General features: G+C 35.6%; 2 protein-coding genes and 1 non-coding gene across 8 annotated transcripts; 2 read left to right on the forward strand and 1 right to left on the reverse strand.

Annotated features, from left to right (window-relative positions):
- Window positions 1-63,579: 63,579 nt before the first annotated feature.
- Window positions 63,580-63,651, forward strand: Trnad-guc. The gene has a single exon. It is a non-coding gene; the product is annotated as a tRNA-Asp (tRNA).
- Window positions 63,652-67,913: 4,262 nt separating this feature from the next.
- LOC123677350 (protein tramtrack, alpha isoform-like) lies at window positions 67,914-83,308 on the forward strand. 6 transcript variants are annotated; one of them, XM_045613806.1, is made up of 3 exons: window positions 67,914-68,189; window positions 71,632-72,505; window positions 80,514-83,308. In XM_045613806.1, the coding sequence occupies exons 2-3, from the start codon at window positions 71,665-71,667 to the stop codon at window positions 81,254-81,256; spliced, it is 1,584 nt and encodes a 527-aa protein (XP_045469762.1). In that variant the 5' UTR covers window positions 67,914-68,189; window positions 71,632-71,664; the 3' UTR covers window positions 81,257-83,308. The 6 variants fall into 6 exon arrangements, with proteins under 6 accessions (XP_045469762.1, XP_045469768.1, XP_045469764.1 ...); XM_045613812.1 differs by lacking the exon at window positions 80,514-83,308 and adding an exon at window positions 74,716-77,234 and having other exon boundaries at window positions 67,928-68,189; XM_045613808.1 differs by lacking the exon at window positions 80,514-83,308 and adding an exon at window positions 77,205-80,248 and having other exon boundaries at window positions 67,957-68,189.
- A 1,359-nt stretch (window positions 83,309-84,667) lies between these two features.
- Window positions 84,668-230,024, reverse strand: LOC123678731 (neuroligin-4, X-linked). Its single transcript, XM_045615888.1, has 11 exons — window positions 229,961-230,024; window positions 229,237-229,398; window positions 182,975-183,172; window positions 157,888-158,148; window positions 146,958-147,078; window positions 146,520-146,871; window positions 123,284-123,435; window positions 109,959-110,071; window positions 95,501-95,772; window positions 94,876-95,125; window positions 84,668-86,663 (listed from the first exon to the last, which is right to left on the reverse strand). Exons 1-11 carry the CDS (start codon window positions 230,022-230,024, stop codon window positions 86,371-86,373), a joined length of 2,238 nt encoding a protein of 745 aa, XP_045471844.1. The 3' UTR covers window positions 84,668-86,370.
- Between the last annotated feature and the right edge of the window lie 6,635 nt (window positions 230,025-236,659).

The following is a 236,659-nucleotide window of genomic DNA, read 5'->3' on the forward strand; positions in this document are numbered from 1 at the left end:
AAAGGAAAGCAGGTGAGAGCTCCGTTCAATACAGAAAGAACAAGAGCTGGGAGACCCTTGGAAATAATTCACTCAGATCTATGTGGACCAATAGACCCTCCAACATGGGATAATAAGAAATATATCTTAACTTTAATGGATGATTATACACACTATGTAGTTATATATCTTCTTGAATACAAGAGTGAGACAGTTGATTTTATAAAAGAATATGTTGAAGAAGTAGAAAGAGATAAAACTATGAAAATAAAAAAGATAAGGAGTGACAATGGTGGAGAATATAGAAATAATAAATTAGAAAATTACTGCAAAGAGAAAGGCATAATTATGGATCCCATAATACCTTATTCACCACAATTGAATGGGAAAGCTGAACGTCTCAACAGAACTCTAATAGAAAAAGTAAGAACCCTATTATTTGACATGAACGTAAATAAAAAGTTTTTGGGGTGAAGCAGCTAGAGTTGCAGCTTTTATCCTAAATAGAAGTCCAACAGAGTCATTATCCCTTGATTTGACACCAATAGAGATGTGGACAGGTAATAAACCAGATTTAAAGAGACTACAAATTTTTGGATCTGAGGTGTATGCTAAAACCTTGGGATATCTGAACAAATTAGATAGCAGAAGTGAAAAATTTTTGTTCATGGGATATGCACCAACGGGATACCGTCTATGGGATGAGAGAAAGCAAAGAATAATGATAAGAAGAGATGTGGTATTTAAGAAGAAGGGAGACAATATGAAGAAAAACATGGTAAGAAAGTTTAATGAACATGAATTGACCGAAAACGAAGAGTGTGACTGGAGTATTCAACACAACAATGAACAAGAATCTGATATGGAAATACAACAAGACATCGAATCAGAATGTATTCAACAACAAGACAATTGTAAGGAACAACAAAATGAAACATCAATACATGAAAATGAAATAGAATACATCTATGAAGAAGTCTCTGACAACGGTGATGAAGAAGATTTGAACTCGGGACAAGGAAATTCAACCGAAAGGCAAGATACTAGAACCAGATCAGGAAGAAGAATTAATAAACCTAAGCACTATGACGATTTTGCTTTGCTAACATACAATGAGGCAATGCAAAGTGAAGAAAGAGACAGATGGAAGAAGGCGATAGAAGATGAGAAAGGATCATTGGAGAAAAATCAGACATGGGAATATATAGACAAAAAGGAAGCTAACGGCACAAAAGTACTTACCAATAAATGGGTATTTAAAATTAAAGACGATGGCACCTATAAAGCAAGACTTGTAATAAGAGGATGTCAACAACAAAAAGGTATTGATTACACAGAGGTGTTTAGTCCTGTAGTTAATATCAGCTCGCTACGAATGCTATTAGCCATATCAGTAAAAAGGAACTTCATACTCAAAAAGTTTGATATAAAGACTGCATTTCTTTATGGAAAAATCACTGAAGATATCTTCATGAATGTACCAGAGGGATATGAGGAACAAGAAGGAAAAATCTGCAAACTTAAGAAGTCGCTTTATGGCCTGAAGCAAGCGCCAATGAAATGGAATGAATGTTTCACAAAATGTCTAAAAGAATATGACATGAAACCTTTGAGTATTGATCAGTGTATATTTACAAACCAAATTGGAACTTTAATGTTAGCTATTTATGTGGATGATGGATTAGTAGCAGGAGAAAGAAATGAAGATATAGACAGTTTATTAAGAAAACTGGAAGAGAATTTTGAGATCAAGAAGTTTGAGGAAGTCGATATGTTTTTGGGAATTAGATTGACGAAAGGTGATAACTGGATGAAATTGGACCAGAAGAAATATACAGAAAGCATTTTGGAGAAATTTCATATGGAAAATGCTAAGTCAGCAGCTACTCCGATAACCGATAATAATGATAATTGTCAGATAGAACTCAAACCAGAAAAATTCCTCTATCGTGAAGCAGTTGGGAGCTTATTATACCTATCTAATAAGACGAGACCAGATATAGCATATGCAGTTGGGTTTTGCAGCCGAAATCTAGAGAATCCAACAAGAGCAGATATAAATAATGTTAAGAGAATTTTTAGATACCTAGCGGGTACAAGAGATGATGGAATCATATACAAGAAAGATGAAAAAGATGAAATGTTGAAGGCATACAGCGATAGTGATTTCGCAGGAGACAAGATGACCAGAAAGAGCACTACAGGATATGTTGTGTTCTATTGTAATGGACCAATAAGCTGGAGTTCGAGAAAGCAACCAGTAGTAGCGTTAAGCAGCACCGAGGCAGAATTTATTGCGGCAGCTGAAAGTGTCAAGGAGGTACTATATGTGAAAACTTTATTTGAATCTATAATTTTGAGAAATATTAGTGCAACTTTGAACATTGATAATCAGAGTGCCATAAGCATCATTAAAAACGCTCAGTTTAATAGACGATCTAAACATATATCGGGTGTCCCAAGGTGAGTGGCCTATTAGATTATTATGGAAACTATTGATGGTAAAGATTTCAAATTTTGTGGATAGATATTCGGCCATGTAAGGTACATTTTTAAAATAATTTCACATTTCCAGTGTTGCCGGATGTACGACAATTTGGCAACAACTTTGTTGTTTTAAATGGGACACCGGTATTTCTATTTTTTTATGATACTCCATAAAATATTAAATCTATTTACTCTTACTTTTCCATTCCTATCTTTAACGGTTTTTGAGTTATTAATTATTTTTACAAATTTTAGATCAAATTAGCGTATTACGAAAATGACTCTAGTTCGCTCAATATTTGAGATTTAAGTCAGAAATTTTGCAAGTCGTTAGATATTGATCTGATGTATGTCACTGCTTTTGAATTATGGTTGTCAATAATACAGGATGGACCAAAAAAAATCATCATTTGCCAAGTTACAAAATTGTAAAAAAGTCTATTTTTTCAAATTAGACACCTAGTATATTTTTCAATTTTTGGAATCAGTAGAACACACTCTACAATTTTTCTATTCACGTCCCTATACCTATCTCAACTGGATTCCGAGTTATATGCGTTATATGTGTATATCTTTCTTGAGCCATTATCTATAGAAAAACCTCGGAACAAAACACCTGTTAGGCAATAATTGTTTATTTTGACATTTATGGATTGAACTGATTCATTGATATATCGATCTATGAACGACAAGAGAAAATAACAATGCAAAAGAAATTAACGCTTATTGAATCAATGTGAAATCTAATAAACGCATATAACTCGGAATCCAGTTGAGATAGGTATAGGGACGTGAATAGAAAAATTGTAGAGTGTGTTGTACTGATTCCAAAAATTCAAAAATATACTAGGTGTCTAATTTGAAAAAATAGACTTTTTTAAAATTTTGTAACTTGGCAAATTATGATTTTTTTTGGTCCGTCCTGTATTATTGACAACCATTATTCAAAAGCAGTGACACAGATCAGATCAATATCTAACGACTTGCAAAATTTTTGACTTAAATCTCAAATATTGAGCGAACTAGAGTCATTTTCGTAATACGCCAATTTGATTTAAAATTTCGAAAAATAATTAATAACTCAAAAACCGTTTAAGATAGGTATGGAAAAGTAAGAGTGAATAGATTTAATATTTTATGGAGTATCATAAAAAAAATAGAAATACCGGATGTCCCGTTTAAAATAACAAAGTTGTTGCCAAATTGTCGTACATCCGGCAACACTGGAAATGTGAAATTATTTTAAAAATGTACCTTACATGGCCAAATATCTATCCACAAAATTTTAAATCTTTACCATCAATAGTTTCCATAATAATCTAATAGGCCACTTACCTTGGGACACCCGATAGATGTGAGATTTCACTTTATACATGAAAAAGTTAATGAAGGTCTAATCAATGTTAAATATTTGTGTACAGAGGAGAATATAGCAGATATATTTACTAAAGCTTTGAATAGTGTAAAGTTTATAAAGCATAAAAATGAATTAGTTATATGAAGTTAATGTTTTTTTTTGAAATTTTGTGATCATTAGGACAAGGTGTTGAAATGTTAGATTTAGAAAGTAATGATCATAAAATAAGTAGTTCAAAGAAAAGATATTTTGTTCTATGAATAAAATGTCAAATATATTTTTCTATGTATGTAAAAGTAAGTCATATGTATAAAAAATTACTATTGAGAAATAATAAAGTTTAAGTTAATCGTTTGATGAAGTTGGAGGATTTATTGACCAAAAAAACCCACTTAATATAAAATAAAACCCTTAATATTTCATCATCAAGAACAATAAGAATATTGCTGCTGTAGCCCGTAGAGTAGACCAAAATCCGTGTTTGTCGATCTTGGGAATGAGGTACCTATTCCCCAAACGATATTACACCGTATTTTGTATAAAGACAGTCTCGTTTTCCGTGAGAAGTCTACTTTACAAATGAAACATTGTTCATAAACCAATTGTGAGGTAAGAAAAAGGTTTGAACTGTCTTTCCCCATAAAGGCCAGTTTCATAAAGGAAAGTAAAGTCTCGTTTTCCGTGAGAAGTCTAGGCACTGTCCTTCCTCATAAAGTATCAATATTGGCCTTTATGACAAGAAAGGAATCCATTTCTTTAAGCATGTTCTATGACTACAAAACATTACCTCATTGAATGAAGCTCATTCTGTTGTGTCATTTCCATCACACGTTTTTCTCTTCCACACCAACGTTCTTGTTGAAATTATCATATATTATTTGAAATTAAGGACCATCATTTACTTTTTATTTAGACACAAAATTTCAATTTCTATGAAATATTACCAAATGCATACAATAAATCACTAGTTCTCAGAGTAGTCAACCCTAGAACATTCAACACGTAAGAATAAAAGGAAGCTTTCTCTAAAAGATCTAAAAGATGTTCATGAAACCGAAGCCTTTTTTAAGCTCCATATGAAGGCGACTTTCTTATGAAACGCCCTTTAACAAAAGAAGCCTTTTCGCATGGATTATGAAACTGGCTCTTAGGTCTTAGGGCTGTTAATGTTAAGTTAACACAAGAACTCAATCCTATTTATCACCAGCAACGTTGTATCTGATTGGGTACATGAATTGGATTTGCATCGAAAAATCTTCTTGAGTGATAAAACCCATTTTCACCTCAGAGGCTGCGTTAATAAGCAGAATTGTCGCATTTGAGGTTCGGAAAATCCAAGAATGATTGTCGAAAAGGTCACAATCCTCAACCTGTAACTGTTTGATGCATTTTTTGGGCTTGTGTTGTGATTCGAATGGATTGCGTTAACGAAATTTGTTTCATTATTTTTCATGGCCGCAATTGGAAGATATTGATGTAGACGAAGTTTATTTTCAACAAGACGACACTACGAGCTACATAAACAACTGAACAATTACAATTTTGCAAGAAAATTTCCTGGCCAATTTATTTTTCGATGAGTTGAACACAAATGGCCATCGAAATCTAGTGATTTAACATCTTTAGATTTTTTCTTTGGGGTTCACGTGAAAGATAAGATCTAAGCCAATATTCCACAATCGATTGAAGACCTTAAAGATTAAATTCCTGAAGTTATCGAGGACATACAGCCTCAAGCCATATGAAATTTCATGAAAAGGATATGGTGCTGCAACCGTAGTCGTGACGGCCATTTGGCTAATATCGTATTCCATCTTTAATGGCAATACCTGCCTCTTTACAATGAAATAAACATTCATTGATTTCTCCTGAAATATATTCTTTTTTTAATATCAAAGTGATACCTCTCATTGGAAAATCCTTAACCAGTCCAAATTATAAGATTTTTGATGGGTTATTTATTTCAAATTCTTGAAGATTTCTCCAGTTCCTGTTTATGCTCAGATTTCAGAGATATGTTGATTAGGTACTTTGCTGGATTAGAATGCTTCAGCGTTTTGGGTTTGGAGATATCTATAGTGGGATGTTCTCAAATTATTTTCCGTTTTCTAATAAAATATTTCTTCCATATTATTGAATGAATAATGATATAGAAAACATGTTATTCTGAATTTGCCTTTCTTCAATTCACTTGTAAAAGATTTTTTTCATGAAAAGAGTTGGGATGATTAGTTTCGAATTAGTCTTTCCCAAGATATTTCATAAAAAAAAAATTCATTATCTCTCGAATAGTAATTCACTTCTATCAGATTTTTCCCGGTAACCAACCATCACCGTCAACACCAAATAGACGCCCAGAAAAAGTGCCCCATTGAGAAACAACTCAATAACAAAAGAGGCAGCAAAAACGCATTATCAGGCCAGACGTAACAGAAGTTCAATGATCTGAAAAATAGACCGAGCAATCTTTCTTCGATTCAATTGTGAACAAAACGCCACATTCTCAAAACCACCGACCACACTGTATAGCGTTAGATGGATACGGCTCCATCGAAATCTACCGGAAATGATTACAGTTCATTTTATGCATGGTTGATGGGGAAATGAATTAGAAGGGGACTCCCCTTCAGGGTGTTTACTCACGGGGGGCTTCAATGTTGCTCAATCTGCGTAACAGGTTGTTGTCCTCGTTTAGGAGGGATCCTGGCACGATTTCGTAGATGTAATGGTTTTCGAGCGTAAATTTATTCAACCCTTCTAGGGTTTCGTGAATGGAATAACAACAGGTTAATGAAGAATTCAAAGTACCTGTTGTAGACATGGCAGGTAGCGTTCGTATAATTTTATGATTCATGTAGACGAATCTGAATGTAGGTACCTAGAATGTACTCTGTTGATTTTCGTTTATAAAGGGTGTTTTTTTTAGAGCTATAGAACTTTGAATTGCAATAAAACAACGATGGATTATTCGATTGACATGAATTTTATTTATCCGCAAGATAATCTTGTGGCATTACATTTTAAATAGCATTTCTGGCATATGACCGCCACGGCTGGCTCGGATGTAGTCCAATCTGGACGTCCAATTTTCGATGACTTTTTTCAACATTTGTGGCCGTATATCGGCAATAACACGGCGAATGTTGTCTTCCAAATGGTCAAGGGTTTGTGGCTTATCCGCATGGCTCAATGACTTTACATAGCCCCACAGAAAGTAGTCTAGCGGTGTTAAATCACAAGATCTTGGAGGCCAATTCACAGGTCCAAAACGTGAAATTGGGAGGTCACCAAACGTGTCTTTCAATAAATCGATTTTGGCACGAGCTGTGTGACATGTTGCACCGTCTTGTTGGAACCACAGCTCCTGGACATCATGATCAATTCAGGAATGAAAAAGTTAGTAATCATGGCTCTATACCGATCACCATTGACTGTAACGTTCTGGTCATCATCATTTTTGAAGAAGTACGGACCAATGATTCCACCAGCCCATAAAGCGCACCAAAAAGTCAGTTTTTCTGGATGTAACGGTGTTTCGACATACACTTGAGGATTAGCTTCACTCCAAATGCGGCAGTTTTGTTTGTTAACGTAGCCATTCAACCAGAAGTGCGCTTCATCGTTAAACAAAATTCGTTTAAGAAAATCGGGAACAACGGCAATCTCATTTTGGGCACTATTTGCAAGCGTTGTTCAGGCGTGAGTCTATTCATGATGAATTGCCAAACCAAACTGAGAATAAATCACTTGACAGCTGTTAAATCGGTCGCTATCTTGGACAGTAATGCCAACTGAAAGTTATATACCTCGAAAAAAACACCCGTTATTATTTTCAATGATGATCTCAGAATACTTGTACTTTTTTTTTGACATAAAGCACAATAATACTCAATTGATATTTTTTTCTTCAGGGTTTGGGTGGAAGAACTGAGGGTTTACCCCCACCTGAACTCCGCCCTGTGATTGACATAAAATATATTTTGTTTCAATAATATGTGAATCAAATTCTGCAAGACCGCATATTTGCAGCTGTATATACTCGATAACTACATAAAATTCATCTTTATGGTCTTGAATCGATTGGGAAATCGGCATAGATCCTATCCTTCACGTGACACCAAAGAAAAAATCTAAATGTATTAAATCTCAAGATCTCGATGGCCAATTGTGATCACCTTTTCGAGAAATAACAAGGCCAGGAAACTTTTCTTGCAAAATTGTGATTGTTTCGTTGTCTTGTTGAAAATAACCGCCGTCCACATCAATATCCTGCAATTTTGGCCATAAAATATCAATAATTATAGCTCGCAAGCCGAATGCACCACCCTCGTTTTTGAATGATCATCACTAATAATACCACCAGCCCAAAATCGACACCAAAAAGTGACATGTTGAGAATGGAGTAGCTGCTCAACAATGAATCTTGAATTGTCTGAGACCCAAATTTCACAATTTTGATTATGAACGTAGCTTTCGAGGTGAAAATGGGCCCCATCCATGATTTTACGATAAAAATCCACCTCAATTAGGTTGCATTTCAATCAGAGAAGATACGACATTGTTGGCGATCGATCACCTGGAGTTCTCGTAATAACTAAACTTTCAAAGAAGTAATTAATTATTAATTCCAAATCCAAGATCGTCGAGGAATCAAGAAATCTGGTTTTTCGTCACCATTACGGATTACAGTAGCAACGTTATGAGTTGTTTTTGAGCGACGCATATGGTTTCGATTCTTCACATCACTAACTTGTCCCAACAGCTCAAATTTTCAGTTTCACTATTGCCGACCGAGAAGATGGTTCCCGACGGCCCAAAAGTGCTTTAGTTTTTCGAACTGTGACTGCCAAATTTTCATCATTTTTGTAATTTTAATAATTTCATTGTCTTTTGGAAGCGTGTTTCTATTTTTAGTAATGGTGACTTCTTCAAAAGTGACTGCTGCCAAAAAAGGGGGCCATTCAAAATGAAATCTCTTAGTGAGTTGTTTGAGTCCTGCTCAAAATTTGAAAAAATCAGAAATGATGGAGTGAACTGTTTTGGGAAAGACCGTTCTAAAATTTATTTGCCGTTCAGAAATTTTTTCCCAAAATGTAAGAGCTGTTCGAGTTGAATTTTAAAATCCTAGAATCGAAAAATTTGATGATATGATGATAAATACAATAGTCTTCAACGAAGTTTCTGAAAATAATCTTAGATCTTAGATCGAATAACAATGAATTGAGGTATTCTACGATATAAGAAGAAAAATGTAAAATTGTAAAGAAAATACAAAAAGAAAGAAAAAGAAGTACGATTACGATTACGAGTGTGTAATATCATACGATTTTAATTATCTATCTGGTTAATGTATCAACAAAAATGCCATCAATATAACCATTGTCAAACAGAAGATTTCCACGCTATTTCATAGGAATCATAATCGAAAGTAAACCAAGGAGAATGCATGTCATCAAGGGAGAGTAGCGATATACCGGTTTCACCCTTATTAGGGATCATCAGTACCGGATAACTCAACCCAAGATGATGAACAAACGAAATAGCAGCCACCTTATTGAACGCTGGCAGACGCAAATCATTATGATTACTGCGTACTTCTTTTTCTTTCTTTTTGTATTTTCTTCATTCATTACCAAGTGCAGGTGTGAGCCAATTTTATATTATTTATTGAAATTGTAAAGTTTTGATATTTACTTATTGATTGCCTCTTATTGATGTATTTATTGTATTCAACGCGTGTTGAAGGAATAAGCTTATTGAATACTCCAAATAAAAAATAATCAAACTGCAAAAATGCCTTAACAGCGCCTAGGTGATTAAAAATCACTAATAATAGTAATAATAACGCTGAAAGAGATCCTAGAAACTCCTCTAAAACTCTAATGACCCTACTTGAAACCATTTCCCTCATTGTTGCTTCGTAGAACTGACCGCAGAGTCCATTTGGTAGGCGTCAATGAACTTCAAAAGTGAAATCCGACTCTGACATCTACCAGTATAACTAACAAATTTCCATACACACCCCACATGCATTACAAACGTGACCCACAAGCTAATACCAACAAGAGTGGGTGCATCCATCTAAGGAAAAATACATTCCTGGCCCAGCAGTCAAAACAGAAACAAATACCAATAATTAGAAACCCGATATTGACCGAAATAAATTCGGCACAACTTGTTCTCTGGTCCGTCCCCAGCCGCCTCTATCTAATGGGAATTTAGTGGATTTTTTCACGGGTCTCAACCATCAAGGAAGTCGCTGGCACTGGCTTGGAACCCGTATTTCGTAATATGTGGTTGTTCTATTACCTTTATCTGTGTAGATTGTATCTGTGTGGTATACCTAGTGCACAGTGACATCATATTGGTCATCGGACTGGGTTGCCACATTTCCTACGGGGTGTTTGGACGATAGCCTGCTCCTTAATTGGCCTAGGAAATGATGTGATTTACATTTCGAATTAATGAAAATGCTCGGGATGCAGTTTGTTCGAATTTGAATATTCAGTGTGGCCGATAACGTTTCGACGGGTTTTGTAACTTTGGTATCTCTGGCGAGAAGGAAGGGAATTTGGTTTCGGTTTATTAACTTCGTTTTTGAAGGAATTATATTAATTTTCTCATGCGTTTAAAATGCGATATAACTCGTAAGAGAAATTTATCTAAAAACAGTAAACTTCTGTTTGGAAAAATTTGATTGATTATTATAGGTACAGGATGATTCAAAATTCAGTATGAAGAGTTCAGGGGCGTATATTCATGTCAAAGTAAGATTTTTTTTCGTGAACATGTGCCCTCAAACGCTTCGTTATCGAACTACAGAGCGTTGAAATTCTAGATTTTTTAGTTTTTACTTCATAGCTTTCCGAGTTTCTGAAATACATATTAAGATCAAATATTGAAATATAGCTTCGTTAAGTTTCTTATTTTTAGTCAATGTCTAAAGAAACTTGTAATTTAGACCACAAACCAAGTAGTTAAAAATTTCAATGAAATGTAGTAAATCATAAAGAAAAATTTCACTTTTTTATCGATAACGATCGCAGATATGTAAAATTACAAGAGACGAAAAAATTTATGAACAAAATATAAAATTAATTTTATAGGTTAGGATCCACAAGCGGCGCACTACATAAAAGGTTATTATAGGTGAAAGATGGCTTGACCCCTGAAAAACTATATATCTCTGTAGCTTATTACAATCACTCACATAGCGAATGATTTAAACCCTAAAATGTAAGCTATGTTTAGAATCTGATCTTAATATCTCAAAACTGAAAGTGCTATTGAGAAAGAACTGAAAAAATTTCGATACTTTAACGCTGAAATCTTGATACTAAATCACCTTGTATGTTGACACCAAAACCGACTAAAAATATTTCACAGCAATTTAAATATTCTCCATTTAAACGAAATTGCTTTTTAGTTTTACCTATTCAAGAAAGTATTATAGATACCTAGATATATTTTGAGTTTTTTCAATATAATGAACAAACAATTTCGGAATCTCTTGAATTGCAGCAAGAACAAATTTTTTAGACTCTAAACGCAAAATCATCTTAATAATAATGAATTTATTTCTAAAGTTGAAATGATACAAATCATTAACATAGAAAAAGTCAAATAAATACAGGAGAAACAAAAAAAATGTGATTCAAGTGAAAAATTCATCAACAGAATAAAACAAAACAATGAACAATCGATGAAGTATACGAATTATTAGAATCTAGCTCTGTTAAATTTTCAAAAAAGCATCCACCTACCGTTCAAAGGTTCATAAACAAAATCATTAAGAATAGAAAGCAGTCGTATTTTGAAGAATTCAACTAAGGGTTCTAGAATTACCATGACGTATAACATTTGCTTAGTAATTGCTAATCATTATTTTGGAATAATAATTTACCTTTATATCATAATCACCTAATTCCTGAACTTTCCAGAAGATAGCAATCCTGAATTCTTCGCCCTTCATTAACCTTCTATTATTCTTCAAGATTTTCAGACTGAATAAAAATTGTTGAAAGATATTGTCAAGACTAAGTTTCAAACTTACTCATGTCATGTGTCAGGTGTGTGAAAACTTTTTCAAGTCGTGAAATCGCTTTTTCTTAACAAGCACTTTTCCATCTGTTTGAAATTATTTTGAAACTTGTATCGATTCGAATCTTATGAAATCTGAAACTCAGAATGGGTGAACCAAAAAGTTGAATGCAAGATTTTTTGAAACAATTTTATTTTGTGTGTATTATAAGAGCCAATATAAAAGCTCTGTCAGTATTTGATTCAGCTAATCTCAATCCCAAATCTGTATACAAGAACTCCTCACTAAGATGTCATAAAAAACTAGAGAAATCGATTTGAGAGAATTGACAAGAACTTTTCAAACATAAGGTAGAAAATCAAAATCAAAGAAGCTAAACCAAAAACAACAAAGTGGGTATTATTCTAATCTTCATACTACTGTCAGTACTGAAGTAAGTGAAAGTTTTTTGATCCATTTCAGCTTGAAAACAAAATCCACCAAGTGAAGACCAAGTCAATCAAATTCTGTCGGATGTTCCAAAAACTTCTGGGCAGTTGTCACTATCATTTCACATTTTACAAGTAAAAACGTCATTGCTAAAAATGGAATGATACACGCTTCAACAACGAAAAATATTCTCTACAAAAATTGTAAAAATTTTGCAGTCACAGGGAGCAAAGCTGTGTGTCGTTATCAACCATCATCTCGACCGGAAATGAAACTGATGGAAAAATTTGAGCTGTTGGAACAAGTTACACCGTATTCTGCATAAATGAAGGGTGTTTTTTTTAGAGCTATAGAACTTTAAATTGCAATAAAACAACGATGGATTATTCGATTGACATGAATTTCATTTATCCGCAAGATAATCTTGTGGCATTACATTTTAAATTTGATTTCTGGCATATGAACGCCACGGCTGACTCCGATGTAGGCCAATCTGGATGTCCAATTTTCGATGACTCTTTCCAACATTTGTGGCCGTATATCGGCAATGTTGTCTTCCAAATGGTCAAGGGTTTGTGGCTTATCCACATAGACCAATGACTTTACATAGCTCCACAGAAAGTAGTCTAGCGGTGTTAAATCACAAGATCTTGAAGGCCAATTCACAGGTCCAAAACGTGAAATTAGACGGTCACCAAACAATAAATCGATTGTGGCACGAGCTGTGTGACATGTTGCGCCGTCTTGTTGGAACCACAGCTCCTGGACATCATGGTTGTTCAATTCAGGAATTAAAGAGTTAGTAATCATGGCTCTATACCGATCACCATTGACTTTAACGTTCTGGCCATCATCGTTTTTGAAGAAGTACGGACCAATGATTCCACCAGCCCATAAAGCGCACCAAACAGTCAGTTTTTCTGGATGTACCGGTGTTTCGACATACACTTGAGGATAAGCTTCACTCCAAATGCGGCAGTTTTGTTTGTTGACGTAGCCATTCAACCAGAAGAGCACTTCATCGCTAAACAAAATAAAATGGACGTAGTGCGCGATACGTATTTCGAAAAGAACCATTATTTTAGAAATGAAATTGCACTATTTGCGAGCGTTGTTCAGGCGTGAGTCTATACATGATGAATTGCCAAACCAAACTGAGAATAAATCACTTAACAGCTGTTAAATTGGTCGCCATCTTGAACAGTAATGCCAACTTAAAGTTAAATACCTCGAAAAAAAATACCCGATACTTAGATCTAAGGGCTTCTAAATTTCAGTTAACATAAGAACTCAAGTCTAGTATCAACAGCAACGCCGTATCTTCGCCAATTGGGTCCTCATAATGCATGAAAATGATCCGGATTTTCACCGAAAAATCATCTTCAGGGATGAGTCCGTTTTCACCTAGGGGACTTTGTTAAAAAGCAGAATTGTCACATTTGGGTTTTGTAAAATCCCAGAATAAAAAGCCCCCCTCATCCTCAACGTGTCACGTGCAAGAAAAGTTTGGGAAATGGCTGACCCAGTTGGAATCTCAAGTATCCACTTGAACTTTTGATTACACGGTTTCTGTTGCTAAGGCCAAAAATCATATATTGGTGTTGCAAGACGGAAAAATAGCTTACTTAGAAGGGGCTAATTTTTATAAGTGAAGGATGAGGAAGCACAATCCCACAGCTATGGACAAAGTGATTCTTCTTAATTACCAAATATTGAATTTGAGTGGGTTTTAGATGCTCTGAGTTTATTTTTGTAGAAACGAAAAAAATCCATATCTACTTCATTTAGTGTGAAGAGTCGTGTTTGCTCAGTTTGGAACGTTTGACTGACACCAAACACAGTTACGTGCATCTAGCCGTCCGTCTGCCCCCCAGGTGATGCCTAGCCTAGGAAAATCTCCACGTTAATCATATCTGACAACGTCGCTGTCGTCAAACATAGAGGTCCGATCTTCTTTTTCCCTAGCCGTGGCGAGAGCCACGCATCGCTGGTCTCGAAAGTGCGGTCCAGGGGTCGACAACCGGCCAACCCCGTGTGTCTAGAAGGAGGCGGCAGCGTTCCTGCGATGCTGCTTTGTTCTCAAGGCACGTAAGTGTTACCACCGCGCGCACATCCCCTAAGACACAGGGGGGAGATAAGTCAACGGCCGCGGCCATGATTGTGGCTTAAGTTTACAGGGCCGGCTGGCGGGGTGAATAGGTTCTATTATCGTCTAGCTACTCTTATTCTAATTATTTGTCCAATTTTCTACATATAGGAAAATATTGGAAACTGCTGGACCCAGCAGACGTCCAGCTGGAAGTTATCGGCTTTTGTTTCAGCTGATTTCGAAAATATGTAAAGAAAAGGAGATGTAATAATCACGAATCTAATTAATATGGACTCCCATAAGTACAGGGTGTTTCACGTAAGCGGGTCACTGTATTTTGTGGCTTATTCTATTGAAAAGTGATCCATCACAATGATAATATTTTTCAGGAGCTATTTAAATATGTTATAGAAAAACTATCGATCCAAGGCATGGAAAGTTACTGAGGAAGTTCTCAATGAGTTTAGTTAAGGAAAATATTATGAAGTATATTCTGCAAGGAAAAATTTTCTGTTTTCTAGAAAACCAGAAGTTAAAATGAAGAAACAATTGGTGACAAATTGTCCCTAGATCTTCTTATTTTGAAAACCAGCCAAATTTGCAAAAAAAAAATTTTTGGAAAAATGGCTTTTCCTCAGTAACTTTCCATACATATTTGGACGACCCGTGAAAAATACTATCATAGTGAAAGGTAACTTTTCAATATCACTCAAAAGAAAAGCCACAAAATCAAGTGACCCGCTTACGTGAAACACCCTGTACATTTGAGTTTTTGAACAAAGAACCAGGCACCTGAATGTATGAAAAATGGTTACGGGTTAATTTCAAATGTGAGTATTGTTTCTTTTAGTTTTTTATGTCCTTAAGAAGCAAAACTGATCAGAAGACTCTGGTCAACACTGATTCCCAAGTTAAAATGTGTTCAAGGTAGACATAATGATAAAAACTACAAATGTAATATTATCATAACTTTTGAACCAGGCAACATATTTGAATAGTCTTTCACTATATTTCCATCTTTAAATGTTAATCTCCATTAATCGCTAAGGTCTTTTAAAATTTCAGGGATATTTATAGTATTTACTTATGAGTATGCTGACTAGGCTGAAAACGTATCTTCTTAACTGTTTGGCTCATACAATGTGTTACATATTTCGAACAATTTCAATTTTTTGTAGATTCTTCTGAGTCATCATTTTTATAAAACTGTCATTGGATAAATGCAAACATCCTGCTTTTGCTCTTTAGCAAACACTAACTTTTGGAATGCTGTTGGACTAAGTGTTCAGAAAAACACAATATTTAGAACATTTCGAACATTTTTTCTATTTTTTGTAGATTCTTCCGAATCATCATTTTTATAAAACGGTCATTGGATAAATGCAAACACCCTGCTTTTGATTGATTACTATGAAAAGTGTAGGGCAAAGGTTGGCGTTTAAAAATAAAAAAGCCTTAAACAGATGTGGGGTGCTATACCGCAAGAAATATGCAACTCTACCAAAAAATAAATGTTTCATCTTCTCTTTCAGCCAACACAAAATGTGTTATAAACATGAAATACACAAAATGTACTTGTAGTGGACTATGAGTCTTGATTTGATATCATGATTATAATTTTCCCTTTTTTACAAAGCAAAACAATCCTTGATAATGGGCAGTCAACATTCAATCTGTCAACCTTTATTCTGATGCAACTTCAACAAGTAAATTATACGTATAGCCAACCCGCTCTCTCGATTTGGAGTCTTGCGATTATTATTTCAAATCTTGGGTTACTGTCAACTTTTCAAGATTAGGAACCCATTCTGTGCAAAAAGAGGAACTTGCCTAGTGAGATCGACCAATGCCAATTTTTTCCTCAATCTCAAACAATGATAGTTCTCAAGAAATGCAATGTAAGGAAAAATGGAAGACTAATTGCTTTTTTATGAAGAAGTATTTAAAAATGGAGGCCGGAAAGCAGAAAACGAGCAACAATCAAGATTTTCAGTGAACTTTGGGAGGTAAATGTTCGAACTGTTCGAAACTTTTGAGACATACGTTATTTTGAGGTTTATTACATGATTTGTTAGCAATATACAAAGTAAGTATGTACTTTCTTTCAATTTCAACTCTCAGCCCTTGATATTCATGGACTGTATCTCGAGTTCTGCTTTTAATACTTGAATGGATTCGATGTCTCCTGACACGCATATAGATCTTCAAATTTCCTCCTTCATATCTTGTGTTTCTATTACCTTTTCCGATGAAAGTCAAACACTACCATGTTTGAATTCATAAGCTCATCGTATAGTAGGTACTTGAAAGTTCATAGAACCTTCTAGGCATCTTTTTCGAGAGTACTCACTTGCTGCTCATCAATTTGATGTCTCTTTGATACTTAGAACATAGAGCATTGCTTTGTATAATATTTCTATTCGGAAATTGAAGCTTAATTAATTTATATTCGAGTAGATCTTAATAATATCATGAATAATACTTCAATAATTCAATTTGCAGATAGGGGGTACTTGAAAACGTGGAATAATTTCCTATTGAGCGACAATTTTTTTCAGGACACAAGTATAAAGATACTCTAATTAAGAAAGATAAGGTATTATCATCACTATGATTTCAAATAGGGTTTGCTGTTGTTTCCATCAGAACGATATGACGTTTAGTGTGAAGATTTCCAGTATTTTTATAAGTCATCATAAAGCGTTTTTCAAGAGAAAGAAGCATAGCCAGCTAGGTGATAGCTGTCATCTTTTAACATATGACATGTGAAAACATTTCCATTACTGAAATGGAAGGATACACGCTTCAACAGCGCATTGAAAAGGTTAAAATTTACTGGAAAAATAGTGAAAATTTTGCAGTCCTATTAAAAACAAAACTAAAGCCCTTTTGGGTGGTCGTGAAGTCGGCAATAGAGAAACTGGTGAAAAAATTTGAGCTGTTGAGCATGTCTTGAGACAAGTTAGTGATGTGAAGATTCAAAACCGTGTGCGTCGATCAAGAACAACTGAGAATATTGCTGACGTAGCCTGAAAGCTGTAGCTTATTCGAAAATAAGGCTGGTGAAAATATTATCGTGAATGGATTGCGTTATCGAGCATTCATTGATGATTTTTCATGGCCGGAATTAGAAGATATTGATGAAGCTAACGGTTATTTTCAACAAGACTGCGCTACGTGTCACCCAAGCAACGAAACAATCGCCGAGATTATCACAATTGGCCACAGAGATCTTATGATTTAACACCAATGTATCGAATTGGTCATAAAATTTCATGGAAAGGATATGCTGCTGCAACCATAGCAGCGGTGGCCATTTGACTGGTATCGTTTTCCATCATCAATGATATACCTTCTCCTTTACAATCAAATAAACATTCATTGATTCATCTTGAAACATACTCGGTTTTTTTTAATATCAAAATGAAACTTTCTATTGGGAAACCCTTTACTTATAATGAAATTGTTCAATGAGACTACTTTTTCTTTATTAAATTATAACAGAGTGATCTTTCTTGTTTGATTATTCATCTTTAGAAAAATTTTCTTGTTATAGAATAATAGTAAAAATATAATCCTACGAAAGTCATCTGCTAGTTGATCATCAGTTATTAAAATTGAGAATTAAATAATCTAACACAGAAATATGGCACGAAAGAACTTTAGTTTTTTCTTTACATAATGCAAAAGTAAATTCTTCCGGGTTTTCATTTAATAGTGCAATATAGTTTTGGTATAGAGATGATCTTTAATCTAGCAATTACAAAGGAGGCTGTTTGAGAAATTCTTCCAATTATATTGAAGGATAATAATCGTTCATCATCCTACAATTACTTAATGAACTAAAGAACTTGAAGGCCAAAAAATTGAGAGTGTCATGTTATTCAATATTTCCATGGCCTGCAACCAATCAGGAAATTTCATCTTTAGAAAATTGCATCAAGCAAATATCTACTACCAAACTTTCGTGAAAAATTACTAGCAAAAGCTACAGCACTTTTCTTATTTTTCCATATAAAATTTCACTAAAATCTAGTTTTCAAATCAACATAATGAGAACCAACTATAGATAAAATATAACATTGATTCTTATCACTATATTTCTCAAACCTTCTGCTCATTCCTTTACCTTTTGTTTGAAATGAGCCCATCCAGGGAAAATCCCAAATAAACCCATATTTCAAATCAATCCATAAAATAATCCTTTAACGACATGTAAAACCACCATTAGCCGGTCCTGCATACTCTCGGTATGTTCGGTGTTTAGTTCCCCCATAGGGTTCACTCAGCAAGAAAGATAATTTTATTTTATGATGGGGTTAAACCGTCAAGATGTTGATAATAAATACGTGAACTCTTCTCTTGCACGCCCAACTTGAATTATGACAACTATTTTCCCTGGCAATGAAGTCTGAATAAGAGTACTTATTTCAGGGCTTTCAGATGGGTGGCTTTGGAAAAATGAACGTTGTTGCTGTTAATAGGGGAGAGGAGTTACAGCGCTTGTTCTTGGTTTACTCCTTGCATGTGGTACAATGACGGTAAATAAAAAAGTGACGGTTTCTTTTTATATCGTAGGAAAACAAGCATAGAACCCCACAATGCCGAATCTAACCCTTTTTTATAACAATTCATTTATGGGAATGGAATATAATGTTTCATTTTTATATTCTTTAATTGGCTGATAATTGACATGACTTCAGTAGTTTTGACATTAGTATTCTGAAAATTTCAAGTTATACAGTAATTGCACGCTTGTGCAGGTTCATATGCATTGAAATTCTCACGTCATTTCAAATTTTACAAGCAATTAGTAAGTTAGTATAATTTTGGAGATATCAGACGAATCAAATTTTTTATGATATTAGAAGCATTCTAAGATTTTCCAATATCACATTTGAACCAAAAAATTTAGAAAACCTACTTCCACTGACTTATGCATTCCTCTAATCCTCTAGATTCAAACCACCCAAATTCTTACAAAATTTCATAATTTCGACCAATACCTAATTCAAGTAGCTTTCATTATCCTAAGTAACACACGAAACTGAAATAGAAACTATGAAAACAATAACTGCAAACAACGGTTTCAAACAAAAAATTATTAGTTTAGTGAATTATAAAATATCACAAATAGCCTTAAATCGACCAAAGAAACCAAAAAATGTATATACCTCCCGTACTTCGATAATGTAAGTGGAAAAAAACCTAATTGTTTTTTTTTCAATTGAACCAGAATATTGTTTTCAAACCAATAAATGAAATATTGTAATTATTCAATTCAAAAGATTCAACCCCAAACACAAGTAGATTAGGAGTTTATGAGTTAACATGTTTAACTTGCAATATGAAATACATAGAAGAGAAAAGACGTTTTTTCAAAACTAGATTTAACGAAAATAGAATGGATTGCACATATTACATAGATAATGATCACCCTTTCACCACATTTGACAATATGGAAATTATACATGTAGAATCAAAAGGCAGAATACTTTATTATTTAGAATCCATTGAAATGTATAAACTAGTAAATAGAAATAGTATTGAAAAAACATAACTGTGTTAATTCAGAGCTTTGAAAGGTGTTCAAATATGTAATACCTGAAATCTTACACATATTGTGTAACTGACAAAAAAGTAAGTTCTCCACTTCACCATATTGATAGCTTTTTTAGTTATCTTATTTTAAATTCTTGTAAATACTCTGTACTCTTTGTAGAATATTTAGTGTCTGATGAGGAACTTGAAATAAGGTAGAAACTGCGCGGCTACACAATATAATCCCCAAATTATTGTTAACACCATATTTTTTGTCGTAAAAACATAAAGTTGGAAGTCAGACCAAATGGTAAAACAATTGTTGTAAATTTCGAAATTTTGTGGAAATTGATTTCGCTTTGATTGAAATTGATTTTGGATTCCAGAAGAGAAAGCTGATGATACCTCCAAATTTATTTCTCCCAATATATGAGAAACCTACTTCACCTATACGCTTCAGGTCTAAATGAAGACCCTCTTAATTGTGAAATATCTTGTGGCTCAAAATAAAACTTTCTATCTCCCAATAAAATCCTTCTTATACGTTTGGATCCACAAAAGAATAGTACACCACACCTGAATGATGTAATAGCATACATGCATGGAGGGAACTCAATGTAGTTACTAGTTATTGTACGTATTCTCATTGTATAACCATCGTATTTTTCGTCACCTCAACCCTCTATTTCTCATTGTTACAATCCAATTTGACATTGAATAATTACATCAACATACTATTTAACTTTATATACAGGTGGAGCATTGAAAAGTTGAATATATTCGTCAAATATTCATTTGAGATCATAGAGTAATAAACATAGATAGATAGATAGCAATTTTTACATATACCCAACATGGTTATGAATGAATATTATATTGAATGAAATATATTTATTTGAATGATTCCCGATTAAATATGCAAATTTGAATATTTGGAATCCGATATTTTTCCTAATTGTCGAATTTATAATAAGCAAAATATTTATTATTTTCTGTATCTACCTGCTGAAATCCAAGGTTTGGCAACTTTTGCTCTCCTAGTGTCATCGGTTATTTCACGTCGTTTGGGACACTTGACTTTGTTTTCTGAATTTCTAATATATTTAGGTATTTATTTCAATATATTTTGAGTTAATATGAAACATTGATCCCCTATGGGACATAATAAGTGCGTTCTTTGTGGAGAAACTTGCGAACTGAGTGAAATATCGTATCACTGATATGTTTTCATTTCCGCGCGCTTCATGTCAAATTTGATAGTTCATGTTGGGGACAAAATTTGCTTGCAGAAAATTATATTTGCTCCTTCTTTCTATTTTTATTACTCTGAGTTTGAGATCAAAATATTTGCAAATGGTTTTGAAAAAAAATGGTAAGCACAGGATATTATTATTACTATATTTTCCTCATGGAAAACACCAAGAAAAGTTTTCTTAGTCAAACAACGTTAGATTGGACAAGTTTCTGAATGGGTTACCGTTTTGTTATATCAATGTAAGGTTATCAATAAATAATAAACCTTTAATTGAAACTTTAGATACTTTTCTCCAATTTTTTGGCCTATTTTCAAAGAAAACTGTATAACTGAGTTCATATAGAGTTAATATGAGCGTTGGAAAATGCTCCTATTTCAAATTCTCATTGAGGAGATCAGTATGTCGTCTACGATCAAAAGCTCAGACAATTCTGTATTAAATACAATCCTTGTTCCTTGTTGAAATGGTTGGAGGAAGTTGAACTTAACGAGTACACAACTATAAACCGTTTTATAGTCTAACCTACTTTCTAAATATACACTAAAGCAATGGCCAAACAACTACCCTTCGTTCATTCTACGGCACTGTACTTGTAATGATTTCAAATCAGGTTTTGATACAAGGAATGAAGATGGAGATTAGGGTTTTCGTCTATTATGACTTTATGACTAGAAAAGGAAACGATGCAAATCAAGGAAATATCAGGAGTTTCAAATATTTTCAAATTATATCCGAATATTCGTGATCTTTAGTTACGCAATATACGAAACAGTAATTATTCATTATTCGTTTTCTAATACATATAATTAATAATGCAATAAATATTTGGAATATCAGGCTCATTGGTTTGTTTCTTGTTGTAATTTGTAAATAGCAATGTGAGAACCTTTTATTTACTTCGTTCATTGATGAAACTGAATCAAAACTATGATATTAAATGATCACAACATTATTTTTTTCAATGGCTACGAAGAATCTAAAAACGAGTGAAAATCCTGCAAATTTTACATTCTCATTAATATCTCCTATTTCACAGTAATACCTGAATGAAGCAAAAATTTTACTGTGATCAAAACTGAATATATTAATTCCGAAATCAGAAGAAAATTCTTGAAAATTCATAACTTTGGAGCTATTGGAACTAGATCTGAGGTGAAAAATGTTTCATTCAGTAACTATAATTGTACAGATACAGGATGAGTCAATATCAGTCGATTAGTCGATAACGGTAAATTTTGGGCTAGGAGAATGATTCAAATTTTGACAGAATCTGCAGTACTCAAGACATAAATTATTTTTGACTCTACAAGATGGTCCGAAAGTGGTGAAACACGATACCACCTTGCTTTTTTAAATAGGAATGCCCATTTTTTCTATAATACTCATAATCTCCATGAAATTCTGATTTGAAAATACATACTTGATATCATATATCTGTGGTTCTTTTTGACGTAGGCTACTTTTTTCGAAAAATTTCCTGTTTTTAATGGTTTAAACTGAAGATCATACTTTGAAAACCGTATGAGAAAATTTTACGATTTTTTTGTTGAATTCCCGAAATGTTTTCAAGACTTCTGCGAATTTACGGATCACTCTAAAGGCGGTCCGAAAGACACAGCAATTTTTTGAAAATGACTGTTAAAAAATGTCCATCAGTCCATTCTTTCAAATGGCATGACCTGAATTTCTCTTGCCTATCGTATAGCCTAGTGAGTAGTCTTCATGTTTTTTTCTAGACAATTTGTGGCTAAAATGAATAATTTTCAAAATGCTTCGCATTTCATGTTTTCTACTGGTGCTGACAGTATACTTACCACGCTTACAATTTAAAAGGTATAAGATTACTCATCTCTACTCAATACCTACTAATAATATTAATTGAAAATAAACCAAATCAAAGAAAACATCGAAATATTGCGAAATATTCATTTGAACAAAATGAACAAACAGAAACACAGTCAGAATACTCTTAGATGTAGTTTAAATGACTTTCAGCTGAGTTTTCAGCTGAAAAATTCATAGAGAGATTGTTTTCTTGAGCAATAAGGATAAATAGGTTAATATAGCTCATTTTTATATCGAATTCAGTGCAAATTTTTCGATTTTGAAAACTGTGAAAATTTCTTACGATGTTACAAATTTTATCCACGACCAATTTTAATCCTTTGAAATATTCCGCGATAAAATAATTAACCAATGTACAATTGTTTTTTCTGTGCTTTAAGGTTTATACTCACTTCATCACCCAATGCGAGTATTCATGCAATATTTTCAACAACGTCAAATTCAACGAATTCTCTCCCTAGGCCAAAAATAAATTCGCAAAACTCCTTTCGTCCCCTCAAATCTTGAATCAGCGGAAAAAACCAACACAACGATATCTCTGTTGCAATTACCTCGAAAATATCCGAAGCACACAAATATTTGAGGTGCTCCAAAAAGGATATCCTATCCACAAATAGATTGACTATTTTAGAATAGGAAAAGAGACGCTCTCTCAGTTCCATGGTGTTTGATCAAAGTCTGCATTTTCCTCATTATCTTGAGCAAACAGGAACAAGAAGAATTTCTCGATAAGGGTGACGCTATCTCAGATATCCTTGAATACTGAGTATAATATGGGTTATCGTTTACTCGGAGTTTATTCAATTGAATTCGATATCGTTGGATTTATCTTCACTGGGGGAGATTCTTTAACAAGGGGGTGTATTTTGTAGCGTGACTCAAAAAGAATGAAACGTATTTTACACAAGATAACAATGTCTGGCTGGGGAAGATACTAGATTTATACCATTTGGATGCCAAGTGGATTTGTAACGTTTAAGACGATCTTATTGATTCATTTTCAATTCATGTAACCCTCCGGCAATGTTAGGGAAGAAAAAATGAAACCCTAAAATTATCATTAGGTGTTTGAATATGTAGAACATGGGAGTCTAATTGAAAATTAAAAAAGGATTGTCGTGAATTCAGGAGTTTTGAGTGCTTATTCATCCATGTGCAATTGTGCTCTTCAAGACCATATAATTGTATGTAAAGGGTGTTTTTTTTAGAGCTATAGAACTTTAAATTGCAATCAAACAACGATGGATTATTCGATTGACATGAATTTTATTCATCTGCAGGATAATCTTGTGGCATTACAATTTAAATATGATTTTTGGCATATGACCGCCACGGCTGGCTCGGATGTAGTCCAATCTGGACGTCCAATTTTCGATGACTTTTTCCAACATTTGTGGCCGTATATCGGCAATAACACGGCGAATGTTGTCTTCCAAATGGTCAAGGGTTTGTGGCTTATCCGCATAGACCAATGACTTTACATAGCCCCACAGAAAGGAGTCTAGCGGTGTTAAATCACAAGATCTTGGAGGCCAATCCAAAGGTCCAAAACGTGAAACTAGGCGGTCACCAAACGTGTCTTTCAATAAATCGATTGTAGCACGAGCTGTGTGACATGTTGCGCCGTCTTGTTGGAACCACAGCTCCTGGACATCATGGTTGTTCAATTCAGGAATGAAAAAGTTAATAATCATGGCTCTATACCGATCGCCATTGACTGTAACCTTCTGGCCATCATCGTTTTTGAAGAAGTACGGACCAATGATTCCACCAGCCCATAAAGCGCACCAAACAGTCAGTTTTTCTGGATGTAACGGTGTTTCGACATACAGTTGAGGATAAACTTCACTCCAAATGCGTTTTAGTTTTGTTTGTTGACGTAGCCATTCAACCAGAAGTGCGCTTCATCGCTAAACAAAATTTGCATGTTGAGGTTTGAGACAATGATTTTTCTCCCTAAAATATATTCAGATCTCTACAATTATAACAGAAACAGACTACTACTTTCTTATTTCAAATGGCGCACCCAGTATATTATTGCATCATTAGATAGCTTTTTTGAAGACAATTTCGGAAATATGCCATTCCTTGGGTAAGAAACTAATGGTTCATGAGTCGATGGGATTCTTTTAAAAAAATGGTGGCGATGAGGACTCTCATTTTTATGAATATTTCGGCAGAAAAAGCTCTTTTAGAAAATTTTTTTTCTTTTTCAATTCTGCAAATACGTAGTATTATAAGAATGTTTGCGGTTTGGACTAAAAATGTACAGGGTGTTCATAAGGACAATTCAAATTAATCAAAATTCAAGATTTTCGAATCAGAACATATATTTTTCATTATTTCATTCGATTCTACGTACGAAAATAGTGGGGGTTACTTAATAAAACGTTATACCTGAAATGAATAATTTAAGAGTTATCGAGGAACAACCTTAAATGAGGAAAAACCACAACTTCTAACTGTGTGGAGTAGTCTGTGACTTCCGGAAAACACAGAAACTAAAATTCAATGTTTTTCACCTGCGTCGGTGTTGTGGTTAACGAAAAGATTAGATAATTTTTTTCGATCTTCTTGAATTTTCTCTGCTTCTGTTGACCCGATTTCATTCTCATCGAATCGGTTATTTTGGTTTTATCAGGAAGAAAGAATTCGAAAAACCATGTTTGCCGGTATACTCCATAGTAGGATTTTAGATCTGCTTGAATTTTCGATGGTACTGGTAGTTCAAGATGAAATCATGTGTGGAATTGACATTGTTATTCGACTTTTGTATTCTACAATCCCTAAACGTAATCTGAGCAACATTTCTAGGAAAAATTTAAAAATATACAATATAAATTCAATGTGTTTTAATATTCTCATCACAATCAACAACGATTGAATATTACCCAACCAAAGATGAAGTATAATACTACAATAAATGTCTCTGAAAATACCTTCTTTTCTAGAAATGAAAAATACCTGAAATCTCACGAATTGTCCCATAATTGAGTAAGATTCACCAGCAATGAAATAACTCTCCCAGTGGCATTGAAGCAAAGTCGAAATGATTTTGTTTTTATGTCTATGTAGAGGGATACATGGCAGTCCACGATTGGGGTCACATAGCTCTGACCTTGCAGCTTATTCAAACAAACAATGATACTGAATTCTGATGACGATAGCAATTAGGTAACTTAGAATTGAACTGCTGTGTGGATGCAGCTTAGACTGATGGCAATTTTCAGCATCTCATTTAGAAAACTCTAGTTCTATTGAAGAAGGCGTTTTTTGGATTCATCGAAATGTTTTTAACTAGTGAATTTCGAGTAGAATACAATTAGGATGGACTTCCGTCAGGCCTACTATAAATTCCATAACTTTGAAGTGGAATGAAGTACGTATACTTAAAATTTTCCTAACTGCGCCTGTGCAGTTACCTAAAGAAATTAGACAAATGGAAGAAAAGAAGAAGAAAGAATATTCATTTAATTTTCCTCAAATATCAATATTCATCGAGAATTTTTTTAATATGGTTTATTCTTCCCTCTTATCTCATAAAATATCTAGAAAAAAGAGACCCGCATAGAATATTAGGGATTTGACACCGGGATTTATAGAATAAAAAGGTGTTTTTGTTAGAGCAATAAAACTTTAAATTGTAATAAAACAACGATGGATTATTCGATTGACATGAATTTTATTTATCCGCAAGATAATCTTGTGGCATTCTAAATATGATTTCTGTCATATGACCGCCACGGCTGGCTCGGATGTAGTCCAATCTGGACGTCCAATTTTCGATGACTTTCCAACATTTGTGGCCGTATATCGGCATTAACACGGCGAATGTTGTCTTCCAAATGGTCAAGGGTTTGTGGCTTATCCGCATAGACCAATGACTTTACATAGCCCCACAGAAAGTAGTCTAGCGGTGTTAAATCACAAAATCTTGGAGGCCAATTCACAGGTCCAAAACGTGAAATTAGGCGGTCACCAAACGTGTCTTTCAATAAATCGATTGTGGCACGAGCTGTGTGACGCCGTCTTGTTGGAAACACAGCTCCTGGACATCATGGTTGTTCAATTCAGGAATGAAAAAGTTGGTAATCATGGCTCTATACCGATCACCATTGGCTGTAACGTTCTGGCCATCGCCGTTTTTGAAGAAGTACGGACCAATGATTCCACCAGCCCATAAAGCGCGCCAAACAGGCAGTTTTTCTGGATGTAACGGTGTTTCGACATACACTTGAGGATTAGCTTCACTCAAAATAAGGCAGTTTTGTTTGTTGACGTAGCCATTCAACCAGAATTGCGCTTCATCGCTAAACAAAATAAAATGGACGTAGTGCGCGATACGTATTCCGCACAGAACCATTATTTTCGAAATGAAATTGCACTATTTGCAAGCGTTGTTCAGGCGTGAGTCTAATCGTGATAAATTGCCAAACCACACTGAGAATAAATCACTTGACAGCTCTTGAATCGGTGACCATCCTGAACAGTAATGCCAATTTAAAGTTATATACCTCAAAAAAAAACACCCGTCATAAGGGTATGCCAGTGCTTCACAATTGATTCAAAATCTTGAAGATGGAATTCTCGAATTTTTCGAAGATAATACTGAATAAAATACAGGGTGTGCCATTCGAAATAACCCCGATATTGAAGTTTTAATAAGTCATCAATGAATTGCCTCATTCAGAATTCTCAATAATTATCAAGAAGTTAGTACCAAATTCTTCTAGTATTTACTTCCAAAATCTCATTCAAATAAATTCATCATTTCGGTGTCATTAGGTTCTTTCTCCAGTTTATGAAAAATTGAAATATTTCGAAAACGTAAAGATTTAAATTCATCATATATGAAACTTCGAACAAACTTGGGGTCATTTATTTCATGCAATCTGAAAATTCAATAAAAAAATATGTTATGTGTTCTATAAGAAAAAACATATTTGGTCATTTACATTTTTTTGGTAGACCCTATGTATTTCCAAACAATTTTTGAATGTAGCTCTAATAGAGGCAATGGAGCCTTATAATACTCTGCAGAAAATTTCAATGCTTGACAGAACGTCGCGTCAATGGTGAAACATCCTGTACACACGCAAAATTTAAACTCGTTGGGATCTGAAAAATTAGGTTTTTGTTTTTCGATATTCTGCTGGAATTTCCTATCGTTTTAGAGTTTTTCTAATGCGTTGGGATACTATTTTAGGATATAATCAACAATAATCTATCAAAATGGATTTTTAAACTCATAACGATTACGTTTAAAAAAATTTTTTTCATTTGAATACGTTTGATTTCATTATAGATTTAAATTTGCTGTGTTTTCTAACGAGCAGTCAGTCTAAAACAGCAACTGCCGCGATATCACGTTAGAATGTGCACAAACTGCACATATTGTAAGTCCCATATCAGCCCTATTTCGGTACTTGTTCCGAAGTTGTTAAGGTCAACCGAGTCTTCTGTGTTAATTATTGCATTTGACCTTCTCGCTTAGATAATATTACTCCGCTAGTTTAGAATAGGACGTGTGTCGTTGTGGAGACGAGGGGAATGTGAAAACTTGTTTGGTTTTCGTTTGGCGACTTGTCTCCGAACAGTTTGTTTCGAATTAACGAAATAGGACATGCGGGGTCGGAAAATTAATTTAATTTTATACGGGGGATACTCCGAAAAATAGAAAACATCAAATGAATTTTTTCATGTACGTGGATATGGAAACTTTCGAATTTGTAAACAAAAACGTCAATTCTAGCCGTATTCCGCTTAAAAACTCATTCAGAATAAAAACGAATCCTGAAGATTTTTGGCTTTGACTTGGATCCTGCTTCTCTGTGAGTTTTCAAAAAAAAAAAAAATACTGTTCCATTCAAATAAAGTAAATACCAAATACCTGGTTCAATAATTGGTACTTTTATTTAGTGATCATAACAGAAGTCTTCAAAATATAGGTAAACCAAGATAAAATTATTACTTTTGAGCACTCGTTCCATCACCAGCCAGTCGTTAACACGGTAAACGAAAAAACCAATAAAATTTTGAAAAATAAGAAGGAAGATAGGGTATTAGGTAGAAATTTTTGTGGAAAGTTCTCGAATGCCGCAGATTCGATCGAAATGTAAGTTTACATTTCTATATGAAATAATTTCAAACTTCATATAACGGGTGTTTTTTTTCGAGGTATATAACTTTAAGTTGGCATTACTGTTCAAGATGACGACCGATTTAACAGCTGGCAAGTGATTTATTCTCAGTTTGGTTTGGCTATTCATCATGAATAGACTCACGCCTGAACAACGCTTGCAAATAGTGCAATTTTATTTCGAAAATAATGGTTCAGTGCGGAATACGTATCGCACACTACGTCCATTTTATTTTGTTTAGCGATGAAGCGCACTTCTGGTTGAATGGCTACGTCAACAAACAAAACTGCCGCATTTGGAGTGAAGCTAATCCTCAAGTGTATGTCGAAAAACTGACTGTTTGGTGCGCTTTATGGGCTGGTGGAATCATTGGTCCGTACTTCTTCAAAAACGATGATAGCCAGAACGTTACAGTCAATGGTGATCGGTATAGAGCCATGATTACTAACTTTTTCATTCCTGAATTGAACAACCATGATGTCCAGGAACTGTGGTTCCAACAAGACGGCGCAACGTGTCACATAGCTCGTGCCACACTCAATTTATTGAAAGACACGTTTGGTGACCGCCTAATTTCACGTTTTGGACCTGTGAATTGGCCTCCTAGATATTGTGATTTAACACCGCTAGACTACTTTCTGTGGGAGTATGTTAAGTCATTGGTCTATGCGGATAAGCCACAAACCCTTGACCATTTGGAAGACGGCCACAAATGTTGGAAAAAGTCATAGAAAATTGGACGTCCAGATTGGACTACATCCGGGCCAGCCGTGACGGTCATATGCCAGAAATCATATTTAAAATGTAATGCCACAAGATTATCCTGCGGATAAATAAAATTCATGTCAATCGAATAATCCATCGTTGTTTTATTACAATTTTAGCTCTAAAAAAAACACCCTTTACAAGGTGTATCAAAAGAGAGTATGTAAACAGAATGTTTCCTAATTGTATGGGGCAGAATTTTCCATAAACATGTGTAATGTGTACCAAAATGCTTTCTCTTCGAATTACAGCCATCTGAAGTCTTCATTTTAATCATACATTTTCTGCAATGTGTTTCACCTGGAAATTTTTTTAGGAACTAGTAGTAGAAACGTATATTAAGTTGCTTCATCCTGCTGGAACCATATTGGAATCCCGCGTTGAAGCGATTCACGAATCGATACAATTTTTTACTTCTTCATAAAACCGAAATTGCTGGTCGGCCAGGTCGTGTGTCATTGATCGAAACAAAAGATAGTCCGAGAGAGCAACGTCTGGAAAATACGGCGGTAGGGTAGGACTTCCCATTTCAACGTTTCCAAGTATGTGTTGACCGCACTTTCGCAACATGGGGTCGAGCAATGTCATGCTGTAAAATTACTTTATCATGTCTCTCGTTGTCTTTCATTGCTTGGCTTGAACGCATTATTTGCGTTCGATAATAATAACCTGTGATTGTTTCAGTCGGTTTCAAGAACTCATAATACACTACGCCGAGCTGGTCCCACCAAATACGGCGCATGACCTTGGAAACGTGAATATTCGGTTTGGCCGTCAATGTGGAAGCATGACTGGGATATCCTCATGATTTTCTGCGCTTGCGATTATCATAATGAACCCGTTTTTCGTCTCCAGTTATAATTCGATGCAGAAATCCCTTCCGTCTTTGCCTTGCAAGCAAATAAACGCCGTTCAACATCTCTCGGCTTCAACTTGTACGGTACCCGATTTCCTTGTTTCTGAATCATTTTTTTGACTTTCAGTCACTCCTAATAATCCCGACAATTCTTGTTGCGTTTGACACGAGTCTTGATCAAGTAATTCCTTCAATTCTGCATCTTCGAAAACTCTCCCACCGTTCCTCAATCATTGAAACCACTCTCGGCATGTTCTTTCACTAATAACAGCCTCTTCATAGGTATTTGAGAGCAATCGATGAGGCTCAGCCGCAGATTTCATCATATCAAATCAGAAACTTAAAACCTCTCGCAAATGACGAGAATTTGGCTCGTAAGCTCACGTGTTCAATCAAGAATAACTTTATGATGCAGACACAAATCGACTAATATTCACAACTATCTAAGCTAATTGTATGACAATAATGGCTCCAGCCATCTATTGCTAAACGGCGGAAGCAAAGTTGTACACCAATAGTATTGAACTGGTCTGCTCAAACTTTTGTACACATTTTCGAATGACAAAAATGCTTGGCACATCTTTTATAAGTGACGAAACCTCGAATATTGGAGAAATTTCTTTGCGTTATAGTCACAGAATTGATTTTTTTTTCAAATTGTGTACGCACAACGCGTGATTCGCTCCCGAGAAACATTCCCAAGAGCCAGGCTACCGATTGACATATCCCCCTACGAATCGTCTAGTTCACGCAGTTACCTAAACAAACCCCTAAATCAGGGTTTGAACTCTCTACCCTCGATTTAGGAGAACATAAGTTCATGTTTATAACTACTTATATTAGGCAATTTTTCCTTTTACCAATTTTCTTTATCTCGACTCTGATAGAGAATCTATCATTGACATTTCTCAGAAGCTCAAAGTTAGTATTCGACAACTTAAATTCATTATTGTTCGGTAAGGTATGGAGTTCAATCTGACTAAAATTTCATAGCTTTCAGTAAAACATCCTATATAGAAAATTTTCAACTTCTTCGAAATGAATAGATCTCAGAACATCTCAATTTAACAATGTATGAAGTTGAAACGGAGACTTGACTGACTAAATATTGATGCTTCAAAACTATTTCATATATGGAAAAGAAGTATAAAACCAATGAAAATCAGAACAACCTTATCAAAGGATAACTACATCGCAATATAAATTATTTATGGAATATGAAATATCGAGTCCAAACACCCAAATCCAATTTTATGGGTTGTAAATGCAAATCTGATGATAAATCTTCACCATAAAATCGTGATGAGCAATGAATTCAAATTTGATCATAAACTGAGGTTGAGCCTATGATCGTGGAAAACATATTATTAGGTGGTAGGTCTTCAGTAATTTTTATATGACGTATAAAATGGAGAAACTTAGAAATACATTCTTCTGAAAGTCATTTTATAATGCAGAAGGATATCTCGATCAGATAGTTCAATAGGCTTAATTCGTTCAAATTAGGTACCTTTTCTTTTTAATTTTTCACGAAAATAATCCATTTCTTGTTTTTGCATTTTCCTTCTGAACATAGGAAATAGATTGCTATCAGAATATCAGTTGGTCGTTATGGTATCATTCTGTTGCTAAGTGATTTGTATCATAAGCGTTAATATGATTGGTTGAAATTTGTTGAGGGGAATAGTAAAAAATTTTGGTTTGTTCCTCAGTGATTTGTATGATATGCGTTGATATGATTGGTTGAAATTTTCTGAGGGGAATAGTAGATATACTCATTTTGTATCTAAGTTCAGATACTGAAAGCAGAAAACCCTTGTGATCACTTTTGAAATGAAAAAACTTTTCCGATTTCGATATTCACTTTAAAATTATTCTGAACTTGTAACATCCTTAATTTCTACAATTTTCATCAGATTTTTAAGAGATTGGAAAGAGTGTTAAGTCATAAGTGGTCACGTAATAATTTGAACTTTTTCGTTTGCATTATTCTTGTGATTGCGAAAGCTAAACTAGAAGTGAGGATAAACTTTGATTTGACCAAGATCTATTTCATATTTTCAATTGCAGTAGGTATATATATAGATGCCTACTATTACATTTTTTTAAATAACAATTGAATTGGTTTCTTTCAATTTGTGGAAGAATATAGCTTTAGATAAATCATCAAAAATCTTGATACTCCTTAGACAACAAATCAAACACTCCTGTTAATCGACAATTACGTTCCTATAATGATTGATCATTTGCATTTTCAATGGAAGGATATTCGAATACCTGATGGACTAGGGATCTCTTTGAAAAACGAAGAGTTTGTTATTCATTATTTCTAGAATTAAAAAAGTCATTCAAATTCAGAATTCATTCTGTCATTTTCAAAAAACCATAAATTCCAGTGGCGGGGGTAACTATTTGTCATAATCCTCATGATACAACATACATTGTCATTCCATACATGGAGACATATCAAATTCTGTAGGATTGATGTGAATAAATTTGATGAGTAGGATGAATTTGTGTCTCTCGTTGCCATTCCAGAAATAGATAATACGCTTTAATAAAAGCCAAAAAGTCGTTTATATTTTACTGGAAAAACAACCAGGTCGGTGCAAAAATTTTTATTCTGAAATTTAATGGTATACAACTTTGGGTGTTCTATTAAATTTTCAAGAAATTTCAAATCAATGCTTTGCAAATTTTGAATTAATTGAAAAATGATTTGACATTTTATCAATGATATCGATTGAAGACTTCAATTTTTCCTTGCACATGAGAATTTTAAATCAAACATCAAGTCAATGTTTAATGATCGATAATTAAACACATAAAAATGATGATCAATGCAGGTGTTACAAAATGTTCAGTTAGGTACCTATATTTCAATGAAAATTTTCGTATTATTTCAGCTATCACATATCAAATGTTTTTTTTTTAAATAATGAAATGGTGAAAATAATAATAAAGGATTTTCCAATAAGAGGTTTTATTTTGAATAGCCCGCCAAAAGGGCATCTGCCACTTTTGAATCTGTGATCTTTTGACATTTGGTAAGTAAAAACTATGTCATTACGGAAAATGGAACCATACACTCTTCAACAACGCATTGAATTATTTAAAATTCACTACAAAATGGTGAAAATTTTACAGTCACAGTTTTCAAAACTAAAGCACTTGGTAAAAAAATTCGAGCTGTTGGGACAAGTTAGTGATGTGGAGTATCGAAGTCGTGTACGCGGATTAAGCACAACCTAGAATATTGCTGATGTAGCCCGTAGAGTTGGAGAAAACCCAGGTTTGTCGATTCCTCGTCGATCTTGGGAATTAGGCATTCCACAAACGTATTTTGCATGAAGACTTAGATCTTAAGACTTTTAAATTTCAGTTTACATAAGAACTCAGCTTTGGGTCCTTGAAATGCATCAAAATGATTCGGAAAAATCAAAAGACGCATATTTTCACCTCGAAGGCTATATTAATGCAGAATTGACGCATTTTGGGCTCAGAAAATCTAAGAATGATAGTTGAAAAGCCTCTCCATCCTCAACGTGTAACACGCTCTATTAGTGATGACGTCACACACCGCCATTTTTGGTTCTCCTGTCAGTGTTCGGAATCCAAACAAACAAATTGTCATTTAAATTAGTACGGTGTCGTTGAAGGAATTGGCTTATTTTGATAAATAAGATTATTTAAGGAACGATTTTACTATTAATTGATAGATAAAAGGAACGAGATTAATGCTAGTAAGTACGAACTTGAAGTTCAACTAATAAACACGGCTTTTTACAAAATCTGGGGAATGATACAGGATTCAAACTTACTGGTATTAACCTTGTTCCTTCTGTCTATCAATTAATTCTGAAATCGTTCCTTAAATACTCTTGTTCATGAAAATAAGCCAATTCCTTCATCGACACCGTACTAATTTGAAAGAAAATTTATTTGTTTGGATTCCGAACACTGACAGGAGAACTAAAAATGGCGGTGTGTGACGTCATACTAATAGAGCGTACTGTTTGGTACGATTTTGGACTCGTATTGTGATTAGATCTTACTTTTTCGAAAATTAAGCCGGTGCCACTGTTACGAATGGATTGCGTTACCAAGCTATGATTATTTATGGCCGGAATAGGAAAATAATGATGTGGACGACTTTTAATTTCAACAAGATGACACTAGTGCCACACAAGCAACGAGACAATCGCAATTTTGCAAGAAAAGTTTTGCTAGCCATTTTAATTCTCGAAGAGGTGATCACAATCATTGGCCACCGAAATCTTGTGATTTAACACCTTTAGCCTTTTTTTAGAGTCACGCGAAGATAAAGACGATAAAGTCTTTACCAATGCTTCACAATCGATTCAAGACTAAAGATAAGGAATAGACATCCATTAATTTCTCTTTAAATATACCTACTCGTTTTTATAATATCAAAATGAAACATTTTAGGTAAAAACCTTTATATCCAATTCAGGAAAACCCTGTTTAGTATTTATGTATTTTAGGTATGATCTGGTCATACACTTTTATCAAGACTCAGAAAAATAATTATAATCCACATACAGATTTTCCGATTCTACACGTGGAATAAAATTCGTGAAAATTCCAGTGGCGTAGTCAGAATTTTTTTCCGGTCTCCTTTACCAATAATAATGAACCAATACCGTATCGACCGCGGTGAAATCGACGCCTCAGCATTGTCCACCTACCGAAACCGTGGAAAAAGAACAGGGCAGCTCTGTGGCCGAAACTCATCGGCCACAATGAGCACGGCCGAGTTGAAATGTTGAATCGTCTTGTGTGTGTTGGAGTTACGCAAGATCTTAAATTCCATAAAGAGGGTCGGCCGGAGGCGTAGCACCACTGGGAGGTTGTTGAACCTGCGGAGGATAAGTTAAAAGTTAAAAGTGGACGGACTTGCCCGTTCAACTCTTCCTGTCGCAGATAAAAATACTGAATAACGTAAAAATAGAGCTCGCGGCAGCCGCGCAACCCTTTGGGGGTCACATAACCGTACTTTGTCGCCTTTGGGAGAGAGATCGGCGTTCGAATTGTTAATTATTTCGTACTTTGGGTCTTCGTTGGTTCTGCGGGTTGAAGACGTAGATTTAAAAAAAAAATCCATATTATTCACATAATTGCTAGATATTTAAGATGAATCAAATATACAATATTTCATTAAAATCAGATAATTATTTAGGAAAATTGATTGAAAGTAATAAAGATAAAACATCTTACAACAACAAATCAGGAGTATATAAATTAACCAATGGTACTTGCACTTGCCTATATGCATATATTGTCCAAATTTGAGGATAATTCCAAACAAAAATTGAGAAACAAGAATAATGCTACATTAATACTTTTAAATGCTCTACATTTATTAGATACAGATCATAATTTTGATCCTAATTTGGAAATTTTACACATTAAGAATAAAAACTTATTATAAACTTTGAAAATTTAAAGGTATCATGTAAAATAAATTTTGGTAAATGAAGAAATAAACTTGAACCGATTCCGTTCACTAAACATTTTTTGAGGATCACAAAAATTGTCAACTCCGTCAGTCTCCTCCATTACAATTTTGTACACATTTTTAGTATTTATAGATATATCTAAAAATTTGTGAAATTGGTATACAGTAATACTCGCCTAAAGAACTTAATTAACTATTATACTAACTATATTACTAACTATTGTTAATTGTGTAAAATATTGGTTTTATTCGTAATTTCAAAATTAACTTCTGTCAAGTAGAGACCGGAACCATCAAATATAATCACAGACGAAAACTTATATTACTCCATTAATCAGTGACATACGTTATATGGAAACTCAAAAATAACCTTAATTTTCGATCCGAAAAACAGAAAGTTAGATCTTTTCCCTTTTGATTAATGGATTTTTCAAATATTATCTACAAATAGTGGAATAAACTTATTCAACAATGATGCTTTCCGTCGAAATTGAGTGATAAGTGAATTATATATTTTTTTGTAGTTGAACTGCTTCTTTTTATATAGGTAGCTGATTTTATAGTATTCATTTATGTCCACAAAAATATCAAATTATAGCAATTTGTTTCTGTGATTGAAACTCCTCAAAAACGAAAGGTTTTCAATACTACGATCCCAATGAATATTTGAGGGAATCTTCGAATATTTCTTATTCAGTAAACGTGTCAAGCTTGCTATTTTTCAAACTAAATAAAAATTATAGGTGATTTCATATTGTAATATTTCCAATGTTATTGTTTGGATTATACCCATTTAGAACTGTATCGGCTAAATAACAAATAAAATTTAATTTAGTTAACTATTCTCTTCAAAAAATTTGGTATGTGACGAACAGACAGAAATTTATTAGACCATTTTGATTTATTATTCCGAATAAATGAATCTCAGAAACCGTTCTCTAAAAACAAATTTGACTAATTCTCCTTGAAATTTTCATTGTTTAGTGTAGAATAAGAAAATCGAACAAAAACAATCCGTCCATCTACCTTCCAGAGTTTTTCCCGGAAACTGAAAAAACTATTTGCATGAAATTTGATTGAAAATATATTCCTAGGCCATATAGATCCTCTAAGCTCAATAACAAGATCTACGTGTTTTTAAGGCAAAAATCAAGGAAAAAAACAATTTCTCGGAATTTTCACAACCCTGATATTCATAAAATATTTTCAAATAGAAATCTTTGTGTATTTTATTTCAAGTCTAGAAATATTTCTCGTTCAAGGAGGAAATAATAAACCTTAGAGTTAAATTTGGCAAGATTTCAGTTCAGATTCTGTGCGAAGATTACGGGTATTAGATAAAAGATAAGATAAGCGATGTTCCCTAGAACAAGCGCATAAAAACACTGTACAGGTTTCCATTTCTCGAGTCATATAAAAAATCTGATAATTTTATACCGAATATATTTATTCAGTCGTTCAGAATATTGCGATTATAGGAGGTATTTCATATAGTTCCGTATTAACAATAGATATTTCCAATTTTATTAATTTATTCATATTTAATTTCATAATTTATACCATGTTTTATCCTTTGTTGTTAAGCATTTAAAAAACTGCTTGGAAGAATATTTCATTATAACTTTTGTACCAAATATAAGATAGGGATGGAAGAAATCAATCCCTCTTGAAAATTCTTGCTCAAACGTTAAAAATATGTTCAAATGCAAAATTAGGAGAATCAAACATAAAAAGAATATTGTTCGAAAACTGTAATTAGTATCCTACTCAAAATCATGAGAATAAAAATATATAATAGTACGATGATGATATCAATAAAATTTTTATTACCAAGATTCTATTTCTTTTCGGAAGTTTTAATTTTCAATAAAATACTCATAAAATTGAAATGAATTAGTAGTTCGGAGTAGGGTTAATTCAAAACTCACCAGAACTAAGGAGTGATGCTTTGAAATATGGGAAGGAAATAAAATCTCAAAGATATATATTCAGCAGCTTCTCTTTGTTTTCACTTTTGATATCACGATATTTAAACTTCGATATTAATCAATCCTATGATAACAATTAGCAATAGCAACTTTGGCGTCACAAGCTTTCAAGAAAAGTGAGGGCCAGGATTTCTTGAGGGGGCCAAGATTCCCAGGTCTCTCTAGTTTACGTTAAAGTTTTGTATTTTTTTGGTTATTGGATATTTCAGGGGGAGCAGCAAAAATTTCGCCCCTAGCACCGCCACTCAATAGCATGTATCTAATTTCGAAAAGAATTGCATTTAATTATCATAAATTAATCAAGAAAAAAGCTCTGGGTTCTCTATTCTATCGAAAAAACTTGAAGACAAAAAACTGTTATTCTTCAGCCAAAGGAGTTGTAGGAAAATCAAATAAATTGAATTTAGTTCATTTCATTATTTCGATTATAAATCTAATAAAATCGAAAAAAAACATCCAAGTTATAAATGGAATATCTATGATAGACGACAGGATATTCGAATATCGCCTTTATCCTTTGGGGTCTTTCTTCGAGTTGTTATGGTTGTAAGAACGAAATATCTGTCTGGAACTGATATCACGAAAAACTGGTGTGGTTGCTGCCTTATCAAGAGGGATGTGTTTCGGTATTTGGGAGTCATAATATTTATTCACAGGAGCTTTATACTACCCATCTTATCTGTATTTATCACATATTTATGAACCCGTTCAAATATAGTACATTCGTATCATCATTGTTCGTTATCTCTGTCTGTGATTAATTTGATTTGGATAGTTGAACGATTGATGAAAAATTCTATTGGGGTTGATAAATGAAGAATTGAAATACTGAGCGATGATGATATTTCTTTGTGATGACTTATGACCGGAGGGCCTATTTTTGAAGGGTCCCAATGAGAAATCTTATGAAATTCGATTTTCATTTGACATTGAATGAATCATTCAATAACTTGTAACATTTATTGAAAAATTATAAGAATTATATGGAAATTGAAACTTCTGTTTATCGACTCTAATCTATAAATTGTTTTACGCTACGAAAAAGTGAAAAACTAAGTATATAAAAGAATAATGATGAACTGTACAATTTCATATCATTAGCACTAGTTGATCTCGAATGTTCATACCGAATTTCAGTTGAATTATTTCATCAGAACTCCTCATCTAGACTGAATAACCGACAACAATGACATCATAATAAATCACATCTCATATATACCTTTTATGAAGTTCTGTGGCCTCTAATGATGCATGAATGTACGATTGCTAAAAATCCAAGTTGGTGCTTTTCTTGAATTTTTCAATCAATCGAATATGCATTTCGTTTCGACTTTTTTTAGCTGCCATCTTTTATATCTTCCTACTGTTCAAATATAACAGTATTCACCTTTTATGACTTAAACCCATTGTTCATGAAACCAAATTTCCATTGTCCTGACATATCTTGATGGAAAAAGGGAATGGAGAAAGTCGATGGCATTCGATAATCAAGCAATTTGTGGTCTAAATTTCATTTACTTTGTATTGATAGCAAAATTCCACATTGTTGGGTGTGAATCTCTTCACTTACTTTACAACTTCTGGGAACTTGACACATTAAAAATTAGAAAAACGTATTTATTTGAAGTCTGAACAGCTTGCTTATCTCTTCATACATTGTGAAAACATATCCTAAAAATTTTGTTCCTGAATTATTTATGAGTTATCCACCAAAAAAGACTGCCGTCCAGATATTGACCCTGCCAAAAGTATTAAATAAGAAAAATTCAATTGTGATTAGTATATGATTACTCATTGAACTAGTGCCTTATAGATAATAATAAAGTTCAGAAAAATCATCTAGAAATTTCGCATGAATCTTTATTTCACTAGTTTGTCATCAACTACAGAATTCAAATTTGATTAGAAGGTATTTTCACAAGTAGTATTGGGAGATCAATATAAAGGGTTTTCCAACAAGAGTTTTCATTTGAATTAGCCCCCTTTCTTGGCGGGTATAACATTTGAAGCTGTAATCTTTGGACATTTGACAATTAAAAACCACGCCTTCACTAAAAATGGAAGATACACGCTTCAATAATTGTTAATATTCACTACAAACTTGGACCTTTATATTATTCATTATGATGTTTCTGTTTATTTATTATAATATATTCATTCATTATATTTGGTACATTGATAGGTATCTAAACCACTTGCGCTTGGATGCCTGGCCTACTTTTCTATTATGGTATTGTAATAAGTTACTTATTGGTGGTAATTGTGAGTGCATGATGAGTCAATGAACTGTAAATCTATTATTGTAATAAGGGTTTTTTATATGAGTCAAAATATTCTGGGAGATAAATCGTTCTGAAGTATGATACTTTAAACATATTTAGTTATTTCACTGATTGTATAGGGTGTTTTTTTTCGAGGTATATAACTTTAAGTTGGCATTACTGTTCAAGATGGAGACCGATTTAACAGCTGTCGAGTGATTTATTCTCAGTTTGGTTTGACAATTCATCATGAATAGACTCACGCCTGAAAAACGCTTGCAAATAGTGCAATTTTATTTCGAAAATAATGGTTCTGTGCGGAATACGTATCGCGAACTACGTCCATTTTATTTTGTTTAGCGATGAAGCGCACTTCTGGTTGAATGGCTACGTCATCAAACAAAACTACCGCATTTGGAGTGAAGCTAATCCTCAAGTGTATGTTGAAACACCGTTACATCCAGAAAAACTGACTGTTTGGTGCGCTTTATGAAATCATTGGTCCGTACTTCTTAAAAACGATGATGGTCAGAACGTTACAGTCAATGGTGATCGGTATAGAGCCATGATCACTAACTTTTCATTCCTGAATTGAACAACCATGATGTCCAGGAGCTGTGGTTCCAACAAGACGGCGCAACATGTCACACAGCTCGTGCCACAATCGATTTATTGAAAGACACGTTTGGTGACCGCCTAATTTCACGTTTTGGACCTGTGAATTGGCCCCCAAGATCTTGTGATTTAACACCGCTAGACTTCTTTCTGTGGGGCTATGTAAAGTCATTGATCTATGCGGATAAGCCACAAACCCTTGACCATTTGGAAGACAACATTCGTCGTGTTATTGCCGATATACGGCCACAAATGTTGGAAGAAGTCATCGAAAATTGGACGTCCAGATTGGACTACATCCGAGCCAGCCGTGGCGGTCATATGCCAGAAATCATATTTAAAATGTAATGCCACAAGATTATCTTGCGGATAAATAAAATTCATGTCAATCGAATAATCCATCGTTGTTTTATTGCAATTTAAAGTTCTATAGCTCTAAAAAAAACAGCGTTCATATGGAGAGAATGAATGAAATTCCTGTCACTGAATGAAAATAATTCCTTGACAAATTCAATATCGAGATCTAATAATGTGTTCCATCTAGGCTATCATCCGAAGGTCATCTGAAGGTCGTGACGAGTGCACTTGGCACAGTCCTATTAAAAAGATTATATCCTTCTATCCCCATCGCGAACGTTTCGAATTATCTTCAGGTATGTTAGCAGATCGTCTATCAGATCGACTACCCTTGAAGTTCCAAGAGAGCTGCCTCCTCGACCATCGCGTCCGCAAGGCGGGTGGGTCCGGTGGAAAGTCCTTGAAGTCGGCGACTTGAAAGGGACCGGGTAGGTCTGCCCCTTGCATCGGCCGACAAAAACCCGTTTGCCTGGAATTCTGCAAATTTCCTGATTGTCCGTTGGCGGTTGCTGTTTCTAAAATTAAATCGTGATTAATCCACTCTCACCCCCGGTGCAGGACGTCTAGACTGGACCCGTAGACGTGCCATTGTTTTTTGGGACGGATTCTTTACGTTTCGCTCTAGACGGGGACCGTCTGTGATCTCAGTCTCACACGTGCGTTCAGGGGTTATGTTGATAGAAGCGCCTTGCAGGTTTTTTAACGAGATAAAAATTTCGTGACGGAAAAGTCTGTCTCCATATGATAATGACATATTTTTTAATGCAAGTTTTATCGATTCAAATTTTTTCCTGATTTTAATTTAAAGTTTGGAATACCTGGTGGTATTCTGTAGGGAAATTACAGGAAATATAACATTTGAAAAAAACCGTTCGAAATTATATTTTCCTGCGTTTTTATTGACTTTCCCGCACATAATAAAATTTATTACCTGCAGTTAATGGTGTTATGACACATACAGGTTTCAATATTGGATCCAATCTGGTAATTTTGATTTAATTTTGTGAAACAAAAATTCTGATACTTTTATTTTTATGCATTTTGTTAGAAATTAATTGATATTAGGTATAATGGGTTTTCCATTTCATTTGGATCTTAAAAAACAAGTATTTATATTTTAAGACAAATCAATGAATGTTTATGAAGGGTGTTTTTTTTAGAGCTACAGAACTTTAAATTGCAATAAAACAACGATGGATTATTCGATTGACATAAATTTTATTTATCCGCAAGATAATCTTGTGGCATTACATTTTAAATATGATTTCTGGCATATGATGGCTGGCTCGGATGTAGTCCAATCTGGACGTCCAATTTTCGATGACTTTTTCCAACATTTGTGACCGTATATCGGCAATAACACGGCGAATGTTGTCTTCCAAATGGTCAAGGGTTTGTGGCTTATCCGCATAGACCAATGACTTTACATAGCCCCACAGAAAGTAGTCTAACGGTGTTAAATCACAAAGTCTTGGAGGCCAATTCACAGGTCCAAAACGTGAAATTAGGCGGTCACCAAACGTGTCTTTCAATAAATCGATTGTGGCACGAGCTGTGTGACATGTTGCGCCGTCTTGTTGGAACCACAGCTCCTGGACATCATGGTTGTTCAATTCAGGAATGAAAAAGTTAGTAATCATGGCTCTATACCGATTATCATTGACTGTAACGTTCTGGCCATCATCGTTTTTGAAGAAGTACGGACCAATGATTCCACCAGCCCATAAAGCGCACCAAACAGTCAGTTTTTCTGGATGTAACGGTGTTTCGACATACACTTGAGGATTAGCTTCACTCCAAACGCGGCAGTTTTGTTTGTTGACGTAGCCATTCAACCAGAAGTGCGCTTCGTCGCTAAACAAAATTCGCTTATGAAAATCGGGAAGAACGGCAATCTCATTTTGGGCCCATTCGACAAATCTACGCCTTACTATTCTATTCATGATGAATTGCCAAACCAAACTGAGAATAAATCACTTGACGGCTGTTAAATCGCTCACCATCTTAAACAGTAATGCCAACTTGAAGTTATATACCTCGAAAAAAACACCCTTTAGTAGAGGCGAAGTTTTTACTTGTCAAATGATGGCAATTTCAAATGTGACAGCTTCCTAGATATTAGGAAATTCAGAATGAAACTTCTTATTAGAAAGCCCTTTATAAAGCACTGTATTTTATCCAGACATAGCTAAAAATGAGAAACTTAAACAGTGTTAGTAGTTTTAATTGTGAACATTTGCTGAGGTTTTCTTTTCCGGTCAGAATATTCAATGAAAAATCCATAGGCGGGTATGAAAATTTTTCTTCGAACATCTTAACAAGTCAATCAACTAAAATGAGCCAAAACAGCAGTAAATTAGCAGGTACATCCCATCCTGTGCGTCCTTCTTCCTTCGGTCGATAATTGGCCATACGAGGAAATCCGGTCAGGTCCATTTGTCAGGCGATGCGATCAATCTAGCTCCAATCGATATGAACTCGTTCTGCCGGCCTGGCGATCTCCGTTTCTGTGCTGGGAGAGGAGATAGCGGAAAACGGAATTACGGAAACCAACAGAGAGGCCGAAGATGAGGAGTGTCGTTGTCGGGAATAAATAGAAGATTGTGGGCAGGTCGTTAAAGAGTCGGCAAAACAAACATTCCAAGTGTGAACTCTTTATTCGTGTCCCTGCTCGAAGACATCCGGATGAAGAGGATTTGGTGGTTTCATCGACACACGCACTGTGAATATAAGCCGTACAATTCGAAAGTAAAGGGTTTTTCGATAAGAGGTTTCATTTTGATATATGATAGGCTTCGGCCTCTCTCCTTCTGTATTGTAATAATAGTAATAATAATTTTCATGGAATTTTCCAATTCGCACATTTGAGGCTTCACTTCAACTTTACGAATTCCATCTTTAAGGTCTTGAATCGACTGTGGAGCATAAACCTTATCTTTCACGTGGTCACAAAGAAAAAAGTTTAAAGGTGTTAAATCACAAGATATCAGTGGCCATTTTTGAGCAGCTCAACGAGAAATAAAACGGCCGGGGAAACTTTTCTTGAAAAATTACGATTATTTAATTGCTTGTGTGGCATGTAGCGCCATCTTCTTAAAAATGCACTTCGTTCACATCAATTTTTCAACTGAAAAATAAAAATTCAAAAAAAAAGGCATTAGTAATCCCACTTCCTAAGAAGCCCCATCCATCTTCCCTTGATGACATTCGTCCTATCAGTGTGCTTCCAACGTTATCCAAGATACTTGAGAAGGTGATGCAGACACAAATTCGGGATCATTTAGATTCTTTCAATATAATTCCGTGTGAACAATCTGGTTTCAGACCTGGACATAGTTGCTGCACTGCATTACTCAACATCACAGATGAAATCATTGAGTCTTCTGATCGGGGTAATCTAACAATCATGACCTTGCTTGATTTTACCAAAGCGTTTGACTCAATAAATCACGAAGTCTTGTTGGCCATACTTCATTATATTGGTTTTTCTCGGGAGGTCATAAGGCTGGTTGAGAGTTATATCGGATCTCGATCCCAAGCAGTACTTATTGATGGTGTGTTGTCTTCTTTTGTCAGCCTGACTTCTGGGGTCCCGCAGGGTTCCATTCTTGGACCTCTGCTTTTCATTATTATATTTGTTGTTTTGCTTTTATTTCCCTTTCAGCAAGGTTGTATTTTTATGCAGATGACAGCCAGCTGAAATTTTCTTTCAAACCCGATGAGGCTGAGCAAGCTATAAGTGCTCTGAACTTCGACTGGTGTAGAATACATGAAATTTCTCAAAAACATTGTTTGAAGTTGAACATCAGTAAGTCAACATGTCTTCTTTTCGGTGGTAAAAATGATAGAAGAGCGTTTTTGCGGGATTTCGGCGGTACCATAGTGTTGGGGGGAGAGACGGTTGACTTTCAGGAAAATATCAGAAACCTAGGCTTAACTATGGACACGGATTTAAGATTTTCTAAGCACATCTCGATGTGCTTGAGTAAAGCCTATTTGAGTTTGAGACTTCTGTATCAATGTCGGAAATACTTGAACAATAATAATAAGAAAATTCTCTGTGACTCGCTGGTTCTTTCTCATCTAAACTTTTGTGATGTAGTTTATGGTCCCTGCTTGACTGTTGTGGATGAGAAGCGAATCCAGGGTTTACAGAATTCATGTTTGAGGTTCATTCATGGGATCAGAAGGTATGAACCGGTAACTTACAGTCTCAGATGTACTGATTGGCTGAATATGAAACATAGAAGGCAGTTACACTCTCTCACGTTATTTTTCAATATAATCAGACGTAATTCACCTTTGTTGCTTGCTAATAAAATCATGTTTCGTTCTGAAATGCACCATGTTAATATTCGTTCAAAGGACACGATTTCTATTCCCAAACACTTCACCGCGCTATTTACTAGATCGTTTTCCTATCAAGTTCCGTATCTTATGAATGGGTTGGGATTTGTATACAAGGGCTTAACTTTAGATAAATTCAAACTACACATATTAAACAACTTTCGTAATGACCCATTGTATTTATAGTAAATCAATTTAATTAATTCAACTAACTTATATATTGTGTTCCTTTGAACTCAACATCTTGAAAAGTTATTAATTTTTGTTTTTTTTTTGTTGTGCTATGGCTGTATCTAGTGAATATTCTACAAAGATTTGCTTGTTTTGCTGCATTGGTGAGCTCATTCGATTTAAGTTAGTGGATTATGTTCGAACATATTTTTCTTTCTTTTTATATCTTGTTTCTAGTTACAGAGGGTTAGGTGGAAGAATAGACGTGAGGTCTCGGGACTTTTAGTAGGTTTTATTTTCAAGTTATAATACCTGAGACAGCGCGAACTAAATCTCGCCCTCAATTCTGTTGCATTTTTTGTATCCTAATTTCTATAAATAAAGGCCTTTATTATTATTATTATTATTATTTATCATAGCCTACGACGAGGAATCGACAAACTTGTATTTTCGACAACACTATGTGCTACAACAGCAGTTATATTTGAGTGACGTACACGGTTTTGATTCCTAACATCACTAACTTGTCCTAACAGTTCAAATTTGTTCATCTATTGCCGGCCAAGAAAGTTCTTACCGACGACCCAAGAGTGTTAGTAATGTCGTGTTTTCTCTTATCAAATGACAGCTTCAAAAGCGACAGATGCTAAACAGGGGACTATTCAAAATGAAATTTCTTATTAGAAAACCCTTCACTATTCAGGAAAGATTTTTAAGCGCCCGTATTACTTATGTTTGTATTACTGTATTTTATAATTTTGAAATGGAAATGTGAACATAATTCAAACCTTCTGCCCAGCCGTAAACACGATAACTCTCGAACGGAACCTATTGATTTGAAAGTTTTGGGGTAAACTCGATTATCCAAATTAAAACATAGGTATTTGGGCATTGCACTTTTGGTCAATGGTGGAACAATCTTATAACTGCACCTATAAACAACACTTTGCCTGCTTATCCAAGAAAAAATGGGCTTCAGGTTTCTTTCAATGATTTGCTACCAATATATAACCGTAAATAATTTAAGGAAAAAGTTCAAATCTTCTGCAGGTTTTTCTATTTATGTAGTTTTTCATTTTTCAGGTAGAATGTTCGGAAATTGTGAGAAATGACATGCTGGTCAATTTTAAATTAATTGTAAATTGTTTACAAAACTTGGTCAATCCCTCAATTCATCCATTATAGATTGCAGTCTATAAAGGATCCAAAAATGAACTGAAATTGACATCAACTTAAATGATCTGACCTTCAAAAAGATTAATGAAATATTTCTTTAGGTCAAGTTTCTATGAATCTAATCATAGTGACCTATCCAGATATAAGGCTTGAGGGAATGAAGAATTATAAACAAAAAGAGAAATTGATTATTCGTTTCCCATTCTCTTCGAATTTACAGACATTTCTTGAGATCTATTTTTACCTGTCGAAGTGGGAGCTGTAGAATTCAAACACGTAAAACTCAAAGATTCATTCGCCCGCATAAATTTTCCTTCTTTTGATGAAGTTTTCCAAAGAAGTTTACTTTCTCATAATAAGATTTTGATTGGTTTTGAGATCATGCAACAGCAACATATATTAAGAGTAAAACACGGGGTATAATAGAAAAATTTCTCATCATCCAACTGAAACTAATCAACAGAACAGAATACTAAATCTACTGACCTATCATTTTGAGTAAAAATATGTTAACGCAGTAATGAAAGTGCCGACAAAGAGATTATTTGCGACAAAGGGATAATTAGCTGTAATATGATATTATTTATTTACTTTAGGATCCTAAAATATTGAAGAAATTGCTATCGAAGGTGCTGCCGATTCAATTCGAGTGGTTGGGACTGTTCTGAGCTTTTACTTCAAGATCTCAATAATTTTTACGCGATTGTTTATCATCAAGTAAGTAAGTTTCTTTTAAATAATGATCAGTGCTAACTTTATCAATTTGGTATTTATAGCTCATATATAAATAATGGTTGTGCCGACGATAGTGGGATCAGATCCAAGCCCTTTGATGTAACCGCTGGTTGATGAATTCGTTCATTCAAGATTCAATTTTTGCAGGATTAAATTATTGAGCATTGTGACTTATGGATATGCCTCCTAGGGGGGGGGGGGGAGGTGGGAATATCTCCCCCTTGGGTATATCACTGAACATAATAATACAAAGTTCTATGTTCACTAAGAGTATGGCCAAATTATCAAGTTACAGAAAAGTAGGAAATTTAACGGCACTGCAAGGCCGTAGTTAGAAAAAAATTTCGGGAGGGATGCCCATTGATCTCTAGAAAAATACTGCAGAGTTAGTGGCCAATTTGATAATTTTAAGAACAAAGTCCTCTAATGTTTTGAGGGGAAAGTCCACTCATGCCAGATCCTCTTCTATTTGATTCTCTCTTGTGAGGGGTAGAGGGTAAGCTTTGGAATTTCAAACGGGAACACCTGTATTTTATTGCAGATTCGTATTCTACAAAAAATACAATAGTTCTGTTCGAAAATTTGAATTTTCCATCTGAACGACCGTTCCATTCATTATTCAAATGAAATTCGGACGTTTCTTGCTAAACTGTTTGTTTTCAGTACATGGACTGTCATTAATCATGTAAATGGAGAAATTATTTGGTGTTGTTGCTTTTGGTCCAAAATTTTTTTTGTATTTTTTGCGGTAGAATACGAATTTGCAGCAGTTCCTATTTGAAATGGCAAAGACGACCGCCTTGCCCCCATAAGGGGGAATCGAATGAAAGAGGTTTTGGCATAAGTAGACTAAGGCATCATGACCATTAACCCATTATTCGAAATATTTTTCTGTAAGATGTTTCAATTAAAAAAAACTTCTGGTATACATTCCATAAAACACATTTGATTTCATATATTGCGCTCTAGAAATACCGATTTCTTATAGACCTTCTTCATTAATTTTTACGAGAAAAGGCAAATAACTCAAGATAGTTTAGGAAATGTACACCAAATGATCTTTTGAATTAATAAATACCTTCGAATATAGATATAATGAAATAAAAGATTCAATTTGATTCGAATATTTTTGGTGAAATTAGAATCCTGTATTTCTGGAAAAAATAGCTCTGGCTAGGGCCTTACAGCACTGGAAAGCTCCAGGGTCAGTGCATCATTGAATTTTCAATCCTAAAACAAATAAAGCGCCTTGCCGCTTTCCATCCGCCACTCCCCGCTTGCAATTAAGCACGATTATTAAGTATGTCATCACGACTGGAATTGAACGGCTCTATCCAGATACCTCAGCATTTCCCTTTCCTCAACGCACTCTTATATCTGGCGTCACCACTCGATAAATCAAATTGTGGAGTGGCACAAAGGAGCAACAAAGATGAATTACCGACAAAAACGGAACGGAAAAAAAATCCTAGAATATTCCCATGGAAAACATCCCGTTGTCATGGACCGCCAACCGGCGTAGGATCCGAGTGTGCGCTCGTGTATGGTCATACGGTTGTCTCGCTTCCTCTTGGAGCGATAGGGTTGGAGAGATAAGGAGGGGAGGTTTGGTAACGTTATGTAAGTCTAGCGAGCTTTGTGTAAGTACCCCCAGAAGTAATCACGGCCAACGACCCTGCTAGGTCTATTGCATAGTTGAAACAGTCTGTGTTCATAGAGAATGCTGGGAGTGTACCAGGGACGTTTGAAAATTATCTTGTTGATATGCTATCGATCGAAAGACAGCATGATTTAAGTGAAAAGTATCAATGATGAGGTGAATTATGGGTCTTCTGTCTCTAGTTAGTAATTGGTTAAGAAGAAATCAAATCCTATACAAATTATAGTTACATTTTACGAATGATCTTCGATGTAAAATGAAAATTTTTCGCTCACCAAATTATTCATTGGTACGTTTTGTCTCAAATCTTCTCATTTGAAACATCATCAAATGGAAGATTCATTTGTGTTTTGATCAAAAATGTTAGAACCATTGAAGATGATACCTTGTTAATCTGTCCTAGTGATCTTTGGCTGAAGCCGCACTGAGAGAAGTGTTCATTTGATATAATCGAAAATGCATTATAGTTAATAAATAATTTATTGGATATATGGACAAACATATATTAGTTTCATAGAAATAAATAATTTATTTGAAATCCCACCAATAATCATCATTTATTATTACACTTCATTTATTTACGCATAACTCATATTAATAATGCTGAAGAAATATCCATTTGAAGGAAATAAATATAGTTGAGGTTAATATATCATTGAGTAATAGTTACTAAACCTTATTTATATGTGATATGTATCCCTGCTGAATAAAAAAATATTTCAATTCAGTAATGGTAAACGTATTTCTCTAATTCTGTGGTTACTCCGTTCATTCATCCACATCTTGAAGAACAAAATCGTGCGAGAATATATCAGAAACGCACAGTTTTCATGGTTATATTTTATTATTATATGTCGGTACTCCGAACTTTCCGCCACGGCTTTATCTGTCAATTCATCAATTTGCCTTAAAGAAATCATTTCTGCCAACCAACATTTTTCAATGCAAAAATCACTAAATGATATTTATGGAAATATTTCATTAATTTCAATAAGAATGCAATGAATTAGAGAAAATAATGTATAATACTCGTACAGAAGGCTCATTCTACCACTCGTTCATTCAAAAACTCGCCACTTCGTGGCTCGTTTTTAAATTTTGAACTCGTGGAAGAATATCAATGCTTTCTGCACTTGTATTATAAATAACTATTTTCTTAGATAATTATTTTGGTTGTTTCTTTTATCCGATTGTTAGCGTCTAAGAAGAACCGTTTGCCAAACTAGGTAATTCTTTAGAGTTCATATTGAAGGAATCCGGGTTTGAACCCTAGTCATCATGATTGCATCTGTTTCCTCTAACCACTGTTCTGCCAACATATCTAATAACTAAGCAGGTACAAACGATCTAAACCCAAAATTCAGTACAGATGTGCTAAGCGACGTTCAATAAGCCCATATTACACAGATTTTATGTTTAAAAAGGAAATTCAAATCAAACAGATCTTTCAAGGAGATGCGCTTCTCTTTGGGGGATGTGTGAATCCGTGTGAATTTTGTTACAGACCCACAACGAATAGTATCCAAACTCCTTTTGAACAGTTAATTCCATAACAATATAATTATTGTACCCAAATCAAACAAGCATGATGATCAATCAATTAAAGGATAAAAAATATAAGGATAATTCTAGGTCTTCAAAGGTTTATAGTCTAATTCCCTCATTAGCGAAGATATGCCTTGAACCGACCCTGTACAAAACAACATTTACTAGTAGTGATAGATAATATACTTATAGTGGTAAGTTAGATTTATATCGATATCTACCATATTTGACAAAAGCTTGTTCAGCGGAAATCAAGCTTGTACCTACGAATAGATTTGTAATAAATATGTATATTAGATTGAAAACTTGTAGAGTGCTTCAAGTGTTTTGCAATTACATTTTTGCAAAGTTTTTTTGCAGGTTGTTAAAAGTCACTATACAAGTTCATTAGAAATTAATTGCAAATTAAACATCTGCAATTTAATCACTCCGACACTATTGTGAGTGAAAAAAAATAAGCATTTGTTTTTTAATGTTTTATTTTTTTATATATCTCGAGCTTCGGAAGACATTGTGAGACTTCTCAGAAGCTCAGAGACCGTGAAAGTTTGAAGAACTAGTTGTTTTGCGCCCCATTGCCTGATTCAGAGAATGGTTAGACGATTTCAGAAACCAGAAACCACCAGAATGGTGGCATATTATCCTTAAACCTAACACTATTTCGTAAAATCGTATAGCTAAAAGTACAAACAAAATTTCCTTTAAAATTTCGATATCTCAGATTAATTCATTTTGAATATGACTTTATTCATATGAATTTAACGAATTTTGTATAAAGTCTAAAATAACAGGTCAGAATGTAGAATATGCAGCCATAGTAAGCTTGTATGCTATATGTATAGTGTATCTTCAAATTTAAGAATAAGTACAGAATTTCGATAAAATGTGTAATTCCAAAATTATACTATATTATATGCATTTTTCAGCATATTTCTCATTACAGTAGTGTAATTCTGATGAACAATACAGGATGATTCACCGTGGAGGCCTATTAGAAAAATAATCATAATTTTGTGCTGATAATTTGCATATTGGGGTTTGAGACAATGATCTTCTCCCCTTAAATATTTCCAGACATCTACAACTTCCCGTTATACCGGAAACAGACTACTACTATGTCATTTCAAATGGCACACCGAGTATATTATTGCATCATTAGATAGTTTATTTGATAACAATTTCAGTAATATGCCATAACTTGTATATGAACTCAATGGTTCATGAGTTAATGAGATTCATATGAAGAAAATGGTTGCTACGAGGACTCACATTTTTTTTAATATTCCTGCAGAAAAAGTTTTTCTTTGAAAAAACAAAAAACCTTTTAATTTTCGATTCTACCAATATGTAGTATTATAAGGTATTGTGGTTTGGACCAAAAATGTACAGGATCTTTATGGAAAGATGCACTCGGACAACTCAAATTCATCAAAACTCAAAATTTTTAAATTGCAACCTATATTTTTAACTTACTATTTCAGTCAATTCTACGTGTGAAAAGAGAAGGGTTACTTAATAAACAAACCCTATACCTAAAATCAAAACTTCAAGAGTTGTAGAGGACAAACCTGAACTAAGAAAAAATCGCAATTCAGAGCGGTTTGTGACCGAAAAACATAGAAAGAAATTAAAAGTCGATGTTTCGATAACTCAATTTGAAATTTCATGAATTGTAAATTCTGTTCTGTTAGGAATTGTAAATAAATTTTGTTGGGATTATCGAGAATCCCCAAACCAATAAAATTTTCATTTACGAATAATTAATTACTTTTCATGAAATTTCAAATGTAGTTATCGACTTTCAGTTTTTTCTTATGTTTTCCGAAAGTCACAGACTACTGCAAAAAGTTAGAAATGGCAGTTTTTCCTGAGTTCAGGTTTTTTCTCCATAACTCTTGAAATTTTTATTTTGGGTATAGAGTTTGCTTAGGCAACCCTTCTTCTTTTCATCACCCTGCATAAAAGTAAGAAAATTACAAAATATAGTTAATTCAGATAAGGCGTAAATGGGGAATGCTCTCAACAGGAACTATACCAATTATATACTCAAATATCAGAATGATTGAAATTTCAACATCAAATATTTAAAGAAATGGAATCAAATTTCTATTTCCAGTAATTTCCAGTTTTCTCAACTTTCATCGCCCACTTTGAACTATTTCGCCGCCCCCCGTAGCAGGAACGCTATAACGCCTCTCCTCCCAAAGATGCCGAGACTATTGATAGCTGAAATCGGCCGGGCCAAGCTCTCGATGAATTGGGTTCCATGTTTTTTTTACCGGGGAACGAATCACGGAATCGTTGACAATTTTTACACCGTTAGAAAGTGGATGAACAATTGCTCGACGGTACGAGACCAATTAAATGGAGAAATTGCTGGGTAGGCTGGTATTTGGGTCTTCATTACGGAGTATAAGACGATGTGGCATCCTTTATTTCTACGTGAAGTAGTGGTCAATTCCAGGTTGTGAGAAACAACTGTATTAAAGATCTGTACCTAACTCTTCTGGTATGCGAGTGGCGAGTGCTTTGGTGAACACCAATATTGAAAACTCAAATATTGAATGGGAATAACGGGATCTTGAAATCATTGAATTAATTATACTGATGAATAAATAATTCAATTTGAAAAATGACAAAAATTTGATAAAAGATAATGATAAGTTGGTGTTCCCCAAGGTCCTATATTAGTCCCGATAAAATTCAATATTTTCATATCAGATCAAGCTTGAAAACGATGCTTTCATGGTTTTTGTAGAGTTGAACAGAATAGGCAAAGAATATATAAGTAAAATCCCGGTTGCAAAGGCATATTCCTGAAAAATTTAGTTGCGAGAGATATCAACGGGTGTTTTTTTCGAGGTATACAACTTTAAGTTGGCATTACTGTTCAAGATGGCGACCGATTTAACAGTTGTCAAGTGATTTATTCTCAGTTTGGTTTGGCAATTCATAATGAATAGACTCACGCCTGAACAACGCTTGCAAATAGTGCAATTTTATTTCGAAAATAATGGTTCTGTGCGGAATACGTATCGCGCACTACGTTCATTTTATTTTGTTTGGCGATGAAGCGCACTTCTGGTTGAATGGCTACGTCAACAAACAAAACTGCCGCATTTGGAGTGAAGCTAATCCTCAAGTGTATGTCGAAACACCGTTACATCCAGAAAAACTGACTTGGTGCGCTTTATGGGCTGGTGGAATCATTGGTCCGTACTTCTTCAAAAACGATGATGGCCAGAACGTTACACTCAATGGTGATTGGTATAGAACCATGATTACTAACTTTTTCATTCCTGAATTGAACAACCATGATGTCCAGGCGCCAACAAGACGGCGCAACATGTCACACAGCTCGTGCCACAATCGATTTTTGAAAGACACGTTTGGTGACCGCCTAATTTCACGTTTTGGACCTGTGAATTAGCCTCGAAGATCTTGTGAATTAACACCGCTAAACTACTCTCTGTGGGGCTTTGTAAAGTCATTGGTCTATGCGGACAAACCACAAACCCTTGAACATTTGGAAGACAACATTCGCCGTATTATTGCTGATATACGGCCACAAATGTTGGAAAAAGTCATCGAAAATTGGACGTCCAGATTGGACTACATCCGAGCCAGCCGTGGCGGTCATATGCCAGAAATCATATTTAAAATGTAATGCCACAAGATTATCTTGCGGATAAATAAAATTCATGTCAATCGAATAATCCATCGTTGTTTTATTGCAATTTAAAGTTCTATAGCTCTAAAAAACACCCTTTATAATTGCGAAGCTATATATATTTTAATATATTTTCAATAATTTGGAAAGATCTAATGAAGAAGTTTGCAAGGATCATACATTCACCTCTATGTGATTCGTTACTTTTGTGACTGTAATGTTCTCATTTAATTTAGTTAGATTCACTGATGACATTCATTTTATTTCTTCAGCTATTTCATATCATGCGAAAAATCAACTGAAAAATTTTACACGGGGTCAGTAGAGAAGAGGTAACCGGTCTTTCCAACTCATACAGCTTTTGCATCGATTGTGAGTGGTATTGTAGATATTAATAATAAATGATTTCATATGAAGAAGTTTTTTCTTAAAATGGGCCCAAAAATCATCCCCATAAAAATTGACATTCGATTAGGAAACGCCCTGTATGTTATCGAAATATTTGCGTAAATATTCAATCCATAACAAGCTGAAATTCTTACGAAACTAGGTGTTGTAGAATAATTATTGCATATCAATTGATGGAATACTAACATTTGCTTATCAAATTCGAAATAAGAAGAGCTCTATTTTATAGCAGTCGTGGAGGAAATAATTATATGCAGTGTTTTATTTGATTTTTAGATTCAACATAGTTCAAAATATGTGCTTCAGAATAATCAGGGGCGCTTTATCGAAAATAATAAATCAAAGTGGGTAATTTCCGCTCGATTCAAAGATTGAATGGAAACCGAATCTCGTTAAACGTCAATGTTATCACTCGGAGCGACCAGAAATCCAATAAAAGCGCGATTTTTCCTGCACAAAATCTCCTTACCGCGTAACAACACCTGAAAACAATGATCGTTATCGAAATCGCGCTTTTGCATACGGTACATTCAATTTATTACCATGAATGGACTATTGACTCATTCAAAACCTGTTCCCCTTTTCCTCTAACCCGCTTCTTCTTGCCTTTACACGAATTTCTAGACAACGTGCATCTTTACTAGGAATCTCGACAGAGAGATTTTCTCCGAGATTCGACCGTTTCCGAATTTCGAGTATTTCATCGGGGATTCTCCCCAGTTGCGTCAACTCGGCGGAAAACTGAAGGACAAGACCTTTTTAATCATACAGGAAAAGTCGATCGAAAATACCAGCGGTATCCGGGAAGATGAAGATGTATAGATGAAATTATTACGTGCTTTGACTAATACCAGTAATACCTCGTATTTCTTCTGTAATTATTATCGGAAATGAACATCTATTTAAATCGTGTAATATACGCTGTATCATTTAAGTAGGCAGTTCGTTCATCTTCGACACGATGATGCGAGTGCGAAATTTATTTTGCAATCAGTCTTTTCATCGGATACTTGAAGGAGCGGAATGTCATTTTAACTAGGCCTTTTAGTTTATTGTACACAATAATTGTTTGACGGATAGATAAACTCTTTTTCCTACAACTACTATGGAAAGTAGCGAATTCTTCACAGCTTACTCAATTTCAATACTATGTATTGCTCATACTGTGGGAAATATTATTTCTCACGGCACTTTGCCCACACCTCGCTTGGTAGACCAATGAAATTGGGCTTTTTAGTCGTTTCTATGGAAACGCAATAAATTAGCACATACTGCCAACGAAGGCCATTTTGATTTGAATCAAGTCCAGTACTTGAATTATTGAAATTTTTGCAGTTGTAGGAAAAGTATAGTGTGCAACATGTGGAGAAAGTCCTTTTCTCGCTCGTGTGTTTGCGGCACTCGCCTTTCAGGCTCGTGCCACAAACTTCCACACTCACAAGAAAAGTTGGACTTTCCCCACTTGTTGCACAATATACTATTCTCTATTTCAGTATCGTAATGAGTTCATTACAGTTCTAAAAACAGTGATGTGAAGAACTCATTACAGCATCGTTTTCAGTTATATTTTTCGTTTTGTGGTTGTTTCTACTGACTTCCTTCCAATCCCATCAAATTTCAACAAACGTCAATAATTGTAAATGTAATATAATTTGGACAAAGTGAAACGATTTGCTACATTATTCACAATTTCTCTTAATTCTGGTGGTGTTAAATCGATTCCGTCATACATAATTCACGAATTTAATACGTAATTGTAAATTATTTCAAAATTCGAAACGTACGATTCATATCCAAATTCCGCAATCTGTCAATTTTCGTAGCAGTCACACAAACTGCTAAGATACAATACAAAAGTCACTAGGATATATAATCTGAATTTTTCATTGAATTTCGACAATATTTCAAAAAACTTGACTGAAATAGAGAAAATATCGTCTAATAATCGTTGCAGAAGGCAATTCCAACACTCTTGCGTTCGAAAACTGGCTCCTTCGTCGCTTGTTTTCGAATTTCGCATTCGTGTTGGAATTGGATCCCATTCTGCAACTTGTTTTAGAATATACTATTACTGTTCTCCACTAGTTTATTATTATCATTTCATTAAGGTATTACGTGAAATATAAAATAATTTTATTATAAAAAACTCTTAGAAAAGCAATGATCTCTGGTTAGGAGCTTTTGAGCGTTCCTCATTCATGCGCCAATATAGAGAACTGTCAGCTGACGACAGTGCAGCTGCCGGGGAGGGGGGTCTGTGTTATCCGATGCTTCACATGATTGGTCACGACTAGTTCAAATTGGTGTAACCTGACCAATGAAATATGCACGCACTTTATTTGTTCCCCCATATAGTGCTAATCCTAATATATTGCGGAATTGTTTACCACAGAAGTATATATGGGTATACAGGGTGTCCCACCAATCACCATTGACGCGTATCTATCACGGTCAAACGCTGATTTTTTTTTTTTTTGAAATAATATCATTAATCTCTATTAGATCTACATTCTCGGAAGGTACACGGGGTGTACAAAAAAGTGTAAATGACATTTGTTTTCCTTATGGAACATCCTGTTTTTCAAAGAATTTTCTGATTACTTGGAATGAACGAATCCCAGTTTGTTCGAAGTTTCATATGCTCAAACCATAAGGTTTATGAGATATTTCGATTTCTCATAAATTCAATGGTCTTTAAAAAAACCTAATAACTTCGAAATGAATTAATTTATTTGAATGAGATATTGGACTAACTAAAAGAACGAAGCTGATTACTAACTTTTTGATTATCATTGAGAACTCTAATCGGTGTTGAAAATGAGACTATTCAATGATGATTTATTCAAACATTATTATCAGGTTTATCCAAATGGCACACCCCATATTTTATTTTGTATTAGGTAGCAAATTTTATTTTAAATTTATTTTCCACTTGGAATAAGCCTGATATTAACGTTTTAATAAATCATCAATGAACCATCCCATTTTGAACACCAAGTAGAGTCCTCAAAGATTATCGAAAAATTGGTACCTGCGTTCTTATAGTAGGTACTAACTTTCAAAATCTCATTTAAATAAATTCATTCATTTCTTCCATTTATAAAAAATCGAAATATTTTTAAAAAATGGTATGCTTTAAGCAAATGAAACTTGCATTAAACTTGGGTTCATTTATTCCATGGAATTAGAAAATACAATGAAAAATATGGAGTTCTATAAGGAAAAAAGATGTTTGTATGGAACTTTTTAAGTATGCACCCAAAATTTGAACGAATAGTATCAAAAATTTAATAAAAACCTGAAAAAACTTAAAAATATAACACAACTCAATATTCTGTTCATTATACTTATTCTCAATATCCTTAAACAGCAATATTCCAATTTATAAAAAGAATTATGGAAGCCTTCGAAGATTGTGAACTGGCACTAGGAATATTTCTGGACCTGTCCAAAGCATATGATTGTCTTGACCCAGAAATCCTCTACCAAAAACTTGAACACTATGGAATACAGGGAAACGCATTAAGATGGATTAAATCCTATTTCTATGGACGTACGCAGCAGGTTAAAATTCGGATAAATGGATCAGACATAAAATCAGAAGAACGGCAAATCAAGATGGGGATACCACAAGGCAGCGTAGCAGGGACAGTAATGTTTCTCATTTATATTAACGACTTTGGTCATATTTCTCTGATCGAGGACCGAACAGAAATAACAAATGTTCACTATGTAGATGATACAAACCTTCTAACAGTACAACCATTATGGCCTGATCTCAGGAGTATAACTGAAAAAATAATGCACTACACTGAAGAATGGTTAGAGAATAACAACTTAATACTCAACAAAACGAAAACCAAGATGATATTATTCCATCCAATACACTCTAATATAGAAAATCCTAGAAAAATCAACATAAACAAACAAGAATTCAAGATATCAGAACACACAAAATTTCTTGGTATATACATTGATGGTGATATGAAATGGAAAACACATATAGCAAACTTAGAAGACAAAATTGCATCATCATTGTATGCTTTCAGAGTAACAGCTAAATATCTAAATCCTGAAGTAACGAAAACTGTATACTATGCAATGATAGAATCAAAATTGAGATATGGACTGATATTTTACGGATCTGGAAACATACAATCCCTTTTCAGACTCCAAAAAAAAGCTGTGAGGTTAATATGCAGCTTGAATTACAACCAATCATGCAGAGGATTTTTCCGGCAGAAAAGGATATTGACATTATATGGCTTATACATACAAGAATGCATTCTGTTTATACATAAGAATAATGAATTATTTGAACAATACAAGAATCTGAAGGAAAGATATGAAACTAGAACACAGAATTATAACTATCCCAAATATAGACTAACAACAACCCAACAACAAGCAGAATACAGATGTCTACTATTATACAATCATCTACCAAATGAAACAAAGAACATCACAAACTACAAAATATTTAAGAAGAAAATATTCTCGATGTTGATGGATATGGAACCCTATTGCCTACAAGATTATTTAGGAAATAACTAGAAAATATACTACTTTTTTGACAATATTTCATTTCATTTCATGTTGTGAACTTGAGACGATTCTGAAATAAAGAGTATTTATTATTATTATTATTATTATTAACGTCAACCGTAGAAGAATTAAGAACTGTCTTACAATTTTTAAATTCAAGAAATTCCATCACAAGGTGTTACAAATATTGTGTTGGTAATTGTGAAAGAAATTCCACATTTCACATTACCTACTTCGAACATTTGAAGATAGTTCCAGTTTAGGATATTAACAACAACTCTAATGAACAAAATACTGACTACACATATTTCCATTTCACAAATTTTATTCATTGATATTTTGAAAACTATTCGGAAACATAAAGCCCTTCAAAATTGAATACTCGTTTCAGAGGAGAAAAATAAAAAAAAAGTATTTCCTTTTCAACCGGAATTAATTAATATTAATGAAAGAAAAGAAATAAGACACTTACTTACTAATTATAATTTGGAACGAGATTTTTCTATCAATACTAGACTATACGTTTCACATTTTCTCAAAAAAAAAATTGTGAAACGTCTAGTCAAGTGTCTCGAGACACTTGAAAGAAATGATCATTTCTTTTCTTTTATTAATATTGACATTATGTTTCACCAATTGATAAGCGAGGTTTCAATTTCGGAAAAACTTAGATCCCAAAAATATTTGAATTCCCAAAAATATTTAGGCTCAATAGTGAATATCAAATAACATCATAATTTGAATTTTCAGATTTCAAATAGGCCAAGTTCTCCATAAACGTGTAATAGGTACTAGAACTTGGGACATCCCGTATATATTTCAGTACGTCTCTGTATTTCTCACCTACATACTCCACAAAGAAAAGAGCCGAATCAAACTGATAGCAAAGTGGCCTACCTGTTGCTCATGGGTATGAATTACGCTGAACAAATGAATATCACTTGTTTTTTCTCTGGGGCACCTTCTGACAAAAGAAAGCCGATAGGCTCTAGACCTCGGCACATGTTACCTCATCCCAGTCAACAACAAAAGGGCGTTTCTTTACACAAAGGGTAAGTTACTGAAGTAACGAGTATAGCTATTTCTCCAAGGCTTCTTTCTTTGATTAGTCTCGAATTACTGATGGGTGGTAGATGAGATGGATGCAGTTTCTGTTATGTCATTCTGAATACAAAATTAAGTAATTTTTGTATTTTTAATGAAGGGATATTCCAATAAGAGTTAAATTTTGATATTAAAAAAAAAACATATAGTTCAAGAGAAATCAATAGATGTTTATTTCATTTCAAATAAGAAAATATGCCATTAACGATGAAAAACATATCAGTGAAATGGCCACAACGGCTACGGTTGCAGCACCATATCCTTTTCATGAAATTTTTCATGACCAATTCGGCTGTATTTTTTTGATAACTTCATGAATTCAATCTTCAAGGTCCCGAATCGCTTATGGAGCATTGGAATCGACTTTATCTTTCAATTGTGATCGCCTCTTCGAGAAATAATTTTACCAGGAAACTTTTCTTACAACATTGCGATTGTTTCGTTGCATGTATGATATGTGTGCAATCTTATTGAGAATAAACGTCGTCCAAATCAATATCTACCAATTCCCAAAATCAACGAGGAATCGTCAACACTTAACACTACAGCAGCAATATTCTCTATTGTTCATGTGCAACGCACAGGGTTTCAATTCTTCACATCACTTACTTGTCCCAACATCTCAAATTTGTCCTACAGTTACTCTATTGTCAGCCAAGAAGGTGCTTCACGACGACAAAAGTACTTTAGTTTCGCGAACTGTGACTACATACTTTTCATTCTTTTTGCAGTGAATTTTAACAATTTCAATGCGTTGTTGAAACGTGTATTGTTCCAGATTTAGTAATGGCGTAGTTTATACTTGTCAATTGTCAAAAGTTGACAGTTTCAAAAGTGACCACTGTCCAGAACGGGCTATTCAAAATGAAATTTCTTATTGGAAAACCCTGTGATACAAAATATTGCTTCTTCTTCACTGAATCTACTGGAAGATTTGTATTTGTAAAAATAATCGCAAAGTTTCGGGAGCTGACTTGAAAAGCCTCCTTAGGACCTAGAGTGATTATAATTTTTTTGTTAACACAACTGTTTTCTTTACTCAAGCGGAGTTTGATTTCAGTACTTTTTGTCTATGTTAAAAGCATACCCACAACAAAAATGAATCAATTTCATCAATTCGTCTTCGAGATATTATTTCGAAAACGGTTCGATAGAATTAATCTACTTTTGGTATTTGAAAAAAAAAATACCTTTAAAATGAGGTATCACTTGCCATAAGTTGCGATTCAAAAAATTTTGGGGGGCGATCACAGCTATTTCGGTTATTAGATTTAATATTTCGGCACCATCATGTTAGCCAACATCCAAAGTGGATAGGTATACCTACCATTGGCACCAAGAGTAGAAGATTTAATATATGTCAACTAATTTCGATTTGAGATAAGACTAGAGTAGATAACTGAAAAAAGGTGCCATTATATAATTACAGATATTAGCAAAAGGGAAGCTCTTCAAAAATTCATTATCAAGGCATAAATTAGGTAAACAACAAATGATGGAATACAAAAAAAAAATTGTAAATATTATGGGTAAAACTATTATTTAGTTTAGTCTTCTTATTTATATCCCAAATGTGTATTTGAATTGACAGATCATTTTACTATGGAACCCATTAAGCTTCATGAGAAAGGAGAATATTGATCCCTCAAAGGGGCGTTATCCCTTGGGAGATAAATAATATTTTCAATTGAATAGGATACCTCCCTTATGATGTCCATGTAATGTTTTAGTTAAATGCTCTTGTTCTTGTATACAGGATGTTCAAGAGTAGATCCTTATGAGGGTGTGGATTCTCAGATGAACAACTTAATTTTTTCGGTACAGAGTGTTTCAAGAAAAAAATGTTTTTATCATAACTTTAACAAATTCATAGATATTTGTGCAGGTCACTTTCCCTTTTTTTTCAAGTTATCCATTGTAATTGAATTTGAATTTTGAAATGTAAATAAGTTATTGTATTTTTCTATATCGTCGAAGAAATATTGAGATTTTTCGTGAAATATCTACCCGTTGGAGATTTGCTTCATATAATTATTTAGAAAGTTTTCATTAACTACAAAGATTCGGAAAAAGCAATGACTTGGTCAACACCAATTCAGAGTTTTTCTGGAATCTAAATCTCAAAAGCTTCCAACGAAGCTTTTTAGAATTGTACCTACTTATATACCTATGTAGGTAAGTATGAGATGTGATTTAGGTATTATTACCTATATCGTTGATGTCGGTTAATAAATCTTGATCGAGGTTTTAATACTATGATCCTCTTGAAGCTTGACTTGAATATATGATTGATAATTTTACATTTTTACTAAATTTCAACCTTGTTTTACTTAGGTATCTGTTGTCTTATTTTCGAAATTCTGCTTGAATTTTCTATGGTTCTCTTCACGTGATCAACATGAATTGTGATTGCGTAAGTTTTGGAGATGTTATTACATACTTACACATAAAAGTCATAAAATCTCGTTTGGATCAAAATTCGGAAAATACAGACATTGTGACGCGATGATATAACAAGAATACATGATGACTCATTTAACAGTGTCCTGGAGATTATAAGAAAATGACCAAACAGTTGAATATTCCTAACATAGTCATAAATTGGATGTCAATAAGTTTGTAGACAATGTATAGATTGGGAATTTGATTTCTGAAGCGTAGAAATTTTGAAATTCATTTGGTACTATCAATATGTATGAGCTATATTAAGTTTCTTCACTCTAAGATACAACGTCCTCGGTAGTATAGTGGTCAGTATCCCCGCCTGTCACGCGGGAGACCGGGGTTCGATTCCCCGCCGGGGAGGACATTTTTTTTATGAAAAATCGAAATATTCGACATATTTTCTCTAAATCTAAACAGACTCACTCAAAATTTATTCAAAAGTAGGTTTCGAGAAAAAAATTGATATTAATTTTTTAAATTTATATTGAAATGTTTTCCTGTTTCATTATAAAATCGAGATTTATTATTAAAACTTAAAGAAAGATCAGATAATTACATATACATAATTACCAGACAAATAAACAATTACCATCTAGATAATATAAGAACAAATAGAGCCAAAAATTCACTGATATATCAGGCTGCAATGGAATACAGCAACTTACCAGAAAAAGGACAGAAGAAAAAATATTTAAAATTATCAATAGATCACTTGAAAAATTATGAAATGACATATCATAGGTGTTTTTTTCTTTATACAAATTTTTGCGAAACATATTCATCAATGTATTGATGATTTGTAGTTTTGTAGAATTATGTATTAAATAAATGAATAAAATAATCAGAAATGGATCCTTCTTTGAGAATTGTGTTATACCGTATCAATCCACCCAACCTTAAAATCAGATCATTGAAATTTAAAGGGCAGAAACGAAAAATGGATGATGATGGTATGACGCTTTCCAATAACATGAAGAGAAGAGACCCCAATTGTTCAAAGCACAAAACACTGATTATCAATATCATGTAATCGACTTCATCCGAAAACAGACTGCCACCATCAGCTTGGAAAAATACAGTGTAGAGGTATAATTTACTACTTATAAATCACTGAAGATGCCAACCGATGTGTAAGCGAAACGCCAAATGAATAACTAGAAAGCCGTTGAGAAATCAAGAAATCAAATTCCAAAAATTAAATTAAAAAAAATTATGGAAAAAGAATAATATAGATATGATAATAACAAATGAGATGCTCTTGGTAGCGAAATACTGCTCTTATAACTTTTAAAGCTATAAATTTATCTATTGCGAAATTCAAAGTAGCTCCCCGCTAATCCGGGGAGTTGAAAAATTGAAATTAAATCAAATTTATTTCACAAATAGTTAAAAAGCCAAAGGTGACAATTAATAATCAAACAAATTATATACCATAAACATTTGAAACAGAAAACAGTATAAAAAATGAACATATGTTTTATTATATTCATTCAGAGTATTGAGTATTGTACATTGGACAGAAACTCCTCACTGGAATAATAGGCCTTCGAAATCAACAAATTTCGGAGAAATGAAACCATTATAACCAACTTTATTCTTATCTAGTTTGAAAAATACCAAGTCTATGGAATTGAAACACAGTAGTTAGTACAAAATGTTTTGAGGATTATGTAACTTGAAGCATAAAGATTTTTTTGAATTACCAATAAACTAAATTTCAAGATTTTGTGTTGTCATATACAACACAAAGATAAAATGAATCATCGTAAAGTTATAAAGTTATTTTTCGCGAAATTCAAGTAGGTTTCTTGACAAATAAATCGGGGATTTGAAAGAATCGGGACAACCATCGAATGACAAACCCTAAAAATTCCTACCAGCGTCACCTTGAAGGATTCATAGCAACTGCCAGAAATGAATATAAACTATAGGTTCTTATGGCGCTATGAAATTTGAAAGTTAATGGGGTCATTATATGTTATAATGGAACTTAAGTGGATCGTTCCCCGTCAGATTCGAATTTGTTTTCGTTTCAGCCGGTAATTACTTTCGAAAATATTTATTTAGAAATGATGAATTCAGATTCTTGAAAGACCTTATTAACGAATGAAAATCACTTCCTTATATCCTTGAAATGAACTTATACAATATCAATGGGGAAACGTTCAGATTATGGCTACCATAAAATGGGAGACTGATAAGAGTGTACTGAACGGTGGATAGTCTGATAAGGTGGGATATACAGGGTGAATCAGCCAATTGTCTGGTTGAGTACACTGAAATTTATCTGCTTTTCATCAGGGGTTCAATAGTTTCAGTTCTTGGATAGTTTTTGAAGGATTCATATCTTTATTTCAGTTCTTCTTTATTATATCAAAATATTTTCCATGACAATCAGAAACTTTAGGTTTTTAGTTCCAAATAAAAAATCACATTGAGATAGTAGATCGAATCTAATGTGGATATTATGAGATATTATACATATACATTATTCCTTATCCCATAACTTGGTTGGTATCTTCATCATGATCATTTTATCGACATTGACTTCATAAACATCAAATTGGAAATCTATCTGATGGAAAATATAAGGCCCCAATTATACCACAAGTTAAGATTAAAGAACATAAATAAGATAAAGAAAAACTGATTTGATGCAAATTTTCATTTTCACATGAACGGAACTAAAAATCAAATTATTATTAGTAGGAAACGACAGTGGTTAATATTCCAATCATGCATGTCATCACATGGTGACTGTTTGTGTTTTTTAATACATGGATGTTGTATTATCATGGAGTTTATTTTTTGAATAGGTACAAAATCTTGATTTTCAAATATTCGTTTTCTCGTTCTTGGCCTACCAAAAAACTAGTTCACAGTTCACCAAAATATCCTTTCCGAGCTTAAAGCAAAGACATACTTTTTTCAACTACATACCCTCAAGTGATAAATATGAACATATTGACTCCTATCTTGTCGGAAATCAATCGAAAAAAATGTAAAATCAAAATTTATTAGTGTTTCAGTACCTAAGTTTTTGATACTCATTACATTGCTGAAGTTTCTTCAACAGGGTGTTTCTTCTTATACAGGTTGTTTCATTATTGACACGACGCCTTATTACGATTTAGTGCTGAAACTTGAAACGAATTTTTTTCGATTTAGTATCCTCAGGCTCCATTAAAGCTACATTCTCAAATTTTTTGGAAATACACAGGTGTACCAAAAAAGTGTTAATGGCCAAACAATTTTTTTTTATGGAACACCCTATTCCTTATTGCATTTTCAAACTGCAGGGAATAAATGGAAATTACTATTAAAAAACGAACCCAAGTTTGTTCCAAGTTTTCTACGCATGAAATTTACCGTTTTTGAGATATTTCGACTCTTCATAAATCGATAAATTGAAAAAACCTAAAAACTCCGAAATGAATGAATTCCTTTGAAAGAAATTTTGAAAGCGAATCTTAAAACAATAAAGGCAAGTAGATAGTAGACTTTCAAAGCTACTAAAATTTGGTACCTGATAAGAAAATAGAATACATGTGCCATTTGAAATGAGCCCGATAATGGAAGACAAGTACCAACTGAATTAATTTTAGTCATAAAGAGTGTTCAAAATGAGGTGATTAATTGATGACTCATGTAAACGATAATATTGTAAACAATTTGATAATGTAGCTTATTATACTGTATCGAAAAAAAAAATCGAAAATTTCAGCGCTTAATCGTAATAGAGCGCCCCTTCAATGGTGGAACACCCTGTATATCATCGGCTTTGAGGTCCGAATTGCAAAAAATAAGGAAGTATATTTTCTAGATAAAAACTGAGAAGAAAAATCGGAGCTATTTTGTTATGAACTTTTTATGGAAAAATTCGTAGGAGGTAACTAATGCAATCGAATGATAGTAGTTATCAAAAAAAAATTCAGAAAACTTGAAAAACTTATTTCAATGAATCATGCATTTTAAATTTCACATTTTTTTTCCGAGTTCCCACCCCGTTTTGAAATAAATCATTGTGGAGACACTGTAATTCGAGGATGTTGATGACTCTAGTGGGTTATCAGGCTTAGAGATAACCGCTGAGATTGGGTTTTGTAGTGATTCACAAACAAGGCACGAGAAAGCGCTCGAAAGGAAAACCCGAAAGACGATGGTGTGAAATCTCAGGCTACCAACAATCAATTAGGCAACTTTACATTGAATGCACACGTCCACCTGTTGGATTTTGACCGTACCGTCAAACCTGTAGGTCGATACCGATTACAAATTATTGTGTCCACCCCTATCATCCCAAACAGTCGAGATGCACATACGGGCGACAACGCTCTCTCGATAATTCGAAAAAAGTGTTACACAGTCTAAAAGTCGTCCTCATTTTGAGGGGGGTCACCAACCCTGTACACGTGTATCCCCGTTTCCAAGCGCTAGCAGCGCTAGCTCTGCTGCGCTTTTGCTTTGACGTTCCACCTCACGCCCTGCACCACTAAGCTGGCCGACTGGTCGAGCCCTCGATGTAAGAGCTCGAATCCAGTCGGCCAGCTCGTTAGAGAACAAAACCCGCTAGGCTCATCGCCAATAAACGGCCGAACGTCTGGGCCTCCACGATTCCCAAGGTCAGCGCAGTTGCGTGGTGGTGGTATTCTCAGCCACAACTGCGCGGGGCTAGCTTACTTCGAATTTAGTTTGTCAGAGGGTGCGCACCACTCTGCACGCCAGTCACCCGTCATCCACTATTTAACTAGTTTGAATATTACGAACCCCTCAGAACAGTGGAAGTCTTTAGGGCGATTTTTGCACTCGAACCGACTACGAAGTGGTATTTAGTGTCAAGCGGTAAACAAATGTGAGACCGAAGTTACTTGCTAGAGATTACAAGGACAATCTATTGCGTAAGTGTTTTAATATTATTCGCGATTTGCGCACACCCTTCTCAGCAGCGCATGACATCTTTCGACCGGCTGAGATTACTTTTTGCTTTGCATTTTTCGCACAACTCGTATACCATCAACGATTTATTTATAAATTCCCCCACATCAAAACTGCATCTTGCACACTTCCGACACTTAACCTATTTATCATTTCCTGGCCTCTCTCATCCATCTATACTTATCTACGTCAAATCTCGATTTTTAACATTTGAATTCAACCTCATATCAATTCCTCTTCACCAATCATCTCCAAAAAAAAACAGCAATACCATAACAATCATTGAACACAATTTGACAACATTTTTTCGATTTATATAAAATTAATTTCACACTTCTTTCGGAAAAACTAAAAAATTAAACAAATCGCATTCAAATTCTGAAAACAATTCTCGATCATCCCTATTTCTGTGGCCCGAACATCATCAATGTGCAAATCGGACCGCGACATAAGGCGTTCAAGTTAATTTCATCCGTATCATCTCTTAAAATAGAACAGAGGGAAATTTTCGTCGCGCTTCGAAACTATACATATTCAACTTTTCAACCACTGAATCGCTGTTGGAGATAATATTATTTCCTAGTAGTGAAACGATGGGATTTAAACCTGTACACAGTGCATCAATTAGTACAGGAAGGCACCATAACGGTTTCTTTATTGCATCGGGCACCCAAAGGGGGAAAAAGTAGCGAATTGTTGCGCTAAATCTCCGCTAAACATTCAAAGTCTTCGCGGTTCTCTGTACCCCGAGCAACCCCGATTCTATCCGATCGTCACGCGAGCGCCCAGTGCTGACATGGCGTCTTGAGGTTGTGTTGTGTATTTTTCTTTGGTCGAGATTCAACCCTTTTATTCGATGTGATTCTTTCAAAAGGTATGCTACTTTATTTACCAATAACAGCCTAAGGTTCTTACGGAACGTTACGTCGTAAGTACAGTGAGTTCTCAATGAAAAGAAAGATATTAGTGTTAGTGAACAGGGTCGTCGACTTGATTTACCCTGCCTATAAAATCAATATAATTCTATAAATCAATATTTGAACCCCTATAGTGCCACCCGCAGTTTTTTACAACCACCCACATGGTTCCGGCCGGGTTGACATCGTCAATTTCAATTTTATTGGGTGAATTAATTAAACGTGATAATTAAAAGGGTTGACAAACTTGTAGAGCTTACGTCAAGTGGGGTGTTCAATGTGTGTACGTCACTTAAGGAAATCGGTGTTGAATTGCTTCTTTACTATAAAATTCTCGGCGTTATTAGGGATTTTCAATGCCCAGTTCAATGTTTATGCACTATCAGATCGTGTTGAGGAATCGGGAGATCACTCTTGTGATGTAATAATATGAGAGTTCAAGAACAGTGTCAGGTTTTGGGACAGGTGTGGACTCAGTGACACGATTGGGGACAATTTTCCATCATGCCTTCATCGTATTTGTTTTATTTTACATGGATATATTAGTTGAATATAGTTTCTAAGTATTATCACTTTACAATGATAGATAGGCATTATATTGTTTGACAGTTTGACCTTTTAAGTCTTTTGAATCGATGCGAATTATTTTAAGCGATTTTATTATCAGCTGTGTTATGTAAAAGAATTGCTGACTGGATTCACTTGAACAATATCACGAAAAATATTTCCTTGAGAACGTCGAATAGGTATATGTTTTTAGTTAGTTGAATATTGTTTTGCATTTCTTGGAATTTCCCCCTATTGATTTACATTAATTGTTTATTCATTCATGGAAGTTTCAAGATTTTCTAGATAATTTCAAAGATAGTGGTACTATAGAATGCCCATCAATCACTACAGGGTTCATAAAATATTTCAATGGGAATAATGAGCAAATTAGGCTATAATAAACTAATGGATATTTTACTGATGTGACTTTCCTTAAATATTCCTTATCACCTTGGTCATTTGTAAAAATCTAAGTGGTGACCTAATTGCTCATTACGTCCCTGAGCATCCCGCGCTTAACTGGACACCTGTGTGAATCACGTCAAAATCAAGCAGGCTTCGTGACTAAAGCGACTTGACTCGAAGATTATGGCGCCCTGTTCAAATTGTTGATTTTTCTACGTAGGGGTTTGGCCTTGTATTTAAATTACACGATTGTTTGAATATGTGCTGTGCATTCTTCTACACCATGGCTGCGAGGCATAACTCCCGTAATGATAAACTAATGACATCCTTCAAATTTTACGTTTCTTGCTAGTGCACACGAACATTAATGAAATAAATGTCAATGTCCACTCAAGTTGATCGCCAGAAGCGGCCGAATGGCTTAAACAGTGGTAATAAGATATTCAATTTACCCTATGGAGTCGCAATTCCATTCACTGTTAATTACCAGAAGTTGAGAACAGTTACAAAATGTGCAGTTGTCGTCTGACGATGCCATTTTATCGATTCTTATAATCGAAATAGTTATTTATAATACAAGTGCAGAAGGCATTGATATTCTTCCACGAGTTCAAAATTCAAAAACGAGCCACGAAGTGGCGAGTTTTGAAATGAACGAGTGGTAGAATGAGCCTTCTGTACGAGTATTATACATTATTTTCTCTAATTCATTGCATTTTCATTGAAATTAATGAAACATTTCCATAAATATAATTTAGTGATTTTTGCATTGAAAAATGTTGGTTGGCAGAACTGATTTCTTTAAGGCAATTTGATGAATTGACAGATAAAGCCGTGGCGGAAAGTCCGGAGTACCAACATATAATAATAAAATATAACCATGAAAACTGTGCGTTTCTGATATATTCTCGCACGATTTTGTTCTACAAGATGTGGAAGAATGAACGGAATAACAACAGAATTAGAGAAATATATGGAGAAAATTAAGCATAATGAATATCTGCTTTATTCAAGTAATTTAGAATTTTTTATCCAAAATGTGTGAAGAAAATCGAGCATAATGAAAATATCCGCTTTAATTCAAAATTTAGAAATATGAGAATTTCCTCTTCAGTATTCAGCATTGTGAAGTTCTAGACGAGTTTAACCTGTAATTTCTTTGGTTGCAGAATAAAATTCAATCAACCAGTGAATGACTACACATTAGTAATGAGAAACAATCAATTTTACCCTATGAAGTCATAATTCCAAACAACTGCTAATTAACTAGGCGAAAACAGTTACAAAATGACCAATTGTTGAGTGAACTCACCTTTTTTCTCTCTTATCATCAACAATGGGTAAAATTGCCATAACAATAATTACGGAGAAAAACGGGAATTTTATCTAGACGCTGTTTTGATTTGATGCATTTCCTACTGAATATTTTATTGGGAATGATTTAGAAATCAGTAATGTTTTTCTCATTTTCTCTTCAATATTACATACCTTAGTTCGAATTGAACCTCTAAAAGTCTCTTTCCTTTGGTTTCAGAGTGGACAAAATCAATTAAGGGTGAATAAATCAATGAACAGATCAAATAACCGGTACTACCAGCAGAATCAACCAAATTTACCAGATACAGGATCACAATCTTCCACAATGTCTTCCCAAAGGTTCTGCCTAAGATGGAACAATCATCAATCCAATCTCCTATCAGTATTCGATCAGCTTTTACAAGATGAGAGTTTTGTTGATGTTACACTGGCGGTGGACGGTCAGTTTATTAGAGCACACAAGATAGTACTGTCGGCATGTAGCCCATACTTTCAATCTTTATTCATAAACCATCAGGAGAAACACCCCATAGTCATTCTGAAAGATGTCCCATTATCCGATATGAAATCGTTACTCGATTTCATGTACAAAGGAGAAGTCAGTGTCGATCAAGACCGTTTGACGGCTTTTTTGAGAGTCGCAGAAAATTTGAGGATAAAAGGTTTGACGGAAGTAAATGAAGAAAAATGTGATAATATAGCTTCATCCTTGACACAAAATAATTACTATGTACCGAACTTGAATAGGCTGCCTCATGTTAAAAGAATGGGAAGTAATCTTAATATGTTGGGAAACGCTTTGTTACAACCGAAAAGGAAAAGAGGGAGACCTAGAAAATTGTCTGGCAGTTCTAACCCCGGCGACGAATATAACGATAGTTTAGTACAAGGCAGCCCCGAACACTTGGAAGTCAAAATGGGTATGGACGGATTTGCGGAAAACAACTCAGATTCAAGCAGTGGCAAAGTGGAGAAGGATAACGACTATGAGGACTCAAAGATCAAATCTGAACAAGAACCTGTTGCTGGAACATCCAAAGATGAGAGTAGAGATGCTTCGAAAAGTCCAGAAAATGATTACCAGTCCTATGGTGAGTACCGCAGTCTTTTCATATTTGAAATTGCATTTTGGACGATAAGATTAATAATTTATCTTTATTTTTCAAAGAAAAAATATGAATATATACAATCAATTCCATAAAAGGTGGTGTAGGTTTGAGGTTATGATAATCTTGACAAAAAATTCTCAGATGGATTGATTCTCGGGTGAAATCAACCTTTGCAATTTTGAAAGGGTATGGAGTTGTTGTTGAATCTTTTCAAATTAATTTTTTTTTGTTGATTTTATGCTTTTTCTAAAATTAATATTTCCAAGAATTTAAGTATAATTGTTTTGTTTGGTTTATATTTATTCCAGAAAAAAACTTGTTCAAAAAATGTACCTGATTCAACCTATTTTGTTTAGAAAATTTGTGGGATTTACTAATTCAAAACTGTTCAAACAATTCTTGCATTATTTATTAGTGTTCAGAAAATTTTGCGTTCTTAATTATATTGTTTCCTCCATCCCTTACCAAATTACACAGATTATTCACCTCCAGTTGTGATGAGGCAGTTAAAAAAAAGCCTACATATCATGTTTGGTTTGTCTGGGTATTCAGTTTTATTATTTGCGTAATATTAAGCTCTCATTTCGTTGTGGAATATGAGATTGTTGAATATGAGTTTATTATTGATATTTAACAATTCATCTGCGACTTTCTTTGAAAATTATGGAACATTTAAACACATGCAGAAATTTTTGTTTGATAGACAAAGCCCTGAAACTAAAGATTCGACAAATAAATGTTTGTCATTGAAATTTTGAAATCCTTTACCACTTCCTAACCAAATATGACTGATAAAGTGATAAACATGGGTAATGACAAAATCCACAGACCAAACTCATGGTATCTTGGATGCTGATAAGAAAGATGAAATTCGGCTGATAAAATTCTGATTAGAATTCTAGAAATTCCACATCCCTTTTACTTGATATCTCAAAAAAAATTTATTAAAAAAAATAATTCTCATCTTATTTTTAAATTGATGCCCTTTCTTTATCATTCTATTTGTTTTTTGAGTGAAGGGAAAAGCTATAGTGCTATGATACAGTGATAGTGTTTGAATATACCCGCAACACTTATTTGAGGTGAGTTCAATGATTTTTTAAAAAAGGGAAGAGTTTAAGGAATGAGCCATTGTGAACATTCAAAAATAATAATTTTTTTCTTGAAGCATGTGATTTTCTTTCGAATTGGGCGGCTTATTCCCTATAGCTTTTCCCTTTTATGACTAATGTTCTTCTCATGAAATTTTTAACTACATTTTCCATTTCTTTGCACTACCTTTCTTCCCTGCTTTTCAATTTTTGGTTTTTTATAATGGCGAGTAAAGTGTAGATTCTGATAGTTTTTTTTGATGGATCCAAATAATAATCAAATATTTTTTATGAACAAAAAATTATTTTATAAATTATAAAATAAATAAAAATAAATACCCCTGTAATTTTTTTTGATGTTTATAGTGAATAAACATTATATTATTATTATTAAAAAGCTAATTGAGCCTACTTGATGAAGGCAATTTAATATAAATATCAATATTATGACATTATTTTGCCAAAACCTTCACTATTTTATAAAAACTTTTTATCTAGAAATACAATTTCAAATTGACGAAATATCAAAACCAATTTAATCATCAAAAACTGTACAAATTGAGAAATAGGTCAAATAAGTTGAACAACTGAATTAAACATAAGGACATTACGGAATTTTTGTAGTTTTTTGTCAATTTGGATTTGTATTTTTGAACAGAAAAGTATATATGAAAATAATGAAGATAATGACACAATAATATCATAATTTTGATATTTATAAAGAATAACATGTTCGAATAAATCCATAAAAATAATAATTGAAACAAAAAGTTTCAAGCATTCGAAATTTTGTATATATTTATACATCATTTAAAATATATTTGTGATTCTTGAATAGCTTTTCCTTTTATGGAATTAAATCTTTCAAATATTCCCCTTTCTGAATTAAGGACTGTTAATTTTATTAATTGTGCATTTCAACACACAATCAATTTATGATTGTTGAAGAGTTATAAGTCTATTCCAATCATCTAAATACTGATTTACTTGTTAAATGAAGAAAATGTTCATTCATAGAAAACCTTGGCATGACTCTTTCATCACTTTTTCAATTTTTGTTGGAAGTATATTTAATTTTACGAAATGAATTTTTTTTTTTAGATGATGTAAACAGTCCACCCGAAAAGAAGAAACGAATGAACCATTCACTGAACAATAATACAGCTCCTTCCGAAGAAATTCCAATACCATGTCAGGAATTTTCTAGTACCTCCGACATTGATGCTGAAGATAACGATAAAGATATTCAATACGACTGTATTGAATCATCTCTTACGTTTAACTCAGAAAAAGAGGAAAGAAAGAAGACCGAAAACCTCAAAAAGAAAATTATGGATTATGAGTTCACTAATTTCGATATTATAGTAGATGATCCTTCCTTTAAAGATTTCAATAATGGCCCAAGGAGAATTTCTGACAGCGAAAAATCTGCTCGTGATTTTTGCGTGAGGGAAAAAGATAATTTATTTCGGTGCACAGTTTGTGATAGAGTGTATACTCACATAAGTAATTTTTGCAGACACTATATGACTTCCCATAGGGTAGATGTGAAATTGTTTTCTTGTCCTGTGTGCTTTAAAGAATTTACAAGAAAGGATAACATGCTTGCCCACCTGAAAATTATTCATAAACAAATTACCTCGTAGCGCTTGCCAAGTGCCTTAAAATTAGAGATATATTATAAAACTGAAGTATTTTGATATTTTTATTACGATCTAGAGAATCCAAATATTTTTATAAGACTTGTTACTGCTTTAAATTGGTTTCTATATTAATTGGTTGAAGTTTTCTTCAGCAAAAAAGGGAAATGATTCTCTTTGTCAGTATTTGATAGTACAAGACATTTTTTCAAAGGATTGCTACCATGTTCTATCCGGTATTTATGATCTTACAGTTTATGTTTTGAATAGTAGTGTTATTCCTTCTTTTGTTTTTTCTTAAGTTCGAATATTTCAATGACTATCATCTCATTCAATTTTCAATTTGTATTGAAAATCATATTTATGATTCTTCAATTCAAATTTTTATGTGGCTCTGAAAAATGTTTTTGTTTTCTATGTCTCAATTATGCTTTATTTTTTCCTCAAACTTTTTTATTTGGTCAAGTTAATATTTGTCGTTATGATAATGTTTCAATCATTGAAATATTTAGTTCTTCAAAAAAAAAAAATTTGAATCATCTTAATAGAAGATAATTTAATTCTTATGAAACAACTGGATCTGAATTTAACATATCAACTTGATATAGAAGTTTTAGCTGATTATTTTGAAGTATTTTTCTGGTCTTTGAAAACTAATTTCTGTATGTCAAGTTTTTATAGTGCCTTTATACAGGGTATCTCAGAATTAGTGGTCAATTATTTCACCACCTTATTCTCCGATCAAAAATATGGGGGTAAGCATGCCTATTAAGATCGATACTTTCGTTTTTTTTTTCTTCGGGAATAACATTGCAAATATCATGAATTTTGGTTATGTCCCTTGTTAAGTAACAAGGTATGTTGAAAATATACTATGAAATTTTCAATCGGTTGCGTCTCAAACTGGAGGCTTCAAGGGTAAATTTGACAACTTTTTGATAACTAAATATTTTTCAATTTTTTGATCCGTTTTTTTAATCTGATCGAAAAAGAAGTACAAAACATTTTGGGCTTTCCAAATATTGTTGTGAAATTTACCTATGAAGCCCCTAATTTTATACTTGGTTAATAGTTCAAATTTCATGACTTTTCGCTGCATTATTCCTAGAGAAAATAAATTTATTTCGTTTTACGCGTGGTATCTTTGAGGGACTCTTCTAGAATATAGTGGTAATTCATTGACTACAAAGTCTGGGACATATTTTCCAAAGTTCAACAACAACCAGGTTGTTGTTGAACGTTGAAGAATATTTTTGGTTTGACCATTTATCAGGATCACTGTTATTGATCCTGCAAATATTTGACAATATTTTTGTAATGACCTTAAAAGTTAACATCAGTATTCCTCTTTTAAAAATTCCACATGACAATATGTAATTTTTTACATAAAATCATTCCCGTTTTCGTTGAATGGAATATTTCATATCCACATTGAGTTGTTTATTGTGCTAATATTCATACACCAAAGACTTTACTTACTAAATCTGTCCTTAAACAACTTTTATATAAGTTATGAATATTTTATTCTTTATGTATTATATCAATGTTATATTTGATTTGTGAATATATTCCTATGTACTGAAATGTTGGCAATAATAATAATATATGTTTCTCTTGCCTTGATTAATAATGAATTTCGTTTTTTTCTCATTGCAAACTGAGGAAGTTGAATGCGAAAGGTAAAAAACTTGCAATATTTGTATTTTTTTCTTTAATTTTTATTACAATATACTTAATTTAGTTAGTAGATGTTTATTTATTTTTGATTATTTTATTTTATAAGTTACCTATCTCAAATCTCTTGGTGAAATGATGTACATCATTAAATTAATAAATATTTCTATATTGATTTCAGTTGTATTTTATTTTTTTTTTTGAGCATGCTTACTTTTTTTTATGAACGTTGAAATTTTGTGTAAGTTCTATTTTGATTTGTTGATATTCTTTCAGATTCCCCTATTACGCAAAGTTTACTGACTCCAAAAATAGAAGTTTCCGAGACAATATTACAGGATCCCGATGTGAATCGCAACAGTGCAACGGAAAATCTCAATAATACAAGTGCCAATACGAGTCCTTCGACTAGCGGAAGAGCGACATTGCTGAACGCGATGAGCGCCCCAACTTCAAAACAACCTGTCAAAAGAAGGGTGAGGAGAAGGGCCAACTCGCAGAGTCAAGATCCAGCTGAACAGTTAACAGAGATGTCGGTTAGGGGTTTAAACTTGTTTCGGTATGCCTCGATAAACGAAGGAATCTACCACTGTACAGAATGCGCGAAAGTTGACATTCAAAAAACATTCAAAAACAAGTATAGTTTCCAGAGGCATGCTTTCTTATATCACGAAGGTCATCAAAGGAAAGTGTTCCCATGTCCCGTGTGCCAGAAGGAATTCTCCAGGCCCGATAAAATGAAGAACCACATGAAAACGGTCCACGATTGCTTCATGCCGAAAGAAGTGGTGTTCCCTCCCATGGGCTACTTCCCCATACCGTGAACACTGATCCTTTGTGGTGATAATTGTAAATAAGCGACACAAACAGGGCTGAATATGGTGCCAGATGAATCGAGAGATTCATTTACCCTTTCTGGTTGGAGTGAATTTGTTTTGAAAGCAATATTTTTTTTGTGTTACAAATTAACAGTTTAGGTATAAGTCGGATCGGAATTGAAAACATGTCTCTATTTTCGGGATTGATTTCATACTTGGTGCTAACTTTTTGTTATCGATTGAACTAAGTTTAACCTATTGCAACAGATGCCAGATTGCTATCGTTTTTTGATCATACAAGTAAGTAGATTTGAATTTTTCAATTCAATATTTGAAAACGAACATTCTGCGTATGATGTAATATTCACTAAAGTACAACATGAAGCTAGAACTAGGTAAATATGAAAATGTGATTGACCTCAAAAATAGGCTCTTGAAAGGTTATTTGTTAAAATAACCGAACAAACCTTTCGACTGCTCTGCAGTAAGATCCCATTTAATGGGTTTATATATACATATATATATATATTTATGAATATTTTAATATTAACGTACTAGTTTTTGTTTGTTATATAAATTTTATTTTAGTTTTCTGGTTTGGATAGAGGTAGGGGTACTGCAAATATTTTTAGTTTTAATTATATTACACCCATTGTTCATAACAAACTATTAATAAGTATATTTAGAGAAATCATACATATTTAAAAGTTGACTGCACCAGAAATAGACAATAACTATGAATATAAATATTTATATTACATAAACAATTTATATAAGCCGTTTGAGCACAATTTAATATTAGTTGAAAATAATGAGTATAGGTGTCGGGACCGAAAAACAATATTTACAACTTTATCGGGAGTTTATATGTACATTTTTTTGCTCCCATCTTAAAATTTATATTTACATTCTTTGATTCACGTACTAATATTGCTTGTTATAATTTAAATTTATCTCTACTGTATTCTTATGCATATAAAATTTTATTTTCAATGAAATATATTACTTCATTACTTCAAATTTTCTCAGAAATTTGCAATATTGAGCTTTAAATACATAGTTTTTAATATTTTTTGAAATTGATATTTATTTCAAATTTATATTCAGAGTGCGTTTTCTCCTTTGTTTGAAAATATTTTCAGTTCATTGTTGATTATTTCATTTCGATTATTGTTATGACTTTTCACTTTGCTTAATTTTTTTTGGTTTGATGTTGGTTACATGAAACCAAAAAAATTAAGGTGGAAGAAATAAATTTTTGGTGTTGTGTTCTCACTATCTGTAAAACAATCGATTTCTATTTTCAATATGAAAATTGTGAAAAGTAACAGCATAATATTTTTTTGAGATAAATTTGTTATATTTTGAATTATTCTATTTATGTTGGAAAATTCATCATTTTTGAATTGTTTCTTTTCTATCTAAAATTCTGAAAAATTAAGAATATTATTCTATTTCTCCCATGAGAAATAAAGATAGAAAGGTATCTTTTAATTATATATTATTTAAGGGCTAGATTATTAAAATTGTTTCTGAAATATAAAAATTTTCTTGAAATTCATGCTGTTACTATTTGTAACTTCATACTTCGTAACTACAAGAACTTACTTTGCAATAGATTAAACAACAGTGTGATAGTTTTATTTTTTTTTTTTTTAGTTTTTCGTTTGTTAGGCCAAGGCCAGTTATCAAAGTTCTTCCTTGTAAGATTGTTTAAGTAGCAAATGTTGGTTACAAACAATCTTCTATATAAATTATTTAAGTGCAATTAATATAGATTTTTATATTATATACTAACATGTTAATGTATACATATAATTCAGAATATATCTCGCAAATTTGGAAATTTGCACGTTGTTATTAGGTTCAGATGAGGTGTTTTTCGACTGATCATATTGCACAAAAACATATCCAAAGACTAAACGCAACAATACATAAGTTGTATTTTAATTCAATTTGTAAAAACATTTAAATACAGAATTGGGATTTATTTTTAGCATGAAATTTTCGGAATTATTTGTCTGATAGAATTTCTTTTGTCAAATCGAATAAATTTTTTAATTATTTAATTTTCAAAATGTATATTTTATCTGTAACTACTATGATCAGTCTTCAGCTTTGGATATGCCAGTATCACTTTCCCAATTAATTGTTTTCATTATTGTCTTTTCTTTGTTACATAAAATAATGAATCGTCTGTAGATTTATTTAATTTTATATGGTAACTGAGGTGTTTGGCGACAATGAATCATTGAAAAAACATGGATAGCCCTAATTTGTAATTAATGAAATGCTTTAATTTTCTTGCATATGTTAAACCATTATTTTGAATATATTTCATTTTGTTGATAGTTTTTATTTTAATTTAATGTTACAAGCGCATAAGTGCCTAATGTATTATAGTTTAACTGTAAATTTTCTATAATTTCAGAATTCTTATATAGAAACAATTATTTGTTTTAATGTAATTTTCTTTATTAATAAATCTACCTCTGAATTTAATTTTTTGATTTTTTTATTGAGCAAAGTGTTGAATAGGGGGGCAAGGAGAGGCCAGGATTTTTTTAGGGAGGCCAAGATTTCCTGATTCATCTTGTTGACGTTGAATTAATGTATTTTTCTGCTCATGCAATATTTCAAGGGGGAAGGCCCCCCTCTAATGTCGCCACTGAGCTTTTTATATAATCCCATGAATTATTAGTAATATTGAAAAAAATATCGATTTCATTGAATTGGTGAATTTATTCATTACCATTCTTTTTTGCAGAAGAATATGATTACCAAGAAAACAACCAAAATCATTCTAACCTACCTTCAGAACTAACTGTTGAGGAGGTTCCAGTTGTTAAACAAGAAACTGTTATTATATCTACAGAAGCGGCTAGAAATATGTTGCAGAATACTATGGAAATTACAATCGAAGAAAGCTTTGATAAAGAAATGGAACCTCAAACAGGCATTCATTTTTTGACAGACGAAGAGAATGGTGTTGTAGTGAAGGCTGAATATGAGGAAAACTACGAAAAGAAAAAATGTGAACTTTTGGAATACTTGATCCAATCGAATGGTAGTGTTGTTTGTAAATTGTGTGGAGAAGTTTTAGCCTCTCGAACTCACTGGTATAGACATAAGTACAAGGTACATGTCAACAGTTTGATACATCCAGCACCCCTTTTCAAATGCAGCCACTGCAACGCTTTTTTCAAAAGTCGAAAAGGATACATGGGTCATTACGCAGCCAGACACTCAGATCCAAATGAACCTACTATTGGAGAAGAGATAGATAGCAATAACATTAAAGAAGATGTAGTAGTGGAGTCTACTGAAATAAAAACGAATATTGGTAAAAAAAAAGATAAATCTACTGATTATGTGGAGAAAAGAGAGAAAGAAGAAAAGTTAGTTGCTGATATCATTGATAGGGTAAGAAGGGAATGTGAAGCTCAAGGCGCTCTCCTCAATCGGAGGGGCTATAGCAGGAGATCCACAGTTATGAATACATGTCGCTAAAATTTTATGTAAAGAAGTGCCAAAGTTGATTTATTCGAAACGTTCCAATATTTGCTCATTAAAATCAGTTGTTTTTATCTTGTTTGAAAAATTTGCCAAAGTTGAATAATGCTCAGAAAGAAATGTGCCAATATTTGAAATATTGATACAGTAAAATTGTTTGTACTATTATTGTTTTTTGTAAATATTTATCTTATCAAAAATTGTGATTATTTTATCATTTGAAGTCTTAACAATTTCATTATATTCCAATAAGTTTGGAATTTGCACATTTTCTCCATTAATATTCCATCAGTTTGTCAAGAAAAAAATCCAGTGATTCATTGTGCTCAATTGAATATCATATATCGTAAAGAATTTTCTTATACATTCAGTATTAATAATTTTGTTATTGAATTATGTATTGAAGCAGTATACCTACTATTTAAAAGATAGAATGGATAAAAATCAGTATAAAATATAAGAGATTCCAAATGAAATTCTATGAATAAAAAAGTGGAAATGTATGTCTTCCCACTTATTGATGAATTATAGTTAATACAAAATTATTGAGATTATGAAAGAAATATATTACGAAATAAATTGAATAGACAGATAATCTTGTCGCTATACATCGCTTATTTTATGTTATAATACTGTCTCGAAATCTAAGATATCACGATGTTCCTGTGGATTTATAATCAAGAAATGTTAAAAAAACTATAAAAGCCAGTAGTAAGAAAACCTTGTTTCAGATATTTCAGGACTTTTGATATGGCCGATCCTTGCATACAAAAATCTACAAAAACCATGCGATCCGTTTCTAAAATAATTGAGGCATTTCAGTCCATACATCAAATTCGCTCTTTACCTATAAATATGAATGGTGAAAAATTGAATTGCTTTAGTACTTCACTGCTATTACCTATCATTGAACATGTTATTTTCCATGTGTGAAATATAGGTAGATGTCCTTTGTAGATTTCTAATTAATTAATAGTTTAGAAAAAAAATTTGCTCAAAATTTATCAGTAAATTATCTTACAGGTGAGAAAGTATGTGAAATATAGTCATTACTTGGCTACTGGCTTTAAACATCTCTTCACAACTGATCAATTTTAATTAACTGGAAGTTGAATTTTTAGAAATTTAGAGTAGCCTCGAAATGTATAGAGTTTAGGTGTGATATATAATTCAAAACGCAATATTTTCTTATGAAGTTGTATTCATGTACCTAAGTATAAAATTATTGCAGAACAGGTGAGATTCAGGACTAATGATGTACCTACTTATCCAAAGTGAAGTTTTAATAATATTCTCATTGAAGTGAATAGAAATGTAGAGTTGTAGCAAAATATCTATTCCATTGGAATCGACTATAAATTATCGAAAAATTGTGTTGAAATCAAACTAGGTTTCATCTACATGAGAGCTCAACGTTCTAAGTTGCTTAGATTTTTCCATAATTTCATGGACATACCTTCTGATGCTCTGCTATTAACATTTGGATTGATTCGTTTCTTTTTATTTGTAGTAATTTCAGAGTTCTACCTTTTGCGGACAGCTATTTGAAAAAATATCAGTTACCAACGAAAATTAAAAATTTTATAAAAATGTATATTAACGAACAAGTCTGTATATGATGTAAATATGTGGAAAGAAACCTGGTTTTCGTCAATATTAGCTTTTCAACTTTTATCTTGAACAATAAGTAGGTTATTTAACGCATCATTTACATAGCATGGGAGTGTTCTGCATAGTACCTATTACTCGAACGTGGTTCAACCTTTCTGCATACAATATATATTGAATATATTCAGTATTCAAACATTTCTAATGTACAAATTGAATAGTATATATTTGAAATTGTAATATATGTGCCAAAGAATCATTACTCTATTCGAATAATAAGCGAATAATATTTTTAATAATATGTGTGACCTCTCCTCACGAGCATGCATTAAGTATTGTTGTGAATATCAACATATTTTCTTGTAAGTCTGAATCAAAGTGATTATGAGAATAACTGGTTTCGAGAATAACCTTTATGAATATAATATTAACTTTCAGATATACGTTGTTTCATTTCATGGGTATATTGTCTCTTGATGTTTCTTATGAATGAAGATACAGGGTGATTCACCGGAATGGCCTATTAGACGTTTATGGAAATTAATCATAATTTTGAGCTGAAAATGTGCCTTCTTTGGGGTTTGAGACAATGATCTTTCTCCCTAAAATATTTTCAGATCTCTACAACTTCCGGTTATAAAGGGTGTTATTTTAGAGCCATACAATCAGAACTTTAAATTGCAATAAAACAACGATGGATTATTCGATTGACATGAATTTTATTTATCCGCAAGATAATCTTGTGCCATTACATTTTGAATATGATTTCTGGCATATGACCGGCTGGCTCGGATGTAGTCCAATCTGGACGTCCAATTTTCGATGACTTTTTTCAATATTTGTGGCCGTATATCGGCAATAACACGGCGAATGTTGTCTTCCAAATGGTCAAGGGTTTGTGGCTTATCTGTATAGACCGATGACTTTACACAGCCTCACAGAAAGTAGTCTAGCGGTGTTAAATCACAAGATCTTGGAGGCCAATTCACAGGTCCAAAACGTGAAATTAGGCGGTCACCAAACGTGTCTTTCAATAAATCGATTGTGGCACGAGCTGTGCGACATGTTGCGCCGTTTTATTGTTGGAACCACAACACCTGGACATCATGGTTGTTCAATTCAGAAATGAAAAAGTTAGTAATCATGGCTCTACAGCGATCACCATTGACTGTAACGTTCTGGCCATCATTGTTTTTGAAGAAGTACGGACCAATGATTCCACTAACCCATAAAGCGCATCAAACAGTCAGTTTTTCTGGATGTAACGGTGTTTCGACATACACTTGAGGATTAGCTTCACTCCAAATGCGGCAGTTTTGTTTGTTGACGTAGTCATTCAACCAAAGTGCGCTTCATCGCCTAACAAAATAAAATGGACCTAGTGCGCGATACGCATTCCGCACAGAACCATTATTTTGGAAATAAAATTGCACCATCTGCAAGCGTTGTTCAGGCGTGAGTCTATTCATTATGAATTTCTAAACCAAACTGAGAATAAATCACTTGACAGCTGTTAAATCGGTGGCCATCTTGAACAGTAATGCCAACTTAAAGTTATATACCTCGAAAAAAAACACTCTTTACAGGAAACAGACTACTACTTCCTTATTTCAAATGGCACATTAGATAGCTTTTTTTACGACAATTTCGGCAATATGCCATACCTCTTAGGTAAAAACTCGAAGATTCATGAGTAAATGGAATTCTTATGAAAAAAATGGTGGCGGTAAAGGACTCACATTTTTTGAATTATTCTACAGAAATAACATTCGTTATAATGACATAAAGAAATAACTCTGATCAGTTTTTGGAATTATTTATTTAACATTCTTTAGTCTAATTAATTATTTTATGTACACAACATTCATTCTTCTTTGATATTCATATAAAACATATTAATAGATGAACTAATTTTTTACAATGAAAAAACAATGCTGTACAATTTCCCATCACCTTTCAGAATTGAAACAATACATCAATTTTGGGTAGATGAGTACATTATTGCAAATGTATTAGTTTCCGTAGATAGATCTAAAACATTTTAATTGTGATAAATTCCACATATACTCCTCATTCATTAGTATTATTGAAAATATTTTTCTGGTTTCTATGAGGTTGGTTAATTCGAATTCTTTGCAAATTTCTAATATTTATTTGAAAAAAAACTTATCGAAGAAATGGAAAGTATTTGAACGTTTCTGGAAGAACAAAAACAAGAGGAATAATTTTAGATTTGCAAAATATTTTCGGATCAATTTATGAACATTAGATTTTTGATAAATTTTGCCCGTATCTGAATCCATTTTCCTTTTAATAATAATTAGCTATTTCCATATTCTAGTATCACCTTTAATTGATAATGAATCGAAAGACAAAACAGACAAAACTTCTGTGCAATTGAAACAAACAGGCGAACAATAATTGATGTTTCTTCAAGTTATCGAAAATAATATAATTTAAATACTTAATTAATTGATTCAGGAAGTATTAATATTCAAAAGAATAATTCAGTATGATTTGGTCATAAATGGACAGTGTTTTTAATCACAACGCATTAAAAATTTTAATATTTTCTAGATGAGTCTCGTTAAATTTGAAAGTTAATATTTTTTACAATTCCGTTGTTACAAATCAGATATTAGGAATTTTTGAAAATGAATTGGAAGATCTATATTTGGTAAATGTTTTGGACAAATTTTGTTTTCAAGGTTCATTGTCTGCTCTTGAAGAGGATTATTTCAGATCTGAAGATTGAAATTAGGACACCAAAAATGAAATTTGGTATTTTTTTCGTTTTTCGCGAAAAAATTGATGATATGGTATCCCTTATACATTAAAGCACTGATGTATTTTAAGAATATTCGTAGAAAAAATCCTCCAAAAAATCAATACAAAAGAGGCAGAAGTCCAATTTTATGAAAATTTTCAAAGATTCGTAATATAGGTACAACCTTCCGACGAAAGTTGGAACTATTGTAATATGCCTAGCTTCTATCGATTATTCAGTCATTCTGGTAGAACCGCATATTGTTTTTGTTTCTCTTCTGGACAAATATTGACATATCACGTGGAGGTGTTCCCTCTTAATAGTACCTACTATTGAATAGAAAGGACCATTGTATCTTAATACAATGGTAACTTCATTTCAACCTGCAGATATATACGATAATTTGATTGAATTTTGAAGTCCATTGTGAAAATTGGATGAGTAATAGGTAGGTCAGGTCAGGTTAGGTTAGGTTAGCTTAGGTTAGGTTAGGTAAGGTTAGGTTCTGTATAGATCTTCCAATTCGTAAGGTAGAAAAATTCAACATATAATTTCCTAACACATCCCAATGTACATAACATGTTTGTAGAAGGTTCTGATGATCTAGGTAGTTATACGTCGATCGTTTGTTTAGTCCTTGAGTCGTCCCCCAGGCTAACGGTTGAAGTAAAAAATAGAAAAATTGTTTGAGCAACAGTCAAAGGTATTGCGATCACATATTTTGCACAATTTAACGTCACACCCTCAACTCCTCCATTCTCGTGTCCGTCTTTGAGTTCAACTGAGTGTTCTTTTTCGTGAGGGTGCCAGTGTTTATCAACTGGATGGTGTGGGTGGAGAGGAGCGGCTGGTTCTCAGCCATCTGGTTCGAACACAGGGTGTTCACGTTGGCCTTGGAGACCTTCGGGGGCGGCGGCGGCCTTGGCAGAGTTGCGTTGTTGTGCGGGAGGTCTGCAAACTCCGGAGGCGGGAGTTGATGGTGGTGGGAATGATGATGGGCCAGTATTGAGGCAGGGTCCGCTTTCACTCCTGGAAAATGAAAAATTATAAATAATTTCCAAGTTAGATTTCTGATTTTGTTTTATTAGTTTCAAAAATAAACTGGGAGGTGTTTTTATGCAATTGGTGATTTTCGTTGTTTCATCCTGGTATGACATAATTCGTATGGAAACACAGTGGCCCCTGCCATATACACCTTCCTCCTCCAGGGTGGGGCGTAGTTATTTTGGCGTAGAACAATTGGGTTCATCTCTCAAGCGGTGTCGTCCTGTCAAAAATTGCGCAGCGTGCAGCTCCAACTTGAGCTTACAAAGAGTCACGTCAAAACCTTTGAAATATTTTAAGGAAATAGAATACTGTGCAACAAGTAGGGAATGTTCAATTTTTCTCACGAGTGTGGAACACACGAGTGAGGAAAAGGACTTTCTCCCCATTTGCGCACTATACTTTTCCTACAACTGCAGAAATTTAAATAATAAATAAGTAATAATAAATAAGAAATGTATCTGATTTGATTCAAATTAGCCTTCGTTGACAGTAGATATCTATGCTTTTTTTGCGTTTCTATAGAAACGACTTTTCAAAAGCCCAATTTCATTTGTCCATCAATCGAGGGTTGGGCAAAGTATCGTGAGTAATAATATTTCTCACAGTATGAGCAATACATATTTTTGAAATTCAGTAGGCTATGAAGAATACGCTACTTTTCATAGCAGTTGTAGAAAATAACATTTTTCTACAAGCGTGCGCTGTCAACTCTTTTCCCACACGCATTTTAAGTAAGAAAGAGTCACTTTTCCACACAGTACGGGAAAAACCAACGCTATTTCTTTTCCGCACGGATATGCGTGCGGGAAAGAAATTTCTTTTCCGCACGGATATGCGTGCGGGAAAGAAATAGCAGGGTATTTTTTCGCACGTGAGTACTAAAGAATAAATTAAATTCTGTCATGCCTTTATGCACTGAACGCCCAATTAACGTTAAGGATGACATTAATTTATTTCAAGCGCCTGTAGAAAATATATTCTGCCTAACTCCTGCTGAAAATCTGTTTTCCTACAAGAGCTATGGAAAGTAGCGTAAACCTATTCTTCATAGCTTACTCAATTTCAAATCTATGTATTGCTTATACTGTGAGAGATATTATTCCCATCGGCACTTTGCCCACACCTTGCTTGATAGACCAATGAAATTGGGCTTTTGAGAAGTCGTTTCTATGGAAACGAAGAAATGAACAGATACTGTAGGTAAAAGAAGGCCATTTTGAAATGAATTAGGTACATTACTTGAATTATTTAAATTTGTGCTGTTTTAAGAGAAATATAGTTTGCAACATGTGAAGAAAGTCCTTTTCTCACTCGTGTGTTCCATATTCGTGAGAAAAGTTGGACTTTTCTCACTTGTTGCACAATATACTATTGTCGTGCGGAAAATTAACACTTTCCGCACCTGTTAGGGAAATAGTTATCTTCCTAACAAGTGTGGAAAGTGAAACAGCTTCGCGTCGTTCGGTCAAGCAGTCGAGTGCGGAAAAAGCATTTTCCACATGAGTCTTGATACCGACTGACGTTTTAAGAAATTATATTTTTGTGCGCTCACCCGCATAGAGAAACATTTGAATTTTATGATTGGCACATAGAGACATGCCAAAAATTTATGATTGATGCGACTCTTTAATATTTGCGTGCGGAAAAAGCCCTTGCTATTCACTTTCCGCACGCATATGCGTGCGGAAAGTGCAGGGCTTTTTTCCGCACGAATTTGGAAAATTACTACTTTCCAAACGTCAATGCGTGTGGAAAGTAATACTTTCGAAACGCTAGTAGGAAATAACTATTTTCACAGTATGACCAATACATATAGTTTTAAAATTCAGTAAGCTATGAAATATAGACTACTTTTCATAGCAGTTGTACGAAAACGTATGTTTGGTTATTTCCATTTTTTTGGTGCTCTTCGTGTACCTACTTCCAGACAATTTGAGAATGTTGCTCTACCGTATGGTGGAACACCCTGTGAATTTTGTCTTATCCAAGCTCGAAAAGAACCGAACAAAAATCCATTCTTCAGCAGCACCAAACTGCCATTCCCATTCCCGGCCATTTTGCTAGGCAAACCTCCGCCGAATTATTCATGGATTTTTTCCACCACATATGTCTTTTTAGCGGGCGATACAGCATCGCGGTAGACATTGTTGGTTTTATCCCAACATTTTCCTCCTCTCGTTGCACACAGTGGCCGTAAAACTCGCAACTCACGCTTGGGGAAATCATGGGGGAAATTACGTCTCCTGGCGTTCCAGGAGACGATGTAATGGTGTAAACAACCGCTTGTTTTTACGGCCGGAACGCAGACGCGACAGCTATAATTATAAATGGGAAATTTTCCCGTTTTGCGGTTCATTATTGTATCATGAATATTCATTTGCATAAGCGATATGAGTCGTTCCTGAGGCCGAGGCGACGTTTTGAAAGATTTTCCGCCTTGTTCGGGGGGTGGGGTTTTTCCAAGATATCTCGTGGGAAAATCTCTACGTGTTATTCTCGTCTTGGCATGTTTGTTACTGGGATGACTCTTGAATTTTCCCTAACGTTGTCGCAGAGCTATTTGGTGTCATTATGCAAATTAGTAATTTATGTCATTTATGCAGTTTAGTTAATTATAGTTTAGATTTGAATCTTCGACAGATTTTGATTACTTTTTTAATGAATGCAGTTCTTACTTGATGGAAATTCATATTTATTCGATGAAAATAAATATAACATTTTTTTAATTTCCATAGATTGTCAATTTATTCAACAACTGTTTGGCCTAAGCGGCTTTATCAGTGTGACCTTTGTCACTATGTGACGATTGTAAAGAGATAGGTATGCCATTAATGATGGAAAACCATATCAGCCAAATGGCCACCACTGCTACGGTTGCAACACTATATACTTTTCATGAAATCAATTCGCACATTTGAGGCTCTATGTCCTCGATAACCTTACAAATTCTATATTTGACGTCTTGAATCGATTGTGGAGTATTGAAATAGACCTCTCCTTTCAAGTTTAAAGGTGTAAAATCACAAGATCTTGATGGTCAATTGTGATCATTTCTTCGAAAAATAACACAGCCAGGAAACTTTTTTGTAATTGTTTAGTTGTTGTGTGGCACGTAGCACCGTTTCGTTGAAAATACACTTCGTCTACATCAATATCTTCCAATTTTGGCCATAAAACATTATTAATCATAGCTCCTCGGTAGCGCAATCCATCCACCGCCACCGTAACAGTTGCACCAGACTCATTTTCGACTACAAGTGAGATCTATCACACTACCATCCAAAATCCACACCAAACAGTGACACGTTGAGGATGGAGAGGCTTTTCAACAATCATTATTGGATTTTCCACGCCCCTAATGCGACAATTCAGCTTATTAACGAAGCCTCAGAGTTGAAAATGGGCCTCATCACTGAAGATGATTTTGATCCATTTCAAGGACTCGATTAGCGAGATACAACGTTGCTGGTCATCGACCGATTTGAGTTCTTGTGTTAACTGAACTTCAAAAGCCTTAAGTCCTAAGCCTTCAGGCAAAATATGACGTAATGTCGTTTGCGGTATGTCTAATTTCTAAGATAAACGAGCAATCGACTACCTGACTTTTCGTCAACAAAACGGCCACAACAGCAATATTATCAGTTGTTCTTGAGCGAAGCAAACGGTCTCGATTCTTCACAACACTAATTTGTCCCGACTGCTTAAATATTTCCCCCAGTTTCATTATTGCCAAGAAAATGCTTCAAGATGACCCAAAAGTGCTTCAGTTTTGCGAACTGTGACTGCACAGTTTTCAAGATTTTTGTAGTGAATTCAAACAATTTAAATGCGTTGTTGAAGCTAGTATCGCTCCATTTTTAGTAATGACGTAGTTTTTACTTGTCAAATTTGAAAAAATGATAGCTTCAGAAGAGACAGTTGGCCTGGTTTTGGGCTATATGAAATAAAACTTCTAATGGAAAACCCTTTATTGAATGGTTCAGCTCGTGATTTGCGAAATATCATACAACTATGCTCTGGCGTTAATTGGTGTGACTATTATTTATTTTGTTTGTTTATTGTCACTTGGGTGTGATGAAAACAACCAGTTCATCACCCGGCTGAACTGAATGTCGCCTAGAGAACATTTCTACATTAAATTGATGTAACAATAAATAAATATGGAATAAATGTGAATAAAAGATATTTGAACTAAATTTAAAAAGGCATTTGACTTGCCCAAAAGTTAAACCACATGTCAAAAATTCGAAATGTACAATTCCATAGATGAAAATTTAGTTGGGAGTGGGAGAGGGTTATACTTTAGACCTACCACTCACCATGTTCCCGCTTTCGGACATTCGGAGTATCTCCCAGTCTATTTACAGTCGGCAGCTCCGGACTAGGCCGCCTGGGACCGTATTCTCGACAAGTGATCTTTTAAAACGTATACGCACATTCAATGTTCACAGCACAGAAAGAACGTATACGTTTTGAAAGATCACTTGTCGAGAATACGGTCTCTGATCGTAAATGAAAGACTGAAATTGACTGCTCTATTGGAAGATGCTCCGAATGCTCGAAAACATGAACCCGGTGACAGGCGGGTTTTATGTAAGTACGGTTTAAAGCGGTCTAATTAATATGAATCAACCCTTAATGAAAATTGTAGAATTGTAAATTGCTTTCAATCGATCGAAAATTCACCTAATTGCAATGCTCGACTCCCGAAATTTCATCTGATGCATCTAATTCAATGCGGGAAAGACCTCAACGAATCAACGAAAATTTGGATCTTCCAGATCAATACCAGATGGACACCGTCAACCAGTGTCAAGTATGTTCGCTTATAGGAAAATCAGTGCTCTAGATTTTCATGCGTAACTTCGGTCTGCTCAGCATCGACTGAGTATGCTTCTGCCTTGAAAGTTGAGTAACTGAAATGAAAATCAACCCGAACCACTCAATGAATGTTGTAGACCTGTAAACTGCCTTCGATCGCTCAAAAACTCACCTAATTGCAACTCTCAAAATTTCCCCGAGGTTACCAAACGTACATCTGGCCGACGCAACCGACCGAGCTAATATCTTCTTGCGCCACGTCGACGTCAACCCTTTCATCCGTCTCGTGTCATCCTAATGAGTCGCCCCCTCCCGTCTTAACGTGTCATTTTGCCCGGCACCAGCCCGGCCGTTTGTTAGACGGATAATGGCGGCCTAGGCCCGAAAGGCTCGCACAGCACAGGAGAAGAAGGAACAACGCCCGGCCGTTTCATCATCTCGCTGGATTGCGCGCTTCACACACCGCCCATTCATTCCCGCGCGCCCGGGGAATGAGCAAACACTCGTTCTGTGTCTCCAGTTACGAATCAACGTTGTTAAAACGTGGCTAATGAGTCAACTACAGAGGAAGAAACAGAGAGGCAGAAATTATAAATGTGGCCCGCCGCCGCTGGCTCTCGCTTCTAATAAGCCCTGTCATCCGGTGTTGTGTACGCTTCTCTTTGGTCGAAACGACGATGGCTTCTCGCGTGGTGGTTTCCCCAACGTATTATTGCGACGTTTATAAGGGTGGGTTGCGTATTTTGGCGTTCCGTACAGATCTTACGTGGTTCTGCACCACAGATTACCAACAGATGTTTCACTCTCCGTATTTATATAACGGAGAAGTTTGGATGGTTGTTGTTTATGGTTGACAGATGGGAATGAGGTGTCTAATTATCTTCTTCATACTCTGAATTAGGTATTTGCTTATTGCTTGTATCACTCCATCGCTTCCTCAATCGTCCAAAACTTCTGCGACCCAAAGGTGATTTGTCGCGAGCAATTTTAACAATTCGTGTGTCGTCCATTCGGTTAATATGCTGGTTCCGTTCGATATTCCTATCCAGTATCCAGCTGTTATATCTTTTATATTGCATGTTTCTCTGATAGTTTCGCTTTGTTCTCTATCCAACAATATTTTTCCAGCAATTCTCTTGAGTACCCTCATCTCTGCCGTTTCCAGTATACGTCTAGTCTTTGATGTGCCTGGCCGAGTTTCAGCGGTGTAAGTCATTATCAGTCTTATTATTGCCTTATATAATCTGAATTTCAGTTAAAATGTGTTTATTTCATACTGATACATTACAAAGGAATAAATGCTTAGTTACCGTAACTATAAACATTGTCATAACTCCCTTGGGAGTTAAACAGGGCAGTTATAGATCTTTAACTCCCTCTAAAGTGTTCACAAAAACAAACCGACAGTTGTCGAATTTACCACTAAAGTTGTTACCCGAATTGCAAGGATTTTCTATTAAACGGTTGTCACTGTTAATGACTGTATTCAAACATGAAGTTGTTTCCCTTCTTTCATCTGACATGCCAGCTAACATTCTTGCAGTTTTGTTTTTCAATTCCATGCTGTCGGCCAAATACCCTTCTGTCACCGTTGAACTTCGCCATCCACCATGTCTCTTCAATGTTGTCATATTTGCTCCTGCATTGACCAAGGCAGTCGCAGAAGTCCTTCGCAGACAATGTCCTGTGAATGTTTCTGGATTCGGCAATTCCAAAAAACTAGCAATTTTGCTTGGAATTTTCCCGAATGTATTTTTTCCAACCGGTTGAACTGAGCAACATTACAGTTTCACTCGTGTTTTTACTATCCATATGGTTAACTTCCATCCACTGCAGAAATTTTTCATATTCCTTTTTGTACTTAAGTTCCGACTTTATCGGTAGTAGTACGGAACGAGCTTTTTCAGCCTTTTCCAACAAATCTCTTGAAATCTCAATTCTCTCTGAGTTTGCATTCATTTTCACAAATTTGAATATGATGAGAAACACGATATGACAAATATCTACAATGTTGTCAGTGACATTTCCATGGCAACCATGCCTACTTAATTCTTAATAAAGATAATTCGTTTTGTTCTGAAAACCAAAACAATTTGGTTTTTATATTTCATGCAGTATGAAATAAAATTAATTATCTATCTTGTGAGTTATTGGATTTTAACCACCTCGGGCAACGCAACAATCCCTCGGGACTTACGTCCCTCGGGATTGAAATCTGTTGCCCTCTGTGGTTAAAACCCTCATAACTCCCTTGATACATAAATAACTATTATTCCGCCAAATTGAGTTATTGAGGCAAGCTGTTATTCTAGTGGCTTTGTTGGTTTGATGTCGAAATATTCATTTTTTTTTGTACTGTCAAAAGTAGTTTATTGTTGATTTAACCTCAAAACGACATAGACAGAAAGATGACGTGAGCGCTGCCATACGAGAAGACGCGGTAATCTAGTGAAAAGGGACCAATACCATTAAAATCCAAGAAGGCTGGTGCCTTCAAAAGTCGCCACTTTAATATTAAGGTTTTTCAAGAGGAGCCTCGGCTATTACTTCGTGAGTATCCAGAACTGACTTTTCCATGTGAGTGGTTCTAAGGCCTGTCAGCCCCTGACATTGGCACACTACGTGTTCGGCTACTTCCTTTTTACAGAGCCTGCAGAGCTCAGACTTACCCATGCGGCACAAAGAGTATTTGCCCCGACAGTGTCCTGTCAGCAGTCCCACCATTACCTGGAGCTCAGTTCGTGGTAGCTTCAAAAGCTTTCTGGTATATGTCGGTGAAAGCACCACAAATTTTTCTGCCTGAGCAAGACCCGGAGTATTTTTCCAGAAGGTTTTTCTATTGTCCCACTCCCATTATTGGTCTTTTCCAAGCCCACAGAAGAGGCCTTAGGACCAACAGATGTTAACCTTGATTCTCTTTTTGCAAGTTCATCGTTTCCTTCTATATCACAATGCCCTGGTAGAGTTACTTTATTCCCTCTGACCAGTTACTTTATGGTATAATGATTACCCATGCCAGTAGAGACCCCTGGCTATAAGATTCCAGTGATCTCAGTGTGGCTTGGCTGTCCGTAGCGATATAAATACGCGCCCTTTGAGGCTTCTTTTAGGACACTCTTGGGCGCAAATATAGACAGCTAGAGGGTCCACTTACAGTTTAGGTCTTCCACTTATCGTTAGATTGATGCATGCTCAGCTTTCCTCACCTTCTGCTATTGCAAGATATATTTTGAGTATCAAAAAGTAGAACTAGTATTTGAGATTTAGGTGTCTCCTCGAATAAAATATAAACAAAAAGAAAGCCGATTCAGCATTTTGAATTTTTTCATACAGTTGAAATTTGTACCAAAACCACCGTTTCTACATTACTTACCAATGATGCTGGACTCTAAATCCCCACAAATATTATTGGGCATCTGGCCATTTTCATTCCTCTTTTTCGGCTGACCCATCATGTGATCTCTTGCTTTGTCTCTCTGATAGTAGACTCCAGCAAATATCAAGATGTTGAGTAGCAGAAGACTACAACCCACTGCTATCGTAACACTTAATGCGGTAGAATAGGCTGCAAAGCCATCTTCTATAGGATGTTGCGTGGTACTCATGCCACCTAGTTCCTCCACCTACAGAAAAAATGTCAGAATGTTAAAAAGGCGTCCAATAATGAGAAACATTTCGATACAATGTGATATTCACACTATTTTTATAGATAAAGATAAATAGAACAGAGTAATTTTCACTAATCTATAGAGACTCGGCTCCAGGGCATGCCGATTATCTACAATTAAAAATTTATACAGATGCCCCGAAATGAGTCGAAGATTCTTACTTGATTAATTTTTTATGCCTTGTTCGCTATGGTAATAAAAAAGTTGTCTGGGTTTTTTATTTAATTCATACTAATAATCAGGCATAGGATTTTTGAAAACATATTTTCCTATACTCATTGTGTGGAATGAGTGAGGCAATTCACGTATTCGTCAAGATCAAACACTTACCCTTTCAACAGAATCTGTTGTGGCAGTGATGTGTACTACGGTATTGTTAGAGCCAGCTGGTGGAGTGGTCCTTCCATCTAGAGGATTCAAGGTGGTGGGTAGCTTCCTTGGATTCAAGTTTGGTAGCCTAGGCAGCGGAGGATCGTTGTCCAGGAGCTGGTGGTGAGACATGGGGACATCATCTCCCCCTGGTTTGTGCAGGTCTGGTACTAGATTCAGCCAAAACGATAGGCGATGTGCACGGTAGTGGTTCTTGAGTTTAGGTTTAGTATCTGTGCAGTGAAAGATGATGTGGTCAATTATTTCATTGTCATTTGATTTGTGAAAGCATTTCATCGATGATGAAATTTGAATTTTGCTTATTAGTATACCGAAGGTATACTAATTATTTTTTTTGAAACTCAAAACTTAGGCATATTGGGCATTGTTCAGATTGGTCAATTTTTTTAAGTGACTTTTTTTACTGACTTGCTGACATAAACAATACAGGTTATTCCAAAAATAAAGGATCAGATTTCTAACAAAAGTTGTTAATATTGTGGCTTATAGAATACTCTTTCATTTCAAGTTACAGCTATTCAAGGTTAAGGACAAAAAAAAAGAGAAATAACTTAATAACTTTTCACTGAAAGTATCACGTAATTTCATGTTCTTATGGCATTTCACAGACCAAGAATACTTGATCTCATATTGAGTATTTTATGTTCAGAAAACCGAATTACATTTATTGACGATTAGAGGTACTTGATATGTTCCTATGAGCATATTGAGGTGCCCCAGGGATCGATTCTAAGCCTCCCAATATAAAGATGATATACCAATAAAGACTAGTTAATTGAATGAGAAATGAAAATGAATAGGAGAGCATTCAAGCTATCTACCTGACAGGAAAAAAAAAACCGAAAATTAACACGAATCCATAGAAACACTTTGAAAAGAGTAGGCGAATATTCCAGCCAGGAAAATTGAATATAACGGCCTGGATAGAAAGCTTCACTTAGAGATGTAGAGGGACGACGGTTATCACACCTGATCAGCTTAACCCTGTCAGGAATACACCCTCTTACTCGACTGCGTGAGTAGTTTATATTCCGCCGTTAACGAGAACTCTGGTTCTGGTGAAGAACACTTCCCCGCATATAAATACGTTGGATTTCATACACACACACACAAAGTGGCGGAAAGTTATGAGAGCTTTCGAATTTTCAACGATTACCCCCTCTCCGGTTCACGGGCGTGATTCACGATGAGTATTCATCAGGAACTATCCTGTATAATCCTTCGGGAACAGCACTCGAAAGTTCGGGAGAGGCCCCAGCATCCGCGAAATTTCCAGGGTCAGACGGCGCGATGCAGCACACTCGAAATTTTCGACATTGTTCGCCCAGAAAGGAGGCTTGAGGGGGGGGTTTGAAACTTTGCTCAAGGAGCCGGAAAATCGAAATATCGGCACCGGGGCCGTTTACGTGAGCGCCATCCTCAAAGGGAGCCGCCAATATCCATGCGGGAATTCCACATGCTTCTTCATACTCGGCGGCCCCGAGGCTAAGACTTTTCTTTGTGTCCGGAGAAACTAGGAGATTAGTTATTCGGTTGCTTGTCTGTGTGTGTGTTCAGGTTAGAGGTTGCCGAGTGGAAGGGAGGTTTATGAGAGGGAAAAGACGAGGAGCATAAGAATTAATACTGAGAAAATATTCTAGATATTATGTTTCAACTCTCCGTCGAAGCGTACTAACGGGTGTTTTTTTTTCGAGGTATATAACTTTGAGTTGGCATTACTGTTCAAGATGGCGACCGATTTAACAGCTGTCAAGTGATTTATTAAACTTGGCAATTCATGATGAATAACGCTTGCAAATAGTGCATTTTTATTTCGAAACTAATGTGCCGTTGTTCCCGATTTTCATGAGCGATTTTGTTTAGCGATGAAGCGCACTTCTGGTTGAATGGCTACGTCAACAAACAAAACTGCCGCATTTGGAGTGAAGCTAATCCTCAAGCATATGTCGAAACACCGTTACATCTAGAAAAACTGACTCTTTGGTGCGCTTTAAGGGCTGGTGGAATCATTGGTCCGTACTTCTTCAAAAACGATGATGGCCAGAACGTTACAGTCAATGGTGATCGGTATAGAACCATGGTTAATAACTTTTTCATTCCTGAATTGAAGAACCATGATGTCCAGGAGCTGTGGTCCCGACAAGACAGCGCAACATGTCACACAGCTCGTGCCACAATCGATTTATTGAAAGACACGTTTGGTGACCGCCTATTTTCACGTTTTGGACCTGCGAATTGGCCTCCAAGATCTTGTGATTTAACACCGCTAGACTACTTTCTGTGGAGCTATGTAAAGTCATTGGTCTATGCGAATAAGCCACAAACTCTTGACCATTTGGAAGACAACATTCGCCGTGTTATTGCCGAAATACGGCTACAAATGTTGGAAAAAGTCATCGAAAATTTCATATCATATTTAAAATGTAATGCCACAAGATTGTCTTGCGGATAAATGAAATTCATGTTAATCGAATAATCCATCGTTGTTTTATTGCAATTTAAAGTTCTATAGCTCTAAAAAAAACACCCGTTATATCTGTGAATACCAAGAAAGCACCTTGGCATAAATGCTAAACTGATTGAAGGTTGTCATCGAATGAAAATTCATTAAAAATAATTTAGTAGCCATGGAAAATGTTTTACTTGTTGTTACTTACAATTAAAAATTATTAGATATATTTCGTGCAAGTTGAAGTAAATTTTGAAATTGTTTTTGGTAGTAAGTTTTTTGCTTTTGTGTTTTTCTTTGGGGTTTTGAGGGAGAGTACGATGACGTGAAACGTATCTACAACTGAGTGATTCGACAAAGGGATTACTAGATTAGGAGAAGGTAGTATGTTATTATTAAGCATAGCCTACAGAAGGTCAACAACGTCGTAGACGAGGAAGAAGTGGATGACCAAGATAGACTAATTATAACGGGTGTTTTTTTTCGAGGTATACAACTTTAAGTTGGCATTACTGTTCAAGATGGCGACCGATTTAACAGCTGTCAAGTGATTTATTCTCAATTCATCGTGAATAGCCAAACTATCATCAAGTAAGGCGTAGATTCGTTATAATTTGTGAATATTCGAAATCACTTCATACTTCTGGCATTGTAATGTGCTGTTAACAGAATTAGACAATATTTCATGGAACATCAAATGAAATTTTTTACGCAAGCTTCTCTCTTTAAAGATTCCTTAAATTTCAGTTGTCAATTTGAGGATATTATGTAGTTCAATAGAATAGACAGTTTTTAATGGTTCACCGGAAACTGGAAAATCTTTTGAAATAAATGTTTTTCTATTCAAATGGTTCAGGAAACAAGAAAAGAGGAAAAATAATATATCATCAGTTCAGTAGTAACAATTCCATAACCCATTAAATACATAATATACCTTCCAGATTTGATTACCAGTCCCATCATGTCAGTTAAATTGAGCCTTATTTGCCTACCCTCACTAGCAAATTTCCAATCAAGTCCTATTTTCATAGAACGACGACATTATTAAGTTCCCATGACCACACAATGTGACATTGCTGTATAGCTACCCCACATAATATTGCGTTATCACCAAAACCACACGTCCAAAGTACAAACTCACTCGCATATCGCGGAATGTATTGAAATTGATTTCCAGAACACGCGTGGAAGGGAACACTGGCATCAAATTTCCCCTGTTGCTGGGGTATATAACTTTATTAGAATTAACCGCCATGAATAAAATAAGTTGAATAGAAGGATTAATCTAAAAACCACACCTGCTAATTTTGAATTTCGGTAATTGGTTATAAATTTACCGGTATTTCTTCATAATTCACCTATCATAATGTTAGAAAATTCCTCAGAACAATAGAATTTATATCTACTAAAGAGTAAAGACTTTATTAAGCAGGGGGAATTTTCAAGAACGAACCACCCTTACAAAAGGACAAACTGTGGGATCCTGCAGTTGAAGGCTTTTTATTACCTTGGTGTATAATCTACTCTTTGTTATAGACTGGAAATACCTTAATTTGCAAATGAACGATGGTGCAAAGTTTTGATTTGTTGCTAGAGCCCCAACCAGTAGTAGAAAGATCTGTGCTGACTTCATGAAACTCATAAAAACCGGATTTTTTACTATTTGATCTGAATCATGCGTTTTTATAACACCCACTAGAAGAAGTGTAGAAGTGAAACAACCTCCTTGAAGCCATCTCAGATACTGGGGTTCATTAGAATTCTGGAACTGGGGAACGACTGATGACGAGAAGAGCTCTGTAGACTTCAAGATATCGGTTCAATGAAACCCCCTTAAATCTAAATCTAATCTAAAATCTCGAAAACTGATTTTGCAACAGTTTGAATTATCAACGATAGTTATCAAGATACGTTTCTGCAAAAATGGGCAATTTTTTTTTCAAATAACGATTTGCCCAGGGCCCAGAATGATCTCAAACCGGCAGTGCACATTTCTTGTAATTTGGTGAGAATGCTTCTTTTTATAGTCTCGATATAAATAGTCGCAAGATAATCTTGTGGCATTACATTTTAAATATGATTTCTGGCATATGACCGCCACGGCTGGCTCGGATGTAGTCCAATCTGGACGTCCAATTTTCGACGACTTTTTCCAACATTTGTGGCCGTATATCGGCAATAACACGGCGAATGTTGTCTTCCAAATGGTCAAGGGTTTGTGGCTTATCCGCATAGACCAATGACTTTACAAGCCCCACAGAAAGTAGTCTAGCGGAGTTAAACCACAAGATTTTGGAGGCCAATTCACAGGCCCAAAACGTGAAATTAGGCGGTCACCAAACGTGTCTTTCAATAAATCGATTGTGGCACGAGCTGTGTGACATGTTGCGCCGTCTTGTTGGAACCACAGCTCCTGGACATCATGGTTGTTCAATCCAGGAATGAAAAAGTTAGTAATCATGGCTCTATAACGATCACCATTGACTGTAAAGTTCTGGCCATCATCGTTTTTGAAGAAGTACGGACCAATGATTCCACCAGACCATAAAGCGCACCAAATAGTCAGTTTTTCTGGATGTAACGGTGTTTCGACATACAATTGAGGATTAGCTTCACTCCAAATGCGGCAGTTTTGTTTGTTGACGTAGCCATTCAACCAGAAGTGCGCTTCATCGCTAAGGGACGTAGTGCGCGATACGTATTCCGCACAGAACCATTATTTTCGAAATAAAATTGCACTATTTGCAAGCGTTGTTCAGGCGCGAGTCTATTCATGATGAATTGCCAAACCAAACTGAGAATAAATCACTTGACAGTTAAAAAAAGTGTTAAACCGGTCGCCATCTCGAACAGTAATGCCAACTTTATGTGGGTATTTGTCAAAATTATTTTGGTTAACGAATCACTTGACAGCTGTAAAATCGGTCACCATCTTGAACAGTAATGTCAACTTAAAGTTATATACCTCGAAAAAAAACACCCGTTATTACTGGATTCAATGTGCCTACTTAGTTTTTTGGTTTATAAGGAATATGCTTACGTTACCCATTCAAGAATGGGATGAGTGTTCTACCTCAGAAATCAAACTTGGGATCGGAACGCCGTCAATTCAAGAGGTTTTTGTTTGATTTGCCCTGTCTTCCAGCCACAAACCTATTATCCAAATTCTGTCGATTGCACAATTCTTCGAAAATCCCTCGTGCAAGAACTGTATAAGTTATGAATATCCAGGAAAAAATCCCCGATCCCTCAATCAGCGCATTACGGACGCAGGAGGTCAGGACGAAAAACTCCATTTTCGGCGTCTAATATTTGATCCGCCATCATCCGGGTTAACGACAGGGTCGAGAGAAGAGGGGACATCGGGACTAGAAAAACGTCGCTTTCGAACAATCTACCGGCTTAGGACGGAAGCCGCCCGGCAAATATATATATCGGAAGCGACGTTGCTCAGATCCCGCAGATTTAAGATTCGGATCCCGGAAAACTCGAAATAGAATTCCACATTTTCGATTGTTTCCTACCGGGATCGGGGCGAGTTGGCAAAGTTGCGGGGTTGATCCGCGCTAGGGATTAAGGAATCCGGGACGCCGATCGGGAGCTCATTAGGCGTCTAATGCAATTATCTTGGCGGTTAAAATCTGCTGATTAGGTGTGCATCCGGAGGATTCGCTTAAACTTGCCGGAATGCGATCGCTTATTTCTCTGCGCTTTCATGAATTATACGGGGTTTACCAATAGTCACTTAGGAATTCTAATGGTCATGATCAGTTAACGGATTTAATGCAACATAGCAATGGATATGTGCAAGAAGGATGCTAAAAACATATAACATTTAAAAAACTACTTTTTCTGCTATTGATAATAATATAAAATCTTCGAAATTGAATGACATTTATGTAGGATCCAGTTATTGTTCCCTGTAAATAATTGAGATGGTCAACAGGATGTTTGGAGACCTATTATTTCTTCAAGTGTCGAGGGCATGACAGTTTCAATGAATTTACAGGGAACGAATTGTTATTGTACATATAATGTAAAAAGGATGTGTTATTCTTCGGGGTGGTGAAGATGTGTCATGTCGGTTGTAGAACTTGAGAGATTTACTGGGGTTAGGAAAGATCGAAGAAAAGACGGTTATACCAGATGTGTCACATCTGTGTATCAGGTTCTAGTCCTTCGAGAATATTCGATTTCCAGGAATTTGCGAAGTGCTTTGTGGGCGGTACGGCAGAACTCTTTAGTGGACTAGGGGATGGTACTCTCCCTAAGGGTGTGGTCAAGCCGGAAGGAGGGGAGGATATTCAGAGTGGACGGGGTAAGTTGCGGTCAGGGGACGAAGTAAGTTCGAGTCGTGAGTCGTAAATAGTTGTTTAAACTTCAAAATAGTTTAATTATTACTTAAACCGAACAAAGTCACGGAGAAGAAGTGGAGAGGCCAGGTAATCGAATCATACCTCTAGACGATCGATTAACCAAGCCTACATTTATTCTATTTACACTTTTTATTATGTTAATATTACTTGTATTGCTAGACAGTAGCTTCAAAATTACCGTTCTTCAAGAACTCCAAATTAAAAAACGTCTGCGGGGTCAAATTAATAAAGCATATCTCGGCTACTTTGTACATACAGCAATAAGAACGGGGGAAAACCTCGTGCTCGAAGGGAAAAGACCCAGAGGAAGGTTTCTAATGAGGTGGAAGGATAGATTGAAGCAAATGACCAGGTACTCAATACACGAAGCAATACATCTGGCACAAGATAGAATTCCATGGAAGCAGCAAATTCGAACACATACCGGAAAATATCACTACACCCTCACGAGGGTAAAGACTGGGAAGGGAAGGAGACAGTACCGTCTTGAGATTTAACATTTTGAAAAACTGATTTTTTGAAATGAAACTGTAGCCTTTGCAGAGCTTTTCATAAAGAGGTTTTATTTTTAATAGCCCGCTATCTGTCATTTTTGACAAGCATTTTTGACAAGCAAACAATAGGCCATCAATAAACATGGAACGATACATGCTTCAATAATGCATTGAACTCGTTAAAATATACTGTAAATGAATTGAAAATGTTGCAGTCACAGTTCGCTGAATTAAAGCACATATGGGTTCTTTGAGCTGTTGGGGCATGTTAGTGATGTGGAGAATAAAAACTGTCTGTGTCGCTCAACAGCAACTGAGAATATTGCTGCTATGACCCGTAGTGTTGACGAAAACCTAGGTTTGTCGATACCTCATCGATATTAGAAATTAGGCATTCTACATATAAACATTACATATAAAGACTTGTTAACACAAGAACTCAAGCAGATAAATCACCAGCAAGGTCATATCTTCTCTGATTCAAAATAACTACTCCATTAATATTGAGTGTAATTATTTCAATGTCACTAATATATTTCAAATAATACGCCAGAAGGGCAGTTACTAATCGTTGTGCTATCGAGAATGGTAGCTATAGACTGTCGTTATTCATGACAAAATGGAAACATGATACTCGAACGTGCCACTGGACCGAAACATGACGTTTTTAGTGAATTATGTTATTAATCAATGTTTGAAATTAGTTGGAGTCCATTCAAATGGACTTTTGGGCAACTGGATACCTGTTACATTCACATGTAGCAATTGTATTCGCTAATTATTTGCGATGTTGGACACGGAATATAATTATTGTATACTCGATAAGAATATACAGTTCGGAAAAATAAAATAGAATAGTAATTTACGTAACAAGTCCAGAAAATAGGGTTTTTTTGGACGAATAGACAAAATTCCAGGACGAGCGTAAGCGAGTCCTGGAAGTCTGTGAGTCCAAAAAAACCATTTTCGGGCGTGTTGCGTACAATCTTTTTTCGGCAACCATGTAAAATAACAATATCGCTGCTGCTTTCCATATATTATTGCGATTGCGATAAAAAAACATGCAAATTTTTGACAACTAATTTCATATGAACTGTCAGCCGTTATCTCGGTTGCTATGGATTCTATGATTCTTTTCCGGCCTAGTCCGGGAAGTACGTACTTTCCGGACTAGGCCGGGAAATGCTACTTTCTCAGAGAAAAAGCGTCCGGGAAGTGAGCACTTCCCGGACGGTTGCCGAAAAAATTCATTTCCACTCTAATAGTCTGTTGGTGATAATTTATTTTGGAACTGGGTTATCTCGTGAACTGAAAAGTATATGAAACGTTGTATGAATTTGTAAACTATTCTGATTTGACGTCGAAGACCTGCATGGCAGTGGAAGAGAAGGTTTTCGAAGATGCAGAATTGGAGGTATTACTTGATCAAGATTCGTGTCAAACGCATCAAGAATTGGCAGGGTCATTAAGAGTGACGCAACAAAACATTTCAAAACGTCTGAAAGTCATGGGAATGATTCAGAAACAAGGAAATTGGGTGCCGTACGAGTTGAAGCCGAGAGATGTCGAACGGCGTTTGGTTGCTTGTGAATAGCTGCTTGCAAGGCAAAAATGGAAGGGAAGTCTGCATCGCATTGTGACTGGAGACGAAGAATGGGTTTATCACGCAAATCTTTAGCGCAGAAAATCATGAGGATATCCCGGCTTCCACGTCGATGGACAAACCGACCAAGGCTCCCAGTATTTGGAGGGACCAGCTCGGCGTATGTATTATAAGTTGTTGAAACTAACTGAAACAATCACAGGCGATCGTTATCGAACGTAATTAATACGTTTGAGCCGAGCATTGAAAGACAAATGACCGCAATACAACGAGAGACATGATGAGGTGATTTTACAGCATGACAATGCTCGACCCCATGTTGCGAAAGGGGTCAAGGCATACTTGGAAACGTTGAAATGGGAAGTCCTATCCCACTCACCGTATTCTCCACTCGTTGCTCCCTCGGACTTGTTTCGATCAATGGCACACGGCCAGGCTGACCAGCACTTCCGGTCTTATGAAGAAGTAAAAAATTGGATCGATTCGTGAATCGCTTCAAAAAATGACCAGTTTTTTCAACGCGGGATTCGTACGTTGCCCGAAAGATGGGATAGAGTAGTGGCCAGTGATGAACAATTCTTTGAATCATAAATGTATAACCAGTTTTTTACAATAAAGCCTCGAATTTCAGAAAGAAACGGCGGAAGCAAAGTTGTACGCCTATGTTATCTTTCTTCTCATCAAAATAAAACCTCTTATGGAAAACCCTTGATAGCCTTCACTCGGAAGTTGATGATAAACTTCGATGACGTCAGGGTGATCATATCTCAGATTTGCATAGATTCACAGTTATTTGGTGTCCAAGGATGCATGAATGCATGAGTGCTCAAAATCAAAAGACTTGTACCAAGTCGGTCCCTTTCTCGAATGTTTACATATTCAATTCCCATGAACTGTGGAATTGGCAGTGCTTGAAACTTCTCACAGAAGCCTAGGGGAGTAGGAATCAGTAATCACAGATATTCAACCATAAACACAAGAAAATAATTCCAAATAACGACTCCCAGCACGCTTTACGTGATACTAATCCCGATTACTTCTTCTTCTTTATTTCAATCCGGGCAACATCGAAAACAAAACGAAATCCTCTCTAAATCATAGTCGACTTGTTTTTTTCTAGACCGGAGTTTCACGGCGGCTCTCGGTGCCTACGTTGCCAAACGTAATTTAGGCTCATAATTTCCAATTTCCTCGAGGTCTCGACCATGGTCGCTTTTCCTCTCTCCTGATCGGATAATTCGGATCAGGCAAGCTGGGCGTGGCTGGCGAGAGAATTCTCTTCGATTAAACCAGACAACTGGGCAAAAATTATTGGGAATATTCTGTTTTGAAATAACTTCTCGACGTGTTTATTTGTTGTAGGTTGGTATAGCTGTTGTGTTTGGAGCTATAGAACTTTAAATTGCAATAAAACAACGATGGATTATTCGATTGACATGAATTTTAATTATCCGCAAGATAATCTTGTGGCATTACATTTTAAATATGATTTCTGGCATATGACCGCCACGGCTGGCTCGGATGTAGTCCAATCTGGACGTCCAATTTTTGATGACTTTTTCCAACATTTGTGGTCGTATATCGGCAATAACACGGCGAATGTTGTCTTCCAAATGGTCAAGGGTTTGTGGCTTATCCACATAGACCAATGACTTTACATAGCCCCACAGAAAGTAGTCTAGCGGTGTTAAATCACAAGATCTTGGAGGCCAATTCACAGGTCCAAAACGTTAAATTAGGTGGTCCCCAAACGTGTCTTTCAATAAATCGATTGTGGCACGAGCTGTGTGACATGTTACGCCGTCTTGTTGGAACCACAGCTCCTGGACATCATGGTTGTTCAATTCAGGAATAAAAAACTTAATAATCATGGCTCTATACCGATCACTATTGACTGTAACGTTCTGGCCATCATCGTTTTTGAAGAAGTACGGACCAATGATTCCACCAGTCCATAAAGCGCACCAGTCAGTTTTTCTGGATGTAACGGTGTTACGACATACACTTGATGATAAGCTTCACTCCAAATGCGGCAGTTTTGTTTGTTGACGTAGCCATTCAACCAGAACTGCGCTTCATCGCTAAACAAAATTCGCTTATGAAAATCGGGAACAACGGCAATCTCATTTTGGGCCCATTCGACGAATCTACGCCTTACTTGATGATCGTTTGGCTTCAATTCTTGCACAAGTTGGATTTTGTAAGCAAGCAAACCAATATCCTTCCGCAAAATCTTCCATAAAGTGGATGGACACAGATCCAATTCCTAGACTCATTCGGGTCTGCCTCAATGCTACGCTCTACAGCAGCAACAGCTTCTTCTGTACGCACTGTATGGCGTCTCTGGGGATGCGAGTTATCGATAAGAGTAAACGTGGTGCGAAAACATTCCATGGTTAATTGAATTAACTGCTCTGATGAACGATTTTGTCGACGATAAAAATGGACGTAGTGCGCGATACCTATTCCGCACAAAAACATTATTTTCAAAATAAAATTGCACTATTTTCAAGCGTTGTTCAAGCGTGAGTCTATTCATGATGAATTGCCATACCAAACTGAGCCATCTTGAACAATAATACCAACTTAAAGTTATATACCTCGAAAAAAAACACCCGATAGCTGCGTTTTTGTATTATCGTAGATTATTTTGATACAAAACACACGAACATTTCGGTCGCAATACTGATTGATTTGGTACGTAGCCTACCGAAGCCTGAATAACAATCGATGTTGACTGATCCGTCAGTTGGAAGGAACTCCTACTACCATAATATCTCGAATTAACATGAGAAAGCCATTCTAATCGTGAAATATATATATATTGATGGAGGTTTCAATTCCAGTGAAGTTCCTGTTAATTATGTGTATAAAGAGGGAACACTACTACGTGGCTGCTCAGGTCAAAACGAAATTGAAGATATTTCTTCTTACAAATCACCGATTTTTTGGAGTTTTCACATAATCTCCTTAAACAATAATCAAAATGGAAGGAAGTGAATATTTTTAATTTGCGAATGAAAAATTAAAAAAATATGTTGATAACTTTTCGTTTTTCGCGAAAAAATATATACTTTGTACAGGGTGGGCAAATAAGCGAGGTAAGCGGCTGTATCTCACTATCCACTCATCGTAGAGACTTGCGGTAAAAATTTTTACCCCTAAAGTGTACAAGAAAACACACTGGAAATTGTTTTGAAGTTCATACATCTACCGCTAGGGGGCGTAATAGCTACCGTCGGCGTCGTGTAGAAAAATGAATTTTGCTTGAAAATGTTTCATATGAAGTTGAAGAAAAACTATCATCACTGTAATCGTTGAAAAATTCTCTATCTTTTTGAATTGTCACTTTCGATTTTACGACATCAAATAAGGGTAGGGGACAGGGAGAAATTTGAATGATTGAAATGCCTGTAACTTCAGTTTGGCTCAACATTTCTGAGCAAATTAGATCTCGTCTGAAAGATAATATCTTGTTGATTGAGGACAAAATATACTCATGATAAATTTGTTTTTGCTGCTTTCGATAGGGGGCGCTTAGTAAGAAGTTCATTGTTTTGTTCATTTAACTCCGAAATTTCAAAAGTAATGAAGAGATTTCCTTAACAGAAACAGAAATTCCATCGAATATGCATGAAAAAACCAGAAGGTCGAATTGAAAACAAACTGAAAACGCGATTTCATAATTCGATATGATAATTGATTGTGCTATTTCATGACGTAGCATACAAATTCAATCACAGATTCATATTTCTTCCACGGTTTCGAATTTTCACCCTTCTAGTTACTCTTGATCATAGATTAAAGAAATTCCAAAACCCCGCCCACCAATCGATGATTGTTGGTGAACTGAATTGTTATAAGTCTATGACATTGACATGCAAAAATACGGATTCACGTGAATGTTCTATCTATTTTTCCCAGATAGTTATTTTTAAGGTATTTTATGCATATTTTTTATTTGAGTTACATTTGATATTATGGTTTATTTTATCAATTGGTGTTGATGATAGTAACAATGTTATCTGTTACAGATTTATGATGATTGCCGACAATGATGATGAAAATAAAAGACAACGAAGTTCTAATGAATAAAGTGATTGGTGAGTACAGTTACAGGTAGTAAGTCCATTCAAGGACAACAATTTCTACCATATTCTTACTAGAAGTCTAGAAGTCAGTGAACATGAGGGGAAATTGTTTAACAATCCGAAAATAGGTCTTGAACTTTCCAGAAAAGAGAAGGACAAGGAAAAACTTGTCTTCTTATGTTTTGTTAACGTATTCAAGTTAAGTTTTCTATCTTCAACTAGTTGTTTCTCTGTTTTCGTGAACACATCATAGACCGAAATAGGAATAAAGATTTTTGTCCAATCTCCTTTGAATCGAATAAAATATAAGAGGACTCTTAACTGAAAAAACCAGTCAGATCTTGATATTATATTTTTCAAGAGGACTTGGGTAGGTCAGCAATTCCAGACATTTAATTCAAATCTATTGTGATCTAGCAATGCAGTTACTGAAAACATGATTTAATGCATCGATTTGATTTGAATATTGTGTCATTCGATTTCATAACACAGAAATGCAACCATAGTGTTATATGTCTTTCACGGTTTAGAATCATAGATTGAATAAATTCCAAAACCCCGCCCACCAATCGATGATTGTTGGTGAACTGAATTATTATCAATCTATGACACTGACTTGCAAAAATACGAGATTCATGTGAATCGATCAATTTTTCTGTAGATAGTTATTTCGAAGGTCTTTTTTGCACATCATTTAGTGTTGATGATACTAAATATGTTCTCTGTTATAGATTTATGATGTCCCATCAATGAATTGCTAACCGTGATGTAATGATGAAAATAAATGACAACTACTTTCCAGGAGAATAATGAATCGAAGTTTATAATGACGTAAACCTCTTTCACATAGGAATGAACTTATCGGTGAGTATCTACTTAAAAAAATATCAGTTATAGATAGAAAAACATTCAATAGTGGAAACGTTATTGCATAAAATTGTAAAATAGAAAATATTTTTGGATATGATTGAGAATATCGAGCCATTTTTTCGATTGATAATCCAATTCTGTTAACTCGCCATCATATGGAATTCCGTATATTTTTTTTTCGATTGACTCACATCGTACAAATACCAACTCCACATTTCATAATTCTATGCGAGATAATTTTCAGCTATTAATTCAGGTTCGATGAATATTCATATTGATAAAGCTTTTAAATAGGGAAAATATTTTAGTATCGGCTTTTGGGGGATGTAAATATGGAAATATTTATTAGTATAAACATTTTTTATATTATTCGAAAATTGATAGCCATTATAAAAATTGAATACATTCAGATATGAATTTTTAATGCCCCTCAACTATCAGTTTTGCCAGATACATTCCCGAATTTTGGAATAAACAAAACCTCCGTATAGTTGGATAAAAAAGGTTGCACTCACCTAAATTCAGATATTTTTTATGAACAGCTTCATATGCTGTCCATTCTATGTTTTTCAGCCTTGCCTTCTCTTGTCTTGTGGAGTGATCACTATCAGGAGATTCGTTCGGATTTCTGAAAAAATATTATATATAAAGATTGCGAACAGAAGTAGGTAATCCAAAAAACTAATGGAGAAAAGATTCGTCATACTGGAGTCGAACTTAATCATTTTGAGCTATTTCCGGCACAAAAATGGATAATTATAGTAACAACGTAACAACTTCCTTTACCTTGAACCATCCACAAGTGGACAATGGAATACGGTGAGTAGCTTTGCTCCTCTAGAAGATTTCAACCATTTGGTACTACATCCAAATAATGAATACATCAAGCCATCTTTACAACTGTTTGAATTTAAGTTTCAGTGTTATTGTGTTATTTGAATTCGGCACTTCAGTTTTAAGTGCTATTCATATAAGTCGATCCACCTAGTGTGGTTTGTTTCAGTTTAGATTAATTGCCCTATTTTCTATTGTGCATTATTGAGGGGTTTTCAAATAAGAGGTTTCATTTTGACTCTTTTCCTCGTCTCAATTTCAACCAATCATAAACGCTCAATTTTGAATTTCTAGATGGGATGGGTTCTTGAATGACGTCAACGGTTTCGATATCACATCACTGTCTTGTCCCAACAGCTCCTATTTTCACTATTACCAGCCGAGAAGGTGCTACACGACTTACCAAAAGTGCTTTAGTTTTGTTAATTTCATTTTTGAAGTAAAATATTACAATTTCAATACTTTGTTGAAGTGTTTGTTGTTTCATTTTTAGCAGTGACATAGTTTTAATTGTCGAATGTCAAAATGTGACAGCTTCAAAAGTGAGAGCTGTCTAGATAGCGGGAAATTCAATAGCCCCTTTATTGGAAAACTCTTTGTATACCATGTGTGAATTCTTTGATAAGGGAATCTGTACTTTTTGTAGAATATAACTTTCATCATTTCTTCACGTATTTTTTCAGAACTGAATGCATTATCTTGTACCTTGAAAATTGAAGATATAGATTGAAATCTTATGCGAAAAATACTTTTTTTAATCGATCCAATCAAATATCATTTAAATGGTTGCATTTTTTTCATTAATCACTATCTTATATCTTGTCTTTATCATCTCTTGAAGTTCATCTTCAAAAAGAATAGCGGGAAATTCAATAGCCCTTTTATTGAAAAACTCTTTATATACCATGTGTGAATCGTTTGATAAGGGAATCGGCACCTTTTGTATATAACTTTCATCATTTCTTCACGTATTTTTTCGGAACTGAATGCATTAATCTTGTACCTTGAAAATTGGAGATAAAGATTAAACTGATGCAAAAAATACTTTTTTCCATCGATCCAATCAAATATCATTTTATTGGTTGCATTTTTTTCATTAATAACTATTTTATATCTTGTCTTTATCATCTCTTGAAGTTCATCTTCAAAATCGGAATCGGAACCTTTTGTAGAATATAACTGTCATCATTTCTTCACGTATTTTTTCAGAACTGAATGCATTATCTTGTATCTTGAAAATTGAAGATAAATATTAAAATCTGATGCGAAAAATACTTTTTTTAATCGATCAAATCAAATATCATTTTATTGGTTGCATTTTTTTCATTAATTTAGGCTTGGTTAATCGATCGTCTAGAGGTATGATTCGATTACCTGGCCTTTCGTCTTTTCCTCCGCGACTTTGTTGGATTTGCAATAATTAAACTCTTTTGAATTATTTACATCTATTTACAAAGCCACGCTTATACAGTACAAACTCAGTATTGAGAAGATCTTATTTACGTCTTAATTACAAGTTTCTCACTACGGTACTGAATTTCGTCTTTAACTCTAGTTTAATTACTCGAAACGTCTTCGATTATCACGTCTTCGTCGTACTTCAAGTTTTCGGTCGTCTCGTCTCTAACTTGTTCGCGACTCGTCTTAATCTAGTCCGCGAACCGTCTTTTCGTCTTACGTCTTAAGTTGACCGACCGAACTCGACTCGTCTTCGGCTCAAGTTGAACTGTGTCTTTACCGATCGGAACTACCCTGTCTCGAATATCGACCTCCCTTCTTTTCGTCTTGGCCACACCCTTAGGGAAAGTACCATCCCCTAGTCCAATAAGAGCTTTGCCGTACCGCCCACAAAGATCTTCGCGGATTCCTGGAAATCGAATATTCTAGAAGGACTAGAACCTGATAAACAGATGTAACACATCTGGTACGACCGTGTTGTCTTCGAACCTTATCAACCCCCCAATAAATCTCTTCAAGATTTACAACTCTTGACATATCTTCGACACCTCGAAGAATAACACATCCTTTTTACATTATGTACAATAACAATTCGTTCCCTGTAAATCAATTGAAACTGTCATGCCCTCGACACTAAAAGAAACTAATAGGTCTCCAAGCATCCGGTTGACCATCGCAATTATTTACAGGGAACAATAATTGGATCCTACATTAATAACTATTTTATATGATCTTTATCATCTCTTGAAGTTCATCTATGTCTCGCCATTCGCCAGTGAAATGAAACAACCTTCAAGTTAGAAAGTGAAACGGCATCAGAGGCAGAGCCAGCATCCAAAACATCAATACCTTGTGTAACTCCAACTTTCTCCCCACACGCAACCTCCTCTCACGTTGAAAAGTTCAAAATTAGTCTTCGATTTAATTAATTCCCGAGTGAGAGGCGATACGAAACTTGCTGTGAGTCGCCCATCTTTTTCTCCGCAAACTATCATCCACCTCCGATACTTCCCTTGAATATGGCACCAATTACTCAGGCCTGTTTTGACGGTACACTCAGATAGGAGCCAATTCAATTATGATACACTACATTTAATTACAACTGTTGTTAGCATCCGAATACGCAGACACTCCTCTCTAATTGTTAATATCCTTAATTCTACACGTTCAGAGCTCCCAGAAGTGTGTGATGTATAGGTATACTCGCATAGGTGAGCTGATAGCTCCGACTTGAGGATTCAGACATCTTTGAATGGGTCTGAATGCGACGAGGGAGTCTTTCATTTGCGAGAACTGTTCGGGGGAGGTAATGAGAAGCTTCTCGGATGATTAATGAGGGTATTGAAATTTCCCCGAGGTTTGCAAATATGATATTGCACGAATTGAGAGGTTTCCTGCCAAGATTTACCCTTATGGATGTGATTCTCTGAATGGAAGAACTTTTTTTTTCATCAGACAATGAGGTAGAAGTCTGCTTCGAAAAACAGTTCTCTACAATTATTATAAAGGGTGTTTTTTAGAGCTATAGAACTTTAAATTTCAATAAAACATCGATGGATTATTGACATGAATTTTATTTATCCGCAAGACAATCTTGTGGCATTACATTTTAAATATGATTTCTGGCATATGACCGCCACGGCTGGCTCGGATGTAGTCCAATCTGGACGTCCACTTTTCGATGACTTTTTCCAACATTTGTGGCCGTATATCTGCAATAACACGGCGAATGTTGTCTTACAAATGGTCAAGGGTTTGTGGCTTATCCGCATAGACCAATAACTTTACATAGCCCCACAGAAAGTAGTCTAGCGGTGTTAAATCACAAGATCTTGGAGGCCAATTCACAGGTCCAAAACGTGGAATTAGGCGGCCACCAAACGTGTCTTTCAATAAATCAATTGTGGCACGAGCTGTGTGACATGTTGCGCCGTCTTGTTGGAACCACAGCTCCTGGACATCATGGTTGTTCAATTCAGGAATGAAAAAGTTAGTATTCATGGCTCTATACCGATCACCATTGACTGTAAAGTTCTGACCATCATCGTTTTTGAAGAAGTACGGACCAATGATTCCACCAGCCCATAAAGCGCACCAAACAGTTAGGTTTTCTGGATGTAACGGTGTTTCGACATACACTTGAGGATTAGCTTCACTCCAAATGCGGCAGTTTTGTTTGTTGACGTAGCCATTCAACCAGAAGTGCGCTTCATCGCTAAACAAAATTCGCTTATGAAAATCGGGAACAACGGCAATCTCATTTTGAGCCCATTCGAGGAATCTACGCCTTACTTGATGATCGTTTGGCTTCAATTCTTGCACGAGTTGGATTTTGTAAGCACGCAAACCAAGATCCTTCTGCAAAATCTTCCATAAAGTGGATGGACACAGATCCAATTCCTGTGCTCGATGGCGGATAGACTCATTCGGGTCTTCCTCAATGCAACGCTCTACAGCAGCAATAGCTTCTTCTGTACGCACCGTATGGCGTCTCTAGGGATGCGAGTTATCAATAAGATTAAACGTGGTGCGAAAACGTTCCATGGTTAATCGAATTAACTGCTCTGATGGACGATTTTGTCGACGATAAAATGGACCTAGTACGCGATACGTATTCCGCACAGAACCATTATTTTCGAAATAAAATTGCACTATTTGCAAGCGTTGTTCAGGCGTGAGTCTATTCATGATGAATTGCCAAACCAAACTGAGCATAAATCACTTGAAAGCTGTTAAATCGGTCGCCATCTTGAACAGTAATGCCAACTTAAAGTGATGTACCTCGAAAAAAAACACCCTTTACATTTTTCTGCTGCTGAATACTGTTTGGTTGAATATTTCTCATGTTCATAAAATTGATGCACAGCTGAAAGTTTCTATGAGAATCCTGGAATGGAACTATTAGATCTACATCTTCACATTGGTTACCAGTGCTATCACATATTCTTCTGCCTTATATTCGAAGAAAAGTTGCAGTCAAGAAAACATGGGATAAATTTAATTTCTGCCCGAATTTATTTCCAATTGTATCTTACCTCCCAGAGACTAGAACTGCCAGATTAAAGTCACGTAAACCTTTATGGATTAATACTTTCCTTCAATTTAATGAGAGTGACAAGGAAATTTGGCGTTCGAATGGAGTTCTTGTTATGTCTTCAACAAAAGTCTAATCGTTGATCCTTCAGAGAAAGTACTAGGAAAATTTGGTGTATTTTGAATCAACTTAGGACTGGTCATGGTGGTTGTAATAGTATGCTCTTCAAATAGCATTCTATTGAAAACCCACTATGTGACTGTATTGTAAAAAAACCATTGACCACTTGGTAAAATTGTCAATTTATGAATTTCATGGTTGTTTCCAAGCTTTCCATTCAATTCCAGATTCTTCTTTAGAGTGGGTCGCTAACTTCAGATCAATATAATGAAAACTATTACATTTAGTACTTCTTTCTGGTTCTTTTCTCTTTGGATTTCAGATTTAATAAAAATATATATGTCGTCAACTTTTGTTGAAGACGAAGGATGAAAAAGATTTTTGTTTGGATGAAGCAGAGGCCTTTTATATAAATATGCCAACTTATTCTGTAAACAAATACACGAATCAATCACTACACCTGTACTAGGAGACAGAGTTTTTGCTGAGGTTTTTATCTGTACTCTTGTATCATACGTTGAAAGTATTATATTTTGAAACCTTAGTTTCAATGAGGTTAAGTTAGCTTGAATGAGGCATCTTCATTATGTTGTCAGATATAATATTTCTACAAGAACTATAACAATTAAAATCAGACGTTTTTACCTAAAGTCAGCTGTCATTCTATACGACGTCTTTGATTTTTTTGGTATTCATTTGGCGAAAATTTGTAATAGCACCAATTGCAGTGATTTCTTACTGGTACAAATATTCGATTCGACATAAACTCGATTTTGGTATTGTTTCTTATTGTAATTCTTTAATTTTTGTCGGTACAGGTCCCTGATTTTGAGGAATCATTTCCCATAGATTCAAACTGGTAAAATACACATTAAAAATGTACTAAACCATTGATACGACCAGTTTCGTTTATTATATTATTATCGAGTTCACATGATAATGTTGTAGTAATCATTGTCACATTATTGTAATTTTCAAGTCCATATGATTTTCAATAAATTTTAATTGTTTAAATGTTTTTTCTCAACTAGTCGAATTAACTCCTTGTTATTAATATATCTCTCATTGATGTTAAATGGCCACTTGAACGGCGTGATTGAACACCTATAGATTTCTTCTGACTGAAATTCTATAATTAGTAATTAGTTGGTCGTTTCAAACATAACAGGATTCAAATATTCTAATACGGAAAAGTAGTCTACTTGATGACAAAATTATTCAATTCGAATTCTAATAGCTCTGCAAGAAGTTATCTAGACATAACTGAAAACTAAGAGCAGAGAAAATTCATTGCACTAAGGATATCTAAGCGGATTTGAAAACGCATGATTACTTGAGCCGGGAGGATGATATTCTTGTACTGTAAAGTTACAACATCCAATCCGCTGCTTTCAGAGATATTCATAAATTATGAGCCGCTCTCTGATACGTAGCAACATGGTATTTAGGGTCTATTTAGGGTATACGGAATTCTTACAGTTTCCTCTCTTCTACAACATACATCAAACAGATGTACCTAATCGAATGAACGAAAATGAAATTGAAAGGTGATGGATTCGTCTGTAACCGTTTTGGATTAGATTGCCGAATGAAAAACTGATTCAGGTTGGGGGAGAGTAACATGATGAAATTGTTTTCATCATTTTCCAAGTCATAAAACAATCTCCAGGATGGAATTCTTCATTGTGAACACTACGAGAAACTGTGGAAGATAAATAAATAAACAGGTTACATCAGATAAGGTATTTATCTATAGTGGAAATTTATAGTAGTTGGATATTAATCTTGAAATGGATTTTCATCGAGTAAAGACTGGAACAATCAGAGAGAGAGAGAGAGAGGCATATCATTTCTGGATTTTCCTTAGGTCTCAAGCTTTAATGAGTCCGCCCCAAGCAAATAATTTAATTAGAAAAGAAAGTCCATAACTCATAATCTGTGCATAACTTGAATATTTTTGCAGAATTCTGTCGAATAGGTGCTTTGCCTTTATTGGATCATTTAGGTAGATCGGTAAATGATCATTTCATTTAAGAATAGAAAAATATCAACGCATCGAATTTTTACGTGACAGTATACACACCAACATCGTAGATAGGTAGGACTAGGCAAATCTATATGTATGAGAGACCTTTTAGCACCAGAATAGCGACAATGCCACGTCTATGGAAAATAAGAACAAATCGAGAATTTCTTCTCTCATCCAACATATTTTCGTGCTAAATATCTCTCAACAGAGGAAATGTATATGAACGCCTGAAGCTATCGCTTTGCGACCTTCTGGTTTTTTCATACAAATTTGATGGGATTTCTGTTTCTGTCAGAACTTAAAGACACAATTTGGTTTTTCGCAGTGCATTAGTTGAAGAATATCTTCTTTCGGCCATAACTTCAGAACGCCTAAAACTATCGCTTTGCGACCTTTTGGTTTTTTCATGCAAATTTGATGAAATTTCTGTTTCTGTTAAGAAAATCCTATCATTACATTTGAAATTTCGGAGTGAAATGAACAAAACGATGAACTTCTGACTTAGCGCCCCCTATCGAAAGCAGCAAACACAAATTTATCATGAGTATATTTTGTCCTAAATCAACAAGATATTATCTTTCAGACGAGATATAATTTGCTCATAAATGTTGAGCCAAACTGAAGTTACAGGCATTTCAGTCAGTCAGATTTCTCCCTTTCACCTACCCTTATTTGATGTCGTAAAATCGAAAATGACAATTCCAAAGATAGAGAATTTTTCAATGATTACTGTGATGATATTTTTTCGTCAACTTCATATGAAACATTTTCGAGTAAAATTCATTTTTCTACTCGACGGTAGCTATTACGTCCCCTAGCGGTAGAGGTATGAACTTCAAAACAATTTCCAGTGTGTTTTCTTGTATACTTTAGTGGTAATAGTATATTATTCAACGAGCGGTAATGTAGGTCATAACTCACGCAGATGATGTTTGCAGCACGAGCCGCAGGCGAGTGCTGTAATTCATCAAGTGAGTTATGACCATTACCGCAAGTTGAATACTATACTTTATCTACGACTATATCACTAAATACTAAGAAAAAAATACAGACTTAGAATAAAGACAGAAGGAACGGGAAATAAACATAATGTGCCCGATCCCGTACAAGAGAGATGGAAACTTAGTGCCACCAATCACAATCGAACTAGCTTCGGCTAGCTCGAATCCAGTACAGAGTACAGACATAGAAATTTATTGAAAAACCTTAATAAATGCCTATAAAAATGCATCAAAATATACCAAAAAATATTCCCTGTAAACGATGACTTAATGATCTTACTGCTACACCAATCTTGAAAATTTTTTCAAACTCCTTTATATTTTTTCGAGAAATTAATTCTGTATGGTAACATTAGCTGTTTTTCTTTTGGAAATGTATACCTTTATAATATTTCATCTTCACTATCTGAATTAATCGTTTTCAGCAAAACATTCACAATAATTAGATATCAACTTAATTTGAAAACGTCAAAAGTGACATTCCCTCGGACATTCCTCCCCTCAATAACAATAATGGAATGTTCCCTTTCGGCCAATCGAATAGAAGCAGAGAAGTATAGAAGCACAGATCCATATTTTCCGATTTATAATAGTGAGTTATAGTAGTGAGTTATTATAAATCACGCTGTTTGTTAATAGATACTATTAATTGCTCAAAAGCAGTTGAATAATGAGTATATAATTCAATAGGAGTAGATAAAAATTTTTACCGCAAGTGTCTACGATGAGTAGATCCTGAGATATAGCCGCTTACCTCGCTTATTTGCCCCCTGTACACATCATCAATTCCAGATAACATTCAAATCTATTGAAATCTAGCAGTTCGGTTAATGAAAGCTTTATTATTTTTTACTTCGATTTGATAATTATATCATTCTATAGCATAGCATAGAAATGCAACCACAGTTTTGTATGTTTTCCACGGTTTTGAATCATAGATGAAGAAAATTCCAAAACCCCGCCCACCAATACAGGATCGTTGGTGCACTGAATTATTATAAGTCTATGACACTGACTTGCAATAATACGAGTTTCACGTGAATAAATCGATTTTTCTCCAGATAGGTAGTTATTTGTAGAGAATTCTTTGCATATTTTTTATGTAAGGTACATTTGATATTATGTTTTATTTTTTATTATAAAATATGTTAATGATGCTAAATACATATGTTCTCTGTTATAGATTTATGATGCTTGTCCAGTGAATTGCTAACTGTGATGTTGATAATAAATGATGACAAAGTTCTAGGAAGAGAATAAAACGCAGTTTATAATGACGAAAATCTCTTTCACATTGAGGGAATAAACCCATCCGTGAGTACCCAGAACAATTTTTATTGGTAGGTACTGAGTTCATCCAAGGAAAACAATTCAAATTCTAAATAGTCTAGAAGAAAATTTCAATCATGGGAGAAGGCAAATCTTTTGGTTTCTGCTTTTTTTATGAAACTTGGAATTGCTATCGCTCAATAAGTTACAGAAAACATGATTTGATACTTCGATTGGATAATTATTGTGTCATTCCATGACATAGCACAGAAATTCAACCACAGTTTTTATGTTTCCTACGGTTTTGAATCATAGATGTAAGAAATTCCGAAGCCCCGCCTACCAATGCATCATTGTCTGTGAACTAAATTATTATTAGTCTATGAGACTGACTTGCAAAAATACAAGATTCACGTGAATCAATCACTTCTTTCAAGATAGTTATTTCCAAGGTATTTTATACAGATTTTTCATGCAAGGTACTTTTGATATTACGATTTTATAAAATGTTGATGATTCTTAATACATATATTCTCTGTTATAGATTTATGATGTCTAATCAGTGAAGTGCTGTTAGTGATGTTGAAAATAAAGGACAACCAAGTTCTAGGAGAAGAATGAATCGATATGAATCTAAGTTCATGATGACAAAACGCTTTTTTACATCAAGGAATACATCCATTGGTGAGTACTCAAAACAATTAAAACAAGTAGAAAGTTCATTCAAGAAGAACAATTTCTTCAAATGGTAACTATAACGTTTGAGATAATTTGAATCATGAGAAATGCGAATCTTTTTGTTTATACTTTTTTTTATAAAATTTTGAATTGCTCAAAATTGTGGAATCTAAAGTGTTTGAGCGATTACTGTTTGAAGCCTGCTGGTGGAACCCAAAAAGTCGTTTCTGAATGCTCTTTTCAATCAAGCTATGTTCATATAAGTTATTTCAGAATAAGGTAATGATACTTAAGACTAATGGCCAATTGCACCATTAAAAAAATAAACGCTGTTTACGTTATCAATGTTAAGTACTAATCGATGATTTTAATTTCTACCGATTCCACCGATTGATAATAATCGAAGTTTAGCTAAACAGGAGATATGTTTGGCAACATTTCAAAATATCGACGGTGATCATAAAAAAATCAGCCAATCAATTTTCTAGTATAATGTTCTCTGTTCTTGTCGTGACAAAGTAAACATAAATTACAAATTATTATTACAAATTGTCATTGAATGTTAAGTCACGATCTGAATCTGAATCCATATTTCAATTATGAAATTCCTCACAAAACCAAACACAAAAACATATAATGGAACACCATCAGGTTATGTCCATAAAGAAATAATGTTCAGGTTATGTAATAAGTCATATGGTTATCAGATTCATTGCTCTCATGATATTTACTGCCAATCTGTCTCTACACCTTTTTGGCGGTCTGTCTGGTGGTCTTCTTCCCATCAGCGTTCCTTTTCGCGCAATTTTGGCGAGTCGTGTATCCATTATTCTATTGACATGTTCATTCTACGCCCTCTCTTCCTCTTATCCACCTTACCACATCATCGACCCCGCATTTTTCTCTGATATAGGCATTTTATTTATATTTATTTGTTCTTGAGAAATAATAATTTAACCTTTTTTGAAAATTAGTATCACCATAAAGATTAATTTTCCAGACTTCTGAAATCGTTACTTCTTAAGCAATGTTAATGTTATGTCCTTTTATTATTATCATTACTTTAATTTACTGTTATGGCGAAGACGTTGTTAAGGCGGTCCAGAAGCCAAAATCAACATTGTCACAGTCGGAAAAATTGTGGCAACCGTAAAAAATATCTTCCCGAGTAAACAAGGACGTTCCAGCCGACTCTATGGGGATGAATCAGAATGTGACAACAAATTCGACTGACAAATTACCGAAGTTCGAGTGCCCGGGCCAGAAAGTAAAAAGACAAAGTTAGGTAAAATGTCCCCATCCGGGTGTAACTAAGGATCGCCCGAACTACTCGAGTAGGTCCCCGTTCCGGATTACTAGGAGGGGAAGGGGAGAGAGAGAGTCGCGGAAAGTTGGAAGACATAAGTTTCTAACGAAGAGCACTCCAGGGTTGGCTCTCCAGAGGGGGCATTAGCGACTTGCTGTTCCGGAGATAACAGGGAAGTTTTCTCGGTCGTTTGCCTAGGGCGGCACATCAAAGGAAACCGTCGTTTTCACGGAACTAACGTTTAATTCGGCGGCATTCTTCTTTTTCCGCGTTTGGTCGGGAGCGCTGTTTGAATTGACGGTTTTGGAGAACCTCAATTGATATTTGGATCCTCTTAATTGAATTCGGAATTAATTACTACCTACAATATATTTTGTTTATTTTCTTGGAATCAAGTTGAATAATGGAATCTACGCGAAAGACTATACGCAACAATGTTTGGAGCGATTGTATTTTGAAATTTTTAATGATGTTGTAATAGTCTTCAATAAAATTGCCGAGGAAAACCTTAATGATCAGTTTATTGTTTCTCGTTATCTTCAATTATCCTGAAATTTTGATTTTTGTGTGAAAATCATTCATTTTTCCTCATTCCCCGCCATTATTATGTTTCTCCATACTGCGTTAATTTATTTTTCCTTGTATTCAATCATCTTTATTTTTTTTTTAAGGCATCGTTTGCTATGGCCATTAGCCTCTAACCTAACCATCACCGGACATGTACAACATCCATGACTAGCCAGGATTCGAATCCGATAACTTCGACACCACAGTCGACTCTTCATTGCACTGTACCACCAAGGCATTCAATCAATCATCTTTTCAAAAATTAGCTAGTTCTTCATGAGGTGCTGATGCTAGCACTCTTCATACGGCAGCCTTGGCGTTGTATTTTTCTGCTGCTGAATACTGTTGTTCTGTTTGGTTCAATAGTTTTTCATAAAATTAATGCACAATTTAACGTTTCTATGAGAATTACATTGGTTATCAGTGCTATCCCATTTACTTCCGCCTGATCTTGGGCATTTTTATCTGAACTCATTCCCAATTGTCCATTTTAACGTTTCCTCCCAGATACTAGAACTGTCAGATTGAAGCCACGCAAACCTTTATGTATTAATACCTTCCTTCAATCTAATGAAAGTAGAAAGGAAATTTGGCGTTCGGAGTGGAGTTCTTGTCTTCAACAAAGGTCTTATCGTTAATCCTTCAGAGAAAGTTCTAGGTTTCAAACAGTCTAGGAAAATTTGGTGTATTATAAATCGACTTAAGACTGGTCATGGTCGTTGCAATAGTATGCTCTTCAAATGGCATTCTATTGATAGCCCACTATGTGAGTGTGGTGTAAAATAACCCATTGACCACTTGGTCAATATTGGTCCAATTTATAAATTTCAGGGTGGTTTTCAAGCTATTCATTCAGTTTCAGATTCATACACAGACCAGTGTTACCTCCTATAAGGGGAGACAGAGTTTTTGCTGAGGTTTTTATCTGTCCTCTTGTATCATACGTTGAAATGCTTGATGCCCCGTTTACATTTCCACTGCTGATACTGATATTACATCAACACTTGCTTTGTTATTCCAAAAGAATATTTATTTCGAGTCCTTTCATATTATGGTGGTGGATGGTAGTATCTGGGTTCGAAGCATCCAATTCTTCACTTGTACTTTTTTAGATTTTGTAAATTTTGTTTCCTTTCTTTGCAGAACAGTTTTAGAATGTAAAATTAATTTAGTATCACGTACAGGTTAATATACTCTGTCAGTATATATTACCTCTGTGACAAACTATGTTTATTTGTTGAAGTTCTCGAATAAACTTTATTATTATTATTATTATTATTATCTTTATATAGAATGTTTTATGTTTTCTATCCCAACCGTCTTAGATCCTGTGAGACCTCTCAGAAGCTTAGAGATTATTTAATTGTCAGTTTTGAAAGCCTTATTTTGATGAATTTAAGAATAATGCAATGGAAATATTCTACGAGTGAAAACCCAAATATTTCAACATTCAACAACGGGTTCTTTTATCTTTAGCATCTCTATTTTTCGATATATCATGAAAACGGAATAGGTACAGCTCTGGCAATCTACTTAACACTTACCCAGTCCTGACGAAATTGCTCCAATAGATCATGGTAGTTTCGGAAAGAACAACTTCCGACTTTGTGTAGTTTCTGCCGAAATGGACCATGCCTCCGACCAGTGGCGCACCAAAGAGGTACGCCAGTTCTTCGCCATGGATGCATCCTTGTCGCTGGAAAATGGAAAAATGTCAGATTGAGGTGGAAACTTAAACAATAATCAATCATTACTTTATGATAGGAGGAGTAGTATATGAATCCCTATAAAATTTGATTTCCGGTAGAGTACCTATCATAATTATTATCATTCATAAAACTTTAAAATTATTTCTCTATTTCAGTATCGTAATGAGTTCCCCTCAATAACTTAAGGATATCTCCTTAAATAACTCTTTGAAATAGCAACATTCTAAGCTAACAAATTCTTTCAAAGTTTTATATCCACACACGAAATTTATTCGAAATTTTACTGTATATTACTCGAGATATTGTTAAGGGTGTTTTTTTCAGAGCTATAGAACTTTAAATTGCAATAAAACAACGACCGAATATTCGATTGACATGAATTTTATTTATCCGCAAGATAATCTTGTGGCATTACATTTTAAATATGATTTCTGGCATATGAGCGCCACGGCTGGCTCGGATGTAGTCCAATCTGGACGTCCAATTTTCGATGACTCTTTCGAACATTTGTGGCCGTATATCGGCAATAACTCGGCGAATGATGTCTTCCAAATGGTCAAGGGTTTGTGGCTTATCCACATAGACCAATGATTTTACAAAGCCCCACAGAAAGTAGTCTAGCGGTGTTAAATCACGAGATCTTGGAGGCCAATTCACAGGTCCAAAACGTGAAATTAGGCGGTCACCAAACGTGTCTTTCAATAAATCGATTGTGGCACGAGCTGTGTGACATGTTGCGCCGTCTTGTTGGAACCACAGCTCCTGGACATCATGGTTGTTCAATTCAGGAATGAAAAAGTTAGTAATCATGGCTCTATACCGATCACCATTGACTGTAACGTTCTGGCCATCATCGTTTTTGAAGAAGTACGGACCAATGATTCCACCAGCCCATAAAGCGCCCAAACAGTCAGTTTTTCTGGATGTAACGGTGTTTCGACATACACTTGAGGATTAGCTTCACTCCAAAAGCGGCAGTTTTGTTTGTTGACGTAGCCATTCAACCAGAAGTGCGCTTCATCGCTAATAGACGTAGTGCGCGATACGTATTCCGCATAGAACCATTATTTTTGAAATTAAATCGCACTATTTGCAAGCGTTGTTCAGGCGTGAGTCTATTCATGATAAATTGCCAAACCAAACTGAGAATAAATCTTTTGACAGCTGTTAAATCGGTCGACATATTGAACAGTAATGTCAACTTAAAGTTATATACCTCGAAAAAAAAACTCCCTATACAATTATTATCGAATTGAATAAATTTGATATTAATCTACCAAACGATCATCCTGAAGTGTTCAAAGTTGAAAACACGACCCATAAACATGCATAACTCCATCAACCTCCCCAAGAATCCAATAAAACTTTCAATACCCCAATTTTATTAGAAACATCCGCGATACCCGCGCATTCTCCTGGCCGAGGAGAACACTCAAACGGATTCATATTGATGGCAACATCAACAAATTTACCGGAATATCTCTTCTTTTCTGTCGTAAGAATTTATGGGTAATTGAGTATCCGCTTTCTTTCGCCTGCCATAATAAAGATGGATAAGTGCAGATAAACCCCCACAATGCTAAAGCGTCCTGATGACGTGAGTATTCATCTTAATTTTTTATCTGACCCGGAGCGTAAAAAAAGATGCTCCAAATTTATTGTGCAGGTTTTCAGGGGTGTTCTCCCACTTCTCCCTGCTGGGGGAGGATTCGTCTTCATTAATTACTTGAAGCCTTACGCTTTTATGAGTTGAAATTGCAATCGATCAGGCAGGGGAGTTTCGATGACAGGATTAGTTCGAGTATGGATAATTGGTTTTCACTTGGGTTGAATTGAAGATGAGAGTTCCACAGTTTTCTCATAGGAACTAATATGGTAATATGATTCAGACAGATTGGTAATAACGCACATATATGAGGATCAAAGAGGTTTATTATACAAAGTGTTCCTAAATTGGAGGAAAAGGGTGTTTTTTTTAGAGCTATAAAACTTTAAATTGCAATAAAACAACGATGAATTATTCGATTGACATGAATTTTATTTATCCGCAAGATAATCTTGTGGCGTTACATTTTAAATATGATTTCTGGCATATGAATGACATGGCTGGCTCGGATGTAGTCCAATCTGGACGTCCAATTTTCGATGACTTTTTCCAACATTTGTGGCCATATATCGGCAATAACACGGCGAATATTGTCTTCCAAATGCTCAAGGGTTTGTGGCTTATCCGCATAGACCAATGACTTTACATAGCCCCACAGAAACTTGCCTAGCGGTGTTAAATCCCAAGATCTTGGAGGCCAATTCATAGGTCCAAAACGTGAAATTAGGCGGTCGCCAAACGTGTCTCTCAATAAATCGATTGTGGCACGAGCTGTGTGACATGTTGCGCCGTCTTGTTGGAACCACAGCTCCTGGACATCATGGTTGTTCAATTCAGGAATGAAAAAGTTAGTAATCATGGCTCTATACCGATCACCATTGACTGTAACGTTCTGGCCATCATCGTTCTTGAAGAAGTACGGACCAATGATTCCACCAGCCCATAAAGCGCACCAAACAGTCAGTTTTTCTGGATGTAACGTGTTTCGACATACACTTGAGGATTAGCTTCACTCCAAATGCGGCAGTTTTGTTTGTTGACGTAGCCATTCAACCAGAAGTGCGCTTCATAGCTAAACAACGTAGTGCGCGATACGTATTCCGCACAGAGCCATTATTTTCGAAATAAAATTGCACTATTTGCAAGCGTTGTTCAGGCGTGAGTCTATTCATGATGAATTTCCAAACCAAACTGAGAATGAATCACGTGAAAGCTGTTGAATCGGTCGCCATCTTGAACAGTAATGCGAACTTAAAGTTATACCGATACCTCGAAAAAAAACAGCCCATAGAAGGATTTTGAAATCTTATTTTTAATGTGGTAAACAGAAAATACACAATTCAGTGATTATCGGCCGTTAGAATTACACCTTTCAAGAGAGAGTAATGATCCACCCTTCAGAGTCTTTTAATGGCCGTGATCACAAGTTGGAGAGGGGAAAAATAGATGGGACGGGATATCAATTTACATCGGAGGTAATGATATTCGGAAAGAGCCATCTGTCCTTCAGTATCACGAAATTACTTAAGCAAGGTCTATTTATATACCTCATCTGAATTACAGATTTGGGGCAATTTTTATGAAATCAATACCTGCGAAATTCAGATGATAAGAGGATTATTCAATTAGGCTGATGGAAATTAGGGTAGTTATATTAGCTTTATTTGAAATGTCGAGGGTGTAGGAGTTCGATTCGAAAAACATTATATTTTAATAAAATGAGAATTTCAATTTTACTCAAGGTTTAGTATTCCCTTCCTATTTCGAAATATCTAAAATGAATGTTTAGTATGTGCTTTTACTCCTGTATACAGAAGATAATTGTTCATCTGAGTATTGCTATCGAAAATACTAAAGGAAGAGACCCATGTGAAAAAATTGCAATTACCACATTTTAGATCTGATGGCTATGATTCCGGTTTGTAATTTTTAATAAAAAACCTCTCGTTTTATTCGAAAGTGAAAAATCAAATCAAAATGAAGTGCAGAAGTCAAATAGAAAAAAATCGATCGTCCGTCGTTCAGATCTATGAAAGCTATTAGCATCAAATTTGGTAATTTTTAACAACGACCTAACAAAAGATATAATCAACAGCAGAGTAAGTCATCAGAGACTTTCAAATCAAAATCTATGATTTTTCGACAGATAATCTGGTGAATTATACTAATTGAGTGTTTGAAGTTTTTAACTTTTTCATTTTGAAAAACAGGTTTTCGCATATATTTCCCTGCATTTCTGAGTTTATTAATCTCCATTTTATACCTTAAGATAGACAGGAAACAAAATTACCTAATTATCTAAAGATTCTTGACGCATTATATCATGAAATAATTATAACTCTAAGTGAACTTAATATAAAGCTGTGTTCACATTAGTGAAAATCCCTCGCGAAAGTTTCTTGCGGGAAACTTACTTGCTTCGAATGAAATTTCACACAGAGCGTAATACTACGAGAAAAATTGCGCATTCAGTTCTATAGTTTCTGTAGAGAAGGGAAAGATGAGTTCAAAACTACTTTCCTTCCATATACTTATTCTCTTTTATTTCGAATAAAGTAAAGTCCATTTTTTGGGTGTCATAAGGATTCTTGGTTTTATATAGGTCGAAAAGCTGCAAGCACACTTCTTGGCATACATTTACACTAAGAGAATCTCTTCTTCTTCTTATGTTAGGCCTTGTGCCTGTTCTTGACGATCTCTTAAATAGAAGTAACTGTGATGTAGAGTGCCAGCTGTCATGCTATCTCTTGAAGGGACGTCCTAGTGGTCTCTTTCCTAGTGGCTTCAAATCGCTCGCTATTCGGGCGAATCTCGATTAGTGAAAATCTCTTATGCGTGGACAAAAGCCTCTTGACCTCCGGCTCACAGTGTCCATATATCACAATAAGGCGGGGGTGGGGGAGCGTCTACACAAGTCACTTTTCCTCGCGAAATTATTTCGCGAGGGTGAACGCAGTTAAAAGAGAAAGAGAGAGAGAGAGAGAGAGAGAACTTTATTGATTACATATCAAATGGCTATCGACCGAAGTCTTCCAGCCAGTAATTTAAATTTCAATTAAATTTACATTTTATATAAAAAATATAGTAGTTGCAATATAAATACTATTCTAGGGATAGTGTTCATAAAGTGGGAGCGCTGGTAGTTTTGCCTTTTCAGTGGTTTCTCTATTATAGCGGTGTACTAGTGGTTCCATAATATTTCTGTTATTTTGGTTTTTGATAAATTTCATGCCCAGCCTATGCAGTCTCGTCAGTATTGGCTCCACTTCTGTTGTTTCATATAATAGAGTGTTGGAGGGGTTGCGTAAGGGATTGTTGGGATGTCTCAATTTTATTATCTTTCTAAGGCAAGTTCTTTCTGCTATTTCCAGGTTATTAAGTGAGGTTTTTGTCGCATTCGAGAATATTATGCCACCATAGTCCAGTAACGGTCTGCATATCATCTTGTGAATTGAACTGGCTGTTTTGATGTTGATTCCTAGGTTCTTGTACGTGAGTGATCTGAAGTGTCCGGCTCGTGTGATGGCTGCTTTTTTATGTACCTTCATATGGTATTAATAATAATAATAATAATAATGTAGTTTATTTCATCATAAACATTAATCGCAGAGGCTTTAGAGCCTGTACGCGATATTGAAAGAAGAAACTACAAAACTTAGAAACAGAAAATATATGTATGTGTGTTATGATATGTATGTAAACGTGTAAATGAATGTTTTGATCTGAATTTAGACGTGTCAGTAATGTCGCTGCAATAGGTTGGATTTTGAGGATTATTTTATTTCATTTCATTTCAGAAAACACTTTGTATCGAAAATGCATTAGATTTAACACATAATGATTCATTGCCTAAAATTAAGGTGTTTCCACCTTGCCAAAATCATTGCGAATTAGTAATTTTGTTCTTGATGATCGTTCACCAATCTATGCGACTTTCAGGACGATCATCGACTTCCAAGCTTCTCGTACGAACGCAGGGGTGTCCAATTTCCATACCCCACCACTTGGAAATCAAAATTACATCGTCCGAGCGGTTCCAGATTAAAAATGATTTATGGATCTCCTCGACTGGAATGCTAATTCATATCCCTCCCCCACCCTCGCATAACAAACGACGAAATCCGACTGGCTGCATGCAGTAATTTTCGCGGTACACGTTGATATTTTACATATTTACCATCCGACCAGCCGTTTTTGCCCCTTGCAATACACGGGACGGCCCGAAAAAACACGTACACATACACCCATTTCCACTTATCAGACGCTGCCTGTCTCCCGTAGCTCTTCCTTATTTTCCGGGAACGAGATCTCCGCTTTTCCGGATTTAAATTATTCATGTAGTATGTTCCATTCCGGTCCGGAGGGCAACCCCGGCCCAGTTTCCTGTTGCGGAGTTTTCATACGTCAGGAGATACACTGTATGTTCTTCTATGGTCTACGACTAACGTCTAAGCCACTCGGTGTTGCCGTATCTCCTGGACTATATGAGATTTTATGTATCTGAATGCGACGTGCTTCTTTTTTCGCTGAATCAAATCATTTTCGTGAAAGAGGGACAAAATAATTATTTCAAAACTGAAAATCAGTAGGTTGTATTATGAATTTATTATGATTATAAAAGTTTAATGAGTCTTCTTGATGAAGGATATTTAATATAAATCAAATAATTTGACAACTTTGTGTCTAATCCTTCACCATAATATATCTGTATGATATATTCAGTTTATTTTTGTCTTGGAATATATTCCAATTCTAAAAATGACAAATTTAATAATCAACCAAAAGAAAAATTCAAAATGACTAAAACTGTACAAATTGAGTAAACGGTTAATAAATTGAACAACTAAATTAACATAAAGACAGACGTACGTTTCGGAATTTTTGTATTCAATAATACAATTTTTCCTCATCAGAGCAACTGATACGTTTAGTTAGTTTGTAGTTTCTTACTTGCAATTTTGTTGAGATAGATATACACGTGGTAAGTTTGTAAATTTAATAATTCCGTTGAACTATAAGGCACTGATGAGGAAAAATTGTATTATTAAATACAAAAATTCCGAAACGTACGTCTATCTTCATGTTAATTCAGTTGTTAAATTTATTAACCGTTTACTCAATTTGTACAGTTTTAGTCATTTTGAATTTTTCTTTTGGTTGATTATTAAATTTGTCATTTTTAGAATTGGAATATATTCCAAGACAAAAATAAACTGAATATATCATACAGATATATTATGGTGAAGGATTAGACACAAAGTTGTCAAATTATTTGATTTATATTTATTATGATTACCTCATTAATGGGTAGGATGCAAATTTTGAAGATTTTGTAAAACAAATAAATGGTGTTAACGAAAAAGTACGACAAACTTCAGAGGAGGATGCTTCTGCATGGAAAAATAATGACACTTTTTTATAAAGGGTGTCACATGAGAGGTTGGCCATAGCCTAGTGGTGAATGCAAGAAACCCAGTCCTTTCAGAAGAGTAGCTTGTTGTGTATCCCTTGGAATGTTACATCTGGAGATACAGGGTGATTAATGGAAATTGGCCTAAATTTTGGAAATCCATAACTTAGAAATAAGCTGTCCAAGTTCATTCAAATTTTGCATGTTTCTTCATTTCATACGACCCTTCAAAACTTTTTATATAATTCTAATATTTTCAGCGCAATACTCAGATTATTGAGTTTTTTGTTTTGACTTCGAAATCTAAATTTTTAAACGTTGAAATATCAAAAATACATAATTCAATCAAATTAATTCAATTTTCACTTTGAATGGCACATTTTCTCCAAAGAGTAGCAAACAAATTCATATTTTATGTAATTTTTTTGAAATACAGTCCTGTTTCTATTTCTTTCTTTGATGTTGTTAGCTGAGATTTTGAATTTTCAAGCATTCGGTTCACATTTTTCTCATTCTGAAACCCTCAGCACCTACTGAGTGTTGCAAAACGCTGCGTAAAATATTGATTAGAAATAAGTATGCATGATCAAACCAAATTCTTTCGAATTCAAAACAAAATGACAAAACCTGTAAGTCTATTTGCTTCATAGCAAAAATGAGTATTGAAAATTAAATTCAGGAGATTTGAACCTATTTATTTCCATGAATGAAATGGTGGACCCATGTCATGACCACCAAGGTCACCGGATCTAACTTCTCTCGATTATTTTCTGTGGAATTATTTGAAAAATAAAATATATGCCATTTGAAACACTTCACGGTAGCAGTTTTGACACAGAATAGACACACCTTGCCCTGATGTAAGAGACAATCTTGATATGATTAGAAGATCAATAAATAATCTCTTGTTGCGAGCTAGGAAATGTGAAGAATTGAGGTACAGTATTTGGAAATTGTTTGTGAAAACATCTCAATTTATCATGTAAACTGGAATGTTCTGAAAATTACATAAAAAACTAAAGATTTGATCGAAAACAAATAATGCATTCAAATTTAACATAAAAATTTTAAAATCCATGCAAAATTTCAGAACAGAATTTCAAAAACAAAAAATTCAAGAAAAATATCTAGAAAACATTACCCCTTATACTCGTATTTTCGTAACCACTATAGAGTTGAGATTCTGAATGCAGATATAAAAACAACATTTTCAAGTTCCGTGCAAAAAATAATAGATTTATTTCGCTTGTCATGTGATCTGACGAGGCTTGTTTTACTTAGGACAGTATCAAAAACAATCATAATGAACATGTATGGTAACTACAAAATTCATTAGCCATTAGACCAAGATGATTTCAGAAACGTTATAGTGTCGACATTTGGGCTTGGATTTTCCACAATGTTTTGATGCCAGTAGTTGTTGAATGATTGTTCAAATCGTTGTATCAAAAATTTTTGGACAACAACCTTTTGGACTTCATTGATGACCTAGAGCTCGATGAATATGTGGTGTGAGAACGATGGTGCACAACCACACGGAGGGAGACTAGTAGCTACTTGGTTAAATGAAAATTTCCCGAATAAATGGATAGGTTAAGGGAGACTAATGCCATGGCCACCACGTTCACATGATCTCAATCCATTATAGAATTTTAGTTATGGGGACATAAGGAGCCGCTTAAGCGGCTTCAAAGTTGATACAATGGTTTAAGTTATATATATGATTTTAACAACTTCTGAAGGGAAACGAATGTTTATAGGAAAAAAATGTTCAGAATGAGTGAAGCTTTAATCAGTCAAATTTCGTCATAGAGTTTGTAGAACAGCTGTATATACACGTAAAATACGTTGGCACTGAAAGATCAGTTTTTCTTGTGCTCTCGAGCCAAAAGGAATTAGTGTATATGTATATTTATTTATTTATTTAATTGTTTATATACCAATATATAATATATAAACTATTGACCCATCAAATTTTACATGGGGAGTCAACAAAATATAACATCTAAGTAAAATACAGAGTTCACATTATTTTCACAAACAAAGATTGAGAATAAAAACAAAAATACTTTTTGGATGGTTCTTTTATTCCAGGTTATCATTGAAAAATTCTTGGGTATTATAGTAGGCTCTCTCCACCAACATCCTCTTGAGCTCCACTTTCAACTTCTCTCTTTTGGCTTCTTTAAGTTTGGAAGGTATCTTATTAAACAATTTGATAGCCAAGTGGTTTATACTCATCTGAGCTGCATTTACTCTGTGATATGGAATTGTGAAATAATTCCTAGTACGGGTTTCATATTCGTGGTGACAGCTGTTCTTCCGAAGGATCTCCTTATGGTCATACACATAAATGACGCAGGCCATTATGAAAATACCTGTCAAGGTAAGTATACCTTCCTTAGGAAACAGTTCCCTACAGCTTTGTCGTCCATTTGCCCCACACAGCACTCTTATAGCGTTTTTTTGCTTTCTGAATATTCTTATACATTCAGGGGAGTCCCCCCAAAAAAGAGTGCCAAAGTTAAGAGCACTGTGGAAGTGTCCAAAATAAGCTATTTTCGCAGCTTCGGGTCCTGCTAGCTGCATTATTCTTCTCACAGTATATGTTGCCCTAGAGAGTCTCGGAACTAGCATGTCGATATGTTGTGAGAAGCTCAAATTTGGCAACAGTGTGATACCAAGAAGCTTCATGGAACAATCAGAAGACGGCTTGGTCTCGAAGAGAAGCGTCTGGGTTTTTTGGATGTTCATCATCATCCCGTTTGTATCAAACCATGACTTTGCCTCAACCATTGTTTTCTCATCCTTCTCTCGTAATTCCTGGTCTTCCACTCCAACATTCAAGAATGTGGTATCGTCAGCGAAAAGGATTGTCAGATCTGCTGTTACATTTGCTGGTAGGTCATTTATGTAGATAACAAACAAGATGGGACCCAGTATCGATCCCTGCGGAATGCCATGTTCGACCTCTTCCCAGGAGGATGATTTTTGGTTGATACAAGTTTTCTGCGTCCTAACCGTGAGATAGCTTTTCATCAGGTCAAGTGCCACCCCTCGAATACCATAAAATTCAAGCTTCTCAAGCAGCACTGAGTGTTTGATACTGTCAAAGGCCTTCGATAGATCGCATGCCTGTAGACTGGATTTCTTTTTGCTATCGAATGATTCACTTATCTTTTTAAGGATTTCTGTGAGAGCTGTTTCCACTGATCTATTTGCCAAGAAACCATGCTGTTGGGTGCAAAATATTCCTTGTTTGCTCAGAAAATAAATCATTCTATCTCTTATGATAGCCTCGAACAATTTCGACAATACAGGAAGAACCAATATCGGCCGATAGCTTTCAGGAGATCTGGAATCGCCCTTTTTATATATTGGTACTATTCTTGCTTTCTTAAGTTGTTCGGGAAAGTATCCTTCCTGTAAGCATTTTGATATCAACGAGCATAAGATTGTTTCTATCAAAGGAAATATATCTTTCAAAATAGTGGTGGTCATTCCATAGATATCTCTGGAAGATTTAGGTTTTATTTTCTTCATTGCTTTCCTCAGCTCTGTGATAGTACATTCATTCAGAAAAATAGATTTTACTGATTTGATTTTGGCCTTCTTCAATAATTCCAGTGGTTTTGACTCCCCTATGGCACATCTATTCGAGGTCATCGATCCAATACAGGCGAAGTGTTTATTCAACACATCTGGGCTTATATTAATTTCTTTCTGTTCTGTCTTTCTCTTGGTTTCATTTCCTATGATTTTCCAAATTGCATCACTTTTATTATGTGCTGTTCTAATTTTTTGCAAATTAGAGATTTTCTTCAGCTCCGTTAATTTCTGGGCGTACTTTTTTTTATGTATATGATATGCTCTTGTACTCATTTCATCTCTTCGAACTTTCATTATTGTCTCCAGTGCTTCCAACTGCCTTCTCATTTCCACCACAGCTTTGTTTCTCCTGTTCTTTCTCTTTTTATTTCCTTCCGATCTCAAAATTATTTTTTCAGGACAATTCTGATCGAAGTGGTGCATCAGTTTATCCCAGAATTCATCGAAGGCCGTTTTAGCTGACGTATGTTTGGAAATTTCCCATATTTCCTCTTGCAATACTGATTTCAACTGGTTTATATTTGATCTTTTTGTGGTCCTTCGAGTGATCTTTTCAATCTTCTCCTGAACAGTGTTTACATTATAGCTTATTATTTGGCCCATATGGTCTGAAAGGTGTGGTTGAAAGGTAAAAGACTTAAAATCATTCACATTTGAAAATATATTGTCTATGAGAGTTCTACTTGAAGATGTTATTCTAGATGGTTCCATAAACTTCGCCCCGAGACCGAAATCCATGAAAACCTCCTGCAGCTGACTCGTGTCCCGCCTATCCCTCGACAGATCGATATTGAAATCACCACCAACAAAAATTGATGTGAAATCAAGATCCATCTCAAACACGCTATGAAGGCAGCATCTCATCTGTTCTAAAAACACTTCAATTGACCCCTGGGGAGGCCTATATACTCCTATTATCAATTGCTTGTTGTTTGAACTCCGCATACCGGCTATCTCTACAGTATTTGCCACAGAAAACTGCTTCAGTTCAGTTACGCTTTCATATTTATTATTGGTGTTTGCAAGCAACAGTATTCCACCATATCCCCGAGGTCTACAGAAATGATCGATTACATTGTATCCCTGGATCTTCAATTCTCCAATGATCTCATCCGATATCCAATGCTCTGTGATAATGGCGGCATCAACATTTTCTTCTGAAAGAACTTCCTCCAAAAGATCTGCTTTGTCTTTAATGGATCTTATATTTATGTTGAGAAGATTAAAAAGCTTGAGAGGAGATTTAATTATCTGTTTGCTTTCGGGTTGTCCGAAAAAAAAATCGCTTGACCATAACTCCTTTTGGCCAGAAATCTTCTTTGTTCACCTTTTCCAACAGTTCGAAATCAATGCCCAATTTGAATGATGAACTTGTGCTCTCTTCTCTTGAAATTTTCTCCACGATAGGTTGAATTTTATTTTCTGGAAATTTTGTCGTTAGAAAGTTAACTACGTCATCTTCTTTACAACCTTTATTTATTTTCCCTAAATATAACCACGCTTTTCTATCAACTGACTTCAGACTACAGATCTCTGTTCCAGTTCCTCTTATAACATCCATTTTGCGAGTTTTGTAGGTTCCTTTATTTGTTTGCTTTTCTTCCGATGGTGTCAACAGATTTCTTGATTCGATTTCTGCTTTGTGATGTGTATCATTAGGGTTAGATAGCGCTTCAGTATCGTTATCTTTCACATATTTCCGTTGCAGGTTTCTTCCATCCGACGTGACAGGTTTGTTTGTTGATGTTTGATTTTTTGATTTTTTTCCGTTGTTTTGATTTGTGTTAACCTCGATTGTTTCTCTTTTTGTTGAATTTAGTAGTATTATGAAATTTTTCTGTTCATCTATTCTTTCTTCTAGTTGGATATTCATTTTTGTTAATAATTCTAATTCCTTCTTCATAAACCGAGTTTCCACTTGATACTGGACACAATGGTTACAGGATGATGGTTGTTTCGCGTTCTCAGAATTGAGGGATTCACTTATAGTGTCAACATCGGTCTCAACAATATCTTGTAGTTGGTTTATAGAATTTTCAAAACATACCTCATTTAAGCTAGATAGACGGGCTTTTAAAGTCTGAATTTCTATATCTTTCTCCTCACAGTTACATTTTTTGGAGGTTATGTCATCACAACACAAGATTCTTCCAATTTCGTCGACATATAATCCACCAATTTTCAAAATGCAGCTTGGATGAAAAGTACTTCGACATTTATAACAGGTCACATAACTTTTCACCTCTTTGGTACATTTTTTGCAGACATTTTCTGCAGTGTTATTTACTCGCGGCGCCATTTTCAATTCATTCACGAAAGTTTTTTTATTTGAGGGGTCTGCGACGAATAGTTTAGAAGATATAACGATTTTTATAGGGAGATTGAATTTTTACGGTTTTTTCCAAAAATTTCGACTTCAAATTTCTCCTAAACTATGGGGACTACGGAAAATCGGTAAGCAAAGTTGGTATTGGCAGTTCATGATTATTCGAATTCCACTCACGAATGACAATATTTGAGTCGAAGAATTTTCTCGAATTTTCTCGAATTTTCCTTACCCCGGACCTTAAAAAATTGTAAAAAATTAAAAGTTCCTTCTTGGTAATAATATACCTCTTTTTCTATTGATCTGGTCACGTAGATCACGAAAGTTTTTATTTGAGGGGTTTGCGACGAATAGTTTAGGAGATATAACGATTTTTGTAGAGAGATTGAATTTTTACGGTTTTTTCCAAAAATTTCGAATTCAAATTTCTCCTAAACTATGGGGACTACGGAAAATCGGTAAGCAGAGTTGGTATTGGCAGTTCATGGTTATTCGAATCCCACTCTCGCCTGACAATATTTGAGTCGAAAAATTTTCTCGAATTTTCTCGAATTTTCCTTACCCCGGACCTTAAAAAATTGTAAAAAATTAAAAGTTCCTTCTTGGTAATAATATACCTCTTTTTCTATTGATCTGGTCATGTAAATCACGAAAGTTTTTATTTGAGGAGTCTGCGACGAATAGTTTAGGAGATATAACGATTTTTATAGAGAGATTGAATTTTCTCGAATTTTCCTTACCCCGGACCTTGAAAAATTGTAAAAAATTAAAAGATCTTTCTTGGTGATAAAATACCTCTTTTTCTATTGATCTGTTCACGTAGATCACGAAAGTTTTTATTTGAGGGGTCTGCGACGAATAGTTTAGGAGATATAACGATTTTTGTAGAGAGATTGAATTTTCTCGAATTTTCCTTACCCCGGACCTTAAAAAATTGTAAAAAATTGAAAGTTCCTTCTTGGTGATAAAATACCTCTTTTTCTATTGATCTGTTCACGTAGATCACGAAAGTTTTTATATGAGGGGTCTGCGACGAATAGTTTAGGAGATATAACGATTTTTATAGAGAGATTGAATTTTTACGGTTTTTTCCAAAAATTTCGACTTCAAATTTCTCCTAAACTATGGGGACTACGGAAAATCGGTAAGCAGAGTTGGTATTGGCAGTTCATGATTATTCGAATTCCACTCACGAATGACAATATTTGAGTCGAAGAATTTTCTCGAATTTTCCTTACCCCGGACCTTAAAAAATTGTAAAAAATTAAAAGTTCCTTCTTGGTAATAATATACCGCTTTTTCTATTGATCTGGTCACGTAGATCACGAAAGTTTTTATTTGAGGGGTTTGCGACGAATAGTTTAGGAGATATAACGATTTTTGTAGAGAGATTGAATTTTTACGGTTTTTTCCAAAAATTTCGAATTCAAATTTCTCCTAAACTATGGGGACTACGGAAAATCGGTAAGCAGAGTTGGTATTGGCAGTTCATGATTATTCGAATTCCACTCACGAATGACAATATTTGAGTCGAAGAATTTTCTCGAATTTTCCTTACACCGGACCTTAAAAAATTGTAAAAAATTAAAAGTTCCTTCTTGGTAATAATATACCTCTTTTTCTATTGATCTGGTCACGTAGATCACGAAAGTTTTTATTTGAGGGGTTTGCGACGAATAGTTTAGGAGATATAACGATTTTTGTAGAGAGATTGAATTTTTACGGTTTTTTCCAAAAATTTCGAATTCAAATTTCTCCTAAACTATGGGGACTACGGAAAATCGGTAAGCAGAGTTGGTATTGGCAGTTCATGGTTATTCGAATCCCACTCTCGCCTGACAATATTTGAGTCGAAAAATTTTCTCGAATTTTCTCGAATTTTCCTTACCCCGGACCTTAAAAAATTGTAAAAAATTGAAAGTTTCTTCTTGGTAATAATATACCTCTTTTTCTATTGATCTGGTCATGTAAATCACGAAAGTTTTTATTTGAGGAGTCTGCGACGAATAGTTTAGGAGATATAACGATTTTTATAGAGAGATTGAATTTTCTCGAATTTTCCTTACCCCGGACCTTGAAAAATTGTGAAAAATTAAAAGATCTTTCTTGGTGATAAAATACCTCTTTTTCTATTGATCTCTTCACGTAGATCACGAAAGTTTTTATTTGAGGGGTCTGCGACGAATAGTTTAGGAGATATAACGATTTTTGTAGAGAGATTGAATTTTCTCGAATTTTCCTTACCCCGGACCTTAAAAAATTGTAAAAAATTAAAAGTTCCTTCTTGGTGATAATATACCTCTTTTTCTATTGATCTGTTCACGTAGATCACGAAAGTTTTTATATGAGGGGTCTGCGACGAATAGTTTAGGAGATATAACGATTTTTATAGAGAGATTGAATTTTTACGGTTTTTTCCAAAAGTTTCGACTTCAAATTTCTCCTAAACTATGGGGACTACGGAAAATCGGTAAGCAGAGTTGGTATTGGCAGTTCATGATTATTCGAATTCCACTCACGAATGACAATATTTGAGTCGAAGAATTTTCTCGAATTTTCCTTACCCCGGACCTTAAAAAATTGTAAAAAATTAAAAGTTCCTTCTTGGTAATAATATACCGCTTTTTCTATTGATCTGGTCACGTAGATCACGAAAGTTTTTATTTGAGGGGTTTGCGACGAATAGTTTAGGAGATATAACGATTTTTGTAGAGAGATTGAATTTTTACGGTTTTTTCCAAAAATTTCGAATTCAAATTTCTCCTGAACTATGGGGACTACGGAAAGTCGGTAAGCAGAGTTGGTATTGGCAGTTCATGGTTATTCGAATCCCACTCTCGCCTGACAATATTTGAGTCGAAAAATTTTCTCGAATTTTCCTTACCCCGGACCTTAAAAAATTGTAAAAAATTGAAAGTTCCTTCTTGGTAATAATATACCTCTTTTTCTATTGATCTGGTCATGTAGATCACGAAAGTTTTTATTTGAGGAGTCTGCGACGAATAGTTTAGGAGATATAACGATTTTTATAGAGAGATTGAATTTTCTCGAATTTTCCTTACCCCGGACCTTGAAAAATTGTAAAAAATTAAAAGTTCCTTCTTGGTAATAATATACTTCTTTTTCTATTGATCTGGTCATGTAGATCACGAAAGTTTTTATTTGAGGAGTCTGCGACGAATAGTTTAGGTGATATAACGATTTTTATAGAGAGATTGAATTTTCTCGAATTTTCCTTACCCCGGACCTTAAAAAATTGTAAAAAATTAAAAGTTCCTTCTTGGTAATAATATACTTCTTTTTCTATTGATCTGGTCATGTAGATCACGAAAGTTTTTATTTGAGGAGTTGCGACGAATAGTTTAGGAGATATTACGATTTTTGTAGAGAGATTGAATTTTCTCGAATTTTCCTTACCCCGGACCTTCAAAAATTGTAAAAAATTAAAAGTTCCTTCTTGGTGATAATATACCTCTTTTTCTATTGATCTGTTCACGTAGATCACGAAAGTTTTTATATGAGGGGTCTGCGACGAATAGTTTAGGAGATATAATGATTTTTATAGAGAGATTGAATTTTTACGGTTTTTTCTAAAAGTTTCGACTTCAAATTTCTCCTAAACTATGGGGACTACAGAAAATCGGTAAGCAGAGTTGGTATTGGCAGTTCATGATTATTTGAATTCCACTCACGAATGACAATATTTGAGTCGAAGAATTTTCTCGAATTTTACTTACCCCGGACCTTAAAAAATTGTAAAAAATTAAAAGTTCCTTCTTGGTAATAATATACCTCTTTTTCTATTGATCTGGTCACGTAGATCACGAAAGTTTTTATTTGAGGGGTCTGCGACGAATAGTTTAGGAGATATAACGATTTTTATAGAGAGATTGAATTTTCTCGAATTTTCCTTACCCCGGACCTTAAAAAATTGTAAAGAATTAAAAGTTCCTTCTTGGTGACAATATACCTCTTTTTCTATTGATCTGTTCACGTAGATCACGAAAGTTTTTATATGAGGGGTCTGCGACGAATAGTTTAGGAGATATAACGATTTTTATAGAGAGATTGAATTTTTATGGTTTTTTCCAAAAATTTCGACTTCAAATTTCTCCTAAACTATGGGGACTACGGAAAATCGGTAAGCAGAGTTGGTATTGGCAGTTCATGATTATTCGAATTCCACTCACGAATGACAATATTTGAGTCGAAGAATTTTCTCGAATTTTTTTTACCCCGGACCTTAAAAAATTATTCCCTCTATATTGCCAAATTCATTTAACATTCTTCAGTCATAAAAAAAAAACTAGAGCTCATTTTACAGTGTATAGAATATATTGCAAAAAACCGAATGATTCCTTGTGATAACCAGATAATTATCGAGAAACTAAAGAGTTACCATTTTATAATAGGCCATTTTTTTATTGGAAAATCTTGTGTTTTTCATTTATATGGGTTGGAATAGTCTAAAAATTGACATTGAAAATAAAATCTATTGATTATCGAAAAATTTTTTATTTCTTTTAAGGTACTTTACATCGGAAATATCAATGTGGCAACATCGCCGCCACCGGCTGTCACGGAACTTCTTTCCGTGCCGATGGGCCGTTCCGAAATATTGAAAACGCCGAGACCTTATTTTCCACCGTCTGCTCTTCCCTTCTTCTTCTTCTTCTTCTTGCGCGGCGCGCTAGTGTATCCGACGAGACGGAAGGCTCCCGGAAAAACTATTATTCGTTTCCGAACTTCGCTAATTCGTTCGGTTGGCTGGAAGAAGCGGCGGCGTGGAGATTAATCGAATTTGTGGCTTTATGCGGATGGGAAGATGCGCCGCTGGATGATGCTGCGTGTTTGCAGACGATACCCTTCTTGCCGATAAATATTGAAACGGGGTGACCGGAAATACGTTCGAAACTCGAGGGAGAGCTGCTTTCAGAACATAAACTATCGTTTATAATAAAACATTAAAACATCTTTACTTTATTAGATTAAGTAACTTTTGTACTACATAGGCGTACAAAGGACCCCGCACGTTTAGTAGGGAAAAGGGCTTTCCGTGAATTTGGCTGAATTTTTGATATGTTGTAGTTCTTGATGAACTAATCAGAAAAGTCCTTAGCCACAAAGCTCAAAAATAGACAGTTTTCGAGAGATGGAGCTTTGAAAATGGATTTTTTGCAATTTTCGTGGTTTTTGCTCATCAATCGGGGATCTCTCATTTCTGGTTTTGATGGAATTTGGATGTTCGGCGGCCAGAATCCGACTGAGAAATGATCTTCTTTGGTTATATCAGGCACCGCCATCGATAATTTTTTATACACTGCTCCACATTGGCTATGAAATGAGATACAAAATACAACATCTTCCATACATCTTTTCATGCCATAAGATGACGCCAGAATAATTCACATGACCAAGAAACGACATATTGTGAGATTTTTTTAAGAGAAACCATAATAACTGAATCCTCATATATCTGATGTCCAATAATATCAAATATGTCAGCCGAAATGTTCATAACCAGGCATCGCGAGCTGTAATGGGGGAAAATGGGAAAATCATAATCATATATCCTCAGGGATAACAATTGTGATCACTATTGATGTCATTTACATATGATATGTGATTTGTTTCTCACAAATCTCGATAATCTGACAATGGGGTGCCAAGACATTTTCCTCAGAATGTCTCGAAATTGATGATAGCTTTATCGTAAAAAACTGATTATACATTTATGATTCAAAGTGTTTTCCATCGCTGGCCACTACTTTCCCCCATCTTTCGGGCAGCGTACGAATACCGCGTTGAAAAAACTAGTAGTCTTTTGAAGTGATCCACGAATCGATCCCTTTTTATTACTTCTTCATAAGGCTGGAAGTGCTGGTTAGACAGGCCGTGTGCCATTGATCGTAACAAGTGATAGCCCGAGGAGGCAACGTCTTGAGAATACGACGGGAGGGGTAGAACTTTCCATTCAAACGTTTCCAAGTATGTCTTGACCACTTTCGCAATATGGGGTCGAGCATTGTCATGCTGTAAAATCACTTTATCATGTCCCTCGTTGTATTGCGGACGTTTGTCTTTCAATGATCAGCTCAATGATGATGATCGTCTGTGATTGTTTCAGTCGGTTTTGACAACTCGTAATACACCACTCTGAGCTGGTCCCACCAAATACTGAGCATGACCTTAGAACCGTGAATATTCGGTTTTTCCGTCGACGTGGAAACATGGCTGGAATACCCTCATGACTTTATGCGCTTGGGATTATAGTAATGAACCCATTTTTCGTCTCCAGTCACAATGCGATGCAGAAATCTAAAATAATTTATCATTCTTAGGTATTTGTCTACTATAAAGCTACTAGCGGGTCGATCAACTGAATAATATATCTTCTCTTGATTCGACTTGAATTTTTCTCAGTACTAATGAGCACTAATTTTGATAAAGAATTTCTTAACATTGTGAAATATGTATTTTTCGAATAGCAGAACCTATTGAACACAAATGATATGAGAAATTTCAAAAATAATATAGAGTATTGCTTTAACAATTTTTCTTAACAATTTAACATTATATACTTCCTACTGGAAAATACTATATGTGGTATGATGTAGGTACTCTTTGAGTGTTCAGCAAGAGGTAAAGTGTTTATGTTTCAAGATTAGTGAGTTGTTGTCAGTCAATAGGGTTTGTACCTTTAGATGAAATAAGTTGTAAATAATTTGCCTTTTCATATTCAAGAATAATTACACTACTGCATTGAATATTCAATATCAAATTTCTGTTCTTGGTGTCTCCTTCCAAAATGAGAAAGTATCGGTTCCCCTCAAACCGAAATTTATCGGTTGTCAAATCGATTCCTCTCGGTTCCATTCGAACCAATTAAAAATTCGTTTAACTTGGTGAACAAACGACGAAACGAATTTTATTTGTTTTCCACTTTCCCAATGGGAAGTTAATATAAGTTTCCCGTCCGGTAAGTAGCTTTGATTTACACTGGGAGTTTCTTTTTAATTTTCGAGATCTCGGTTATTAAACTTTTTCGCTTCGCGGCATTAAAAGATCCTTCTGGAGGCGTCGATTTCTCATTAAACCAGGAAACTGTTGTTGAATCAGAATTTTCTGGCCGTTGCTCCGGTTTGTGTTTCCGAGATCTTTGGCAACTTCTTTAGAGACCGGTCGACGTCGAAAATAGATATTGAATAGCTTTTCTCGAAATTAATCTGTAGGGACTATTTTCTTCAGGAGAATTATCACAAAAATGCTAACTATCGGTTAAAATTTCTCATGAAATATATACTAACTGACAAAGAAACTGCGACAGCCAGAAGGAGCTGTTTCAATTTTATTTTTTTTTTGGTAAAACCTTTATATATGGTATAGCAAGGAGTATATGATGATGAAATTTGGAGAAAAAAACGAAGGATTTACAATTTTTTTAAATAAATTTGTTAATGATATGTTTGTTCACCGCCATTATCTGTACACTCCCCAACACGTTTTGGCATTGATGCAATAAGGTGGTCTATTTCTTCTTGAGGGATACTATCCCAAGCTACCTGTACTTCATCTCTCAGAGCCGTCAATGTCCATGGGGGCTGGGGTAAATTTCCAAACCTTCTACCCATGATGTCCCAAACATGCTCTATGGGCGAAAGATCGGGGGATCTGGGCAGCCATGGCAAAAGATTCACATGGGTCGCTTAGAAAAGTTTTAACTAACTCTGGCAACATGAGGTTGGGCTGAAATATTGGAATCTCGAGCCGATTAAGGTAAGGGAGAACATTTGGCTCCACTATTTTTTGAAGGTAACGCAGCGCTGTCATGTTACCTCGAATAAAGATCAAATTTGAAATATAAGTTCGTTAGGTTTCTTATTTTTAGTTGATCCAATTGTATTGGATAATTGAAACCATAATTTGTTGCCTATATTTCAAATTGGATCTTAATATCTCAAAAACTGAAAGTGCTATGAAGAAAAAACTCAAACATTTATTACATTTCAACTCTTTGTAGTTTGGGGACAAAAAAGTCACAATTTGACCTGAAAAATACTCCCATGAAATCTTGATACTGAATTTTATGTTAGGTGATGTCTTAATAAAGTTTCATCAGAAAAGGAGCTTGGGAAATTTTCCCGAAAAAAAAGAGATTCATTCATTTTCCGAACCATTAAAATTGGTAAATGGAAAATATTTTCGTGAACAGAAGAATTTCGAGACGTGTAATTTATTGTAACTGAAGCTTCCCGCTCTGGCTGACTGTATTACAAGAAAAAGAAAATTATCTTTCGCACCGAAAGAATTATTACTCGACGAAGAAATTCTTTGTATAGTTTAGCATCACAACACCAGCGAAATTATATGGACGAATGAAAACGCCGAGAAAATTACTTATTAAACCGGCGGCCAAGTCTTGCATATTCATGATATGACTCCGGCAAATTGAGAACTTCCCGGGGGACGCGGAGACTGACTCCTGCAAAAAAGAACGATTGACATAATGCATCTCCCTGGACGGGCATGAAAACAGGGGATTTTCATCAAGTTTAATAATTAGCCCCGTTGGAAAAAAGCTAGATTAACACGTTGTCGCTTGATTTACCGGGACTCCGAGAGAAAAAATGGGACGTGAGTCTATTAAAGGACGGGAAGAGACCCATTCTCTAGGTGGCGCTGGAATCGATTGCCCTTTTTTCCGTTCTGGATCGCATCCAACTTCTTTATACGGTGCGAAGAGAGGACTTCTTCGAGCTGCCTCGCAAATTTGCCTCTAATATTTATTTTGTTTTCGATCGTACGCTCCCTGCAGGGTAGAGGGGATGCTTACACATACATTCGGTTGTAAGTGTATGACATTATGGGATTCACCCGGATATGAGGGAGTCTAGTCGGGATTCTCTTTATATCCGCTGTTTATTTATCGCTCGATTTCTCATAGGGAAGGATACGTTCGCCCACGCAACAGCAGTTTCACGAATTCCGTTTTAGGGGTGTTGAATTTTTGATATATTCATTTCCTGAACTGTTTAAAAACAGAGATGTATCAAAACACTTGAATCGCCTGAACGTACAGCAATTTAATTAGTGTTTCAGTATTTTGAATATGAGCTATACAATATGAGGAATATAAATTATTTGACAGTTTTGTAGGTTGAATTATTACAAAGCCACATCACAAAAATTTTGCGATATTATTCATAATTCAAAACTCTTTCGACCATTTTTTTTTATTATGAAGAAATTTCGTTCATCCTATGAAAAAATGGACCTTTTTATAATTATAACACATAAACATTCTTGACATTCTGTAAATTGTTTAGTAAGTACATTCAAAGTTTGGTTTATGGTACGGCTTGGTGTTAACACAAAAATACATTTTCCGATATTCTGGCTCTTTTTGTATCTTCAAGAAAGAGTTTCAGAAGAAAGAAAAACCAAAAGAGAAAACCTGGCGGAACCTTTCTGGGTTGGATCATTCCAGAAGTTCCTTTGAAACTTTGGTACTGCGAGATCTAAAAAATATCTGGATCTTAGTAAGAGTATAAGCCACCTCCTCATTGGATTCTTTATAGGGCATTGCTGCTTAAGGATGCACCTCATAAAAATGGGTCTAGCAAAAAACGGCGAGTGCAGATTCTGCTGGGAGGAGGAAGAAACTCTGGAATGCTTCGCCATGGCTAGCCAACGCAGAAAATGCTTCGAACAAAAGAATTGTAGAAGCGAGGAGGTAACCTCCTTGAAGTAATCTTAGATAGGTACTTGAGTTCATCAGAACTCTAGAACTGGAGGGCGAACTGTAGACTATAACGACTGATGGCAAAATCAACTCTGATGGGGACACAGTAGTCCCCTTAAATCTAAATCTAATCTAAATTCTAGTGGCTTAATAAAGAATGATTCAGTTGATGAAGGTTGATTCAACTCAGGAAGATTGTGGTTTATATGGCTTGATTAAGCAAAATTTTAGCGTATATTGGAACATTTTGATTTGTATGCCTTTTTATGATTCTCTCAATTTGAGAAACTCATTTCTTACACTTCGAAATAACATAATCTTCAACACATCTTCTTCAGAGTAAAAAGTAGCAATATAATAGTTGGAGGTTAAACTTACCTGAGGATAATCCCCATACTTTGTCTGATAATCGAAGACATAGAGATAGGAATTTCTGTGTTCTGCAGAATGTAAATCGGCAGTGTGAACCACTGGAGCCACGTATTGAGCATCGGATAGAGCCTCTAGCGTTTCGTCTCGGATATTGATAGGGTGTTGCACAGGTCTTTCCCAGTCAGTGTACTCGTTGACGATAGTTGCTAAGATTTCCGACAAATGGTAGCTGTAGGTGTTTCTCACGAAATTCCTGAGGATCTTTGATCGCCTGTCTGCCTCGATGCCATATTGGACATCTTCTCCGTTGAAGGCAAAGTAAGCTTCTGCTTTAACTACTCCCAGCAGAAGATCATACCTGCATGATTGGTTTTTGGTAAAATAAAAATTTACCATAAGAAAAAGAAAAGAATAAAATACTATATGATAAAAGAACAAATTTACCTGGACAGCTTAGAGACCACTGTTTTTCGTAGGAGAACACTGTTCAAAATATTGATGGCATTCTGTGGTTCAACTCTCTCTGGTTTACTCATGTCGAATTCTGAATGATGGGAGGATTCACCTGCAAAAATTGAATGATACTCAGTGGAAATTTTCAACTTGAATAACTTGATGGGCTATAAGTTCATATAATAATAGTAAAACCAAGAGCTGGTGCACACTAAAAACCGAACTATCGTATGGTAGTTTGGTTGAAGTGGACCAATTATCGGCAGACTGAAGAGTTTGAAAGGAATCGTAATGTAAATTGGTTCTATGAAACTCACTTTTAGGTTTTTATGTTGATTGATGTAGGTTCCATTTTTTGAAGGATTGTTTCCTGAACAGATCGCTGTATGTATAATATCGTCACAATGTCTGTAATTTTCGAAGTTTGAGCCGATAATGGCCTTGAACGATAAGATTTGACGCACTGATGACGAATTTGTGATATATTTTAAAAATGTCTGTACGGAAGTGAATACTCTACTATAAACTTAGAAATATGAAATTTTCAAGGTAGATTCGGATTTCGTATAGTTCGGTTAGGTTCGTTGATGAAAAAAATCTGACAAGGAGTTCCAACTTCAATCTTCGGGCATAACTTCGTGATGATAGCACTGCTAAAACCACAGAATATCCAAAAAAACATTAGGAAAGCACTGACGTGAAGTCAAGAGCTTTTGAGTACCTATTGGACCCTCGGATACACCTGTAAACAGTTCTGTGGTCTCCAAGTGCGAAATGTTCGCGTGAATGAACGAGTATTCAAAAATTATGATTTCACGTCAGGATTTTTTTACTCATTATTTCCTTTCAGTTTATATTTTATTCCGAGTTTATAATAAATTGAGATGAACGGACTACTATTGTTTGAAGCATTGAATATCTATTGGGCTCTCTTGTAACTTATACATATTAGGTCCCAATTCCCAAAACTACTATGTATTGGTTCAGTAGATATTATCTCCTTATGGAAACTCTGAGTTTATAAACAAAGTTAAGGCACGTTATATACAGGTTTGGAAAATTCACTCGGAACCATGGGATTTCTTGAATGTATCGTCCTATCTCCAAAGGCAACAATGAATGAATTCATTGTCTCTAATTTTTATTTTCATTTGTACGCTAAATCCCATGGTTCCGAGTGAATTTTCCAAACCTGTATAATAATCCGATTATGCAGTGCTGGCAAGTCAATATCTCGGGATTTAATATCTATGTGTTAAACAGAAATGCATAAAGAATGCCTCAAGTCAATCGGAGAGCGATACCTTTTTTCTCTCTTCGCTTCCACAAACAGCGAAAGACTAAGGCCCAGTTTCACCAAATGCTTTAATCTTGACTTGGCTCTTAAGTGAGGCCTTAGATCACGATTAATGTAATGTAGCGTTTCACCACATTCCAAAGCGCCATTTAATCGACCAATCGCGATTTAGCACTAATCGGCCATTTTTGGAGGATCACAACCTTTCAAGTTGAGATTAATAATTATTTATCAGTATGGAACTCTTGTCTATGTAATTATTTTTCCGGAAATTTATAATTTTTGGGTCAATTTTATCAAAATATGACTATATGTATAGGCTCAATATTTCCCATTTAAAATACACGTAAACTTTGTTTTTGTGTTTTATGAAATTTATTGCAAAGAATAATTTATTGATATGTTTGATTGAAATATCATTTGAGAAGCAGTTAAACTTGTTAATAAAAATAAATAAGTTAGTAAAATTACTTATATAGTTTTTTTTCCAGAATATGTGGTTTTGTGAAATGGGATAATTTCTTTTTAACTTCTGCAAGTTTCCGACATTTCGAAGCACATCACTCGACATTTTCGGCAAAAATTAACTTTGTTTTTTGTTTACAAGATGACAAATGTTTTGAAATGTTATGAGTTATGAATGAATGACACCTGACACCTAGCGCCAATGGTGGTCATCACTGCTAATACGATACAGAACACTATATAACTTTTTGTTCACAACGTTGCCAAATGGTTTGACGCGATTTGGTTAATCGCGATCATCTTCGGACGGGTTGATGCATGGTGAAACAGAAAACACTGTTAAGCCTGCTTTAGTAACAAGCGGAGTTTAATCAATCAGGGATCAAGTGCTGTTTGGTGAAACTGGGCCTAATTAAAATGAAGAGGGAAGTACATTTCTCTATCTGCAAATCATAATTTAGATAAACTCGACCAAATCATTTCGAACACGCCTACGTGTAACTCCTTCCCTCAAAGCGATGTTGAAAAAGAATTCTTCAAATGAGCAACATAATATCTTTATTTAACAAATAGGATTTTATATCTGTCCCTTCCATAAGACTTTGCCAATACTGTATGCAAAAGATCGTTTCCAACGATACGACTCGAAATCTCAACCATAAATATCAAAACAGCTATAGCTACAATCGTCATAATGATAGAACACACCCGTTTCCTCATTATGCCGTTCTAGCGTTTCTTCGTCTTCAAACTCGAAAATTTCTCCGGTTGTTAATTGGAAAGTTCCTTATACCTGTTCTATAATTAAATAATCCTTTGTGCTCGCAGAGCTTCAATGTGACTGCACACCCCCAATTAGACCTGGCTAGGAGGATACACGCCCGACGATAAGAATACGTTCGGAGATTGCTTTAATTACTATTGAAACTGCCATCCGTGGCGTCCCTTCCTTCTGACACAGTGACGGATTAAGACAACTGGGGGCCCGAGAAGCAAAGCATCTTTGCAGAGGGACAGATCCAGTCACAAACAAAGCAAAATCCGAAAAACATTTTTTGAGAGATAATACTTGGACAAATTCACCAACGATAGGATATTGAGAAGAAGAAAGTTAGATATAAGTGGAATAGTTACTTTCAGAAACTCTACTTCGAAGAAAACATTCCCGATGATACTATGGAAGATCTTTACCCTATCGAAAAAGCCATAGAGTATGACAACCCTGCATTAATTCTTCGATATCATCAATGCTTTCGAAAGAGTAAAACTGAAAGATGTTGCCAATTAGGAACGAGAAAACTATTATGGATATTATAAAACAACCAGATCTCTACAAGAACACACATCAACATCGGGAATTAGACCAGGAAACTCTCTAAGACCTCAAGATCACATCCCATGCAGTTGACGCAATGGGAGGGATGACCTGCAGAAACTATTGCACGCGTTCAAAAGGCTGCAGAATAAAACATGCAAATATATACAACGAGAACTCAATAAGTCACCTTCGATAAAAAACCCATATGATTCAAACTTGCAGTTGAAGACAATCCTGTAGAACAAGTAATGAAGGCTCAATACCTAGGAGTGCAACTTATTCACAGTTAGCACAGGACCAACGGAGCAAGAGACCTAGCAAATAAAGTCAACAGAAGAGCCGATGCCTGAAGGGAATGATATGGAATAGTAAGTAGGTAGATGACTACCCGAGATAAAACCAAGATTTATAAGACACATATAAGACCTGCTCCAACATACTCCTGGTCTTGCTGAAGCAGAAGAATTTGTGGTGCTTTCACAGATCTATATCAGGAAGCCCTTGAAGCTGTCACGAGTGGAGCTTCGGGTTATAGTGGGATTGCTGACAGACCACTGTCGGTGCCAATATCTTTTGCAACGCATGGGAAAGTCAGCTGAAGAGGTTTGAAGGCTCTGTGGAAAGGAGATAGAAACAGCCGAACATATGGTGTGCAAATGTCCAGGGTTGGCTGGTCTAGGAACCACTCATATGGGAAAGTCAGTTCTGGATACTCAACAGGTAAGATCTAGCAACCAAGGCCTCCTTAGGCTTTTAAGAACAAAATATGCCTACGGTCAGAGTTCCCAGTAGGTTAACCTAGCCACAACGACCCCAATTCATATAATAATGATACACAATTTTTAACTCGAGCAGACCACCAAAGAAGAAAAAACATCTTGCGAACAGAAGAAATGAAAACCTTCAGTGGAAACCAAGTATAGCAGGCTACATTCTGAGAGATATACATTTGTATAAGAAAGGAAAGTGAGTTCAAGGACGTTCTTATATGAGGATGTGAGCTACGACGAGAATGGAATGGCCACGTAAACAGAATAGATTCAGGGTAGCTAGAATTGTACGAAATAAATGACCACAGACTCGACGACCTCCAGGCAGACCTCCAAACGATGGAAGGATGCTTGGACATCAATCTCACAAGAGAGTTGAATTGGAACTCACAGGTCTACGATCTATTATTATTATTTGAACTGGGGTCGTTTTGGTTCGGTAAGCCTTCCGGGAACTGCGATCATGCAGTTCTCTACCCTACTCATTCATAGAAACCCAGGGAGGTCGTCAATGACGTTAATAAAACTGACAACCTCCTTAGGGGCCTTGGCCGTTACCTCTCTGGTATCCAGGACCGGCTTACCCATGTGAATGGTTCTTATGCCAGCCAGCGCCGGACACTTGAATATTAAGTGTTCGGTTGTTTCGGCTTTCGAACCACAGAGCCTGCAAATCTCGTCTGCTGACTTTCCCATACGGTACAAATGATGTTTGTACCGACAGTGCCCCGTCAGCAGTCCCACCATTTCCGAAGCTCAGCTCGCGACTGCTTCAGGAGCCTCTTGGCGTAAGTAGGTGAAATCTTCACGAATTTCTTTGCCTGAACAAGTCTAGGAATGTAAGTCCAGTGGATTGTCCTGCTGTTCAACTCTCATAGCTGGACCGCAGCTTTATATTGGTCTTTTCCTGTCCCACAGAAAGGCTCAGGTTCAGCGGGTGTTAACCTTGATGCACTTTTTGCAAGTTCATCAGCTCTTTCATTTCCTTTAACCCCAAAATGCCCTGGTACCCATAGTAGAGTCACCTTATTTCCTCTGGCCAGTTGCTTTATGGTGTTACGGCACTCCCAAGTCTACGACCTAAATCAATATGTAGAAGTAGAAGAGCTCTTGTATCTTTTCCATTATCAGCGCAATCAAACTCATAGTTTTTCGTTCTACACATTTTTCCAGGCTTCAGTGAACCACATAGATATTTGGGGCCCTCTGTTCTTCGGGATGATCCGCCACTGTTCCGAGGGTTCGGCGTTTCTGAGGAAGGGACACGTTCGTAAAAACGATGGGATTAGAGATCAAAGGATAGGACGAAAGGAACGGAACGAGTTATGCATGTTATTATTCCGATTGAGGGGATCGTTTGGTAGGTACACTCCCTTTGAATCCGACGCGAGTGTTCGGCTATATTATTACGTTTTGGCTCCTTTTGATTATTTTCCCTTTTTTTTTGTAAGGGAGTTCTACGGTTCTGCGGATTCCATTATCGCGGCTAAGGGTTCCGCGAGTCGCTGGGTCGAGTGCGCCCCGGTTATTATGTCGTTGCTTGTTACTGATTTGCGCTGCGTTCTGTGTATTCGATTCCAATTATTTCGCGGTAACTGAGAGTGACTCCGGTTTCCGAATTGGTTTTGTCATTTGGGGTTTTTCTTCGTTGATCTGGAGTGTACACAATAGCGTACATATGCTGTTACAAACCAATTTCGATATCCAATAATTGTGGCGTCCCACAAGGTTCACACTTGGGTCTCGTTAAAATTATTCATATCAATAATATGGCGATTTGCGTCCATTTTTTTTTATGATTCAATGTAGGAAAAATATCAGTATTTTTTGATGTTTCACAATTCAAATCGAATGAAGCTTTCTTTTCCTTGAATTAATGATCAATTGAGCTGTTTGATATATTTTATTCAATTTTCTGATTTCTATAGCAATATGGATAACATCAACTCAGTGTCTTATTTATTTATTTTAGATAATATCAAAGAGACTAGTAGGTACACATGCGACAAGAATGAACTGTATCGTTATTTTTCTGAAAATCATTTTGTATTTATAAAAAAAAAGTTCTATAGCCTGATGACATTGAAGCACTTGGTTGACTTCACGTCTTTCTAAGATATCTTTTAGATTTAGTAAAAGGCAACAAACCAGCGGGAAGTGGGTGGAATTATAAGGCATATACTTTGATATGAAAAAAGTGGAAACACCTTGTTGATGTGACTGGAAACCTATAGCCTTGTAAGATAGAGTACAGAAGGATAAATCAGAAAAAAAAGACTGCTGATGCATATATTCTGGTTTGGTGGAATTTTTTATAACGATATAACATTCGTGTGGCTTATGAATTATCATTGACGTAACGTTTGATTTTGGTCGTTAATGCTTCAGTTTGTTATCGAAAACCTATGACCTCAAATAACCCACCGCCAAAAGAACAAAATATTGCAGGACTGCCAATTTTTGTCACCAAACCAACAGATGACAGAACCAGGAAAGATTTAATGCAAGGCTGACAATTATTAGAGAATTATAACAAGTAGAGCCCTTCGCTGGAACCACTTGACGTCTAGTAAAATATCTTCTAGCTGTGGTTCAAAAAACTGGTTTGTCATTTATTCTGCTCATTCACTGTAACACTTGGCTAGCCTTTGAAGAAAAACGGCTATGATTCCTTCAAAAAAGAAAATGAAATGAATATTCGAAATGCATTGGCTTTACTTGATTCATTCGTGGATTTTTTGAGTTCCAAATTCAGTAATCTGCCAAAGTATATCTAAATAATCTTTGTCAGTTAGAATAAATTTTTCACGAAATTGACTTGATCTCATTGTTGGAGGATTCAATTGTGGATGCTGTAAAAATCGGAGTGAACCTATGAGTCAGCCATTAAGCTTTCATAACTACAAAACTCAACTGTCTGTAGTTTATATGTAGTTCAAATGAATATTCAACAGATTACCGAGCACAAACAGGGTCGTTGAGACCAAGAAGACTTCCTTTGTATAACCCTCACACCAGTAGAACCAAAAGTGTCAAGTCTTCCTGAAAACTTCAAAAAAAAAATTCATCAGAGCATTATATTGGTCAAACATTGTTATGAAATTTCATCATTGTTTTCAGATGAATGCAAATCTCTTTATTCTCAATACGTTTTGATGCAAGTCAATTCTATATTAACATCTGACTATTCCTTATTTCTCCTTCTTTATCTGTCTCTGTTTCCATTAACTATTTACAATGAAGCTTCCACTGAATCCTCACATGATGTGTCTTGTCTGTTGAAATTTGCTAGATTTATCATTTTTATCAGACATTGTGATCCTTCCTAACTCTTCGCAATATTTATTCTATGTATTGGAAGATATAGTACAAGAAGCACTGGAAAATCAAAAAACAACGGGAGTGAAAGTTAATGGGAAGGTTATGGACAACATCAGATACGCGGATGACACTGTACTAATAGCAGAAACCCTGGAAGAACTACAAAGGCTAATAGATCTAGTAGTACAGATCAGTGAAGAAAGGGGGCTCACACCAAGAAGACTAAATTCATGACGATCGCAAAACACCAACAACAGCGAGAAACATCAAAGGGGATCAAAGGGGAGCCAGTGGAAAAAGTCTGCAAATACAAGTACTTGGGAACAATTGTAAATAACAATAATGATTATTCACAGGAAATAAGATCAAGGATCGGAATGGCTAAAACGGTGTTTAATAAAATGAGGAATGCATTAACCAGAACAGATCTTAGTCTACATCTTGAAATCAGAATGCTTAAATGCTACGTATTTCCAGTACTACTATATGGAATGTAAGCCTGGATGCTTAAGAAATGCGACACTGACAAGCTGGAAGCATTCGAGATGTGGACATATCGAAGAATCCTTAGAATAAGCTGGGTGAGCAGAAAAACGAACAAGGAGGTATTGAGAAGAATGGGAAAGGAGAAGGAAATAGTCGACACAGTCAAAATCAGAAAACTGCAGTATCTGGGCCACGTGATGAGAGGGGAGAGGTATACGCTGTTGCAAACTATTATACAAGGAAAAATACAGGGTAAAAGCAGTATAGGAAGAAGACGCATCTCCTGGTTGAACAACCTAAGGCAGTGGTACAACAGTAGCTCTGTTGAGTTGTTCAGATCCGCAACTTCAAAGATAAAAATCGCCATGATGATAGCCAACCTTCTTAAAGGAGACGGCACATAAAGAAGAAGAAGATTGGTCTTTTCTAAGTCTACCATAATAAGGCACAAATTCATCAATGGGATTTGGCCAATAGAATAATCCTCTGGAGTAACACTCCTAGTCTTGGTTATGTACATGAATTGTTGTACTTTTACCAAGCTATACCAGGAAGCTCTTGTAGTTCTCTGGAGCTGAGCTTCGGGTAATGGTGGGACTGCGGACAAGACAATATCAGTGTGAATATCTTTTGTACCACTTTGAGAAGTCAGCATGAGAGATTTGCAGGCTCTTGGAACAGAGGTACAAACAGCAGGTGTACAAAACTCCGAGGTTGGCTGGCTTAAGAACCACTCATATGGGATAAGTCAGTCAGGAGCTAAGGCTCCTAGTGATTTTGTAGGTTTTATCAACAATATCGGAGCTCTTCTTAGGTTTGTATGAATGGATAGGGTTAAGAACAAATGATCCATTTGGTTACAGTTTCTAAAAGCTAGCTCAGAAAGCTTGGAGTTGAAAAGCAATCTTCAGTCTAGTACAGATAGAAATTTTTGTGGAATAATGTTTTATGTACCTGTCAACCCGGAGTACCTTCGTTATCAAAACCCCATCAGTCTCCTCCTCATCCCCTCGGCGAGCATTCCACGTCGCCGGGCTCTCTCAAGCCTCGATACTTTATTCGACATGAAATGAAATTGCCTGCTACGAAGGATGTCCTATTTACTCGATTTCCCGTCCTGCCCCGGAAAGCAATTAACAGAGTCGCCCCTGTCAGTCGCCAATTTACAGAGCAGAGAGGCACACTGCTGCAGAAAGGCGAAACTTGCCTGCGAATCAATACCGGGGTCCGGCATAATTGGACAGGGACGAAATGAAGTTTCAGAGTAATTTTCAGGTGGAGAGAACAGAGATCTTTATGGACTTATTTCCCGAGTTGATAGAGGTAATGATAACGTCATTTCGGGGCCAACTTCGAATGCCGGATCCGACCAGAAATTGGACGGAGAGCGTTCAATTCTTCCCTCCTAATTGATAAAGTTACGGATGTTCAACAGGATGACGTTACCTCATCGGCATAGCTGCTTGGAGATGAATCCACCTTTTCGCGGCGACGTCTATTAAATTAAGAGGGGAAGACCTTTTAGATCTAGTTTTGAGACGTTGAGTCAATGGTACCCTTTACGCTACAAGATCCAACTTGTTGTCAGAAATTTTTGAAACTCGGTTTATTTTGAGAACTGAGTTCCTATAATATTTGCAGATAAAAAATCATACCTCATACATAATCAGATGCCTTATCAATGTTGATTCAATTCATACATGGTTCAGTATAGCATATGTGTATTATAAATTTCACCAAGTATAGTTCTGGGTTTATACCCAGAATTTGCAACTACGGACTTTCTTTACGGGATGTAAGTATTGACCATAGAAATAAATGATGTTTATTTTCATTCACATAATTTTCTGCCAAATTAGCGTCCATATAATATAATATCCTTAATTATACATTGAAAAGTGACATATTTCAACATGCTCAATGAATTGGAGGTCTAACACCAACATTGTGTAGTACTCATTATTATCGCAAGAACAGAGTAATCAAACAAATATTTGTATATCCATTATTATACACTAATTGAAAAAATTTTACATAGGCGTACAACTTTGTTTCTGTCGTTTTTTTCCCGAAATTCGAGGTTTTATTGTAAAGAATTGGTTATAAATTCATGATTCAAAGTATTGTCCATCACTGACCACTACTTTCTCCCATCTTTCGGGCAGCGTACGAATCGATCTAATTTTTTACTTCTTCATAAGACCGAAAGTGCTGGTCAGCAAAGCCGTGTGTCATTGATCGAAACAAGTGATTGTCCGAGGGAGCAACGTCTGGATAATAAGGCGGGTGGGGTAGGACTTCACATTTCAACGTTTCCAAGTATGTCTTGACCACTTTCTCAATTTGGCGTCGAGCATTGTCATGCTGTAAAATAACTTTATCATGTCTCCTGTTGTATTGCGGCCTGTTGTCTTTCAATTTTCGGTTCAAACGCAATAATTGCGTTCGATAACGATCGCCTGTGATTGTTTCAGTCGGTTTTAAAAACTCATTAATACACTACGTAAAACATGTCCCACCAAATACTAAGCATGACCTTGGAACCGTGAATAGTCGGTTTGGCGGTTGTCGTGGAAGCAAGGTCGGAATATTCTCATGATTTTATGCGCTTGGGATTATCGTGATGAACCCATTTACCGTCTTCAGTCATAATGCCATGCAGAAATCCTTTCAGTCTTTGCCTTGCAAGCAGCTGTTCACAAGCAAACAAACGCCGTTCAATATCTCTCGGCTTCAACTCGTGCATCACCCAATTTCCTTGTTTCTGAAACATTCCCATGACTTTCAGGCGTTTTGAAATGGCTTGTTGCGTAACTCCCAATGATTCTGCCAATTCTTGTTGCGTTTGACACGAGTCTTGATCAAATAATGCTTTCAATTCTGCATCTTCGGAAACCTTCTCTTTTTCACTGCCATGCTGTTCTTCGACGTCAAAACCATCGTTCTTGAAGCGTTGAAACCAATCTCGGCATTTTCTTCCACTAGTAGAGGCCTCACCATAGGTATTTGAGAGCATTCGATGAGCTTTAGACGGGGATTTCTTCATATTACAGCAGAAAATTAAAACCTCTCGCACCTGTCGAAAATTTTGGCTAGCAAGCAGACACAAATCGACTAATATTTTAACAGAAACCAAAGCTTCTTGTATGACTTCTACGATCTATTTGTACTTACCGTTCAGCCATCTATTGCAAAACGGCGGAAGCAAAGTTGTACACCTATAATTATATTGAGAGCACAGAAAATAGTTGCAGTTAAACTCACCTGGTGGTTCTCCTGTATCTATTACGACTCCGTCCACACTTGGTCCAAAGGCGAAGGAGAATTCTGGTGCTGTTATGGGGGTGGAAAGAAGAGTTTCTAGGGGTTTCTCACGAAGGCACTTCAGTAAATTGGGGTGAGGCAGTTCTGGGGAACAGTTTGCATGGATTGCAACTTGTGCGGCATACCTGGAAGGTTCCTGGATGAGAGCCCAGGGAGAGAGAGCAGAACCTGACATGAGAATCGCTCGATGAAAAAGGACACCTGAAAAAAATTGCCACGTTATGAATTAGCATCTATCGGACATCACCAACGGGTTTTTCTTTCAATTAAAAAAAGGAGGAAAGCACTGAAGTGAAGTCTGGAACATTAGTTCATTTATGTACCAATTATACCGGGAGACTAAACAAGAGTATATAGGTATATAAAGGGTGTTATTTTTGGAGCTATAGAACTTTAAATTGCAATAAAACAACGATGGATTATTCGATTGACATGAATTTTATTTATCCGCAAGATAATCTTGGACAGCTCCTGGACATCATGGTTGTTCAATTCAGGAATGAAAAAGTCAGTAATCATGGCTCTATACCGATCACCATTTGAAGAAGTACGGACTAATGATTCCACCAGCCCATAAAGCGCACCAAACAGTCAGTTTTTCTGGATGTAACGGTGTTTCGACATACACTTGAGGATTAGCTTCACTCCAAATGCGGCAGTTTTGTTTGTTGACGTAGCCATTCAACCAGAAGTGCGCTCCATCGCTGAACAAAATAAAATGGACGTAGTGCGCGATACGTATTCCGTACAGAACCATTATTTTCGAAATAAAATTGCACTATTTGTAAGCGTTGTGCAGGCATGAGTCTATTCAAGATGAATTGCCAAACCAAACTGAGAACAAATTTTTTGACAGCTATTAAATCGGACGCCATCATGAACTGTAATGCAACTTAAAGTTATATAACTCGAAAAAAAACACCCGTTATATCTCTGGTATAACATAATAATACATTCAATACTTCAAAGGGTTGAATTCCAGTGGCTTAGCTGCCATATATTCTAAAATTCCCGACCTGGCTTTCGAAAGTTGGACATTAATAGGCGAACTCTCATCAACCCGAAGAGCAAAATATAATCTAGAAGCCTGACTAAAAGTCTTAAGCCTCATCAGGATAGTTTATATTATTCAGGAAATTTTAAGCGTTAAAACGCAGGTCTCAACAATTCCTCCAAACTTTGGACCATGTTTGTAGCCGGGCTATATACCGTAACGTGGTAAACTTCATGCTTAATCTTATTTACCCATTGGAATGCTGGTTGTGGAGGTTAACGAACGTGAATTCTCGCAGTTTGTTTGTTTGTGGGAAACTACTCTGCGTTATGGTATTCATTTCTCCAGAAATTTGTCATATAAGCGAGAAGTTGAGAAAATATGATGCTAGAGGTAGGTATGTATGAGCAGAAAATGCGGCTGCGAAGCAGCACATGTGAGTTATTTGACATAAACGGTTTTTCAATAAGAAGTTTCATATTGATATTAAGAAATAATTAATTTCAAAAGATATCATTGGATGTTTGTTTCATTGTGAAGAGGAAAGTTTGCTATTAACGATGTAAAAAGATAATACCCAAATGATTATCACAGCTACGGTTGCAGCACCATATCCTTCTCATGAAATTTTTCATGACCAATTCGCACATTTACAGCTGAATGTCCACGATAAATTCACGGATTCCATATTTGAGGTCTTGAATCGATTGTGAAGCATTGACTTCATCTTTATCTTTCAAGTGGTTCTAAAGAGAAAAGTCTGAAGATGTTGAATCATTCGTTGGCCAATTGTGATCACCTCTTCGAGGAATATCCTGCCCAGGAAACTTTTCTTGCAAAATTGCGATTGTTTTGTTACTTGTGTTGCGGGTAGCGCCATCTCGTTGAAAATAACGCTGCCCACATCAATATCTTCCTATTCCAGTCATCAAAAAAATTATTTATTATAGCTCGGTAACGCAATTCATACATCATAACAGTTGTATCAGACTCATTTTCGAATAAGTAAGGTTGAATCACACCACCAGACCAAAAACTGTACCAAACAGTCGCAAGTTGAGGGTACTTAGCCTTTTCAACAATCATTTTTGTATTTTCCTAGCCCCAATTTCGACAATTCTGCTTATTAATCACCAGAGATGATTCTTCGATTGAAATCAGAATCACTTTGCAAAGTTACTGGTTATTGACCGGCTCCAGTTCTTGTGGTAACTGAAATTTAAAAGCTGATGGGAAATCAGGCAGTGAGATGAGAATGAACCAAGACATGACGTATGTGACTATTATTTGAACTTCGGGACTGTATTAACGATAATCATTATTCATTAATTGTGAAAAAACAATTATTCAGGTTTAACTACCCAAATTCAATAGTCTTTCTGATTGATTCACTAATTCAATTTTTCGCATAGTTGAAATAGTTTGTCTACAAAATTTCACTTGACTCTGTTCTTCCTAATTTCACTCATATCAACGTCGAACAAAGCTGCATTCAGGTTCAGTGGAAAAGAATTCGAACAAAGAATTTTTTGCATTTTTCTCTGATTCTTTGTGATAATATTTAGTGACATTAGCTGTAATACTAGTTCTTATGATAATTTAGATTTCGTTTTTAGGCCTAAGGCTAATTAATATTCGAATGGTGGTCGAATCGCAAAACTAAAACATGAAAAATCATCATTCTTGTTTCCAAAATACTGACTTAGATCAGAATTCAGACGATCTAGACCGAATAACTTCTTACAAACCTACTTGTATCCCCTTCTCTGAAAGCTATGTTGGAAAGGGAATACGCATATTAGTGATGACGTCACACACTGCCATTTTAGTTCTCCTGTCAGTGTTCGGAATCCAAACAAACAAATTGTCATTCAAATTAGTACGTTGCCGCTGAAGAAATTGGCTTATTTCGATAAATAAGATTATTTAAGCAACAATTTTACTATTAATTAAGTTCAAACTTGAAGTTCAACTAATAAACACGGCTTTTTACAAAATCTGGGGAATGATACAGGATTGAAACTTACTGGTATTAACTCGTTCCTTCTGTCTATCAATTAATACTGAAATCGTTCCTCAAATACTCTTATTTATGAAAATAAGCCAATTCCTTCAACGATACCGTACTAATTTGAATGACAATTTATTTGTTTGGATTCCGAACACTGACAGGAGAACGAAAAATGGCGGTGTGTGACGTCATACTAATAGAGGGTATTGTTCAAACTGCATCATACTATTTTTATTTATCTAATGGGCTTATATTTCTATTCCTCGCATTAGATATCTACCATATCGAGACATCTCATTGCCATTAGTGTATATTCGAATAAGCAGAAATTTATATGGAACTATTGAGATATTAACCCGCAAAACCATACTCGATACAATCGTAAAAGGACGAGTAAAATTCGAAATATTTAGATCTTGGGCATTTTTTTCTGCGAGTGAGCAATGGGAACTGTTCATCCGAACATACGTCATCAATTTAAACGAAATAGGATGAGCAAAACGAGAGTTTCACATTTGCGCATGCTCAACGTGTACCCTTGATCCTGAAAAGATGAAATTCGTATGGGACAAAACACCGAATTCATTAATTTCCATTAATTAGGAATTGAAATTGCAGCAGTTGATGCCGTAACAATGGTGAGTGGACACATACGGACCAAAATAAAAAGCAAAGTTGTTCAGAATGAAATGCAATTTGCAAGAGGAAATTTTTTCTCCCGAAAACGATGACAAACCTTCCTAAACTTGGAAGTAAATTGGTCCATGAACTCTATAATGCCTTAGTGGAAATATTGAATCCCATCAACACCAATCTCCACTTCATATCCGCGATAACCGGAAGAAAACCAATTCGCCGAGACCGGAGGTGTGAAACGGCCATAACGCCTTGTAAACACGGACATAACCTCACATCCCAATCAGTTCAATTAGCCGAATTGGCCGTGATAGTGTCGGCTGACAATTCGAATTCTCGTTCCGTTACGACCTTTCCAGTGTCATAGACGACGAAATTAAAAACAATGGTATTTGCCGGCGCCATTTTTAATTTCTTGTGCAAACCCGAGTCCTCTATGGGCGCTAGGCGAGAGGAAGCATTATACCGGCAATTAGTATTCAGGGGAGGAGTCGGTTGTGTGCTCTGTAGGGAAATTCGACTGAAAAATGAAGTTTTCCTGCCTTCTCGAGAAGTAAGTGCGCCGTAACCTGCGAACGACATTCTTAAAACGGGATTATCAAGCAATGAAATATTTATGTGCAAGAAGTTTGAGCCATGGGCGTGCGAGGAGGTTTCACAAGCTCGAATTCTAACGAATTGCAATGGAGGAATGACTCAAGAGGAATGAGTTTTCTTTAGTCACAATGGTTATTCGTAGTAGTTAACTCCGAAACTCAGCCATTATTTTTTATTTCGTTTTGGAAGCGTCCAAAAAGAAAATTAGGAGAAAAACACTAACATGAAATCGCGATCTTTGGAGCGATAGTTAATTCATTTCATTTCATTTATTCAGATTATATCGAAATCAGATTTAAGGAGCGTTTCACTGTGCGCAACCTTATGGTCTATTGTGACCCATCAAAACGGTTCTCTAAAAAAAATGCCAAAAAAAAGATGTTTTCATGAAAATTTTAGTTGTAAAAATTTTTGAATGAAATTTTTCAAGTATTCAGATGTTTTATACATTACATTCGAAATGATATTCAAATGGTTTTTTCTACATTCATGCAAAAAGTCAAACTTTATTGAACTATATTTAGTGGAAAAAGAAGTTCTTTATTGCACTAGTGCAATAAAGTTTTTATTGCACTCATCTGTCATTCTACTTCAACGTGCTGTCACCAATTGTTCATTCACTTTCAACATTGAGGGTAAAAATAAAGTTTTAGTTAAATTATTCGTAACGTATTAGTTCCTGTTTTGATGCAAATCGATATTAATAATGAAGTATTCAAGTTGTGCTTTTCATTTTCCTACACCTAGTGCCGCACCTTAATAAATCTTTTTTGCTTTCTGCATGAACGTAGAGAAAATGTTGTATGCAACTCGTGCAAAAATTGTTTATTGCACTCGACGTGTTGTCCAACTCGGCCTTACGGCCTCGTCGGACAATTTCACGTCGAGTGCAATAAACATTCACTTTTTGCACTTGTTGCATAAATAACTATTAAATGCTGTAACTGTAAACTATCGATTGTAACAATGTTCCCGACTAGTGGGGAACAATAGGTGAAGATATCATCATAGAACTCTAGGTAATGGAACATCACCATATATCTTCTGAAAAATGGAACAGAACAGCCGATTTAGCAGTATCGGAAAAAATTACACATTGCGATAAAAAATGTGTTATTTTGTTATTTTGATTCGAATTTTCATAATTTTTTCAGCCTACTAGACGCTATTGTCAATGCAGATTTGAAACTAAATTTGTCCATTGGAAGAATTGACTAAAAAGGATCATACTGAACATGATGGAATTCTATTTAATATTTTGCCAGCAACGAAAATCTTGAAATAGTTCGCAAATTATGTCAAATCAAATTCATTGAACAAATCATTACAAAACGATGGGTAACAATTAATAGTCAATGAAAAGAGAAAATTGTGAAACCAATAGTGAAAAAACAAATTTAACAGATATGTATAAATTCAAATTAGAAATTTATTCTTCTATAGAAGGAAAATAAATTCGAGATTTTTCATGGAGTCATATCACCTGAATTTTATCTGTTATCAACACGAATTTCGCGATTCTCTTGTTTCAGAAGGAATTGATGGGGACACAGTAAAGGTGAAAATAATAAATGCGTGTCAGAAGCCATGTTTCTGGCTCTTCACTACGCTCATGGCTCCCCCGCTTTGTAAATATTTAACAGGGTGGCGTTTGTACATCGCGAGATCCCTTCGATGTTTGAGTTGAGATTCTCGAATATAATGAAGTGGAATGCGAAATAAAAGAGGAATATATGTATACATAGTCCATGAAGTCAAGACAAGAAGATGAATAAGGGGAGAAGTCTCGAAATTCACTGTTCTAAAGGGAATATCGGGTTGGATGAGTGTATCGGGGTAAATAGGATTCGGAGGAATATTTATCTACTTGAGTTTTGCCGAAATGAGATTTTTTATGGTTTCCATTTCAGTTGACCAAGATTTCGTGACATGTTACATTTTGAATGATGTTTTCATGCAGTCTCATATAATAAAGAGAATAATAAACAATGGCAGTGTAACAAATGGAAATATATGCTGCTGAAACTATTTCCTTCTTCAATTGCCTGTAATCTATGATCTGCATATTACGAAGTAACTCTTCAAATAAGACCTGGCTCCTACACCATTTTGCAACCAATGTGTTACTAAATGGCGAAGGAGCCGAGTCTATTCTTCGAGAGAATGAATAGAATTCAAACCCTCAACAAATTTATACGTTCTTCACTTAAAGTCTTCTGCTTTTTTTTAATGAAAAGCTTTTGCTATTTTTAATTTGGATCTTTCAACGTTTTTCAAATCAATGAAAGTTGAGACTGAGGGTCCTACATACAAATAATATCAAGATACTTACTTACTCAAAATAAAAACGAATAATGATCAATTTGAGATGATTTGGCTTCTTGACCCCTTCAAAGTGCCAAACAATTTTTTTCCGGAAATCAGTGATGACCTTCTATGCAATATAAGTCCTTATTACCACTGGTGCGATATTAACATATTATTATTGATTTTCAATTGCATGTTTTTATGTAAAGGGTGGCTGATATATCGTCGATGTTTTTGAATTGAATCCACATATTGAATTGAAATTCGTGGGGTCAATTATTTCAATAATATTGGAATGTAATGAATGGTTTTTCGAAAAGATGTTCCATTTTGATCGAAAAAAAAAATATATATTTCAGAGAAATCGATTGATGTTTATTCCATTCTAGAGTGTAAGGTATGCTTTTAATGATAGAAAACTATCAAATGATCGCCATGGCTACGGTAGCAGCACCATATCCTTTTCATGAAATTTTCCATTACCAATTCGCACATTTGCGCCTGTATGTTCTCGATAATATCGTGAATTCCTTCTTTAAGCTCTTGAGTCGATTGTGGAAGATTGGCATAGACTTTATCCTCATCATGGTCTCAATGAAAAAGTGTGGAAGTGTTAAATCACAAGATCTCGGGGGTTAATTTTCACCAATTCGAAAAATAACATGTCCAGGAAATTTTTCTTGCGAAATTATTATTGTTTCATTGGTTATGTGGCAAGAAGCACTGTCTTGTTGAAAATAAACGAGGTCCACATTAATATGTTCCAATTCCGCTCATAAAAAATCTTTAATTTTAGCTCAGTATCACAATCAATTCAACCTAATTGTTGCACCTGCCTAATTTTAGAATAATTAAGGTCCAATCACACCAAAAACCTAACAACCGCTCCATACAGTGACACGTTGTGGAAAAGGAGGCTTTTCTACAGTCTTTATGGGATTTAACGAGCTTTAAATGCCATAATTCTGCTTATTATTTTGACCTCCAAGGTGAAAATGAGCCCCATCACTGAAGATGGTTTTTTTATGGAAATTCGGATCATTTTGAAGCAATTCAGGTACCCAGTCAGTCATACGACCTGGCTGGTGATCGACCAGATTGAGTTCTTGTTTCAACTGAACTTTAAAATTTTTAAGACCTAAGCTTTCATGCAGAATACGGTATAATGAGGATTGTGAAATACCTGATTCCCATGACTGAAGAGAAAACGACAAATCTGGGTTTTTCTCAACACAACAGGCTACAGCAACAATACTGTCAGTTGTTCTTGAGCGACGTGGAAGGTTTAGATTCTTCACATCACTAACTTGTCCCTGAAGTTGATATATTTTCACTAGTTCACTGTTACCGGCTGAGAAGGTTCTTCACGAAGACCCAAAAGTGCTTTAGTGTTGCGATCTGTGACTGCAAAAGTTGTGCAAATTTTGCAGTCACAGATAGCAACACTAAAGCGACACTGAATTTTAACAGTTTCAATGCGTTGTTGTAGCGCCTATCGCGCTATACGCTGTATTAATGTGACCTTACACACCGCCATTTTCTCCTGTCAGTGTTCGGAATCCAAACAAATAAATTGTCATTCAAATAAGTACGGTGTCGTTGAAGGAATTGGCTTATTTTCATAAATAAGAGTATTTAAGGAACGATTTCAGTATTAATTGATAGACAGAAGGAACGAGGTTAGTACCAGTAAGTTTGAATTCTGTATCATTCCCCAGATTTTGTATAAAGCCGTGTTTATTAGTTGAACTTCAAGTTAAAACTTACTGGCATTAATCTCGTGCCTTTTGTCTATCAGTTAATAGTAAAATCGTTCCTCAAATAATCTTATTTATCAGAATAAGTTAATTTCTTCAACGACAACGTACTAATTTGAATGACAATTCGTTTGTTTGGATTCCGAACACTGACAGGAGAACTAAAATGGCGGTGTGTGACGTCATCACTAATAGAGCGTATTAGAATAGAATAGAACAGAGTTTATTCAGTAACGTTGTGGTTTTTACTAGTCGAATGTCAAAAGATGACAACCACGTATATAGCAGGCTATTCAAAATAAAAACTCTCATTGGAAAACCATTTATGTGGCTCAAAAATATTACATTTCTTTCGAATTTATGTTTTAATGTTATTGTTATTTATTATTTGCATTATCCGAATGTTGATCTTACTTATCAGAAGGTAATAATCTTCACTCGATATGAAATTTCGGAAGCTTCATATCGAATGAACTAACTGAAAGTAAAAAACGCAGACCCGACTCCTTCACCATTTGAAAATAAGTATTCACTAGAGATTTAACTGGATCCTCAACGACTTGAATAAACAGATTGAATTAAAATTGCACGAAGGGCGAAGTCCCTTATTTTAAATTCACTCTCACTCTCGCGATATTCTATCCGATAATGCCATTCCTATCAGGTGGCGAAATAAGTGAGTGAGTTCAGTATGGCGCGTCGGAATTCCAGAGAAAGAGAAATTTAATTTCGGGGAGAAATAAATCCGGCATACTCCAACCAAGGACCCTTTCCTCCTTGGGAGTTTCCTATTCAACTCCGAGCGTATCGACGAATTCGGCCCCACGCTCGTGTCGACAACTCTCATTACTCGCGAGACATACCTTATTGCGAGGACTCCTTGAGCAGGCTTCAAGGCGATAATTGCTCTGCTCGAAATTCCTACTAGTATTTATAAATGGCGGGAAACACGGGCGACAAAAAACGGTCTACATAATAATGCGGAGACGGCGGAAACGTGCTGGAGGGCCTGAATTAGGGGAAATGAGAATTATGAACAGACTATCGGCGTTCGACGTCGGAGTAGAAAAGAGGTTCTCTCAAGGTGATTCGGGCTGTTGGTTGATTTCTGGGGGATTATGGAAATGGGGCAACGACCAAAAATAGAGTTTTCATGGCCTGATGAATCTTGGAATGTAATTCGTCAAATCAGCAGTTCTTTCAGAATTCAAGCTGGGCATGAAATTTTTTAATTTAACTCCATGGTTTCTAATTCCGTCTCTCATTGCAAAATTCCTCAAAAAATTTATGGAAATGTAACAGAGATATTCGGAATTGGAATGAGCTATTGGAAAATTAATAACTCGAAATCCATACGGACTTAGATGGTGTTAGAGGGTGTCTTAGGCAAAGATCGCTGGATTTCCCACCGGACGAAACATCGTAATCCTTTGAGAGAGGACACACCTACGATATTTGTCTCGAAAAAGTCTCGCCAAATTTTCAATTCATAAACTCCGACGACTCGCAGGTACATTTCGAGCAAAATCTCACCAATAACTTGACGGATCTTGGTTTTTTTAGATCGTAAGTAGTCCTACAAAAAAATCTGAAGGGATAAATCTCAACATCTTGTTGACCAATTGACATCGCCAAAACGAGAAATTACGCGCCCTTGGTATTCTTCTTGCAACAAGGCCAAAACTGGCTCTGTTGTGTGGCTTGTTGCACCATCTTGCTGGGTGGAACCACGTCCCTTTAATTTTCAAATCATTGTTATCAGGTCAAAAAAAAATGTTATCATTTGGCTATAGGGATGAAAATTGACGCTTTAAATGACACCTTGTTAATTTTCGAAGAATTACAGACCAATCACTCCACCAGAACAAATTGCACACCATACAGCACACAGTAGTTACGTCAAGATTTGCACTACCCCATATATGCGACAATTTCGCTTCATTACATAGCCAACGAGTGAGAAATGTGTTACGTCGCTGAAGGAATTGTCATCCAAACATTGTTTGAGCACATGTCCTATGCATTCTATGGTCAGCTGGCTTTAGTTGTTATGTCAACTGTACAACTAGTACAACAGGAATCTAAGAAATATTTTACAATAAAAATATAGATTCTCATATAATTTCAATTCGATCAGATTCATTTTCACTATAATATCCGTTTTTGTTTCTAAATCCTTCTTGAATTCTCTTTAGTTGATGACGCTATCTACTCTCAACTTGAAATGGTAATTCTATATACAGGGTGTCTCCAAATTAGAAGTTAACCTTGAAGGATGTGTTAGTATCACTCATTTGCTGTCGATTGAGCAATATTTATTGATAACCGAAAATCAACAGTTCCCGAATATTTGAGGTCTTTTGTTTTTCGAAAAATTCCGCACCTCAATTCATTTTTCGTCAATGTTGATTTTCATCTTTGATTATTTGCATCTGAAAAAGATGTGAAATGTATGAAAAATGCCAAATTATGTTTTAGATGTTGAATAAGAATTAGTATGATTCGAAAGTTGGAATATGAAGAAAAGAATAGTTAATTGCTAATATAAATTTGCTTGCAACTTTCAAATTACACAATTCATGTATGACAAAATTATTTCAAAAACTTGTCGGTAGAATGCAGGCACTAGTTTTGTTTCAGGAGATTTGGATTTGAAAGGGGAAAGAAAGGAAAGTAATGAATTAAATATTTTTTCATTACAAAATTAGGAAATGTATTTATAAATTATGCTTGAAATGACCTCCACAATTCCTCATACAGGCACGTGTCCTTTTTCTTAATCTTATTTCTTCAATTGTTACTTTCCGCCTAAAATTTACTCAATCTTCTCGCTCCTATTCTAACGATGTTTAGATCCGGACTTCTCACTGACTACGAAAATAATCCGAAATCATAATCGAATTTTATTTGGTCAACGTAGAAAAAATTGACGAAAAATGAAATCTTTGAAAAATCACAAGAACTCAAACATCTCGTGAAGTGCTGATTTTTGGTTATTAGTAAAGAATGCTCGAAAGACAGCAAATGAGTCATTCTAACACGTCTTCCAAAGTCCACGTCTAATTTGGGAACACCCTGTATACAAGCAAATATAAACCCTATGGAAAAGGAATCACGGTAATATTAGATACATCTCTTCCAATATTTTATGATGCTGATAATGTAATCAGCTTGAAATTTCGCACGAAGCTTGAAGTTGTCAAAACTATCGTTCTGGTTTTACCACCAACATAAAACTTTGGATTAGGGTTGAAATAACCATTCTTCATCCAAATACAAATTTTCACCCCAATCGAAGTACAGTTTTGAAATAAGCAGTAAAACGAAATCTCAAACGGCCATAATTATGAAACCCCTGGTCAGATTTTGCTCATTCACGAACTTAACCTCAAATACACCCATAATAAAGCAAGAAAATAAAATTCAACTCAACTGACTATTCCCCAATAAATGTAGAATTTTCATTCTCGATTACCACATTGCAGCAGCGTCCTCGATCTTAATAACTGCCAGCATCGCCTTCTCGAAACTAGAACGACCCCTCTGAACCCATAACCGATCCAAGAAAAGGTGAAATTCGCAGTGGAAACAGCTATTAGTTTTCTCTTAGTAGAGTCGTTAAACTAAGCATTCCTTCCTGATAGTTATTAGTGTTGTAACATCGGATTTAACAGCGTCCCACGTTATCAAATTCAGTTATGGCACTTTCGATGCCGGTCGCTTAATTTCGGTTTTATGTCGAGTGATAAGTTAATGGGATGGGGCGCTTTGTGGTTCTACTTGAAGGGGTAAAGAAGTTATTATTTGGGGGAATTCGCACGAAGAGTTGATTGTTAGATGATTTATTTTTATTTAGTCATCAGAAGTTTCTGAAATCAATGTGTCTTCTTTGTTGATGTTTCAGGTCAACAGATAACATTTTCAAAGTTATTCACAAGAAGTATTTCAGATATATCTGCTTCGAAAGTATTTAAACGCAGTTGTTATGTACCTATGTTGTTAAATGTCTACTTTCTATTTAACACCTTTCAAGTTTATCCTTCCTTTTCTTTAAGGATTACTCTATTTCATCTTCTTTTTAAATATTTATATTTGGTAGTAGCCACTACTTCATCAATGTTTGTTATTGGTTTAATTTTTTTGAGGAATCAATCTTCATTCGAATCATCTATTCATTGTTAATATTAGTTGAATCTTCATTGATATGTATCGTTGTCTAGGGGTTATATAAAGGCCGCCGGTACTTAACTACTGTTAATTTACACTTTGTACAATACTGAACGCCAAATGAATGTACAGGGTGGGCAAATAAGCGCGAGGTAAGGGACTATATCTCAGGATCCACTCATCGTAGAGACTTGCGGTAAAAAGTTTTACCACTATAGTGTACAAGAAAACACACTGGAAATTGTTTTGAAGTTCATACCTCTACCACTAGGAGGCGTAATAGCTACCGTCGAGTAGAAAAATGAATTTTGCTCGAAAATGTTCCATATGGAATTGAAGAAAAAATATCATCACTGTAATCCTTGGAAAATTCTTCATCTTTTTGAATTGTCACTTTCGATTTTACGACATCATATAAGGTTAGGTGAAAGGGAGAAATCTGACTGATCGAAATGCCTGTAACTTCAGTTTGGCTCAAAATTCTTGTGCAAATTAGATCTCGTCTTGAAGATAATGTCTTGTTGAATGAGGACATAATATACTCATGATAAATTTGTTTTTGCTGTTTTCGATAGGGAGCGCTGAGTCAGAAGTTCATTGTTTTGTTCATTTACTCCGAAATTTCAAATGTAATGATAGGATTTTCTTAACAGAAACAGAAATCCCATCAAATTTGCATGAAAAAACCTGAAGATCGCAAAGCGATAGTTTCAGACGTTCTGAAGTTATGGCCGAAAGAAGATATTCTTCAACTGATGCACTGCGAAAAACCAAATTGTGTTAGGTTAAAAAATTAACGCAACATTTCTGAATATCTCCCCATCCAAGTCTCACCCCAATTTCCGATAACGAATAAAAAACCGACGTCCGATTTCAATGGACCACGCAATCTTTTGTTGCATAAATATGCGATTCCTCCTATAGCGAGAAAAAAAGGCATAACCAGTCGAGGAGAAAACCCATCGGGTCTGCAAGGAACCGGGAGACCGTCTGCGAATTTATGGAGCATGAGAAACCGTTAAATAAAAATTTCCAGAACGCCCTTCCCACAGCCGACGCACTGGGCATAAATCTCAGGTGATACAATGTACGGGAAATGCGCGCCGATCGGGCGCAAAAATGGATCACCACGGGATAATGATATTCGGGGGGGCTGTATCGAAGTCGATGCCCCTAAATACATATCTATATTCCGGGGTTGAGGAGGGGGACCGCGGTGCGGGGCGCTATCTGGCGGCGGTAAATCAAACCGTAGGCGTCTTGAATCTCTGCCAACTAGCATTGTACCGTGCGGCGCGCTCTGTAATTGACTTATTGGCCCGAGTGAAAAGGATCGATAAGGAGGGTCCGGCCTTTTCACGTGCCATCTCAAGAATGTCCCTGGATGTCTGAATGATTTCGGGCCGAGTTTTCGGCAAGTTCGGTATTCAGGTGTGAGGACGTGATCGAGAGTTATCGCACTGCGGGGGCACCCTGGAGTCTGCTGGCCTGCTTCTGGAGAAATGTTGGGGTTCAGTCCTGACAGCTAAGTTTTCTCATTTTGGAAATTGATCATCTAATAATTTTGTCACGATGTCTAATTTTTAGTGTAGAATTTGGATTTCGAAATAGTAATTTTATGAAATTTTATCAACTAGAACATAATCGTCCTTCTGAGAGTCCAGTTACTAATACAGTGAAAAAATTCTATGAGACTGGATCTCTACTTACTGATGTCTTAAGGCCCGTACATCAACGAAATGGGCACTTGATCGAAAATATCGCTCTTGTGAATGAAAGTGTTGAAGAAGATCTAAATTTTCTCGATTTCTCGGCGGGCATATGGGCCTCTCTTACGACTCGCCATGCCGTATGTTGCATCTGGATTTGCATATCTATCTTCATACGATTCAGTTGATATAAGAACTGAGCCAATTGACTATAGAATGCAACTTGCACAACAATTGGATGACAATTTTTGGTATCAAATTTTCTTGAACGATGAAGCACATTTTTCACTTGGTGACTATGTGACTGATTATACAGGGGACGGTAGAGGGCAGAAGATTTATAGGCAGCAAGAAGATTTCGTGGTTGCGAAACATTAGAAATTGGACTGGTCTGGGGGTTGAACAACTATTCCCAGCAGCGGAATACAGACACCGGTTAGTCAAGTCAGGCACGGCACCAAAAGAAGAAGAAGACTATGTGAACAAGCAAAATTGTCGCATATAGGTTAGTGAAAATCCTCATTCGAGAGACCATTTCATCCACGAAAAGTCACTGTATGGTTTGAAATTTGGTATGTTGGAAAGATTAGTCCGTACCTCTTTGAAAATGACCAAGGTGTCACACAAAGCGCCAAATCACAAGGCTATAGCAAAACGAATACAGTTTGTTTTTGGCTTGAAATTATTGATATGGAATTGAAAGGGATGTGGTTACAGCAATATGGTGTAATAAGCCACACAACACGACTCGTTTTGGTTTTATTGCAAGGAAAATTACCAGTACTCGTAATTTCTTGTTTCAGCCATCTGAGCTGGCCACCAAAATCTTGTGATTTATCGCCTTTTGATTTTTCTGTGGGGTTATACAAAAAATTGTGTTTATGCTGATAAACCTCAGACTATTAACGATCTGAAAACCAACGTCTGTCAAGTAATTGGTCAGATTTTGCTCGAAATGTACCTGCCTGAATTATGAATTGAAATGTTTGATTGTCTCAGTCTTTACTTGTCGGAAATTCATCTTGATGATTGAAAAGTAAATAAAGCGGAAATAAGTTATTTTACTTTTTAATCATATGAATTGAAAATTTGGCGAGACTTTTTCGAGACAAATATCGTAGGTGTGTCCTCTCTCAAAGGATTACGATGTTTCATCCGGTGGGCAATCCAGCGATCTTTGCCTAAGACACCTTCTAACACCATCGTTGAGAGGTGACTCTGCTGCAACGCAGCGGCTTGCTTAAACCCGCTGGGGCCACATTATAGTGTGGTGTGACGCTCCTAACGCCACCGCTCTGGCAGTTCAAGTCACTACAAAATGTTATGTATGTTAATACTGTTGACATAGGTCAAGTAAGTAGAGCCTTCGAAAAAAACCCAAGGACAACCAGTCATCTTTCAAATACCATAAAACATTTGACTGAATATATTTTGCAAAGAACCATAATTCCCAGGATATTGAAAATCTCGAAATGCCGAAAACTAGAATTATTCTTCTTCTTCTTTATGTGCCGTCTCCTTTAAGAAGGTTGGCTATCATCATGGCGATTTTTATCTTTGAAGTTGCGGATCTGAATTATTTAGAATTATTGGAATAGAAATTTATAAAAATAGCAAATATAATATATTAAACTATCGCAACGAACAAACAGACTCGAAAATTTTCCTTTGAGACTATAAAACACCCTCAATTATTTATTGAACGCAAAATTGTAATATATTGAAAATGTTGTAAAACTACGAATCTTGGGTCATCATCTGACATTTAATGATTTAATGAAAACTTTCACGTTCAAATTCTTATGAATTGAATATTTTATATGAATGTTGATGAATAAGTGTGAAGAAGATGAAAAGAACCAAAATAAAGCAGATGAAAAGCAATAAAATAAATACGCATTACCAGAATGATTCCATCGGTAACGTAGCAAAGGATTGACAACATAATGCTGCCCCTCAATCTGGAGAAGTGTAAGGTGATGCATCTCGGCAATAATAACCCGAAATCACAATATTACATCAACGTGCTCGAAACCACAAGAAGTCATTGTGATCTTGGTCTCCCAGTAACGGCGGACTTTAGTTGGTACCAGCATACCCTGAATGTCACAAGACGAGCTGGAAGGGCTCTGTACCTTATTGAAAGAACATTTCGTGGTTGCAGCCCTGCAACTGCCTCCCTGTTATATAAGTCCTACGTCAGACCCATTCTTGAGTTCGCGGGTCCTGCTTGGTTTTCAACCTTCCACCGAGACATGGAGTTATTGGAGAGACTTCAACGAAGAGCAACACGCTTACCCTACGGACTTGATAGGAATAGACCATCTTATTGCGAAAGATTGAATATCATGGGAATCACTGAATTTCAGAGGCGTAGAAGCAGAGGTGATTTGATTGTTACATTTAGAGCCCTAAACGGATTTTTCGGTGTTGACCTGTCCAGTCTTTTTGTCCTGAATCCTCATAGTCACCTGAGAGGTCACCATCTGAAACTATACAGAGAGCAGTTCAGGACAAGAGACCGTCAACAATTTTTTTCCAACAGAGTTTTTGAAGAGTGGAACAGACTGCCCGTCGAGATCATTGCATCCCAAAGCGTGAACTCTTTCAAGAATAATTATGATAACTATGGCTGAGTGTTGTTTGTTGCTTACTGTTAATTTTTTGTATTAAATGAGTTATATAGGATTACCTCAAATCATATCATGTAATTAATAATAATAATAATAATAATAATAATAAACTTTTAAAATTGCCCAGCCAGGCGATTGCGTTCATTTTTGAAGTGGGTACTGTGAGATTCTCGAATTGGCCATCCGTGAAATCATACCATTCCTAAAATAAATATACTGTACCAACTAATATGAATTGCATTGAGTTAATCCCACTTTATCATCGAAATATCTATGGAAATCGCAAAAAACCCATCGATATCTCACAACAACACACCTTTCTGATCAATTCCATCCGATGCGGTTCGAAAACCCAATTTTATCTACGTTCCACAACTCCTGTAAAAAAAAATGCAACGTAACTGTCATTCCGACGCCCCAGGACAAACATAACATCCCTACAGTTATCTCGCTAGGAGCTATTACCGCTGCCGGAAACTAAATGAAACCTTTGTAACGGGCATAGAAATCCCCTGATGACGGAGGTTATGACAAGCTCTTGTCCGTTGGGAGACCATCTATGTTCCGGCTTCCTATTCCGGCCAGGGGTGGCCAAATTGCAAAGCGACTATGGGAGAGATATGTTGGATTTGACGGGGAAGGAAAAAAATAATTAAAGTTCCATTATGAAGGGACCTTTGAAATTGGATTGAAATCGGCCGGACATTGGGGATAAATGAGGATAGTTTCCGTTTTGGGGGAAATTGTTTTTGTTGTATCTTGTGATGATAATTTGCACCAAATGCTGTCATTTCGGGAAGGTAAACAGAATAGCGTTCATCTGTTAACAAACTAGACATAGTCTAGCCATATTATATATTTTGATGTATTGATTTTGATAATAATAATAATTATTGAGAGGACGACACTGCCGAGGAAAAAAGGAGGCAGAGGTCTGCTAGACATCATGGAACTTGCCCATGGTCAAATTGAATGCCTACGAACATACTTCAAAGACAAATCAGGCACGTCAGAGATCTACAAAGTACTGTGTGAAGCAGACGAATTCACACTTTTACAACTGCATAAGGAGCAATTGTCATACAACCACCAGACAATCCAAGAAAAACTGCAAAGATGGAGAGAAAAGCCCCTACATGGACGACATTTCAACGAGGTGAACCAGGATCATGTCGACATTGAAGCGTCGAACTATTGGCTCACATCAGGTGCGATGTATCCAAAATCAAGTGATCTCAACAAGAAATTACTGCAAGCATATCACAAAGGATCGAACTATTACTGACGATCGATGCCGTTATGGGTGTCCAACGAATGAGACAATCCAACATATCACGGGAGGATGTCAAATGTTTGCAGGAAATGAATATAAAGAGAGACACGATGCAGTAGGAAAGATACTACACCACGAAATGGCAACCGAATTAACACTAATTCATTCTGAAAAAGTGCCATACTACAAGTACCGACCGGAAACCATCCTGGAAAACGAACGCTATAAACTGTACTGGGATCGTACAGTTTTGACTGATAAAACAGTCCCTCATAACAGGCCAGATATACTGCTTGTTGATAAACATCAAAAGGCAGCAATACTCATCGACTTAGCAATACCTAATAACAACAACATGCGTCAAAAAGAGGTCGAAAAAATTTCAAATTTAGGGACCTCGAATTTCAGATAAAGCGCCAGTGGGGAATGATATCAACGGGAACTATTCCAATTATCATCTCAACAACTGGAATAGTACCCAAAAATCTCAAGAAAAATATAAAGCAACTAGGACTTAGTGAGTATATATGTATTATAATGCAAAAAGCTGTTCTTTTAGGTACTGCAAGGATGGTGAGAAAATTCCTAGGAAGAACAGGTCCAAGGATCGCGTGTAAGAGGACCAGAAGTTCGACGAGAACCAGGGGGACCACAAAGACCGGGCACGACCGAGCTCTACCCTTCTGATATTTCAAATATCTGGGATTGAGTAAATGTTCCTTTTAGCGAGGAGTGAGAAGCCGACGGCGAGGAGAAATCCTACGGGAATAGGCAAAAGTCGGGATAATAATAATAATGTTTATTCAACATAAATAAACATGGTAAGTTACAGAGGTTTTCAATTCTAAAATTAACTACCTGTGCTTAACTATAAATTAACATTTTCTCTTATTTTCAACCAGTGGTTGTATTGATTTTGATGTTTTGACTCATTCCTTGAAGCACCTTAAAAAATTAAGAAACCTCTTATTGGAGGACCCTCTAACGAACTAATATGGCATAAGAGATAGATTTAAGCTATATGCATAATTTTGTGTCGATTGCATTATCAGAATTAAATTCAAGCAGAAAAAGAAAGTTAGGTGTTGTTTAGCGCTCGTTCATTCATACTCCATGGAGACCACAAAGTTATTTATGTAGGATCCAGTTACTTATTGTTTCCCTGTAAATAATAGCGATGGTCAACCGGATGCTTGGAGACCTATTAGTTTCTTTTAGTGTCGAGGGCATGACAGTTTCAATTGATTTACAGGGAACGAATTGTTATTGTACATAATGTAAAAAGGATGTGTTATTCTTCGAGGTGTCGAAGATATGTCAAGAGTTGTAAATCTTGAAGATATTTATTGGGGGGTTGATAAGGTTCGAAGACAACACGGTCGTGCCAGAGTGTTACATCTGTTTCTCAGGTTCTAGTCCTTCTAGAATATTCGATTTCCAGGAATCCGCGAAGATCTTTGGGGGCGGTACGGCAAAAGCTCTTATTGGACTAGGAGATGGTACTTTCCCCTAAGGGTGTGGCCAAAACGAAAAGAAGGGAGGTCGATGTTCGAGACAGGGTAGTTCCAATCGGCAGAGAGCACAGTTCAAAATTAAACCGAAGACGGGTACAGACGAGACAGTTTAACTGAAGTCAAAGACGAATCAAGTTCGGTCGGTCAACTTAAGACGTTAGACGAAAAGACGTTTCGCGGACTAGATTAAGACGAGTCGCGAACAAGTTATAGACGAGACGACCGAAAACTTGAAGTATGACGAAGACGTGATAATCCAGTAGTGAGAAACTTGTAATTGAGACGTGATTAAGATCTTCTCAATACTGAGTTTGTACTGTATAATTGTGGCTTTGTAAATAGATGTAAATAATTCAAAAGAGTTTAATTATTACAAATCCAACAAAGTCACGGAGAAAAAGACGAAAGGCCAGGTAATCGAATCATACCTCTAGGCGATCGATTAACCAAGCCTACATTTATAGGTTCATGTGCTCTACGAAGGCATAATTGGCAATGACGAGAGCTCAAATGCTGGTATAATTAGGAATGATTATCCTCCAACATTTATCATAATGCAACTATTATATCTCCAAACGAGGGTTAAAATACAGTTGAATTGACAGAAATATCTCTCCGTATCTCCTTTCAACCCTTCTCCCACTTCCTCATTTTATGTAGGTTCATGTGATGAATTCATACGTACGATAAATTAATAATTTTCGCATTCAATTAAGGTTTGCAGCTGGATACTTCTATGACGAGGGACGTGGGGATGCTAATTTGCTAATATTCAGCCGTCGTCCGTCGAAATTACTGGTTGTTTATTCAGTATTATCTGCATATGAGGGATTCATACAACATATCAGAGGGCGCGATATTACAGACCCGAAGATTAACCGCTGTGGGTGCAAATCCCCACGAGCTGGATGGCCAAAGCCTGTCTGATAAGATCGACCTTCTGCCCGTATCTTGCCCGGAGATTCTGTACACAGTTTACGGTGATGGCGTCGGCTTCTTGTCGACTAGACGTTATGAGAATTTTATGTTTGTTATATGTCTGTAACAAGCGAGCGAGACTTTCATATCGGATAATGAGAGGAATTCAATGACCTCTCTGGCCCCTGGTTTTATTGTTACAATTCGACAGAGGACTACTTGAAAAATTTATGGAAAATAGGTATACTCGATTCTGCGTCTTTACTATCAACTAGATTTTTCTTGTATTCACTACTACCACTAGTTATGATTGTAAAAAATTACATAAAACACTGACTTGACGTCAAGAGCTTTTGAGAACATATTGCTTCAAAGAACTCTACATAAATCTATAGTTTATGTTGAAATAAAACTTGCCTTTGATATTATTTGATATTATTTATAGTAAGTATTTCATCATCATAAAATTTTTCATCAATTTTTTAGGAGTTCAACTTTGCTTCCGCCGTTTTGCAATAGATGACTGTGCGGTAAGTGGCAGTCGAAATTAATAGATCGAAGATGTCATACAATGAGCTTAGGTATTTGTAAACATAACGCCATAAAAATATTAGCCGGTTTGTGTCTGCATCATTAAGTTATTCTCGATTAAACATGCCAGTTTACGAGCCGAATTCTCATCATTTGCGGGAGGTTTGAATATTCTGCTTCAATAAAAAGAAATTTGCGGCTGAGGCTTATTGAATAGTCTCAAATACCAATGTTGAGGCCGCTATTTGTGGAATAACGTGACGAGAGTGGTTTAAACGCTTCAAGAACGGTGATTTTGACGTCGAAGACCATATGCGGGGGAAGAGAGATGGTTTTCGAAGATGCAGAATTGGAGGTATTATTTGATCGAAACTTTTGTCAAACGTAACAAGAATTGACAGAATCATTGTAGTGACGCAGCAAGACATTTCAGAAAGTCCGAAAGTCATGGGAATTATTCAGAAACAAAGAAATTGAGTACTGTACGAGTTGAAGCTGAGATATGTTGAACGGCGTTTGTTTCCTTGTGAACAGATGCTTGCAAGGCAAAGACAGGAGGGATTTCTGCATCGAATTGTAACTTCATACGAAAAATGGGTTCATTACGATGATCTCAAGCTCAAAAAATCATGGGGATATCCCGACCAAGCTTCCACGTCAACGGCAAGACGAATATTTATGGTTCCAAGGTCATGCTCAGCATTTGATGGTACCAGCTCAGCGTAGTATATTATGAGTTGTTAAAACCGACTAAAACAATCACAGGCGATCGTTATCGAACGCAATTAATGTGTTTGAGCCTAGTATTGAAAGATAAACGGCCGCAATGCAACGATAGACTTGATAAAGTTATTTTACAGCATGACAATGCTCGACCCCATGTTGCGAAAATGACCAAGACATACTTGGAAAAGTTGAAATGGGAAGTCCTACCCTACCCGCCGTATTCTCCAGACGTTGCTCCCTCGGACTACCGCTTGTTTCGATTCATGACACACGATCTGGCGGATCAGCACTTCCGGTCTTATGGAGAAGTAAAAAATTAGATCTATTCGAGGATCACTTCAAAAGATGACTAGTTTTTTCAACGCAGAATTCGTACACTGCCCGAAAGATGAAAGAAAGTAGTTGCCAGCGTTGGAAAATACTCTTAATCATAAATGTAAAACCAATTTTTTACAATGAAGCCTCGAATTTCGGAAATAAACAACATTAGCAAAGTTGTACACCTTTGTACAAATATACTTGGAATTTCCTTTCGGTCAGATCAATTGCTACTGAAATATTAAGCATTCTCTCAGATTCTCCTTGAAATTTCGACTCTATGAACACGAAATTTTGCGAGGAATTCGAAATTGTTATTCTTTAGACACTAAGAATTAAAATCGTTTGGAGCAGTTGTTATTGATTTCTTCTGTAGATAGTCTGATTGAATTTTTTATGTTTCTGAAGACGCTACTGGAATGAAATTTTGAACGTACTCTCAAAAATTCAATCCTCAATCTTATATCTAAATGAAAATGAAATAGGTACGATATAAGTATTGAACTTATTTTTCTATCTGGAAAGTATTGAACTTATTTTTCTATCTGGATATTTCCCAGTAGTTTTCATGTATTATTTTCCCTGTAAATTATTATTATTATTACAATAGAGAAGGGGAAAGCCGTATCCTATAACTCCACAAAAACTAAACATAAAGTTTATGTATGGGATATGAGAAAAAATTTTTGTGAAAGCACAAGAAGTAAAAAAAAAACAATTACGAGAAAGAAATTAGAAAAAAAGAGTCCAGAGAATATCGTGGTGATTGAATTGATCGTTTTTTTTCTCTCGCATCTCCCCTTGTATATATTAATTCCCTCTCACATTCGGGTTAATTCACCTGTCCGGCCGGAACTTCCTATTGTACGATGGACCGAAACATTTCCGGATACACCCTCCAATCCCCCAAGGCCCGGAATTTTAAATGAGACGCAGACCTCCGACCTGTTGCCTATCCATCTTTAACGGGTCAACGGCTGAGCGGGAACGAGAGTAAACTAGTATAATTTGCCGCCACCACACGTAAACACAGCCTCCCTAAGGACTCGTTTCCGATTCCGTCCAATCCGGTACCGCATTGCGAGTGGTAGGTAATTATCGTACGCGCAGAAACTTTGAAATTACTTTCTTAGCTACGCGGACAACGGCCCGATCAAACATTTACCTGTCCTTTTATAACCCACTGCTGAGTTTGCATGTGACCCTTTGGAAATTTTATTTATTATGGTAGTTAAGCCAGTGAATTCCCCAATAGACCTATCCGATTAATGAAGAAAATATTAGGTGCACTGAAAAGGAATCCATTAATTTCCAATAAATAGCTTTAGTTATCTGTATCTCTCGTTGTATAAGTTGGGTTCCACTAGATAGAGTCAAAAAGATTAAAGTTCTCACTACAAAAACTTTACTGACAGTTTTGTGATTAGTTGACTCAGTTTTGTTTCAGCGCGTCAAAGATGAACACTAGTGAAGAAAAAATACGCTAGATTATACTGTTATCCTTCGATAAAAGCAAAAATGCAATCAGGCGACTGAAAATGTAAGTATTGTTTATGGTCCTGATACTGTAACAACCAATCACGTGCAATTATTTTGATTTCGTCAATTCCTTTCCAATAATTTCGATTTCAAAGCATGGTAGAAGGCCAATTGTCGAAAATGTCAACAAAATTATGGACATTGTCGAGTCCGACAGTCATGTAAGTACTGTTTCGAGGGTCCAAGAGCTAAAGATTGCACAAAAAAACGTTTGAAACCATTTATATAAGGCAGGTCTCAAAAAGAACCTTACGGGTACCTTACGAGTCCTCATGGGCTGAATTTCCATCTGTGAATCGCTGCTGAATCGCAACAAAATCGACCTATTTTTGAAGCAGTTGGTGACTGGTGAAGAAAAGTGGATCTCCTGCGACAACATCAAGCGAAAACGGTCGTGGTAACAACGTGGTGAGCTGGCGAACACGGTGGCCAATCAGGAAGGTTTTGCGTGTTAAGAGGGATAGGCAGGGACTTACTAGGAGCTGCTTCCCTATGGCACAACTCTTAACTCGAAACTGTTCTGTCAATAATAAGATCGTCTGAAGGAAGCAATCACCCAGAAGTTTTGGCCAATGGGAGAGTAATTGTGTTCCACCAAAACAACGCCAGAACTCACCCATCGATAGTGACTCGTTAGAAGCTCCGGGAGGTTGGTTGTAAGGTTCTTGAGGAACAAGAGCTTTTATGGTGATGGTGTGATTAGAATTCACCACTCTCCACCCCGAAATGAGGCTGTTGCAACTGTAACGGTGAAAGGATTGCGCTACTGAGCTATGATTAATGATTTTTTATGGCCGGCATTGAAGATATTGATGAAGACAGCACTTCTTGCCACATAAGCAACGAAACGATCAAAATGTTGTAGGAAAAGTTTCCTGGCCATGTTATTTCTCAAAGGGGAGATCATAATTGGCCACCGAGATCTTGTCATTTAACACCTTGAGACTTTTTTCTTGGGGACCAAGTGAAAGTCTTTATCAATATTCCATAATCGATTCAAGACCTTAAATATGAAATTCGTGAAGTTATCGAGGACATACAGTCTCAAATATGCGAATTAGTCATGAAAAATTTCATGATAAAGATCTGTTTTCTAGATTTATTCATTCAAAAACTCGTAAATCGTTTTCTTCAACTGGTAGGATCAATGCGGTATAGCAATTGATTTTTCAAATGAATTCTATACAAAAAGTTCTTCTAACTTCTTTTAAAAATTTTCCTCGAATGCCATTTATTTTTCGGATGTAGAATTGAATTGTCAACATTATAAATCACACTTTCTCTTCCCTCTCTATTAACTACTGATGATCGAGAGGCATAAAATAGGTTAGGTGAGGAAGTTTTCCTCTCAGGAATTATTTTTGTTATCAAGAGGAATTGAAAAAGAATCAACTCACCTTCTGGCACTGCACTAGACGTCAATAAGAAGTTAACGCAAGCAGCACCTGTCCCATGGCCTGCCACAGTTACGTTGGTGGGATCTCCACCGAAGGATGCAACATTTTCCTGTATCCAATGCAGTGCAGCGATCTGATCCATCAAGCCATAGTTGGCCGGTGAACGGCTGTAAGGGTCAGTATTGGCATTCAGGAAACCTGGAACAAGATAAAATTATGGTTCTATGTGGAAAACGTATTTTTTCTGGAGAAATAAGGACAGAATTATTTCATTGATCCCAATTGATTTTCGAGGATTCAACATTTGAATTTGTGGGTTGTGGTCCTTATACTGTGACTAATTAGTAGTTCACGGCCAAGGACAAGTAAGGGAAATAAAAGAACGGGATAAAAACACTTATTCAATTTATTTCCAACCCACTAAAAATGTGTGAAGACGATGATATTTAGATCCTATCGATTTTAAGGGTCTCTGGCCACTTGAGTCGTTGCGGCTCGGTCGCAGGTACTTTTTCGTTGGTCTCGAGAACAGATGTGAAAATCTCTCCTCGTTATCGGTGCAAGTGTTGCACATATGTTGTAGTTGTAGACTGGACTGAACTCAATTGAATTATTCGCCCTGAAATGCCAATTTTTATGGGCATACAGCCCGCTTTCCATTAGCAAGGCCTTTCTACAGACCCCTTAGGGGTGTGGTTTTGATCATTCCAAGTCTTTACACCTAGTTCTTCTGTATTTAGCATTTTGGTTCCAAATTCAACTCAATTCGAATATTTTCGAGGGAATCGATACATTCTCTACAAATTGATGGATAGATATGTTTCTCTTTTACCCAATATTCAATTTTAAAAATTATACAGGGCAATTATGATTGTTTATTCATTTCTAAGTGCAGCTGAAGCAGATTTCAGAACTTTAAGATTGATTGGCATACGTAGTAGCTTGAATATGAGTTTCCTGTTGGAGTCTATCATTTGAGTAGATATATACTTATTTATTTTTTGTGTTTTATGAATTATCAGTTTTATTTTCTGTCTGACGTTAAGCTAGACTTCGTCTCGAAACTTAATGTATTACATGAAACATGATATAAAGGCACTTCATTATTATTGAGGGAATTACTCATAAACAAAGCTGAAACAATGTAAAAAGCAATTCTCTGATCTTTACCGCAGTACATCGAACACGGGTAATTGAACAGAATCCTATTTGGTCGGCTCGAGATCAAAGGCAGGTGATCGGACAGATTCAACAGCGTGTTTCGCCCTATGAAAATTAGCAGCGATGTAATTAGGCAATTTTGTGGTGATGTTGACGGTGATGGTGGCCAATTCGAGCGTTTAAATGTTGGACTTGTCACCCGCCGGACGAAAGTTACCGTCCTATAGAACAAGAGAACATATTCACCGAACGTGTTCAGGTTTGTTGGCCGAATACGTTCACGATGGTATATCGATTTCGTGTGGCTAAATCATAGTATGGAATGTCCATACGCAATTCGATACTTTGGATTGCATTGAAACATGGATATTCTATCAGCATAATCCCTGAATTCAAATTAAGGTTTTGATGTTTGTTTCTTTTTTGATTTTTATTCATTTCGATCCTATGTAGCAGTGGCAGTTCGTGACAGTTGAGCTTCCATACCGAATAAGGTCTTGTTGGGAAGTGTACAGGCTCTTTCACGTAAGCGGGTCACTGGATTTTATGACTTATCCTTCTTGCCATATTGAAAAGTGACCCATCAATAGGTCTCCAGACCTTCTTATTTTGAACAACAGTCAAATTTGCAAAAACATTTTTTTCCGCAATAACCTTCCATGCCTTGGTTCGATAGTTTTTCGATAACATATTTTGATAGTGAAAAACACTATTATTGTGATGGGTCACTTTTCAATATTGAAATAGTGACCAGCTTATGTGAAACACCCTGTACAAATTTTATGTTCTCTTTTCAGCGAATGCTCACGATCATTTTGAGAACTAATTTTTAGTACAGATCGCTATATAATTTCGCCATAATGTCTGTCTGTAATTTTCGGATTTCGAGTCTGCAATGGTCACAAATAACAATTCGCTAATGATCAATTCGTCCTAAGAACATAGAATTCATGAATAAAATACGACTAGCGGTTCTGTGAATATGGCCATTGAAAATTTAATTCTCCCTTCAATTTCTAGACTGCATAATCCATCATGATGAAGAATGACAATTTCAAGCTTCTTGCAGAAATGCATGTTGATGGTGTGCAGCTAGGTCACCTGACTGAACGTCTATGGACATAATGTCTATGAGGAAAATTATATCTTTTAATCTTCCCCACAGGTAAAAGTCCATAGACGTAAGATCAGGCGACCTAGCTGGCCACTTATTGGGACTTCGAACATGACTTCAGTAGAATATCAAGTATGCTATGATATATTTTTCGAATGGTAAATTTCATCTCTATCAAAATATGTAGAAATATACGTGTCCATTCGGAAAAAAAATTATTGCGATATCTCATGAAATGTCCGTTTGCGGAAATTTCAATCAGCGTCATTAAAGTCTACGTAAAAAGTTGCTAAAAGACGGTCTTCACAGAAATAAAGAATTTTCAACAGAAAAAAAGTTATAGCAATATTTCGGAAATGAACATTTTCGAAAAACATCCTGTTACTATGTAACGGTGATAGCTATGGAGTTGCGGTTTTCGCCAATGAGTTTATCATGAAAATTGGCCCTCAGACACCGACATCAGTTTTCCTATCAATTTTTCTCTATCTAGTATAGAAATACTACTTCTCCTTCAAAAATGCCCAATTTGGCCCTCCCTGTACATTTCTTTCCCTGTACTTCAGATGAATTATATGAGAGATAAGCTAAAGAATACACATCATGTCTTACACAGATGAGAAAAAATTTTATACAACATATATTGTTATACCCTGTATATCAAGTGATGCAATAATTGTAGAAATCGAATAGTATGCAATTATTGTTGGCACATACCTGAGGTGATATATCGGGTGTCCCAAGGTGAGTGGCCTATTAGATTATTATGGAAACTATTGATGGTAAAGATTTCAAATTTTGTGGATAGATATTTGGCCATGTAAGGTACATTTTTAAAATAATTTCACATTTCCAGTGTTGCCGGATGTACGACAATTTGGCAACAACTTTGTTATTTTGAATAGGACATCCGGTATTTCTATTTTTTTTATGATACTCCATAAAATATTGAATCTATTCACTCTTACTTGTCCATCCCTATCTTCAACGGTTTTTGAGTTATTAATTATTTTTCGAAATTTTTGATCAAATTGACGTATTACGAAAATGACTCTAGTTCGTTCAATATTTGAAATTTAAGTCAGAAATTTTGCAAGTCGTTAGATATTGATCTGATCTGTGTCACTGCTCTTGAATTATGGTTGTCAATAATACAAGACGGACCAAAAAAAATCATCATATTCCAAGTTACAAAATGTAAAAAAGTCTACTCTTTCAAATTAGACACCTAGTATATTTTTCAATTTTTGGAATCAGTACAACACACTCTACAATTTTTCTATTCACGTCCCTATACCTATCTCAACTGGCTTCCGAGTTATATGCGTTATATGTGTATATCTTTCTTGAGCCATTATTTATAGAAAATCCTCGGAACAAAACACCTGTTAGGCAATTATTGTTTATTTTGACATTTATGGATTGAACTGATTCATTGATATATCGATCTATAAACCACATAGAGAACCTAACAATACAAAAGATATTAACACTTATTGAATCAATGTGAAATCTAATAAACGCATATAACTCGGAATCCAGTTGAGATAGGTATAGGGACGTGAATAGAAAAATTGTAGAGTGTGTTGTACTGATTCCAAAAATTGAAAAATATACTAGGTGTCTAATTTGAAAAAATAGACTTTTTCACAATTTTGTAACTTGGCAAATGATGAATTTTTTTGGTCCGTCCTATATTATTGACAACCATAATTCAAGAGCAGTGACACAGATCAGATCAATATCTAACGACTTGCAAAATTTCTGACTTAAATCTCAAATATTGAACGAACTAGAGTCATTTTCGTAATACGCCAATTTGATCAAAAATTTCGAAAAATAATTAATAACTCAAAAACCGTTGAAGATAGGGATGGAAAAGTAAGAGTGAATAGATTTAATATTTTATGGAGTATCATAAAAAAAATAGAAATACTGGATGTCCTATTCAAAATAACAAAGTTGTTGCCAAATTGTGGTACATCCGGCAACACTGGAAATGTGAAATTATTTTAAAAATGTACCTAACATGGCCAAATATCTATCCACAAAATTTGAAATTTTTACCATCAATAGTTTCCATAATAATCTAATAGGCCACTCACCTTGGGACACCCGATATATCAACACTTCTCTCGACACTTAGGATCTTTGGCCAATCTCCTTTGAATCAATTAAAATATTAGAGAGCTGATAACTAAAAGAATGCCAAGTCAGATATTAATCTTTTTCAAGATGGCTTGGATAGGTACACCAGCAATTCCAGACATTTTATCCAAATCAATTGCCATCTAGCAATTCGGTTACTGAAAATATGATTTTGTACTTCGATTTGATAATTGTGTCATTCATTCGATGATACAGCATAGAAATTCAAGATTCATATTTCCATGGTTTCGAATTTTCACTATTCTCTTCTCTCACTCTTGATCATAGATTGAACCAATCCCATAACCCCGCCTACCAATCGTTGATTGTTGGTGAACCATTATTATTCTATGAGACTGACTTGCAAAATTACAAGATTCACGTGAATTTTGTTCCATATAATTGTTTTCGAGGTATTTTCAGCACATTTTTCATAAAAATTACATTTGATATCATGATTTATTTCATCAATTGATGTTGGTGATACTGAATAGGTTCTCTGTTATAGATTTATGATGTGCATTAGCCAATTGCAAACAGTGATGATGAAAATAAAATACACACAAGGAAAAGGAAGTTTTAGGGAAAAAATTCGTCGAACTTTAAAATGACGTAAAGATCTTTCACATTAAGGAATAAAATCATAGGTGAGTGGGTTCTCAGAACAATTAATAGATATACCTAGGTAATAAGTTCATTCAAGGAGAACAATTTCTATCAAATTCTAACTATAACGTGAATAATTTAAATCATGGAAAAAAATGTCTTTATTTCTATACCCCTATACCTTAGGCGAATCCTTTCAATATTTCGGAAAATGTTCTGTACACCAAGAATCTTTGTCTAGTCTCATTTGAATCGAATTAAACATAAGAGGACTGTTATTCTATTCAAAACTATTGCTATTTCATGACGTAGCATACAAATTCAATAACAGATCTATACATTTTCCACGGTTTCAAATTTCCACATTTCTAGTTACTCTTGATCATAGATTGAAGAAATTCTAAAACCCCGCCCACCAATCGATGATTGTTTGTGAACTGAATTGTCATGAGTCGATGATACTGACTTGCAAAAATACAGCTTCACGTGAATCAATCAATTTTTTCCCAGATAGTTATTTTTAAGGTATTTTATGCATATTTTGCATTCAAGTTACATTTGATATTATGGTTTATTTTATCAATTGGTGGTGATGATATTGAACATGTTATCTGTTACAGATTTATGATGATTGCGGACATAGATGATGAAAATAAAAGACAACGAAGTTCTAGGAAAAGAATGGATCGAAATTAATCGAAGTTGATGACGAAAAGCCCTTTCACATTAGAAAAAAGTCATTGGTGAGTACTTGGAACAATTATCAGTTACAATGATTGTTGGTGAATCTATGAAACTGACTTGCAAAAATACGAGATTCATGTGAATCGATCAATTTTTCTCTAGATAGTTATTTCGAAGGTCTTTTATGCACATCATTTAGTGTTGATGATACTAAATATGTTCTCTGTTATAGATTTATGATGTCTCATCAACGAATTGCTAACTGTGATGTAATGATGAAAATAAATGACAAATACTTTCCAGGAGAAGAATGAATCGAAGTTTATAATGACGTAAACCTCTTTCACATAGGAATGAACTTATCGGTGAGTACCTACTTAAAAAAAATTTCAGTTATGGATAGTAAATTGATTCAAGGACAACAATTTCCACCATTTTTTAGTAGAGATTTAAGTAGATAATTTCAATCATTTGAAAGGCAAGTCTCTTCGTTTTTACTTCATTATACGAAATCTGGAGTTCCTCAAAATTTTGAAAATGACGATATTTGGAGGGTTTCTAATTACAACCCACTGCTATTACCCTTTTTTGAGTGTTTTATGAATATAATAGAGGAAAATAACTTCATGAATTTTGCTGCTATTATTATCAATACCGTTCATTCAAGGAAACCAGGAAGAGAAATGATATGACAGTTTCACTGTATCGGGTAGGTACACATGCACGACGCATTGGCGTACGACTAGATTTCTATCAACTTTCTTGTTCAGTTGAATATACACTGTGCAAAAAAATTAACGCACATTCTGAAAATCTCAATTTTAATGAAAGTTAACTATACATTGACTTTATAACTTATTTTTTATGTCCTCTCGGGAAGGTTTTGAACGAAACAAGACACATTAAATGGAAGAAAAATTCAGGACTTCACCGAATCTTATGTGAAAGAAGAGAAATAAACAATTTTCAAAATACTGGAATGCTGATAAGCGATTTAATACTTGGTATTTCCACTCTTTGCGTTAATTACAGCTCGGCAACGACGGTTCATACTCAAAATGAGTGATCTTAAAATGTTCTGATCTAATCCTTCCCAGATTTCTCTGAGTTGGATTCCTAAGTCATTAAGAGTAGCTGGATGATTTTCTGAACTTCTCAGCCTTCTATTGAGGTTGTGCCAAACCTGCTCAATCGGATTGAGATCTGGACTTCTTGCTGGCCATTCCATTCGAGAGACTTCAACCTCTTCAAGGTACTCCTGAACGATGCGCGCACTATGAGGTCTGGCATTATCGTCCATAAAAATGAAATTTTCACCAATGTATGGGGCAAATGGCACTACATGCTCTTCAAGAATGTTCCTTATATACCTATCAGCATTCATAGCTCCATTATCAACGACCACTAGGTCTGTGCGAGCAGTCTAGGATATTCCACCCCATACCATAATCGATCCTCCCCCGAAACCAGTAGTATTCAGGAAATTGCACTGAGCATATCTTTCATGTGGACGTCTGTATACAAGGGAACATCGATCACAATGGTAGAGGCAAAATCTAGACTCATCTGTGAAGTGAACTCTTTCCCACGCGCCCTTCGATGGGCTGGGGTAAGAGCTGGGCCACTTGCCACGACACGAGGCCTTAAATCATATTCTCTGAGGCGATTTCTTATTGTCTGAGTGCTAATTTGCACCCCATGAGTTTGCTCAAGCTGATTTTGAAGGAGGCGAGCGGTTGCAAACCGTTGTCTCAACGAAGAAACTCTCAAGTAACGTTCTTGAATGGCAGTTGTTCCATTCAAGGGAACAAGACAGGGTCTACCCTGTCCTGGTCTTCGGACATTCATACCTGTCTCCCTGAATCGCTGCAACATTCTGGACACACTTGTATATGAAACTCCAAACCTTTCTGCAATTCTTGTGTATGTCCACACTTCTTCTCGCAAAACTACCGCTTGGACACATTCCTCTTGGGTCAAATTGCGTGTTTCGCGTTGCATAGCGATCGAGTGTAGAAAATCAAACGAAAGAAAAACTATTGATCACTAGAATTGATCGAGAACAACTGATTTCAGAATGGAGCCAATACATTCAAAATCTGACAATCTCATCTTTTTTTATTCCTGCTGGAAAAAAACATCTGTATTGAAAAAAAACGTTGAAAGTGGATGACATATTCATGCATAATTCTGATAAAAATAATTATCATTGAGAACACCTTCAGAATAAATTTGAGATTTCCATAATGTGCGTTAATTTTTTTGCGCAGTGTATTTAATTTGCAACGTAGCATACTACATCTTCGAACCGAAGGCGTATTTTAACGAAACAAATGAACTGATCAGTACGTTAAAGATACATTTTGAACGATGCAAACATTTTTTTTTGAGGCTTGTATGAGTTTGTATAAATATCCCTAGACTTTTCCGATGTTTATGATAAAACTTGTTCTAATCATCAATACCATTTGTTCATTTATGATGTCTTTGAGATGGGAATCAGCCTCGGTATCAGCCACTTCAACTTGAATTGCTCTAATCTAATTTCTCAGCTAGAATAAATCAGCTAATACTTTCATTGGCTGCTACATGAAATTGAAAATTTTCCTACAGGAGCTAAGTCTGATTCTGAATCGTTCGACAGACGTCTCGAAAAATTCTATAAAGAAAATCCCGTCTGAATTAATGCCCGAACGAGATGAGATCCGAGATGCGTTAAGTGCTGGCTGTGCCCGCACTACCGCAGTTTTTCCGCGGGAAACTTGTTAGATAATCTCATTTATTTCCGGGAAAATCCTCCCAGGACTGACACGTACATAACGACACGTCTGGAAGCGTCACTGCTGGTTTCACTAACGAATGACATTATTTCTGGATTTCACGTAGACACGTTGCCAGGTATGGCGGCTTTTAGCCATTTTCCGGGAATCCGTGAGTGTAGCGCGGAAATCCATCATGAGCAGAGTGATTAAACTTTAAGTAGAGGAACTTTATCGATTCCATCAGAATTCTATCATCAAGAGAGTGATTAAAGTTTAAGCGGGAAACCTTCATCAATGGATTATTTATACTGACATGAATAGGTATTTTTCGAAATGGGTACTGAAAGTTTCTAATTCGATTTTGGAACAAGCGTAAAACTATACAGGGTATTTCATCGCAATGGTCGATTAGACGTTTATGTAAAACTAATTATCATTTTGTGCTGAAAATTTGCATGTTGGGGTTTGAGACAATGGTCTTTCTCCCTAAAATATTTTTGGATATCTACAACTTCCAGTTATACCGGAAACAGAGTACAATTTCCGTATTCCAAATAGCACTCCCATTACACTATAGTGTGCCATTTGAAATGAGGAAGTAGTGAATTACCCTGTACATATTTACACCTGAAATTTATGACATTTTGATGATTGTCATAATATTTCTTACACTTTTTTAATTTTGGAGAAACTAGGGCTGATTCCAAGATAGTTTTGTGTGGCTTTTTACATTAAATTACGCTGTCGTTTGTATAGAAATACGGTTTAATCTGTACACTAACTTTTTTTTGCCATAACTGATTTGGAAATTAACTGAATTCTACGAACAGTAAAGCAAATTGTGTAAATAACAACGAAAGTCGAGGGCTCATAAATTTAAATTATCTTTTCAAACAGTCCATTTCGTTATGCCAAACAATAGATAAATCTTTTATGAAAAGATAATCTCATCTAATCTGAGCAGATAAGGTATAATGAATTTTCAGGCACGAAATTGGATTATTCTTAACTTCATTTCATGTTGCTCTATTGATCTCATGTCCGTAAAACGAATTTTTCAGATATCCCTGAGGAAAAAAATCATTAAGAGATAAATCCGTTGATTTTGAAAGATATTCGATCGAGCCATAACAGGCTAATTGAAAATTCCCCGGTCTACCATAGTAAAACACATTTTTTTGGCAAAATTCGATTTTATTATTCAACATAGTTGCCTTCGAGGGCGATATAGCGATTATAGCGATCTTCCATATTCCATTTTCGTAGTACGATTTGTCTTTCGCTTCAAAATATGCCTCAAGTTTTGGCGATTACTTATTTATTGGCACTAAATTTCTTTCCAGCGACCATTCTTTTGAGGTCTGAGAACAGGAAAAAGTCGCTGTGGGCCAGATCTGGCGAATACGGTGGATGCAGAAGCAATTCGAAGCCTAATTTATGTAATTTTGCCATTGTTTTCATTGATTTGTCACACGGTGCATTGTCTTGCAGAACCAGCACCTTTTTTTCTTCGAATGGGGCCGTTTTTTAATGATTTCATCCTTTAAACGATCCAATAACGATATATAATAATCGATTTGGTGATCTGGCCCTCTTGGAGGTTATCATTGAATATTATACCTTGCGCATTCCAAAATACTGATGCTATAACCTTGTCAGCTGATTGTTGTGTTTTTCCTCGCTTTGGATTCGGTTCAACGTGTGCAGTCCACTCAGCTGACTGTCGATTGAACTCCGGAGTAAAATGATGGAGCCATATTCCATTCATTGTCACATATCGACGCAAAAATTCAGGTTAATTGCACTTAAACAGCTTCAAACACTGCTCAAAATCATTAACACGTTATTGCTTTTGATCGATTTTGAGCTCGCGCGGCACCCATTTTGCACACAGCTTTCTCATGTAAAAATTTTCGTGAATGATATGATGTACACGTTCAGATGATATCTTCACAATGTCTGCTATCTCGATCAACTTCACTTTACGGTCATTCGATATTATTTTGTGAACTTTTTTCGTCGGTTTTTCTTTTTGGCGTCCACTGCGTTCGCCGACTTCGGTGCTCCTTTTACCACTTTTATACCTCGGTTTATACCTATCAATGATGGTTGATTTTCCTGGTGCAGACCCCGGAAACTCTTCATCAAGCCAAGATTTTGCTTCAACTGTATTTTCTCCCTTCAAAAATCAATATTTTATCAGCACATGAAATTCTTTTTTTTTCCATCTTTTTTCAAATAACCAAAATAGCTACACTCACAATACAATATCTCACAAACTAATGGTCGGCCTGCTGTCAACTTTTGACATGTATCGTTTAAAGGTTGGTATTCACTAAAAATCATATGGATTTAATACTTGCACTGCCACCTGTGCATCAGACCGGGGACTTCTCAATTGGCCTAATATGTGTTTTCCTTTTTTTTGACCATTGTTGCACAGAATTCCCTTCGTCTTCAGAAAAAGTCAGAGATATCAGAAAATTCGGTCACTAGACCTACAATTTTCCAAACCAATTATGGTGAAATTGAGGCCCAAGTACTGATTTTACCATATCTCTTTGGAAACGGCGTTATTTGATGCAAAAGTCATAGCAAACTAGTTGGGAATCAACCGGAGTTCAAGCAACCTGCTCTGAATCCAAAAGGTGTGAAAAATGTTATGACGGTCAACGTTTCATACATTCCATGGGCCAATTAGTGATTTTTTTTTCCACTTGATCATCCAGTACCTACCCATATGTGGAGCGGAATAAAAGCTGATTAACATCAATTTTGGCGGAATTTGTCTAGGACCCTCGAGTTGAATTACCCTTCAAATATAACTACTAACTTGTGAACAAGCTCAAATCTGGCAACATCTGCAAACTTTCACTTCATGCCGGAATATTGGCCGTACCGTCGGAAAATCCCAGGTGCTGGATTTCGCGAAAATAGGGGGAGCGTGTTACCGAGAAAACCCTGACGCGTAGATTCTCATGATGCCGAAATATTTGGATTTATCGGAACGTGAACTATTTCTGCTACTATACCCACGTTTCGTCTAGGTATTGAAACACGTCTTCCCTGCTTGCCGCTTCTTTGGTCTAGGTGAATTCCAGACTTGCCTCGGTATGTATTCATAAATATATTTGAATGTGGAAATGGAAGTTGAGATGATTTTGGCCAGATAATTTTTTTATTCGGAATATTCGAATTGTTGACTCGAATGAATCAGAGTGGAAGGCGTATGTAGATAACTGAGATTTCTCAAGTGAATTTTCAAATTTAGTCGAGGCTCTTCTGCAGCAAATTACAAATCAAATAGTGACAGTTAATATATTTTTTTCTGATCGAACCAATATTGAGCTATATCGCCTTAGTTACCATGTGTCATAACACACTCATATTTCCCAAGGGAAATATGAAACGTCAGTTCATATTTCCCTAGGGAAATATGAAACTATTTCTTTATTTAGTAACAAAATGGAAACTGCAATTGTTGAAATTTCCACTAAAAGTATTTCCACCAGATACAAAGGAAGAAGAAATATCTTGTTCATAATTATTCGACGACGAGACTACAGTTTTCTTGAGAACATTCCTTGCAGCAGCAGTCTCGGACGATTCTCCCAAAACGGTCTTCAAAGATTGTGATGCTGCAGATGGCTCACCCTCCACACCTGCTATCATCTTCGCTACCTTATTTTTGTGCAGCATACTGTCCGCCAGATAGCCTTCTGCAACAGACGAACTTTTCCAACCACCATGTCTCTTGAGTGTTGTCATTGAGGCTCCCGCATCGGCAACCAATGTCGCGGATGTTCGTCTTCCACAATGACCTGTATAGGTTTTCGGATTATCTAAACCCAACCATTCAGCAACCTTACTCGGAATTTTTCCGAAGGTATTTTTGCCGACAGGCTGAAGAGTACACTTCTTATTCCTATAAGCTACGAAGAACCTAAGAACGCCTTGCGGGCGCAACGCTGAATACTCCCTCACCAAACGAGCAGCACCCAGATCTTCTTCATCAATTATAGTGAATATTCTGTTTATATCATTCTTAGTCTTTGAGACTTTGATTATGATTACCGAACCACGATCTTCGATATCTGAAGATAGCATATTCACCAACTCTCGTGTTCTGCAGGCGCCAAAGATTTCCATTATTAAAACAACCTTCAAAATTATGAATGTAAAAATCTTATCAACAGAGGAAATCAAAATGAAACTTTTACCTTATACATCAAAAAAACGTCATTAGGAGCTTCACTCAAGAATGTCTTGAGCTGCTCCCGGGACAACACTGATGATTTTTTAGGAACGTATCCTTTATTTTTGTTCTTAACAAATGCTTCGACTTCATCGAATAATTTGACATCAGTTTTTTCCTTCAAATGTAGCATTGATCTTAACATCGATAGTTTCGGCCATAACGTGTTTGGAGAATATTTCTGGGACTGGGGATCGAATGAATTAATCATACATCAAGAATAACAAGAATCAGAGCAACATACCAAATCTTGGAAATATGCTAACAAAATACTATCGCTCACACCGTCCACCAATTTTTTTCTTTTCCACTCCTGAAAGCATTCGTACTCTTTACTGTAGGCAGCTTGAGATTTGGCTGGAACCAAAGATTCACGGGCCTTTGCCGCTTGAGTTTCGACGTAGTTCGACATTTTTTCATTAATTTTATTTTTGACAAGACGTCAAAATGAAACCAGTCAACCAAGATTCTCAGAAACATGGCCCATAGCAACGTTAAAAATTTAATTATTACAAAAATATACAATCTAATAATAATTTTTCCTTATCAGATTGTTTCAATCAGAAAAAAACTATTGATTACACCACGGGAAATATGAATACATTTCCCTCGGTTGTCTATACATCCCTCGGGCTCCGCCCTCGGGATGTAACTTTGACAACCTCGGGAAATATACTATTCATATTTCCCTAGTTGTAATAATAGCTATATATTTCTATGTCATAATGAGAATAGGTTGATCGATTGATTTGATTTCATTTTATATTTATCTTCATCATAAGGAATACCTATATTTCCAACAGTTTTCGATCGGTTGATACACTGTTTCATCCCTAACGTCGGCCCTGGTGAAGACATTGTAACGGGTGTTTTTTTTCGAGGTATATAACTTTAAGTTGGCATTACTCTTCAAGATGGCAACCGATTTAACAGCTGTCAAGTGATTTATTCTCAGTTTGGTTTGGCACTTCATCATGAATAGACCCACGCCTGAATAACGCTTGCAACTACGTCCATTTTGTTTTGTTTAGCGATGAAGCGCACTTCTGGTTGAATGGCTACGTCAACAAACAAAACTGCCGCATTTGGAGTGAAGCTAATCCTCAAGTGTATGTCGAAACACCGTTACATCCGGAAAAACTGACTTTTTGGTGCGCTTTATAGGCTGGTGGAATCATTGGTCCGTACTTCTTCAAAAACGATGATGGCCAGAACGTTACAGTCAATAGTGATCGGTAAAGGCCATGATTACAAAATTTTTCATTCCTAAACTGAACAACCATGATGTCCAGAAGCTGTGGTTTCAACAAGACGGCGCAACATGTCACGCAGCTCGTGCCACAATCGATTTATTGAAAGACACGTTTGGTGACCGCCTAATTTCACGTTTTGGAACTGTGAATTGGCCTCCAAGATCTTGTGATTTAACACCGCTGGACTTCTTTCTGTGGGGCTATATAAAGTCATTGGTCTATGCGGATAAGCCTCGAACCTTTGACCATTTGGAAGACAACATTCGCCGTGTTATTGCCGATTTACGGCAACAAATGTTGGAAAAAGTTATCGAAAATTGACGTCCAGATTGATTGAACTACATCCGAGCCAGCCGTGGCGGTCATATATCAGAAATCATATTTAGAATGTAATGCCACAAGATTATCTTGCTGATAAATAAAATTAATGTCAATCGAATAATCCATCGTTGTTTTATTGCATTTGAAGTTCTATAGCTCTAAAAAAACACCCTTTAGTAACATAGTTACCTCTGTATCGCGAGGTGAACTGGTATGAACACAAAAGTGGATTGACACGTCGAGTGGTGGGACATTACAAGTATGAACAAGTAGACCAATTGTCGCGTCGATCTAGCCAGTATTCCGTCGCGTCGACTGTAATATGTTTCTGGCTTTATGAGATCAGCGGAAATAGGTATGTTATTCAGTTTTAATGAGTCGTAATGCTTGATCGATTCGAAAACTTCCCCTCTAGACACTCTGGTCTTATCTTACACCAGATTACGCGCCCAGGATCTTAATTCCCAAGTACTCCAGTTATAACTCTCAATTTTTTTTCTTCCGTTCGGCGAGACGTCGGGAACTTCTCCCAACCGCATCCCGGCAAAGATCGTTAGTTTACTCAACTTATCCACCAAAAAGAGTTATTAACACGCGTGTTAACCGACGGAGAGAGGTGCCCCGCCCGCCACGCTAGGAGCGCCACCCTCGGCCCCCGAAATAACTCCCGTATTATGGTTAACTATAAATTACTGCCGAATCTCGGATAGGTCGGGCGCGAACACGTGATACCGAAGCCCATAAATAGGGGATAACACACATACACAGAACGAATTCAAGACGCCAAATGCACCAGAACAAAACCTAATACGGATTTATGATCGGCGCGGGAGAGGGATCCGCGGTATACGTCGATTTTCGCGTGTGCGGTGCAACAGAAGCTCAGGGCCCCACCTGACCTCGAACCAGGGACGTAGGTAGCAACAGGGGGTGGCGTGCGTCGGGGACCCACCGAACCTTTTTAGGAGAATCAACATCTAATTATTTCATGCTTGCGAGGAAATGATAAATATGAACAATATCCGAGCATTTTTTATTCATGAAGGTAGATTCAAGGGTGATTTCATTTGCAGTGACTCTGTCTTCTCATAGATGGCGTTATGGGTTTTATCGTGACACATACTTCAGCCCCGGCGGATTTATAGGGGCATATAGCGTTGCAACAGAGTCACCTCTCCACGATGGAGTCAGAGGGTGTGCCTTGGGCAGAGGTCGCTGGATAGCCTAACTGAAGTGTACACCAGCGATCTCGGGACGAAACTCCAAACCCCTAGGAGAGTGCGGACCTCGTTACTTGGCTCGAGTGAGACTCGCCAAACATTACACCGTAATCTTATGGTCTATTGTACCCCCTTCAGAGCTGAACAAGGATATGGTCTGCTCCAGCTGATTCTGCAGGGCAAGGTCGAGGGGAGGATAGCTCCTGGCAAAAGAAGAATTTCGATGACAATAGTTGGACCCTTCCGGGCAGTGGTGAACAAAAGCCACAACAGCCAGAATGATCTCCAATATCCGATAACAGATTGACACTATCCAGAAGAAGTAGAATATTCAATTCTTTTATATGGAATTGAGTCCTGGACGTTAGAAATACACTCCATAAGACACTCGGAAGTCCTCGAGATTTGAGTATACGAAGGAATCCTGAAATGTCGTGGACAGAACACGTATCTAACGAAACTGCCTTAGGAAGAATTAATGTAGACAGCGAAATGCTGGTGATTTTCAAAAGGCAAAAGACGAACAGTTTGGACATGTATGTAGATTATAGAGGCAGAAAATATTGGTTCCTAATAATGATAGGATAAGGGGACAAAAGTGAGCCTGTTAGCAGACAGTTTTCAAGGTTCAAAAATTAGAGAGAATGAAATGGTCTAAATTCAGAAGCATTGCTGAGGGTGACACAAGATTGAGACGATTAACTTAAATTGCATCCAACCTTCTATAAGAAGATGGCCTTTGAGAAGAAGAAGTCTACAGCTCGCCTTCTGTTCCAGAGTTTTGATAAACACCAGTATCGGAGATGGCTTCAAAGAGGTTACTTCCTAGCTTCAAAAAATCTCTTGTTCGAAAAATGTTTTGCGTTGACTAGCGATGGCGAGGAATTTTGTCACCAGGTGATCTGGAGTTTCTTCCTCCTCCTTACAGAATCTGCACCCGTCGTTTATTGCTCGACCTATTTTGATGAGGTGCTTTCTGAGACTGCCAAGCTTTGTAAGGAATCCAGTGAGGAGGTCTAGCATATTCTTTCTGAAATTATTCAACGCAGGAAGATTCCGCCAGAGTGTTTCTGTTTCGGAGTTTTTCCTTTTCCGATACTCTTTCTTGTTGGTACCTAAACCCTAGTACCATAACACTTCTTTCATTTGGATTAAGCTTCAAATGATGGACTAGGGGGATGGTACCTTCCCCTAAGGGTGTGGTCAAACCGAGACAGGGTAGTTCGAATCGACAGAGAACACAGTCAAGATTAAGCCGAAGACGGGGACAGTTGAGATCAAATCGAAGACGGGTACAGACGGTACAGTTCAACTTAAATCAAAGACGAGACAAGTTCGGTCGGTCAACTTAAGACGAAAAGACGGTTCGCGGACTAGATTAAGACGAGTCGCGAACAAGTTGAAGACGAGACGACCGAAAACTTGAAGTACGACGAAGACGTTTCGAGTAATCCATTAAACGAGAGTTAAAGACGAAATTCAGTACCGTATACCGTATAGTAGTAAGAAACTTGTTATTAGGACGTTATTGGGATCTTCTCAATACTGAGTTTTCACTGTATAATTGTGGCTTTGTAAATAGATGTGAATAATTCAAAAGAGTTTCATTATTATAAATCCAACAAAGTCACGGAGAAAAGACGAAAGGCCAGGTAATCGAATCATACCTCTAGACGATCGATTAACCAAGCCTACATTGATGATTGCAAATATCTACCAAAGTTAGTATTTAATTGTCAGCAACAACTTTTTCTTTATGAGATCTTAGTTTGGATACTCTAGATCTTGACCTCTTGTCTCCAAATTGTTCAAAGGCTCCGCTGACATTGTTCAAACTCACTACGTCACTGGCTCAAACAATACATTCGTCGCCTGGCTGGAATAAACCACGAAAACGCGCATGTGAAAGTTTCAAAGGGATGAAATACGATCGTTTGCGGATTCGAATGCGGTTAAACTTGTGTAACTTTTATAGGTGGACAGATTTCGGACTTTTTCCGTTTCCCCTAAAAGACAAATGCTGCTTCTTTCTGATCTTTTCGTTTAAACATTCCGGCTTCTGTAGAGGACGTTTAACCAAAGACGACGATGATGGTTGTTCGGAAGTCGATGTCGTCAAATAAAGAATAAGGTTTGAAAACGACTCTTTGTATACGAGCCAGACAAATTGATGCACCAAAGAGGTTTTCGAACGAGTTTTCTACTATACTTTTTATACGATTGCAACAAACCATACAAATCTTATTATCGTCTAAAATGGTTGAAAATAACCCTAGAAGAAGATATTCTGCAGATTCTTTTCTGCACAGGAAACTGTGTAGTACGAGTGATCACTACAGTTCTCCAGAGCATAGAGCTGAGATATTAAGGAGCTCTGGAAACTTGAAACATGGTAAAATTTTACCGAAGTCGGAGAGATGTGAAAAATGCTCATGCATAGATCTCTTATTCTGTAGCAATTCCGTTTATTCCGCCATATACCTTGTAGAACAAAATCATGCGAGAATATCAGATTACATGGTTTTATTTGTTGTCGGTACTCTCCTGCCACGGATTTATCTATTATCACTGAAATTTGTGAATAAAGAAACTTTTCTGACAACCAACATTTCAATGCAATAATCACTAAGCGATATTTATGGAAATATTCCATTCATTCTTTAGGAAATTCGAAGAAATAGAGAAAAACCATGTATACAATTCTCGTTCTGACACATTCTGATCTCGGGGAAAGAAGTATCTTCTGCACTTTTATTATAAATAACTATTTGGACTGCAGAATATGGTTGCTCCAACAAGATTAACTGTTCTATATGAATTTGATAGCCATTGTATACTTTTGATGTTCCATAGGCTAGGTGATTCCTATATTTGAACAATTTTTGTCAAAATATTGGTTTTGTTCCTGTTCGCTCACAAAAAAAAATGCAGAACTGTTTGACTAGAGAACTGTCGATTAGATCGGACGGTATTTCTTCTTTCACATGTTTTTAGCGAATGTTCGTTCCAGACGGGAACGAATCGCCACATTCTGAGTACCTAGTCTAGAAGAATACGACGATCTGAAAATCGGCAGTTCTGATTGATAGCTAGTTAGTATAACCCTATTTTAATAACAGCTGACCATAAATTGACCATTTCACTCGTGGATATGTAGAGACAAGAGGTGATGATGAAGTCAATCAAACACTTTGTATTGTGAAACAAATGTCTCCGGAATTTTATACGTTTGATAATTTCCAATTAATTTGATGGATACTTTCAGTGCCACTTCCGCTTTTATTGTATAAGAACAAGTCAAACTCATTCATTCATTTCATTTCGAGAGATTTCGTTGGACGTGCTATTCAGATGGCCAATTTGAGATTTTGTCTCGTTCTGTATAAAAAAAAAAATACTGAAATTAGTTAATATTTCAAAGTGAAACTGAGCATTAAGTTCTCTTCAAAAATTGCAGCACTGAATTATTCAGTTAATTTTGGTGAACTAACAATAGGGTTATCCATTTTAATGAGTTTTCAAGCTTGTTGAACTCTCACCAGAAAATTATAGTTCAATACATCCAGAATATTAATCGGGATTCGGGACTGCTTGTTCAGTTTCAGTCATATTTTGGTTGGAGTATAATATTAGATTATTCTGAATATAATTCAATGTACTCGTGATTCGGGACTGTACATTCGCCGTGTATTTCGCTTGAACATCAATATACTTCAGTATTCATTCCTCATTCAATGTTTGACGCAAACCATTAGTAGTCCAGAAAGCTAGTTGTAGGGCCGTATAGATAGCCTTTTACACTTCACACTAATAGAGCGTATACTTTGAATCATAAATGTATAACCAGTTTTTTGCAATAAAGCCTCGAATTTCGGAAAAAAACCGCGGAAGCAAAGTTGTACGCCTATGTAGAAGTTTTTCCAACAAATTATGTGCACCCAAACGAAAGCATAGCCATATTGAAGATAAACGTTCAAAATGCATAATAATAAGATTAAGTTTTCCCTTTTTTCTTTCGCTGCGTTACGAACCAGATCCTGCATATTCAGACCATAAAATTCTGTTCCTATCCTATTGCAATTGTCGTAACCCGTTACCTTGAAATTCCGCTCTGCAAATCATGGATCGTATAACTTCCAATCCAAATTCCCGAATCGATTGAATCCCAAAAACGTCTCGGAAATCGAAACTACTAGAATCCGATCAGTGAGAAAGCCAGTTAGAGGTGCACCGCACACCTAGATATCAAATTCCAATCGCAAAATAAACGCAAGCACTTCTGCCTTCTGTCGGTCAGAATATGCGTCGGACCACCTATCCGGATGCGGAATAGATTCCGAATCCTAGTCGGATCTCCCGAATACGGCTATTTGTTCGGTTGAATAACAACCGAAATCCACAGCTAACCCTCTTAAGCCAAGTTTAGGTTTGATAATTACAGTTGTTTCCGCATTGTAGGCTTCTGGGTAGACGATGCCTCTTATTCCAGAACCCACCATAATATGTAATCTCCGTAGAAGGCTAAAGGACGAATTCAAACAAGAGGCCTAAAGTAACAGTTGAAGTCAATAGGGATACAGATCTTGAGCCGTAAATTTATAACGCTTTGTAGTTGGGATGGCTCGCCTTTTGATTAGATGGAACTCACCTTATGGGACCACTCTGATAAGGGGATCTCCTCTCGGGAGTTGTTTGGAGGTTGGGAGAGGTTAGGATCCTCCCAAAATCGATTCTCTCAAAGTTGGACCACAAATAATTTCAGGGTAATAAACATAAATAGAGGGAGCACATGTCATTTTCAGTAAGCAGATTTTGTCCCCAACATAAACTATCAAATTTGACAAGAATCGCGCGGAAATGAAAACATATCAATGATACGATATTTCACTCAATTCGCGAGTTTCTCCACAAATAACGCACTTCTTATGTCCCACAGTGAATCAAGATTTCATATTAACTAAAAATAAATTAAAGTTAATTCCTAAATACAGGGTGGCCATTTGAAAACGAAACAGACGAGATTACAGACGAAATAAAGTTTTTCGATAGAAATGCTCGGACAGGTCGATTTCTTTTTCGAGGGGGACAACTTAAGATGTAGGTTACGGACGCATAGCGCTTCAACCCTTGCTACTAAAACCCTCACCCCCAAATTTTGAATAGGGAAGATGGGGTGAGTGATACCTCATTTGAAAGGTATTTTTATACTGATTTCAGCACAGTAATTGTTTTTTCATTTTATGCATTAGTTCTCGAATTATTCTTAACTAAGTATTTGAAAATGAAGTGGTGTTTTCATGGCACTTGTAGTGTTTTGTGAAAAATCGACATTTTGAGCTTCAAAACAACCATGACTGTGGCTTCCTAACTAACTAACGCATGAGTATTTCGAGAACTAATGCATAAAATGAAAAAACAATTACTGTGCTGAAATCAGTATAAAAATACCTTTAAATTGAGGTATCACTCACCCCATCTTCCCTATTCAAAAATTGGGGGTGGGGGTTGTAGCAGCAAGGGTTGAAGCGCTATGTGTCCGGTACCAACATCTTAAGGGTGTTCAATACCTTGTTCATACCAATGCTATTTCAGTGCTAATTTCAGTGCATTCCAATTCCAAAGTACAGGTCGGATTCATTTCATTTTTTGAGTGAACAATGACGTGATATAGTGAACTTGAAGATCCCGTTTCGATTTCCAAAAAAAAATCGATAGTATTCCGCAAATCGAACTTTGAAATTGAACACTTTCTTTAAATGACTATTCAGCTTCAGAGAGACTTCTCATTTCAAGTAACTCATCCACAAATGTTCAGTGCTATTATATGTTTTGAATTGGTGCAAACATTTTTTTGAAATTGCTTGATTTGCTCTAATTGTAGATGTTTTTCATATGGAATTATGCTTTTTGGAACGCCTCCCAAAGGTTTACGCCTTTTTGCAACATGAACGCCAATAGAATCTTGGACTGTATTTTATGGCTCGAGATGAATGACACTTTTATGATTTACGAGGGTAGGGTTTCTCTGATTGGCTAAAATTGTGTACATTACTAGTTTATGACAATATTGCACTGAAGAATAGGGAAAGGTAGAAAACTTGTTATGAAATCATTGTTAGAATTAGAAACGATACTGTTCCTAAAATATATATGCTAGCTGATTTTATTCGTAATGATGTCTGGAGAAGTACATTTTGAGCGCTTAGTATCATAAAGAAAATTTCAAAAGTCATAAAGAAATTAAGATGAAAAAAAGGTATCTGGATTTTTGCCGAAATATGGAAAATTATTAATATTTCAGAAATCTGACAAAAAATTCTCAAAAAAAAAAATTTCTTTTGAAAAACTCCCTATTCCCGAAACTCTATCTACAATATTTACCATTTAAATTTAACCCTGAAAATAGGCAATTCTTGATTAAGAAAATTTTATCGTACTTCCTTCATTAATATTAACTTGAAAAAATTTATAGTAAAAATTTTTCGCTTCGTGAAGCCATTCTTGTATACATACCTCCTTGAAAATTTCATGTCATAAAAGTTTAAGAAATTGCAATATTTTTTTTAAATAATCTTTTTCGTTAACTCAACTCTCTTGATTTATTGCCCTAGAGAAAGAGAACAATATACATCTCTTTCAACTCGAAGAGTTGAACGTTAAATCGTTATTCCAAATTTGAATTTAAAGCAAAGAATTGTGAAAAATATTGAGAATTTTTCTACCTGAAGTAAAAGAAATATTACCAATTCAAAAGATGATTGAATCGAATATTACTTATCTTCACCTATAGCCAATAAGAGTATTGCTGATTCCTATAAGCAATTATTTATATGTATATTATATTTCCTTGAGATATTAACGAGTCCAACTCATTGTTACATTAAATCCTGTTCTGTCCCCACAATGTCAGAAAGAAGTATGGTCTAAAATTTCTCAATTTTCCTGATTCACATGGTAGAAGTTCATCCAAATATATGCCATATTTTATTCCATCATTGAATTAGGCAAATCGAAATGATAAATATAAAAAAGTATGTAAATTTCATTCTATTCAGTTCATAAAACGTATAAAAAAATATCATGTCGTTCGAGAAGGTAAAATATCCGAACGATTTTGGGGTTTTTTCGAATGATATTTTCAATACCTTGTTGGACAATTTTAAAGATTTCAATTTAGCGACTAAATTAGTAGGTCAAACATATGACGGGGCAGCTGTGATGGCGGGGGAAATTAATGGGTTACAAGCGCGAATAAAAACAATTGCTCCTCAAGCACTATTCACGCACTGTTATGCACATAAATTGAATTTAGTGTTACAAGATTCGACCAAGAAAATCAATGAGTGTCGCGTGTTTTTTTCGAATCTTTCAGGATTTTCGTCGTTTTTCACTAAATCAAGTAAACGCACTAATATTCTAGAGGAAATTTGCAAAAAAAGATTACCCTCTAGCTCGGAAACTCGTTGGAATTTCAAATCTCGCGCTGTAAAAACAATATTCGATAAGAGAGAAGAATTAATTGAAGTTTTTGATCATATCAGCGACAATTTAGATGAATGGGATGATATTACAATACGTGAAGCTACCGGTCTGAAGAAAATGTTGAATGATTTCGAATTTTTGTTCATTCTCCACTCTTTTAATTTGATTTTTACATACACAGATCCCGTTTTTTCTATAATCCAGCATAAGTTATCAGATATAACTTATTGCAACGCCAGAATCACTTCTTTATTATCGACTCTGAAAAAATTTCGCACAGAAGATGAGTATTTCATTCGCTTATATTCAGAAGTAGAAAAACTCCCAGAAGTAATGCCACCGAGTGCTAGACGTCGAAAACGTAAAATAGATTCCGAAATTCAGCTCACGGATAATTCCTCAATGAAACGGCTTTTTTGTGAAATTCTGGATTTAATTATAACTCAAATTGAAATAAGGTTTAAAAACATTTCATCACTTCATTTTTTGGAACTAATGAATTTTAATAAATTTGATATATATGTTCGTAATTTTCCGGAGTGTGGCCGACCCACATCTCGAGGGCACGAGCCGTCACTGGTCAAATGTCAAATAATCATTTTGAATTTCAGTAAAATATCAGAAATTCTCATCCAAATAAACAAACCGACAACAATAACCTAATAAATCACATGTCTTATATTCCTATACCCACTTTTGTGGTCTCCAAAGGCGCATAAAATGAGAACTCAAAAGCTTCTCGAATTTTTCATTCTAGAAATCTCAATATGCACTATTTATGATTTTCTCTGTGAAATCATACACTCAGAGATAATCATATATTTTTTTCTATTATCCATATTCGATATACGTTCATGACAGTGGTTCATTGTCATTTCTGTATTCACAATATTTACAGTAATTATCTTATTTAGTAATATATGTATAACTAAACAAATATAACAAATTTTCCTTCTTTAGAAGAAGTTTTCCAAAGAATTTTGCCTACTCATAATAAGATTGTGATATATAAGGTTGTTACATATAATGGATATTCCTTCTGGGGGGTATATATCCACCTTATCCCCCCCCCTAGGATACGCCACTGTATCTTAACTGAACTGAATTTCTAAAGTTTACAGAAACACAAATTTACTCTTTGCTGGGCTTCATCGAGAGTTGAGATTTTATTAGGGGCAATAAATACCAAACAGGCGGTTCTTCAACTTGAATGGGTGTGCCAGGTACAAATCTACCAAAAATTTTCGGGTAGCTCCATCTAGCGGAATTGCAGTTTCAGCGCAAAGTAGTCTACAACCTTAAGTTGTCCCCCTCGAAACAGAAATCGACCTGTCCGAGCATTTCTATCGAAAAACTTTATTTCGTCTGTAATCTCGTCTGTTTCGTTTTCAAATGGCCACCCTGTATATCAGAAATTCAGAAAACAAACTTCAAGCGCGCCAAACGACGTGAAACAACCGATGACACTAAGAGAGCAAAAGTTGCCAAACCTTGGATTTCAGCTGGTAGATACTGAAAATAATAATTATTTTTCTTATTATAAATTCGACAATTAGGAAAAATATCCGATTTCAAATATTCAAATTGCATATTCAATCGGAAATCACTGAAATAAATATATTTCATTCAATATAATAAACATTCATAATGATATAGTAAAATTGTGGATTTGTACATATATCACAATCTGACAACTTAATCTAACCATGTTGGGGACATCTAAAAGTTGCGTATACTTCCTCTTACTATATTCATTACACTATGCAAATAATACATAAAAAAATAACATTCTAGACGCACAAGCAATGAAATGCAATAAAAAATAGTTTTCGCTTAATAAGTGAACATACTGAAATAGACGAACTCTTGTTCGCGGAATTTTCATTTCTATTCGTGATGAGTTACATCCACTACTTGACCTATGATACCCTGATAGTTGTAAGGTTAGCTCACACTTGTCCACATTTTAGTGAATGAATCAAATATTACCAAGAAGGTCTTAGTCATTGTTGAAAAAAAAATAATGAAATAAAACCTAATATATTTGTGACACTACTGAGTTGAGGTTCTGCAAGTGCATAACACATGAAAATTTCAAGCTTTATGCGAGATTTTATCTAGATCCTGTCATCAAAATCATAGAATCTTCGAGCAGAGCATCAGAAGAAAGCTCTGACCTAAAGTCAGGAGGTTTTGGGCATTTATTCATTCGTGCGCGTATAAAGAAGTAATTCATTAATTACTTCTCATATGAAGCATTAAAAAGCCTCCGACTTGACTTCAGTACTTTCCCATTTTCATATATTGTGCTATACATTTTTCCGAAGTCAAAATTAACTTTAGGAAGAACCACCGTTATAACATGACTAGCTGCAGTTGACCAATCAATAATTTTGTTTCTCATGGACCATTTTCTCTTTGTTTACAGTGGAAATATGTCGAATAGTGAATCCTAGATATCCTACAGGTCATCGACAGACCTGTTTGTTTCTGTGAAAAGTTCTAGTGAGAAACGATAAACCTAGGTGTAGGAGTTTTGTACTGTTAAAAGTTTGGTATTGATATTGGTTAGCATACTTTCCTCTGTGAACTTTTTATGAACCATAACGAATATGGGCAGAAAACAAAGTTTTTACCTTCGATAACATTGAATCGAGTCATATTTTCACAGATCATTTGAAATAAAGTAATGAAAATATAGACAAGAATCAAAAATCACAACTTTTCATCAAGTATTTATTCGAGAAAGTTCAGTTATATGCCGGTGAGATCCGCCTATTGAAAAATGGGACAATATACAGTGTAATCTCCATTGCAAAATTGGACTTTTTCTCATTATTGCAGAAACAGAATCAGAAAACGAGACTTAATTGGAGTAGCAGGAGCCGCATCTATTAAAATCCTCATCATTACAGTCAGAATATCGTTTACAAGACGCAAAAATTGCATTTCCAGACTTACATAGCGATAATCAAAGTCCAAAACGATTTTCTGAATTAACTACCTTCTTATTTTACATACCTTGAGGGCCTTCGTTATTAAACAACCCAGTTTAATTATATTCTTCGCTATGTTCGAAATGAATCAGGAAGTTTTTTAATTTCAAGTTTTCTTGAAGGAGATAAAGCAGTCGATGAAATGAGAGACTGTGCTTGTTGCTTTGGCTCCTGAACCCTTTGGAGGTTCGGTATCTGAGCAGAGCACCTCGGAGAAAAGTTTTTCATTTTCGAGGGGCGATTTTCGTGTGAAAATTCCATTAATATTTGAAATTCAGTTCACGCGAAGGCAAGAAGCTAAATTCCATCTCGAATTGCCAACAGTGAGAAGAACAACCGGAAGTTGTGCCTATACAGCAGAGTATTATGAATACCAATAATTTCTTCAATTCGAAAACTCTTGCGTTCCTTACTTTATTGATATTTTCGTTCCTTGTTTTTCAGTTATTTCATGTCAGTTTTGAGATCAATAAATATTGTCATTCTATTATTTTCAAGACCTTCCGAATTGTAATGGGTGTTTTTTTCGAGGTATATAACTTTAAGTTGGCATTACTGTTCCAGATGGCGACCGATTTGACCGCTGTCAAATGATTTTTTCTCAGTTTGGTTTGGCAATTCATCACGTATAGACGCCTGAACAACGCTTGTAAATAGTGCAATTTTATTTAGAAAATAATGGTTCTGTGCGGAATATGTATCGCGCACTACGTTCATTTTATTTTGTTTAGCGATGAAGCGCACTTCTGGTTAAATGGCTACGTCAACAAACAAAACAGCCGCATTTGGAGTGAAGCTTATCCTCAAGTGTATGTCGAAACACCGTTACATCCAGAAAAACTGACTGTTTGATGCGCTTTATGGGCTGGTGGAATCATTGGTCCGTACTTCTTCAAAAACGATGATGGACAGAACGTTACAGTCAATGGTGATCGGTATAGAGCCATGATTACTAACTTTTCATTCCTGAATTGAACAACCATGATGTCCAGGAGCTGTGGTTCCAACAAGGCGGCGCAACATGTCACACAGCTCGTGCCACAATCGATTTATTGAATGACACGTTTGGTGACCGCCTAATTTCACGTTTTGGACCTGTGAATTCGCCTCCAAGATCTTGTGATTTCTGTGGTGCTGTAAAGTCATTGGTCTATGCGGATAAGCCACAAATCCTTGACCATTTGGAAGACAAAATTCGCCGTTTTATTGCCGATATACGGCCACAAATGTTGGAAAAAGTCATCGAAAATTGGACGTCCAGATTGGACTACATCCGAGCCAGCCGTGGCGGTCATATGCCAGAAATCATATTTAAAATGTAATGCCACAAGATTATCTTGCGGATAAATAAAATTCATGTCAATCGAATAATCCATCGTTGTTTTATTGCAATTTAAAGTTCTATAGCTCTAAAAAAAACACCCTCTACTAGCAACTTCTCAACTTGAATCGAAGCAAAAACTGAATAGGAATCTTCGAAATTGCCCAAAGAAATATTATAGGAAAACTTCGTTCGATTCACATAACGCGACGCGTCGGAAAAGTACATAACAACTCTTCGGACTTACGTCGCGAACTCGTTGCCAATTTTCCAAACTGCGAAATTCGGTAACAATCTGGCCGGCTGCAATCAGTCCCTTGTTCAAGGTGGAAACTTTCCTCTCTCCTTAATTGTCGGAGTTTCCAGAGCCAGGGCCGATATAAAAATGTAGTCAATTTGGGACGAACAACGGAAGCTGTACACTACGTCCCCTAAATTGGATTTCCTCCCGTGACTCTAACTGGTAGCAATCGATTAAATCTTCGAGAGAGAGGAGGTATCAGTCGACTTTAGTCTACATAGGAGAACGGAGGAAATTTTCCGATCGATTGAATAATCCAGTGTCAAAGACATAGTGTACGAACCGTTTCAAAGGTTTGGGAATACCGTTTGATTACATTAGTTGTCGAATAGTAACGTATTTGTACATAATGTCTACCTATATTATTCAGGCAGGTGAAATTCTTTGATTTGTTTCAACATCGACACCCTTGATGAAACAATATGACTGAATATTTCCCTCCTGTCAAAAATTCTATGTATATGGAGAACAATTATCGAAAATTACAGCGAATATTTCCCTCCTGTCAAAAATTCTATGTATATGGAGAACAATTATCGAAAATTACAGCGATAATTGCATTGTAGGAAGCGAAACTGCACTGCGATAATTGTTCTGTTCATAGATGCATAGTTGCATAGTTTCTATGCATCTTACACAGTTCGAATCTATGGCAATTTCATTTTACATCAGTTTGACAAGTGATGTAACAGTTTATTCGGGAAATATTCCCCCGAATTACACTCGTGCATCAAAATGACCGGATAATTTCGCATTCCAGCGTGTTTTCTTTGAAATACTGCATTCGGTAAATAGCTATTTTATTTAATTGAAAAACCTTAAAAAAAGACCGGCATAATATTATAAAATGAAATATTTCAATGTTCTTCATTCACTAGAAATTAATTTTTTTTCAGCACGATTAGTAGACTTTTCATCGGAAGTAGAAAGTTCTGTATTTTCATCGGATCTTTGAAAAATTTTTTATTATCATAGTGCTTTTGAAATATTTCAAATTTACTTATCGCGGATTATGAAACCGAGAGCTCACAAAATTCAATAAGATTTGATAATTCATAAACTATGATTCCCAATTTCGAAATTTGTTAATAATTTAGAACTGTCAATTTTCAAGACAGAGCAAGAAAGGACATAAAGGAGGCCACTACGATAATACAAATATTCACAAAGGCCCTGCATTTCAATAAATTGGGGAAAGTGGTTATGACTCAATGGAATTTTTTTTCAAATAATAAAGTAACTAAGTATTATAGTTGTTGATAACATATCAATATATTCAAATATTCATTAAAAAAAAAAGTCGGTATATATTTTGGACAACACTTTATTAAGTTCAATAATACATGAATAATTACAATACAACATTAAATTACAATAAGTACAAACATAGCTATATCACATTCTTTTTCAAGTGATACAATAGGTTTTGTTCCTTGTATCTTATTTTGAAAAGAAGAAGTTTACTCATCCATTACATTTAGTAATGAATCATTCAATTGCTCGCTTCGGTGATTTGTAGCGAAATGAATGGTGTCTAGGACGAAACCAATTTTCTTTTTTCGGGCTCAAATCATACTGATTGAATTTTTCAGTATTTAAACCTCTGTTGATTCTTCTTGCCGTCAACTCCAGGATATTCTTGATCATTGATGCTTTTTTCAAACATATATTCAAATATTCTGTGTTCAATTCGTCATCTGTTTTTTTTGTCGTTTCATCCTCGGGCTCTAAGTTATTTGCTTTATTTTCTCCTGAAATGTCATCGCTTTGTAGTGGAGATCCAGGGATTTCTGCTCTCGATCTTATATTCGTTAGTTCAATTAATTCTTTTTCTCGTAGCTTTCTCACTTTGGTAAGGATATCCTTGACCTGTATTGTTCTCCTCATGTTTTTCATTGAATTATTTTTCAATTTGGCCAATCCGGTTTCATCAAGCCAATCAAAAATCACCTTCTTATTACTCATTGTGTTCTTTTCGGACAATTTTCGATTACAAGAAAACAGAACTGAATAATTTTCCTAACAGATGGCAAACGCTTGCACTACGGGGTACACTATATCTATATATTAAGAAAAAAGAACAAAATAATTTTTCTAACAGATGGCATACGCTTGCACTACGGGATACTATATATCTGAAGTAATTTCTGATTTGCACAGATCTTATAAAGGTAGTAGGTACTCTTATCATTAACAAAGTGTTTTTCTATAAAAGTCCATTAAGTCTACATCAGCTCTCATTGGCTAGTACTCGTGAAGGTAAGACGTAGGGACTAGTGCGCATGACCGATCCCCCTCTCCAAAGTGAAAGCGAGGTAATTAGTGGTAATGACACATCATTATCTGTTATCATTCTGAGCGAATCAACCAAGCGAAAGTAAACAGAAAGTTAAGATAAGAAGAGTGGTTATCTGAAATGGATAAAACCATTCAATATTTTGTGACCTTGGGCAATTATTTGCTCAAGAACAAAGTAGACATCGATTATATATGTGAGCAATTACATAGATGTGTGTGGAAATTGAAAAATAATGAAAAAAAAAAAGAAGATAAATTCAAGGAAGTAGAAGGCTAACCAGCCTGTAAAAAACCTAAGAAGACGACCCCAAAGCCCCTCCAAGAAACGAAGAGAGAAGCGGTGAAAACAACGAACTCGTTCAAGATACTTAGCGAGGATGAGATAGAAATTGACAATGATAAGAAAAAATTTAGGAAGAAACGAAAATGGACAGAAAAGAGAAGACAAATAAAGTGAATGAAACACAAAAGCAGGTAAAATCCAAAATATAACAGAAAATGGGAAAACAACCAAAAATGTGACAAGTTAAAGAATCGCACAATTGATTTTAAATAATAAAAACAGATGGAATTACGTAAAGAAGATCATCAAAAACAGATAAAATGTAAAAAAAGTGAAACTAGTTGCGCAAGAGATAAAAATTGAACCAAAGCTAGGATGACAACCGGGCACTGTATAAAATCCTACGAGTAGAAGATAAAGAATTCCATACTTTCGAATTGAAGTGAAGTGAAAAGAAATTAAAAGTTATATAATCAAAGGTCATACCAAGAGTGCTGCAATTATTCTAGATAAAATCACTCGTCCTAACGGACTCGTGATTTTATCTATATTCGGTTTGTTTTCATGTTTTTGCCAAATAAACAAGTTTTAGCGGAAAAGAAAAAATTATTGATAATATTCTAAGTTTGAATGAAGAAAATAAAAAATTATCGGATAAAATTTGAAGAACGAGTTGTATTTGAGAGGATTATTTTTTCAACAATTTGAATGTTCCATATTTTGTTGGGTGATGGCACTGATACGGTTAGTGTTCATTTCTCAATAATGCACTTTAAGTTGTCAATAAGGACGAATTCAAAGTAATATTTTGACGTTTCAATGTAAACATAGTATTATCGATGAGGAGATTGTCGTAAGTAATCTTCATCATTTTGTCATTTTGATGCACGAGTGTAATTCGGGGGAATATTTCCCGAATAAACTGTTACATTACTTGTCAAACTGATTTAGAATGGAATTGCCATAGATTCGAACTGTGTAAGATGCATAGAAACTATGCATCTATGAACAGAACAATTATCGCAGTGCAGTTTCGCTTCCTACAATGCAATTATCGCTGTAATTTTCGATAATTGTTCTCCATATACATAGAACTTTTGACAGGAGGGAAATATTCGTAAGTAATTGCACAAGTGCATCAAAATTACCGATAATTTTGCATGACAGCGTGTTGTCATAAAAACTGCATGAGTTCATTTTCATTTTTGGAGAAAGAGCCCGACACCGAAGGTGCACTGCGATAATTGTTCTGTTTATAGATGCATAGTTTCTATGCATCTTACACAGTTCGAATCTATGGTAATTCCATTCTAAATCAGTTTGACAAGTAATGTAACAGTTTATTCGGGAAATATTCCCCCGAATTACACTCGTGCATCAAAATGACAAAATGATGAAGATTACTTACGACAATCTCCTCATCGATAATACTATGTTTACATTGAAACGTCAAAATATTACTTTGAATTCGTCCTTATTGACAACTTAAAGTGCATTATTGAGAAATGAACACTAACCGTATCAGTGCCATCACCCAACAAAATATGGAACATTCAAATTGTTGAAAAAATAATCCTCTCAAATACAACTCGTTCTTCAAATTTTATCCGATAATTTTTTATTTTCTTCATTCAAACTTAGAATATTATCAATAATTTTTTCTTTTCCGCTAAAACTTGTTTATTTGGCAAAAACATGAAAACAAACCGAATATAGATAAAATCACGAGTCCGTTAGGACGAGTGATTTTATCTAGAATAATTGCAGCACTCTTGGTATGACCTTTGATTATATAACTTTTAATTTCTTTTCACTTCACTTCAATTCGAAAGTATGGAATTCTTTATCTTCTACTCGTAGGATTTTATACAGTGCCCGGTTGTCATCCTAGCTTTGGTTCAATTTTTATCTCTTGCGCAACTAGTTTCACTTTTTTTACATTTTATCTGTTTTTGATGATCTTCTTTACGTAATTCCATCTGTTTTTATTATTTAAAATCAATTGTGCGATTCTTTAACTTGTCACATTTTTGGTTGTTTTCCCATTTTCTGTTATATTTTGGATTTTACCTGCTTTTGTGTTTCATTCACTTTATTTGTCTTCTCTTTTCTGTCCATTTTCGTTTCTTCCTAAATTTTTTCTTATCATTGTCAATTTCTATCTCATCCTCGCTAAGTATCTTGAACGAGTTCGTTGTTTTCACCGCTTCTCTCTTCGTTTCTTGGAGGGGCTTTGGGGTCGTCTTCTTAGGTTTTTTACAGGCTGGTTAGCCTTCTACTTCCTTGAATTTATCTTCTTTTTTTTTTTCATTATTTTTCAATTTCCACACACATCTATGTAATTGCTCACATATATAATCGATGTCTACTTTGTTCTTGAGCAAATAATTGCCCAAGGTCACAAAATATTGAATGGTTTTATCCATTTCAGATAACCACTCTTCTTATCTTAACTTTCTGTTTACTTTCGCTTGGTTGATTCGCTCAGAATGATAACAGATAATGATGTGTCATTACCACTAATTACCTCGCTTTCACTTTGGAGAGGGGGATCGGTCATGCGCACTAGTCCCTACGTCTTACCTTCACGAGTACTAGCCAATGAGAGCTGATGTAGACTTAATGGACTTTTATAGAAAAACACTTTGTTAATGATAAGAGTACCTACTACCTTTATAAGATCTGTGCAAATCAGAAATTACTTCAGATATATAGTATCCCGTAGTGCAAGCGTATGCCATCTGTTAGAAAAATTATTTTGTTCTTTTTTCTTAATATATAGATATAGTGTACCCCGTAGTGCAAGCGTTTGCCATCTGTTAGGAAAATTATTCAGTTCTGTTTTCTTGTAATCGAAAATTGTCCGAAAAGAACACAATGAGTAATAAGAAGGTGATTTTTGATTGGCTTGATGAAACCGGATTGGCCAAATTGAAAAATAATTCAATGAAAAACATGAGGAGAACAATACAGGTCAAGGATATCCTTACCAAAGTGAGAAAGCTACGAGAAAAAGAATTAATTGAACTAACGAATATAAGATCGAGAGCAGAAATCCCTGGATCTCCACTACAAAGCGATGACATTTCAGGAGAAAATAAAGCAAATAACTTAGAGCCCGAGGATGAAACGACAAAAAAAACAGATGACGAATTGAACACAGAATATTTGAATATATGTTTGAAAAAAGCATCAATGATCAAGAATATCCTGGAGTTGACGGCAAGAAGAATCAACAGAGGTTTAAATACTGAAAAATTCAATCAGTATGATTTGAGCCCGAAAAAAGAAGATTGGTTTCGTCCTAGACACCATTCATTTCGCTACAAATCACCGAAGCGAGCAATTGAATGATTCATTACTAAATGTAATGGATGAGTAAACTTCTTCTTTTCAAAATAAGATACAAGGAACAAAACCTATTGTATCACTTGAAAAAGAATGTGATATAGCTATGTTTGTACTTATTGTAATTTAATGTTGTATTGTAATTATTCATGTATTATAGTAGGATGTATTATTGAAATTAATAAAGTGTTGTCCAAAATATATACCGACTTTTTTTTTAATGAATATTTGAATATATTGATATGCTATCAACAACTCTAATACTTAGTTACTTTATTATTTGAAAAAAAATTCCATTGAGTCATAACCACTTTCCCCAATTTATTGAAATCCTGGGCCTTTGTGAATATTTGTATTATCGTAGTGGCCTCCTTTATGTCCTTTCTTGCTTTGTCTTGAAAATTGACAACAGTTCTAAATTATTAACAAATTTCGGAATTGGGAATCATAGTTTATGAATTATCAAATCTTATTGAATTTTGTGAGCTCTCGGTTTCATAATCCGCGATAAGTAAATTTGAAATATTTCAAAAGCACTATGATAATAGAAAATTTTTCAAAGATCCGATGAAAATACAGAACTTTACACTTCCGATGAAAAATCTAGTAATCGTGTTAAAAAAAAAATAATTTCTATTGAAGGAAGAACATTGATATATTTCATTATATAATATTATGCCGTTTTTTTTAAGGTTTTTAATTAAATAAAATAGCTACTTACGCTGTAGGTATCTTGATTTATTTCTGGATGCGTGATATATCTGATATTCACTTTCACAATACACAGTGTTTAATGAAATATAATTGTGCATATCAGTATGTTATAGTTAGTTGTTGTTGAGTATGCTATGTGAAAACATATATATGTCAGACGATTGTCAGTGGTACAATCAAATAAAAAGTTAATTCTAATAAACAGATATTGCACACAAACACACAGCGTACGATCGATGAAAGATTACCTATCATAATACAAAATACAAAGGGCGGTAGGGCATGCAAAGCTTCGAAAATTAATTAAAAACATGTGTTCCACTGAAAACATTTGGCATTTAACAGTTACTAGTTTCGAATGAAAAATCCTAGGAATTTTCCATATGTTGAATACGTGAACCATAGACTCTTTTCTCGAAATTATTCAAGGAATCTCTCATTTACCTCCAATTCAGGAAACCCTCTATGGATTTATTTTATCGACTGTATTTTCAACATAAGCTTGACCTTCGTAGTGCGTATACCACATTCAATAGTCAATAGCAAAATCTAAAGCTCAGAAAAGGTTCAACCAAGTTGTTGTACTTGTTAATCGACGTAAACATGGTTGAGCCATCTAGGGGCTTATTAGGAAAATTCCCATGCATTTCAATATCGACGATATTTATTGCATCGATGGAAAGAGGGCCATTAAGATCCTTGAATAGCCGCTCGACTGGAGAGTTGAACTAATTGCACTCGATATTCGTTTGATCCTTGCCCGGGAACATGAAAGGACCGCGAAGTACTTACAGTTTGTAGCTTTCGTGGCAAATAAAAGCCGAATAATTAATTAACATGGTATTGAGGGCTTTATCAGGAAATTCGTAATTAGGGGCAATTATGTAGAGGGACAAGGATGAATTGATTCGGTTAGGAGGTTTTCATCCATTTATTAATTATTAGATTGAAAAATTAGCAACGAGAATTATTGACAGAATAAATAATGAAAACATTATTTTGACTAGACACAAATTATTTCAGTTAAAGAAATTTATCGAGAATGAATCAAGCATTATTGGTTCAACAAAATATTTATTTGCAAGACAGATCTCTCGATTATTTTGCGACTGTATGGCCATCCGAGAACACCACAACTCTCTAATGGAAAGACCCATATTTTCGTAGTTTCAAAACCTATGGAAATGAGATTTGGGAGTAGATGATGAATAACAATTACAAACTTTCGAGCTACAAAACAGACTATATTAAAACAGAATTATGCAATAATTCCTTGACAAGATCGGGTTGGGAGCTTGAATATGTAGAATTACATAGAATGACGAGAACTCAAAAGCTCGTGACTCCATGTCCGTTCTTTCGCTAATTTCATTCTTCTAGTTTATGGATAGAGGATTGAGGATGGACAGAGATACATATGCCATGTTGACCACCAACCTCACATGAGAAGGGCACTTAGGAGGAGGAGTTTATCATGATATTTTGGATTTGATAGAAGTCATAATTCTCTGGAAGTCTCTTGGAATTTCGTTTTCTAAATGTGCAGATCTCAAATTGAACAGAAAATCACTACTTTCCTTCGTCTATCTATTTGCATAAAATTTCAAAGGCTGAATGTCAGAAATTATGCCCTGAAAGGCAAAAAATTAACTCAATTTTAGAATTTGCTGCGTTTTTGTATCTTAGTTTTTTGTACTTAAATAAATTATTTGAGTAAATTGAAAAATTCTTGGACCAATGGATTCGTTGAATCTTTCATATCCATTACTCTCAAATAATGTATATCCAGTACAGAGTGACTTAATAAATCACAGTGGCGACAAGCGTGGTCTCGTTTTTGATTAGCTGAGTTAAGTCAATTGTATTCTTGTTCTTTGGTTCTCTGTCCTCAATCGCCATTTTTAGGCTCAATTTGAACGAATCAACGCCATTATGTTTCATCAAGTAACACTAAGCCAGTATATAGTGACTTAATTGAACATATTGGCGACAATTCGTCAATGGGCTTTACCTTCTGAATAAGTCCCAAAAATTAGGTAAATGGAGAATGTAAACAAATAGCCGCCATATTTAGGCTCAGCCAATCAAAAACGAGACCACGCTTGTCGCCACTGTGGTTTATTAAGTCACTGTAATCCAGTATATCTCTCAGCGCCCTCTCACGATATACATATAAAACAAAGGGGGACGTTATAATCGGTCTAATATGAAAAGAATCCACATCTTTTCAGATCCACTTATTTCACAACAATAAAAGGACAGGGCTAGTGACAGTCATAAAACTCAATTGAAAGCTCATCTGATAATAAACGCATTGTACGTGATTCTAGGATATTGCAGAAAGATGTGTTCTACGATGATGCGAAAACCGGAAGTATGGGAGAATTAATCATTATTGGTAGTAGAGATTCATTTCAAAGGAAATAATGATATCCACAACTTGCAAACTTTATGTTTATCACTGTATCATTCGACTTGGAGATCATTCCTCGTAGTGAATCGAGATTTAACTGCATAGCAGAAAGTCTACATAAAAAATATCCAGTCATAAAAAGAAAATTTCTTTCTTTCTCGTACTATCTAGATGAAGCCGTTATTGATTTCCATCACTTCCATTCAGACTATTTTGAGCGGATAACTTTCTTCACCGAGCCGCTACTGAATCGGTCAAATTTCGGATCATGAATTTATGTAATGAAACCCCGATATGGAAGGTGATTAAAACACTTGAATTGGAATAATCCCCAGCTGGTCGTTCACGGTGAAATATTGACAGAGAGCCATTCAACAGCTTAGTCATTATATACGGCCAGTATAATTATGAAATAATGGCAACACCGTTGCAATGAACTTTCGATTTGTTAGCATTGTTTAACCTCGTGGATATCGAAATAATTGATTTCGTTCTGTGATTTCTGCTGACGATGACACGGAAAACATACCAAAATTTGCGAAATTGTGGATGGTGTGAGGACGGCATCAAAACATTTGAGAAGTTCTTTTTAGTGCTCCATTATCCGAATAGATTACAAGCAAAAATGGTTTCAAGGTACAAGTGATGACGAATTTCCTTCCCGCAAATAGAAAAGACAAACGTCATTTGGAACGTCCCAGAAAGCAATAAACCAATCATAAGTCCCAGAAAGCAATAAACCAATCATAAGTTACGGATGAAGATGCAATACCAGCTACTGTTGAAACAACGATTCATGATCAGCATTTTGAAAAGTCATTATAACTCGACTTGAGTAAAGGAAAGGTTGAAGCTTTATTTTCTGGAATAATAGACGTTCATTATTGACAAGTATGGTACCGTATTCAGAAAACACTGGCAAATATCTGGAATTTCTGTTGAACAGTCAATGTCTACAAATAGCCAGTTAGCAGAATTTCGATCTCCCTGAAAAATTTCTTGTTAAAAATTTTCGTAAAATTCTCCATAAGTACCTTACCCTTAGAAAACTGAAAAAAATTAAAAATTTACCATTTTATCGAAAGATTCCACTATGTTGATCATGAAAATGCTTGCAGTTTGGCAATTTGTACATTATTTCAGAAATTATAGGTGAAAATCTGAAATTTTCGAGATAAAAAGGATGAAATTCCCAAGGCTGCAACTTCTTCTAGACGTAAGCTACGCCATCGAAACCTCAATATGTTTCAGATCAGAACCCGATGTTCAAAAAACATTTTTATTTGAGGGGTCAGTGACGAATTTCGAGTTCAAATTTCCTCAAAACTTTTAGGTCCACGCAAAATAGGTGAGCAATGCCAGAACTGACGATCCCTGATTGGCCAAGTTTCGATCTCACCTGAAAAATTTTTCATCGAAAAATTTTCCATTTTCACTTAGAAAATTGAAAGAAAAATAAAAGTTCCTTCATGGGACTATTATATCATTTTATTGATCGATTCGACTATGTAGATCATGAAAATGCTTGCAGTTTGGCAATTAGTACATACCTTCATCTAATCTATCAACGAGACGTGAACCATTGCCTTTGAATTTAGAAGAGGAATCAAATCATAGTATTCGTACTACTTGTATACCAGAATCGAAGGCTTCTTCTATGGTTGTACGAGCATGTGTACGAACAACATTTGACCAGTTATTAAAACATGACACTTAAGTCCTTAAGTGGCGTGCATGAACATGACCATAAAAATTATAGTTTCATCTTAAGCTTATGATTGAGTTATGTTAAGGCTAATAACTCGAAAACGGTATAAGATAGGGGTAACATATGGTATATTTTTGAAATCAGGAAAAAAGACCATTCCAAAAATACAATACAGGGTGTCCCATTTGAAAAAGTATTGAAAAATTTGTATCTCCTGAAATCTGCACGCTACTGGATTTTTGATAGCATTCTATCAAAATTTAGTGTGCTTATACACAACTTTTAGATTCAACCTTTTTTTCTGTAGGCAATAATAACGATGATAAAGGGTGGGTAATTGATAGTGAATAACCCTGTACAGCCCTTAATCGTAATAGAGCGTCGCGTCAATGGTGGAACACCCCGTATATCCACTGGTACACGTTTCCAGCCAATTTCACTGCGAAAATCTTTTTTTTTTCTGGACTGGAACGGACTGTGCGAAATAACATATTTAATTCTCGTTACCAGTTGAATGATTCTCGAATAGAAAAGCCCCATAGAATTCCGACCAAAAATTAATCCTTCCGGCTATTCCAGTGCAGCAATCAAGTCCAATCATCGAAATCCCACCGTATATAATGACAGTTACCCGAAAATTTGCGCAATTCAACGTATACGCGGAACGCGCGTCAGCCTCCTATTATCGGCCTGCGTGCGAACATTTATTATCTAGCCTTTTTTTTATAACTTGTGATTAAAAGCGATATCAGGCCGGCTGGAGCCGGGCGACGCGCCCAATAAAAACCTGATTGTGGCGTTTCGAAAAGGTCCGAAAATCCATGGGACTGATCCGTCACTGAGCTCCACCGCGCTGATGATTTCAACCACCACGGCCGTATTGAAAAATAATACTTTGACATCGAAAGTGCATTCGTTTTTATGTTTGCCTGTTTTGAAACTCGATATTTTGCGTTTTTTTTTAATTAGTATCGATGTGAGTTTGTTGTCATGGCACCCACTGGATATTTTTAATTGATGATGCGAATATTCGAAAATTGAACGCTGAGGAACATGAAAAAATAGTTATTTGTTTTACTAGGAAGCAAAGTAGTAGATTGGCTGCCGCGGCTGATAGTTCATAGCCGAGCGTTGCGGGGCTAGGAATTCAGCTAAGGTAGTCAATGTACTTTGCTGCTTTGAACATATAATTTTTTCTCTGATTGTTTATAATGATACATGTAGGACATTTTATCTGTAAATTATTACAATTCCCACAATCTTTTTATTTTTCCTCTAGTGATAAATTAAAACGAAATTTGACAAAAATCGTAATTGCTGGAATGGTTGGTTGCTATAGAAATGTAGATGTCCATGATACTTATAGTTTGTCAAGTTCTGGAATACCTGACAGTTTTTTGGAAAAATATCGGATATTTATATTATGGACAGTCATAGCGAGAAGTACTCACTCCTCCAGAAATAAGGAAGGTGGCAGAAAATATTGATTGTCAGAAAATGTCGAATGTTTTATTTGCAATGAGAATAATCACTTTGCTGTCTAGGCGGAAAAGTAGTTACTTTGCTGCCCAGACAGGAAAAGTAATTTGCTGATTGCTATGTGTCTGCAAAATCAATATTTGCTGTCAATCGGAGTAAAAGTGTTTTCCAATGAGAAGTTTCATTTTATATTGAATCAAAAAGGTTATTTCAAGGCGTGATTTTCCTTATAGAATTTTTCGAGGCGTCTGTCGAACTGTGATAATTTGGACTGGGACTATCTACACATTGTGTCTGCAAGAGATATGTTGTAGTCAGTACGAGTACTAGCTGTTTTGTTTCCGCTATGAATGGGTATTGCATTCGGAGATATTGATTCAATTCTAGTTGAGATGGCTGAGACCCATCCCGATATTTCCATAAACACATCGATATTATTACCTAAAATGAACAATTGGAGTAAATACTTGTTTCTACTCATATGCCACTATGAGTATTTAACACATTATACTTTCATAACAGGTTTTCTCATAAAAGGTTTTCTTTTGATAAAAAAAAACTAGTTGGTATATTTTGGAAGCAATCAATAGATGTTGATTTGTATTGTGAAAGGAAGGTTTACCAGAAACGATATCAGTCAAAGAACCGTTTTGTTGGAACCACAGCTCCTGGACATCATGGTTGTTCAATTCAGCAATGAAAAAGTTAGTAATCATGGCTCTATACCGATCAATATTGACTGTAACGTTCTGGCCATCATCGTTTTTGAAGAAGTACGGACCAATGATTCCACCAGCCCATAAAGCGCACCAAACAGTCAGTTTTTCTGGATGTAACGGTGTTTCGACATACACTTGAGGATTACCTCCACTCCAAATGCGGCAGTTTCGTTTGTTGACGTAGCCATTCAACCAGAAGTGCGCTTCATCGCTAAACAAAATAAAATGGACGTAGTGCGCGATACGTATTCCGCACAGAACCATTATTTTCGAAATAAAATTGCCATATTTGCATGCATTGTTCAGGCGTGAGTCTATTCAAAATGAATTGCCAAACCAAACTGAGAATAAATCACATCAGCTGTTAAATCGGTCGCCATCTTGAACAGTAATGCCAACTTAAAGTTATATACTTCGAAGAAAAACACTCGTTATTAGCACCTCGATCCTTGAAGAAGAAAATGAATGAAGGAGAAAGAATAAGGACACATCCTCAAATAGAAGTGCTAACCGTAGACACGTGTTCCCCTATTTCATGAACAATCACCTCATTAGCCTTTCCACATTAAGATAATGAATTTTGTTTTTTTTGTAGTTGATAAATATAATGCCTGATAAGTATATACAGGGTGTTTCCTAAACATACGGCAAAAATTCAGGGGGTTGTTCCTTGGACTATTCTAAGAATATTTTGTCCTTTGATGATTTTTGAAAAACCTATTTGTTTCGAAGATAAAGGGGAAACAAAATTTCAGATAATAACATTTTATTATGAAAAATTACATGAAAATTCAACTCAACCTACAAAAACTGTTGAAAATGACCACCTCTAGCCAGCATACAAGCATCCAATCTTCTCCTCATTGACTGCCGAACCCTTTCAAAAACACCAGGATCATTTCTTATTAAGTTACACCCAGCAATGATCCGATTTCGCAAGTCTTCCACATTTTCTACTGGAGTGGTATAAACTAATAAAAACTGGCCGTTTTTAGTAATTTGAATGTTGTTAAACAAATTTAAAAATAAATTGTACCTACTTAGTAAACACAGTGCGGTACGCATTTTTATTTAAACTATTATTAATTTTAAAAATATGAAAAATGTTTTTCGCCCTGTATCTTCGAAACAAAGAGGTTTTTCAAAAATCATCTAGGGACAAAACATGCTTAAAATAGTCCAAGGAACAACCCCCTGAATTTTTGCCGCATGTTTAGGAAACACCCTGTATATCTGAATGAATGAATGAATCTTCTTCCCGATTCTTCATTATCAAACAGCCTGATCCTCCCCAGCATGTGCAGATTTTTAAAAATGTCGGAAATTTTAGGGAGGATCCGTCACTGAACCTCAACCCTTAACCTCGTGATTAAAGCCGACGGATTAAAAATAAAACTACATTGGTGACAATAAAAGCATATTCCTGTTTTATGTTTTCCGAAGGATGAATAGTTTATGTTCCATCTGCAATGTCGTTGGCCGGAGCTCCGAGGGGTTCCGTCCCAGTGCAATTAGTTCTGTACGTCGAAGAAATTCCTCCGCGAGATGTAGTAGATTCAAGATAATATAAACTTGGGAGTTTGGGGATCTGTCTTGTTGCCCTTGGGAAAAGTCTGGGGATTTTAGGGGTATTCGATGCATCGGGGTTGGTAATTCGTTGTGCTATTAATTTTTCAGCGCTGCAGGAGATTGAAATGAAATTTCAATTATACCTAGTTTATTTTTTATTATTGGATCTTTCTTCATCATTCTCTCTCTCTCTCTCTCTCTCTCTCTCTCTCTCTCTCTCTCTCTCTGTATGAACTCGTTAAAAAAGTCAATCAAATTATTATACTATCAACTTTTCTGGAGAGCAATTAGATTGCACAGTATTTCAGATTAAAAAAAAAACTTGCAAATTTTTTCTTTATGTTGTGGTTTGACTGATGAAATTATATTGCACCGCGACCTTATGGTCTATTGTGCCCCTCCATTAGAGCAGTTCTCACCAATAGTCGTCGTAGTTTACAGCTCGCCTTCCTGGTCCAGAGTTCTAAAGAACTCTAGTATCTGGGATGACTTCAAGAAGATTACTTCCTTAATTCCATAAGTTCCTCGAGCAAAGCATTTTTTACGTTGGCTACCGATGGCAAGGCATTCCGTGACAAGCTACTTCCTCCTCCTTACAGAATCTGTAATCATCGTTTTCTGCTAGACTCATTCTCATGAGGTGCTTTCTGAGGCGGCAATGCCTTGTAAGGAATCCAGTGGAGAGGTGTAGCATAGCAAATATTCAGTTATATCTTAGATATCGCCGTATCAAAGTTCCGAAGAAACTTTTTGGAACTATCCAACCCAAAAAGATTCCGCCAGAGTGTTTCCCTTTCGGGTTTTTCCTTTTCCTGATTTCATTTCTTGTAAAGTGTGTTCTATTTAAAACTATAGAACTTTGAATTGCAATAAAACAACGATGAATTATTCGATTGACATGAATATTATTTATCCGCAAGATAATCTTGTGGCATTATATTTTAAATATGATTTCTGGCATATGACCGCCACGGCTGGCTCGGATGTAGTCCAATCTAGACGTCCAATTTTCGATGACTTTTTCCACCATTTCTGGCCGTATATCGGCAATAACATGGCGAATGTTGTCTTCCAAATGGTCAAGGGTTTGTGGCTTATCCGCATAGACCAATGACTTCACATCGTCCCACAGAAAGTAGTCTAGCGGTTTTAAATCACAAGATCTTGGAGGCCAATTCACAGGTCCAAAACGTGAAATTAGGCGGTCACCAAACGAGTCTTTCAATAAATCGATTGTGGCACGAGCTGTGTGACATGTTGCGCCGTCTTGTTGGAACCACAGCTCCTGGACATCATGGTTGTTCAATTCAGGAATGAAAAAGTTAGTAATCATGGCTCTATACCGATCACCATTGACTGTAACGTTCTGGCCATCATCGTTTTTGAAGAAGTACGGATCAATGATTCCACCAGCCCATAAAGCGCACCAAACAGTCAGTTTTTCTGAATATAACGGTGTTTCGACATACACTTGAGGATTAGCTTAACTCCAAATGCGGCAGTTTTGTTTGTTGACGTAGCCATTCAACCAGAAGTGCGCTTCATCTCTAAACAAAATAAAATGGACGTAGTGCGCGATACGTATTCCCCACAGAACCATTATTTTCGAAATAAAATTGCACTATTTGCAAGCCCTTGTTCAGGCGTGAATCTATTTATGATGAATTGCTAAACCAAACTGAGAATAAGTCACTTGACAGCTGTTAAATCGGTCGCCATCTTGAACAGTAATGCCAATTTAAAGTTATATACCTAGAAAAAAACACCCGTTAGATACATTTACCTATACCACAGAAATGTTCCGGGTCAATGAATGAAGTTTGTGCTCCTTTTCTGGCAAGTGTTTGGCCTCTTCATTCCCTTTGATTCCGTGTTTTTCAAGTTTCGTATTCATAATAGCCATTGTATCTCATGACGTGAGGGAAATTTTGTCACATTGAGAATAGAAATTTGAAAGCGTAGATGTTTGTTTCAACACGCCATAATAAAAATAGATACAGATTCGCTGTAATATTTGTCTTTGATAACATATCTTGAGAATTATAATGAGATTTTTATGAGTTTATTCAGTCCGAACCCTAAGGCACAGAAATATTTTTCCTAATATTGGCAAAGTCTGTAGGAACCGTTCGAAATTTTACAGTTCAGTTCACCGACCCCAGACTCAGTTCCAAAGCATACGGAATTTAAAATTTAAAAGATCCGGCAATTCTCGCGACAATTCGCTAACGGCTTTTGTCCCTGGCCGAAATAGAATTAGAGAAGAGTGTATATGCAAATTCGCTATGAATAATGCAGAACTTTTCCTAGCGAAAATCTGGGTCGTCATTTCATAATCCATTTCCGGGGCCGGAAGTTTGGAAAATTATACGCGAGGAAAAGAGGCCGTCGATTCGGAAAATATTCTAGGAAATAGATCAGAAAAATACGAGGCGACAGGGTGGGAATTAAATCTTGGGATATAATAAGCTTGGTGCGATTGGAGAGATATCGTCAGAAGTCATTTTCCGGTTATTATTGGAAGTCGATGGCATTATTCCTCTTTGTTTGACTCTGCGCGTGGTTCATGAACCAGGAAAGGAAAAACGAAGTGGTATAATCCTATTGGTGTTTCTCCTTCTGCCATATTGTGTTAATTTCCTGACGTTCTTGGATTTTGTCATTGTCATTAAATTTCTCGAACTGCAGTGGTTATTGTTATATAAATTAAAATATTATTCGTTATATAATCGTAATTATGCGCATTATAAACTTTGAGGATATTATGATCGTTGCACATTAGTATATTGTGCAACAAGAGGGGAAAGTCCAACATTATGGCACGAGCCTAAAAGGGGGATGCCGCAAATATACGAGTGAAAAACGTACTTTCTTCACATGTTGCACACTTTACTTTTTCCTACAACTGCTACGGGAAGTAGTGTAGTCTTTTCAGTTTACTCAATTTCGAAAGTATGTTTTCCTATAACAGCTATGGAAAGTAGCGTATTCTTCACAGCTTACTCAATTTCAAAACTATGTATTGCTCATACTGTGGGAAATATTATTCTCCACGGCACTTTGCCCACACCTCGCTTGGTAGACCAATAAAATTGGGCTTTTGAGTCGTTTCTATGGAAACGTAATAAATTAGCACATACTGTAAACGAAGGCCATTTTGATTTGAATCAAGTTCATTACTCGAATTATTGAAATTTGTGCAGTTGTAGGAAAAGTATAGAGTTCAACATGTGGAGAAAGACTTTTTCAGGCTTGTGCCACAAACTTCCACATTCGCGAGAAAAGTTGGACTTTTCCCATTTGTTGCACAATATACTAATTACTCATACTGTGAGATATATTATTTCACACGGTACTTTGATCACACGTCGCTTGTCAGACCAATAAAATTGGGCTTTAGAGAAGTTGTTTCTATGGAAACGTAAGAAATGAACAGATAATGTCAACTAAGGCCATTTCTAATTGAATTAGGTACATCACTTGAATTATTTGAATTTGTGCAGTTGTGAAAAAAGTATAGTGTGCAATATGTGAAGAAAGTCCTTGTCTCACTCGTGTGTTCGCGGCATTCGGCTTTTAGACTCGTGTCACAAACTTCCACACTCGTGAGATAAGTTGGACTTTCCCCACTTGTTGCACAATACACTTACCATTTCTACAACTGGACAAATTTATATAATTCAAGTTATATACCTATTTCAATTCAAGATGGCCTTCGTTGACAGCATCTGTTCATTTCCATTGAAACACATTCTCAATAGCCTAATTTCATTGGTCTACCAAGCAAGGTCTCTACAAAGTGCCGTATGAAATAATATTTCTCACAATATGAGCAATACATAGTTTTGAAATTGAGTAAGCTATGAAGAGTACGCTACTTTCCATAGCTCACGGAAGTATAGTCCAAATTTCGAACCTAACTGAAGTACAGAAAGACAAATGTAAGAAGCATTTGAATCTCAATTATGATTTTCATTCAGGAGCTTGATGCATTCGTAATAGGTTTGATGAATTTCCTTATAAGTTATTACATTTGAATCAAAATTGAAATCAAACATCATGAAATGTACTCATATTTATTATGAAAAAATGAGATGTTTCACTTACCTAAAATTCCCAACCTATAGTTGATAGTGATCACCACAAGTTGTCCATAGCTCGCTAAAACACTTCCATCATAAGGATTGCCTGAATTCCATTCATAACTTTCTCCATGTATGAACACAATGACAGGAAACTTGGGAGACACACCACCTTCTCTTGTACCGGCTGTAACAAAACATTTGATTAGAACTTTTCAGTGTATAATTGATCAATAATGGCTTGAGACCTGATGAATTGAATATACAGGGAACTTTAACCTTTTTTGAAATCGGCAACACTCAAAACGTAAAAGGAAGAGTTTTTCAATGAGAGGTTCTATTTTGATATAAAAAAAAACGAGTAAATCTTAGGAGAAAACAGTGGATGTTCATTTCATTGTGAGAAGGAAGGTTTGCCATTAATGATGGAGAACGATATCAGCCAAATGACCGTCAGGGACAATTTCCAAGATCAATTTGCACATTTCTGGCTTTTTGTACTCGGAAACTTCACGAATTCTATCATTTCAGTCTTAACTCGATAATGCAGAATTGTCGAAGACCCAAATAAAAATTGTAAAGGTGTTAAATTTCATGATCTCTGCGGCCAATTGTGTTAATACGCCCAGGAAACTTTTCTTGCAAAATTGCGATTGTTTCGTAACTTGTGAGGCACTCGTTGAAATCAATATCTCCTTATTCCGACCATAAAAATTCTCATTCCCAAGATTGATGAGGAATTGACAAACCTTGGTTTTCGTCAACGCCATAAGCTATAGAAGTAATGTTTTTGTTATTGATCCAAGCACTCATTATCGATTCTTCATATTACTTGCCCCAACAGCTCAAATGGTCGATCGGAAAGGTGCTTCACGACGACCTAAATTGGTTTGGTTTAGTGAACTGTAATTTCTATCAGTTTTGAAGTGAATTGTAATGAATTTCAGTGCACTGTTCAAGCATTTTTAGCGGCGTAGTTTATACTTGTCAAATGTCAAAAGAAAATAGCTTCGCAAGTGACAGCTGCCTAGATAGCGAGCTATTCAACCCTATACTTCTTCATCAGAGCAACAAAATGAGAATGACATTCCATTATGGATACAGAAGCAACATAAAATCTAGAAAATCTAATGAACTCAACGCAATAGCAAATATGTTAAGGTGTGTAAACACTTTCGAGATTTCTGTCTTAACTAAAGGGTTGTAAAACCAGCACAAATTTCTGCTTATGCAATTGTTTCAGGTGTTGTTATTGCACCTAAATAATAACTCATTCAATCTGAATTACACATATTACATAATCTACAGCCCAAGCTCTGAGGTGAGAATAAAGAGGTTTTCAGTAAAGCAATCATTTACTGAAAATCCCCGAAGTGGAATAAATGCCGCAAAGCCGATAGGGTATATCTTAAATTCAGATATGAGCCTCATTGAGAATTTCAATATCAAATTGCATAACCAAACACGTTAGAAAAATGAATCCTCCCCATTAACTTAATTCGCTCAGGATGAACTGAATATTCAATTTTGAATGAATGCAGACGTCAACGTCGAATGGCAACATGGCGCAGAACGGAGGAAATGGGGAGGATCAACGCAACGTACGCCCTAAAGAGGGGTAATCGAGAAAAAAACCATACGAGACAAAAAACTGGTTTCAGCCGGATGACTCCGAACAAATCCGTTAGGCCTTCTTTTCACGTCAACCCATACGTATTACTCGCGTGAACGTAACCTTGCGTACATTAGGTTTATTATCTTCCATTCAGCAAACCGGAGTCCCGGACTCTTTACGCTTTGTTGGAGACAAACATGTTTTGAAGCGAGATGTCGACGTACATCCTGTTAATTAAAACTTATATCATTTCAGATTTCGACTTTTTGAGTAGAGGCGGGGGGGGCGTTTCAGGGGAAATGAGATAGAGGGATATTCAGTCAAGAAGGATTGAACCCGTATGAGGGAGATCGTTGAGAGAAGTTAATTGAAGTGAATTGTGTCTATCAAAACAACCGTGGACGTTGAACTTATGTTTACTACTCTTTATTGCTGTTGAAAATAATAATTGCTGTTGAAAATAATAACGCTCAGAATAATATGAAGCCGTTTCACTTGATACTCTCATACATCTCTGGATTGTAAATCTCGGATGATAAACTTTCGTATATTCGGTTTTTTTTTGAGCGTTTCTTTACCCAACAGAGGTCTATGAAATCGTGACAATGTTTGCAATTTTCGAAGTTTGAGCCGGGAATGGTCTCAAACAATAAGGCTAGGTTCACTGATGACGAATCCGTACTCTTATTCGATTATGTTCGTCGGTCCGGCTTGCCGTAACATTCTCTAACAAAAAAAAGCAAGAAAATTGAATTTTCCAGGGTAGGTTCAAATCTCGCTGTTAAGTTCGTTAGTGTGCATAATCCGAATCGGGGTTTCATAAATACGGCCATTCGCCATTTCATTTTTCTGGTACTTTTGAAACTGAAGGTTCAATCGCAATCAAAATTTTCATTTCGATGTAGAATAAAAATTTCATGGCTCTTGCGAAATTTCATGTTGATTGTTGAATCAGAAAAGTGAAACATTCAAGAAAAAAAAATTTCGATATTTCAGGGACTGAAAAAATAACGATGTTCAGATTTGAGGTGTTGATATGAAATAACATTTCCAATAAAAATTGAATCAATAGAAAATATCAAAATTATAGAAAATTATAGAAAGCATTGCCGTGTCTTCAATAGCCTTTCAGCTCTCGTTCATTCATGCGCCAATTGAACCCATGGTGTCCTCATATGTACCTATGAACCGTTATATGGCATCCAAGGTTGCAATAGGCGCATGAAGGGGCTAATTCCAAGTCAGTTCTTCCCTAATTTTCAATCGTACCAAGGAAATCCGGAAATTCGGAATCCGAAAGGATTGTCGAGATTTCACTTAAATGGCAAAACTGTAATCCATATCGATGAGGAGTTTAGGGGAATTTTTCTGTTTATTTTAAGTACTGTTTTTTATCCGTTCAAGCTTGGGATTTCGAATGCGCACATACTTGGTTTAGTGTGAAAAATCTTATAAAAATAACTTACTGTTACTTTTAGAATAGCTGAATTTATTAACTACAAACTAATGAGAATAATGTTTAAAAAAAAATCAAATGTTCCAAATATCCACCACCTCCTGACAATTGCCATCCTATTAACAAATTCTTGAGACACTCTTTCCAATACCTCTCCACGTATTATTTCACATTCATCAATAATATCCCATATGAATTAAAGAAGTTGAGGGTATTTTCGGTTCAACTAGAAGTATATTATCAACCAAACTTTATACTGTTGCACTCACATGCAAAATTTCATAAATATTGTCGTTTAAAAGACATTTACTGGGTTCTATACTTAATCCCTACCCTGTATATGTAAAGCACTATTTTTTGGGATTATAGACATAGAAAAATTGTCGATTTTGGCTTGTTGTTGTCAATGAAGCAATGGCCTCTGATTTCAAAAAAACGTCTGTGATTTGTATTAATGTTGTAGCTGATTTTATGAAAATTCAGCCATGTAGGTTACATATGAGAAAAATGTCTCAGAGTTGTGTTCAGAGAATCAAATACTGTTAGGCTGCATAACTTGACAACGATAACGAGCAAACTTGCAAAAGTTTTCAACCATGCGTCATTGCTTTCTTTATTTCTGAAAATGAGTTTTGAATGATGTTTTGGTGATTTGACTATTCGTTATAATATCTTCATTTTCTCGGAAAGGGTTTTGTTTTGAACGAGATTCAAATTTTGTTTTGTTATATTGACAAAATTGAATCTCATGAAGAAAAATGATTTCTTGATTATAATATTGATTTCTAGAATCCATATAAATAAGCATTAGCGCTGACTATAACTATAATAATAAACCATTGCTTGTTACAAGCAGAAATTCATTTTATATTGAAATAATGCTAAACTTCATTTTCTGTAAATCTCAATGCTGAAAAATTGCTCTGCCTTGGTGTAGATTCATCACTTTCAAGTTTTCAAGAACTCCAATATGACGAAACATTATTCTACTAGTACCTTTATCTATATTGAGTTCCGGAGATATTGAAATTTGAATCAACCAAGTACGAACTATTTGAGATAATACTCAATTTCAGATACTTGTCGATGTATTCTATATAATGTTGGAAGCAATAAAGTATAGTGAGAAGTTTGCAGCGTTTTTCTCATTCATCCCAAATCGCGATATCGAAGCACCGTCATGTTTTATACAAAACTTTCCTAGAATGTTACATCCGGAAAGACATTCGAATACTAAAAAGGCAAATCCGAAATATTTCACTTCACACAGTTACTTTTACAGCCGGAAAAAAGTGAACTCCATATAAATATGTGATACCTCGCACGTCCTGGATCATGGATTGAACAATTTCATCACGAAACGACAAAGGATTATATTGTTTCGGTAGTGGAAAGGCGAGAAAGTTACATTGCATCCTATTCTCGTCCTACCTGAACGACGTTCGAAGTTTTACGTTCCACGTAGAGAACTTTAGACGGTCGTAAGTTATTCCACTCGCAGATATTTCTGTTCGTACGTCTGGTCCGGTAACTTTTTGATCAATTCGTTTGTGGGAGGAAAAGTTCGATGATGTTTGGTTTGGGGATTGATTTTCCGATTTAGTTTTGCGGTGTGGGTCCGTTTGTATCAAGCAATTCGGCTAGAGGTTGAGAAAGTCTGAATAAGGATAGAAGCAATGGGTCACCGGACAGTTTTTATAGTATTTTTTACACTAATGAATGTTTTTTATTTATTTAACATCAGCACGATGTGTTCTGTTCTTTTCTGTATCAATTATTGTATAACTGTACCCACACAATAGTTCATCGTTCGATTTATATTGTCAAAAACTCCGAAATAGCCACTATACAGGTTGTTTCATCCTTGTGATGCAAAATTTCGGGAGGTGATAGTACTCATCAAAATAAAAAAAAAGTCTCTAGAATTATATGTTCGAAATGACTGAGACAGATCTGTTGAACACACACTTATTTGGACAAATCCTTATCGAAACAATATCCATTTGGATCTTCCTTTTCCCCTTCACAAGATATTCAATTCAAATTTGGTATAGATAGGCTAATTTTGAATGCAAATCTACAACGTGATAATTTTTCTGGAAGAGAGTCTGCTTCTTTCCACCAGTACTTGTTTTTGATTAACTACTGGTAGTTTAGGAAATTGTAAGAAGAAACTCTGGTCCACTACTACACTTTTTGGTTTCTTGTCGGTTCTTCTCAAAGAATTCTTCAGTAATTCTCAGTAAAATTCAAATAATTTTCCATTATGATCTAGCAAGCTGTGATGAATAAAATTAATCATAAATTTTGGTACTTATTTACCCACTCTGTAGCAAAGATTAAGAAAGATTTGATAAACTGCTATAAGAATCACTAAAAAGTATGACACACTAGAAACACCCTTTATCTCGAAAACAGAGCGTTTGCGGGCTCATATTCATGGGATTTTTTATTTTTGAAATTACCCAAGGAATCTCTCATTTTGCTTCGTAACGTCAATTTAGAAACACCAAAAGAACAACCGAATTGGTACTAAAAAAATTATTTCGAGTAATTTGCAACAATCGAATGGTTTGAACAGTCGAATCAAAAAAATGTAGGATCCAGTTTATTGTTCCCTGTAAATAATTGAGATGGTCAACCGGATGCTTGGAGACCTATTAGTCTCTTCAAGTGCCAAGGGCATGACAAATTCAATGGATTTACAGGGAACGAATGGTTATTGTACATAATGCGAAAAGGATGTGTTATTTTTCGGGGTGTCGAAGAATGTGTTATGTCGATTGAAAAACTTAAGAGATTTATTGGGGGGTTGATAAGGTTCGAAGACAATACGGTCATGCCAGATGTGTTCCATCTTTTTCTCAGGTTCTAGTCCTTCTAGAATATTCGGTTTCCAGGAATCCACGAAGATCTTTGGGGGCGGTACGGCAAAACCCCTGATTGGACTAGGGGGATGGTACCTTCCCCTAAGGGTGTGGTCAAACCGAGAGAGGTCTATATGAGAAAGCAGAGTTCAGATAAAACCGAAGACAGGTACAGACGGTACAGTTTTTTTTAATTCTAAGACGAGAGACAGAACAAGTTCGGTCGGTCAACTTAAGACGTACGACGTAAAGACGGTTCGCGGACTAGATTAAGACGAGTCGCGAACAAATCAAAGACGAGACGACCGAAAACTCGAAGCACGACGAAGACGTGATAATCGAAGACGTTTCGAGTATTAAAACTAGAGTTGAAGACGAAATTCAGTACCGTAGTGAGAAACTTGTTATTAGGACGTTATTAGGATCTTCTCAATACTGAGTTTTCACTGTATAATTGTGGCTTTGGAAATAGATGTAAATAATTCAAAAGAGTTTCATTATTACAAATCCAACAAAGTCACGGAGAAAAAGACGAAAGGCAAGGTAATCGAATCATACCTCTAGACGATCGATTAACCAAACCTACAAAAATACTATTATTTCGAGTCAAACCTTCATTTCTCACATTACAGATATTTAAAAATTTAATAATTACACCATTCTACAGCCTAGGCCAATTACAGAATGGGAAAATTAATATACAAGAAATGAAACTTAAAATTTATACTCTGAAAACAAAGAACATACTAATACCCAAAACAAATTAAATGGAGCCAGACTTGAGCGAAAAAAAAAACACATTGAGAAAAAAGCTCATGCCTAACTACCCACAGTGATGCTGTGATCCCAGAACAGCTCTCCTTATATCAGATTGATTACAAAGAAAAATATCAACAATATCCTGGATGGTCATGTAGTCATGACATACGATATATGAGTAATCGTGGTCGTCAAAATTTTTTTTTCGATTACTCCCCCTCCAAGAAAAAAAAGATCTACGCCCTTGTACCTTAGTTCCAAATATAGAAAATAACATTCGATACGTTTCTATTGATAATCAATAATGCCATAAAACGCGAACCTGTTGATTCGCTACTCGAAATCCAAGTCAGAAGACTATATGAAATTTCTCGAAGCCGGCCCTGTACTTTTGAGGTCCGTGTTTGCGTTCCCGTCCCTAATCAGATATCGGCTAGAAATGGTCAGCACGCGAACGATCTGGGGAAATATTTATTTATGATTAATTATGTGAGCAAATTTAATCACAGAAATATTTATGGCCTTTCCGCCACGATTACGTAGGAATCGAGAATTTTCTCTCATTAGGATGAAAATTCGGTCTTTGACTTGTCGCCCGGCTCTTCTGACCTAGATGATTTGAAGTGCAGTAACGGCGCTAAGAGTAACTTGAATTACGAGAAGAATTTTCTTTCGAATTACCGGCGGATGTTTCGAGATGGAACTTTGTTGACTTTCGGTTAACTGTTTGCTTAAAATTTGTTCTTTTATG

Source organism: Harmonia axyridis, chromosome 4 (genome assembly GCF_914767665.1).
Source record: "Harmonia axyridis chromosome 4, icHarAxyr1.1, whole genome shotgun sequence".
NCBI lineage: Eukaryota > Metazoa > Arthropoda > Insecta > Coleoptera > Coccinellidae > Harmonia > Harmonia axyridis.

Excerpts from the sequence above, each read along its gene's own strand:
- LOC123677350 (XM_045613806.1), top strand. The coding sequence starts at position 71,665 with ATGAACAGATCAAATAACCGGTACTACCAGCAGAATCAACCAAATTTA. Across the intron at positions 72,506-80,513 it reads AAATGATTACCAGTCCTATG|AAGAATATGATTACCAAGAA; the intron begins GTGAGTACCGCA and ends TCTTTTTTGCAG.
- LOC123678731 (XM_045615888.1), bottom strand. The coding sequence starts at position 230,024 with ATGAGTGCTTGGATCAATAACAAAAACATTACTTCTATAGCTTATGGC. Across the intron at positions 147,079-157,887 it reads AGATACAGGAGAACCACCAG|GTGAATCCTCCCATCATTCA; the intron begins GTGAGTTTAACT and ends CAATTTTTGCAG. Across the intron at positions 95,773-109,958 it reads TAAAAAATATCTGAATTTAG|ATACTAAACCTAAACTCAAG; the intron begins GTGAGTGCAACC and ends TTCACTGCACAG.